This window comes from Arvicola amphibius, chromosome 10 (genome assembly GCF_903992535.2).
Source record: "Arvicola amphibius chromosome 10, mArvAmp1.2, whole genome shotgun sequence".
Classification (NCBI taxonomy): Eukaryota; Metazoa; Chordata; class Mammalia; order Rodentia; family Cricetidae; genus Arvicola; species Arvicola amphibius.
The window spans coordinates 38,692,406-38,980,763 of NC_052056.1; the positions used below are offsets into that span (position 1 = coordinate 38,692,406).

General features: G+C 37.3%; 1 protein-coding gene and 1 pseudogene across 4 annotated transcripts; one reads left to right on the forward strand and one right to left on the reverse strand.

Annotated features, from left to right (window-relative positions):
• Positions 1-5,633: 5,633 nt before the first annotated feature.
• On the reverse strand, positions 5,634-203,339 carry Stxbp5l (syntaxin binding protein 5L). Of its 4 annotated transcripts, XM_038345558.1 has the most exons (27): positions 203,154-203,339; positions 164,316-164,413; positions 145,401-145,482; positions 143,061-143,161; positions 129,360-129,494; positions 126,088-126,151; positions 118,851-118,934; positions 113,842-113,965; positions 109,937-110,015; positions 105,824-105,978; positions 100,958-101,030; positions 83,351-83,498; positions 81,505-81,572; positions 80,251-80,291; positions 77,460-77,677; positions 75,270-75,442; positions 72,327-72,452; positions 61,550-61,701; positions 59,659-59,730; positions 53,765-53,830; positions 20,066-20,236; positions 17,634-17,873; positions 13,998-14,358; positions 12,014-12,179; positions 8,151-8,262; positions 6,256-6,476; positions 5,634-5,729 (listed from the first exon to the last, which is right to left on the reverse strand). In XM_038345558.1, exons 1-27 carry the CDS (start codon positions 203,337-203,339, stop codon positions 5,688-5,690), a joined length of 3,558 nt encoding a protein of 1,185 aa, XP_038201486.1. In that variant the 3' UTR covers positions 5,634-5,687. The 4 variants fall into 4 exon arrangements, with proteins under 4 accessions (XP_038201486.1, XP_038201487.1, XP_038201488.1 ...); XM_038345559.1 differs by lacking the exon at positions 59,659-59,730; XM_038345560.1 differs by lacking the exon at positions 20,066-20,236.
• LOC119824970 lies at positions 28,823-29,289 on the forward strand (annotated as a pseudogene).
• Positions 203,340-288,358: the final 85,019 nt, after the last annotated feature.

A 288,358-nucleotide genomic window follows, 5' to 3' on the forward strand; every position in this document is an offset into this window, starting at 1 on the left:
GCCACAGCAGTGTCTTATGGGTACTATTAATAAATTTCCTTCAACTTTCATTCCAGCACAAGTACAATTCAGTCAATAGCCTTGCAAGTTATCTTTAAATTTTCACTAAAATGAAAATTTTCACCATGTCCCAATTTGATAGAAATTTTGAATGGATGTTTCTAACCCTTTCAATTAACTGTAATAGAATTTATACATTTCAGGAACTTGGATTTTGTTTCCTCTTTTGCTCAAATAAATATGTTCTCCCATCTCCTGCATGTCTTTTAAAAACATTCATTCTTGGTAAAACCATAGTTCACAGTTTGCAAATGAGGGCTTTACCTCTATACATTTAATCTTGGCCAAAGTTAACAGTACATGACATCATGACATAAGAGAGCATCTATGTACAAACATATACAATTTTATTGATATCTCTACAGACTACAAGAATTTTAGGTATAGTCACAATTGCTGAATGCAACAGAAAAATAGTAATTTGTCATTTTTTTTGAAAAGATGCAAAAATTCTGAAGATGAAAGAAAGATACATCAATGGTGTTGTCTGTCTCTTATTTCCTAGAGTACAACATCACATAATTAAGTACTAAAAATTATAGGTTATTAGAGATTTTGAACCTGTGTACAACTATCCAAAACCACCACCTAGTGTATCTTCTGGCTTTGCAGTTGAGAAGGGTAGGCCGAGACACGAGGGGGAGTGGCACAAGGGGAGAGCGGTCAGTTTCTGTGTGTCCTTGCCTTCCACCGGCTGGACCTGTCCTCTCCGGGGCTGTGAACACTTTCTCAGTGTTCAGATGGTGATTTTCCCTTCACTCACATTCCCAATAACCCAAGCAGCCCTGATTGTTGAGACAACAATCAAACAATCCTCCCTATTTGCTGAGATCAGGTCCAGTAAGATACCCACAGCCGAGCAGGGGCCGTTCACCATGTCTGCTCCAGAAGAAGGGTGCATAGTAAAATTGGAGCTGATGGAGTTTGTGATTATTTTGAGAATTTCCATTGTCCAGATATTGAAAATTAATTTTACCACTTAGCTTTATGTATTGCTGAACTTATGGTGATATTTCTGGTATCTTATGTAAAAGACAGTCAAAACTTACAATGTTGACTTAACTAAAGATCAAGTCACAGAGAATAATATTCTAGAGATACAAAGAATTAGTGGCGCTGCCTGGCTAGAAATGTGCACTCACTTTTGTTCTGTAAGAGGCACAGAATAAATGCCAATCAAGACAAGGCTGTGTCTCTTACACTCTGCCTTTCCTGAACCCTTAGAAGGGGCTAAAATATCAGCCCAGGAAGGCAAGAATCTTTTCTTAGGTGGTCATAGAGCAGCACTTAGCATCTTTGGCTGGACATAGACCCACTTTTAGGGCTCTCAAAAATACTGATGTTCTGTTCCAAGTCTAAGACATTTTTAAATTATTGGGAATTAAAAAATCTCAAGAGATTGTTATGTACAGCCAAAGCTATACTTAAAAAAATACAAACCAAAGATACAAGCCAAAAAAAAAAAAAGATACAAACATAGGCCTTTGCCTGTGCTGTGGTCAAATCAAAACCTCACTTCCCTCAGACTCTCTCATAGCCTTCCCGACACCAGCCCTCACGCTGCACCGTCTCCCCAGTGTCTACATGAGACCTTACTTATTTCTTACATCCAGGGCTACGTGGTCTGTAGATAGGTATACTAAACGATTTAGCAGCCATGCTTCCTAGAATCTCTCATATGAGAGACAATGCTCAACCTACGTTGGTGACAGCTATCTCAGGTACTCATATTAGTGTGCATACACGAGGCTGAGTGACAGGAGGTGAAGAAGCTGTGAAGCTGGTATTTTTCCTAACACACAGAGAGCAAGACTGCATCCTATATGCTGGCTTTCTTTGTCACTGCCCTCTGTGAACCAGTGTGGTCAGGGACGCTTGTAGGACAAAGAATATCCTCATAGTTCTCCTTTCCAGCTAGCTCCATCTTATCACTCTATCCAAATGCCTGAGAGCCAAGTAGGTCAAAGAACCCACCTTAGTTTTCAACTAATCTTGGGCCTAATCTTACCTTTTATTTTTTCAAACTGGCACAGATAATGGGTAAATGATACCTTTAAAATGGTACTGGTGGGTCATATAAAAGGGAACCTCATTGTTTAAGGTCTCTTTAAATTTTTTAAGGTTAGAGACCTAGATTTTATAGAGAATCAATTCCAACGATTTGAGAAATGTTTCTAGGATGGAGTTGCTGGACATCATCTCAGTTTGTCACGGAAGCTACGCTCATATGACACACAATGGCCCCCACGGTGACTGAGTGCTAAGCCTGGGACTCAGGGAAGTATGGAAGCAAAGTCAGACACACAACTTTTTCAGGGGATTGAAATAAGTGAGATCACCCTCCACCCGAACCCCAGGACAAGTGGATGGTTTCATAACAGGATCATTGCTTACGTTACTGTGAGAACCAGGGAAACACGTATGTCTTCTATTACATTATTGGTGAACAGAATGGAAGGTCCATTTTCTGCTGGAACACTAAGGGTTTTTCTGTTGAGGAAGGATCGGAAGTAAAGTCACCTTGTGCAGATAGTGCTTCGCAAGCCTTATCTTCGGATGCTGCTTTGTAGACACAATGTGATTAGATGGTAACCGAGACTTCTGCAGCACTATTAAAGTTTCTGAGGGTGGTTTTCCTTACAATCCAAGACAGAGGAGAGATGAGAAAATGCAGAAGATTAAATGTATAACACTACTCATTTCCCTAGGATAGCCAGGACGGCAAAATGGAGGTGGTGGTAGTGGTGGTGATGTGTGTGCGTGTGCGTGAAGGTTAATGCAACAGAACAGAAAAGTTGAAAGAGAAAAATCACATCCATGGTTAAATTATTGTTATTGCTATCTCTTTGAATTATAAAAATAATTTTGATACAGTAAAACCTCATTAATTTAGATTCTGCTAATCATTGATTTGAGGGATATTAAGAAAGGGTTTGGCAAACAATTTTGTAAGCAAATCTAAGCTTTAAACATTTATGAGAACATGTTCTTTTTAAGCATGGCAGAAGTACCTACTCCAAATGATCTCTATTTATAAATTTTTTGATTTATTTGTTGAAGTCAGAAATTTAAGCATGTCTATCAAACACTGTGGATGTCCCTTTTTGATATATTCTCTGGGTGCTTTAAAGTAGTCTGTAATTGTTCACTGATTCTTCAAAATTGAGCTCTATTGTATGAATCACACATATAATTTTGGGTGGGAATTCTCTTGCTAAGAAAATGTGCTCTTGTTGCATGCTATTTTCTGTAAAAAACATACATTATGTATTTCACAGTCTTTCTCCTTAAATGATGTAAAATAGTAGCTCTCAACTGGAAGCAATTTTGTCTTTTTTTTCCTTTTTACTGTTATTACTAGCAGGTTTCTAATGGCATCTAGAGGGCAGAAGTCAAGGGCACTGTTAACATCCCATAATATGCTAGACAAAAACTTGCACTAATGATGCTGCTATCGAGAACTCTTGCTATAGAACAAGTGAATTTGTATGTGTGTTGTTGAGGATTGAACCCAGAGTTTGAACATGGTGGGCAAGCACTCTACCATGAGCTGTATCGCTAAAGCAAGTTAAATATTCCTGGGAGTTTAAAGGATAGTCATTAAATTCAATGCTACATTGGGTTGAATTTCACTATTTCAAAACAAAAGAAATATTTTATTCTTTTAGATCATTTTATAATGTAGAAATGTTAAAGTATCCAGAAAAATTAGAAACTTGGGTCCTTAAAACAGATAGTATAAATTATGTGTTGCAATTTGGCTGCCAATGTTTTCCAGGTCCTGGTCTTAAATTCCATTAATATTTTTACTGCATAAATGTGTGTATTGTCTGTATTATCAAGCCAAGTTCTCTTATGCTAATACTATAGCAGAAGGTAGACTTACGGAGAGAAGAATTCAAGGACTCTAAGAAATGCTACTCTAGTGTGCATTTTCTAGCTCTTTTAACCACCTCTGCTCTCTTTTCAAGACTGCAAAGAAAAATTTAAAGAAAGCACCACTTTAAAAAAATACATAAAACCAATATAATGGTAATTTTGTCTATGAAGTTGGAAGAAATGGTTATGTTTTAAACACCAATGTAACCCAGCAAGGCCTCAAACCACCAAGAGCCAGAAAACAAATCAACCACATAATTTAAGGTTTTAAAAAGGAGCAACACATTGTCAGGTGAGTCCTATGTTCTGACTTCCAAGCATGTTCAACAGAGTGAGTAGGAGTTGCCATTATTTTCTGGGTAGTGCTCCTCTGCTAGGTTGGAACAGATATTTTATCATGCTAGAGCTGGCCTTTACTTTTGAGAGATTTTAAGAAGGTGTTTGGTATTTACTAACATATTCCTGTGACAATTTGTCAATCTGATTAGTTAAATTACCTATGGGTTTGTGTAATTCATAATGATGACTAAGGTCCACATAGCTAAAATACCACTAGGTTTCATAAAGGTTCCTTTAATAAGCACTGAACTCCAAAGAATTTTCTAATAAAAGCCCTTATCGATCAGAAATGTCATAACTCAGAATCTCTTTCCTAAAACATTAACCGAGGTTTTACTGAATCACATCGACGAGAAGGACCAGTTTGGTCTGTGATGGTCAGGCTGCATAAGCACCTTGGGATTGTAGACCCTATTGGGTTTGAACAGTAATATACTGTGTAACTGGCAGATAAGGATACAAATGGTGCTTTAAAAATATATCGCTTTGGAAACTGAAATTGGGGTATGTGAAATTCCACTCTTTGTGAAATCAGTTCTCAAAACTAACTGCATTATTCCTATAGTCTAATTTCTGCAAACTTATCGCCAACTCCTCTGGAGACTATAAACCAGGCTGAAAAATGCTCTGAGGTGAATCAACCCTGCTCTGCTGATGACTAAAAGCAGGGACTCGTCCTGAAGGTGACAGACACGGGAGTGGGAGTGCTGGGAATCCTTCGCTATCCTGGCAGCCTTGGTTAAGGAGAGCTGTAGACGGTGTGCGATGCTATGGAGGGAGGAAAACGTTAGTCGGATTCTTGCTTAGAAGAACTCAGTGTCCTAGTATACTAAGAAAGGTTTCAGATGAGAAAAAACTCTGGGTTTGTTTGGATTCCTTTTCGGATGGGTATGGCAGGTACACTTGAAATGCAGGGTTATCTTCTAATGCAGATTTTTAAATTGTCGGGTGTGGCCCAATTCATAAGAGTAGTTTACCATAAATCCATTTTCTTCTGATATAACATGCTTTTGTTTCTTTTCCTCTTAAGATGTTAATTTATCATGCAAAGATTTTTTTCATTAAGTGCATTAATACTTTTGTTTGTACAGGAAATTTCAAATCAAAAGGACTCCCCAATAGTTTCCAAACACAAGGTCTTAGCAAATTATATGCCAAGATGATAGCATCCATTCCACATGGGGAAAAGACAAATTCAGCCATTATCTTGGGATTTTAACCGGGGTTCCAGCTTTCAAGGTGTACAGCGGCTTTGCCTTTGATACGCCTCCATATGATAACTTCGGATGGACTATAATGGAACATTTTGTAGAAGAAACTGGTTTCTAGCAGTTGAATAGTGATGCTGGGAATAAATTTGGTTTCCCTGAATAATGGATTCTCAAAGCAGTCACAACTTCTTTTGACGGTTAGAACTGGTACCATTTCTTATCTTTGTATTTCAGCATTAACTGGAAAGAGAAAAACAGCAATGTAAAGATCTCATCTTTACAACGCTAGCCAGCAAATCGATACTGAGTTAATCATGGAAATTTAGTTAAGTCTCAGAATGTAATAGAACTGCATGACCCCTTACTTTGTGGACAAAGTCCATGTGAGACAGGCTCAAAATCAAATACTTAAGCTGCGCACACTCAGTGGATGGGAAACGATGTTTAATGACAGACGAGATGAAAGATATGAATTCTAGCCTCTACTGACCCTCACCCATTTTGGGGAACTCATAAAATCTCCCTGTGCACCTGCCAAGCAGGTGATAACAAAATACAGACCTAATGTATCAGAATGGATCAATATGCTAGGCCCCAAATGAAAAGTCTCAACTTAATGTAGATTTCTTTTTCTCTCTGAGTAGAGGGCTATAGTACTTCAGGGATTCAGGCCATGTGGTGCCTCTGCCTAGGCTTCCTTCTACAGGACTTGGGTGTTTCCAGTGGCTGCATTGTGAGGACGCCTGCATTTCTGTGGGCAGTTTACCTCATGTGCGTGCTTGGAAAACGCTTCTGCACTGGTCATCATGCCTGCGGTCTTCTCTTCCAGCTCACCCAGCCTCTGTCCTCTCTCATCAAGTGCAATTCGGGCTCGGGTCAGCTCTCCCATCACCCCTCCAGCCGCGCCTTTCATCCCTTCTATACTACCTGGTCCGGGAATGTGCTGTGCCAGGCTGCGGGATGCTTTCCCCGCTGTAGCTTCCCCAACTGAGAATTTAAGCCATAGAAATGTAAAACATGTCAGTAATATATATTCAAGATGGCCTCCAAGGGCAAAAAAGTACTTTCAAAAATTTCTATTACTATCATAATTTTCACTCAAAGGGTGTCTTGTCACATATATGGGTATGTGTTAAAGATATGAGCACTTAAGAAAAATGCCTAAGGGAGAAAATGGGAGATATTGTTATCATATGTCTGTGTGTATGTGGTGTGTATATGAGACTGAACTTTCAATGTATGTATGTGTTCATGAGTTTGTGTGTATATGCACATGTGTAATCCTGTATGTGGAATTCAGAGGTTAACCTCAGGTGCTGCCCACCTTCATTTTTTTCCTAAAAAATTGATTGAGTGATTATGAAACATGCATGTGTACACACATGTGAGTATGTGTGGTTACGTTATGGAAGTGGGCTTAGTTCATGCCACGAACTCAAATTATTATGTTTGGTGGCAAGTGCCTCCACTGGCTGAGCCATCTTGCTGGTCACATCTTGTTTTTTGAGACGGGTCTGTTACTCAGCCTGGCATTCACTGAGTCAGAAATTTAGTGAATGTTTTCAGGATGTTACATTGGAAAAGAACCTAGACTTTAGAAAATAAAAGCCTCATTGATATCTAGTTCACATTCCATAAAAGCAATCCTTAGTAAAACATATAATTAAGTCACTGGTTTTTAGTCTCTCATAAAGTTGTATAACTCTAACTACTACCTGATTGTAGAATATTTTCAATTTGTAAAAGAAGACCCAAACTCATGAGCAATCATTCCCCATTATCTCCTTACCCCCGCCTCAGGCACTCACTGATTAACTCTTAATACCCACGAGTTTGCCTATTCTGGACAACTTATATGAATGGAACCATAAATATGTGGCCCCTTCTCTGTCTGGCTTCTCTGATACTTGTGGAGTTCTATGTTGCCACATACACTACACTGTTCTCTTTATTGACTAAAATAGGATTCAACTATAGGGTGGCGCCTATGTCTTTCTGCGCAGTTATAAATTCAAGACAAAGGGAGTTTGAAATGAAAACCTAAACGGAGGTGGCACTGTCTGAAATTGTATTCTCGTCTGTCCTCTGAAAATGTGTCTGTGTCTCCTACTGCCCTTGATCACTCTTCATCAGAGTGCCACTGGTAGATTTCCGAACGACTTCTTTCCCTATGGCACCAATACACTTGGCAAATGAATGAAGACTAATCCATTTTTTAGCAGTGGTAACAGGAAAGCAGACTAAAATGACTTTTCAGAATTAAAAAGACAAATACTGTCAACTGCTCATGAAACTAGAGCCTGTCTACAAATGGGATGCTTTTTAGCTTGCTCATTACTTATTTGAAATATATATATTGAGATATACAGAAAGATAATTGTATATTATGTATTGTATATATAATATACAATGCACATTGAAATACATATATACATAATTTGTGATTAATTATTTCCTAATATATTAACTAATTTCATTCATGTTTACTAAACATAATAATTTTAAAATAAAAAAATATTCAAACTTTAATATAGAAACAAAAGCACCTTGGTCTAGAATTTGAGATACACACACACACACACACACACACACACACACACACACACACACACACAGGTTTTCTAGTTTGTGATGGGTTTTTATAATAAGAAATTTACTCACACAGCTCCTCTCTGTCAAATGTCTGTCCACTTCCACCAAACAGTCCCTTGAGAAAGCCTCTATTTTGAGCTTCCGGTGTCTCTATGGGAGTAAACAAATCGCCTAACATGTCCTGTACCAATTAAGAAGAGAGTATTAGAGCAACTAAGATGAAATTAGTAGATGGAAAAGTAACACTGTGATATGTTACAGCATATCATGAAGACAGCCTTTCCATGTCTTTTCTATGTGGTTGTTACTTGGTATACAGTTCTGACCTTATCTCCTCAGAGTCCTTAAATAAACAAGTAAAGGAGAAAAACGAAACTTTGGACAATCCAGTCATGAGCTGCATGGAACAGACCCTGGGAAATCACCTAATGCCACTGTCCTATGTCACTACCAAGTCTCTGGGGCAAGAAGGGAACAGACTCTGCACTCAGCCACTCTGCTGAGAACAGTAGAAGATCCAGCACAACTCTTATCTCCAAACACCAACTCCACTGATTAGGACAAGACCCAGAGAACCACAGAGCCATGTGGGCATCATGTGGTCACTGACATGAACTGAAACTCACTGGAGATACTCACGCTAAGACTATGAGCGCTGGCAGACAGGCAGCACTTCCCTAATAAGAGGAGACTAGACAGCGGGCCTGTAAATAAAACATGGGTATGGGCTGCATCAGGGTCTCTGACGTTGAAATCTACACAGGATGTGTATGAGCATCCGGAACATTAAGAAGACAGTACCTGCCCAGCTGGAAATTATTTTGAGGGGTATCCCATCTTGAAGTCCAGGGGCACCATTCATTTATATTTTGTTTGAATTCATCCAGGAACTTATTTTTTTCCTCTGTTTTAATTGAAAATTCTTAGAAATCCTTCTTTTGAACTGTTTGTCTGGGATTTCACTGAACACATCACACTCCTGTGGAATCCTCTTAAAGGAGGACTGGCCCCTGTTGTTACCTGGGCAGATGTTCAACCCAGCAGGGAACCTGCTTGAGCTCCGCTGGGACACTGCTGATTGGCAAATCTGCTTTCACAGATCTGAGCTAGACACACAGGCATCTGCTCTCCCAGCAGCAGGGTTAGACACTTAAGACAACTTAAGGAGAGGAGGAAAGCAAGATCCATTCCAGTACAGAAGAGAGAGTGACTGACACTGTAATACAGTTTCTAGTTTACATTATCTCATTGTTAAAGACTTCAGTCTTGCATATTTCTTAATGGCTTTACTTAATTTGTATATTCCTTACATTTTATAATTCTACTTTTTCACATATTCCATTTAGTTCTCTGTACTATTTTTCTCATTTAAAACTCATATACTTTCCCTCAATCCTATTTAATTTTCTCTTTCCCCAGTCCCTCTTCATGACTTATTAATGATAGTTTTCTACAGAATTAATAATATTTAAACTCCATTTATTCTACTAACCTATGAACATAGTGCTAAATAGAGGAAAAACTCAAAGCATTTTCACTAACATCGAGAAAGAGACGCCGAATTCTTTACTCTCTCTCTAGATAGTACTTGAAGTATTAGTAAAAACAACACGAGAATAGAAAACAATCAACAACCAAGTTCGATGGACTAGTAAGGGAGGAATTTAAATCATTCCCATTTTCAGTATTATGTTCCTATATACAGGAGACCTAAATCTAAATGCTCTGCCAGAAAACTTTTAGAAATAATAAACCTTTACAGTCAACTAGCAAGATACAAAATAAAGACACAAAAATTAATAGCTTTCTTAAATATCAATAATAAAAATGCTAAGAAAGAAGCACAGAAGACACCAAAGAGCCAAAGCAATTCTGAGCAAAAGGAACAATACTGGTGGTATCACTGTCCCTGATTTTAGTTATACTATAGAGCCATAGGAACACAACCAGAATTCCACTAGCATAAGAACAGACGTGTAGATCAATATAACAGAACAGAGGGCCAGAAATAAATCCATTCAGCTACACTGATGTGACTTTTTACAAAGAGTGCAAAAGCATTTTGGAGAAGAGACAATTTCTTCAACAAATGGTGCTGGGAATACTGGATTGCTTCTTATAGAAAGATGAGAATAGATCTATGTCTCTCACCCTGATTAAAATCAATTAAAATTGATTAAATCTTAATGTGAGACCTGGAACTTTGAAATTCTTATGAGAAAATATTTCAAATTATAGGCATATGTAAGGATTTTCTGAAAAGAATGGAAATAATTAAAGAAGTAAAATCAAGAATTTGCAAATGAGATTTATTAAATTAGTGTACTTCACAACAAAGAAAAAAATAAGTAGACTATAGAATGGGAAACATTTGCTGTTTATAGCAGACAAAATATTAATATGTAGAATGTATAAGTAACTAAAACCCAAACAACCAAAAATACCAGAGAACCAAAAAATTCAGTTAACAAATGGGCTAACAAAATAAACACAGTAATCAAACGATGGGACAAATGCCCAGTAATCATATGGAACAATAATCAATATGCCTAGTTATTAGGTAATGCAAATTAAAACTATATCAAGATGCCATACCACCCTAGTGAGAATGGCAGCCATCAGGAAAATAAATAACCAACTCTTGCAAGGATGAAATAAAAAGGGAACTTGTATACTGCTATATGTGAGAATACAAATTAGTCTGCCTGCTATGGAAATCAGAATGCCCATGGAGAGTCCTCAAAAAAAAAAAACCCAACAGAACACAGGATGCAGTTATTGTATGATCCAAAGGACTCTAACATACCACAGTGATACTAGCACAACTTTGTTATTTTTTGCAGCAGTATTTTTAACAGGCGAGTTAAAGAATAAGTGTAGGTGTTCATTAACAGAAGAATGGATAGAGAAAAATGTGGTATGTTCACAAGTTGACTTTTATTCAGTCATAAAGAATAAAATAATTGGGGTTGGAAATGGGTCAGCAGTTAAGAACACTGGCTGCTCTTTAAGAGGACCCTGGTTTGACTCCTAGCTCCTCAGCTGTCTATAACAGGGGGTTCATATGACATGACATGGTTTCCTGGCCTCCATAGGCACCAGGCACACACATGATGTACAGATAAAGATGCAGGCAAAATATTCACACACATGAAATAACAATAAATAAACCTTAAAAAATTAAAAAAGAATGAAATTCTGTTTTCAGGAAAATTGATGCAACTGGTGATTATGTTAAGTGAAATAAATCAGATTAAGAACAACAAATAATACATGTTCTTTTCCATTGTGGGTCCTATATCTTACATAAATATATAAAATTGCACATGTATACAATACGCACTCCATGTATGTAAAACCTAGACTCTCAGAGAAGCAGAATAATAGGAAGGGTGAGGGGGGAGGAAAATGTATGCAAGAATAAATCTAATCAAAGTACACAATGCACTTGCATAAACCTGTCGTTATGAAAACCAACTGTATGTACAAGAAACCTATATAATTGTGATTAAAGCAAAGCTCCCTAGAATAAAATAAATACATTTCAGTTCATCTACTACTGTAAATGACCATAATTATCATTCATCATAATCATGATCCTCTTATTACTTTTGTGTATATCTAGACCCATACTAGAAGTTGGTAGGATTACATTGAAAAATATATATTCAAAACACCTTCTAGGAAAAGTGTATTTATTTTCTGGCCCTATGACACTTTATAGATGTCTCTCTCATTATTTCCCTCACTTAATAATCACATCTATTTATTTATTTAATATTTTAATTTTTATTGTTTTTAATTATTTTTTATTTTCTAAAAATAAATTTATTTATTTATTTTACATCCTGGCTACAATTTCCCCACACTCTTCTCCTCCTAGTTCCTCTCCCCAAATCCCAAATCTATTTAGATTTATGAACTTTACCTACCTGAATATTATCACACATTTCTTGGCTATATGTTAACCGTTGAATTTCAGTAGGAGAGACAAGGTATAATGCTTGGCCTTCATTAGTAAAACAAAATGTCCGTGCTATCCTCATGTCTGTCAGTGGCAAATAATTTACATCCAACATTGGGCGAAGGCTAGGTAAGCTGAATAGAAAAATAGTTAGTAAATCTACATTTTATATTTTCTTTGATATACATATTTACTTTAATAAAAATAATATTTAATAAATATTTAATTTAATAATAAAGTCATCATTTTATGATTTTTCTTTATAGCATCTTTAAAGATTAGTAATAAGTAGACTTTCATATATAATCACATATACAGACACAAATATGAGCACAGTTCTACCTTAGCCCATACAAATGTTTTAAGTGTCCCTAGATGATTAATGTAGAGGCCTATGGTCTATCTAAGCACAACTCCTTAGTATTTGATCTTATGTACAAACAGACATGTGTGGGGTCAGTCCAGTGTGCCTGGACATAGAGCTCCATTCCTTAGTCCCTCTTCACAGGAAGTGAAACCTTCCTGTCTCTTAGGGCATCTGTATTGAACACGACTAGTTTTGATTGAGCAAGTAGACCATCCTTGGATAGTCACTGAGGTCTGCTGAAAGTGTGACCTCCACGCTGGATTTCAAAGACTTAGCAGTCAAAACTATCTGAAATATGAACGATATATAACGGCTTGAGTAACAAAGAAGCTGAGAGGAGAGAAAGGACATCACACACACCTACAAATACACATCCCCTGTAATTGATGACACACACACACACACACACACACACACACACACACCCATAAATACACATCCCCCATAATTGAAGCAAGTCTATGGGTTAAATTATTTACAAACAGGATGGAGTGGTCTTCATTGGAAATCTCTGAAAATAGTATGAGAAAGAATCAGAAATCTATGAGAATAAGGAAGCCATGATTGCCTTTCCCCCCAAAGTTTCTCCCTCACTAATTATAGATCTCTCCACGTTACTTTTTTCTATTATACATTTAGTTATCCAATGTTTTAAACTTTGGGGACTTTGTTTGTCAAAAGAAAATTCAACTTATATATCCTCTACTGGCAATTTTATTTTCTGTTTTCTAATTATTTGTATATTTTCATATGTTGCTAATTTTATCTCCTTTTTAATGATTTGGAACAAGGTGAGATATTGACAAGAATGACAGCCACCTCTATAGTATGTCGAATAAATTTCATTTTCTTATAGCTTATTCATCCAATGACCAACCACAGCATTGTTGAATCCATAAACTCATTAAGTAATACTTTATGCTTCACAAGTTTTATCTGATTTCATTGAGTAAAATGAACTCTCTAAGCTTATATCTTATTTTTAATGTGTTTCATGGCTTTTAGTTTAACAGTGAGTGTTGACTTCACTTTTTCCTATGCTTTATGTCTTCAAACAAATTATTTTACTTTAATTTCTAATATGTAAAATGAAAGTTGAAAAAATACTTGTCAATGTCCTTAAAAAGCTTTGAGAATCAAGTGAAATTCTCTGTGTAAATTTCTTATATAATAGTGAAAGCAACAGATAATTTTACTTCCATATAGCTTCTGAATCCAGTGCCTAACATATTCCCAATACCTGCTTGTTAAATTGATGCATGAATGGTTGAGAATCATTCTTTCCTTGGATTCTTTGATGTCAACTATATAATATATATTTATATACATTATGTTAAAAATTTATGTATATGTATATATTATTATACTATTGGTAATTATTTTTTAGGAAACAAACCAAAACCAGAACCAGCTCCCTCTACACCCAAGCCACACACCTCTTTTCACACTGTTGAACAACAGAACATTCACAAACACAACGAACATCTATCAGGTTACTTCTCTTCAACAGTATGAATATACTTCTCATCATTATTTCTTGCTAGCATTGTTATAACTATCAGCTAACAATAAACATGCCAAGTACCTCATTATCATGATATGCCCGTTTGCACAAAAGCAGGCCAAGCAGGCACTGTTACACATGACGACCACCTCTGCTTGCAGTATGAAAGAGGCCTCTGTGATGTTATGAACGTAAAGGCAGGTCTGAGACGGCAGCGAGAAGACTTTGGCTTGTTTCTCCGAGCAGATTACTGCATACTGATGGTCGCCTGTTTCCTGGGGTGCATTGGAGTAGTTCATAACCAGTTTCCGCTTCCACGTTTTCTCATTTTCGTCTGCGTTGTTCGGGTCCCTCCAAACTTCATACGGAGGCTGCATTAAGCTGCCAGTTCTGTCCATGCAGGAAAACGTTAGCACAGCTCCCTTCAGTGAGAGGAGTGTTCCTACAAGACAAAGCGGGACACTCCTATGTGAGAGCCCTTCTAACACAGCTGTCCCTTATTCACTGATGGGCAGTGAACATTTCACGCCACGACAGTTTACAGGAATAGGCTTGTAATTTGTAATATACAAAACCAGCATGTGTGTGAGTTAATCTGCTGTAACAACTTGCGCTAAAAAATGTAGGTCTAAATTTAGTTTAAACTAAACTATTTGCCAAACTTGTTTACTATATTGCTGAGAAAACAGGTCTGGAAGGATGATTACACTAGGGACAGGCCATATAGCTTGGACTGCAGCCTTGGTTACAGTTACTATTAAGCACGAATTAGATTCAGGTCTCCTGATTCAAACCCCAATATTCTTTTTTTAAATTCAAAATGTCTTTTATTATCTTTTTGTTTAATATGATTTTAATTGGAATAGAATTATATCACTTTCCCCCTCCCTTTCCTTTCTCCAGCACTTCCAGCGAACCCCTCCCCTCTTTCCCACCTCTAGACCAAGAACCACAGGCAGCTATGCTGGGAAAAGAAGAATTATCCTCTCCCATGGATGAGCCCCTTATTGGTTATTGTCACCACTGCCTGGTCTATAAGGCTGATGAGTGAGGGTATCCTACTCTCTGATCTTCAGGCAAACTTTATTAAAATAGAAATGAAATAGCACTACAATCCAAGGTTCCACTGCCATTTAGAGCAGTAAATAGATATGGACAGGTATGAAGATTAAAAAAAAAACTAAAAATGGAACTAACATATAATCAAGCAATATAGCTCTGGGGTTGTAACCCAGGACCGTGAAGATACACGTACTCCTATGCAGTGCTACTCACAATAATGGGGATGTGGAAACAACCTAAGCCTCCAGCAGACGAATGGATTACAAAAAGTCATATATAGATGTGTAGTGGTGTATTATTTGTATTTTGATAAACAAATATTGCCTGAAGACCAGAGACAAAACTAAAGCTGCTAGAGGTCAGGCAATGGTGACACACACTTTTAGACACAGGATTTGGGGACAGAGTCAGATGGATCTCTGGGAGTTTAAGGCCACCCTGGGTTACACAAGGTCAATGCAGAAACAAATCTAGGTGGTGGTGGCTCACATCTTTAATCCAAGTCCTAGGACGTCACACACTTTTAACCCCAGAACTAGAGGGAATATAAAATGGGAGGAGAGAGAGAGACTTAGTCTGCTTACCTGCAGTTGCTCAGTTTTGGTAGAGATTAAGACCTCTCTAGTGGCTTGACTGTTTTGCATTTATGGTTTTTAGGTTGATCCCAATTTATGTCTCTGAGTTTTTATTATTTGTGCTACATATATGCAATTGCAACATTGTTTAATCTTAAAAGAGAGCAGCTCTCTAATATTAAAAGACATCGATGGTATTACATTTAGTAAAATAAGCCAGCCACAAATGGTAAATTCCGTGTGATTTTACTAATATGAGGCATTCAAAACAGTTAAACTCATATGTGCTAAGAATAAACTGATGGTATCTATAAATGGTAAAAAAAAAGGTAACGAGGACTTGCTAATAAATTAATATAGCACTTAAATTATGTAAGGTAAGTTATAGAGATGTGCTGTACAGTACTGTATTATAGATAATAATACCGTGGGGGTTTAGAACTGAATGGGATGTGGAACAGCGAATGAATATGGAAATAGATGAGGAACAATCATCACAGAACAACAACAATCACAGAGTCAGTCAACAGACTGTGAGGAGGTAAAGCTCTCTCCAGTCTCAGTTTGATCTTTTTGTCACCTTTTCTCCTTAGAAAATTCCACACCCTTTTCTCCGTTTACTGCTAGAAAGCTGGCTTCCAGTTATTCCTTTTTTTATTTTAATGGTTAATTACAAAACAAACATGAACCTAGCACCATAGTTTTCTTCTTTTTAGTTAATGAATTTTAAATAGCAGTATTACGTTTACAGAAAATAGATCAGATCATATATAGCACCCACATATCTCTTCCTTCATTTCTCTTACCATTAATAGCTTGTATTAGTAGGCTGTATTTATTAAGCACTTGGGACTGAGTTGTTATCTGAATACTTTCTTTCCCAAATTGTGCTGTGCTAAAGTAAAATAATGCCTAAATGTAAATAAAATAATGCTAAAGTAAAACAATAAGGGCCAAGCTCCAGAAGTCCTGGTCCAGAACCAGTTACAATAAAACCAGGCCGTGTTTCATTATTACTGCATCCTGTTTGTTTTTCCCCTGCCTGCTGTAGAGCCTGCAGGGAAACCCCCACAGAATGCCTGGCACATATTGGCTGTCCAATATATATCATCATTCAGTTAAAGAATAGATTTGAATTGGTGATTCTTCTGACCTCGCTGATGTGACTCTAACTTCAGCATAATAAAAAAATTCATATTTCCTTACAATTAGAAATGCTTTAAGAAGTATATTTCTCTATGTCATATTGGCTCAAAATAAAGTGTTTGTTTTTAGTAGTTTAGAGACAAGGGGTTTCTAAATTTGTCACACTCACAGAGCTGATTATTCTGCCTGCCACCTACATATATCTATGTAACACAAGTTAATACAAAAGCCCAACTCTCTCTAACCTGTCATGCTATATGGACTGTTTAAAAAAATCTCTTACCCTATGTATTTATAAAAATCTTTTAGCTTAATATACCTAAAATATTTATTATATTTATGAAAGAGGGAGTAAAACTAATGATTAGAATCTGTTAAAAAATATTCAAAGGAATGTCAAGGGAAATCACACAGACTTTTAAAAAAAGAAATACAAATGATAATTCAGGGAGAGTAGAACATGTTCCGAAGCTGAATTCTTGAGGATCTATCATGAAAAGGCAAGGAAGGGTTCAAATATCCACCTTAGGTCAGATTTCTTCTACTTTAATTATTCTGATTTCAAGAATGATGTAAAAATACTTGTAGGTTCTGGCCTGACATAGAACTTTGGAAAAATGCCGTTATTAAAAATAAATTGAACTTGTGCAGTAACGTTTATCTCAGCACTTTTAAGGGGCTTATTTCTGAAAGCAGGGTTTAGATTGGCTTTTCTGGATCCCATTCATAGAAACAACTCAACTGTACTCTGACCCTGAGAACTGGTAAATGGCAGCGTGGTAAGTGGTGGAAGAGTATATGAAGTTCTGATAGTCCATATTACATATGAGGCTTATACTCCTCACCTTCATCCAGAATCAATGCATATTAGCAATTCTTGATATCTAAAGTTGAATAAGTAGCAGCAAGGGAATGAGTGAGTCAAAACTCTTACCGCTTGGCAATACCATCACTGGCTCTGTAAACCTTTGTTCGTCTGATGATGGCAGGTTCAGGGAGATGACTAATACCATTCCCAGACTAGTTCCAACAAACAGACAAGGCGAAACGGTGGTGTCGTTCTTCCGTGCAAAGGATTCCATGAAGTATAAAGCTGTAACTGCTTCTTTGGAGTCTTTGTCGATACTGGAGATGCTGGAGCTCCTGGAGCGGTTATAGGAATTCTCTCTGGCTTCTACGAAGATTTAAAAAGCAAAATTAAGCATTAGTGAATCTATAAAACAAATCAAATTTCATACCTGAAAACCATAATTATGAGAGAAAGAAAGGTTTTATTCTTTGTTTACTGGCGTGAAGGGGATCTTCCCAAGGTAACAGCTCATTTTGAAGGAGTAGAGTCTGAAATCTTATGTGCTATCATAAACTTAGGCAGAGTTAAAACCAAAATTTTAGTCTCCTGAGTTCTAGCACACCACTTTTCTTTTTTACATTTCCTGGAAGATCAGTTAAAATTCTAATCAGGGAGAAATAGTCTAAAATCTAAATAGTCAAGATTATAACATTTTCTACCATTGTAGTTGTTTTTCCTTTGTATCTTTTGATCATAGAAACCATACTAATAATCTTTGGCAAGTCACACTTACCAACAGTACCACGGTTGCTCCCATGAAAGGACCAATCTGGATCTAAATGATCTGTGACAAACATATTGTATGCAAGTGAAGCTATAAAAATTGAAGTTTTAATGTAAGTCCGAAAACATGAATGTGATTTCTGTAGACTTGTTTTGAGCTGCCTGCCTATAACCCAAATCCAGGTTTAACTAACTAATGCCAAAGGACAAAACAGACTGTGCCATCCTGTTAATGCTGGATTTCCTGAAAAGGCTTCAGCCTGCTTAGAAAAGAAACAGCAGCATGGTTTTGTGTGTTCCTGCTTCATCAACACCTGTGCATGTGCACCCTCCAACAAGCACAAATTCCCCCATCTGCGAAACAGAAATACAGTTACACTGGCTTTAATTGCTCAAGGACAGGCTCCTAGTATCTCTACTGTCTCCACTGACCTCTTTCCTCTTGACAGATCTCAGTGTGCCTTTTTAATTTTCATAGAACCAGATGAAATATAAGTTCTTCAAAATATATTTAGAAGGAAGAGAATGCAATATTCCTAATTTCCCTATATCTTTACCAAATTTATAAAAAAAAAAAGCTTGTAAAATTTAGAGATGAGACAGAAGTTAGATTATCATCTATATATTTTACAAATTTAAAGACATAATTATAACTAAACTATTTTCTAGCACAAACTAGAGGTAGAAATATCTATGACTCAAACGTCTGCAGAATTCATTCCAATGATTATTCTCTTGCTTTCATAATCCTTACACATTGCTCCTATTGTAACATTTGTAGCCAACCTGTCTCCAAAATTTTACTCATGATTTATTATTACTCAATACTGATATTCACAAACACCTGTTAGAAATATGATGTAGTCATTTCCATATCCACTGGACAAGATTTAGTATGACATATTATTAAATAAAAACAGTAGTGAATTCATTAAAAACATCTTTGTAGAACAGTAATAGATTACCATTTGAAGACTTAAAGAAAAGTATAGAGTTACTACAGCCAAATATTTCTATTATTTCCCCCCTCTCCTAAAATCTTCATTACCAAAAGAGTAAAGCAAACTTACAAGATTCTGGTTTTTTTCCTGCTCTAAAAAGTTTTGTCTCTTTTCCTCTTGTATTTTACTCCCCATCCACATACTTATTTTATAAATAAGGAAACAATACTTTCTTTAAAATTTACAGATTATAAACTTTGTTATTTTTATTTATTATTTATTTATTTGGTGGCCCTGGGGATATATATTCTGGACCTCACACAGACTGGGTATGTGCTCAGCACCGAATTAAATCCCCAGACCTCTAGTCCTTTGTTCTTTGAGACAGGGTCTCAGAGACTGGCCTTAAGCTCTCTCTGTAACACAGGCAGGTCTTGCAATCCTCCTGCCTCAGCCTCCCCAGCAGCTGGGATTACAGGCCTGTGCCACCAGACCTGGCTATGATTCTGAACTTTAGACTTTAAAAACGTGTCTTTTAAAACTTGGTTATATTCATTTGATAGCAGAGGTAATTAAGGTTGCCTTTGCAGATTGTCACCTTTTGTATAGCCTACCTATAGTGGAGTCATTTCTTTCTTTCTTTCTTTTTTTTTTTTTTTTTAGAGATAAGGAAGGAGGTGGACTAGGGAATAGAATTGGAGTTATGGTCACAGTCAAGTAGGATTTTTTTTCAATGTCATGTGGTTTTTAATCATCTTTTAAATTAACTTCCATTTCTTGTCTCCCAGCACCTGTTACCATGACAAACCAAGCTTTTAACTGTACTCACAAGAATTGACATGTTTAGCCTACCTTCAGTTGTAACTGGTAAAGAAATCTCCATGCAAGCAGCTGACTGTGCCTTTCTAAATGGTGGTCTTCCAGGACCCCAGCGATTTACTTTTGAAACATCAGCACTGGAAAGACGTTTTCCAGAACTGCAACTCTGAGAGGTTGGACTTGTGCAGTGTCCATTTACATGGTCTGTACCAAGAGGAAGAAGGCAGAATAAATACCATAGTTAAGTCTTCAGATGAGGAAATCCAAAGGCATAGGTTAAAAAAATGGAGGAACAAGAATTCCTCTTCTTCCAACCCATTTGCATATCTCTAGTTTCTTGTTGTTTTAAGATTTAGTTACAATTTCAGATTATAAAAAAATCAAAACACTTATTATGTATTGCACACACTTTCATAATTTTTATCATTGTTTGAGATGTGCTGCATATTCCTACTATGTATTTAATATATTGTTGAATGGCAATATAAACTAAGTTTTAATATTGTATTTTTATCACATTATTTGAACAGGTCCAATTTATGTAAGTTTTGGAAGTATTTCTTTTACTTGGAGTTTAAGATGCAGAAGACAGCATCATGCTATGCACTTGAGAGCAGTACTTAAGGACACAGGTTCGAAGCCAAGCTGCCTTCATGCACATTCCAGTTCTGACACTAATGAGTTCTGCCCTACTCAGGTCTTCACTCTGCGATTTCCTCTGTAAATCTAGAATGTCACTGCCCAGTTCATGCAGCTTCTGTAGTGCTTTTGGAGTCCATATTCTACACAAAGGGCTGCAATAGACACAGTATAAGCTTTAGCCTTTGTCATTCTTGTTTCAGAGTATAGAATTACTTAAGTACAAAATGTTCATCTAACGTCAGTGAGTGTTTGGATAGCACTTTGAAAACTTGGACTAGGAGTAGACCTTAATGGTACAAAACTTATTGAGCATGAAACAGATTTTCTTATTTTGCCTAAAAGTAATGAATTGCATTTGAAATACCCTTCATAGTTCTGCAATATAAAGAATGCACTGTGGACCATTCTGTTCTGGTCATCCTTGAGGCAGAGCTGTATAGAAATGCCTCCTGGCAATGTTGACTATGTGGACCTGACAATCTATTGTAGCTTTTCTGTACTGCACAGTTTTAAAGCCTAAGATTGCATATTTCCCGCATTACTTTGCAGCTACTCAAGGCAGAATTATTTACTGTTTTATTGTACTAGAATTTTTCCTACAAATATTTAAAATGAGAGTTAACATTTATGAGTATTTAAATTTCTGTGTGTATATATCTGTGTATTATTTTATTTAATTTTCAAATAACCCTGTAAGCCATAAGATAATATATTATTATTGTGACATTATACATGAGAAAAATGAAGAACAAAAAAATGAGATTTCCCATCAGGAAAGAGTCTCACTTGATTTTCACTGATTTTCTCAGCTGATATATATGCTTAAACACCGGATTACAGAGTTAGCCAAATATTTGCAAAAGAATGAAACTTTTGAAAATATATTTAGTAGTGCTTGAGAAGCCAATGAAGTCCATTGAAATTTAGTCATTTTGGAATCAAAGCATCTTTCATCTTGAACAGATATTCAGAAATCCCAGCTAAAAAGGCTGATTTTATCTTATGAAGAGTCAGACACTGCCAAGAGGAAGTCAAGAGTTCTAGTCCTCCTTCTCCAGCATTAAAAAAGAGGAAAGATGAGGGCAATATTTGGCACTGACCACCTAGTGAACGTTGGACGATGGCAACTGCTTTAGATATACAATTAGCAACAATACCCCCATCCACACACAGCAATCAGAAAACCCCTGCTCTCTCCACAGACATGAACCTTGCTTTAGGGCCTATGGCTTATCCACTATGCCAAGCAAATGTTCTTTTAAAAAAAAATCCATGATAGATGTTCTCGATAGATAAGAATTGAAATAGTTAGACATAGCTCAGATAGCCAACTTGGAAATTTATATTAATAAAATGGAGCTAAATCAAAATAAAAGCAAATCTAGCTATTGACTAAGTCATTCTCTGTCATATGTTTACTACATAGGCTAATCTGGACCCAGTTTCTCTTTGGTTTTGCTTGGCCTTACTCATCATGATTAGTCAAGGTTCTTTCCTGTTGTATCAAGCAGCCATTTTTTTTTTCATTTCTGAGAAATAGTCCATTGTCCGGGTATGCCACTATTTGCTGAATTATTTATCCTTTGCTGAATATTTTGGATTTCCTCAGTTATCAATTATTTTTTAAAGAGATTTTAAACACTTAATATTTTGAACTTATCAGAATTTACCATTTTTGGTCTGCTTCAATTTCTGGGTATGATGAGATTTCTCTTGGTATTGCTTTCCTTTTTTTCTGACATGCGAATATTTGGAGGTTGAATTCTTTCAGGTGTGTGTGTGTGTGTGTGTGTGTGTGTGTGTGCATGTATGTGCTGCTACTTTTTGAGTATCACTATATGGCTCAGGCTGTCCTCAAGTTTGTGATCTTTTTCTTCCCTTTTCCACATGTTGGGAATGTTGTAGACATGTGCCACCATGCATGTCTTTAGGTTTTATATACCCAATAAAGCATTTATTTCACCTTAACTTTGAACAAGATTTTTTTTGATTGTAGAATTTTATGTTGGTTGTTTTCCTTTCAGTAATTTAAACATACTTTTCTACTCTCTTCCAGCTTTCTTTTTCTGTGGAAAAATTTGCTTTATTCTTGTTTTTGCTACTTGACGTGTTGAAATGTCATCTCCCACCTCTCTGGCTAATTGGCACTTAAAGAAATTCAATTATGATGCACTTTATACAATTTTCTCTACATTTCTCATGCATGGGATTCATTATGCTTCTTGGAACTGTGGATATTTATTGTTTATCAAAAGAAACTGTTCAGCATCATTTATTCAAACATTATTTATCCCCCATTCTTTCTTTTTCCAGAATTCTTACAGCATATGCTTTAGATGGCATAAAGTTACTTTCTAAACAGTAAATTTTTGAGTTCATGTTGTTCTTAAGCAGCGTCAATTCTTTTTATTAAGCCCATTTAGTGAAATAATCATCTCCAAGAAAATACTTTTTATCTCTAAAAGATTGATTTAGATTTTTTAAAATATAATTTTATGCTTCTTTTTGACATTCTGGGACCTTTCTTTCACTCTACAGTATATTTAAGTAGTTTACTAATTTTAGCCTACCTGTAATTTTTATGTCAGTTTCTATTGATTAATATTTTTTCTTCTTTATAGGTTCTGCTTTAATATAGGTTCTAGACACTATTACATATTAGTCTTTAAAGATTTTTTTCAGTATTCTTTAAAGATACTTCAGACTTTTTTCCAGGACACAGTAAAAATCTTTAGAAGGATATTTTTACTTTTATTTAAAAATTATATATCCATATTAACTTGTCTAAAATGTTCAGAATAATATATGGGCAAGTGAAGTGAATGACGATATAAGGGATCGCTCTTATGACATATCAACTGTAAAGTAGTGTGGTGCTAGCTAAAAGAGAGTTTAGATCAGACTAGAAGGAGTTTCTTCCTAATAGCCTTTTCCATCTGGTCTTCTCTTTCTGAAGACCACAGTCCTGCTCACTTCTCAGCCTCATCTACATCAGGTCCTAGGAATGAGCTTCTTAGCTACAAGGGAACCTTAATGTTTAGTAAGTGATATGTGACCCCCACGTGCACAAAATGTGATGCTTTTTTATTTTAAAGAATCTAAATCAATCTTTTTTTTTGTTTGTTTGTTTTTTTTGTTTTGTTTTGTTTTTCGAGACAGGGTTTCTCTGTGGCTTTAAAGCCTGTCCTGGAACTAGCTCTTGTAGACCAGGCTGGTCTCGAACTCACAGAGATCTGCCTGCCTCTGCCTCCTGAGTGCTGGGATTAAAGGCGTGCGCCACCACTGCCCGGCCTAAATCAATCTTTTAGAGATAGAAAGTATTTTCTTAGAGATGATTATTTCACTAAATGGGCTTAATAAAAAGAATTGACTCTGCTTAAGAACAACATGAACTGTGAGCAATAACTTCTGAAGAGAAGCTGGATCTGGTTGTGAATGAAAATTCCTGAAAGAATCTGTGTCTTTAGGGACTGATCAGCTGATGAGATTTCAGTACCATGCAGAGGTATGCTGCCTGCTCAGAGACTGACCACCTAGTCTGAACCACCATCTTGTAACAAAAGATAAATGGCTTTTAGAATCTACTAACATAGCAGGCAATTAGCTTCTACCAAATCAAAAGCAAAGAATGCTATCAAATAGCATATTGAGCCTACAGAAAAGTATCCCTCATTTCAACGTACCTGCTTTCCTGGTAAATCCACAAATGTACTTCAAACTTGCCTTGATTTATGACTTTTACTGTTCTGTAAAACTATAAAAATCTCCAAGAAACTGCTTCCATTTTGAACATGGAATTTAGAGTAACCTAAATCTAGGTTCCCAGGCTATGATCAGTCAAAATGACTCTAGAATAAAGTATCTTTTTCAGAAAGAACGAGAAATAGGGGGTGGGGAGGAAGAAATAAAGGAAAGAAAGAGGGAAGGAAGGAAAACCACAAAGAAATATTTCAATATTCAAACAGGAAAACTTAAAGAGATAGAAGCAATTACAAAAATGAATAGACATTATATAGTTGAATAAACTAAAAAAACACAGGTCTATAAAAATATCAGTATCAGGGTGGATTGAACAGAAAAAAGAATGAACTTGAAGACAGGCTATTTTAAAATACATAGTTGTAAGAGTAAAGAGTAGAGGTGAGGAGGGAAGAGAACTTATGAGACGTTATAAAAAGTGGAAATATTCAGGTGGTTGGGATTTCAGAATGAGTTGAACATGCTAAAGGTTTAGAATATATATATATATATAGCTAAAGGTTTAGAATATATATATATATATATATATATATATATATAGTGACAGAATTTTTTAAATCTAGAGAAAGCTACAAATATCCAGTTACAGGAAGTTCAAGGGTATCTTTAAATCAAACAACTCTAACCTAAGACATTTTATAAGCAAGTTTTCACAGGTGAGAAAGGAAGAGAAAGCTAGCCATGTGGCTCACACCTCTAATCTTAGCATGAAGGAGGCAGAGGCAGAAGTACAACATGTTTTAAGTCCAGAAGGACACACACACACACACACACATACAACACACACACACACATACAACACACACACACACACACACACAACACACACAAAACACACACACTAATGAGAAGAATTTCAAGACTTAACACCTGGCAGTGCACCAGTTCATTTGACATCAGCCATCTCAGCAGAAATCTTATAGGCCAGGAAATGGTGGTGCAAGATTTTCTTAATACTGAAGTATTAAAAATAAAAAAGCAATTCTGTTGATTAGGCATAGCAAAGGTATCCTTTAAAAATTAACGAAAGATAAAGACATTCCCAAACAAATGAAGGCTGAGAGAACAATCTCTATTAAACCTATTCCATAAAAAATGCTTAAGGGAGTTATTCAGATTGAAAGAGAAAGTATAAATAAGAATAAAACACAGAAATGAAGAATGCCCTGATAATCTAAGTATGGGTTGCTTAGATTGTTAGTGTAGAGTGTAAGTCACCCCATTGTTAGTATGAAGACTAAAATATAAAATAAGTAAGAGCACCTACTTTAATATATTAAGTGACAGACAACATAGAAAGATATGAAGATATGAAGGTGGGTCATCAGAAATCCAGATGAGGAATGAGGTACAAATGTAGAATGTACTTAGCATATTTTATCACATTATTTTGTGTGCATATTTGTTTTTACACTTATGCTGTTACTATAATTTCAAAATTGCTTTTTATAATCAAAATCTATTTTTATAACTCTCATGGTAAGCAAAATGAAAATCAGTAACAGACATACCTAACATAAGCAAGAAGTCAAAACATACTTCTAGAGTCGATCATTTACAGTGAGGGAAATTATTACAGGGAGAAGGTAGTTACAACAGAACAAGAAAATTAATTGTGTTATGGTTGTAGTGAGACCTTACTTATCAGTAATTTGGATGTAAATTATTAAATTATTGAATATTCAACTATTATTATTTTATATAATTACTCTGTGGCTATAAAATAAAAGTATCAAGAATTTTAAAATATCCAACCATATGTTAATATTATCTGAAACTTATTTCACCTTTAAGGATACATATGGACTGGAGGTGAAAAAATGAATAAGATATTCCACACAAATGAAATTCAAATAAGTATCAGAAATACTCATATCAGAAAATATAAACTTTATGTCAAAATCTATAAAAACAGACAAAATGGCTGAGCATGACAGTGAATACTTGTAGTCCTGGCTTTTATTAAAAGGTATAAAATATCCAAAGCAATTTACAGATTTATTCAATACCTACTTTAAAATTCCAATGACATTTTCCATAGAATTAGAAAATTTAAAAAAAGTTTACATGGAACCACAAAATACTCCCTAGTTCTCAATGATTCCTTGACCTAACAGGACAAAGAGGAAGGTATTACACTATGTGACTTCAAAACACATTACAACTCTGTAGTAGTCTACACAGTATGGCATTGATAAAAAACAACAACAACAAATAAAACAACAACAACAACAGAGTCAGACTAATGAAACACAATCGAGAGCCCACAAATAAAATTATGCATCTACAGCCAAGTGAATTTTGGCAAAAGGCTAAGAACAGATATTTGTAGAAAGGACATTCTTTTCAATATACAGTGCTGGGAAGGTTGGATAGATACATAACACATCATGGAATTAGAATCCTGTCTTCCCCTCTCTCCTTTTGTTCTAGCTTTATCCAGAACTATTTCATGTCCTTTCCTTGTGTCTACTGTTGCCTCTTATTTTTATTTCCCTCTCTGTTTTTCTAATACTAATACTAATACTAATACTAATAATAATAATAATGATTAGTAATACCCTAATACTAATCATTTTAAACTGTTTATTTTCATTGTACTCATACCCTCTGTAACTTGTATCTTAGGACACACATTCTATTTTCTTTACTTACCAAAAAAATGATGCTGTGATGATGGTTGCTTTTTAATTGACTATTACTGGGCCCATTCTTCAGGTATGATTACTGAAGTAGATAGTGTACTACTCCCATAGCAATATTGGATTTTGAGCCTGGTGCCTTAAGCACATGGCTTAGGGTCTAATTACTAAGGGGGTACCTGTAGTTCAGTAGAGAACTGATACCTCAACTCAATTACAAACTAATTTCACTTGAACACTGTAAACAGTTCCACTGAAGGAATATGAGTGATTAAAGTATAAATCCAGTTACTTCCTTGCTATGGGAGAATGCTCTTGTACACTAAAGATTTGTCACTTGTATTGGTTTAATAAAACACTGAATGGTCAGTAGCCAGGCAGGAAGTACAGGTGTAGCTACCAGAATAGGAGAATTCTGGAAAGAGGAAAGACAGAGTCAGTCACCAACCAGATGCAGAGGAGGAAAGATGAGAATGCCTTACTGAGAAGGTACCAAGTCACATGGTTAAATATAGTTAAGAATTATGGGTTAAATTGTAAGAGGTAGATAATAATAAGCCTTAACTAATAGGCCAAATAGTTTATAATTAATATAAGGTTCTGTGTGTTTCTTTGGGATTGAACGGCTGCAGGACCAGATGGAGCAGAAACTTCCATCTATACGTCCTGACACCAGATGACAAATATAAACTAAAGGGATTCCTCACTAAGCAAGGAGCATGGGAGATAGTCAAATGAGTCCTCCACACTGCAGAGAGCAATAAACACATCTGTGAGAGCACAGCGCAAAATAACTCCACTGCAATAAATAAGCAAATGAGAATTAGAAAATAGAAACATTAAAGAAACAAAAGTAAATACACACTGTCAAAATTAACAGAATAATAACAGTTTCGATCTTCCTTTCAAATGATGCATACTAACTGACTAGATTAAAAACAAGACTCTCTTATTTGTTGACTGCAAGAAATAAGACTGCAAAGGAAACAAAGCTTTAGAGTAAAAAGATAGAAAGAGAAACTCCAAACTAATGGAGACAGAAATCTAGCAGATGTAGCAATTTCAGTTTCTAACAAAATGGCTCCAAATCAAAATTAGTTATAAGACATACACTGTATATTATAATTCTGAATATACATGCCCTGAATGTTGGAACACTCAATTTCATCAAAGGAAGTGTTATTGGGTGTAAGGGTGCTGACTGACCTTAGTATAATAATATTGGATATCTGTAATACCACACTTCCACCAAATGCACAGGTTGCTCAAACCAAAAGAAATTAACAAAGAAAAATAAAAGATCAATAACATTTAGTGAAAATGGGCCTAAGAGGCATCTGCAGAAGATTCCACCCACATCTTGCAGACTATGCATTCTTGTCAGCAGTCCACGGGAGTTTTTCCTTAAATAGACTATATTGTAGTGCGCAAAGCAAGTCTTAGTACATACATGAAATAATTTCTCGTTCCTTATTTGATAAATAGGCTAAAACTAGAAGTGAAAAGCAAGATAATGATATAGAAATGAAAAAAGTCAGTGAAGCAAAGAGTTGGTTCTTTGAAAGAATTCACAGCACTGACAAACCTTTAACCAACAAATTCCCAGAAAAATTCTTCACAGACCCCAAAAGAATGCTACTCAACTTCATATGGAAAAGCAAAAAACCCAGGATAGCCAAAACAATACTGTACAATAAAAGAACTTCTGGCTTTCTGATCCACCATCTGTGGTGGCAGCGCCACCAGGATGCAGATTTTCGTGAAAACCATTACGGGGAAAACCATCACACTCGAGGTTGAGCCCTCGGACACTATAGAAAATGTCAAGGCCAAGATTCAGGATAAGGAAGGAATTCCTCCTGATCAACAGAGGGTGATCTTCACTGGCAAGCAGCTGGAAGATGGCGGTACTTTTTCTGACTACAACATCCAAAAGGAGTCCACCCTTCATATCGTGTTGAGACTTCGTGGTGGTGCTAAGAAAAGGAAGAAGTCTTACACCACTCCCAAGAAGAACAAGCATAAGAGAAAGAAGGTTAAGTGGGCTGTACTGAAGTACTATAAGGTGGATGAAAATGGAAAATTAGTTGTCTTCGTTGAGAGTGTCTTTCTGATGAATGTGGTGCTGGAGTTTTCATGGCTAGCCAGTTTGACAGACATTACTGTGGCAAGTGCTGTCTGACTTACTGCTCCAACAAGCCAGAAGACAAGTAGTTATGTATGAATAAATAAAAAGACAGGAATTGATGTTTTTTAAAAAAAGAACTTCTGGAGGCATCACAATCCCTGACTTCAAACTCTATTACAGAACTACAGTACTGAAAACAGCCTGGTATCAGGAGGACCAATGGAACTGAATCGAAGACTCTGATATTAATTCACATACCTTCGAATACCTGATCTTTGACAAAGAAGTAAAAAATATCAAATGGAAAAAAGAAAGTATATTTAACAAATGGTGTTGGCATAACTGGATATCAACATGTAGAAGAATGAAAATAGACCCATATCTATCAACATGCCCAAAACTCAAGTCCAAATGTATCAAAGACCTCAACATAAAGCCAGCCACACTGAACCTTATAGAAGAGAAAGTGGGAAGTACACTTGAACGCATTGGCACAGGAGACCACTTCCTAAGTATAACCCCAGCAGCACAGACACTGAGAGAAACAATTAATAAACGGGACCTCCTGAAACTGAAAAGCTTCTGTAAAGCGAAGGTCACGGTCAACAAGACAAAATGACAGCCTACAGAAAGGGAAAAGATCTTTACTAACCCCACATCAGACAGAGGTCTGATCTCCAAAATATACAAAGAACTCAAGAAATTGGTCATCAAAAGAACAAAGAATCCAATAAAAAAATGGAGTAGTAGAGACCTAAACATAGAACTCTCAATGGAGGAATCTAAAATGGCTGAAAGATACTTAAGGAAATGTTCAATATCCTTAGTCATCAGAGAAATGCAAATCAAAACAATTCTGAGATTCCATCTTACACCTGTAAGAATGGCCTAGATCAAAAACACTGATGGCAATTTATGCTGGAGAGGTTGTGGAGAAAGGGAACACTTCTTTCTGCATTGCTGGTGGGAATGCAAGCTGGTACAGCCCCTTTGGATGTCAGTGTGGTGATTTCTCAGAAAATTAGGAAACAAACCTTCCTCAAGACCCAGCAATACCACTTTTGGGTACATATCCAAAGGATGCTCAATTGTGCCACAAGGACATGTGCTCAACTATGTTTATAGCAGCAATGTTTGTCATAGCCAGAACCTAGAAACAACCTAAATGCCCCTCGACTGAAGAATGAATAAGAAAAAGTGGTACATTTACACAATAGAGTATTACACAGCAGAAAAAAATAATGACATCTTAAATTTTGCAGGCAAATGAATGGAGCTAGAAAACATCATTTTGAGTAAGGTTAACCCAGAACCAGAAAGACAATTATCACATGTACTCAATCATAAGAGGTTTTAAACATAAAGCAAAGAAAACCAGCCCACAAATCACAATCCCAGAGAACCTAGACAACAATGAGGACCCTAAGAAAGACATATATAGATCTAATCTACATGGGTAGAAAAAGACACAATCTCCTGAGTAAATTGGGAGCATGGGGACCTTGGGAGAGTGATGAAGGCTAGAACTCAACAAAAATTAATTAAATAAAGAAATGAAGAGAAAGATGTTGGGCGGTGGTGGTGCACGCCTTTAATCCCAGCACTTCGGAGGCAGAGGCAGGTGGATCTTTGTGAGTTCGAAGCCAAGCTGGTCTACAAGATCTAGTTCCAGAACAGGCTTCAAAGCTACAGAGAAACCCTGCCTAGAAAACCCCCCTACTCTAAAAAAGAAGGAGAAATATGATTCAAATTAATAAAATGAGAGGGAAAAAAGAAGATGCTGTAACAGACTCTGAGGAAATCAGAAAAACATAAGAACATATTTAAAAAAGGTGAATCCAAAGATAAACATATAGTTATCCTCCTGGATATTGGAAGTAGACAAGATTGCCGGGCAAAAAAATGGGAACTTGGGGGTGGGGTGGGATGTGGGTAAGGGGGGATGGGGAGAGAAAAGTGTGAAGTAGAGGATGGGGAGAGCTTGGGGGAATGGGATGGTTGGGATATAGGAAGGGTGGATGTGGGAACAGGGAAATATATATCTTAATTAAGGGAGCCATTCTAGGGTTGGCAGAGACTTGACTCTAGAGGGGTTCCCAGGTGTCCAGGAAGATGCCCCCAGCTAGTTCCTTGGGCAGCTGAGGAGAGGGAGCCAGAAATGGCCAGATCCTATTGCCATACTCATGAATATCTTGCATATCATCATAGAACCTTCACCTGGCGATGGATGGAGAAAATGACAGAGCCCCACACAGGAGCACCGGACTGAGCTCCTAAGGTCCTGATGAGGAGCAAAAGGAGGGAGATCATGAGCAAGGAAGTCAGGACCGTGAGGGGTGCGTTCACCCATTGAGACGGTGGGACAGAACTAACGGGAGATCACCAAGTCCAGTTGGAATGGGACTGATGGAACATGTGACCAAACCGGACTCTCTGAATGTGGCTGACGGTGGAGAATGACTGAGAAACCAAGGACAATGGTGATGGGCTTGGACTCTACGGCATGGACGGGCTCTGTGTGAGCCTTGTCAGTATGGTTGCTCACCTTCCTGGACCTGGGGGGAGTTGGGAGGACCTTGGACTTTACATAATGAAGGGAACCCCGATGGCTCTCAGGCCTAGAGAGGGAGGGAGTGGGGGTATGGTTGGAAGGAAGGGGAGGGAAGGGGGAGGAGGAGGGGAGGAGATGGAATACATTGAAGCACTGGACTGAGCTCCCAAGGTCCCGATGAGGAGCAGAAGGAGCGAGAACATGAGGGAGAAAGTCAGGAACGAGAGGGGTGCATTCACTCATGGAGACGGTGGGACAGAACTAATGGGAGATCACCAACTCCAGTTGGAATGGGACTGATGGATCATGCGACCAAACCCGTCTCTCTGAGTGTGGCCAACAGCGGGGGCTGACTGAGAAGCAAAGGACAATGGCTCTGGGCTCCGATTGTTCTTCATGGACGGGCTCTGTGGGAGCCTTCTCAGCTTGGTCGATCACCTTCCTGGACCTGGGGGGAGTTGGGAGGACCTTGGTCTTAGCATAGAGTGGGGAACCCTGATGGCTCCTTGGCCTTGAGAGGGAGGGAGGGGAGGTATGGGTGGAGGGGAGGGGAGGGAAGGGGGAGAAGGAGGGGAGAGAAAGGGGAGAAGGAGGGGAGGGAGGGGGGAGGAGGAGGGAAGGAGATGGAAATTTTTAAATATAAAAAAAAATAAACCATGAGGGGGAAAAAAAAAAAGAATCTAGGAACAGTAATAAGCAACCAAATCAAGTGATACATTTCATTTTCTTCAATATCTACAAATACGTTCTCTAAAAATTGAGTTTGTGATAACCAACCATTTTAAGTCAGCTTGACACAGGCTAAAGTCATCAGAGAGGAGGAAGCCTCACCTAAGAAAATGCCTCCATGAGATAGAGTTATAGGCAGGACAGTAGGGCATTTGCTTAATTAGCAACTAACGAGGAAGGGCCCAGCCTACGGTGGTGTCACCCCTGGGCTGGTGGTCCTGGGTTCTATAAGAAAGCAGGCTGAAGAGCAAGCCAGTAAGCAGCACTCCCCGGACCTCTGTATCAGCTCCTGCCTCCAGGTTCCTGCCCAGCTAGAGTTCCGGCTCTCGTGGCTTTTGATGATCAACTGTTGTACCAAAGTGTAAGGGAAATAAACTGTTTCCCCCCCCCCCCCCCAAAAAAAAAAAAAAAAAAAAAAAAAAGAAAAAGAAAAAAAAAAGACCGTGAAAATGAACTTCGACGAGACACTGTGTGAGGTGCACTGATCAATAAATTATCTATTGGTTGCTCTCTCTATATGTAAACCAGTAAAAAGTGTTGGGTTTTGTGTCCTGTTTTGAGTCCTGGCCTTCAGCTGGATGTTGGGACTAATGTGTCCTGATCTTCAGCTGCTCTTTCCTGCTAGAACCTTCTAATTGAAGTTACTAGAAGCTGTGCCTTGCTTAGAGGATCAGAGGATGGGATTTTCACCTGTTGGTCATTGACTGCAGTGTATTTAAGTGTACATGGTGCTAATAAAGAAGGACTTTGGTAAAAAAAAAATTATAACCTGCCAATCAGGAAGACCTAAAAGATATGGATGAATTTCTGGATATATATGATCTATTGAAGTTAAGCCAAGATGTAGTAAATAATTTAAACAGACCCGTAATCCCTACTGGGAGAGAAGCAGAACTGAAAACCTCCCAACTAAACAAAAGCTCAAGGCCTGATAGATTTAGCATAGAATCCTACCAGACCTACTAACTGTCATGGACTTTAAATTCTACCAGTTTGCAGCCATGGTCTAAGTTTCTGCTTTTAGAAGAAAAAAATACTAGAAATAGTAAGAACAACAATCTCAAAGAGCTAAAAGAGGGCAATACAAAACAGCTTTTTACACCTGAAGACCAGCACAAAGGTGATTGTAGCTTGTCTCTTTTACTAAGACCTTAGTTGGATTTCCCTCTATAGCTTTGTGTCAGAGTAAAGGAAATTAAAATATAGGTTATTTAATGAAGTTTCAAAAAAAAAAAACTAAAAGTCTCATGTGCAAACAAGCAGATTCAAGTACTGAAAGGAGTGTGAAGGCTTGTCTATCTAAGAAGGTATATTTCAGTGTCAGACTTTGATGCCTAAGCCTATTACAACTATCAAAACGAAGCTCCTTGAATCAAAGTATCTACAGTGTTCCTAAAACAAAGCAAACTTAACTTAAAACAAATAAACAAGCAAACAAAACCAAAACAAAACTGAAAACAAAAACAAACAAAAAACAAAGCAAAACTAGAACCAGAACTCCATTTTATTTTGTGTGAGACTTTTTTGGTGTAATAGTGTTAATTCTAAGCAATACTAACATATTCAATAGGAAAAAGAATCCAGAAGAATGCTCATTCACAAGATTACAGTCATAAAGTCCATATATGTGACAAATAATAAAACATTTTAGTGATGAAAAGAAAACAAGAAACATTACATACCTTGATGTGTAATGATTTATAAAATGTAATTTTGTAAAATGATTTTTAACAAACATAATGTTGAATGCTGCCAACAGAACTCTATGGTGATTTTCACAAAAGCCTTCTTTGGAAAGCTATTAGATATGGCTATCTAGGAAGCATTATGTCATTTATGGATTGGTTGGTAAAAATGTTCAGCCAAATGAATGTAAGAAAACTTAAAGTTGTTGGCTTTTGCCTACCGTACCAAGATCAGCCTTAAGATCTGTTGGCAGACTTAACTTTCTTGATCCTTTGACTGAAAAAACAGAAAAAGGAAAAAGGCAGTAGTTAATTATATGAAATAAAAGAGGAGTGTGGGGGACAGCATGTTTTATAGTCAGTAGCATCCTGGAAGTTACACTTACTATGCATTTATGAGAACAGAAATGTGGTTCCAATGTTAGTTGGGTTGCCATTCAAGCAGAAACATGAGAAAAGCATTTGCTTCTAAAGTAAATAATTAAGTGATTATTTGCATAGTTTATTATACAAGGTATGATAAGTAATTTCTTAATAGGAAATTACTAAAAATGAATTTCAGACATATTTAACAGGTATCTATTGCAATAAATGTATAAACTTACATTATGCACAACAATAAAAGTAAAATCACTAACTTTTTAAAGATAATTTAGTTTAAAATAATCTAATTTAGTTCATTTTCAAATATGCAACTTCAACATCCTAGTTAATAGTATCAGTGTTATTTCATCTACCATGGGCAGTACATTGATTATTTCACACATAAGAGAATTTTCTTCTTTTGATTCAAAAACTACTAGTGTTGATCAATCTTTACTTTTATCATCGTTATGCATAATGGAAGTTTATCAAATCATCAGGTTTGGCAGCAAGCATCTTTACTCACTGAGTCATCTTTCTGGCCCTTAAATATATTTTTTCTTGTGTTCCTAAATACTACCTTTCTTTTTATTTTACTTCAACAATCTAAAGATGCAAGAGCTGCTCATGCTTCATAAGTTACACAAATCTCTATTTTATGATTTGACCCAGTGCTATAAACTGTTGGCTATAATAAGCCATGCTATATTACATAAAAGCAAACATAAACTCTGATAAAAGCAGCATGCTTTTGTCTCTGTGAAAATACATTTGCACATCAGTCTATAAAGACTGAAAAGAATTAAAATCAGATTTTAATAATGTGATATTACACTCAGCACAAACAGAAGATATTGTTAAACAAAACATAAACAAAACAACCCACATAATAATGGTCTGGCGATATAGTATTATTAAAATATTTTATACATTTCAATGACTGGAACTTTCACAGGACTTCACATCCAAAATTAATAATTTACCTTAACATCACTTAGCACTTAAGATTTCTACCCAACTATATACTCAGACTGTTTGACCTGCCTTTTAGCGAGCAATGTAACAACCAATCCTACTTGCTTTGGATTTCTCATGTAATCAGTGTCTATGACCTAAGCTAATAGATAGCTGTAATCCTAATTTCTGTGTTCTTCCATGCCCTGACCCAGAATATGTGGTTTTATGATAATTCAGAGTATACATGTGGTTTTATGATAATAATTTGCTTAAAACAGCTAATATAGACTGAAGGCAGTCGTATAAAATGAATATCCACCATTAGTGATGGAAGTAACATAAAGACATTGTTTGAAAAACAATGATCCTTGTAGTACTGTTTACTGTCTGGGTCAGCTGGAGCCCATGACTTAACCCCTTGTAAAATTCTGTTAAAGGTATCTCCTTCGTTTCTTACTCGTGTGATGTTTTCTGTGTGGTTGAGAGAGCAAAGCTTTTTGCTAGAGACAGACATAGATACAGGCAGACAGAGATAAACAAACACACACAGACACACATGGGAGACAGAGGCACAGATTCAGACTCCTACAACAGACAGACTAGAGGATGAAATACACAGGGAAAGTAAAGCAGAGGTTTCAAATCCAGGCTTGCTCTTGGTAAACGGCTCCAAGGGACAGCACTTTTATTTCTGTCCTTAATGTGATCCCACATATTAGTGGTTACTTTGAGTTTATTATTAATACATTCAAACTGACCACATAATGGTACTTCAGAAGAATTATTTCATAACTCAGATAGACTGAAGAGGTAAGGATTTCTTATTTAATCTTTTAAATTTTTTCTATCTTTTTAAAAAATAGAATCTTTAACACATCTATATCCGCCCTCCCTCCCTCCTTCCCTCTCTGTCTCTCTATCTCTGTATCTCTCAAAGGTTACATTGATTCTTTTAAAAAAAGGCTACAATCCCTGCCAGGTTTAAAAAGTCTAGGATAATACAGCAGGGAAATTATTACAGTATAGATTCAAATTCCCTACTATTCTTTTTTGTTGTTGCTTGCTTGCTTTTCCTATAGGCTGGGTTTCTTCATAAAGTTTAAACTGGCTTCAAACTCATTAAGCATTTGAAGATGTCTTTGAGATTATGATTCTGTTGTCCCTACCACCCAAGTGTTAGGATTATAGAATTGCATCACATACTTGGTTTATGTGGCACTGGAGATGGTACCAAGTCTCCATGCATTCTTGGCAAGCACTCTGCTAACTAAGCCACATCCCCAGCCCCTCTCCCTTCTTATGCTTCCTTTATCACTGATACTCTAGCATTTAACTTTGGCTTTCAGAACTTCTCTAGTGTTTAGAAATCTCAGCTCCTATCCAATTTACCACCTACCTTCCTGGCCCTCTGTAGACTGCTTCCCACCAGAAACCTAGGACTGTTCTCACAAATCTTGTCCTCAAATGTGCTTTTTGGGGAGGGGATGAGTGCCTGGATGAGGGATTGATGAAGAACTTCCCTAACAGTGATGCTAATAACAGGCCTCTGTTATTATGCCTTCAAAATTCTTCAGCTTTCCTGTGGATAAACTACTATTCCCCTGTCTGGGGATGTATCTCAGATTACCCTAATGAAGGCTGAGCAGATTAGGTGAACACATCTAAGTGTCAGAGAATAAGAGGCCAATAATATTAAGAAGCATATTTAGAGTGCTTATTCACACTTAGTGCTAAAGTGGCAGCGAGTCTTTCCCAAGCATTTTTAGATCTGTCATATGAGAGCAGGAGTCATTTACTCAAGAGGTGTAAACCGAGACAGCTGGTAAATGGCAAAGTAGAGTAGATTCGGTTTGAATAAAACATAATTTATGAAATATGGACTAAATTAATGCAGTTCTTTAAATTTCTTCCTTTTATTGCTGATTAATCTAAAATATACATCCCATTTTCACTTCATAACATTAGTTAAAGATAGAAAATGAAGTTGAATCTTCTTACTACCTGGTAGACTAGCGCAGAAGACTGTGTGTGTGTGTGTGTGTGTGTGTGTGTGTGTGTGTGTAGATATCAACTTCAACTTCACTAGATCTTAAAATTGATTATAATTAGATCTTTTTCAAGTTAATATTTTTGACCTTTGCAGGGGGTGTGGGAATATACAGCATATGGCAGTTGATAATTCAGGTATTGACCCACCAGACAAATAATTATCTGATAGAGAATCCTGTTTAGCAAGGCTTACAGGGCCACTGACTCTGAAAACTGGTTGCCTCTATCTGTAATTTCATGAGCCACTTCATTTCTTCCCTAAGAACCACTTTGGGTGTTTTCCCACTGCTGTGTGTTTATCTCATGAAAATATGAGGTCATTTTCAAAGATATTTTTGCTGATTCAACGCCAGGACTTGAAGCAATTTTAGACACAACCCCCTGCAAGCATGGGCCTTTCTGCACATACCTCCCAAACTCAAGGTCCAGCAAATTAATTGTTAAGTCTTGAATTCCAATGTCATTTTTCTGTCTGGGAACCCTAATTATTTGAGCTACGTGCATGGCTAAACATTACTCCCTGGCTAGTTATGCAACCTCCCTAGCCAAAGGGAAACTACTTGGCTTATGTGTTATGACATTGGGCTGGGCCCTGAAAATGTAACTTATAATTGTTCAGAGTTTGGTTGTGAGAGGAAGAGCAGCAGCCGCGGTGCAGTGAGAGGAGGAGCAGAGATGAAGGAAGGAACGGCAGCAACAAGAGAAGTGGTGGTGTAGAAGAGGGGGTAGAGATAATTAGAAGCTGCTGAGGAGAGTAATGGGAAAAGAACAAGAGAGATTTTTCAGAGAGAAAGTTTCACGAAAAAGTAAAGACAAATTTACCACCAGAAAGCATTTGTGTTTCCTTATTTTTCCCCTCAGATCGAAAAGTCTAGCCCAAAGAAAGAGGAAAAAATTTTCCTAAGAGGTCTAACCTTTGCTGCTTTTGTGGGTTTTCTTACATACCCTGCTGCTGACTGGGAGACTGTCCCCCAAGTTAGCTACAGCTCTTTCTTGATTAAAATTTTCATCTCACAATGTTTTGTTAATAATGAGGGCATTGTTTTCCTGTTGTGAGTATTTAGAAGTATATAATTTTGACCTCTTTCCTTCTTTCTTCTTTTTTTCAGGTATAATAGGCTAGTATGTTCTAAGGCACCAATGTCTTTTTAAGAGTAACATCACACACTTGGCCCATGATGACGTATTCTCTATTAAATGTACTAGGTCACATTGTTCATATTGCACAGTTCACACAGAACAAATTCGTTTTGAAGGATCTGCTCAACTGGTTTATATAAAATCACATAGAATAATATGATAGATAATTTAGCTGGGTCAGGAAATATTGTTTCAACAAACATTACAGTTTGATCTCATATCCCTCCCTTTCTCCCAGGAATTAAACCTGGCCTCATGTGTGCTAGGTAAGAGTTCAACCTGTTACTTCTGTGCTATAGCACCAGCTCTACTTGATTTCTTATGACCCTAGCCCTGTTTGGCTCTGGGCAAATTATCAGGAATTTATTGCTATTTTTATTGTACTGTGGCATACTTTTTAAAAATAAAAACAAAGGCAAGAAAACTCAAAGAATTACACACTACACAGTTAAATTTTATTCTATGTTGATCATACCTCAATAGATCTGACATAAGAGAAAAAAATGCCAAGGAAAGCAGCCCCACAGTTTACTCAGGCCGTAGTTACTAGATCCTACCTATCAACTTGGGTTCCATTTTTATTTTATTTGAGATAGTTTCTCAGATAGTCCTGATGGCCTCAATAGCTGAGGATGAGCTTACTTTCGGGATCCCTCTTGTTGTGCTTCCTGAGTGCTGTCATGACAGGTATGCACCACCACACCTAGTCTGTGCTGTGCTGGGGACTGAGCTCAGGGCTTCATGCATGCTATGCAAGCACTCTGTCAACTGAGCTATGTTCTGGCTGATTTTCCTAAATTTCTTTTATGTAGAATTATTATGCGAGAACAATAAATAAGTAAAAGGACTTGCCTATAACAAAATGAATTTATAAATTGAGGCTTAAAGGTCACATCAACAGATTATAAACTTTTGCAAAGCTATTATTATTCATGCTTTCTAAATTTAGGTTTAAGTTTAGTGACAAGGCAAAGCAATCAATTTGAGCTTATCATAATTTATGCCGGAATGAGATAATATACTCAGCCCTTAAATATGAACAGAATTTTAGACATTAAAGTATGGTTTTGTTTAGTTGTCTCTGTGTGTGTTGATAATAGCATGACCTTTAACTACCCATAATATCCTTTTTCTAATTCTTCATTCAGTTTAAAGACAGTGGATGGTGCAGTGTGGTTCATCATATGCAATGACTTCAAATAAATCTCAGCCATATCTTCCTTTCACTAGCTGAATCAACAATGTATAAACAGGTTAAACTCTAAATCAAAGTGTTAATGGCTACCATGGCTTTAAAGATAATATATACTATAAAGAGATAGATTAGAAGTTTCCTTCAGGCCTGCTGCTCAGATGTTTCTTGAACTAGATTTATTTCCAGTGAAAGATTTTGAACTTGTTATAGCTAAGCCATAATGAGCATTTGCAAGCCTAGAATGATCAAGAGCAACTAACTTACTCTCCTTAGACCATAGATACTTGCCCCCGTATTTGTAAAGAAGCCTGATATATACTGTGGCGAACCTACATTCTGACACGGATAAACATTTAAAGCTAAGATATTAACTAATGCAGTGATAGAAAGCGCATGGATAAGGTAACATTTTTCTGATTTCAAAGTCATACCCTTAAACTGAGCAACATATACAATCTTCTTGACATAGAAAACACTACCTAAAGGGTCTAGACATCTTCTAGGAAACATACAAACCTCACATTAATTTAAAATAAAAGTTGATTTGATGAAAATGTTTGTGATGTTTTTCTGTGTACTCACATATTTATTGATTAATTGACTGGTTGAGTATGACAATTGATTTTCCCTTGTCCTAATCCACAAACTGAGAGGACCAATACACCAGATATGTATATGGGAAAAGTTAAAAAGAAAAAAGCATTTTGCGTCACCATGCCATGAAAGGCCTGCTTTCTTCAACTGTATTGCCATAGCTGCCCTCCCACCCTTTAGAAAAAGCTAAGATACAGTGGGAAGGGAGTTATTGTCATTAGAATTTGCCTCAGCACAAAAATATGTCTTGCCATCGATCTTATACTTTATATTTCTATTTAGATAATGTTAGTTAATGAATGACTTAATTTCATATACTTCTTCATTGAGTATTAAGCTTCATTTCTGATTAATTTAATATATATTTCAAATTATAAATTCTCAGAAATACCTCAGTTTTTAATCTACTTTTTAAAATCTTTTACAATAGGAGGCCAAATGATTTGTTACCATTTAATCTAGGTCAGGTACTCAGAAGCCTGTGAGGCTTGTCGATCTAGACTTGCACTAAGCTGTTGCTCACAAGGCATCCTGGAGTGAGTTAAAGAACTTTTCTTCTCAGCAACCTCATAGGGTTGCTGTAAAACGCAAATCAAACAATCAGGACAAAAGGACCTTATTTGTGCTCAAGTACTATAAAAGAGAAATTACAGTTTTTGACAAACTAGTTTAATAATTACATTAATTATATGAACTACAACAATAAAGTAATTTTCAAAATAGTCTTTTCCCAGAACTTAAGTAGTGAGCTGTTTTCTTCTGATATTTCAAGAAAGGCATATTTATCAAGTTCTTTTTTTAAATGTTTTTGTTAAATAGTCTCTTCATAGCTCAGGCATATAATTTTAATAGTTATTATTTTGTAAATGCTATATTGTTTTTCTCATTTAATGAATGAATGCTGCGGGGGAGGGATAGCTTCGGTTTTCAAACCAAATATAAATAATTGAAATTTTACTTCTTTCCATTGAAATACCCTGAGCTTTAATTTGCTCACCAGAAGGTTATATAGAAGCTACTGTCTATAAAGCTTTAACAAGTGCTTTTGTCTTCCTTGGCTACTTGAGATCTATAAGATAAATAATTCTTTAAAGTTACAAATCTGGCCATATCCACTTTATAATGACTAACTTAAGAAGGGTAGACAGACTGTGTCAAGTTGGTTTGGGTCCCAGCAATCAGTTTTGGGTTTTGAGACCTCTGCAACGGATTGGGTTGATAAAACTGTGCAGAACAATGCTTCAGGAAAACGTTCCAAAGCAGCAACACTTTGATAGAGTTGTTGGGATCACCAGTGATTATGCTGGTTACAGAATCAATTCATTGGCTTAGAAAGGCTCATGGTGATTCTATAATAAAATCTCACTACTTGGGGGGACATTTAAATCCTCTGAATTTCATGTTTGTCCTGTCCTACTTTCTTACAGGTTTCATGAGGTTATTCAGCTGTATTTTTTATTTTTTTGTATAAAAAATTCTATGGAGCATTTCAAGATCAAGACAAAAGCCTTAGGAATCCCTACTTTATACTGTGACGTAAATGTCTCTGGTTTGAATAAATGCTTTTAGCAACATGTTTTTATTTGCCATGTTTTGACCTGTGTTTTCAGTACAACAAATGAAAAGCAAGTCTTAACCTGTGAAGCAAATTGGGAAGAAACAAGTCTCTTATTTATTCACAGAAAAGATTTTCACCTTCACCTGGAAAGTGGTGTACTTGATTCCTCTGTCTCCCAGCTGGCATTTCATTCCTATAAAAGCCTGGTGCTGCCTCAGGAGTTCTGGTGGCAAGTCCTAAAGGAATGGAATACAAGACTATTGGCATATGATTTCTTAGCCCTAGTGAACTAAGAATATATCTTAAAGGTCAGTTTCCTAACGACTACACAGGAGGTCTGTGTGCTCTCCTGGGCCGGACTGTATGTGTGCATGTGTGTGCCTGCTCAGAGGTAGGTGTCAAGTATCTTCCTTGATCATCCTCCGCCTTCTATATTGAGGCAGGACTTCTCATTTGAATCCAAAGCTTGCTGATATAGCAACTCTAGTTAGCCAGCTTGTTCCAGGGATCCTCTGTCTCTGCCTCTTAATTACTGGGACTAGGAGCAGACTGCCACACTACCTCACAGGTATGTGGGTGCTGGGTAGCTGACCACGATCTTGAACAAGTACTTTACTCTTGACAATCTTCCCAGCCCTATTTTGTGCTTTTGTTTAACATAAGTATTGTGTCTTTATTTAACTTATGGTAATATATACATATCCATTCATACATAGGTATATGTGTATATTTTATGTGTGTGTGCATATGTATATGCTATATGAAGAAAAAGTAAAGTTTCTCTGAAGCTGCAGTGGGATATTGGGTACACATATTTTTTACCAGAAAGAACACTAAAATTGGGTCACTGAATCTAGATCAAGTCCAAGCCTGAGAAAAGACAGAGTTGGCCTATCCATTTTTTGACTATTATATGATACCACTTTTATGATAATTTATTAAAATAAATATCTGTCACCCTAGTTTTCAGTGGACTTGGTTGCATATTGAGTTTTTTGTAGACTATGGAAAATAGAAATTATAAGGTTGATAATAATAATAGAAATAGAAGGAGTCTTGGGACCTGATGGGCATAGAAGAGGATGCTCTCCTGGGCACAGGATTTGAAAAAGGGTCCATATTCATGGGAAGATACAACCCTGAACTTAAAAAGTTGATGAGCTTTCAATTCTTTATCCCAAAAGTGGCTGTTTTCTTTAGAAAGTGATAGATCTGTCAGGCAACCGGGGGTAGGACTGAATACTAGGACCTACCCAACTCTCTTGATGAATTTATACAGGAAACATTACACAACATCACCTGCTGAGTGAAAAGCATTTCATAGCTTAAAAAAGCATTAGTCTTTAACATTATTAAAATAATACTTGTTTCTGCACATGGACTCTAGTTCCATTTGTGATGAAGTATGTTTACTTTCTGTTCTTATCTTTTCTCTAGTGGATAGCCTAATGTCTATCCATGGAAACTGAAAATACTCGTTAAATAGTTTAGTAAATAAACTACTAATATTAAAACATTATGTTATCTTGAATACTGAGAATATGAGATTCCAGTTGACTCGCAATTCTATAACTCCCAATCTTCATCTTATTCTCTTTTGCTACCTCAAGGAAATACTTCATAGTCTGAGCCTTCATCTCTGTTATTTGTAGCTTACTAAGGACTAAGAGACTTAGAGAACAAAGAAAAACTATATAAAATGATTACTGTTTTTCTTAGTTCTAGTTTATCATATTCCAATTGACTTACATTGAATATTTTCACTGATTTTAGAGGATTTAATGGGGGGGGGTGTTTAAGATTCTTCAATGATATTGTTTGTGGAGAATAACTACTAAAAACAATCTAAAAATTGATTATAGAGAAAATACTGTATCTATCCCATTTAGGAAGATGCACTCAATTGCTATTATTAGTACTAAAGTGATAAATTAATTCCATCATAATACATAGTTTTATGTACAAGAAATAAATGCGGAGGTAGTCAAAATTGTCCTGGTTTGAAGTAATCTACTTGATTGCATGCAAGCCCCTCTAGGTTACCCTAAGAATAGCAGTGCAGTGGAATTTCCAGAGGTGTCCTGTCTCTCATAAAATAATAAACACATAGGAAGAGGGATACAGGTAGGATGCTCACCAAAACCTTTCAGCAATTATCTCATAATTATAAACATTTTAAGTACTAATCCCTGAGATCAGAAACAAAGAAGCTACTAACATCACATCTATGCATCATAGCTATATGGAGGACTTTTACAACATTTTTCTTTAGAAGAAGAAATAGAAATGCTGTTAACACTGGGAATAGAATTAAATATGTAGATAATTCAAAATAATTTATAAAATTAGAATTTGTGAATTTAATAAGTTACTGGAAGCAAATGCAATTTGTTAATATTAATTATATTTTGTACTTTATACAAAAATATCTAGAAATTAAAGGACATTTATAATAATTGAAAAATCAATTACAAAAGAAATATAATTAAAGATGAACAGTACTTATACAACAAAAATTAAAAATCACTACTGAGATAAAGAACCCACACACAAAAGGGAAATTCAATCTTATTAAGCATGTGGAATTATACCTGATTGATCTATAACTAGTGAAATTGTAATAACAATGTAAACATGTTTATATTGTAATAAATTATTCCTAAAAGTTACAAAAACTAGAATATACAAAATAATCTTGAAAAAGGTCAAAAAATTCAGAAAAACTACACTGTTAACAATATTTATGAAGCTATATTAATTAAAACAGTGTGGTCTGAAAAGTGCTATAAATTATATTTAGGATGGAAGATATAGCCTACACACACACGCACACACATGCTCCACAGGTAAAGTCCACTGAATTACAGCCAAATCTCCACTTTTTTGTAGTGAAGTAAAGGGTAGTTTCCAAATAAATCTTATTTATCCATTGGATAGCTAAACAGCTCTTTCTTCATATTATATACAGAACAAATTCTAAATGGAAGTTAAATATGAAATATAAAACAATAAAATTCTAGATGATAGTGTCAAAAGTTACTTCATGATCATGGAATGGGCAAAGATTTTCTTTAAACAAAACCTCATAAAGCACTCAAATAAAATAAAGCATTGTTAAACTGAACTATATTAGAACTAGCACTGACTTTCAATCGTGCCACAAGGACATGTGCTCAACTATGTTCATAGCAGCATTGTTTGTCATAGCCAGAACCTGGAAACAACCTAAATGCCCCTCAACCAAAGAATGGATGAGGAAAATGTGGTACATTTACACAATGGAGTACTGCACAACAGAAAAAAAATAACAACATCTTGAATTTTGCAGGCAAATGGATGGAACTAGAAAACATCATTTTGAGTGAGGTAACCCAGACACAAAAAGACAATTAGCACATACTCACTCTTAAGTGTTCTTTAAACATAAAGCAAAAAAAAAAAAAAAAAAAAAACAGCCCACAAATCACAATCCCAGAGAACTTAGACAACAATGAGAACCCTAAGAGAGACATACATAGATCTAATCTACATGGGAAGTAGAAAAAGACAGATCTCCTGAGTAAATTGGGAGCATGGGAACCTTGGGGGAGGATTAGAGGGGAGGGGAGAGTCAGGGAGGGAAGCAGAGAAAAATTTAGAGCTCAACAGAAATCAATTAAAAAAAAGAAAGTAAAGAGAAAACCACAGAGAAGGAACAAGATATTCTGTACTATATACATGCAGCAAAAGACTTCTATCCAGAACCCCCTCACATACACGGAATCAATAAAGAAATTAATATGAAAAAGTTGGTAACTTAATCGCAATGAGGAAAAGAATTAAATATCCTATAAAAGAAGATTAATAGTAAGTACATTTAGAACTCGTCAAAGTCATCAGATATTAGAAATGTGCAATCCAGTTTAACCCTACAATGAGATAAGACTACATGCACTTCAAAACAGGGGTAAGGGTATACACATTATGTTTTCAATTGGGAGTTTTACATGGTATATTTGCTTGTTAAATGACTCTGGCTGATATTTTAAGATGTGTAAATACTGAAGCTTATGTACTATAACCTAAAAATGTTTAACCAGAGAGTTAGGGTTAAGTTATTCTAAAATTGAAATTAGAAAAATTTGAGTTATGGTATTGATAATATAGGTAAAACTTATGGAAAGAACATAACATGTAAATTAAAAAAATACTGACTGGTAAAAGTTATACTTTAAATGGATATGCTTTCCAAATATCAACATATAAAAATGACATAATAAGTAAAAAAAAAAAACCCTGAGCCATAAAAACACAGCAGATAGAAAGAAAAGCAACAAATATATTGCTATACAATATTTTAACTTACTGATTTTCAGTTCTTGGCAGGCCAAGTAAGTATAATATAAATAGGAACGCAAGAAATACAGTAACACTACTACTACTGAATGCTATTAGAGTAACTTGGGTCAAAAACAAAAGGAAAAGGAAAAGGAAAAATTCCCGCTCCATTCAGGGAAGCAGGTAGGTTAACCTAAGATTTTCACCTCTTTTTCTTCTCCTCCAAGTTCAATGCCCAGTCTCATCCCCAGCCTTTTAGGAGAGCTCCCCCTTTTCTTCACCCCCATCTCTGGTGAATCACCCAGCCCTTCCCTTCAACTTTTGTCCCCAGACTCATTGCTTTATCTTAGCTTCCAACCCCAGCAGATATCCACCCCCCAGCCCCGAGAACCCACAGGCCCCTCCTGTTGGCTAAAAAGGTAGGTAGCAGATCATTCACCTCTCCCTCTGTTCTTCAGAACCCAACCCTCCAAACTCATTCCCAGCTCTGTAGCAGATCGCCTGCCGTGGCGTCTCTCCAATTTCTGTGCCCATTTCTAGGGGACTAAGCAGATCCAGGTGGAAAACCCTGCTCTCTTCCCTTCTTTGGACCCCCTCAGCTCCCCTCCTAGCCCAACCCCATTCCTAAGTGTAGGCTCCCAATACCTAGAAACAGATTTTACCTGGAATCCCCAGTGACTACACCTAGCAGGATCCTGGAAGAATTTTCTACCAGGCAAGACACAAATACCACACTCTCCTAAGAACCAGAGAGGGCAACAGAAACTAAGGAACAAAACACCACCCCACAAAGACAAAACCAGATATCAGTACCCAATTACAATTTCCCCAAACTCAGATGCCTAAATGCCAGTGTAAAAATACAATCAGTAATAGCCAGGACAGCGTGTTTCTACTAAAGCACAACAAACCCACCACAGCAGACCCTGAGTACTAGAGCATAGCTGAAGACAAGACAAAGACCTTAAAACAGCCTGTGTAAGTATGATAGATGTCCTTAAAGAGGAAATGAATAAATCACTTAAACAAATCTAAGAAAACACTGATGTGGGAGGGTTATCTATCTATCTATCTATCTATCTATCTATCTATCTATCATCTATCTATCATCTATCTATCTATCTATCTATCTATCTATCTATCTATCTATCTATCATCTGTTGCTTTCATTGGTTAATTAATAAAGAAAAGTGCTTGGCCTGATAGGTCAGAACATAGGTAGGCGGGGAAGACAGAACAGAATGCTGGGAGGAAGAAGGCAGTGAGACAGTCGCCATGAAGCCAGCCACCAGGTCAGACATGCTGAATCTTTCCTGGTAAGCCACCACCTTGTGATGCTACACAGATTATTAGAAATGGGTTAAGCAAGATATGAGAGTTAGCCAGTAAGAGGCTAGAGCTAATGGGCCAAACAGTGTTTAAATGAATACAATTGGTGTGTTGTTATTTCGGGTGTAAAGCTAGCCATGCGGGAGCCGTGCGGGATGAAAAGCAGGCCTGCTCGCTTTCTCACTACAAAACACAAACAAACAGTGGGAGAAAATTAATAAAACAGTTCAAGACCTGAAAGCAGAGAGAGAATCAATAAAGGAAAACAAAAGTGAGGGAGATCTGGAAATGAAAGATTTAGGAATGTGAACAGGAACCTTAGAGACAAGCCTCACCAACAGAATACAAGAGATTGAAGAGAGAATCTCAGATACAGAAGATATGATAGAGGAGATGGATAGCCCAATCAAAGAAATCATTAAGTCTAAAACACTGGAACAAAACACCTAGCAAATCTGGGACACTGAAAAGACCAAATCGAAGAGTAATAAGAAAAGAGGAAGGAGAAGAAACCCAGGTCAAAGGCACAGGAAATATTTTTAACAAGATCATAGAAGAAAATTTCTCTAACCCAAAGAAGGAGATGCTTATCAAGGTGTAAGCTTACAGAACACCAGAAGAGAAATTCCCTACCCCATAATCAAAACACTAAACATTCAAAACAAAGAAAGAATATTAAAAGCTGCAAAGTATTAAAAGTACAAAGACAGTTGTACTCAAATAACTCCCCACTTCCCAATTGAGACTCTAAAATGTAAAAGGGTCTGGACAGATGTTCTACAAACTACTCTAAGAGACAACAGATGATAGGCCAGACTAATATACCTAGCAAAGCATTCAGTTGCAATAGATGGAGAAAACATTGGAACAGTTGGCTTAAAACATGATGTCTCTATCAAATCCCTGTGGAAGAAGAGGCATAAAGAGTGTTAAGAGTCAGAGGGGCTGGAGGACACCAGGAAAACAAGGTCATCTAAGCACAATAGGACTGTGGCAATGTGAACTCAGAGACTAAGGCAGCATGCACAGGGCTTACACAGGTTGGCAGCAGATGGGGTCCCACTGCTTTTGGACACAAACCCAGACACTATCTCCAAATGATAACCATTTGCAAATAAAAATTTAATTTTTTTCAGGGAATCTCACTGGGAAAACTACTCTTAAGGTTAGTTGCATGGTCAGGAGTAAATGGCAAACAGAAAATGAACTCAACAACATCTTTGAAGGGTCTTTGTTTTATATCTATCCATTTTTTTCTTTTTTTCTAATTAATTTTTTCAAGACAGGGTTTCTCTGTGTAGCTTTGGAGCCTGTCCTGGAACTCGCTGTGTAGACCAGGCTGGCCTCAAACTCACAAAGATCTTGCTCCCTCTCCCTCCTAAGTGCTGGGATTAAATGCATGTGCCACTGCTGCCCAGCAAACAGTGTATAGTTTTTATTTTTAAATGTTATTTATTATTTTTAGCCAACAGGTCTTTTGTTGTATATATTATGGCTTTCATTTTGGTGTTTTTATGGGATTCCTGAGTGTGTGTACAAGTGGGTCTCTGCATCTATATCTGTTTCTTGTGCCTTTTTCTTCTGTTTTGGTCTATTCCAATTGGTTTGTGCTTGCTTTTTCTTTTATAGTGTATTATATTACAATGTATTGCATTACATTCCCTTAGACGCCTGTTTGCTTTCTAACAAGAGACAGAAAGGGAGTGGGTCTAGATGGGAGGAGAGGTGGCTAGAAACTTGAGAGGCAGAGAGAAGGGAAACTATATTCAGGATATATTATATGAAAAAACTATTTTCAATAAAAGAAAAAAGAACTAGAATATTGCACAAAATGAATTTTAATGAAATAACTATTATAAAATAAGTGTGATATATTTAGTGTGGAATTCAAAGGGAAATTTAGCACTAAACTTATAGGAATGTTTAATAAATAATGAAAATAGAAGAATTAAGTATATACCTAAAAAGTTGAAAAGGAAAAATAAAGGAAAAGGAAAACAGAAGTAATTAATAAAGATAAAAGAAATTAAAAGTTAAAAATGAATAAGAGTAAAACATTATTTAAGGCCAAACAAAAATGCCCATAATGAATATAAATTTCTTTAAAGAGAAATGATAATTATGAAAAATAAAGAATACATGAAGCAATTGTTATAATAGAGAAATGTTACTTCAACTTTAAAGAATAAGTATCTCAACAACTACTTAAACCCTTGTGCAGAAGAAAGGAGAAAGGGCAGGGAGAGGGCTCAGTCTGTAAAGTGCTTGCTGCACAAGCATGAGGACCTGAGTCCCCAGAATTCTGGGTCCCCAGAATGCACATCAAAAGCTGGATGTCATGGCAGATTTTGATAATCCCAGTGCTGGGGAGCAGAGATGAGCAGGTATCTGGGGCTACTGGCTAGATAGTCTGTGCTAATTGGTGAGCCCTAGGTCCCAGTGAGAGACTCTGCCTCACAGAACAATGTAGACAGCTCCTAAGGAAAGACCTTTGAAGCTGACCCCTGGCCTCAACATGCAAGCACAAAAATATGCATAAACACTGTGGTGATATTTTGTTTGTGTTTTAACAAATAAAGCTTGCCTGAAGATCGGAGTGCAGAGCTAAGCCACTACGGGCCAGGGGGCACACAGCTTTAATCAATCATAGGATTTGGGAGACAGAGGCAGAAAGATCTGTTAGTTCAAGGCCACCGTGGGCTACACAGATTGAATCTGTATAAAAGAGCTCACACAAAGGTAATAATCACACTTGAGATCCCATGCCTTTAATCCTATTACTAGGGAGGAGGAGACAGGAGTGATATGGTTGGGTAGGGAGAGGAATATAAGGAGGAAGGAGACAGGAGCTCAGGGCAGTCTGAGGCAACAGTCTGAGGCAGCAGTCTGAAGCATTTATTCTGAGGATGCAGTCTGAGGACAGGATTGCCCCTTTGATCTGAGTATGGGTAGACGTAAGAACTCTAGTGGCTGGCTTTTCTGCTTCTCTGATCCTTCAGCTTTTACCCCGATAGCTGGCTCTGAGTTTTTATTATTAAGACCAATTAGAATTCATGCTACTCTCTCTCTCTCTCTCTCTCTCTCTCTCTCTCTCTCACACACACACACACACACACACACACACAGATAGAGATAGATAGATAGATAGATAGATAGATAGATAGATATAGATAATAGAGAGAGAATAAAAGAAGGAAGGAAGGTAGGCTATAAAATATTGATGTATTTTTATATAAAAATATTCAAGAGAAGAGATACAACAAACAAAATTAAAAGTTAAATTGAGAAACCTTGGATTTTATATCAAAAAGTCAGTATCAATACATGATAAAGTTCGACAGTATGGATACCTTATTGCACAGTTATAGAAAAATTAAGTTTTTAAATATATGTAAAAAGGTTTTGACCATAACTTATAGAACGTAAAATGTAAATTGTAATATTTACATATCCCTTTAATCTATTAATCAGTTATAGGTGAAAAACATAACCATTATTTGAATATTATAAATAACATCATAACAGTATTTGAGAACAGAAACATGGAAATATCTACAAAAATTAAACATAGATGGCTCAGCGGTTAAAGGCACTACTTGCTCTTCTAAAGGTCCTGAGTTAATTTCCAAGCAACCATATAGTGGTTCACAACCATCTGTAGTGAGATCTGGTGCCCTCTTAAATAAAACACCTGGTTAGTCGTCCTCATCAACTTAGACTGTGAAACCCAATATGAACAAGTTCAACAGAACTGCCATATATGACCTGCCCATGCATGCTTCAGCATTGCCAGGGCATAAATCTCATTCATTTTATATAATCTTTACCACCAAAACCCAATTTTACAAATTTATCTCTTAGATACATTTACACAAATTTAAGAGTCATTTGGTTAGGTTTCTCTCTGCATCAGTTTGTAGTAGCAGAAGATAGATAACAAGCTCAATGTACTTGATAATTGAAATGATTAGATAAATTAAATTTTATACAACTATATTATTAATGATTAATTTAGTAATATGGAACACAAACTATACTGAAAGTTGATGCAAGCATGATTATAACAATCTACATAAAACAGAGGACTAAATGGATGTCTTTTTGTTTATTTTCAAACATAAATTGTCTAGAAAAATAAATTAAAAATCACATTTAGCTTTTCAGGAGGATAGAAATGCACAAAGACAGAATGGAAGGAAGAGTTCAATGTTTATTATTCAAATTTAAATTAAGGAAGGGAATTTCAAGTTTGGTTGGTACAACAATCTGATATAGGGCATTGAACTATATGAATGATTGTTAGTTATGAGAAAATCTGACCAAAGTAATATTTTAAGGAAGTTAATTCTGCAACGTGATATGGAGAATGAACTGTAGGGAAGTTTAAAATGCAAAAGCATTTGCCAGAACATTTTTATGTGACTCTATGTATGAGGCAATGATTTCTTAAATTACAATCAATGTTGCCAATGAGGACAGAAAAAGAAGGGTGCCTTAGGCAATCAAAATAAAATCTATATGGGGCTGGAGAGATAACTCCATGGCTAAGAGCACTGCTCTTGCAAAGGAAGAGGTTTTGCTCCCAGCATACACACGACTGCTCAGACCACTTCTTGATATTTGCAGTATCAGATCTGATGCCCTTGTCTGACCTCTGCAAGCTTCTGTATACATGTGGTACACGTATAAAGCAATAAAATAAGAATGAAAAGATCTTATTAAAAGAAAACTTCACATAGGACACAAGAGCAAGGAAAAAGAATAAGCAACTTGAAAAGGGTACAACAAATTGAAGAAATGTGGTAAAAAATTTAAAATCCAGATACATGATTTAAAAAGCATTATTAAATTTTAACATTCCCATATACAATAAATAATGTAAATAAAAAGTAGTGATATCTTTTGCTATTCTGAGAAAAAAAGTTTTTTTATAGTGCTTGGGCCTAAACCTAGGGCTTCCATGTACCTGCTAGGTAAGCACTCTATCATTTATCCACACCTCAATCTCTTCTTTTGATTTTTTTATATTTCTTTTTAAAATTTTTTATTGATTTTTATTGAGCTCTATTTTTATCTCTGCTCTCCTCCCCCCCTTCAACCCTCCCCCAAGGTCCCCATGCTCCCAATTTACTCAGGAGATCTTGAAATTTGATAGGAATGGATCTATCCACTATCTAAGATACACACAAAACTTTATCCACTGTTATATAATCATTATAGAAAATTCATAATTGCCAGGCGGTGGTGGCACAAACATTTAATCCCAGCACCTGGGAGGAAGAGGCAGGTGGATCTCTGTGAGTTTGAGGCCAATCTGGTCTACAAAGTGAGTTCCAGGATAGGCTCCAAAGCTACAGAGAAACCCTTTCTCAAAAAACTAAGACAAATAAATAAAGACAGACAGACAGGAAGGAAGGAAGGAAGAAAGGAAGAAAGGAAGGAAGGAAGGAAAAAAGGAAGAAAGAAAAAAATTGAGAATAATTTTAAATAATTTTCAAAAATTTGTGAGATAACATATAATCAGATTTTTTAAAAAATAGACAATCACTCAGAATCCTATCATGCCAAGATATTTATTAATTTATTTATGTGATTTCAATATTTATCTCTAGGAGTCTCCTCGTGGTGTTACATGTACGCTTAGTGGACTCACTTTATCTTGAAGATGTTTTATTTCATGTCATATTAGACTTCATTTTAATTTATCAATAAATAAGCATGCCATGAATAGTGACCCAGAAGCATGCTATATTTTTTCTGCACCTACAGTTTATATTTCTCACAAATTTAACCACTCCAATAGATGATAAAGTTTTGTATCTATTACCCATTTTTATTTGACACATTTTAGGCACTTTTACCATATGCAAAAAGATCTTTCTTTAAGAAATAGTTAAAGTATTACATGTTTGATCTTATTTTTATTTTGGGGAAAGAATATTTTAAAAGATATTCATCTATACTTAATTTGGAAATAAAGCTACTTATGAATAAACTCCAGAAACTGAATAACCTACTAATTTTAAAAGAATTAGGAAAATATATCAACAACTACTATAGTAATTACCAGAAGTGGAAAAATACCACTGTTTACCTGAAGTGGGAGACTTGCAGCGCTCAAGCTCCAGGGGAACTGGACTATCATTCAGCTCTGTTAAGCCTGAAAATGTAATGGGGTGGGGAAGGAGAGAAAGAAGAGAGATAAATTTGATGACACTTCATAGGTAATTCTTTGTAATTGCTTCAAGCTTTTTTAACTTGTGAAAACTACCCCATCATACCCATCTTACATAAATTATTTTGAAAAACCTGTGATACAGGAATGTATAAATGACAGCAACTTATTGATATACAAGGAGTAATTAAACACAGATGGTATAAAAATAAAAAATCTTTTTATTATTTATACTTAACTTTAATAAATGACCAACTTCCTTAACAAATATACCAAGAATAATAGAAAATAGAAAGTGCTTTAAAAAGACTTAATACAATCTCCTACTTCAGGAGGTATTGATTTTTTAAAAGATCTTTTAAGAGATATTACAAATTTAAAAATTTTATTATAATATTTTTATTATTATGTATATATAATTATATACACACATATGTATATGACTTATTTAATGTCATCAAGTTACAACAAAGACTATAATTCTTTTATTAGTAGTATTTCTTACTTTCCATTTTATCACTTTCTGGACAAATACAAGGCAGGAGGGATTAATAAATGGTTTATGGTTCTCAGGATCTGCAATTTTGCATTCGTATTCATAAAATATCCTTCATCATAGCTTCCTATTCTTGATGAATCACCTCATGTACTTTTTCATTTTCTTATAATTGTTCGGTTGGCACTTATCTATGTCTGCATACTCAAAAATATTTGAGGGGTATTGTGAATGATGAAATTTGAGTTTGTTCCTATTCCCTTGTCACCTTTTCTTTATTCTGTTTATGTCACAAATGCCAGAAGTGCCACTGTGGTTGGAATGTAACATGCTTCCCATAGGCCTATGTGTTTAAATGTTAGCTTCAACTGTGGCCCTGTTTGGGATGGTTATAGAGCCTTTAGGAGGTGGATCTTTGACAGGAGTATGCTACTGTGGGAGGGCTTTGAGATTCTATACTCTATCTCTTTCCTGTTCTCTTTCTGCTTCTCACTTCTGTGTAGCCTCTGCTTCTGCTACCATGCCTTGCTCTGGTGGACTGCAGCCCTTCTACAACTGTAAGCGCTCTTTCAACTTACTTTTGTCAGGGTACCATAGCAACAGAAAAGAAATGAAGACAGAAATTTGTACCAAAAGATGGGCAATTGCTGTGGTAAGCAATTGCTCTTTAGGACTTTGTTTTGTGGGAGGAATATGAAAGATTTTGGAATTTTGAGCTGGAAAAGAGCTGAATGCTGTAAGCAGAGCTTAAGTTGGGGCTGTCCTAGTAGGAACTTGGAAGATAGGAATATTAAGAGGAACACAGAGTGAAGGCAAAGCTCATGAGAAATAAGAACTCATCAAAAATAGTGCAAGGGGGGGCTGGAGAGATGGCTCAGAGGTTAAGAGCATTGCCTGCTCTTCCAAAGGTCCTGAGTTCAATTCCCAGCAACCACATGTTGGCTCACAACCATCTGTAGTTGGGTCTGGTGCCCTCTTCTGGCCTGCAGGCATACACACAGACAGAATATTGTATACATAATAAATAAATATTAAAAAAAAGGATAGTGCAAGGGGCATTTGTGTGATTTTGATTAAGGAATTGCATACACTCTGCCCATGTCCTGAGAATTTCCATGAGGCTGCATTAAAAAGCAATAGACTGATTCTTTTGGTAGAGGAGATTTTAAGGCAAAGTAACACTCAGTTTGCACAATTTGTTGTGAATGATTACACTTACACATGTTTACAATGAAAAAGAACAACGAGTGGGGCAAAAAGATAAAATATGCAGTTTAGAGAGTTAAGAACACTAGGAAGTAGTTAAAGGGATTAGTCACCTGTTCTGCATGGGGAACAGCAGGAAAGGTGTTCTGACCTCACCCACTAAAGGCTCCAACTCACAACAGGAGAGAATACAAGGGATTTCCTGCTCCTGGAAGGTCAGACCCTAGAGCAGTGGTTCTCAACCTGTGGGTTGCAACCTCTTTGGGGGCTGAACAACTTTTTCACAGGGGTCACACCTCAGACACCCTGTATATCAGATATTTACATTATGGCTCATAATTATAGCAAACTAAAGTTATAAAGAAGCAGTGAAAATATTTTATGGTTAGTGGTCACCACAACATGACGAACTACATTAAAGGGTGCAGCATTAAGAAGTTTGAGAACCACTGCCCAAAGGTTTTTTGTTTTGTTTTTTAGCTCTGGCATGCAGAGGTTATTGTAACTGTGTTCCAAAGGAACTATATTCTATTTTAGCTGGAAGCAGAACTTGGGAGTGTTAGCCATGTAGTACTGGTTTGGGGGGGCATGCATGAGAGATACAGGATTGAGGGGATCGTGGATTCATCTCTCATGGTTTCAACCTTTGAGGCTAGGCAATGTGTGGCAGGATTGGCATACCTACATGAAGGCCTTCAGGGGCTTGTGTGACGATGAAGCCCAGGTTAGGATGGAGTGATGGAGACCTAAAGATGTTGAATATGCCAGAGCCAAGGGATACCTGCCAAGGAGGGCTGTATACAGAAGTACAAATTGCCCTGGACAGAGATCATACTGCAGGAAGCACACGTGTAGGGGTGGAGCCACCTAAGCCCTATGAAACTGAAGCTCTGGATACTGCACACGGAGTTACAGGGTTTTTGTTTTCTTGCTGGGTTTTGCTCTTACTTTGGGCCAATCTATCCTCACTATGTCCTCATTCCTCCATTTTTGAATGGAAATGTATGCTCTGTGCCATTGTTAAATTAGAAGAATGAAACTGATTTAATTTTACATGGAGTTGCACTTAGGAGACTACCTTGAGTCTAAGAGGAGTCTAAGATGAGACCTTTAAACACTGGTATAATTATTAAAATCTCTGGGGGTTTTTCAAGTTGTACTAAATACATTTGCATCATGAGATGACCATGAACACATGGGGGCCAAGGACAGAATTTTATGACTGAAATGTAAAATGTCTCCAATAGGCTCTTGCATTGACTACTTGGTCCCAGCTGGTCGTGCTGTCTGGGAAGGTTAGAGAATCTTTATTGGTGGAACCTTGCAAAAGGAAGTGTGTCCCTGGGGGAGAATCTTGAGGTTTTATAATTTGGCTCCTGGGTAGCCGCGTGCCCCTGCAGCCACAGCTTCCCTGCCATGGTGGACTGCATCATCTCCTGAACTGTGAGCTGAAATAAATTCTTCCTCTCCTAAATTGCTTTGTCAGAGCGTTTTATCGCAGCAGCAGAAAAGAAACTGGTATAGAAACAGAATAAAGGCCCCATCCTCCCTCCCCCCATCCCACCCCACCCCTATGTTCCCATTTTTTGTCCGGCAATCTTGTCTACTTCCAGTATCCTCACTGTGAGCCTTGTCAGCTTGGTTGCTCACCTTCCTGGACTTAGGGGGAGCTGGGAGGACCTTGGACTTAACAGTGAAGGGAACCCTGATGGCTCTTTGTCTTGGAGAGGGGTGGAGTGGGGTTATGGGTGGAAGGGAGGGGAGGGAAGGGGGAGGAGGAGGGAAGGAGATGGAAATCTTTAATAAAAAAAATGAGGAAAAAAAATAAAAAAAAGAAACAGAAAAAAGGAATCCTCATAGAATTTGCAACTGAAAATGTAATGTCATATTATGAAAATGTGGCTTAACCCCTGTGTTCACAGGTGAGATACTGTAAGATCAAAGAGTAAATACCTTTTGAGTAAACAAATTCACAGTTGTAAATTAACGATAGAGCTTAAACAGAAACCAACCTATAATTATAGTTAATTCAGCATTTATAGGCAGAGCATGTTCTGAGAAACATATCACTAGATGATCCTGGTATTGCATACACGTCACACACTGCACTTACACAAACCTGTGTGGAATAGCCTTTAAAATATTCAGTATGTATGAGCAATTCCTCCTTGTCTACACATTTTTAGTGGTATGTTACTGTACTATTGCCACTGTGACACAATTGTGAGTATTTGTGTTTCTAAACATACAAATGGCACAGCAAAAATTCAAGGTCACAGGAATCATTTCGCTTCTTCATATTCTCAGAGAGCTTTGAGCATAAGCTCCCTGGATGTTATTTGAGATTTCATTGGAAATTTTAGATAGCATTGGAAAATATCATTTTTTTAACTCAATAAGATTATCCAATGCTTAAATTTATGCTTTCAGTCATTATGTAGTTATAATATTTACTGATATAAACTTTACTATTAACCTGAAAATAAACAGTAATTAGCTTAAATGATCTTGAGCACATTTTTTTTTTGCATCAGATATAAAAAGTGAATACAGGAAGTTTATTATTAGTTATTACTCCTTAATGTATTTCACAAAATAGAAACAGAAGTGTCATTGCCAAACTCCTTTCATGAAGCTACAATTACCCTGATACCAAAACCATACAAAGACTCAACCAAGAAAGAGAATTACAGGCCAGTCTCACTCAAGAACATCGACGCAAAAATTCTCAGTAAAAAAGTGAATACAGGAAGTTTATTATTAGTTATTATTAAATAAGTAATGGATATTAATTTACAGACATACTGAGACCTTATCTTGGATAGTTCTTTAATTTTTATTTATTTAAACAGTCTTTGTTATATGACATCCAATTAGAAGTAGCAGGTTATAAAAAGGAAGAGACTACTTAAACTAGAAATATTAAGAAAAGTAACTTGGAACCACAGATAAATAATAAACAGAAAAAGGAATTATGATTTTTGAGTTATGTGTGTGGCTGGAAAAAGTTCTGCATGTTTTAGAGAGATTTAGAAAACTTTTACTGACTTTGATTAATCAAAATTATGAATGCCTAATGCCCATGTGTTCATTACATGTAATATTTTGTACTTCATATACACTGCCAAGTAATTTATGTAAGTTGTCTCTTTTATATATAACAATACCATGAACAAAGTTATATTATTACTCTTATACTGGTAAGAAAAGAGGCAGTGGCCATTACATAAATTTCCCAGGCTATATAGCTATTAGGAAATGGGAGGGTTGAGATTGGGAAATTACAATGTGTGTGTGCTTATTGCATATGTGTATTTTTATACAACTATAATACCATATTGTATATTTTGGGAAGCAACCAGATTTTCACAAAATATATTAGCATGATATAAACATTTTTCATATTAGTACCTATTTACTCACAATATGACTAGCATTCTTATATTTTTAGCAACACCCACCCTCACACTTCCTGCACCAATGTTTAGAACTGCTCATTCACTCGTCTTTACATCGTCATTGCTACCATAGGAATTGTTAATTTTCACCTTTCAGTTATGACTTTAATTCCTCTATGTCACAGGGTTTGGTACCGAAAATCACCATTTAAATGTGTTTGAGGGTATTCTATTTTAACAAAAGGCATCATAAATTAAAAATATTTAGTTATCCCCAAGAACTATAAAAGATTATTTTCGTACTAGTTAGAATAAAGTTTCAACATGGTCAAATCACAGCACTGACAAAATGAGAAAGCAATGAATTGTCATTGACACAGTAAGTCAGGCTTTTAATTTCTAAGAAAACCACAACTCTTCCTCCTTAAAGAGAAAACACAACGACTACTGGACTAGTAGGACATGGTTTGAAATGTACACTGAAACAAAGGGTGAGAGAGCAGGTACATGACAGTAATGATCTGGAATATCGAAAACAAGATTATGAAAATTAAAAATTAAAACATCAGGTTGCATTTCCATAACAAAAAATTGCATGCATGTTGAATGTGTTTTTATAAAAAAAAACACATTACTAAGCACTCATGAATGGATTTAACTCAAGCATTATGACTTAAAAAAAAAGTTATTTGCCTAACCTTTATAGAACTTACTCTGATAGGAAGTACGGATCCGTTTCGTTAAATCAGGATAAAAGTTAGACAGCCCACGCATGCAAAAGTTGTCTTTGGGACATGCCAGAGCATCAGCATCAGCAGCAGGCAGAGGAAAGAGAGAAAATAGTCTAAAGTGAAAGGAAGTGATATCATACCAGAATCTAGAACAGCCAAGGTGGAGAAATTGTAGCAAGATTAGGCAATCAAATTAGAGAGGAGATACTTTAAAAATAAATCAATTAGAAAGGTGACAGATGAATGATGGGAATGCTGTAGCCATTTTATTTAACCATATATCTTACAAAGCTGGTGGCATATTCTTCTTACATGTTTCTACCATGGTGGAATTATTTCATTTGTAATACTATATAAAATATTTTGTTCATGTTAAGATTATTATATTTAATCTTTCATCAATTAAAAAGGCAGCTTAGATACTTTAGTTTTTGTTCTGTAATATAAAATATGCGCTCACTGTAGTTACATTATAAAATAAAATAGACACCGAGTTTAGAACTTCATCAGCTTTCCCCTATATTTAAACTATCAAAACTCTAATCTATAATCATTATGGCTGAAAGTCAGCGGGTTTGAACTACATACGCTTTCCTAGTCAAAACATCCACTCTTCTATACCTAAGAGGATATCACACAAATCATTGACGTGCTGGCAGAGTATCTACAGCTTTTCTCACCAAAGGGGACTTCCATCCTTGGAGCAGCAGCTTCTCATTACCTGCCCCTTGTAACTTCCTGTCTTAAACACTATGAACTTTCAAAATCAGTCGCCTCTTCTCCAAACATGAGGCTATCTTTCAAAAGCTAGCAGTGGCAGAGGCCGAATCTGCAGAACTAAAATGTCCAGGATACTAAGATAATACTGAAAGCTGAGGTCCCAAACCAAAGCCTGGAAGCTCTGAAAGACACATGCTGTGCCTCTGCAAAGGCTCTAAATCAGCAAGCATTAAAGTCTACAAAGAAAAGTTAACGAAGAAGAATGTCAATCAAACACCATTGGTTCAAATGGGAAATTCAGTTAATGTTAAAATGGACCCTTCCGCAAATGGAAAATAATGACTACAAGATATTATAAAATACTTTTTGTGGGATTTTTAGTAAAGGTCTAATATTCAGTTAATTAGTGGTAGAGTAAGGAAATGTAAAATCACTATCTAAATGCATAGCACTATAGAAGCAAAGTTTTAAGTCAACTTAACTAACTAGATAATAAAAATACAAAAATGTATGGATGTTAAAGCCACTCATAAGGATATACTGAAATTCCTGTAAAATTCTGGATAATTCAGGCTGCCAAAGTTTGACATCATGTCTTAATTAAGCCTCACATTTCATTTCTCTTGCAATTAAGCTAGTTTGCTTGTCCTGCTAAGAAAAATTGCCATCTTTCGCTGCATTTAAACTATCAGAGAGTGGTATTTATTATGTTTATAAACATATGTCCAATTTAGTCATCATCAGTAAAAATGAAGATGATGGTCACATTATAGCTACTTAAAAATAAAAAGTGATAATGACCTTAAACTGTGTTTGAAGGAAGTGAGACATTTTAGAGAAAGTTAAACTGTTTAGTCCAAATTTTTTAACAGCTTTTCATAACAAGAGTCCCAATTTTTATATTAATAGGTTCTTATTTTCTGTTATTTCTTAGAAATCCAACCTAAGAAACTTAAGATGCTTCCTAACTTCAACAGCAAACTGAACTCTAAACACTGCTCAGTCCTGTTCAAAGTTTATTGCTGTTTTTTCCCAGTTTGTTTACATGTTGAGTCAGTGTTTCCATGCATTTGAATGGCATCATGCAAGAAGACAATCTGAAAGAAAACAAGTGAACACCTGGAGTTCAAAGCCCATCTGGTTTGTCTCCTACCTGCAATGAACTGCTTGTTTTTTCGAGGAGACCGGGGCTGTCGCTGGTACAGGTCACTTGATCGATAGAGGTCAATTGTTCCCATACTTAATAGTACAGTCTTCTGTATGAAATCCACCACAACCAACCCAGTGCAGTTTCCAAATGCAACTCTGAGAGGAGGAAAAACAAAGAACCAAAATGTATTGTAAGCATGATTATTTTAACTTTAAGATAAATATATAAGATTACAGGAAAATAACCTAAGATTGGGGACATGAGACAGTGATTAGTAATTTAAAGTCAGGAAATAAATCTACTGTACATAGAATAGATAGATTGAATATAATAACCATGACTGATTACTGCAAACAATAGAGATGGATTGCAATCATTCAGCATTACAAGTTTTACCATTTAAGCTGTGATTAAAAACATGGTCTTTATCTTGATTTTATAGTTTTATAGAATGACATAAATTCTTTTCCTATACAAAGGGGTCAAGAAATAGACACACTAAATAGACACAGATGCTTAGGTAACAGTCAGATAGATTTTGCAAGTAAGATTGTGATTATTTTGTTCCAAATTAATAATATTCTTTTCCTTTTAACCCTTTCCCCTATCCTTCCTCTGGTTTCTTCTTCCTCCTCTTCCTCTTCCTCCTCCTCCTTCCTCTCCTCTTCTTCCTTTTCTCCTCCTCCTTCATTTTTAGAACAGGGACTCCCTAGGTAGCCAGGCACTCCTTGAACTATAATCTTTCTACTTTTGTCTCCCAGGAGACAAGGTGTGCACCACTACATTTGGCATATAACTAGGGCTTGATATCAGGTAGATTTACAGAAATACAGCTTGATTTATAAAAAAAAATTCTTCTCATTTTTTTGTTCATTACTGTCTCCTATGTATTAAAAGAGAAATATGATTTGACTAATTAACTAGTTGATTAACTACTCATATTACTGATAGAAATACCAAATTCTACAAATATTTCAGGAAACAATGTCTATCCATGTACTAAAGTATTTTTCAGCAGCAAAGAGCACCAAGATATAAATAAAACAAATTAATATATGCTATTAACATACACATACATAGAACATAGAGGAATCTAGGGACACTAACAAATCAGTAATTCTGAGGTGCTAGGGTAGGAGGGGTGCTTATGGACTGCAGATGGCCAAATGGCTGTGGAAGGAAATCCCTGAAGGCATAATATCATTGCACTTTCCATGCTTTAAAGCAGATTGTCTCAGGCATTCCAACAGCGAAGCGCTGACAAACACAGCACTAATACAGATAAGTGACGTTTGATCTGACGGCATCCAACATGAGAAGGAGACACCTCTAGAAATGATTATAGGAAAACACACAGTCTGAGGAAAAGCCTACAGTGCTGTAAGAAGAGCTTAATGGGTAATTAATTCTCCTGAGAGCTAAATGTCCAGAATGGCAATGAATGGCCCCATACTCTGCACATATAAATAGCAGCAATTGAATTTAGTGGCTTATCAAAACAGCGATGATGATGATAAAACATAATAAAAGACATGAATTTGAGAGGGGGACATGTTGGGAAGAACATAGTGTTTGAGGAGGAAAATGAGGGAGTTGGTATATGATCATATTTTATTACATGCATTAAGTGAAGTTATCAAGACTAAAGGAAATTAGAAAGAGTCTAGAATACCAATACAAACCCCAAATAAAACAAAACAAAAGGGCACTAATGAGGTTTCAGACAGAAATAAAAACTCTGTGAAGAAGTAGATGAGAGGTTATTTTTGCCATGATGCGGCAAATACTTTGGATATATTATTTCCATGTCCTTTTTATTATTTCTAATAAACTTTGTGGAAAACTGATGCTAATAGTGATGGTCTTAGATGTGACAGTTTGTATTGCAGAATATCTAAAGGCAGAAAAACAAGAAGGCAGCGACAATGGTTGCTTTTAGCCAATTAAAATAAGAATTTGGAGCAAAATGTAAAAAATCAGACAGATTAAACTTACAGTTTTGATAGAAATGCAGCTTATTTAGACTTACTTGTTCAAGAGATTTCTGTCTATAAAGAAAACAAATGGGGGGCTGGAAAGATAACTTAGTGGTTAAGAGCACTTATTACTCTTTCAAAGAACCCAAGTTCAGTTCTCAGCACCAACAGGGTGACTAAAAACTGTCAGGAACTCTGGTTCTAGAGGACCCAACATCCTCTTCTGACTTCTGCATGACTGTGTACATGTAGTCCACAGACATTCATGTAGGCAAAACACCCTAACATATAATATAAAAATACATAATTTTTTAAAAAGTCAAGTGCTTGCTACCAAAATAATAAGAATGATACCTTGGGGACATCTCAGGAATTGTTAAGGCTCTATCTGGCATAGGTTCCAAGATATAGAAATATAAATTCGAGTCCAAATTAGTTTCAAAGATTTTTGTATGGCATAATCTTTTAGAACAGAAAGGTTACCACTTAACCTAAAACCATTGGAGAAACTTAGCTGGCAAGCCACCCAGAGGCTGCTGCAGGGATGGTAGAAGTAGGCCCAAATTAACTCAATGATGGCAGATCTTGTTGGCCAGCAGTGCTGGGTGTGAAGACAGAGTACAAGAGTTACAGAGTCCTGGAGGCTTCCACCAAGATATCAAGAGGAAAGCCCAGAAAGGCAAACATAAGGCCAAGTCAGAGTCCCTGTAATGATCTCCTAACAGGATGATGTAAGAATCTATGAAAGTGAAGCTGAAGCATCTATTGAGACCAAAGGAAAATAAGGATGCCAAGAAGTCTTCTGTTGCTAGCTCTAGATGACAACCAAAGCCACTATACTTGGCCATTTGGGATTGCTAAATCAAGGAGGTGGAACATCCAAAGCTCTCCTGAGTATCCTCAGTGTTGAATACAGAGCTATAGAAATTAATGTTTTCTTTATTATTATTATTACAAATTTCACCTCCTCCCCACCTCCCATTTCCCTTCCCCTCCCCCATCCCCCCTTCCCTTCGTCTCCTGTCCAAAGAGCAGTCAGGGTTCCCTGCCCTGTGGGAAGTCCAAGGTCCTCCCCGCTCCATCCAGGTCCAGGAAGGTGCGCATCCAAACAGACTAGGTTCCCACAAAGCCAGTACATGGAGTAGAATCAAAACTCAGTGCCATTGTCCTTGGCTTCTCAGTCAGCCCTCCATGTAAGCCATGTTCAGAGTGTCCGGTTTGATCACATGCTCCATCAGACCCAGTCCAGCTGGTCTTGGTGAGTTCCCATTAGATCGTCCCCACCGTCACAGTGGGTGGGCACACCCCTCGCGGAATTGACTTCCTTACTCATGTTCTCTCTCCTTCTGCTCCTCATTTGAACCTTGGGAGCTCAGTCCAGTGCTCCAGTGTGGGTCTCTGTCTCTATCTTTATTAATCGCCAGATGAAGGTTCTATGGTGGTATACAAGATATTCATCAGAGTGGCTAGGGAGCCATTTGAGGGTTGGCAAGAGACCGGACTCTAGAGGGGTTCCCAGGTGTCCAAGGAGATGTCCCCAGCTTGTTCCTTGAGCAGCTGAGGAGAGGGCGCCTGCACTGGCCCTATACTATAATGCTTTCTTTATTGGCTAAAAAGTCTTGCTTTGACTCAATCCTTCCTTTCTTATGTTCTTATTACATCTCCTTGAACTGGGAATGTTTATCCTGTTTCTTGTTTCTTGGAAGTATGTGACTTATTGTGGGAACTCAAAAATGTGAGTTTATTCCATCTTATCTGAAGGTCAGAGAGTTTGAGCTTATTTTGCTCTTTCAAAGTTGTTGACAACAGGTGTGGCTACAAAACAAGAGATCCTGACCTAGGCTGTGGTTACTTGGTGTTTGGACATTAAGATGGCCCATAGAGGTAGATCTGCTCCATCTTGACCAAAGCTCAGAGAATTCAAGCAAACTTCGGCTCCTTCTTTTGAAATAGGAGGTTTGACTTAGGGAGTGGCTGCCTGCAGGATACTTGGTCTAGGGTGAGTTCACTGCCCCAAATATCAAATGTTTTGCTCAGGAATTAGTGGCTTGATGACTCAAGTATTGGAGCAAGTAACTGTTATGGTTGTCCTTTGTATCATGTTAAAGCCGTCTTTGCCTTCTTCCACCTTTTTGCATTGGGGTATAAAAGCACATGAAAAATAAGGGCAGAGGTAGTTCAGCATTCAGTATTCACTGAGTTAGCCTCCCAGTATTATCCTGTATTTCTTTCTTACATCTGTTCCCCCACCTAACATTACCAATCCTCACGCTCATACCCTGGAATGTATGAACCCACTGTGACTGGACCATGGCAGAAGTTACCCCCAGAAGGTGACTTACAACAACTTATCTTTATTATTATTATTTGTACAAGTTTACAACTAAGTTTTTCAGAGGAGACTTTAAATTGGGACTTTTGAAAACTGCAGAAATGGTTAAGCTTTGGGGGAGTGTTTCTTGGTGATGGACTGAATGTATTTTTCATTGTAAACTAGACATAAGCCTTTCTGATCCAGGGGTAGACTATCTTGTACCAGAAAGTTCCTGAATGGTTCACATAGTAAAGGCTTGATTTTAAGCTTGCACTTCTGGGTGCTAATGGAAACTTTAAGAGGTAGGCCCTCCTGGGGGAGGAGGGAGGCGTAGGTTGTTTGTATGTTCTTGAAGGAAAGAGTAGGATCAAGTCCTTGTTCTTCCTCTTTTTCACTTCCTGGTCACTAGCAAATTAGAATATTTGCTCTATGACATGCTCTCCACAAAGATGTGGCACTTTGGCATAGTCCCAAAACAGAGTATTGACTGAAACTTCCAAACTGTGAATTTTTTTTCCTTAAGTTGATTATCTTAGATATTTCCTTATAATAATGGAAAGATAACTAATGGATAGAGCTCAAAAGATGTTGTAGATAAAAACCCTGGTTTCTGACCCAGAGAACTGTTCTTTTTCTCTTTCTGTTATTTCTTCACAAATTCCTACAATCATGGCAGATTAATTTACTAGTTTGTAAGGTGAAAATCTCTAACCTTCACAATCTGTGATTTAACAATAGCCTGTGGAAAATTCTAAAGAAAAACAGAAGATTAGAAACTACAATCACCTAGAAGTTGGCAAGGCACATCTTTAAGAGTATTGTAATTGTTTTCAGAAAAGACCAATCGGGCAATATTCACCCCTAACAAAACAGTATCACCCCATTTGTGCCAAATACAATAAATTTCAAGGATACAAAGTTAATAGAAATAAGACATTAGTTATCCTATACATGAATAATAAATTTTGTTATTCTATACACCAATAATGAAAGCAATCCAGTTCATAATAGCTATTTTAAAATTCTAAGAAGAAACAATAAAGGAGGTTAATGGCTTCTACAATGAAAACCACAGAACTTTCATTAAAGGAATTGCAAAGGGGTGGTTGGGAATATGGCTCAGTAGATGTACTGCTTGCCCTGTATAAAGTCAATTATATTGGTAAGTTGGTAATATGTTGTTTAAGTTTGTTAAAAGCAGACTCCGGGAGTATAGAGGCCCTCCCTTGTCTCAGACTCAAATATGTTTTTGTCAAGCATTCTGTAAAGTCCCTATCCTGGATAAGGCTTCCTCCCTGGCTCTGTAAAGGGGAAAGAGAAGCAAATAGTCCAAGAACAAAAACATGTGCTCTTGAGAACAACAGAGGTTACTATTATTATCTCACAGTATAACAATGCTTGAAGCAGGAACAGGAAGCCAGAGGAAGACTCAACCTGTAACTCTTGGTACTGACTGCTTCAACTTCCCCAGCTGATTTGTGCTTTATGTTACTAGGTCCTTGATTTGATGATACTACTTTTGTTTGCTCTCCCAAATCAGGCTATTCTTGTAGCCTTTGCTGTATTCTGTAAACTGATTTGATGTTTTGCTATCCATCTGTTACTTCTATCTATTTGTATTTCATGTTTTTTCTTTTATTTCTATTTGCTACATACTTAATAAACTCACTTATTCAAAGCAAAGCACAGCTATCATGGATCATTCTCTGGACCAGAGAGAAGACTCTGCAAGCATGAGAACTGCAGTTCAGACCCTCAACACCCACGTAAAAGCTGAGTGGGTGTATAACCTAGGAGCTCTGGAGGTAGTGACTAGATCCCCAGGACAAATGGGCTAATCTTATTAGCTAAACTGGCTATCTCTGGGATCTGTGAAAGACTGCCTCAGCAAATACAGTAAAGAGTGATTGAAGAAGGCATGTTAACCCTTGGTCTCCATGTGCAGGTGGGCCCTCACGCATTTGGACACGTATACATACATACATGTGTTCTCCTTCCCTCCCTCCCTTCCTCCCTCCCTCCTTCCCTTCCTCCCTCCCTCCCTCCCTCACACACACACACACACACACACACACAGAGAGAGAGAGAGAGAGAGAGAGAGAGAGAGAGAGAGAGAGAGAGAGATACACAAAAGTAGGAAAGTAGAAAGACCTGTTAGATTCTTAGAATGGAAGAACTAACATTATTAAAATACCTGTATTAGCTGCAATAATATTTCAATATAAGAGAGGGCTCAGTAGCTAAGAGCACTGACTGCTCTCTCAGAGGATACAGGGTCAATTCCTAGCAACTTCTGCAATTCCAGTTTCAGGTATCTGATACCCTTATCTAGCCTCCACAAGCACAGAATGATGTACTGAATCTTACATCCTACAGAATCATAGTGGTCAAAATAAGCCTGACATAAAGTGACATGTCATCCAACAAAAGAGGGATCTCAGAAGTCAATGTACATGTATTCAGGGTGGAAAAACAACTTAAACAGTCAACAAAGAAACTGAAAATCTATAGTGAAGAAAAGACAGCCTGTTCAACAAATAGTACTGAGGAAACTTGATATCCACCTAGAATACTGAAATAACTACTGCATTTCAGCCTGTATTAAAACTACTTCAAAATAAATGAGAAACCCAAGTGTAAAACCTGAAACTCTGAAAATACTGGAATGCAAAGGAAACACATTGGTTCAGGCAATATTTTTTCTATTTAGAGCCTAAAAGAAATAGTAAACAAAAGCAAAAGTTGACAAATGGAAATAAATAAGATAGAAATGCTCACCAATTTGATTTGACTACAATACATTTTATATAGCTAATGAAATATTACTAATTCCATATATATGTGTGATTACTGTATTTTAATTAAAATGGAAAAACAAACGTTTTAAATATAGAAATAAAAAATGTGGGTGATACATTCTAAACCATCTTGAAATACACTTTAAGATGTTAACGTTAATGATAACTTAAAAAAAAAGAATAGTTTCTCTGTTTTTCGAGCCAAGTGTGAAAACTGCATTTAAAATTATAATCACAAAGTAAGCAGATCTATCACAACAAGATATTAGAAGAATGATCTAAAGGCAGTTTTGAGATAAATGGGCCGACACAATCATCACAGTCCTAGAGTGTGAATGTTTAGAACATGGTACTCATCACAACAGGGACATTAAAAGACTAAGGAATCTTGGTGTGTGGTATGTTTTTCCTACTCATATTCTTTAACAGTGGTTTGTATAATTTCACATATGACTTCAGTAGCCTCAGGTGCATTGTGGGACATAGTAACTGTCCCTGAGGAATACTCAGTACACAAAACTTGATGACATCCAATTCATGATGGCACACGAATTCAAAACGTGGGTTTGCTCTCTTCACCAACATTTCTAAGGAAGTCACCCTAGGGGCTTTGGGTCCTAGCCAGAAAACTGACAAAGAAGAGCAAGAAAGCACCTATGAGGGTAATGGTTCCTGGAGTGTAATCTCCCTGCTAGAGAGTATACTACTATCTACCTTACCACAGGAGAGTTTCAGGTATGAGATATGTCAGCCCATTAAAGTTGCAATACCAACTATTCTCCACCAGCAACAAGGTTACTCTAAACCTCCAGGCCCAACTATGCTTCATTGTGTTCAAAAGGTGGAATATGAAGTCGAGTTGTTAACCAGAGTTCAGATTTAATGTTTCCACATCATATTTTGTTTTTAGTTGGAATATAGTATGCTCCCCCACTTAATATTTATGACTTTTGGAATGGTGGGACAAATAATTGCCATTTTATTTTGGAAGCATTTAATTTCATAGGATCATGGCTAGAGAAGAGCTTGACTCATGAATCATAACTTTAGGTAGGTAAGTGAAACATTTAGGTAGTAGAGTCGACCTCTCAGTGAACCATACTTTGAGTCTTATACCTATCTATTCAGATAACATCTAGATGAAACTTCAGTCTGAAATCTTATAGACTAATGCTTAAATGCTAAGAATTTTGGTGCTGTTGTTGAATAAAGGTTATTTTATAAGTGATAAATATATGAATTTTGGGGAATTAGGAGCAAAAAGCTATGGTCTGAATTTCTGTAGCTCCCCCAAATCATGTATCCTACGTGCTAAAATTGACTTACAATAGAAATACTTCCAATTTTGAATTAGTAAATTTATTAGGTTCATAGCAAGCAGAAGTTAAAGAACAAACAGGCATAAGACAGATTATGGAACCACCATGAATTCAGTTCACAACATCGAGAAGAAAACATCCAGGAGTACCCCGCTTGAGAGAACAAAGATAATATAAAGTTTAGGGCTTCTCTGACAGACATCAACTCAGGAAGCTGAGGCAGTCAGCTGGAGTTCCAGATTGTACTTCCTCTTTCTGGATGAGCTCCTGGCTTCTCACTCCCACTGAAGACATTTAGAGTGATAATTAGCAGAAGCCTCTGTTGAAAATGGTTTTTCTTCCTAGCTGTTCTCAAGGACACAGTGTTTCCAGAGCCCTTTGCTGGTTGCTTTTTTCCAATGTCACAAGGCTATTGAGCCAGCCTATCCCTTGTCTAGGGGCATTTTGGAGAAAAAAATGCTTAGGCTTGAAATTAGAGAGCACATCAACCATTTTTCTCAGAGCTAGCTTCTCAATAAGCTTAAATGGCACATGGCAATTAATAATTATAATGAATGTTATCAAGGATGTTCAACGTAAAACCCAAAGGTATTGAGATGTGAAGTCTTTAGGTCTTGAGGACATCCATCTCACAGATGAGATCAGGTCCCTTATGAGGAAAGAAAGCTTGTTTGCTGTATCTTCTACATGAGAATGCAGTTAGATGCCATTTCTAAAAGAGTGAGTGCTTGTCAGACACTGAATCTGCTTAGGCCCTGATCTTAGATTTCCCAGTCTCTAGAACTGAGGAATATACTTTGGTTATATATAAATTACCCAGTCTAAGGTGTTTTATTACAGCAGCCCAAGTAAACTTTTATATTTTTAAAACTCAGAGGTGAAATGTCTATCATTGTCACATAAAGTATAGTGCTTGTTGCAACATATTAGAGTAAGAAAAAAATTGTCTTCATTTCTTAGCTAGAAGCTTTTTTAAAACTCACCATGGGTATTGAACATCATCGTGTGTGTATTTGCGTGTGTGTGTGTGTTTTGTTGTTTGAGAACTCTGTACATGTATACAATGTGTTTGGATCAAGTCTATCCCTCATACTCTTTACTCTAATTCTTCTCCCATTTATCTTACCATTTCTTCCCAACTTTAAGTGGCCATGCTGTTTTAACCTCTGAGTCTACTCAGTACTTCCAGTATGTGACTGGGGCAACTCTATCTGCTGGGGCATGGGCAGCTTCTCATATGTTTTTTGTTTTTGCATCCCTGATATAATCATATGATTTTTCTACTTTATTCTGTTAATTTGATAAATTGCACTGATTCATTTAAAACGATAAAACTATCTATATTCCCACTATAATTGAACTTTGGTTATAAAAAATTTATAAGTTTTCTTGATAGATTTATTTATATTTTAGTAGAATTTTTAATTCATATTGCTTTTAAGTCATAGACATAATTTTCCATTCTTATAAAAACATTTTCAAGTCCTCAAATTTACGTTACCTCACAAAATAAGACAAGTATGACTTTATCTTTCATAAATCTCAGAAAGATTCTATATAATAAGTATATTTATTTTTTAATATTTTGTGGAATTCACTTTGATGATAATTTGAGGTGGGAATTTTTTTTTTTTTGCAACCGAAGTTCTATAAGGCAATCACCCTAGCTGTCATTCTCATATGCTCTTCAGGGAAATTCCTATACACAGAAAATGTTTTCTCTAATGATTTACTCTAATTCTCTTCAGTTCCTGAACTGAGTGGCATGTCTCCACAACCTTTTAAGTTCTTGCCTTTGAAGGTCAATCTTCTGAAAAGGGTATCTTGAAACTGCTTGAATTCACCCATCTTCAAGGTAACTGGAGCAGAAAATAATACCTGCCCTTTCCACATCAAGTAATGCGGATGGATTATACCATTCAAGTACCTTACAACTGAGATCAGAAATACCCAAGAAGAATGAAAGAGTCAGTTCTCATGAGAAGCCTAAACTTGCTCTATTTGCAAGTGTCCCTGAAGCCAAGCTCTGCAGGCTGATCTACTATCAATTAAACAAAGTAGAAGTGATCTCTACAAGACTGGTCAAAAGAAGGTGCCCAAAAGTGAAAAGTAAGGAAAAAGAGGCAGAAAATCCAAATCAATCCAAAAAGAGAAATCTGAAATAGGAATATTGCCACTAATATGAAATCAAGGAAAAGAAAACAAATAAAATAATCATAGCATAAGTTTAATTATTAATATATCATACTATGGTCAATCTAATAAAAACTGAACTAAGGAATTTCTCTCTTAAGTCTTAATATTTTAAAAGAAACATTTGTAAACTGTTTAAAATTCTGTCATACTGACCAGAAAGAAAGTTTAACCACTTACATTCCGTATGCTGAGCTTACAGCAAGGCTGGTAATCTGCTGAGGAGGCTCACCATCGACCCACACCAACTGAATAACAAGATCTGCTTGATAACCTGGCGGCATCCGCACTGGCCGTGTTTTAACACTAGAAAAAAGAGAAAACATAATTTTAGCACATAAAGCTTTAGCATGCTCATGTGCTTTAAGAATTTACATAGTATCATGCTTCCAAAATATATAACACTGGGGCAAGAATGCAGATGAGAGTTATTAAGTGCTTCTCAAGTCAACCCTATTACACGTTCATATTGTTAATGCTAACTTCATCTTCACACCAGACCTTTATTTCACTGCTTTACCTCCATCATCCCTATCTCAAATTCTTCTACATTTTATAAATGTCTAGGTAGTTAGAAGATTTGTATTCTCGTAATAGGTCTCCTTAGGAAACAATTAGGTTTACAGTGACATTTAAAATGTTCTGCTATTTTATTGGTTTTCACTTTCTTTGAATTCACTTAAATGAAGTAAAGTGGTATGAAGGAAAACTAAAGGCAGAAATGGGCTGGCAAGGTAGTTCAGCAAGTAGAGGTGCTTGCCATCAAAACTGAAAGACCTGAGCGTCATCACCATGACCCACCAAGGTAGAAGGAAAGAATAGATTCCTACAGGTTGTCCTTTGACATTCACAAGTATGAAACAGGGTGTGTGTTGGGGGAGTGAGTTTGTACATGCACACTGGTGTGAGAGCTCCTTCTGTGAATGTGTTGCTTTTACTTGTTAATGAGAAAGAACTGGCTAGGGCTATAGCCTGGGAGGAGGAAGGCAGAGTCAGAGAGAAGTGATAGAGCCACCACCAGAGTCAGGCATGCTGAAACTTTGCCAGTAATCCACTGGTCATGTGGCTATATACAGATTAATAGAAATGGGTTAAATTAATATGTTAGTCAATAAGAAGTTAAAGCTAATGGGCCAAGCAATGTTTTAATTAATGTAGTTTCTGTGTGGTTATTTTGGTTCCAGGTGGCCAGGAACCAACAAGTGGGCCTCCTCCCAACAGCACACAAATAAACAAATGCAAACAAATATATTTATAAACTTATGAGCTTTTTGCTGTGTGGCACATTTACACGTTAGAGTATAATTCAGCGGTAAAAAATAATGTCATTTTGAATTTTGCATGTAAATGGATGGAATTAGAAAACACTATACTGACTGAGGTAACTCATATCCAAAAAAACCGAATATGGTATGTACTCACTCATAAGTGGATACCAGCTATAAACAAAGGACATTGAGCCTATAGTTCATGATCCTAGAGAAGCTAAGTAATAAAGTGAACCTATTATATTGTATATTATATTATATAACTTATTATGTATTATATTATATTATATATGATCCCAGAGAAGATAAATAATAAGGTGAACCTAAGTAATAAGGTGAAAAACATATATAGACCCACATGGAAATTGGAAACAGATAAGATCGCCTGACAAAATTTGGGAGCATGGGGGCAGGTGGTAGAAGGAAAAGGAGAAAGGGAGGGTTGAGGAAAACTTGAGGGAATGGGATAGTCGAGATAGAGTAAGAACAGATATGAGAGCAAGGAAAGAGATATCTTGATTGAGGGAGCCATTATAGGGTTAGCAAGAAATCTGCTCTAGAAAAATTCCCAGGAATCCACAAGGATGACCCCAGCTAAGACCCTAAGCAAGAGAGGAGAGGGTGCCTGAACTGACCTTGCCCTGTAGTCAGACTGATGATTATCTTATATATCACCATAGAACATTTGTTCAACAACTGATGGAAACAGAGGCAGAGAACCATATGGGAGCACCTGATTGAGCTCCCAAGATCCAGTTGAAGAGTGGAACGAGGGAGAGTATGAGCAAGGAATTCAAGACCATGAAGGGTTCACCCACTGAGGCAATTTAGTCCCTCTGAATGTGGTTGACAGTTGGGGCAGACTGAGGGGCCACTTGCAGTGGCAGTGGGATTTGTCTCTACTGAATGTACTGGCTTTTTGGGATCCTATTCTCTTAGGATGTATATCTTCCTCACTTAGATGTAGTAGAGAGGGCCTTGTACTTGCCACAGGGCAGGGTGACTTATCCTCTCTTAGGATTGGAGGGGAGTGTTCAATGGGTGTGTGGAGGGAGTGGGAGGAGGGGAGGGAGTGGAAATTTGGATTGGTATTTTTATAAGTAATAAAATAATAATAATAATAATAATAATAATAAAGACCTTTTGGTAACTAAAATTTAATGATTTTTTTGCCTGTAGAATTTTCATCCAATTAATTCATGCTTATATTTCCATTTTGAAAATCTTTTAAAAAGTAGGAAAAAGTTAAAGATTACTGCTAATTGTATAGTTTTTGTTGTTGAAATCTTATCTCTAAATTTTCCATACAGATTTGCATAAGAAATAAGAAAACAAGCTTTCTAGAGTTCTTAAGTAATCGATACATATATTGTCATATGGAGTTTAGAAAAAAATCCTTGCTTAGGCTGAATTCTCCCAGCATTTAATACTAGAAACATTTATTTGACAACATAAAAATAATAATTTATAAATGAAAAGCAAAACGTAAAATAATTTTTGCTATGAACTTTACAAAATAATCTTTTTAATTTTATTTTAAAGCTTAACTTAGATGTACTGAGTAAAACATTTAACAACAATTAGTAATTAGAAAAACAGGTCAGGGTTTTGCCTTGTTAAATTTCCCATTTTATCAGAGTCATGTTTTCTTTAGAATCCTTCTGGGGAAACTATAAATAGTCAAATGAATTATAAAAACACTGCGTGCCCTTTTTGTTAGAGTTATTCAAAGAAAAAATGATGCTCTCATAACTAATTTAACAACGAGAGACACTAATAACTTTATCTGTTACAGTGTGCAAGAATTCTACGATTAACATAGGAACATGCTTCGGCACTTGGTAGTAGTTCTTACCTGAGGCACGGAATGCTGTCCTTCGTCACCCCTTCACTAGACACAGTATTGGTGCTTCCGGAAAGACTCCTTGAAGAGGGGAGTTGAGAGGAGAGATCTGGAAATGGAGGACTTGTTTCTGGCTCGGGGGTGATAATGTCTTCAACATCACACTGAAGTCGTACCTCTAGTGACTAAAAAAAGTCAGATTTTAATTTAGTCTAAGTTATAATAATAATAGTAACTACATTAATATATTTGAGAGTTTTTAAAACTATTCTTAAATGTTAGACCAGTAAATTCAATAACTTACACTTTTAGAATTATTTTAAGCCGAATTTAGTAGTAAATTATATAAACTATTCAATGACAATGACCAAAAAAACCCCCATAATTTTAATTCCTCAAATTGATAAGCAAGCCTACTAGTGAAAACAAATTCTTATATAATAAATATTCCTGTGATTTCTCAAACTTGTTTTGTCAACCTGAAATAAACTAAACTCATTTTGGAAGAAGGAACCTCTACTGAGAAAATGTCTCCCAACAGATTGGCATGTAGGCAAGAACCTGGGGTATTTTCTTAGTGATTGACCTGGGAGGGCTCAGCCCACTGTGGGTGGTGCCAACTCTGGGAAGGTGGTCCTGAGTTATATAAGAAAGCAGGATGCTTCAGTCTTGGGGAGCAAGGCAGTAAGCAGTGTGCCTTCACTATGTCTATATCAGTTCTAGCCTCCAGGTTCACACCCTGCTTGAGTGAGTTTTTGCCATGACTTCTCTGGTGACCGACAATATCTAGAAGTGTAAGTGAAATAAATTGTTTCCTCCCCAAGTTGCTTTTGATCATGGTGTTTCATCAAAGTAATTGAAACACTAACTAAAACATTTTCTTATCATAAGTTATAATATGGTAGATGATTAAAATAAAAGGAGAAATTGAGTTATCCCAATGAAAGAAATTTACAGATATGTGTATATATTTATAAAAGGTATTTAATTTATATTGTAGCATGCACATTTTGAGATCTAAAAGTAGATTAAGATAATATTCATATGGCATGAACACAGCAATATTTCCAAACTTATTATAATAGTAATCTCTAAACTACCAGGACCTTTTTGGCAGTGACAGTTTGAGTATCTATTATTGAGTACTTACTAATACACAGTGCTGATTGCTACAACACCACTATAAAAATCTGATGAAATTAGCTTGAGTATTTCCATTTCGCTTTTATGTTTCATTTGCCATTTTTACACAAGAAATTATATATGTATGAGAATATATTGTACCAAGATTCTATTACTGCCTATTAATTGCTCAGAATGATACATACACACAGATTATCAATGGTAAAATTACAGTTGTGATCCCAAACCCTAGTCTTTCAGTATACAGTAAAAGAAGCATTAATTTTAGTTGATGTAAAAACACAAAAAGTCCTATATGAAATAATCTTTATATTCTGGTTAAAAAGGTAAATTATATAGAAAAATTATAGAAATATTAACTTAGATGTAATTAATTCATAGTAACATCATCATTTTGCATAATCAGAATTTTGTGTAGTGAATTTAGAAATTAAAAATTTGGTAATAATTATTTTTAACCATATAAAATTTTAGTATATAAAAAACTAGAGTAACCTTATTATAGTTGAGAAATAATCATTTATGACAGCTAGTTACCAAGAAAACATAAAGCATTTACATTTTTAAAAGAACAAAGTCTACACTAAATTGACACATATACAGAAAGCAAAACTCTACACTATCTAATTATATGCATATATGCATATACATGTTTAAGTATATCCTATATAATACTTTAAATGTGTTATACACTATAATAAGTAATTTTTCTTTATAAGTAAGAATAATACTGATATTATAATATTGACAATTAATATTTAGGAATTGCCTCTATTCAGTCAGGTAGATACAAAATTGAAGAGAACATGATGTTCAATTTGTAGTGAGATTAATTTTAGAATAACAAGTTCATTTTGACACTGAAGTTTTATTAGAAAGCTGTTAATTTGAAATAAACTAGTTTCTAATATATTAAGTAATGGTAATTTAAAATATTATAGAATATATAGATTTTATGCTGTTTTGATTACTTAAAAACTATACCAAGCAATAGTTCAAATACATAATTGCCTTCTTTTAGTGACTATAAATAGGAAAGTTAAACTCAAAGTAACTTACCACAATTTCTGTTGTAATTTCATGTCTGCTGAATTTATAAATTATGACATACGCAGAGACTCCTGATACACAAAATATTCTGCTCTCTGGACACCAGTAAACCATCTGCACAGCAAATGGATCTTCCTCTACAATTTCACACGCTTGTTTGCCATCTCCTACCTTCTGCTTTTCAAATACTTTTGAAGTTTTTAACTTGTACAACATCTGCAGAGTCACTATAAAATATTAAAATGCAGTTATTTCCTAATTTGATTTTAATTCTTAGACATTGTTCAAGTTTTGTCAGTACATTTGTTGAACCTACAAAAGTAAAACCCAAGTAGGGCAAATCCTGTGTACATAGCAAACCCTCATGGTCAGGCCCTCTTTGTCAGTACTATCAACAGGGAAATTATAAAGAGAAAGAGAAAAAGTGTGTATGAGCATTGGAATTATAAAAGCTCACAATGGAAATCAGAACACAAACCTCTCCCAAGTAGCACGTTGCCATGTTTTTTTCACAACAACATCTGCAATTGCCTGATAAGAGGTTGATATAATAGTCTAGATTTTTTTAGACAGAATTCTTTACTTGTTTTAGGAAAGATTTCATCTGGTGTTTCTAGTTTAGAAAGGGTCAGGTATACACTGGGTTCGTGGATGGTTTTCAATAGTATTTACTCAGGGGAAGTTATTTCCACTTCAGGGCACAATAAAAACAGAATTCCCCATATAAAACAAAAGATTCTTGCTCTGGGAATGGTTGTCCAAGAGCCAGAAGCTCCTGCGAGAGGGCACAGCTTGGCTTTAACGAGAAGCAGTATTCAGTCCAGTCCAAAGCAATTCTATAAAACAATTAGCCTGCACTTTAAACATTGTCAGCGACAGGAAATATTTGGGCTCACGCTACATCTTAAAGATCTTGAAATATGACCAGATTAAAAACCATGATCCTTTCTAGTTGTTGCTGTTGTAAAGGACATCGTTGAGATAGCTGGTAAACACTGAAACAGAAATTGTAGGTTAGACAACATCTTCGTGTCATACTAGTCTGGTGTGGGAAGTCCTGTATATGTGTTGCTTTTATTGGTCCATGAATAAAGAAACTGCTTTGGCCTGTGATAAGGCAGAATAGAGCTAGGTTGGGAAAACTAAATTGATGCTGGGAGGAAGAAGGCAGAGTCAAGGAGATGCCATGGAGCCGCCAGAGGGGAAAGACCTGAGCTGCTAGCTGGAACCTTGCCAGTTAGGCCATAAGCCTCCTGGTAAAATATAAACTAATAGAAATGGGTTAATTTAAGATATAAGAGTAATCCAGAAATATTCATAAGCTGATTGGCCAAGCAGTGATTTAAATAATATAGTTATTTGGGGTCTGAGCTGCTGGGGGCGAACAAGAGGCCTCCTGCTACATTAGTCAGTTTTCTTGTATTTCCTATTTTCATGATTCTTGCCTAGTGGCTATACATTCTCAGAAACTAAAAGTATTGCTAGGTTGTTCTTCTCTTCCTATTCTAAATGTCTAAGCAAGTGGTTCTCAACCTGTGAGTCAGTGACTCAAGGGGTTGATTGATGATTTTGCACGGGTTGCATATCAGATATCTTGCATATCAGATATTTATATTACAATTCATAACAGTAGGAAATTACAGTTATGAAGTAGCAATGAAATAATTTTATGGTTGGAAGTCACCACAACTTGAGAAACTATACTAAAGAGTCGTGGCACCAGGAAGGCTGAGAACCACTGGAGGTGGGTTTTTGTTTGTTTGTTTGTTTTTTGTTTTTTGTTTTTTGGTTTTTTTTGGTTTTTCGAGACAGGGTTTCTCTGTAGCTTTTTTTAGAGCCTGTCCTGGAACTAGCTCTTGTAGACCAGGCTGGCCTCGAACTCACAGAGATCCGCCTGCCTCTGCCTCCCAAGTGCTGGGATAAAAGGCATGTGCCACCACCGCCCGGCCGAACCACTGGAGTTTTAACCACCTAACAAAGTTCAGATTAGCTGTTAATTCCTTAAAATATCTTTCTGCCTGGGCTGGTGGTGAGTAATTGTAATCCTAAAAAGTGATTGGCTGAGGCTTGAGGGTCGTAGAGGCCAGAATAGGCTACCTAAAAATATTCTGTCTGAAAAATAAATAACACATACAAATATAGTCTCCCTTGAAATTCACTAGTTCAAATAAACCTCTACAATTTCTTATTTAAGTATCAGTTGATTACGCTACATTTAGATTTTTCTTAGTTTGACATGTATTTACACATGTGCATTTCTTTTACTTTTCTTACAACCATGGTTTGTGAATGACATATATGGGTAAAATGAAGACTTAGGTAAGTTACCACATTGACCACATGTTATTCCTTAAATTACCCAAATGTCAAAAATTAAAAGATTTTATGTTATCAAATAATTTGATTCTCATGGAACATTATATAATTGAATATGGAAGCTGAGAACGGAGGACTAAAAGCACTTGTCGTATAACATGCATGTAGGACACAGAGGGAATTCCTTAACAATTAATCCAGTAAAGCTTGGCTATTTTTCTGATGTAACATTTGTTTTTTTTACATAGGATTGTTGAAAGAGTGGCCATAGTCTTGTTTATTTAATATTAATGAATACAGTTAGGTAGATATACTTTAAGCTGATCTAAAATACAGGAAATGAATTTTGTATCAAAACAATATAATTATAATTATGCTAATATATTTCTGAAATGGCAATTTTTCAAATTAAAAAAGTGGTAGATGGACATGAATAAATATTAACAAAATGTTTTCTGTTTAGTGGAGATAAACTTAAACTTACTTGCAGAGGCATCCCAAAATTTTATTGATCCATCAGCATGACTAGATAAAAATAACTTAATATTAATTAAAGTAAATTAAATAAAAGTCATTCTAAATACATACAACACTAAGTTATTATTGCTATCATTATTATTAAAATATTATTGTAATGAATATTGATATATGACAAACCATTTCTAAGCTTTAAAATGATTTTTTAAAAAGATACATTGGGAAAAGACAAGATTTCCTGAGTAAATTGGGAGTATGGGGATCATAGAAGAGGGTAGAAGGGAAGAGGAAAGGAAGGGAGGGGAGTGGAAAAAATGTATAGCTCATTAAAAGCAATTAACAAAAAATATACACTGTACTCTGAAGACAAGAGAAAGAAAAATCTTTGATTTTTTTCTGGAAGATTATACATATCATAGTGAATAGTAAAATAGCTTATGAAATGAACAATATTTTAAAATAAAATGGTTAACATTTAATAAAAAATAACTTGAATATTTATCAAAAATATAAAAGCAAATACCTAAACTGATTAAAACTGTCATGATTAATAATTTATACCAATTATATACAAACTTATTTACAAAACAAAGAGTCCACAGTACTTCCCAACATATTTGGGAACGTCAGAATTATCTGAAACCAAACCCAGAAAAAAATATTGTAGAAAAAAGATTCAACAATATCTTACTAGATTTTATCAAGAAAATATGAATGAGTGAGAGATACAGAAAGTGTAATTCCTTATAACCAAAAAAGTCTTAGGAATGTAAAACCAAGCAAACATTTTGATAAAAATCAGTTGGCAAATTCTAATTATCCAGAATGAAAACCTAATTATCCAAAATAAGAAAATCATTTGGTTATTCCAAATGATACAGAAAGACGGTAGACAAAACACAATACCCGCTCAGGAACAGACACGACTGGTGAGGGAGAGACTTCCCTGAAGTCAGTACTCTATGATTTCCAAACAAAGCATTCTCTGTGCATCTCATCATTTTCCTATGACTTCCTTCTGTTAGGATAATCTAAGCGTAATTCTTTTGTTATAATTCTTTTTCCAGCAAAGTGATTGTTCCTCTCATTAAAGTTAAGAACTATGGATTAAAGCTATTTCTCAGATTCTTCTTACTTTTACTTAAATGATTCATCTGCATAGAATTTCATAGAATTGTCAAGGCTAAACAAATATTTTTATTGTTTTAAAATTTATAACATAATTTGTTATAATTTAAAACTTAGAAAACTTCTGACTTACCCAGTAATAATGATTTCTGGGTAAGTTTGTGCTCCAAGATTCCAAGCTCCTCCACTGACTGGCCATTCCTAAGTAGATCATCAAGGAAAACATAGGAGTTCAATTTTTCCAGTTTAAATGCTTAAGGTTTTAGAATTAAATGTTATAAAATAATAAAAATATTTAATATCACATCATTACAAAACAGCCAAAGAACAAGTGCATAGTTGTCTTCAATTTGACAAAAAAAAAATGAACTTACAGAGTCTAGAAATTGGAATAAAACCCAAGACATCCACATCAAGGTATATCATGGCCAAACTTCGCAATGGTAAACACCAAGGAAAAGTGTTGAGAGACACAAAAGGGCACAGGCCTCCCGTACATGAAACTAAACTAATAATGAATGACAGTATTTCAGAAAACCTTAAAGGCAGCTAGGATTGCCAACCAGAGCCAGGCACACAGCCACCACAATGGTAAGCAACATGTCTGAATACTTGGCTGATGCCATGTGCCAGCCCTGCCAGGCCCAGTTTGTCCTTATAGAGCAAGTCATCAACAGCAATGGGGTACTCTACCATGAGCAATGCTTTGTGTGTGCACCATGCCTCTGGCTCTTGTATGAGTTTGAGGGCCAGCAGTACTGCAAGCATGACTTCCAAATGCTGTTTGCTCCATGCTGCAGATTCTGTGGTAAGTTTCTCACTGGGCACATGATCAAGGCCATGAGGTTGGTGGACTGGCATCCAGCTTGTTTCCATTGTGGACTGTTTTGTGGAGCTAGATGTCCTGAGCTTTGTGAGGATTGCTAGGATACCTCTGCCGGCCCTGCCACAATTCATCTGCCAGTGGTATTTCCTGGCCATTGGTGAGCAGCTCCTCACATACAAGAATGGCACCTATCACCTAGACCACTCCAGTTGCTTCCACTGGGGAAGGAGCTGACCTCCAAACCCAAGAGCTGAAGCACGACACCACTCTACTGCCTGCCTTGTCATGATATTAAACAAACAGATCTGTAAATGCAGAATAACAACTCCTTTAAAAGTAGATTTTAACAAATATTACCACTTATACAAACCAGTAAGAGAAGTATTTTTTTTTTTTTTTTTTTTTTTTTTTGGTTTTTCGAGACAGGGTTTCTCTATGGCTTTGGAGCCTGTCCTGGAACTAGCTCTTGTAGACCAGGCTGGTCTCGAACTCACAGAGATCCGCCTGCCTCTGCCTCCCGAGTGCTGGGATTAAAGAGAAGTATTTTTATTTGGATAAATACAATGTTGCACCTTATGCCATGTAGTATCTGTTGCCAGCAAGCCATTGTGGTACCATTTAACCCAGAAGAGTATGTAAATAGTGCTTCTTTGAATTGTACATTTTAGTTATCCTGGGCCAATAACATAAACCATATTAGAAAGTTTGTGATAATTATAAATACTTGTATTTAAAATACTTTAAAGAAAAATTTCATTATGTTAGCAACAAGTATTTTAATAATTATATCTTTCAAATGATAAATTAGGAAGAACTGATTCTCAAATTTCTTAAAATATGATCCATGTAAAAGAAACAAAGGGTGCTTATTATGACTCTGATACTTTATATATGTAGTACAAAATAAGCATGACTGATAAGCTTATCTTAGTATGCAATCACACACGTAGTGGACGGGAAATTTATAACTGCATAGGCTCAGAGCTAGGCCACAGTCGTGAAGCTGAATTTCACTCGTCACATCCCTGACAGTGTCCTCTCACAGCCTCGGGAGTCTCATTCGAGTCACCTTGTGTGCACAATCAGACAAGGCGACAACGAAAACAAACTGTCAGATAAAGTGACCATACATCCAAATACAGAAAAACTTTACCTTATTACTGTATCCTTGCTTTTTATGCTTGACTCCTATAGAATAGAGTACTAGAATCAAATCTGGAGGGCAATCGGCAAAATATGCTGTGCATGTGACTGGTGACTCATGAATGTCCATTGGGTATGGATTTTCAAAGATTGGAAAACTAATAGATAAAGACAATATATTAGAGTCACTCTGCAAAGATAAAACATGAAGTAATTTTCATAATCAAGCCCTAAAATGTTTATAAACATTATAAACTTCATTCTTTTTTTTTAACTTCATTCTTTTTAGCACCATAAAAATTATTTTATTTGAATACTTTAAAAATATAATTATCTATAAAATGAGATGTTAATAATGATAGAAATTAATTTCCTTTCCAGGCTTCCAACATGCCATAATGACACACTCTGTTAATATAAATAAAATAATTGTATTAACCTAAAATATATACAATAAGCCTAATGTCTTAAATTTATACCATCATACTATTTAAAGGTATAATATAATTAATATACTACAATTAAAATACTATTTAAAGGTTCTTTAAATAGTAAAACATTTGTAAATTTTTATTTCTTTCAAAGAAATACATAAAAATTTTAAAATATTTTTGTAGAAGCTAAAAGATACATATGGGTTATGGAGACTGAACTCAGGTTGTTAGGCTTGGTGGCAGGTGCCTTTATCCAATAAGCCATGCTATCAGTGCAAGAGTTCTTTCTGCCAATCTGAAGTGCTGCAAAGAGCACGGTGTTTCACAACAACAAATGGTGAGGAGAAACTCATTTAATTAATGACACATGGGTAAACTTAGCAACTCATTCAAAGTACAAATTGTTAATTGTATCATTATTTTTCCTTTTTTATAGAAAATAGATTTTTTTTCATATAATATATCCTGATCGGTAAAGGCTGAGTAGTTAGGGGGAAAGTAAGAATGAATCACTTTAAAGACCAGACCTACACTTGAATTTGACCACAGCAGAAAGGAACAATAACAAGCTCCTAAAATAGTAAACAACACAGTGAAGGAATTTGGGAAACATTATTTTAGACTATAGGTAAAGAGCAAGCACAAAATATGGAAGAAAAACACAACTTAGGCATTGAATTTTTTATTCTGAACCTAGAGTCTTTCGCATGTTAAGCGCTCGACCACTAAACTTCATCCCCACCACAAGTACTTAGACGAAAACGTATGAAGTGAAAATAAAAGCAGAGGCAGAATGGAAAGATCAAGTGGGGCGAGGGAAGAGGACATTGTGGGAGGATATAAGGGGAGAGAGACTGTAAAATAAGGAACCTTTTATGGGATAGTATGAAACCTAATACCGCAGAAACTTCCTGAAGTATATACATATATGAAGGTTACCTAAATGAAATCACTGAGTTATGGGGAGATAGAGTCCCAATTGGCTAACTTTTGTCACCAAATAAAACTTTCAGTACTGGGATTGGGTTATCGTAGGCCAACGGGGTCCCACAGAAATTCCCCCAAACAACCCAGACTGTTGCAAGACTATAGGTTGCTCTCCACAAACTGACAGCAAGACCCCACTGCTGAAGATAACACCTGCACAACTCATTGAATATAGATATGTCAAACTGGTACCTACATAAACCTTTACTCTACATTTCAGCATCTTTGGTACAGGAAGGTACTCTGCATTCTAACAAAAGAAAAATGTAAACATCAAGCCAGCTACAAACCCTTTATCTATGAAGGTGTACTATTTCAAGGCAATGGTGGCACAAAGCTTGTAGGAGTAACCAACCAAAACTGATTTGATTTAAGTTCTCCACAAAGGTGGAATCATGCCCAATAATACTGCTCTAAAAAATTTTTTAAATGTAATATAAAATGACTTCTAATGATAGTCCATGGTAGTAGTGCCATTCTTTTATAAGTACAACGATGTCTGGTAAGTTGGTATTGTAGCATACAAGGTCTACAGCTAACTTTAGATTGTTACTAACTTTACTCCCCCAGCTTTCTACATGACAATTTCCAGAACTATTACCATGGGAGTAAGCAAATGGTACCTGCTTGGACCTGAAACCCACTCCACAGGAGAGAGTTCATGATTAGTACTGTGTACCTGGTCAAAGGTCCAAAAGCTGGGGGAGTCATGGGCTTCGAGTATGACCTTATTTCTGTTGTTTTAGTAAATGGACATGTTGTCAAACTGTCTTTGAAATATTTGTTTCTACCATAGACTACGGTTGTCCTTGGCCTTGGTTAAAGAAGCTTCTCTTTGCACTGAATGGTGATTAATTCAGACACTCAAGGCTGGGCAAGGTGCTAAGAATAAGTTGTGTGCTCAACTTTAAACCTGCTCCAAGACTCACAGAACATAGCAGACAAGTGAGTGGAAATAAAGAAAGGGACAGACGAAAAAGGGGTGTGTAACACTGCCTTATGAGCATGACATAAGCACTCACAAACTCACAACATCTGGGTTGCCTAATTAGGAGCTGTAAGAGACTAAACCAGTACACATTCAGCCATAGAAATGAAGGTATTCATGTCTTACCCAGGTGAGCTAATGATAGTCGAAGACTGATGAAGAAGAAAAAACGCCTGCCTTCAGTGATGTAGTGACTGATGAGTTACTCAAGCTCCCATAGGCAGTCACAACCCAGTGTGTAGGATGTGTTGCTTTCATTTGGTTGAATAAAGAGACATCCTTGGCCTTTTGATAGGGCAGAAACTTAGGTAGGCGGGAAAGACAGAACTGTATTCTGGGAGGAAGAAAGCAGCAGATCGAACCAAGCCACCATGAAGCCAGCCGCAAGGTCAGACATGCTGAATCTTTCCCGGTAAGCCACAACCTCGTAGTGCCATACAGATTATTAGAAATGGGTTGAATCAAGATGTGAGAGTTAGCCAAGAAGAGGCTAGAGTTTATGGGCCAAGCAGTAATTTAATTAATACAGTTTCTGTGTAATTATTTCGGGGTTAAGCTAGCCGGGCGGCCAAGACCCGTGTGGCCAGGACCAAAAGCAGGCCCTCTCTCCTCACAACATCAGTACATGTGAGAGACCCTGGTTAAACTCAGTGGATCACAAAGCAAAACAAAAAGACATGAAAGTGGGATCTAGACCTAATGGGAGGAATGGAGGAAAGATAGGTGGGAGTAAGAATATGATAAGGCAGGGTGAAGAATGAGTATAAACAGATTATATTATGCAAAACAAAATCAAAGATTAATTAATGAAAAGAAAGAAAAAGTTACTCCTAGTGATGGAGGACAGTCTCATGACAACACGTTTACTTTTCTGCAATTTTTAAAATTGAAGTATAATTACATCACTTCCCCCATTCCCTTTCCTCTCTCCAAAATCCCCTTTGCCCTTCTCACTTCTTCTCAGATTCTTGTCCTTTTCCTCTGCTTATAACTATTGTCATTTTATATATGTATGTACAAATATATAAAACAACCTGCTGAGTCCATCTAGTGCTACTTATATGTATATAACTCCAGAGTTCACCACTTGGAATTGGGTAACCTGGGGAAGACTAATCCCTCACCCTTAAAAGTCCTTAGTTGCCTGTAGTTCTTAGATCAATACATTTATATATAGCCATTTACACACACACACACACACACACACACACACACACACATATGCATAGCTATACTTCCAAAACCTCTGAGATATATTCAAGAGACCAAAACTAAGAATTCCCCGGGCAGAAAGAGATGAGATAAAATCTAAAGGTATGAATAATCAATTCAATACAATTAAAGCAGAAAATTCTCCAAATGTAGAGAAAGAAATTGTATCCAAACACAGGAGGAATCTAGAACTTAAAGCAGACATGACCAGTGAGGAGCATAGCATCTCCAAGACATATTGGAGTTAAGAAGTCAATAATGCAAAGCACAGAAACAGTGTAAAAGACATAAAGGAAAATCTACCAACTCACCTATGAAGACAAACACATCAGAATACATCAGATAGCTCATCAGCAATCCTAAAATTCAGGAAAGCATAGAATGATATATTTCAAACCCTGATAGTAAATGACTGAAAAACAGGATTGCTATATATAGAAAAACCACCTTTTAAAAATATACACCAAAATGAGGACATTTAAAGATAAGCACAAACCATGAAAATTTATTTCTCTCCATAAAATCTCAAATATAAATGGCTTCAAGTCATCATAAAACAAGAGAGAGAGAGAGTGAGAAGAGAGAGAGTAGCTGACAAGATAAAAAAACAAGATTCAGTTATCTATTGTCTCCAAGAAACAAACCTCATTGGCAAAGGCAACCACAGATCTACAGTTAAACAATGAAAATCAATTACGTAAAAACCATCTTGGGTAACTATCCTACTAGGTGATAAAGGAGTCTCCTTGGTAGCATTCACCAAAAGGATAAAGAAGGTCACTACACATTAACAAAGTGAACAGTTCATTAAGACAAAATAAAAATTGTAGATGTGTATGAATAGGATGTTGAAACTCACAATTTCATAAACCCTAAAGGAAGCAAAAGGTCAGATAGGTCTGACCACAAGCATGGGTGACTTCAACACCTTGCTTTCATCTTTAGATAGGTTATCCTAACTAAAAATCAACAAAGAAATACTATAAGTCATAATGTATCACATTATAGGTCACAAAAAAGTTTTCAAAATACAAATTATTTGATAGATATAACCAATTCCATGTGCCTTATCAGAGTATAACAGAATAAAACTGGAAACCAAAAACAAATTGAAACAAAAACAGCCTCACAAATATTTAGAGACTAAAGAATGAATTCTTAAGTGACCAGGGAATCACTGAGGAAGTTAGGAAGAAATTACTAAATTCCTACAATCAAATGAAAATAATAGCACAACACATCTCAATCTCTGGGCCAAAGTGAAAGCAGTTCCAAGAGAAAAGTATGTTGTTATAAGTATTAAAAAATCGGAGTGATATCAAATAAATAATGTAATGATGTACTTCAAGGACTTAGAAGTACAATAAAAAGCCAAATCCAAACATAGCTGTTGGTAAGAAATAATAATAATTAGGGTAGAAATTAATGAAATGGAAACTAAAATAACAATACATATCTACTGCACCTGGAGGAAGATCAGAGCGTTTGCGCTCCAGGCTGAACAACCCTGCTCCCTAGGCCCTAAACCCTAGTTGCAAATCCTGTGCTCCTCTCCCACCTACTGCCACCCTAGTGAACAGGCAGCAGCAGCATCCCCACTCCACTCAACCATGTCTGCTGCATCAGCAACTACTAGATTCATAAGCCACACCTGCACATTGAGGAAGAATGACAACCTGAGCCATAAGCCTTTCCTGCACAGACTGGAAGAGATGGGTAGACAACAGTGTAAGAAATGACATAAAGAGTAATATGGAAGCAACAGAAACTAGATGTTCTACAAAAGAACAACCCAACGCAGATGAAGCAGAAGAAAATAACCTTAACCATAACTTTATGAAGATGATAGAGCCCGTTAAATAGGAAATGAAAAAATTAAAGAAATGGAGGAAAATACAAATAAAAAATTGGTAGAAATAAATTAATCCCTTAAAGAAAGCCAAGAAAAACCAAGACAAAACAATCAAACACATGAAAGAAACAGTTTGAGACTTAAAAATTGAAATAGAGCCAATAAAGAAAACAGAAACTGAGAGAATTCTGGAAATGGAAAATCTGGGTAAATGAACAGGAACTATAAATGCAAGCATAACCAACAGAATGCAAGAGATTAAAGAGAGACTCTCAGGCACTGAAAATATGATAGGGCAAATAGATTCATTGATCAAAGAAAATGACAAATTCAAAAAATTCATGACACAAAACATCCAGGAAAACTGAGACACTAGGAAAAGACCAAAATAAGAATAATAGGATAGAAGGAGAAGAATTCCAGTTCAAAGGCACAGAAAAAATACTCAACAAGATAATAGAAAAAAACTTTTTGAAATTAAAGAAGAATATGCCTATGAAGGTACAAGAAATTTACAAAACACCAAGTACATTGGACTAAAAGAAAGTCCCCTCAACATATAATAATCAAAATACTAAACATACAGAATAAAGAAAGAATATTAAGAGCTGCAAAAAAACCCCACAATGCCAGCCGAGACTACAATGCCCAGCAAAACTTTTAGTCACCATAGATGGAAAATAACAAGATATTCTATGACAAAACCAGATTTAAACAATACCTGTCAGTCCTATAGAAACTACTAGTAGGAAAACTCCAATCCAAGGAGTTAACTACACCCATGAAAACGCAGGCAATAGATAACCTTACACCAAAAAACCCCAAAGAAGGTAAACACACTAATGCTATCACCATCAACAACAAAACCAAAAATATCAGGAATTAACAAACACTGGTTATTAATATCTCATAATATCAATGTACTGATTTGCCTCCAAAAAGACATAGGTTAACAGAATGGGTACAAAAATGGGACCCATCCTTCTGCTGTGTACAAGAAACACACCTCAACCTCAAAGATAGACATTACCTCAGAGTAAAGGGTTGGGAAAAGATTTTCCAGTCAAATGGACCTAAGAAATAAGCTGGTATAGCTATCCTAAAATCTAATAAAATAGACTTCAAACTAAAGTTAATCAAATTAGATAGAGAAGGACATTTCATATTCGTTACAAGGAAAATACATCAAGATGAAGTCTAAATTCTGAGCATCTATATCCCAAATACGAGGGCACCCACATTTGTTTTTTGTTTTTGTTTGTTTCCATGTTTATTGAGAACTCTTAGAGTTCTCAAAAGTCACAAAGAGATTTAGTCCTTTAAAAATGCTTGCAACAACTTCCTCGCATACTTCTTTTTTTTTAATTTCTTTTTTTTGTTTTTGTTTTCGAGACAAGGTTTCCCTGTAGTTTCTAGAGCCTGTCCTGAAACTAGCTCTTGTAGACCAGGCTAGCCTTGAACTCAGAGATCCGCCTGCCTCTGCCTCCCGAGTGCTGGGATTAAAGGCGTGCGCCACCACTGCCCGGCTTGATTTCTTTTTTTTTTTTTTAAAGAAAACAAGCTATCTTTTTTTTCATTTTACATACCAATCCCAGTCCCGCTCCCTTCCCTTCTCCCATTCCTTCCACCTACCCCTATTCCACCCCCCATGCACTCCTCAGAGAGGGTAAGGCACATTACCTTGAGGAAAGCCCAAGGTCCTCCCTACTATATCTAGGCTGAGCAAGGAAACCATCCAAAGATAATAGGCTACCAAAAAGCCAGTAGAAGCAGTAGGGATAAAGCTGATCTCACTTCCAGTGGCCCTGGAGTCTGACCCAGCCAAAGAACTGTCACCAACATTCAGAAGGACTACTTTGGACCTTAGCTGGTTCCTTCCCTGTCTGGCTGAAGTTGATGAGTTCCCATTAGATCAGATAAGCTGTTTTAGTGGGTCCCCATCATAATCTTGATGTCTTTGTTCATATTCTCACTCCTCCCACTCTTCAAGTGGACTTTGGGAGCTCAGCCCAGTGCTTCAATGTGGGTCTCTGCTTCTGTTTGTATCAGTTGCTGGATGGTGATTGGTTAAGATATTCATCAGTCTGATTACAGGGCAAGGTCAGTTGGACACCCACATTTGTAAAATAAACATTGCTAAAACTTAAATCACATATAAAACTTCACAAACTAATAGTGGGAGACTTCAACATCCCATTCTCAGCACTGGACAGGTCTGCCAGACAGAAACTTAACAAAGAAGCAAGGAAACCAGCAGATGTTGTGACTCAAATGGACTTAACAGACATCTATAGAACATCTCACCCAAATACAAAAGAATATACCTTCTTCTCAGCACCTAATGGAACCTTCTCTAAAATTGATCACATACTTGGTAGCAAAGCAAACCTCAACAGATACAAAAATATTGTATCCTATTGGATCACCATGGCTTAAAGTTAGAATTCGACAAAAATACTAATTGCAGAAAGCCTACAAAATCATGGAAATTGAACATTGCTCAAATGAATGATAACTGGGTCAAAGAAGAAATAAAGAAAGAAATTAAAGACTTCCTAGAATTCAATGATTATGAAAGCATAGCATACCCAAACTTATGGGACACTATGAAAGCATTGCTAAGAGGAATGTTCATAAGAGGAATGCTCATAGCACTAAGTGCCTACATAAAGAAAGTGGAGAAATCTCACACTAGCTACTTAACAGCACATGAGAAAGCTCTAGAACAAAAAGAAGCAAACTCACCCAGGACGAGTAGATGACAGGAAATAATCAAATTTAGGGTTGAAAATAATAAAATGGAAACAAAGAGAACAATATGAAGAATCAATGAGACAAAGTTTGTTTTCAGAGAAAATCAAAAGAGACAAAATATTATCCAAACTAATCAAAAGGCAGATAAATATCCAAATTAACAAAATCAGAAATGATAAGGGGACATAACTACATACACTGAAGAAATCCAGAGAATCATTATGTCATACTTTGAAAACCTGCACTCAACAAAATTGGAAAATATAAAAGAAATGGATGATTTTTCTGGATGTGTACCACATATCAAAATTAAATAGACCTATAACCCCTAAGGAAATAGAAATAGTAATCAAAATTTCCCAACCAAAAAAAGCCCAGGGCCTGATGGTTTTAGCACAGATTCTACCAGAATTTCAAAGAAAAGCTAATACAAATAATCCTCAAATTGTTCCACACAATAGGAACAGAAGGAACATTGCCAAACTATTTCTATGAAACTACAGTTTTCCTCACACCCAAACCATACAAAGAAACAACTTATAAAGAAAATTACAGACCAATCTTCCTCATGATCATTGATGCAAAAAAATGTTCAATAAAATACTGGCAAACTGAATCCAAGTATAAATAAAAAAATCATTCACCATGATCAAATAGGTTTTATCCTAGAGATTTATTGATAGTTTAACATACAAAAATCTGTCAATGTAATCCACCATATAAATAAACTGAAAGAAAAAACTCATGATCATCTTATTAGATGCTGAAAAAGCCTTCAACAAAATCCAACACACCTTTATGATAAAGGTCTTACAGGGATCAGGGATACAAGGAATATGCCTAAACATAATAAAGGCAATATACAGCAAGCCAACAGCCATCATCAAACTAAATGAAAAGAAACTCAATGTGATTCCACTAAAATCAGAAACAAGACAAGGCTGTCCATTCTCTCCATATATATTCAATATAGTACTCAAAGTTGTAGCTATAGCAATAAGACAGCAAAAGGATACCAAGGGGTTAAGTAATGGAAAGGAAGAAGTCAAACTTTTACTATTTGTAGATGATATGACAGTATACATAGGTGACCTCAAAAATTCTACCAGGGAACTTCTACAGTTAATAAGCACCTTCAGTAACATGGCAAGAAACAAGATTAACTCAAAAAATTAGTAGCCCTTCTATATACAAATAATAAACAGGCTGAGAAAGAAATCAGAGAAACAACATCATTTATAATTGCCACTAATAACATAAAATAACTTGGGGTAATTCAAATCAAACAAGTGGAAGACCTGTATGGCAAGAACTTTAAGTCTTTAAAGAAAGAAATTGAAGAAGATATCAGAAAATGGAAAGATCTCCCATGCCCATGGATAGGTAGGATCAACATAGTAAAAGTGGCAAACTTATGATTCAATGCAATCCCCATGAAAATCCTAGCACAATTCTTCACAGACCTCAAAAGAACAATTACTCAACTTCATATGAAAAAACAAGAAACCCAGGATAGCCAAAACAATCCTGTACAATAAAGGAACTTCTGGAGGCCACTCTTGGGTATATACCAAAAGGATGCACAATTCTACCACAAGGACATTTGCTCAACTATGTTCTTAGCAGCTTTATTTGTAAAACCTGCCCCTCAGCTGAAGAATGGATAAAGAAAATGTGGTACATTTATATATGGAATATTACACAGTGGTTAAAAAAATGACATCATGAAATTTGAAGGCAAATGGATGGAACTTTTCCAAACTGAGTGAGATAACCCAGATCCAGAAAGGCAAACACAGTATGTACAAAACTCATAAGTGGGTATTAGATGTAAAGCAAAGGATAACCAGGGGCAGGTTTTAGCTATCACAAATAATATAATCCACAACCTCAGAGAAGCTGGGTAAAAAGAAGGACCCTAAGAGGGGCACACATGGTGGGCCCCATGAAGGGAAATAGTGAAGATCACCTGGGTTAACTGAGAGTGGGTGAGAAGGGAGGAGATGGGGAATGGGAACATGAGGGTTCAAGATGGCTGAATTGGGGGAAGGACAGAGAGGGAGAGCATTGAAAGAGATATCTTGATAGAGGGAGCCATTATGAGGCTAGGGAGAAAGCTGGTGCTAGGGAAATTCCCAGGAATCCATAAGAATGACCCTACCCAAGATTCCTAGCAATAGTGGAGAGGGTGCCTGAACTGGCCTTCCCATATAATTGGATTAGTGACTATCCTAATTGTTATCATAGAAACTACATCTAGTAGACAGAAACAGTGCAGTGATCCACAGCTAAGCTGGGCTGAACTCCTGGATTTCAGCTGGAGAGAGGGAGGAGAGATCATATGAGCAAGGGGGGTCAAAATCATGATGGGGAAACCACAGAGACAGGGAACCCAAGCTAGTAGGAGCTCAGGGATTCTGGACTGACAGCTCAAGAATCTTCAGGGGATCAAATTAGGCCCTCTGAATGTGGATGGCAGTTATGTGGCTTGATTTTTTCAAGGTGCCCTGGCAGTGGGACCAGAACTTATCCTGAGTGTTTTAACTGGCTTTTTGGAGTCCATTCCCTATGTTAGGATACCTTGTTCAGCCTTGAAACGGGGGGGGGGGGGGAGAGGGGAGGGGGGAGGGTCTTTGTCTTGCCTCAACTTGGTATGCTAGACTTTGTTGACTCCTCAAGGGAGGCCTTACCCCCTCTGAGGTGTGAATGGGGATGGGAAAGAGGGAAGGTGCAGGGGGGGAGGGGCAGAAGAAAGGAAGGGACTGGGGTTGGTATGTAAAATAAAAAAAATATAAAAATAACAATACATGGAATCAGTCAAACAAAATGGTTCTTTGAAAACTTAAAGAAATGATTGACAAAGTGTTAGAAAACCAACCAAACAAAGAAAAAGAAGATTCAAACTCATAGAGAGGTAGAAAAGGTTCTGTCATGACAAACCTTAATCCAGAGATAATTAGGGAATACTTTGGCAAATATTTAAAAGGAAACTCTAGAAAAATGTATAAATTCCTAGACATACATATGACATACCAAAATTAAATCAGTAAGCTATAAATAAGTTAATAAGATCCACAATGAGCAATGAGATTAAAGCAGTAACACTCTTCCCACAAAGAAGTGCAGGAACACACAGTTACTACCAAATTATTCCAAACCCTCCAAGAAGGACTGTCCTCCAAATTAAAGGAAGATTACCAATCTCATTGTAAAAAGACAGCAATACCTGGATAACAAAACTAGATAAAGACACAAAAAAAGGAAGTGCTCTAATTTGAGATGATAGAATTCAATACATGACACCCTGTAGTCTTCACTAATATCTCTTTGGATGAAGCCATTGCTACAAAAATCAGATATGGGCATAAAAATATAGAACCACCTCCCTTATGAACATAAACATAATTTTTAATGAAAGACTTGTAAACTGAATTCAATTGCACAATCAAAAAGATCATTCATGTAATCAAGTTACAATCATTTTACAGAATAAGGGATGGCTCAACATACATAGCTCAACAAATGTATAAATCAATAAGTATACTCAAGGATAAAAAAGGTGATCATTGCAATAGGTACAGAAAAGGTTTTTTGACAAAATCTAATCCTTCATAATAAAAGCCCTGAGGAGATTAGGAATAGAAGGAACAAATCTCAACATAGTAAGATTTGTATATGACAAATCTATAGCTGACATTATCCAACTGGGGTGAAAAATAGAAAGCATTTCCACTGAAATAAAGAAAAAGACAAGTGTCCCCTTTCTCCACTCTTACTCAATACACTACTTGAAGCCTATCAACAACAAGAATACAAGAGAAAGAAGTATAAAGGAAAATTGATAAAGAAGCCAAGTATCAAAAAAAAAAAAAAAAAAAAAAAAAAAAACCAAAGCCGGGCGGTGGTGGCGCACGCCTTTAATCCCAGCACTCGGGAGGCAGAGGCAGGCGGATCTCTGAGTTCGAGGCCAGCCTGGTCTACAAGAGCTAGTTCCAGGACAGGATCTAAAGCTGCAGAGAAACCCTGTCTCGAAAAACCAAAAAAAAAAAAAAAAAAAAAAAAAAGAAGCCAAGTATCCTAATATGCAGACGCTATAATTCTAGACACAAAAACCATAAATATGCCATCAGAAAACTGTTAAGTTTGATGGATACTCTGAGAAAAGTGGTAAGACAAAAATTAACAGGCATAAATACACCATGACCAATAAAACTGAGGAAGAATTGGAGGAAATGATTACATTTGCAATTACTTACAAAAAAAAAAAAAAAAACCCACCCTGGACAGTCTTTCTATGTAGGCCAAACAACTACTCTCCACCTTTCAGAGCTTCCTTGTCCCTAAGTTACCCAATTCTACCTGCCCCTCCTGGATTTGCCTTTACTTTGCTGCCAGGTTGACCTCCATCCTTTTTCCTCTCAAAGCTACCCAGTTCACCTCCCTGATGGCCAAATCCAAATGCTGTGCATGGTGAAGCACAATTAATAAAAACTCAAACACAGAAATGGGGGCTCAACCTGAAGGTCAGAAAGCAAAACAGTCACCACTGCTCTTACCTCACTCTCAGTCCAAAATGGCGATCCTGCCTCCAGGAATCTCAGAATAAGGCCAAGACTGAGAGCTGTCTCCTCCTGTCTTATAGTCCTCTCTAGTTCTGAAATTAAGGGCATACACCACTACCACTTGATTTCTATGATGAGCTAGTGTGACTATTGGGATTAAAGGTGTGTGCCACTGTTGCTTGATCTGAGGTTGGCCAGTGTGGCTGTTTTACTTTTCTGATCCTCAGACAAACATTATTTATTAAAATACAGATGAAATTCCACTACAGTAGGATCCTCTCTCCTCCCATAGGCTGCTCAATGACAAGCCTGCCTTTCCTCAGGACTCCACTGCCATTCTTGCCTCCAGGTAAACTCCTCACCTTCTTACCCTTAAACCACCCAGTTCCCCTTGGCCCATTCTCAGAACCCACTACCACTAGGCAGTCCCCTTTTCATTCCTTCTCTCTTGACCACTAAACTCACTGCTGGTCTTTTCTAGGACCCTGAGCAGACCTAGCCTCTAAGTAGATTCTTTTTCTTCTTCTTCCCTAGAGTTCCCAACTCCTCACCTGCCCTCCCTGAGTCCTCACATTAACTGTACCTTTCTTTCTTTGAACTTAAAAACAAAACTCATATAGTCATCAGTAGATTCAGAAAGTACTTTGACTAAATTCAACTTTCTTTCATGAGAGAAGTTTCATAGAAAATAAGGTTGGCATGAATGTACATTTATGTGTAAGAACTACATGTGACAGATCCAAAGTTAGTATCATCTTAATGGAGAAAACCTCAATGTAATATCATTAAAATCAGGAAGACTAAGTTGTCCACCGTCTCCACTACTGTTCAATAAAATACATAGTGTCTTGCTAGACCATTATGATGAGAAGAAATGCAAATAGGAAAATAACTCAAAGCAAACTTGGTTTTGGATAATATGATGCTACATTTAAGAAACACTAAAGAGTCAACCAGAAAACTCCTAGAACTAATTTATACTTCCTACAGAGTGTTAGGATTAAAAATAAACATCAAAAGTTTATCTATATACCAAAATGAAACCCACTGGGGAAGAAATCACAGAAATAATTCTATTTGTAATAGTCTTTAAAAAAAAACCCTCAGAATAAACCTAATCAAGGAGGTGAAGAACTTCTACAATGGAAACTTTAAAACTTGCCAGGTGGTGGTGGCACATGCCTTTAATCCCAGCACTCAGGAGGCAGAGGCAGGAAGACCTCTGTGAGTTTGAGTTCAGCCTGGTCTACAAGAGGTAGTTCCAGGACAGGCTCCAAAGCTACAGAGAAACCGTGTCTTGAAAAACCAAAATAAATAAATAACACCTTATGAATACATTAGATGATGGAAAGTTTTCCTATACTTATGGACTGTTATAGTAATGTTAAAATGATAATCCTACCAAAAAATTTACATTCATTCAGTCCTAATCAAAATCCCCATGCTATTATTCATAGAAATTTTTAAAAAATCTTAAAATTAATATAGAGACATAAAAGACACTGGAGGGCCAAGGAAATCCTGAGCAAAAAGAATAGAGATATTATTATACCAGATATCAAGTTATTTAACAGAATTATAGTACTAACGAGTATTGTAGTAACATGCACTCATGCATGCATGTGCACACGCAGAAACGTACACAAGCACACACACACACTCACACAGAGGGAGAAAAGGAGAGAGATATCAATGAAACAACCTAGGAGTCCCAACTAGAAGTCCATTCAATTACCAACATCTGATTTTTGACAAGCATGCATGCTGAAGGAAAGACAACATTGTCAACAAATAGCGTTGGGAAAACTAAATGTCTATATGCATAATAATGAAACTAGACCTTTCCTGTTAAAAATAACCACTGTATGGAATTCTGTAACTGCTAGGAGAGATGGGAGGGAGTAGACTACAACAAACAGGAATAGTTAAGAATGTTGTAATTAGACCTACAATCTCTCAGAAATAAGGCTAAAGATTGACAAATAATGCCCATGAAACTAAAAATCTTCTGTGCCACAGTCAATATGATGAAGAGGCAACCTACAGAATGGAAACAATTCTTTTGTCAGCTATATATCTCCAAAAGGATTAATGTCTAGAATACATGAAAAACTAAACAAACAAGGAAACAAAAAACCAATTAAAATGAGCTATAGGTCTGAAGAGAGAATTCTCAAAATAATAAATATCAATGGCTAATAAACACTTTTGAAGAATATTTATCTTTAGCCATCAGAGAAATGCAAATTGTAAAACTGCTCTGAGATTCTGTTCACCCCTAGTCAGAATGGCCATCATCAAGAAAACAAATGAAAACAAATGCTGGGAATGATTTGTGGAAATAGGGTTTGCTGTTGGTAGAAATCTGAACTTTTGTAGTCATTAAGAAAATTGGTATGGAGATTCTTCTAGAACAGTGTTTCTCAACTTTTCTAAATGCTGTGACCCTTTAATGCAGTTCCTTATGTTGTGATGACCCCAACTATAAAATTGATTTTGGTGCTACTTCATAATTATAGTTTGCAACTTTTATGAAGCATAATGTAAATATCCAATATGCAAGATATTTGGCCCTTGTAAAAGGGCCATTTGATCCCCAAAAGGTTACAACCCACAAGCTGAGAACCACTGCTATAAAAGTCAAAGACAGAACTACCACAAGCTCCAGCTATTCTACTCTTAGACACAAACACAAATGATATGATACTGTATCCCCTACTACAGAGATATTTGCTTGTCCATGTTTCTACTTGCTCTTTTCAAAATAGCTAAGGAATTGAAACAGTCTAGATGTCCACCAACTAATGACTAGATAACAAAAATGTGGTACAGTGGGATTTTACTCGACTGCAAAGAAAATATCAGGTAAATGGGTGCCTCTAAAAAATTAGAACCCGACTTAAGGCTAGCCAGGCACAGAAAACCAACACCACACTATATATCATCTACATCTCATACTCTCTTTCATATGAAGATCCCAGCTCTAAATCTCTAATTTTGTGTGTTCAATTTAGAATACTAGTAGAAGACAGGAACCTAGAAAGGGGCCATGGTGGGAATGGTCACAGGAACCAGAAATAGTCAAACTGGAAGTGATCTGAATCCTCTACCTGATAGGTAGTTTTTGTAGTTCTAGAAGCTCCTATATAGACTACTGGTGTACAAATACTATCAACTGTCTTACACAGCTGTGAATTCTATGACCTAAAAAACCAACCTGGAGACTAGAGGATCCCATTTGTGCAATAGTGGCCCTACCATTACATGGATAAATAGCTTCTGATTGAATTTGAGACCCATTCAACTGGAGAGAATCCATGTCTATTTCTATAAATCTAATCTGTACCCTTAACTGTGGAAATCATCGTCTCTATAGGTAACAGAATACTGTTATTTAGCAACTGACATAGATCAAGCTGCTTTCTAAATATTTGTTTATACCCACAGAGATAAACTACTCTCAGTCTTAATCTAGAAGCTTATCTTTCCACACTCTTTCCAGTGAAGTGTGGTTAAAACAGAGACTTATAGCTGCAGGGTACTGAGAACATGCGGTGAGTGTTCAGCTCTAAATAAGACATTTATACCGTCTTGTCCATGGTTCAGGGGACACTGGAAATAGAAGCAGAGTGGAAAAGAATATAAGAGCTGACACAGGGAAAGGCTATAAAACGTCAGCCAGCAAGATACAGCTATGCAACGGCCAACTTACAGCAAGCAAGGGTACCTTCCCTAAATATATGTATAAGAATGGAACTGTTAAAAATTCAGTATAGCTAGGGAAGGGTCTCAGGAAGGTCTATTCTCCATAGCTGGACAATTTGCTACTGATAGATTTGGGAATGAAGAGTGCAATTGTCTTTAACTGTATGTTCATTGATGATTCTACCAGGTTCCAATGGATAGTTCTAACTTAATGGTCACACAAATAAAGCATAGTACCTATACAAATTAGACTTTTGTTATCTTAAACAAAAACTTAATCCTAACATTTGCAGGAAAATGAATGGACCTGGAAATCATCATGTAAAGCCAAGTAAGCTAGACTAAGAAAGACAAAGACTGCCTACTTTCTCTTATATGCAGAATCGAGCACTAAATGGGTGTGTTCGTATGTGATGAAGCTAGAAAGAGTTCACAATAGTGAAGGAAGTTGTCATAAGGAGAGAGGAGCAAGGAGCAGAGGAAGGAAGAGAATACATGCGACATGAAGCATAAAAGGCGCTGCTCTTACAATGGCGTGTGTGAGTCCTTTATTGATTGTAAAAGTAGACTTGAAACTGGTGAACGTTGTCTTCCAGCCACACATGTTTATGTCTCAGGGGTGAAAATTATTTATTTTCCTCATTTTTAAAATAGGAATAAAAGGTAGACTACATTTTCTGTCCCTAAATTTCTGTCCCAGGCTTCAACAGTCTGCTGTGGTAGTCTCAAAATAATTTCACCACATGTAATTTTCTTTTATCGGTTTTCCTTCAGTCAATAGAGTAACAGACGGCCAGCGGTTACATTGTACATGTTTTGCAACAATTTCTTTTGCTTAAAACAATTGCAAAAGGATGATTCCTTTTGTTCTGGATGTCTAAATGCTGTGTCCAAACATCTGTTCTGCTTTTAAGATGAATAGATAGTTTCTTGTTACCCAAACTTTCCTACATCACTTTTCATCATTTAACCAAATCACATTTCCGTAACTTTAGCAAGACAAATTTCACACAAAAACTTAATATCTAGAGAATTCCAATGCCAGTTCTCTAAAATGCGCTCTTGCACTTTTATTGTACTGAAGAGAATTTGAAAGTAATTGGTGTTATGATGAACAACTTACTTGGTTTGTGTCAGATCAACTACGATGAGATCTTTCTCTAGAAGCACAGCAACAGCATAGGGTTCTTGAAATTCTACAACAGAAAGAAAAACATTGAAAAGTTTCCATACTGCATATTTTATTTAAACCACCAACACTACATTTCCTTTATCTTATATACATTTTATTTAAATGATGAGAAAACCAAAGTATGAGCCAAGGTGACAAAGAATATTTTAATAAAATATGTTTATTTGATAAACATAATGTTAAGATCTTTAATAGAACTAGGAAAAATGAACATGTATCTAGTACATAGTCAAATACATTCCAAAAATCACGAAGTGATGGCAATCCTGGCCTAACAATGAGAGTGTCACTTTCAAGCTTATGGTCACTATCAGACTCATCCATAACCTTAGTGGTTTATATTTGAACCATGCCCACTAGGAGTCACACTGAGACTGCACTAACTCTGCTTCTCTGGGATATGATACACAATCACCGCACTATGATAGTGAGACACATGTAGTTGGGTGAGTACTTTGAGTCAATATGGTTTAATATACTCCTATAGACTATTCCTGTGTGCATGAGTACAAGCCTACAAAAATCAAATTTCACATTTCTAAATCTAACCCTCTTCCCATTGTTCCTTTCCCCCATATCCTTGATCCATTTATATCCCACTGTTTCTTTCCCACCTATTTTTGCTCCAGTATATCCTAGAAGCTATCTCAAAATCCAAAGGCTGTGTGGGGAATAAGACTGACGATAAATCTTTCTTATGGAGTTTTTGTTGCAGGGATGTTTGCAAGCTGTGGACAGTGAAGAAGTAAGAATTCAGGAGCTACTGTGAGCTATGAGTAAATAAGGGCAATGGTATGAAATGTAACGTGTTAAGACGGGGAACAGGGATTTAGTTAAGAGGTAAAGTAAGCATTGCTTTCCATTTACAATAAAGGGCAAATGGGGAACTGTGAAAGTGAAGTTCTCAGGTTTAGGTAATTGCATAAGAAAACATTTTATATGCATGATGCTTGATTCTCAGTAGCTACAGAGTGTTATTTTTCAATACTGTTGAGAAAACATGGCCAAAGAGGCATAGGTTTATCGACCAATGGTTAAACTGAAACTGAAACCTAGGACTTTAAACTCTAACTTCCATCTTGTTTTCATTATAGCAGCAGTTTCTAATGGCTAGTTTGGAAAGCTTTTATCCTAAACTCAATAATCACTCAACGGATGTCTTCTACAGAGGGAGGACTGAAGTCTTGGGTGGGAAATTTAAATACTGAAGTAGGCAGCCTTCAGAGTAACTTCCAGGCCTGAGAAGTTACAGTACCTACACAAGTTCATGTTTACAACCAACATGTACACGAGAGGAAAATACAAGAGCAAACATGTAAATGAGAACAAGAGTTAGGACTTGCTGGTGCTTAGATAGTTATCTCTACGACAATAGTTAGTCTGCTACAGTCCAAAATTCAAACCGTTCTCATGTTCCTACTATTTATCTCTAGCATTGCTTTAAGTTTCTCAGTGTTGTTTTTATACAATTTAGCTCTAAGCTTGAAGCACAGTAGGGTTCCATATGACTAGTTATTCTCTCCTTGTCAGCTCTCCTTGGGAACATCATTGGCTAGGTTTATAGCAAGTGGTAGAAGATAAAATAGCCAAAGCATTACCATGTGTGAATTAAAGTCACAGATACATTTGTCAAAAGTTCTTCTTGTTCCTCCACAAATAGAAAGTGGCAGCAGAAGTTTCACCTCTGTAGAAGCCCTCTGTACACTGTGACAGCTACTAAAAAATTGTTTGGGAATCATTGTTGACTTCAATTCTTTGCCTAGTAACTAAAAATTTTGTCTTGGGCATATTAGCTACATTCCTTGACTTGAAGCTCCTCTTTCACTAAAATGGCACAATTATAAGTACCTTAAGCTGCTATAAAAGTTATATGAAAAACATACATAGTGATATTTATAGCTAAAAATAGCAATGGAAGTACCTATTTAGGTTGGTGTGTCTCGTCATTTAACCCTTGTTCCTACCAGTTAGGGTGAGAAAAGTTCTATCTCAATTATTATTCTAAAGAGAATGCTTCATTTGAAAGGCTTAGAGATGACTGGCCAACTAAATATAGATGGGAACTGACAAGCTCTGATTACAGTTATTACTCTAAGTGATGATCCCATTAACAATGTTAAAACATTTGAGCTGTGAGAATGAGTCACAGCATCAGATGTCATAAAAGTATCAGCAGTATTAAAATTATTCACAACTTGGTTTAGCCTGGGAATGACATTTATCATTATGTAGCTATAAAGACTGGAATTTCCTATCAACTACTATGAAATAATAATTAAAATATATTAACACAATGATATAGGACAGTGCATAGAATAGTATGTCATTTGTAGAAAGAGGAAGATAATGTATACAAGTATTGCATATTTGAAGAGAAGAATTAAACATGTGAGTACCACTGGGCAACTCGGGAAAGGTCGTGAGAAACTTCATTATGTATAATATAGGCTTTCTTTTCTGGTGCTTTGATATATTCAATGTTTGAACAGTTAAAACATACTTGAGCAGTTACTATATTTATATTCCCATAAGTATAGTTAACACCATTTCTCCTCATATCTGACAAATGAAAGGTTCAATTATCTTTATCAGTTTTCTGAAAAACAATTTATTAATCCACTCATAGAGGAGAAAAGGCAGGGTGTAGCAGATTTATACTTTATTAAAAATCGTTATAAATTATCCTTATATTGCTACTGATGTTCAGGAGACTACATATATGAGGCTATATGAGACATATGTCTGATCTTTGCAACCATGAACTCTCAACTTCTATTTCAGATACATTTCGATGCTCTTTATAGGAGGAATTTCCTAACTTTAGCTCTTAGACCTGTGGTTTTACTTTCCTTTTTGCTTCCTCCACATTTCCTTCCTAGGTGACTCTAACCTTTGTTCCTTTGTCACCTATACTCATAACTCCAAAGGACATTTATAGTGTGATAAATCATGAACAAATATTGTAAGGTTTTTTCCTTCTTTGTTCCCTAATAACTACTCATTCTTACTATTCTTTCTTTTAAAAAAACACTGTGACTGTGTATGAAACATGTGGTTTGGGGTTTGTTTTAATGTTTTGTTCATTTTGGAGAAAATGAACAGTTTACACTATGGCGGAGACTGTACTAAAACATACTGTGTAGCCTAGGCTGGTTTTGAACTCATGGCCATCCTCTTGCTTCAGTCTCCCCAGATCTGAGATTATATAAATAAAACAACATGCCCAGATACAATAAATATATATTACCTACAAATGCCTTTGCTAGTTTAGATTTTAAGAAGCTCTCTTGAAACCTATATATTCCTTAAAAAAAACTGCTAAAACGAGTATTTTCTTTCATCTTAGTGTTTCTTCAAAGTTCTACTGTTTCTCCACAAATTTCTCCAAAAACCTTAGATCTTTTCCCATAAATTGGTCTTACCAAACCCCACAACTTACAAAACCTTTACTCAATATTCTCAATAAAGTCTGCCTAAATCCTATTTTTCTATTGAGGCTTTACATTAATATTTTAGTCATTTAACTAGATATAAAGAGGTGGATTATTTATACTGTGAACCATGTAATTCAGCATTATAATCATGCATTACTTCAATAATTTATAGCTATTTCATAGACCCCATCAGAATTTATGCAATTTATGTAAAGATTACATTCATATTTCTATAAGCTTAACAAGTACTTATAGTACTGAGGCCACAGTAACGTTCAATAAGTATATGTTGATTAAAAATGCAGGTCATTTATCTCAGTAACTCTTGAAATAAAGTGCTACATAATTACTATCTACTACATATTTTAAATATAAAGCTAAATAATTTAAAGAAAATCAACATATTTAGTAATGAAACATGACATACATATTTTCATAGTTAACAAAATATTTTCATTTGCCTTTCCACTAACCATAGTTGAGTAAAATTATTCCCTTCCTACACAAGATAAGTAAAACATGTAAGTATCTTAATTAGCAGCTAATAAGTTTCAGAGGTGAATCATAAATCCAGAGGTGAATCATAAATCCAAATATTCCGTCCCAAGTCAAGTTTTTGTCCCTTTTGAAAATGTAGTAATATTTATTATATTGTTTTTATCATAAATTCATATTTCTGGTTTATGTTTTAACCATTTTCATTTTTATATTTATTTTCTCATCATTAGATTTTTTGTATGAGTTTAGAACTAGTTTCATGTTTACAAAGGTTTTGTATCTTTACTCAAGATGATAAATATATACATGCATCTCTCCTCCCAATGGTCTTATGACTCTTCTCCATATTAAAATAAATCACTAACCACACATCAGCAATCCTAGAGTAATCAGATGTGCTGCAGTTGCATCTGAAGCAAAGCCAGATGTGAAAGAGATGCAGCACCACCAGAGTTACAGATCACTGATATCAGGTAAGTGCTTTAACTTTGATTGGTATTGGGATGGGATGGGTGGAGCTGGTCTAGGAGAGACTATTAGGAGACCTCAGTTTCCCCAAGTGATTTCACCCTGGACCCCTATCGGACCCTCCCAGTTCAGCTTCCACCATCCTTATCAAAGTTTAAAGCACTTACCTGATATTAGAACCTGCAACGCCAGCACTGCTGCACTACATCTGTCTTACTTCCAGTTTGCCAAGTAGGTACAATGCAGACCCTGCGCCAGCAACTGTAGCTCACAGTGTTGTACCACAGTGGATACCTGCTGCCAAAACTGAAAATATTTAACCTTAATTTCATTAGGAACTTGTCATTTAAAATGATATTTTTTTTCTAAAATTAAATGTTTCATTTTATCTACTTACCATTTGGATAAGGTGTTTCACATAAAGTTAGAAATTCAACAATAGGATGATCCATTTCAAGTACTGTAATTGCTTTTCCATGCATGATGGTTAAACTTGGTCTTCTGCAAGCTTTGTCATATGACAGCCCACCAGAGAATATTATAAATGGTTCACTACATAGGGAGAAAAAGGGTAATGAGACTATATTCTTTAAGATAACATGAAGCCAATACATAATCCTTTATATAATAAGTTCAAAGGAGATTATCTACAATGCAAATGGCCTTCCTGACTCTAGTTTCTCAATTAACAATGACCATTTTAACATCTCCCTTTTCAGGATCTACATTCTAGCTACTAGAATAACTATGGGTAAGCGCAAAGATATTTGAGTGGCACTGGGGAAAGACAAGTTGGAGGGAAGTGGAGTCACTGACTCTCAAAGGGACTTTTAAAATATTTTATTTGGCCACCAAATCTTATATCACTATCATTAGAACATTAGTTTATGTTATAATATTAAACTAATCAGTGGGAATATGGGACCTAAGTCCCTAAAATGAAAGAGGCAAATTTTAATACAAAGAGAAATATCACAGTGGGAAACTCAGAATGGTAAATGAGAACATGAAAATTGCAGGTAATGAAGCTTCTGTAGTAAAAGGTTTATGAGAAGATAGAAAAATAATGTGTAGATGAATAATAATTTATCATAGAATATCTTCTACTCAATTTTATGTGTATCCAGCAAGCTCTAGCTGGCTCAAGTAATTTCAAATAAAATTTTAGTGTATCACATTACATTATTTCCTCCTTCCCTTTCTTACCTCCAATCCTCCTATGTGCCCTCCTTTGTTCTCTCAAATTATGGCCTTTTTCTTTCATTGCTTACATGCATACACACACACACACACACACACACACACACACACACACCCTACTCAGTCTATATATTACTTTTCAAGATACAAATAAATAATAAAATGTGTGTCATTCATTTCTCAATTTGTTTGGATTGAGGATTGAGACTTTGGATCTGGGAGAGAGGGGAGGCTGGGGGGCTGGAGGGAGGGGAAATGGAGTGGTCAGATTGTAATGTATGAGAGAAGAATACATTTTAAAAACCGATTGGGGAGAGCTTGGGGGGATGGGATGGTTGGGATGGAGGAAGGGTGGATATAGGAGCAGGGAAGTAGATATCTTAACCTCTAGAGAGGTTCCCAGGTCCAAAGAGATGTCCCCAGCTTGTTCTTTGGGCAGCAGAGGAGAGGGTGCCTGAACTGGCCTTATCCTATAGCCAGACTGATGAATATCTTGCATATCACCATAGAACCTTCATCCGGCGATGGATGGAGATAGAGACAGAAACCCACACTGGAGAACTGGACTGAGCTCCCAAGGTTCAAATGAGGAGCAGGAGGGAGTACATGAGCAAAGAAGTCAGGACCATGAGGGGTGCGTCCACCTACTGAGATGGTGGGACTAATCTAATGGGAGCTCACCAAGGCCAGCTGGACTGGGACTGATAGAGCATGTGATCAAACCGGACTCTCTGAACGAGGCTCACATGGAGGGCTGACTGAGAAGCCAAGGACAATGCCACTGGGTTTTGATTCTACTGCATGGATAGGCTTTGTGGGAGCCTAGTCTGTTTGGATGCTCACCTTCCTAGACCTGGATAGAGGGGGAAGGACCTTGGACTTCCCACAGGGCAAGGAAACCTGACTGCTCTTAGGACTGGAGAGGAAGGGGGAGGGTTGTGGGGGGAGTGGGAGGGAAATGGGAAGAGAGGAGGAGGTGGAAATTTTTAATAAATAAATAAATTAATTAATTAAAAAACAGATAGAGATGAAAGAAAGGAAAGAAGGAAGGAAGGAAAAAGAAAGGAAGGAAGGAAAGGAAGGAAGAAGGAAGGAAGGAAGGAAGGAAGGAAGGAAGGAAGGAAGGAACTCCTGTATGTGTCCATTAGTGCATGTACTGAGACAACTGCCATATGGATTAGCAAGTATAGGCAGTGAGAGAAGACCTATGCTGAATGTTGGCAGTGCTGTCCAATAGTGTGGGGTCCAGGGAGGAATAAAAGTATGAGAAATATTCCATCCCAAGTCAAGAGCCATTTTAATGTGAAGTAAGTGATATTAACTGTGGCATCACACTACTTCATTTGAGCCCTGGCTCCTAAAGGCTACTTTACTTTTGCCTTTAACACCTATCTCAGAAATTCTCTCTCTAAGGAATTTTCCTGACCTCTCTCTTTTTTTTTCTTTCCCAGAATTCCATTGTTTATTTATTAAACCTAGTTGGTTTGGTATTATACAAAGCTTCTTAATGACAGAGTTTAAAACAGTATGTATTGAAATATGGCATGTCTCCAAATATTTTTTTTTTTGCTGTTCATCTTTTTTTTTTCTCATGGTTTATTTTTTTTATATTTAAAAATTTCCATCTCCTTAGCTCTTCTCTCCATGGCCTTCAAGGTTAGGCTAGGTGTTCCTTTCCTTATTTTTTTCTTTAAAATTTTTAATTGCCAAAAAAGCTAATAGAAAGTTAGAAATGTGATATTTACAACTCTATTATGTCCTTGTCCCTTTTCTATTCCCCCCAAACAAACATCAATCAAACTACTTCTTATGCTATTTAAAAATCACTAGTGTTTTGTCTTGGTCATTGCTACTAGAGCACACCAAATTCAAAAGCTGGTGATAAGTTATATTTTTCTCACAAATCAAATTACACAGTGTGTAGTATAATAGTTAAAACCAATGAAATCAACCTGAACATTGTTGAGCATGTCACGGGAGTACACTTTCAAAACAACACCATTGTAGCCAAGAAGAAGCCCTAAAGACCATGGGTCCTGAGATTTAGTGTGCAAAAAGCATCTCAGGCTTCACATGAAACTATTTGTTCTCATTTTGCTGTTTTATTTTCAAGATTTGTAATCTATAAAAATATTGAACACTAACTGATAATTCAGTAGATATTATAGTTTTTAGGACAGTCAACACTGAAGTAAGGAAAAATTCTTTAAAAAAATTACACAAGTGAAAAGGAAAACCAAATAAAGCTATAAGCTGTTTGGAAAAACTAACATAATTTCCTGCCCCTCAAGGATCCTTAGAGTTTACACTGCATAACTTGTGATATGCACTACTGAATCTAAAGGCACAAGAAAACTTGTAATTATAAATAATATTCTAAGAAGACAATACTTATATAAGATTTTGTTTCCATCCACAATGTTTAAAATTTGGAATATTTTACTTTTTAGTTATATTATACTAAACTGGACTGCTAAAGGGATATCGGAAATTTATCATCACAATTTTATACTATTAAACTTCAGAAGAGGAAGTTTTAACAAACATTTATATCTATGATGCTAATAGCACATTACAATCTGAGCAAGTAACTAAGATAAAGTAGGAACTTTCAGTTTACAGTCTGTTTAGGGGCTGACAAAATGGCTTATCACATCAAAGTGCTTGCTGCACAAGCCTGGCTCCTGAATTAGATCCCTGAACCCACGTCTTCTACATGAATAATAATAACAATAACAATAACAATAATATAACAATAATGTTCAGGCAAGGTTTATTATGCTCATATTGGGTGGAAAATGCCATTAGTGATTATTACAAATTAAGAGGCATACTGGATATGGTGTCTATAAATGCAGTATAATTGTATTAAATGTTATTTTTATCATATACATCATAAAATTCAGGCTTTTTCCATTATGAAAATATACATAACTTTATAATTTCAACTAAAGGTTATCTTTCCAATTTCAATATGTCATATTCTAAGCTCAGAGAGATCTGGTTATATATTTAAATTTCATAGGGAATATCAATAGATGCATAGATTAAGTTTAATAAATATTGCTATACTATAAATAATTCAAGAGTCCTCAGTTATTAGAATTAATATATATGATGTTAATATAAATATAATGAAGTATGCTATTTGTTATTTTCAATATTCATAATTATCAAGAAAAATAAGTTATTGATTTAGAGAATTAAAAATTTCTAATTCTAGGGCAGTATAACATATTATCAAAGATTGTTACTTCCATTATCCCACCCCTAACATATATTCACATATTCACCAAGTACAACCACATACCTGTTCCTGCAAGTTTTGTACTCTACTTTAAGAATTGGTTTACAAGGCTCAGACTTTCTTCCTTCTCTTTGACTTTTTCCTAATGAGAGAAAGAAATAATTAAATCTGACTTAAATTGTACTGATCCATTAAGAAATAGAAACAGGGAACAATAACACAGTGAAAAAATGAAACCTACAAGCCTCTGGGTTGAGTCACACAACTTCCTGCACTGCAACAACAACCCCTGAACAGATTACACTGGCAGGTGATACAAACACGGCTGAAGCCAAAGCCTCAAGCACAGTTTTAATTGTAGATACTGTTTACAGAAGAGAATAGGACAAACACTATTATATATTTCCATCAATGATGATTAAGTTTGGAATAATTTTATTACTTTAGTTCTATTGTATTGTTAAACTGGTCATTTTCATAGTAACATCAGTTTAAGCTAAAGATATTTTTAAAGTGCCCTTATGTGGCATAAGTCTATGTATTCTAATATTTATTAAATCTATATGCTTTAGGATAATAACAATAGACTGCTATATGATCAACAAAGTTATTTATAAAGTATTCACCTTTTGGTGCTTTGTAATGTCTAAATATGAATGTATTTCCTTATAAAATTATTGCAGTTACATATGCTCATAAAATAAAGTTTAGGACTGATAATACATACATAATGAAATATATTATTATTAAAATATATTATTCACGACTGTGATCTCAACAGTCAGGAGGCTGAGGCAGGAGAATTAGTGTTCAAATCCATCAAAGGGTGCATAAGATCGTCTTTCCCTCCCCTCCACAAGAAAAAAAAACAAAAAGAAAGGAAGAGAAAAAGATAAAATCTTTTAATAAAATCTATATAATTCTCCATAATTTATCTATACTAGAAGTAAACTTTCATATTGCAGAAAGTCCTGTGATACAAAGCATATGATATACTTACAAAATCATTCTGCTTCATTTTAAAATGTTATTACAATGATTAATTTACTGTGTGGAGAGGGGGCACTCATTATAGAGGTAAGAGAACTATTAGTTCTCTCCTTTTGCAATTTGGGTCCCAAGAATTGAAATCAGGTTGTAAGGTCCCATTAATGTTCAGTCTTCAGCTCTAAGAGCCTAGTTTTAGATAACAGTTGCATGCTTAAGTGCCATGTTGTATAAAACATTGTATAAAAAATCATCAATTTGATTTGTTGCTATTCTCTATATTCCTAGTACTATATGATATATGTCAGGGCACATAGAAGTAATTAAATTCTAATATGTCTGGAATTTATTAGATTGAACAATACAAACATAAAAATTACAGTATGATGCAGCAGAAGCAAATGAGTAACAGACACAACACGCTGTAGAAGCTGTAATTAAACAGGGGTATGGATAGACCAGTTGGACTCTATCAAAGGATAAATGACAGAAAAAGGTTAAATTCTCCAGGTATAAAATAATCAATTAATGACAAAATGTGTAACTGATTCTCAATATAAACATGGACAGTGTCTGAATTTGTGAGTAATATGAATAAAGGAACATTTCAGAACATGGGTGAGATTAACAAAAATGTGTTTGAAAATTGTAAGAAAGTAATGCTGGAGACAAGAAGCAAACAAAACAGGAGGAAAGAACGTGAAAAGGTCAAAAACTGTGAAATACCATTAGTCATTACCACCATACACACAAGTGTAATACTGAAAGGCTAGGAAAGAAATGGCAAAATGATAAAGAGACAACCCTAGACTGAGATAGTTCAAGCAAAAATGTTGAAAGACAGAAAAAATCTTAAAGGCAGAAAAGTCAAGATGAAAATAGTTGTATGAAAAGGGGCCCCAAGAAAGATTAAACATCATCTTCAGAAACATTAAAGCCCCAGAGCAGAGAGCAAGATATTCCAAGTATTAGAAACAAACAAAAAAAAAGAACTGTCAACTAAGAATTTCAGGTTGGACAAAATCGTCTTTCAACAATAAATTCAAATAAAAACATTTCCCCGAAAACAAAGCTGAATTTGCATCCCAGAACTATCTTAACAACAATATAATAATAAAAGGTGTTTTTGAGGCTGAAAGAAATGGACCACAGATGGGGATTTGAACTTATATTAAAAATACTGTACAAAATTTTCATCATTTTGTATTTCCTTTGACATTATCTACTTCACCCATGTTCTTAATTTTACAATGTAGAATAGTACAGAATATGAATTTGAGGGTTTTTTGAGTTTTTAATTTCTGCCTTTCCCATATAATTTATAATTTCATGGTTTTGTTCTTCTGCATTGATTAGCTTAGTTAAAGATAGTGTCTGTTTTCTTTCATTATATCGGTGTTTTATTTCTTTGAGAAAGGGGGTAAGAAAATACATTCTACAGTATAAATGATATTATATCACATCCACATTATATAGCTTTATATACATGAAGTTTTACTCTTATTTCTAACAAACTTTTATACTGTATATCCTGAATAATTGATAAAATGAAGATAAAAAGACTTTATATCCACATTATATAAGATATAAACAAAAACATTATAAAGAGGGTGATATGTGAGCCATTGTTGTCAATATATATTAGGCAAAGCAGGTGATGTTATCAAAGAAAGGTTTTAGGAGGTGATTGCACCTAAGCTCAAAGATTAAAGAAAGGTGAATGTTCAGAAAAAATGACAGAAGGAATTCTTGGAATATTTCTAAAAGGCAAAAAGATACTGAGTGGGAAAGTATAAAAAAAATCTGAATGGAAATGCAGAACAAGAAGCAGTTAAATAGATGATGAATCAGTTGGAATTGGTTTATTTAAAATTAGTAACAAAAATATTACAAAAACAAATACAAAAGTTAAGACTCAGAGGTATCTTTTACAACACCAAAAGTTCTAACAAAGCTGACTCATATTCCAGAACGAGAAACAGACATAAAAATATATTAAAGGTAGGTGGCAAAAAAGTTCCAAAAATTTGTTAGAACTGTTAATAGAAAAAATAAACAATCAAAACAAGATGAGACATAACATTTTTAAGTTGCTGCAAATAAAAGATACAAAAATTGCCTGAAAACACCAGAAGGAAAAAACACATTCTAAATTGTAGAAGCAAAGTTCAAAACACTGAGGACTGCTCATTTAGAAAACATTGAAACTAGATGATTGACTATCATTAAAGCAGTCATTACATTACATGAATTCCCACCTAGCAGACTCTAAGCTCATGGCCTGATATTGTCCATAAATCTATATCTAACAAAATAGTCTTCAAGAATGGAGATAAAAGATAATTTTAAGAAGCTCATTGAAATCATTTCACCAGAACTACATGAAATGGAAGTAATATCCACAAATAAATTAAATTATACAGAGTATTTTGTCTCTTAATTACAATACATGTGACCATTTAAAAATCACAATATCTGTGTATGATATACAATTATAGTATAAATGAAAATGAAGATAGATAAGTAGATCTACATGGTTACAAGATGTCTAAATATTAAATGAAGTGTTAAAATTTTAGCACTAACATATTGAGTAGTTAAAAAAACATTGTGATACTTGCAATAAACAATAGGAAAAGAAGATAAAGTGCCTGTGAATTAAAACATATTCCTAATAATAATATTTAAATTACTTGGAAGTGGAAAAGCAGAGAAAAGCAAACACATATAGTATAAACAACAGAAGCAAACAATAATAACTAGACCTAAATCTAGTCTTACTAGTAATGTTTAATCTTAATGGACTAAACAGACTAACCTAAGACAGTAAAACAAAAAGCCTAAAATATGCTCTTTATAGAAGAGCTCACTGATGCGCTCTGCCAGTCTGCAGCATAAAGGAAGGCAAAACTGGGGGAATTAAAGCTGGGAAGAGGCGGTTCTGTAGTCTCCACAGTCTCTTTCCAAAGTGTGTGTCTTACCATGTGGAACTGTGGTTTGGAAAGGGCGACTTGGGCTTTTCAGGTTCCATAAAGTCAAGCTACCATCCGAATGGCTGCACATGAATTGTTTGCCCTCATGATGCCAATCAATTGAATGAATAGCCTGGTAAAATAACAACAACAACAAAAAACAAGTACAGAAGGGAAAGCAGATATATCAATATATATTCTGGAAACAGTAATTATTTCATTGTAAAAGTTGTATTAATCCCTACAGTAATGTAGTATCTTCTATAAAATAGTTTTTAAAGAAAAATCTACTGAATTAGTGTTTAATATTGAATTTCTAAATCTTTGTGTCTTTTGTGAATAAATTAATCACCATAATTTAACCATTTTGTTGAATACAATGAGACAAGTTCTAGTGGGCAAGAAAATCAAAAAGGTGTATAAAACATCTCCCAGGAAACATAGAGTGAAGGTCAATATGGGTGAATAGTAATCATACTTATTATTCAGAACATTAAACACATGTGCGCTTATGTAGTTATGAAACTGAATTCTTTACATAACCAAGTTTGAAATTTTCAGCCAATATATATTATATCAGAGTTACAGCTAACTGCTGTCTTGACAAACCATTAAACATAAAAAAATAAGATGATTCAGACCTCGATATGACTAAACTGAACATAAAATGCAACAGGATATCCTGGGCTTGTACAATTTTGTTTTTCGTTTCGTTTCTTCTCAGTTTAGCCATAATTTCTATCAGAGACTTTTCCCCTAACAGTCTCCAACAAAAGCATTTAGAAACATTCTTCATTGTCTTCTTTATTTATTTATTTTCCCTTCTGTGGGCAGTTCAAACAAAATAGCACGTCTTTTGTCAACTTTGCTGATCCTCAGTTAATTTAAAATTCTCTGAAACTATATGGTCAGCAGAAGTAGAGGATGAGAGTACAGCCCCCAGGCCTCATCCGAACTCAGTGAAATCCTACCCACTGGGGAGGAGAGAAAAAATCTAGCTACTACTAGAAATGAAGTAAAATCTGAGTGAATAGAGCAATGATGAAACATTGTCTTGTTTTAGAGATCAAGACGACAAATAGTGTATAACTAAGGAGCTGGTAACCCAGCTGACGGAGGGTATTTGATTTTTTTGTTTATTTAGTTACATCACATTTTCCCATCAAAACAGGGACTTAATGGAAACCAAATATCAACAATCAATTCAAGAAAAAAATAAAACAAAGAATTTAAAGGAAAAACATGACTCGTATTTTATCAACGCTAACTTTTTCTTGAAAACAAAAGTTTAAAGACTATATAGCAATCTGACAAAAGGAAATATGAAGTTCCCATGGAATCAAAATATTATCCTCATGCCCAATTGAAAGATTTCTTTGAGCTTATTGTTGAAATATTAATATAAAGAAACAACGAACCATAACTATTGTAAAATAAATTCTTGCCTTTTTATTACTTAGAAAATTTCCACTCTGCATTCTAGGCTGGCCTGAAACTTACTGTGTAGCTCTAGTTGGCTTTGAACTTGAAGAACTCCTTCACTGGATTGGAATAAGGTTGTGGGTCTGTACGCTTTCTCGCCCTGTACTTTTGCTGACGATGTAGCTTCAGAGAATGTTAAATTGACTGCAGTTCAGCAAAGTTGACAGAAGTGCTATTTTGTTTGAACTGCCTTTCCCTGGTAGTTGCGAGTAGAGGCATAACCTATAACACCTAGCTGAAAGCAATTTTTTGCAGCTAATTATTTCTCAATATAATACCGGATTTCCAACAAAAATCCAATTCATCTATGACTAATCATCAAGGGACAGTTAGACAGTTCAAATAGCTTTTTGGTGCCTACAGACTAATAGGATTTTAAAATACAAAAGAGACAAGTAGAGAGTTCATATTGAGAAAGCAATTACCAGTAGAAAAATCTTGAAGGTAAGAAAAAATTGTATCATTAAGAGAAAGTGGGTAGCATGTCCCAGATGTGTGAACTGCTTAACAAGATGCAGTAAATTATACTTAAAAAAAAAAGTACCAGAGCTTTAATTCTCATTTTCAGAGCCTGTTAACAGGGAGTCATTCAAATATCCTAATGTAGGGAATCTCATGATCTGTTTATATCTTTGAAAGGTAATCTATTAATGAAGAATATACAGAAAGGTAGATGTTAAGAGATTCATAACCAGTCAAGCAATTTCATGTAGAGTACTGGGTGTAGAAATGACAAAGAGGAATTGAGGGAATGGCAATAAAAATAAAGATAAAATCGAAAGCCTACAAAAACTGATTGTTTATGATATATGAAGAAGAACAAAATAGAAAGGATTACCATGGACATTCTAAACTGGTTTTAAAAGAAAAAAGAACATAGAAAGTGGTATGTGTAATCAAATATAAATTCTGTTCTGGTGATATTTATTTTGACTTGCCTATTAAATTGCTAGACATTTAAGTTTAAAATTTAAGAGAGGGGTAAAGGCCTGGGAGTTGTTAGTTGTAGTAAGCTTATTGCTTGTACAGGTAGTATTAGAAATGAGAGACTGTACAAATAAACATAAGTTAGAGGAGGCAACAAAAGACAGACATAGTTTTGAGGTGGGAGGGGCTCACTACATCATTCAGCCAGCCTCAAACTAGTGACACAACTTGTCTTCCTGCCTTACTCTCAAATGCCTAGTATGTGCCAGTGGTCCAGACTTGAGAATCTATCATTTAAATGAATCAGAGATGGAGAAAAGAGGCAAATAAACGAGATAGGCACAAACAAACAAACAAAAGAAACAATTTTAAGAATAGACTTTGAAAAATTACAGCAGAGACCACTATGTACAATGCTGGGAAGAGTATATATGATTTATAAAACCATCTTTTTAATGGCATGTTCTGGCTTTTGGGGACCCTAGTCTATATGGATGCACAGCTCCCTAGGACTGGATGTAGGGGGAGGGCCTGGGACTTCCCACAGCGCAGGGTTCTCAGCCCTCTCTCAAGCAGGGTAGGAGAGGGAGGAGGGGCTGTGGGGGAGGGGGAGAGGATTGGGAAGAGAGAAGAAAGTGTAAATAATTGAATGGAAAAATAAAAAAATGAAATAAAATAAATAAATAAAACATCTTAGGAATTTATTAAAGATAGTTTCTAGTTATGACAAAGTAGTAAGAAAGTTTGAAAAGTTTTTCAGCTTTATAAAGTTTATAACTATCTCTATTAGAATGGCAGAAACTACAAATGTGTAGTATAATACATAACAATTTATTTATGTGTGTATATGATTTACGTCAATATGTAAAATACTCTCTATGTATAAATTATATAGACAATCATATTCTATTAATTTAGAATATTTCTAATCTTTATTTAAAAGTTCAGTTTCAGAATTAATATGCTTATTTCTTTAGGTTGGAAAATTTATTTTCATACAGTTTAGGCTTAAGAAAAGCATAATTTTCAGCATTTTCCTTTTGGTTTCCTATTGGTCTGGTCTTTTCCAACTCTAATAAGTTAAACCATGTTTGTATTCCTCTCTAGCCCTTAGTCTTAAAAAAGGGAGAAATATTTATAATGTATCATTGCATTTTGTATATTTAACAATAGCAAAAAGCCAGCTCAGCTCTGTGGAGTCATTTTTCCTTATGATTCAGATGTACTGAAAGTGAATATGAAGAACATAATTAATTTGTGATATTACTTGCATGGTTGTTTTTCACCAGTTATGACCAAATTGCTCAGACACTACACAATTAACTTCTGGACTCTTTGGCAATGTAACTATCCCATATATATGATAAAATATTAGTTTGAGAGAACCATTAAGAAATGAACTATGAATTTTATGAAATAAAATTTTCTATTGAGATTTTATTTTGATTTTTAGTAATGTGTATACATACATGCGTGAGTATGTGCACACGAGTATAGTGCCTGAGGAGAGCAGAAGAGGGAATCAGATCCATAGAGCTGGAGTTACGTATAGTTGTGGATGTTGGAAACACCCATATCCTGTGCAAGAGCAGTACATTCTCTTAACCATTAAGACATTTCTCTAGCCCAATAAATATATCTTTAGGGACCAAAACTTTAAATTTTTAATTGTTATGATACAGTAGGAAAGAAAATGTTGAGTATTCTAAGGCAACTAGAAGTCCATTGGGTGATTTTTTTTTATTCTTCTAATCTAAAAATGAAGTGTTCTAAAAAGAAATAGATGCATCTGATTTCTATTTACTTCCATGCTTCCCTAAATTATGTGACATCTATCCATATAAGAGTGGGTGCTAGCCAGGCAGAGACATCTATCCATATAAGAGTGGGTGTTAGCCAGGCAGAGATTTTGGATCTGCGTTTTCCTTCTGCCTTGTGCCACTCCTACTTTACTTCTAATCTAAGGGCGCAGAAGATCATCTTTGCTACCCAGCCTCAAGAAATGAGTTCCCTTTTTATCTTCTCTCAGCTGCACTGTCTTCATATTAGCTTCCTCTAAATGGGAATAAAGGCCTGGAATCAAGAGTGCAACTGAAATGTCATCTGGGAGAAACCTAATCAAGAATCAATTATATATAACAAAATTTACCTCAAGATACTTAGTGTCATTTATTTGTTCTTATACACAGAACAATTTCATTATTCTAAGAAGATAAATAATAAAGGGGAAAGGCTTTTCAATCTGTCTTGAACTCTTAGCCACAGAAAACGAATTGTTTAGGAAGCCTTGACTAGTGCCTTTAGAAACTTGAAAGTCAAGAAGCAAGATGTGAGTATGGAGCCTACATAAAAGAAATGAGATGAGACAAATCAAGAAAGTGTCATAAGGGAAAGAATAGATACAAAGCCAAAAAATAGGTAATAATAAGGCAGAATTCTCATTCAAAAATAATCAACAGTTGGAACTTATACAAGTAACAAAAGAATATTAAACACTAAGTAAGGACAGGAAGGGTCCAAGTGATATATTAGTAAAGCACAAAACTTCAGAGCAAAAAAGTGGCACATAGTCCCCAAACTTTCCAAATATGTCAGCAGAAATCACTTACCTCATCATAATAAACTCTCAGTTCTGCTCTTTTAGATTTCAAGTCCCAGAATACTACAGTACCATTTTCATAACCTATTAAAAGCTGGAAGACAGTAAAACAACCATTTTCTTAATTCTGATATTAATTTTAATGGTGTTCAAATAAAAAGTTATAATACTACTATAAAGAAAAAGCATGCTACACAACACAGCCTGATTTGTCCTAACTTTTCTAGCACTTAAATATGCTTCCTACTACTTTAAAATTGTTTTTGAAGACAAAGATGCTGATACAGCAATTAACAAATTAAAGGGTCAATAATTTTTGTTGCAATATAAACATAACCAGAGAACTCTGCCGGTTCCAAAGAACCAAGGAAACATGTAAATAAACATGATACAATATATTTTATGTGAAAATTTAAAGATGGAAAATGAAGACAAAATAATCGATGAAATGTTATATTTAATTGGTTATTAATATACCATTTAGTGCTATACACCTGAAAAACTAGATAAAAATAGTTTTAAATTTTGTCATATCAACTCTATTTACTTTGAGCAAATATTTTATCATATTCCCACCTAATGATGCTGCTGCAGCCCCTCATTCTGGGGATCAAATGTAGGACCTTGTACATGTCAGACAGAATCTCTGCCACTGAACTACATTCAAAGCCTTGAGTACATAGCTTAAACTATGTTTAAACAAAGCTTTTAAAAAATTTTTCTATTAAATTAACATTAGCTAATTGTAGCCTACAGTATAAATTTTACAGGGTCAAAATCACCCTGGAGACAAATGTCTGTTGGGAACTTTCTAAATTAGATTAGTTGAGGTGAGTTGATCTGTTCTAAATGTAGGCGGCAACATTGCATGGTAGCGGGCTCTGAATCACCTAACCAGGAGAAAGCTTGTTGAGCATAAGCTTGCATCACTCTTTCCTTCCTGACTGTGGAGATGATGTGATCTGCAGCATCATGCTTCTGTCTGTGTGCCTTCCCCACCATGATAGACTTTCCTTCAATCACAAACAAAAACCACCTAATTCCATAACTTGCTTTGGTCAGATGTTTTGTTTCAGCAATAAGGAATATAACTACCAATACAATGGTGCTTATATTTAAATCAGGTAAAGTATTTGAAAAGTAATGGTCTTCCTTTTAAAACAGAAGAATTTTAAAAAGATGAAATTGAAACATTATCAAAGAAATATATTTTTACTTATCCTATTCATGTTTTATTTATATGATATTTTGCCTATATTGTATGTAGACCACATGCATGCCTGGTTCATGTTGAGATCAGAATTGAGCATCAGAGTCCCTGGCACTGGAGTTATAGTCAGTTGAGAGCTGCCAAGAGGGTGTTGGGACCTGAACTGAGATCATCTTCAAGAGTAACAAGTATTCTCAACCATTGACCCATTTTGCTAGCCCCTAGAGTTATTTTTAATCTAGCTATACTTTATATCCAAATGCATAGTTAAGGAGATGTACATGATAATGTTTAAATTGATTTGACAAAGGTGTTGTACTTTCTAATATGTCAACTTAAAGGAAATTATTTTTAAAAAATTTAAATGGAGGGTTTAGAGAGAAAAAAGGAAAAGGGAAATGATGAAATTATACTAATTTCAAAATTAAAAGAAAAAACTTTTAATAATGTTCAATATCCTTAGCCACCATAAATATGCAAATGAAAACTATTTTCAGATTTCATCTTAACCCAAACAGAAGGGCTAAGATAAAATAAATAAATGAATAATATCCGTAAATGACAGCAAATGTTGATATACAATGGAGAAAGGGGAAACTGACTCACTAATGGTGGGAGAGTAGACTGGTGCAGACACTATGGTGGTTCTTCAGAAAGCTAGAAATAGTCTACCCTGTGATCCAGCCATACCACCCATGGACAGAAGCAAAGGACTGTACATCTTACTACAGGGATGCTTGTTTATCCATGTTCATTATTGCTCTCACAATAACCAGCAAATGGAAACAGCCTAGGTGCCCATCAACTGAAGAAATGCATAATGAAATATGACACATTAATACTATGCTATATTATTCAGCTATAAAGAAAAACAAAATTATATAACGTTAGGACAAATGGGTAGAACTGGGGAAAAAACATGCTAGGTGAGATAACCCAGACCCAGAAAGATACTCTGTGAGATGTAATCCATAGGTGGCAGGGTTACTGGGGACAAGAGCCCTTGGCTGTACAAGTCACAGCCCTAGGGGAGAACCTGCCACTATTATTTTGCTAAATGGATATTGTGTAAAACCAACTCCTGAAGACTTACTGCTATACCCATAGATTAATGGGTCTCTCGTCCCTCCTTAGAAAAGTTTTGTGCAGTAAATGAAAACTAAAACAGTGTTGGGCTTAAAAACAGAGAAAGCAAGAAGTTGTATGGGTAGGGAGATGGGATTGAATATGGAAAGAGTTGGGGATGGGTATGAACAAAATATAATATATGAAATTCTCAAGGTATTAACAAAAATATTTTTAAATACCACATAATGAAATACACATAAATACTAATTGAAATTTATACTTTTAAAAATACATATGAAAAGTTACCAATATTGCCAACAGCTAAACAATGTTAAATGGAAGGAATCTTTGTCTCACTTCTGCCCAAAGGGAAAAACAAACTCAGCATTAAGGAGGATATATTCACAGCTTTGTATAAGTTTCACAGCTTCGGGTCCACAAAGTCCCTTTTCTCCCTTAGAGTGAGAAAAGATCATTTTCATCATTAAGGGAATTTTACTAAAACCTCTTTTGTATCAGCTTTCTTTATGTTTTTCTTTTTTTGCTAATATGCAAAGATATTAATTTTAAAAAGTTAAACTATATCCCAAGTATAAAGAAAAATTGGTTGTGATCTTTTGTGACTTCTCCTTCACATATTGTTTGTTTATTCAACTGAGGTGTGGTCTTGTTATGCAGACCTGGAATTGATGATCCAATTGATCCAGCCTCCCAAGAGCTGGGAAGACAGGCATAAGCCAATGACCTGGCTTCATTTATTGTTTTTCTGCTTTTGTTTTATTAGTTAATATCATGGATTCATGTATTGCCCTTATAGCCTAGCTGCTTTTTACAACAATTTATACCCATACTGCCAGATGGTTAGATATTGCCACCTGGCCTCTAACGACTAGATACTCAATCCTCACAGACATTATGGAGACTGGCTCTTTGCCATCATTTCCTGCTGTCAACAAAGGCCTAAAAAAGATAATAGCTACTACCTACTGTTGTAAATGTGTTACCTTCTTTTCTAGAGTATTCCTGCCTTACTAAGTAGAAACAGCACCCTTAGAGGGCTCTTAGGCAGCACATAGGAGGTGACTTAGTTAATACTCTCCATTTTTGCTTCTTCTGATCTGATCCCTTCTTTAATACTGCATCAAAAGGTATAGTTGGGATCTCTAGTTACCATATGTCTCTGTTGAGTCAAGACTTCAAAGGATTAGCCCTGCAAACTACTAGGGCACGTGTCCTCACGAAAGGATTATATCCCAAAACATACCCTATGTAATACACTGACTTCTATACAGCCTCCAAGTTCAAACCCTTAAAAATCATTGCTAAACGTATTCCTTCAGTGACTAACAACATTAGGTCCTCAGTTTCTTTTGTAAATATATACTCTACTTATTTTATGTATATTCTGTTTCCTTATAGAGAAAGACACATATATCGATGTTAGATTGTAATGATATCTGAGGTGTGATTCTGGTTTTACACCTGAGTTCATGACTCCATGTATCTGTGTGAATATAATTATCAGTCTCCTAAAGCAGAAAAATTATTTTCTCTAAGCAACAGTGAAAGTGATAATTTTGCTGGTCAAATGGGTTCATGAAAGTTGAGGCTGTTTCAAAGAGTTACAATTTTCTCAGGTTTATCTTTATGTTTCCCGGTTATAGGTGTGATAATTAAAAAGCACGATTTTAAAATAAAGTCATATATTCATTCAAAACTTCAAATGTAGCCTTACTTTTGAAATAAGGTCTTTTACATGTATAATTCATTAGAATTTTGTGATGAAATCACCCTGGACTTAGAGTGGACCCAGCCATAGACACAGTGGCTGGTAACCTTACTAGTAAGGAAAAGACACAAAGAGACAGAAAAGGTAGTCATAGGGAGATAAATGCAGAAGTCAGAGTTATGCTTCAAGTCAAGCTACACCAGGCAAGAAGAGTGACCCATAGAGATGTTACATTGGTGGTTCCCATCTACAGCCCTTTAATATTGTGGTAACTGCCAACCACAAAATTATTTTCACTGCTACTAAATTACTTTAATTTTGCTACTGTTATGAATCATAATGTAAATATCTGTGTTTTATAATGGTCTTAGGAGAGCCCTGTAAAAGGGTTGATCAACTCCTAACAGGGTCAAGACCCACAGGTTGGGAACCCATGTTTTAGAGGGAACACAGTCCAACCAATACATTGATTTAAGACTTCTGGCTTTTAGAGCTTTGAAAAACTAAATATTTGTTGTTTTTGGTCATTCAGTGTTCATTTGCCATGGTAGCTTTAAGAAACTAATTTTTAGGAACCTGGGATAATGTTCTTTCCTAATAATGACACAGGCTTATCAAAGGGATAACAATTGGTTTCTTTATACACAGTTCTTAATCCCAATTTTAGCAATGTTTTTCTGTAGGCAGAGTAAAGAACGGCCCCATATGTCAAATAGTGCAGTGCTTAAGAGTGATACAGCATGTATTTACATGCATAAAATACTGGGTCTTGATCCTCAGCACCATAAATAAAAATCTGTCACATGCCAGGAAAGACCTCTATTATGTAATTAAGGTCAGACATTGACATGAAAGAGGTACCTTATACTTTCCAGATGGGCCAAGCTAATGAAGAGAGTCCTTAAGAGAGAAGTTTCCCCAGGTGTGATCAGAAAGACAGTGCTGTCAGGGGACAAAGCTGGGGGTATAATTCATCGTCAACTCTAAAAACAAAGGGAGCTACCAGTCAACAGATGTATGAAGCTTGTGAAAAGGCAAGAAATCAGCTTCTTTTCTAGAAAGAAGTTCAGTTCAGCGAGGCTGCTGTTGGCTTTCTGCCACAGAGAACTGTAATACAATAAATGTTTGTTGTTTTAAGCTATCTCAGTATGATAGCTTATACTAGTACAAGAAAACAAGAGCCGTCAAAGGAAGCTATTTTATTCAAATCATTATAGCTGTCATTAACCCATATCATAAGTGTTACAACAAAAATAAAAAGGCTCTGTTCCCCAAGTGGCCCATAGGCCATGAGGGGCTGAGGATCCCAGGCAGAAAGCCACATGGCAGGTGAAATACAGAGACACACCATGCAGGGAAAGTGGGTATTTATTTATAGGGTTATGGAAGGAAATGGGGGTAAGGGGAGAAGAGAAGGGGGAAGAGCAGAGAAAGGCAGTTACAGAAAGAGAGAGAGAGAGAGAGAGAGAGAGAGAGAGAGAGAGAGAGAGAGAGAGAGAGAGAGAGAGAGGAAGGGGAGAAGTGCAAAGGCCTTTTCCACTATCTAGTACTATTATTTTTAATATTTGCCAGCCTGATGAGAAAGTTGTAACTTCATTTCCCTGACTGCCAGTGAGGGTGCTTCTTCTACATCCCCATAGAAACTATACCTGCACATGAAATAGAACTTTATTTACTTCAGAAAAAACTTGCCTCATTTGCCTTTTAAGTATCTTGGACAATTTATTTTAAAATTTGTTTTAGAGATTATAATATAATTACATCATTTCCTCCTTCCCTTTCCTCACTCTAAACCCTTCCATGTACCCTTTTCCTCTATTTTGAATTAATGGCCTCAGTTTTCATTAATGGTTGTTACATGCATATGGGAGTTTATGTGTGTATGCATATATCTGTATTCCTTGATACTTATGTACAGTTTTGCACATTATGATCAACCCTTTCAGTCTGTATAATGTCACTTAGGTGTTTTAAAGACTGACCACTAGGTATTGAAAAACCAGTTGGTACACCATTGCCTGGGGATGACTGTTTCTCCCACTTTCAGCTTTCCTTAGTTGCCTGTAGTTCTTTTATATGTTGAAGCTTCACAAGCTTTCGTCAACAAGAAATAAACTCTGACAAATAGCATTACATTCTATTTATAGATCAATTTAGAAGCACCTAATATTGCTTCATCAGTTGAACTTGCCTTCCATGTTGGATCTTTGTCAGACTACACAACACAATTCCTATCCTTTAAAAATAAATAATTCACAAAAATGTAAACCTACAGTAGAAAATGTCATTATAATTTTATGGTACTTATTAAGAATTGTATACTTGACAAAATATCTAGAAAGACAATGTTTTAGAACTCAAGCTACCAACTATTTATCAAAGGGAAATTATGAAATAATCAGGATTTTTTATAATCAATAATGTGTTAGCTACATATGCATAGCTGTGACCAAAATATCTAGGAGATCAACTAAAGGGAGAAAAGATTTATTTTGATTTATAGTTTCAAACAGTTAGTGCTTATTAATCTTGAGGATGAGGAAGAACTGAACTTTTCATGTCAGGGAAGCCAACAAAGCAAAGAAATTGCATCTAGGAAGAGGCCAGGGGAGAAATAGACCCAAGAACTCCCTTGTGAACTACTCCTCCAACTAGACTCTATCTCCTACCTCTCCCACCCCCAATAACACTAACCCATTATGAAGCCACCAGGGACTGTTCCATTGAACAAAGTCAGAGGCCTCATTTTCTAGCTATCCTTAGAAACTCTAGCACAGAAACACTCAAAGGAGAGTTTCACTAATCCCTTGGACTTTATCCCAATGAAACGGCAAATATTTTCTATATTAATGTATACTTAAAAGAAAATCAAAATTATCTAATTTGTCTTACTGGATATTAGTTATGACTTTGTTAATACCAAAGCCAAATAACAAATACGTGATTAATGACAAAGTTAATCATACTACTAAGGTAAATCATATGATATTTAGAAATAAAAGCTGCTCTGTAACCTTCTCAACAATGCATATTTAAGATTCAAATTTAGTTTTAGGCAAACTAAAAACTTAAAGCATTAGTAGCAAGTATATCCAGTTTACTTGCCCATTCATACTTTAAGTATTATTTTTGGATGCCACTGAATGCTACAAACCAATTAAGATGTTAAATCTTAATAACAGTTTAAAACATCTTCTTCTAAAAACAAGGAAAACCAAAGCAAGAATGCAGTGTACTTACCTTCCCTTCATCTCTTGGGCTATCACTTAAATGAACAACTGGGCCTGGATGAGTCTTGGTGGATCTGTTAAATTAATAGCAAGAATTTAAAACTAGGCACCAGAGAATGACAACGAAATTAAAATTAAGCTTGAATACACTCCAGCATTGTAGGGCTAAGCGGAATTGGCACAGTTCTACTTTACTTCTTAAGGACACATAAAATCCACAAAGAGCCTTCACAGAAAGTAAAGACTATTTAAATCCGAGAAACTATTGTAAAGTAGTCAGTCATTCTAGTATTCTCTTATAGTGATTTCTCAAAGTGAATCAAAGGACTATATAGATTAGATACTGAGAAATTTTGTGAATGGATTCATTCACCCTATTGATAGTGTATTTTCTCATCTAAACCTGGATATAGTACCACTGACCTTATCGAAATTTTTTTTCAGATTATATATATATATATATATATATATCAAATTTAATGGCAAAAGATAGATCATATTCAATAGTTTGAGATGATAGTTCTACTTAAAAATCAGAATTACTATTTATATTCAAGGATATATTCTCAAAGACATTAAACAAGGCTATAAAGAACAGCTTATAAAGTTTTTTAGTTCTATATATGTAATAAATACTTAAATATTATTGTAGTGTTCTAGAAAGGTAAATGCTCCTTATAAAGAATAGTATTCTTAATTATTCTCTAATAAATAGTAAGTCAATAAACCAAAACTGCCATCTGTCTATTGGATTTGGTTGGAACATCTGTTTATTGGATTTAGTTTTAATTAAGATGTTAAAATGTATTGCATGATAAACCAGTGAAAACAAGATGTTTCATAGAAAGAAAAAACTATAATCACAAAGTTTGGAAACTCTAAACTAAACAATGTAAAATATTTTACCTATACAAAATGCATAGTAAGTCTGCATGCAAATACAACCATATATTCAATTGTTTCCAAAACTATTGATGTGTCCATTTTTAGTCATAAAATCATGTTAGAGGAATATATTTTGGAAATACAGGTTAGACCATATGCTAGACTCTTCCACTTAAAGCCTTACTATACAATAAAAGTGGTTCAGTTAAAAAGATTATTGAACATTAAATTTGCTATTTGTAATGAAATTTTAGAGTATAAAAGTAATTGTTATAGTATATCAAGAGTTAAGGGGAAATATTTTATGCTGCCTTTTTCCTACTTAAAGATAATGACTATTAACATGTTGGCTTATTTTTTATCTGTTTCTCTAACATTAACTTCCAAAACCTCAGAAAGTACCACTAACAAAACATAACTCAGAAAAAGTTCTGAGATAGATATTTCTAATGTATCATAAAGAGTAGAGAGTGATTAAAAGACAATTCAGAAGACTGGGAGTTGATATTTAAACTTATATTAATCATAGAATTAAATTCTATGGAATGCACTTTGGAAATACTAGTATAATTAAAATCATTGAGATTAGAGAAATAACTTGTTACCAAAACAGATTTAAGATTCATTAAAATAGTGTTTTAATTAAAACTTCAGAGAATAACAGAATGTGTAGGAAAATGAGTCAGCATCAATCAACATGTCTTCCTAAGGACTCAACATGTATAAAACTAGTAACAAATAAAACCATTTTCTTACTAAAACATAGACCAAAAGAGGGTAATACAGAGATCTCCCTGGAGAGGGGAAATAGACAAGATCTTCTGAGTCAATTGGCAGCATGGGGGACAGGAGGGAGGATGGAAGGGGAGGAGGAGGGGACAAAGGGAAGGGAAAGGAGAACTTGAGGGATCTGGATGGCTGAGTTGGGGGGAAGGACAGAGGGGGAGCAAGGAAAAAGATATCTTGATAGAGGGAGCCATTGTGGAGTTAGGGAGAAACCTGGCACTTGGGAAATTCCCAAGTATTCACAGGATGACCCCAGCTAAGACCCTAAGCAATAGTGGAGAGGGTGCCTGAACTGCCCTTCCCCTGTGATCATCATAGAACTTAACTGTCATCATAGAACCTTCATCGGGTAAATGATGGAAGCGGATGCAGAGATCCACAGCGAAGCACTGGACTGAGCTCCTGGAGTCCAGTTGAAGAGAGGGAGGAGCAATAACATGAGCAAATGGGTCAAGATCATGATGAGGATACCCAAGAGACAGCTAGCCAGAGCTCACTGACTCTGAACGGATTGGGCAACCGGGGGGGGGGGGCAGTTTCTGGGGCCACTGTCAGTGGGACGATTATTTATCCCTAGTGCATGAACTGGCTTTCTGGAGCCCATTCGCTATAGAGGGATACCTTGCTCGGCCTAGATACTGAGTGGAGGGGCGGTGGGGGGAGCTTGGTCCTCCCTTAGTGTGATATAACAGACTCTGTTGACTGACAGTGGGAGACCTCACCCTTTCTGAGACGTGGATGGGGGTAGGGTCGGGTGGGGTGAAGGTGGGGGAAGCAGGAAGAGGGGAGGAAGAAAGAACTGGAATTGGCATGTAAAAATTTTTTTTAAAAAAGATTGTTTTTAAAAAAGCTAAAAAAAAAGACCAAAACTATGTTTATGTGTGCACTACACAAATAGATACTTGAAGTGTATAAGACTGTAGGTTTGAAACGTTTCCCATTTTACATGTGCAGTAGTTTAAATACTACTGCCAAAGCTAAAGCAGTAGTTCTGGAGAGATGGCTCAGAAGTTAAGAGCCCTGCCTGCTCTTCCAAAGGACCCCGCATGGCAGCTCACAACCTATCACCTGTAACTCCAGTTCCTTCCGGGAGATCTGGTGCCCTCTTCTGGCCATCACAGGCCCTGCATGAATATTGTTCACTGAACCAACATGTAGGCCAAACACCCATACACATAAAATAATGAAATAAAACAAAAAAGTTCAAGTTGTTTGTCAAAACATGAAGGAGATTGAGTAACTGCTTCTCTTTGTTCTGAAAACTATATTCTAACAAGGCAACAGATAAACTATTATCATTAATAATTATGTCTATTGATTATTATTTTTATATAAAACAATCCATTTCCACTATGATTATGCTAATGTTAGTTACAATATCATTTTATAGTGTTCTTCTATTTTATTACTATGGTTGATATATGTAAGTTTTTATTATTCATAGTATTTGTAATATATAAAATACATGGATACATCTATATCTATTTTAAAATTACCTGTGGTTTTATTTTAGTTCAATTTTATTTAAGTTAATTGCATTATAATGCAAACAGGTCACATAATATATGCAATATTTTAGTCAAATAAAATGACAACCAAGTTCAAACTTACAGTTCAATTGCTTTGTTCCACATGATGACATATCCGGAAAGAATGAAAGACTCAATATTTACAATATGTGTATTTCCTCTTTCTGTCCCAACATAGAGCCATTTACTCTGGAAAGGTAGATGACAGTAAGTAATTCTGAAAGAAAGAAAATTACAATTAAAATATCTAAATTTGTTATTTGATAAATACATTTTCCTTATACACATCACACTACATAAGTTATATTTATATATGTGATAAGAAATAATGTATCATTAAAAATAATGATGACAATCACTATTGTCTATTATAAATATAAATTTACTGTGTCTAGTTTTAAATTTTTGACCAATGCACAAGAATATAAAAGTTGTAGATAATAATGGGAACAATGTGATTTTTGATACATATGTACACTGAAAAATATTTAAATCCGGTTTATCATTTATCTAAATTATAAAGGCTTGTAAAATCTTTTCTTCCAGCATTATTAATAGTGATACATTATTTCCTTTACGGTCATCACAGTGTGTGACAGTATTTCAGAGCTTCCTTCTCATATCTGACATATAGTGCCCATTAATCAACCTTCTCAGCCTTCCCCAGCACCCTTCCTTCTTACAAAGCCTCCTCTTCTGGTACCCACCATTCTCATCACTATTTCTAAGAGATCAACTGCACTATCTGTCATTCTGAATACAACAATGCAAATAAGCATATATTTCTGTTTTACATAGAAGAAACTAAGATCTTTTTCAGTAGCAGAAAATTGAACTTTATTTGAAGATCTTTTTATTAAACCACAATGCACACAAACTCAAAATTAGAAAGGAATGTTTTGATAATTAATACTTATAAAACTATTACTAGGTATCTACCTTGAAAATGGAAGCATTCTATAAGATAATTCGAAACTGTCTATTAAGATGGAGATAACTCTAAGTACTTTAGATATTATCTACAAAATACAATGTAAACCTCTGTCCCGTAAATGTTTAATTTTGTCTGTAGAGATGCACGCATAAGACTGAAACTGCCTTATTATTGCCGAAGTCCAACAGCTAATAAGTATTAAGTGCAAAACAGTGGTTCAAAGCATTCCAGTTCAGTTACAAAATTAGTATCTTCACACTGAGCTCACAGTTTATTTATTGAAATAAAAGTCAGCTCAAAGATAAATTAGGGACATAATGAATGCAAATTTCAGAGTTCATGGTAGTAGTTATGTCTACAGAAGATGTTTTGCATTTATGTAGTAGGGGTAAGATGGTAAGGCCAGAGAAGCCTTCTATTCTTCCTTTAGTGGTGTGTGTGTGTGTGTGTGTGTGTGTGTGTGTGTGCAACAACCCCAGGTACTGGTCCATTTCTATCTTGTTTAAGGCAGAGTTGCTCTCATATCCCACAGTGCTGCATTCTTCAGGCTAGTTGCCCTGTGGGGATTTTCTCTTTCCTCTACTTCCCATCTTGTTGTAGCAGTGCTGAGTCACAGACCTGTGTCACTGCTTCCAGACTTCCTTTAGTTTCATTATTCTTTTCTCATCTTCCTAATAGACTCCCTGGCTAGCTCTGAGAACCATTGCAGGGCTAGAGCCATCAGGACTACTACATGTGAAGTTTAATGACTAATCTATTAACATTGTAATTAGTCTCTCTAATTTGCATTAATTGTGCTCCTCTAGACACTCTTAAGAAAATAAATTCACAGATAATCTCTTTCCAGAACATTTTACTGCATCAAATATTTCCTGAAGTTTACCTGGAAGATTATCTACTAAACTATCAGAAGAGCTGAACAAAATTTTGACATTAGGCAAAGAGATCAGCTTCAAAAAGAATATGAACAGTAAATTCACGTGACTCCATTCTATAATACACATAAGAGTGAAGCTTATGAGTGTAATTGTACACAAAAGTCAACACTGAATTGCCAGTGTAGCCAGTGCATATTTTAAGCCTGCCACATTGAGTTTTCAATCTCCTATCTCTCTGAACCAAATGTTATCTATCCTGTGGAAAGCTCCAGGCATATGACACTAAAAACACTAGAAGCCTGCTGTGATATAAGCAACTGCAAAGTTAATTGATTTTTTTCTAATTAATGAATAACCTACACGATACTGGAAATCTTTGACTAGAATATGAAGTCTAGAATTGCTGTCTCCAAAGGATATACACAGAAAATAACTTGATGGTCATGTTTCTAGGCAATGAATGATCAATTTAACCTTTAATAGAAAATGAACTCATTTTAAAGTAGCTATAAAATCACAGGGAAATAAATCTTCTAAATCACAGGTATATAGAGAAAACAATTTCAGAGCTTTAAGGAAACCTTGATGTGACACAGCCATCTGGGCAGTTAGCATATAAAATCTGAGAACTGCCATATTCAGTAAGGAATCCTGAAGCAGGAGGTAGAATTCCAATGTAAACAGACCTTATAGAACAGGAAGAATAAAATACATAAAAAAATCCCAACAAAAAAAAGAACTAGCCTGTGAAGTAACTCTCTAATGATAGTAAGTAAAGAGAAACTAGACAAGGTATTTTGTACCACCCATCACTCATGAGTGGTACAGTGTTAAAATAACCATTTAAGATTTACAAACTTTATCTGAACAAAACAGTTTGACTTCCTCAAGATGAATGACATGGACAAAGGGTATGAATATACTTGTTATGTGTACTTAATAATCCGAATAATTATTTGATAACTTTATACAACTTATGTTTTATTTATTAAGTCTTTACTTATAACTGATTTTGACTAATGCCACCTAATATACAAATAATTTTAATCTGTCATATGTAAGCCACAGAAGAATAATCTTGTTTCCCTGTCCATATTGAATATCACAAAGCATTTAAGATATTCGTAGCTTTCCACCCACTCATCAATTCAACCTTCATTGAGTAGGTCTTTATAAAAACTTATAACACATACTCCATCCTTTTTATCTGATACATACGTGATGAACAAAAAACAAATACACAAAAAAATAAAATCAAAGTGTGTTAATGTCTATAAAAATTTCAAAAGATTTATTTATTATGTATACAGTGTTTTGCCCGCATACCAGAAGAGGGTACTAGATCTCATTACAGATGATTGTGAGCCACCATGTGGTTGCTGGGAATTGAACTCAGGTCCTCTGGAAGAGCAGCCAGACCTCTTAACCACTGAGCCATGCCAGGCAAAAGTGGGGAGCACAGGGGTGGGGATGGGGGTGGAGTGGGGATAAGGGATAGGGTGGGGTGGGGAGAGAGAAGGGAAAAGGGGAGGATGGGGAGAGCTTGGAGGAATGGGATGGTTGAGATGGAGGAAGGGTGGATATGGGAGCAGGGAAGTAGATATCTTAATTAAGGGAGCCATTTTAGGGTTGGCAAGAGACTTGATTCTAGAGGGGTTCCCAGGTGTCCAAGGAGATGTCCCCAGCTTGTTCCTTGGGTAGCAGAGGAGAGGGTGCCTGAATTGGCCTTATCCTATAGCCACACTGATGAATATCTTGCATATCACCATAGAACCTTCATCTGGTGATGGATGGAGATAGAGACAGAGACCCACATTGGAGCACTGAACTGAGCTCCCAAGGTCCAAATGAGGAGAAGAAGGAGGGAGAACATGAGCAAGGAAGTCAGGACAGCGAGGGGTGCATCCATCCACTGAGACAGTGGGACTGATCTAATGGGAGTTCACCAAGGCCAGCTGGACTGGGACTGATGGAGCATGTGATCTAACTGGACTCTCTGAATGTGGCTGACAATGAGGGCTGACTGAGAAGCCAAGGACAATGGCACTGGGTTTTGATTCTACTGCATGGATAGGCTTTGTGGGAGCCTAGTCTGTTTGGATGGTCACCTTCCTAGACCTGGATGGAGCGGGAGGACCTTGGATTTCCCACAGGGGAAAGGGAGGGGGAGGAGAGAGAGGGAGGGAAATGGGAGGAGGTGGAAATTTTTAATAAAAAAGAATTAAATAAAAATACAATATCAATTAAATAAATAAATAAATAAATAAAATTTCAAGAGAAAAGGCTTATTGGAGAGTAAGGAAAATTATGAAGATGAAAGTTCTTTTTGGATTAGACTATTAAAGGTCAATATACAAAATAAGCATTTTTCACACTTAAATAATGTACATACTTTCAAAATTTTTCCTGTCCTTCACTTAAGACTCAATTTAGAAATCCTTTAATTTAAGTAATATTTGAATTTTTATAACATAACAATATTTATATGGGTTTGGTGCCAAGTTCTTTCAAGGTTGGTGTGTTTGTACTTTGTATTTTTTTTCACCACTTTTACCAACTGAGCTGCTTTAAACTCTTTCATAGCAGGTCATATCTTATTTTACAATGATTTGGCATGAGTTAATTTTTAATGATTTTTCTGATGGATAGATTTTTTTTTTAAATAGTGCTGAGCATCAAACACATTCTAGGTAAATGCTCTAACACTGAGCTACATCTTTGGCCCTGATGTTGTGCATCTGTTCAGATATTTACAGAAATTATTAACTACAGAGGAAGCACATGCCCTAAATATAAATGACATTATCCTATAGCAGGGGGGTCTGGATAAAATAAGAGAGAGAAGAGAGAATGCCTGTTGTCTCAGGCACGTCTAGCTTCTCTGAGATGAATCATTTTGACTTATGTCCTTATTATGTCATGATTTTCTGCCTCTCTATGGTGCAGAAACACTCAAGTAATTGTGGACTGATACATTTGAAACCATGAGCCTAAATCAATATTTATTCCTTTGTTCCCTGAGGTAATTCGGTGTTACAAAATGTTAACACATAAATAGTACACTTCTGATATGTTAGTAATCCATAATAAAATCAAAGTATTTGGTGCTAACATAATCATAAACACAAATCCAACTTTGTAAAATGAAGCTGTATAGCAGCATTTTTGGATAAAACAATCTGTTCAAATCATTTAGAATGTTAGTAGTAGTTTAACATAAAAATAAAACATTCTAAGTAGAAGTTACTATAGAAAATTCACAATCCCCAAGCATGCCTGTAGTCTTCAGCTTAAGAAATAGTGTCATAACTCATAAGCCAAAAATATTTTAAAAAGAAAATGGTACTAAATCACTTGCATTTTTCTTTAAGAGATTCATTGGAGCCAGGCATAGGGCTGCACACCTTTAATCACAGCACTTGAGAGGCAGAGGCAGGTGATCTCTGTGAGTTCAAGGCTAGCCTGGCTATGTAAAGAGATTCTGTATGAAAAATAGATAGGTAGGTAGGTAGGTAGGTAGATAGATAGATAGATAGATAGATAGATAGATAGATAGATAGACAGACAGACAGACAGAGAGAAAGACAAAAAAGAAATTCATTGGGAGAGTTTGACTTTGAAGGTCTTCTTTCCAACAAATTCCAATCTGTTTTAGCTATGACTATTTCTCATGTAGCTGCCAATAAACTCTTGGGTTTCTGGTATAATGACTCTGGGATGCAACTAAGACCGTAGCCTCTTGTAGAGTATTTATAATTGCACTGCCTTACTTAGATATGCTGAATCATGTATGTACTGAGTTGCATGTGGGAAAAAAAACAGAAATTGTGCCCAGGATTTCTGAAACAGTATCTACTAGTATTGTTTGAAAACTATTTGGGAAAGATTTTGATGCACATCCACTAAACTATACTAATATTTTAAATACTTTAAATCTTTGGGGTAAAAAACACCTAATTTTAGTGTGTGTTCTAAGATTCCAGTCACAGAAGATGTAACTTATTAGGTATGAATGGGGCATATTTTTTTTCATTTTTATAAAACATCTTCAGTCCTTGCTATTCAAGTAAAAGTCTACTGATCAGTAGTATCAGAGCATTTATTACAAACTCATACAGTGAGGTCCACTTCAGACTTCCTAAATCATAAACTGCATTTTATGAAAGGAGCACCAGGTGGGTCTGAACCATGTTCAGACTTCATATGGCAAGTTTTATCAGACAATCAATCCTACAGAAGAGTTGGAGGAAGCATTTTTCTGTGGCTGAATGATTACTGTTTACTTTCTCTTCAGCTCTCAGGAGCGGAGCCGAAATTACTGTTATGATAGCTGGGATGCGGCTATCTGGTCCCCTAAAACCTGTTAAAGATAAAATTATGAAGAGAGGAGTAGAAAGAGCACTGAGGAGGATAATGGCAGTAACTAAAAAAACAACCATCAAGAAAGAAGTGATAGTGTTCCTGTGAGTCCTGTAGTACCTTAAGACAAAATACTGATAGGCAGGAAGTTTAGTAGAAAATTTCACCCATAAAAAAAACAAAACTTTTGTTAAGTAAAACAATAACATGATTTTAAATAAACTATAATAGCGAGAATTATTATACAAAAGACCAAATTAAAATTGAATGAATATTCAGCTAAATTCCTTTCATAGTCTTAGTGGACTGTCAACCAACTAATCTGTCAATAAAAACCTCAATCACTTGCCATTGTGTGTGGAACCATCTAACATAACACAGACTAAGTTAAATTCCTGCAGCTATCAAAGTGACTTACCAATAACCTAAGTTAGAGATGGCAAACATGTTCCGTGAAGTATGAAAGCATAGTAAATATTTGGGGCTTTAAATACCACATAGCTTGTATCACAACTACTCAACCTTTACACAGTAGTACAAAAATAGCCATAGATAACACACACATTAATAAGCAGAACTATATTCTAGCCAAGTTTTATTCCTAAACAGAGGCATGGCCACATTGGCTATGTATGACACAGTTTGAAATCTAATCATTAATTTTTCTATTTTTATTTGGCTATACAGTTCCATGCAAATTTATTAGCTGAAATTATCAAGAAAACTGCTTTAAATAGTTTATATTTTCATGGAAGTCATAGCATATTCATCCTATTTTTCAATATATTACTTCTTGGAACAAGAAATAAATATGATTAAAATGTTATGCTTCCTCAATTTATATTGCCAAAAATATACTAGGAATGATGATCAGCACATATAAGATTAATTGACATAATAAATACTTCATGTTGAATATATACCCGTACCTAGATGTTAGAGACGCAGAACTTATAAGGCAAATGTGTACCTTTTTGAAAATTTAAAATTTAAGAGAATTTTATTTGGCAAAATTGATCTGCAGTTTTATTATTTTTAATTCATATACACAAATAAAATCAGACACACATTCTGTCCTAAATACCTAAACTTATTTCCTCATTGCAAATTAAATTGCAAATGTCTTACATATTGTTGTGTAATTTATCTTTCTTCTTTGGGTCTTTTGAGAGTGATTCATGGCACATCCAAGGCTGGCCTCAAACTCACAGTGATCCTTCTGCCCACACTCTGGAACTTTGGGCTATAGAGTGCGTCCTTATGACAAACTCTGTTACTTGATTTTTATCTGTTCTTAAAATAATTAATTAACTAATATCCTATAACTTTCCACTTAACCCACAGAGGTCATTTGTAAGACAACCTTTTTATGTTGTACTTACTAAGGATTACATTCTCTATTCTTCCTTACTCAATTTAAAGATTATCAATTCTATTAAGTAAAAGCAGTTATCAGAAGGGAAAAGGTTTCAGTTGGTCATTTTCTTGTCTACTGTGAGAAGTCTATCAAGGTGTTTAATTACACCATTGGATTATAATTATACATATCAGTGCCATGGAGTGAAAATTTATATAATAAAAACTGTATTAATTTAAGATATATACTTAATTTGGTTCTAAAAAGCATCAACCAGTAAGCATATAGTTATGAAAAGTTGGTTTAATAATGGTTCAAACCAAAAACCAGAAAATTTTGCTTGCCCTTAAATTCAATAAAAATCAATAATTCCATCCCATAATCAAAGGCTACAAAATTACACATAATTTAATTATCATATATTAATTTATACCATCCATGTATTACATGAAATTTCATTTTATTCATAATTTTATATCTTTTATGTTAAAAAATTATTGATCAACTAGAATTAACATCTAGGAAATGGTGCCTAGATTAGTAAAATACTTGACAATCATAGCATATAAGTATACTAGGGTTAGTGGTGATATCAAAACAAGAAGCAATTTTATTAACTAGTAGTTTAAACAATTTTACTTTGGAAGAAAGACTAGATATCTTTTATAGTTACATAAAATACAAGTGGGAATAGTATATAGGGAAGTTACAAAACAAATTCAAACTTTTGGGGTAATATTAATAAACTTTCAAAGGACTAGTTCCTTCCAAATGGACTAAATTTATGAGGTGTCTGTCATCTTCACGATTAGCTTAACTGGATTTAGAACTGCCTAGGAGAGAAGCCTCTGGAGGGAAGACCTACCCTGAAAGTGGGTGGCATCATTCTGTTGGAACGGGTCCCAGACGGAATGAAAAGGAAGAGAGAAGAAACCAAGCTAAGCTCCAGCATTTACCTCTGTTTCCTGACTGTGGACAGAAATGATCAGCTCCCTCATGTTCCTGCTGTCATGCCTCTCCCACTATGACGGACTATACCCTCAAATCCTAAGTCAAAATAAACTCTTCCATCTTTAAGTTACTTTATGTAGGATGCTTTGTCACTGCAATGAGAAAAGTAAATGATAAAAATATTTTAACCTGATCTGAAGAGAAACTGACTGGAAAAGGAAGGCATTAGGGTCAGGTAGAAACCCGGGGCAAGGGAAACTCCTAGGAATCTACAAAGTTGACCCTAGCTCAGACTTCTAATAACAGTGGATACGTAGCCTGAACTGGTCATCTCCTGTGACCTGTGGAGGGATTGGGACACCAAGCCAGCCACACAACCTTCAATCTACAGTCTGTCCTGCTACGAGATGTGCTGGGGTAAGGGTGGTGCAAAGACTGTGGGAATGGCCAACCAATCACTGATCCAGCCTGAGACTCTCGCCCCGAGAGTGAGCCCACCCTGACACTGACTGAACCACTAGGACCCAGAGGCTGGATGACCCAGAGACCTAGAATAGAACCAAACATGACTAGAGGAGAGAAAAAGTCATTGTAATGATATTTAATATTATTCTCCTATACTCAAAGAGGCTTCATTCAGCAACTGATGGAAACAGATGCAGGGACCCACAATCAAACATTAGGTAGATCTTGGGGAATCCTGCTGAAAAGAGAGAGGAAGGATTGTAAGAATCTGAGGGGTCAAGGATATCACAAGAAAACTCACAGAAACAACTAACCTGGGCTCACAGGAGCTCACATATCCTGAACAAACAACAAAAGAGAGCCTGCATGGGACTGGTGTAGGTCCTCTACACATATGTGACAGTTGTGTGGCTTGGTGTTTTTATGGGACTCCTAATAGTGGAAGCAGGGCCTGTCTCTGACTCTTTTTCTGGCTTTTGGGACCCTACTTCTCATACTGGGTTGCCTTGCTCAGCCTTAATTAATACAAGGCAAGATGCTTAGTCTTACTATAACTTTATATGCCATGTTTTGTTGATATCCATGAAAGGCCTGTCCTTTCCTGAATAGAAACAGAGGAGGAGTGCATGGGGTGGGGAGGCAGAGGGGAGATGGGGAAAGTACTGGAAGGAATGAAGGGAGGGGACACTGCAGCTGAGATATAAAATAAATAAATAATAATAATAAGTTTTTTACACATGATCTTAGACTTAAAAGAGGTGCTAGTGGATGACTTTCAGAGTCTTCCAAGTTTTCAGATACAGGAAATTTATGGTTTTCAGGAAGGAAAAGAGATGGAGAGAAGGAAGAAAGAAGCAGAGAAATAGAGATGGGGAGAGAGAGAAACAATTTATCTTAGCATCTTATGTACTAAATATGTTCCAGTGAAAGAAAGCTAAAATGTTCCCATCAAGTCTATTACTGCAAATAAACAACAAAAAAGCATCATTTCTACTTGTACAGTTCTTCAGATAATTTGGATACCTCTCTCTTAAAGACTTGAAACCTTTTACAAGTGAACAAATTGACTACTCCCTTTCAATTCTACCAAGGAATACACAGAGATTTTTTTTTTTTTTTTTTGGCAGAGGAAGTACACAAAGCTTATTTTCTTGATTCTACTATAAAAAATGGGAGCAATGGTTTGTAACTTCACTTAAATATCTTAACTATTTCAATTTATGGGTGAGAGAATCAGGTTGGTGAGGATGTGGGAAAAACAATAGTGAAGTACTCCTATGTAAGACTGGTAAAGGTGGAGGCATAGTGCAAAGTCATAAACTCCACTCCACCGTAGACTATAAAGTACTCTAGCAAAGCAAAGTATCTCTCCTTACCTCACATATCAACCAGGGAAATGTAAAACCCTACGAAACACAAATTTCCTTAGGACTTAAGAAGAATTTTATAACATAATACCTAAAGTGTCTAGGCCTACATTAAGAAGTCAGGCGAGCATCAGTTAGAGGGCACATAAACAACATTGAAACTATGAATCTAAAGTAAACAGTCAAAACCATAATATATAAAAAAACTCACCCAATTTGAAAAAATTTGTGAGCCAATCACACTAAGTGATTTCAAATGTATTAGAGAAAACATATAAATGGGATCTACATAGAGGAAAGGTTGAAATTCAAACACAAACTGTCATTCATGATTTTAAAAACTAAAGAACTAGTTATATAGAGACATTTTCTTAACTTGATAAAACATACAACTAATATTTTCCTCAGTGACAATACAGTAAATTAGTTTTTTTGCCTAAGACAGAAAAAAGCAATGCTGTTCATTCTTACCATTGACATGTAGAATTATCTAGGCAGTTTGTTAAGACAGGAAAAGGTAGTTTAATAACAATAATCTTATAATTTTAAGTTGTATATTTTTCTCTATTTTCAGATTACATGTTTTTTTAAGTGCAAGATTTCAAGAAGCCTACAAAACAAATTCCTAGAACTAAGACTGATTCATAAATTGTGCAAAATACAACTATAGGGGGTTTTATTCAAAACCAAAGAGAATGGGTAATAAAATATAAAACTTTTTCTTTAGGAGTTTCTCTCTTGACTTTTCATCTTTGTTTCTCTAAATAAAGAAAAATTTAAAATTTATGTCTCAAAATGAATTAACACTCATTTCGTGTGCCAGCATTTCCAAATCCAAAATAGTGATATACATAACCCATATTCTTAGTTGTTGAAATAATTTATATTTTATAATATGTACATGATTCTTGTCAAAGCACAAGCACTGCGAGCTAGAATGCACTTTTCTTTCACTTGCTGATGCTTACATGCCATCACTACATTAACATATGCTTCCTAATATGTGGGGAAGATTTGGAAGAAAAACAGTGGTTGCTCTATAACTTTTCTGTGTCATTATGATAAGCTAGGTGACCGTAACTATTCTTATCAGATAGAGGAAATTAACATGAATGAAAAGCAATAATACAGGGTAATTCTTAGAATGTCACTGTCATCTGTTTTCAGTTGAAGCAAAATGTAGTCTGTATAAAAACTATGGCTCTGTCTAAGGGGCCTTGTCTTAGTTAGGGGCCTTGTCTTAGTTATGGCCCATGTCTTAGTTAGGGGTCCTGTCTTAGTTAGGGGCTATGTCTTAGTTAGAGGCCCTAACTTAGTTAGGGGCCTTGTCTTAGGGGCCGTGTCTTATTTAGGGGCCTTGTCTTAGCTGCAGTTGCTATTGCTGTGACATTAACACCATGACCAATACAAACTTGAGGAGGGAAGGGTTTGTTTTATCTTATAGCTTTAAGTTCATCATCCAGGGAAGTTGGGGCAAGAACCCAAGAGATGAACCTGGTGGCAGGAACTGATTCAGAGGCTATGGAGGAGTGCTACTTACTGACTTGCTCCTCATGGCTTGCTCAGTCTACTTTCTTAAGAATCCAGGATCACCAGATGAGAAGTAGCACCACCCACAATGAGCTAGGCCTTCCTATATCAATTACTAATTTTTTAAAAAGGCACTCTGTTCCTACCTACAGCTTGATTTTATAAAGGTGTTTTCTCAACTGAGAGTTCTTCTTCCCAAATGATTCTAGCTTGTGTCAAACTAACATAAAAGCAGCCACCACAGGCCCTCCCTTCAGGGTTGTCTTCTTCCTCTATTACAGACCTGACACATCGCCTTGTGCTTATTTAAAAATAAACACTGTGATTACCTTAAAATCACAAATATCACAGCACTATATGTGAACAACACAGCAAAACACAGTGGAGCTTCTTGTAACATTCCTTTGTTTATGAATATGTTCTACTGTTACACTAGATCACTTTCAAAAATCAAATGAAAAGGTATGGTTATTTTAGAAAGTCAGGACAGCGAGAGCAGAAAGCTTAACAAAGCATAAGTGCTTCTTTTTTGTTTGTTTGTTTGTTTGTTTGTTTTTCAAGACAGTGTTTCTCCGTAGCTTTGGAGTCTATCCTGGAACTAGCTCTTTAGACCAGGCTGGCCTCAAACTCATAGAGATCCACCTGCCTTTGCCTCCCTAGTGCTGGTATTAAAGGCATGCACCACCACCACTCAGCTTAAAGCATAGATACTTCTAAGCACAGGTCTGCAAACATGAGGTTAAGGTTTTGGAAGATATACAATAAATACTGAAAATGCAAGGTAATAATAGTGTGGAGAGAAGTAGCAGAAGACTTATATGTCTCTTTTCATAGCTACTACTAAGTCCCATTAAGACCATTTATAGATAAGATGAAGAACTCAGATGGTGAGAACAGGACATTTCAACAAGCACAGGCACATGGACACACGGGAGATATTCTGTCCTACCACGTAGATCCTATGTACACGCATCTGTCTGAACCTGAAACACTTTGGTGAGTGTAGTGAAATGTAAATTACAAAATCAACATTCAAAGTTTAATTGTATCTCTATATGGTAGCAGTGAATACACACAAAATAATTTTATTTTAAGATTGGTTTATAGGGATCACTATGTACACTGTCATATCATCTGCAAATAGCTCTGGGTTAAAACTGCTCCCCTCCGGTGTCTACCTTCGTTTGGTGTCAATCTGTTTAAGTTCACTTCTCAAAGATTTCTCTTCCTCTCTTTAACATCAAATTATCCTGTGGTGTGCTTTTCCATTTACTATAAAAAGAAAAGTCTGGTTGCTTTCCACATAGTAAATAGACTACTCTAAATAGTTAATGTACATCTCAGTGTTTGCTTGATCACTGATGACTCTTAGTTAAGTGGATGTGCATAGATCTAGGTCTAATTAAATCAAATACTGGAAATATTAAAATATGATAAAATTTATTACCAATAAAATAACTTCTGTTTCCATTCAAATAAACCCCCTGGCTATGATCATTCTAAAAGGAGGGGAACTTAATTTTTATTAAAGCATCATCTTTGGCAATGCTAAAATTCAGTATTTAATTAGAATGACATTACTACTAAAAAAGTATTTAGATAAGAGGGTAAGGGCTGGAACACTGGAGATATCTTAAATAATAAAAAAATTTGTGAATTAAATTTACTTTTACTTGATTTTTAAACCTTAGGTCTATGTTTTCATTGCCATAGCCCAGGGAAAAGAAAATATGATTGCTGAGGTGATGTTCAATAGCTCAGAGAACAAAAGGTTTAGGCGTTTCACATTTTCATAAGTGGTTGAATCTATCCCAATTATTCATTTTCTATGAAAAAAATTTAGAAAGAGCTTAAATTTATAAAAGAAGTCTGTCAAACTAGCATGAAACTTGCTCAAGATACAGTTCTGTCACATCATACAGTTATTCACAAAGGTCCTTACCGTTCTCTGTTAAACTTAAGTGAATGAAGAATGGCTGGCCTCTTCTGTCTCAGATTCCACAAATGAAGTGTGTCATCTGAACTTGCACTAACCAAAGCACCCTGTGAGAAAAGAAGACAAAATATATAGCTTACCTACTAGGACAGCAGAAACAACAAATTTATAGATTTATCATTGCTTGAATAGATATGTACTTACGTAGCCTAGAAAAAAAGAAGGAAATTACAGTATGAAAGTTTAAGGTTGTTGAGTTGGAGAGGCAAGTGGCTTGCTACACGAGGATGGCCAGAATGGCTTGTTCAGAAATACCCGTTTACTGTTAGAGAGGAATAATCAATACGCCTTCCCTACTGGTCGGGTCTTATTATCAACCTGACACAAATAGAGTCACTGGAGTGGAGGGCCCTCATCTGAGGAAATGCCTCCATTAGATCCACCTGTGGAATGTCTGCAGCATATTTATTGATTACTAATATATGTGGGAGAGCCCAGAAAACTATAACTTTATCTAAAAATTGTGCAGTTTCTTAAAATTACGTATTTTATAATTTGACCTACTTACAATCTAAAAAACCTTATCAGTGATATTTAAAAATACCTACAATAAAATATTTTTTCACCTTGAATTAGGTATAACTATAAAAATAATACTAAAATTCTTTACCTTAGAACACCAATTACAAATTAATCCTATCTCAAATACAATAAAATATGTTCTACCATTGAAAGTAACAGAAAGCATATATGCAGATAACTGTCACATTTAATTTTATACACACATCTAAAGATCATCTGCAGTATGTCACAACTTTTACTGTAGTACTGCTTCCTCGCTGAAATGACACCTGAAGTACTAAATGTTCTCTAATAGCTGTCTGGCAAATGCATGGTGATGTCGAGATGCCTAAAATGCTTTATATGTTTCCCAAACAACTTTGCTAAGATAATCTTTCACAGTTTACAACCTCAGTCACACACACTCTCTTATTTATATTCTATATCTTTTTAAATATATTTTTAAACCTATTTTTAAATTTCCAACTTCACTTCTTGTCCAGAAATTAAGAGAAAGAAGACTCTAAATGTCTTTCTGAAACAGTTCCTAAACCAAAAACAAAAGAGTGCATTTGGCTTCTATTTCCACAGCACTGCTCCTTTCTCCTCAAAGGAAGCCGGGATGGGAATTCAAACAGGCCAGGATTCTAGGAGCAGGAGCTAATGCCGCTGAGGCCATGGAGGCATGCTGCTTACTGCCTAGCTCAGCCAGCTTTCTTACAGAACTCAGGAGGGCTAGACCAGGGAAAGCCCCACCCACAATAGGCTGGGCCTTCCACCATTAGTCACTAAGAAATTTCCCTACAGTTGGACCTTATGGAGGTATGTTTTCAGTTGTGGTTTCCTCCTTTCAGGTAACTCTCTCTTGTGCCAAGTTGACATGAAACTAGCCAGCACAATTAACCCCTTGTCAGCTTAACACAAACACATCACTATTAAGTCACAAACCTTCCTTTCTTAATTGTCCCAAATAACTCACATTAAAAACATAATATGTACAGATAAAAGATGCACGGATTATACACACAAAAGCCTACTGGTAAGTAAGAATATACTTTCAATTTCGATACAAGCAAAATATTTAAATTGGGGGAAGAAAGTGAGAAGAAAGAAAGCTTAATGATTTAGAAAAATATTAAATAAATTTTAAAATTATGATACACAATCACAATAAAAGGATCTTCTGATAGACAAAATGCTTTCCTCTTACTAAGTTTAGTATTAAAATTAGATTTTAAATTTAATGTCTTATATTAAATTTAGTATTTCCTATTAGATTTTAAATTTAATATAAAAATATGAAAAATATGAATACCAGTAAAGATGTATACATATCTATTTTTAAACACCTAAAATCATAATATCAAAAAGAATGATATCAACTACAGTTTGAATATTTAAATATACAAAATCTTAGATGCTCCAAAAGTTAAAAAGGTCCACAAAGGAAAAATTCCATATCTAATCTACTGTAATTAAATTCAAAATATAAGAACATTGAAAAAAATATATATATATAATTACCTTCAAACTATGTGTATAGGTATACAAAGAATATAAATGAATTTAATATTTAGATGTGGGTATCTTTTCCAAGGTGTCTCAATATATATGCAAGTATTCCAAAATTTAAAATCTAAGATCCATAGACTTTGTAAACCTAACTATTTTAGATAAGGAATACTCAATCAGTATTACTCTGTGAGTGTGAATACGTGCATATATGTGATTTAGATAATCAAAAATACTCTGTGCATGTGTTTGAAATGGAGAAAAGTATCTTACCTCATTGATCAGGAACTGGAGCTGCAAGACAGCTGCAGCACTTTCATGCTGGCAGTGGCAGTCAACACCAGGCCTCCCAAGTCTAGCACAATCAAGGTCAAGGATTCTAACGCTCGCATTAGCACAAATATTAAAAGGCGAAGGAGAATCTGACTTTTTCAGCAACTAATGTTTTGGTTCTTCGTTGTTCTTATTTTTTAAGAAATTGAAATATTTTACTTTACACAAATTTAATTATGTGGTATAAATGAGTAATAGTCTAACAATTAGAAGAATTTTAATAAAACATTGGAGTTTCCTTCCCATTAAAGTAAAACAAGAATTGAGAATTCAGACACATCTCATCTCTGATTTATTTATCTGATTAAATATTTATCTGATTAAACAGTTCTTTCCCCAGAGTAGGTTCAAACAATTGAAAGGTTAAATACAATAAATGAAATCATAAAAATTGTATTAAGTTAGCTGGGCATGGTGACACATGCCTTTAATCTCACTACTTGGGAGGCAGAGATAGGAGGGTCTTTGAGTTTCAGGCTGGCCTGGTCTACACAATAAGTTTCAGAACAGCCAGGACTACATAGAGAGACTCTGTCCTATAACAACACAATTTAATATATTTAAGTATGTTGGCAATATTGATAACAATATTAATATAAAGCCCTTCTAACCACATTTTAAAACCAATAGGTTATAAAGAAATAGATTAATACATGACATACAAAACACTTTCTGCATAGACAAATATAACTGAAAAGACAGATATTAAGAAAAATAGTAATATATTTTTCAGTTTACATAAAAAATTCTATAAGTCAGAGAGGGAACAAGAGAAAAGAAAAAAGGATGAAAGATTGTAAAAAGGGAAGAAAGCAAAACACCACAGAACAAATTTTATTATTAATGTATTCCTTAACAAATGACATATTTCGATATATAATTATCATTTGCTTCTTAAAGTCAAAAAATTGCATGAAAACTTTATTCCCAGCCATAGTGAAGAAACAGGGGGCATATTGATCCTCCTACCTAAGCAATTAAAAAGTATAAACTATTAAATTTATACTTAAATTTACTACATGCAGCAGTAGCGCATGTATTTAATCCCAGCACTCGGGAGGTAGAGGCAGGTGGATCTCCATGATTTCGAAGCCAGCCTGGTCTTCAAGAGCTAGTTCCAAGACAGCTAGGACTGTTACACAAAGAAACCCTGTCTCATAAAACAAAACAAAACAAAAAGTGTAAACAATATTGATGTGATTACACTCATGTGAACACTACAGTTTTCAGACATTGCATATCAAATGAGGAATGAGTCAGATAGGGAACAAAGGAGAAAGGTAAGGAAGGATGGAAGACTATAGGAAGACTCAAGCTTTCTCACTGCTCAGGGTACTCTATAGAGAACATCCAGGCCACACTATAGGGCTGTGAGATCTTAGTAGGCCCCCTTTGTTGAAAAGACAGGAGGAAGTGAGGAAGGCTAAAAACAAGGAGAATTCACAAGGTCCAAAAGCACAGCAAAGTGGATGCATACTAAGTATTTCAGAGATCTGCAAAAAGCACCATGGAGTTAAGCGAAATATGGAACAGGGAATAGAGTTGTGGAAACTCTTTGAAACTGGGAAAAAAAAAAAAAAAGGAAGAATGTACTTCTTGAACAAACCAGCCCAAAAGCAAACAAATGACACCATCCAAAAAAAAAAAAAAAAAAAAAAAAAAAAAAAAAAAAAAAAAAAAAAAAAAAAGCTCCCTCTTAAAGAACAAAGCCAAGAAAGAAAGAACAAAACAAGGAACTTGTGTTTAAGTGAGACTTGTGTTTAAATGAGACCAGGAATGTTTCATGTCCCCATCATTTAAAGTTTTAAAGTGGAAACCTCAAAATTCACTGAACAGTCATGCAGAACACTAAAACAAACATTGTCTCCATAGTGAGGAAAAGTCATCTCCTAGATTAAAGGTGGTTCCTGTACTACATCAAAAGGAAGGCTAAATAAATAAGCTAATAGGTTAATAATATGTCTCTACCAATGAGATACCTTTTGAGATTATAATATAATTACATCATTTCCCCCTCCCCTTTACTCCAAGGACAACAATAGGCCAGAGTGGAGGTCTGAACCCTACACAAAGAACTAAGGAATGCTGACAGCAGGTAAAATCAGCTCTTAAAACTCCCCATCAAATAGAAAAGGGAGGGAAAACAGATCTAGTAAGAGTACTAGAAAACAAACTGCAAGATACTAGATTTAATTCAGTCACATCAATTTCACATTGTAAACAAATAGAATTTATATTCCAATTAAAGTGCAGTAAATGTCACATCAGAGAAAAAAAGCAACAATCCAACTATACAATGCCTACAGTAACTCCTTTTAAAATTTAGAAATAAGCCAGATACAATGGCTCATGCCTTTAATCTCAGCACTTGAAAAGCTGAGACAGGAGAATTGTTGCACTCTGAGGCCGGCCTAGGGTATGTGGTTAGTTATAAGCTAGACTGGGACACGTGAACTGTTGTCAAATGCATAACAAAGCAAAACAGGGTGTGTGTGTGTGTGTGTGTGTGTACAAATATACTAAATAAATAGACTAAAACTTTAAAACTTCAAAACTTATATGCCATGAAACACTATCAAAATATAGAAATGAAATATATTGATATAACATAAACTAGACTACAGAACATAAATATTACCAAGGCTTAAGATAATCACTTCACATGATAATTACAAAAAATTATAATAGAGTGATAAAATATAATGCATCAGAAGTATGGGGTTAGAGTTAGGGTTAGCCATACTTGATGAAAATTTAGACTTTATGATAAACTTTGTTAGAAAATACAAAAGTATCTCAAATTAATTACCTAAGCTCTAAACATAGAAAAACATTTAGAAGAAATTTGTGCTCATATAATATATTCTGATAACTGTTCTCCTTCCCCAAATCTTCCCATAACCTCCACACCTACCTAAGTAGAAGCTAGGAAAAAAAATTTTGGCTTTTTTTTTTTTTTTTTTTTTGTTGTTGTTGTTGTTTCAAGATAGGGTTTCTCTGTAGCTTTGGAGCCTGTCCTGGAACTAGCTCTTGTAGACCAGGCTGGCCTCGAACTCACAGAGATCCGGCAGCCTCTGCCTCCCATGTGCTGGGATTAAAGGCATGCGCCATACTGCCCAGCTAGAAAAAGTAATTTTAAAGTAAATTAATCCCAAGAGCAGCATAAACAAAGCAGTAACAAGGGAAGCAGAGAAATCAATTAAGTAAAGTAACAACAAAAATCAAAAAAATTAAAAACTGACTTGAAAAAATTAACTAAAATTGATAACATCCATTCAGACTTATTGACAAGAACACAGATGTCTTATGTAAGTACCTACAAGGAGATATGTCATCAGAAATCAAAAATAAATAAGAAAATTACTATACCAATTAATCTTACAAAGTATATGAAATGGAAGAAGTCTTGGAAAAACACAAACTACACAAAAAATAGAAACAATAACATCAACTAATAAAACTAAATTCTAACTAGAAACCCTTTCCCAAAGGAAACTCCAGGACCAGATGACAACAGCTGTCACTTTTATGAAACATTTCTTTAAGTAGCAGTTTTACAAAATGCTAGAGAATGCGTAAAGAAAAGTTAGTTTCAGACACATTTTATGAAAATAGCATTCTGGTGACAAATAAAAAAATATAAAATTAGATTTTCAGACTAGCATCTCCTTTGAACACAATTTGAAAATGTTAATAAAAATTTTAGCCAACTAAATACAATGTATAAGAGTAATTGTATGCTGTAATTGAATAGAATTTGTCCTTGGAATTCAAAGTCGGTTTAACCTTGAAAAATCAATGTAGTTCATTCAATTAACTTAGAACAATTTTTTATAGATACAGAAAAGGCTTCTGATAAAATGTGAGAGCTCATTCATAATCTCCAGTAAACTAGGAAAACAAATCCCCTCACAGAAGGTCATCTAAGGAAAATCTGCACATCAGTCACATTACTGTAAAAAGTAAAAGGATAGCATCTTGAGTTTCACACACTGAAAGGGCAAAGCTCCATTATCATTGTCCCTATCTATTTAATACCATACTACATGTAGTAGTAAGAGGAATAGAGTAAAAAAATTAAATGGTATGCAGATAGGAAAGGAAGAATTAAAATTGCATCTATATGTAGAATGTATCATAACTTCGGAAGAAAACCACAAAACTGCTACATGGCTCCTAAATTAATTGAATCGTGAAGAAGATGGCTCAGCATGTCAACATACCTGTCACCAAACCTGAAAACCTGAGTTTCATTCTCAGGAGCCACATGGTAGAAAGACAGAATCATCTGGTCCCCATTCCCCCCTCACACACACACAACATAAACACACGCACACACACACAATAAATAAAATATTAAAAGCTTTAAAAGTCAATTATATTTCTGGCTATAAACATGGAACAAATTTAAATGTTAAGTCTACAGCTCTGCCACCTGCAGCACACACACTGGTCTCAGGCCTAGGCTGTCTTCACTTCACAGTTGCCATTGCTCTTGGCAAACATTCCATGGTCCTGGCATCTCCAATAACCCGGAGTCTCTACTGCTACAAAGGCTGTATTTTCAGCAAAGGCTCATCTTGGTGTCTCCATGGAACTATCCTAAACTAACTTATTTACTCAATTCAAGACCACCTGCCTAGGGATGACGCTACCTAGTGGGTTGGGCTCTCCTCTATCAACAATAATCAAGACAACCTCCCACAGACATGACAACAGACCAACGTCATATAGACGATTCCTCAAATGAAATTTTCCTCTAAGATGACTCTAGGCTGTGTCAGACTGACGATTAAAGATAACCAGGGCAGCCTTCATTTTGACAAAACTAGCAGTTAAAAGTTTTTCAGAAATCATAGCTTTCCCTAAAGATTTGTAGTCTAAATAATTGCCTTCAACTCCATAGACTTATGCCTTTTTTGTAGGTATAAATAAACCAGTATAAAGATGATGTTGACTTCAACTTTTTGATGTCTGATGCTGACAGATTTTAAGCTATGTTTTATCCTCCTCCTTTCCTTGTGAACACATCTAAACAGACTCATAAGAAAGTCTAGGCTTTTTTCTCCTTTGCCACCAGCAGGAGATTTGAACTATGCAAGCTCTTGCGCTAATAGTGCAGCTCTGATCCTAATCCCACACTGTAACTCGAATAAAAATTCAGGCCATTTTCTTTCTTTTTCTCATTTTGGATGTGCTCGAACAATTCTCTCAACTCTATAATAAATAAATATTTTCATGCCCTGTCAACATATGAAATGTCATCGGTTCCAATTGCTTAATCAGTTTTGAACGAGGGCCCATGTGACTACAGGTAACCATGTAACTAGTAAATGTCTTCACCCTACATAAACTAAATCTCTGCTTCTGGGTACAGTGGAATTTCACTGGCTACTGAAGAAAATGTGCTCTGCACAAACTGTATGGACTCAGTCCTAACCAAATAAAGTCACAATTTGTTTTGGGATGTTGGGGGTTACGGTATTTAGTTTCCCTACTTAGTACACGATCAGTTACAGAGCAGAACATAGCTACTCAAAGATCAAGGTAAAAAGTGTGGGTATGTCATTTTGATGGGACATTAGTGAGTGAATACTTATAACAGGTGTGTTTTATGGCAATGTTACCTTTTCCTTGTCTGCCTCAATAGACTCCATTTTCTATTTAGACAGATAGTGTTATTTTGTAGATATCCATTTTTAAATAATATCTAAAACAGTTTTGTACTGCTATTTTGCAGTTACTAAAGGATTCACATAAATTGATTTAAAAAATCATAAACACAAAATGCCATTAAAAGATAGTAATTTAAGATCTTAAGGCAGTAATTTATTACTCAGTTCAATTTGTGTTTTCACAATCTTCTTTATACTTCTCAGTGATGACATTTCAGTTTACCTAATTTTTAAAAATGTATAAAATGTAACAAAAATAAAAGACTATAATTTACCTTTCAAATATTAAATCCTTAGTTACATAAAACATAATAGATGTTGAAAGTCGAATGGTAGTTACAGAGAATCTGGTAATGTTTAAGACTGAGGAAATATTCTTTAGAAATTCCTAATCACAGATGATCTCACATTCCATCTTAACTGGACTCCCCATGCAATGGTTGATTTTAATGCGTTAACTTAAATAGGCCATGACACCCTTTTTTTAATTGTTTTTTTTCAAATGTTAGCATACATCTTGCTAAGGAAGCATTTTTTAGGTATGCTTTATTTCTAAATCAGTAAAGTCTTGAATATAGTAAACTGTCCTCCATTATAAGAATGTACCTCCTCTTAATCCTTGAAGCTTTTCAGGAAAAAGACTGAGATACCCTAAGAAGGAAGTCTGCTTCCAGACTGCCTTTAGACACAAGGCTGCAACTTCAACTCCTTCCCGGGTTTCTAGCCAGTCAAACTTACTCTAGATTTTGGATTTGAGACTCTTATCAATGTATGGGCCAATTCTTTAAAATGACTGATGATTAATTGACATATATACAGACATGCTAGTGGCTGTTTCCTCTAGAGAACACTTATTAAGATACCTTTTTTCCAATTTATTCTCTACCATTCATTCTGAGTCATCTTTCTACAGTACAAATTGTATAATGTTATATCTGTTTTTTAAATCCACTACCATGAGAAAAATATACAAATTTCTTATGCAGTTTTAATCACATGCCCTGTAGGGTCTTTTATGAAATGATTATTCCCTGTCATTTAGCCTGTGAGGTTCCTAAGATCTTTTGAAATGTAGTTAGAAATGCTAATTTTTATTTTTTTTAAGAGCATCATACTCAGGCAATTTTTATACAGTGCATAGTGTTGGTTCTGGAAGCTTGCCTGGAGTGTGTTTTCAGCCTTCCCAGTAAATTATTTAGTATGCCTTTAAAATAAACACATCCATACAAATTTAATCTCTTTTGAACTAGAAATACTAATTCTAGGAGGAAGCAATGCTTTTAAAGAGATACAACAATCTCAAAAAAAAGAAACAAACTAAAAAAAAGAACCTCAATAAACATTAAGCTACAACTATCACTTAGAACTTTGAATTGCTCATGCCAAATGTCCTAACTGAATGTGAACCCTAAGTTTTATATGATGCAATAGTTACTACTATAAAGATTGTGCCAGGAGAAGTTTCCTAATTCTTTCATACCTCGTAGTAGGTATAGCTTGACAAGTGTTACATAACCTTGAAAAGAAGATCTAGGTAGATCTACTAAGAGAGCAACTTAGAATAGCAGAAGGGTAAGCTGACAGTAAGAAAACCTAGAGAAAAAAACAATACAGGAGATTTTTTAACCTAACTGCATTACATACATGTATGGAAATGATAGAGAACAAACTTAACTTAACTCAATGTGGTGATTTAAATAAAAATGGTTCCCAACGACTCATAAGGAGTGGCATTATTAGATGTGTGGCCTGGCTGGAGAAGGTGTGACCTTGTTGAAGGAAATATGTCATAGGGGGCGAGCTTTGAAGTTTCAGAAGCTCAAACCAAGCACAGGATCACTCTCTTCCTGCTGCATGACAATCCAGAATTAGAACTCACAGCTATTTTTCTAGCACCATGTCTGCCTGCCTGCTGCCATGCTTCTGGCCATAAAAATAATAAACTACACCTGTGAACCTGTAAACCGGCTCCAAGTAGATATTTTCCTTTAGAAGAGTTGCTGTGGTTGCTGGGTGGTGGTGGCACACACCTTTAACCCCAGCACTCTGGGAGGCAGAGGCAGGAGGATCTCTGTGAGTTCAAGGCCACAGAGTTGTAACTCTAGAGTTAGTTTTAGGACAGGCTCCAAAGCTACAGAGAAACCCTGTCTTGTAAAACAACAACAACAAAAATAAATAAATAGAAAGAAAAAGATAGTAATAGAAAAAAAGAATAGTTTAAAAGTGATAAAGTCTTTAAAGGGAGAAATAAAATAATAATAATAAAATGAATAACCCACGTAGATATGGGAAATACACAGGGAGTCTGGACCATTTATGTTATTGTGTTGCCTTTGAATTTTTTGATTGATGATGAATGTACAATAGTTGCTGACAGACGTTAGATTATAGAAACTGCTAAATTAAATTAACTTCAAAATGGAAGTCAAAATGTGTATTGCTTTGAGAAGAGGTTATGCTTTTGTTCCCACAGAAAATAAAAGGCTATGAATTCATTCAGGGTTGAAGAAGATCAAGTTTGATTGAGGAAGACCACCTTGAAAATACTGCCTACTAACATGAAGAAATAAACCTTAGAAAACTACATGACATGTAACCTATATTTTACCTGTTCAAATATAAAACAAATAATATGTTGTGACTGTAATTCTTACTTGATAACTCTTTTACTGTATTTTACTATGTTAAAGTTAAAACCTTCCTTTTTAATTAGACAAAAGGGGGAAATGTTATAAAATAATTCTATTGTACACTTTGAATATGTGTTGCTCTCATTTGTTTAATAAAGTGGCAACTGGCCAATAGCTAGGCAGGAAGAATTTAGAATGGAGAGTCAGAGTGGGAGAACACTGGGAAGAAGGAGGGCAGAGTCACTCAGACACAGAAAGAAGCAAGATTAACATACCATACTGAAAAAGAGGTACCAAGCCATGTTGTAGACCATAGATAATATGGTTTATAATATAAGAGCTGGTTAGTAACAAGCCTAAGCTATCAACTGAGCATTTATAATTAATAATAAGTCTCTGTGTGGTTATTTGGGAGGTGGCTGGTTGGACAGAAACTTCCACCTGAACTTTATAAGCCAAGAGAGAAAAAAATAATACATTGTATCTTCTGGAAGAAAACAATTTCTAAGCAAGACATTGCAAAGCTTTTCAGAAACAGAAGAGAAAAAAAAAAACCTTTCAAAAAATACCCCAAAAACTCAAGAAGATCATCACCACTAGACAATTACAAAATAGGGTTCAGGAAGTCCTACATCCAAAACCAAAAGATAACTATTATCATGAAAATATGTAACTCACCAGAAGAGATTCACAAGAGAGAAAAAGGAAAGAATCAAACCTTATTAAAGCAATAGACCACAAAATCATAATTAGCAATAAAAAAGGAAAGAAAAAACACTAACTATTCAAAACACCAAAAAGAAAAATGACAAAAATAACAGTAGTAATGGTTTTGACTCAGTTGTAACCTTGATGGATTACATTCATCAGCTAAAATTCAAGGGTTCAAGAGGAATAATGGAACAGAAAGGGTTAAATTGGAGTGGGGATGGTATGGCCTCTATCCAATAAACCATTGAATAGAGGAAGGAAAATGGGGAGAGATAACTAATACTAAAGGCCTTTCGAAAAGTCATAAACCTACTGCTGTAGTAGCTTCTAAAAATATATTCATGTACACATACACATATAAAAAGAATTTTAATGGAGTTACCCTACAATAGGGGAACAATAACCCTACTAGATAACACATGCAAGCAAATTTAAAAAAATACCTGAAATGGGTTAACTCTTTTTGAGTTGTTATAAAATAGGATCTCATGGATCCACAAGCATTACAAGCGTTTGCTGATGTCACTGATCGCCCTTCAGAACTTGACGGCAATACCATACTGCTAAAGACATCACATACTTGAGCCATAGAAACCAAGACACGAAAGGTAGAAAAAAAAGTTGGAAAAGCAAGAACAAACCAAATTTAAAACAAATCAATGACAAGAAATAATAAAAATACAAAGAAAACAATACAAAGAATCACCAATCTAAGACATGGTTCTTTGAGAAGATAAACAAGATTGACAGACAAAGGAAAGAGTGGATGCAAATTAACAGAATCAGAAATGAACAATAGGGAAACATTATAACAAATACCAAAGAAATTTAAAATATTATAAGGGAACACTTTTTAAAAATCCTGTACTTCATTAAGTTGGGAAACCTAAAAGAAATAGGTGAATTTTTTAAGTTAAAATTTAAACCAAGAAGTCAATAACCTAAACAAACCCATAACAAATGAGGAGAAAGAAATAGTAATACAGCTTCCCAACTAAGAAAAGTTTAAGCACTGATTCACAGCAAAATAAACAAAAAAGGAAAATTCCAATATTCATGTTGAACATAAAGAAAAACTCAAAGCAACACTAAACTCAGGAATGAGATAAAGGATATTCATTATCCCCATTCTTTTTCAACAATGTGTTAGAAGCACTAGCTGGAGCAATAAGTCAAGAGAAGGAAATTAAAGGGTTAGAAATAAGAAAGCACACTATATTTAAAAATGACTTGATATTATATACATGAGGCATCTTAAAAATTTTATCAGAAAATCTCTAGAAATAATAGACAATATGGCAAGGTACAGAATCAACTTGCACAAATAATACAGAGAAACATATCATGGAGACACTCCCATTTAAATTGCCTCAAAGAAAACAAAATATTTAGAAATAAAACTAACCAAGGTGGTGAAGAACCTTCACAATGAAAACTTTAAACCTCTAAGAGACAGAGAAAGGCACAAGCAAATAGAGTAAGGACAAATTCAATAGAGGCCTGAGTTTGATTTCACCCTAAGGCAATACCTGGTTCCAAGAAAAAAACATCCAGGTACCATCCAGGTCCAACCTCCAAGAGAAAATATCTAACATTCCAAAGCCCAGCACACACCCATTCCCTTTTTACAGGGACACCCCTAGACAAATGTCAGTCAATCAGGGGTCCCGAACCTTAGAAATCCCTCACCCCAACCTCTGCTATTATAAGAACCCCACCCCAACTGAGCTCAAGGTTGATTGTGCCAAAGTGTTGGACACATGGAGAGCCCGAGTTTGAACTTGAATAAAGGCTCTTTGCTTTTACATATGGGATTCAATCTCCCATATGGTCTTTTGGTGGTCCCAGTGATCTGGGCATAATAATACTATACTCATGGGTTAGAATATTGTGAAAATGATCATTTTATCAAAAACTATTTACAGATTTGATGTAACCCCAATCAAAATCCCATCTCATTCTACACAAAAATCGAAGAAAATATCCAAAAACTCATTTAAAACTACAAAAGATTCTGGATAACCAAAACAATCCTGAGCAGAAGAACAATGCTGGAGCGATTACAATTCCAGATCTCAAGATACATTTCATAGCCAACATGATAAAAATAAAACAAACAAAAAAGCCAAGCAAGCAAAATAGCGGTACGGTACTGGTACAAAAACAGACATGTAGACCAATAAAATAAAATCAAAGATGTAAACATAAGCACATGTAACTTCAGCTACTTAATATTTGACAAAGATGTCAAAAAACATACAATGGAGAAAGGAAAGCACCTTCAGCAAATGGCTCTGGGAAAACTGGATGAAAAAGAATGAAATTAGATTCATATTCATCACCTACAAAACAACTAACTCAAAATTAATCAAAGACCTAAAAATGAAGCCTGGAGTGCCAGAAGAAAACATAGGCAATTCCCTATATGATATAAATGTAGGAAATTACTTTCTCAATAGAGCTCCATTTGCCCAAGAATTAAGACCAACAGTTGACAGAAATTCATCAAAATAAAAAGTTCCATACAGCTAAAGAAACAACCACATGAAGAGGAAGCCCACAGAATGGGAGAGCATCATTGACAGCTATACATCTGGCAGATGATTAATATCCAGAATATATAAAGAACTAAAAAAAAAAAAACAAAAAAAACAAGCGACCCATTCAAAAAATGGGCCTGGGATATAAACAGAAGAGTTCTCAAAAGAAGAAAAATATGGAGGCTGGAGAAATGGCTCAGTGGTTAAGAGCACTGACTGTTCTTTCAGAGGATCCATGTTCAAAATTTCAAGTACCCACATGGTGGCTAACGCCTGTAACTACTTTCAGGGGACCTGACACCCTTCCTTACACAGTCAAAACACCAATGCACATTGATTAAATCATTAAATAAATTTTTAAAAATGAAGAAAAAATATCTAATAAATATTTCAAATAATTTTTATCATTCCTAGCAATCAGGAATTCTGAGAAGGAAAGTACAGTACCTCATTAAAGCATGGGTTGTTTCACCTATCTCCTCAGCATGGCCTAAGGCAACCACTTTCCTGCAGTGGTGCCTTAGCTGGTGACTAAACCAGCTCAACTGGAATGCTAAGTCTCCACACAGGCCAGCAAGACTTTTCTCTTCTAACAAAAGCTTTCCCTTCAAAGTCAGGAATAACAAAAAAGCTGCCAACTGTCACCATATCTGTTCTGCAAGACATTCTGGCCAGAACAATCAAGTAAGAAAATTAAACAGACTTCTGGGTAAGACGGTTGATTAGAAGCTTCACCAAAAAATAAATTAAAACTTCGGAAGGTGAAAAAAACAGTCAAGACAGTAGAAAATAATATTGTTCCTACAAAAGAAATGTCGGCCAATGAACTGACAAGGTCAAGATCTCCACAGGGAGCCTGGGAGAGAATCTCAAATCAGTGGGACTGGCTAAACCAAGCTCCACAAAGAAACCTGGTGGGAAGTGGCTTTCCTCAAAGACACTGACTTACAGAACTAAAAAGCAGAAACAGTACTGAGCCACTGAGGTGAGGGAGGGGGAACCACCAACAACACCTTATAGCCTTTGATCTTCCACATTCTGGGACCTAAACAGAGAAATGGCTGAATCAAGGGCTCCCACTGGCCCCTCCTCCACAGAGAGAACACTAAGGAATGATCCAACTGATCAGCTTGAAAGAGGATAAAGGCTGTGAGTGACAGATATAAATTTAAACAACATGGCAATGGTATAGATACCCAGAATGACTTCGATAAGATGGCTGCAATGGGATATACAAGGAACCGTGACTAAGGAATAAAAGTCCTTTTTATGTAATTTGTTATGCAACAAATTCTGGCAAGAGCCACTTTCGTGCAATTCTGTATTCTTGGACTCAGGGGCATCTCTTACCCAGAATGAATAAAGCATGTCAGATACACCTGTGGCTTCGACTGTCTTCCTTCATTTTCCTGCCCCTCACAGCCATCTGCTCCTGGTTCCCATTACTACTCAGGGAAGATGCGCTAAAACTCAGCCTCAGGAGTAGGGAGTAAGTTCCAGACATCAAGCCAAGTAAGAGCCAGAAGAGAGCCAGAGATGCAAGCATAGCCAAACCCAAGCAGGAACCAGAGCTAGAACCAAGTTCAGAGGTAGAGCCTGATCCAGAGATATGGAGTCCTCAGAAATATGGGAAACAACTGGGACTGCCCATTGCAGAGCAATTCCAGTAGCAAGACAGGTTTTAGGAGCCAGAGAAGGAACAAATGAGATGTCAGATGGAACTTAGCAATAAGTTTGTATATCCTGTTTATACATCCCTCTCTCCCTATACCCATTTATTTATTTAATGCCCAATGTCGATTTAGCAGGTCTGCTCACCCCTGTTCTTTTCTTGCCCCATATCCTTTTTAAAAAAAATAAAGTTATCACTTTTCTCTCACTCTTCTTTTTCTGTCTCTTTCCTTCCTTCTTTCTTTCTTTTTCTCTTCTTCCTTTCTCTTTTTTTTTGGGGGGGAGGGGTGTGTGTGTTATAAGACAGGGTTTCTTTTTTAAGACAGGTGTAACAATCCTGGCTGTCCTCAACTCACTTTGTAGACCAGGCAGGCCTCAAACCCACAGAGATCCACCTGCCTCTGCCTCCTGAGTTCTTGGATCAAAGGCACATGGCACCACCGCCTGGCTTCATTTCTCTTTTATCGCTGGCAAAGAGCACTGAGTGCCCAGCCCAGGTTTGTACATCTCTAGAGCTGCTGAGAGGTCTGGTAGTTCTAAGATACCTGACAGCATATCTTCATCTCTCTTTCTGTCTACCTTTGGCCAGTCTCCACTCCTCCCCGTCATACCTATACACACCCTTCAGTGCCCCTAAAGTTCCCTTTTCTGTTTATATTCTCCCCTGTCCTGGCTAGTTTTGTGTCAGCTTGACACAAGCTAGAGTCGTCTGAAAGGAGGGAACCTCAATTGAAAAAAATGCCTCCATAAGATCCAGCTGTAAGGTATTTTCTTAATTAGTGATTGATGTAGGTAGTACCAGCCCATGGTGAGTGGTACTATCCCAGAGCTGGTGGTCCTGGGTTCTATGAGAAAGAAGGCTGAACAAACCATGAAGAACAAGCCAGCAGGCAGCACCTCTCCATGGACTCTACAGCACCAGATCCTGTCTCCAGGTTCCTGATCTGTTGGAGTTTCTGTCCCGACTTCCTTCAATGACGAACAGTGATGTAGAGTGTAAGCCAAATAAACCCTTTCCAACTTTATTTTGGTCGAGGTGTTTCATCACGGCAATAGCAACTCTAACTAACTAACCCCTCTACTTTATGTCACCCAAGTGCTACAAGTGTTAATCACTGTGTCTCACTGTTTTCATCTTCCTTCCTCCCGCACTCACATCCCCAATAGTTAATATATGATAACATATGTATGGTACTATAAGTGTCCTTTCACTCTCTAGAAGTATTGCCTTTTATGGGGTGAGTGTTTTGCACTAGGTTCTATCTTCATAGAGGGTCTGTCCCTGGATAGGGACTGTTATTGCAAACATTCTCTTGAGGAGAACATAGGGAATAGATCCCTAAACACTAGTCTAACAGGGGGAAATGATTCTTCAGTCCTGCTACAATATAGTACCTCTGAAACATTTCAAACGCTGCCATTGAAAGAAAACAGGTGAGCCAAATAAATAAGAAAGAAATTCCACCAACAATCTAACTCTAGATGAGCAAGTCCCAGTGTAAAACGAAGTAATGTGGAAAACTAAGGCAGTCTGTGTCCTCCAAAGACTACCCAATCCAGAGCACTGGCCCCTCTCCTGAGACCTTAGTCAAAATTCCAGACAATGAACTCAAATGATTATAAATATACTCAAAGAATGAAAGAGGAAACAAATACATTCCTGAATGAAGTCCAAGACAGCACATACAGTTAACTGGAATAAGAAAGTCAATGTAAGATATGAAAAGGTGATTTAATAAAGAAGTAATGAAATAATTGGTCAAGTAATTGAAAACAAGTGACTGTTGAATGATCAGCCCCAAATAGGACATCTGTTTCACTCCTTAAAAGGCCTAGGGAACATTGCAGACAAGGAGACGGAGAGAATGTAAGAGAAGGAGGATGGGGACGTATGTGCCAATGAAACACTGTCTGCTGGATATGACATGGTTTTTGCAAGCATGACATACAGCTGTTGTGGACTTACACAAGATTGGGCATTTCAACATTCCATCACGGATCGGGGAAGAACTCTTGAGGCCCGACCTCTACCTGAAGAGCTGCTGGCAATTAATGTGACAGCTGGCCTCACGCTCCTGCAATTATGCTTCCCCTTCATGATGTACTCTTTCACTCTGGAACTGTCAATTTCCAATAGTTCCTCAGCTACAGAGGTGGGAATTTGAGCCCGTCTCTACTCTCTATCTTGAGATCTTTGGCTGGCTTAAGCTTACCCAAGTCTTGTTCATGTCGTCACAACTCATCTGAACTCATATGTACAACTGACCTGCTGTGCCCAGAAATCAGTTTCCTTGTAGTTATCTTAGTACCTCTACCTCCTTTTCCAAAATGATTCCTGAGCATTAGAAAGAAGAAATGTAATAAAGATGCCCTGTTTAGGACTGGGAATTCTGTAGCTACTTCTCTTCTACTTGACAAGTAGGTCTCTATATTAATTTCCTTCTATTGCAAAAGATGTTCTGATGAGGGTTAAAAGATATGTTGATCTTTGTATAGAATGATAAGTCATTAGGAGTTGGTTTACTATTATGTCCTTTAGCAGAGTAATAGTAGTTTATTCCCTAGGGCCTTGGACCTATCTAGCCACAGGTTCTTGGGCCCGATATTTGTATCAGGTATGGGTTTCAATCAGTGGAGTGAACCTTAAATCCAAGCAGAAAGTGGTTGGTTATTCCCATACTGTTCATGCCATTATTATACCAGTGGATGCGCCACTATTGCACAAGTGGACATGTCTTACCAAGTCAACTATTATTGTAGCTGGATAATATAAATGACTGTTTTTCTACTCCAAGAGCATGCATAGATAGCATCTTCCAGCATGGTGAAAGCTAGCCTATAGGTGTGAAACTTCCATTTGAGTGCCATCTTGATTTCTCTGTGTTCTTGTGACTCAACTATGTGGTGTCTTAAGTAATATGGACTTAATGTCTGGTTATGGAAGGTAAAAAGCTTTGGCAATCATCTGTAATGTTTGGGAGGATCTATGGAACCTCAATGGCCAACAACTCCAAAAGAAGTAACCCATTCGTGACACTGTACCCTGCTAGCCTGTGGGGTCTACCAGGGACATTATTATTCCATCATAGGGTGACTTCATTTAAACTCTTATTACATATGTGTAATATGTAATACATAATACATATATATTTTAGGACGTTTCTGCGGTGGTAGGTTTTCTTATGACTTTTTCAAAGTATTTAGAATTATTTACCCCTTTCTCTTATTCTTTTCTCTACCCTGCCCTCCCAATACCCACCCCATTAAGCCCTTCCTGTTCCATTATTTTCCTTTAACCCTTTATACCACTGTGTTCTATCTCCCCTTCCCTGAAGTCCTCCCTTCCATATAGCACCTTAATAATTTATTAATCTCTATGTGCATTGCAAAGGAAACACACATATCTGGAAATACAAAACTAACATTCACAAAGGAAAAAACATAGGACATTTGTCTAGAAATAAAATGATTATTTCAAGATTCATCTACCTACCTGTGAATTTTAGTTTTTTTCTTAACAGATGAATAATATTCAATTTTTAAACATACCATATTGTTGGGAAATATTATTTTCAGGTGTAGGACTTTTCTTTACACTGCATTTGTTTAACTCTGTGAAGCTGTGTTACTGTGCCTGTTTAAAACACCTGATGATCCTAATAAAGAGATAAACAGCCAATAGCAAGGCAGGAGCAAGGATAGGCAGGGCTAACAGGCAGAGAGTATAAATAGAAGGAGAACTCTGGGAGGAGAACTAGTGAGGAGCAAGAGAACAAGGAGACGAGGACATCAGGGACCAACCACCCAGCTACACAGCAAGCCATGGAGAAAGAAGACAAGAAAGGTAAACAAAAATAGAGAAAGATAAAAGCCCAGAGGCAAAAGGTAGTTGGGATAATTTAAGAAAAGCTGGTAAGAAACAAGCCATGCTAAGGCAGGGCATTCAAAAGTAATAATAAGCCCCCATGTGATTTATTTGGGAGCTGGGTGGTAGGACCCTCAAAAAGCCAAAAGAGCTTAACATCTCACAACACCACATATTCCTTATTTAGTCATGGACATCTAGGTTGTTTCCCTTTCCTGACTCTTTGTCTTTGACTATGTCTTGTGATTAGAGACATAATGAACGTAGATGAGCAAGTTTCCCTACGATAGGATACAGAGTTCCTATTTACTTTTCTACTGCTGTAGAGACACCATGACCAAGGCAACTTATAAAAGAAAGCCTTTAATTGAGGGCTTGCTTACACTTCAGAGGGTGAATTTCTGACCATCATGACAGGAAGCATGGCAGCAGGCAGGCAAGCAGCGTGCTGAAACAGGAGTTGAGACAGTACTTCTGATCCACAAGTTGGGGGCAGAGATAGAAAGCCCCGATTTGGCATGGGCTTTTGAAACTTCAAGTGACACACCTATTCCAGCAAGGCCACATTTCTAATACTTCCCGAAACACTTGAACTAGGGATCAAATATTTAACTATATGAGCCTCTGAGGGCCAATCCCATTTAAACTACCACCACAGAGTTCTTTGGGTATATGTCCAAGAGGGGTTTAACTAATCATATAGAAGCTCTCTTTCTAGCTTTGAGAAGAATCTCCACACTGATATCCATAGTGACTGCACCTGTTTGCAGTGAATAATGTTCCTTTCCTGTGCCAATAAGTTCACGTATATTCCCTACTTCCTCCTCCATCAGATTCAGGGTACCAAATCTTATACTGAAATCTTTGATATACTGGAGTTGAGTTTTATGCAGGATGAGAGAGAAAAATCTAGTTTCATTCTTGCACATGTCGTTAACCAGTTTTGTTAGCACCAATGTGTGTTGTTGGTCTCTTTGCCAAAATAATGTGACTGTAGAAGTATAGAATATTGTTCTTAGGATTTTTTTAAATCTATGTTTATGTATGAGTGCCTGCATGAATGTATGAGCTCCATGTGTATGCCTGTTGCCCTCAGAAGCCAGAAGTGATGGAGTTATAAACCATAAGGAGCCACCCTATTGATGCTCAGGCCCTCTGCAAGAATAGCAAGTACTTTTGCTGCTGAGCCGTCTCTCCAGGTTCCTAGATGTAGTATCACACAACAGCTTTATAAAACATTACAGGTAAAAGAAACTGGATCAGAGAATACACGAGATGTCTCAGAAATATTTCTTATACTTAAATGTAAACTTAAAATAAAAGGTTTAATTTACAAAAAAGGGAGACTATGTTAAAATGCATTTGGGAATAAACCTATAGCACTATATGCACATTATTATAAAAGAAGCTGTCAAATTAATGTCTGCTTCTACCTTAAGAAACTACAAAGGGACAAACTAAACACAAAGTAAATTTCAAAAAAGATCAAAGTAGAAACTTTGATAGAACAGAGGTAAATAATAAAGAAATGTGAGTCCAAACTGACAAACTTCTAAATAGACTAATCAGAAAAAGAAAACAACACAAGTGAGCACTAACAGAAGCTAAAGAAGGAACATCAACAGTGATCTCAAAGGCAAAAACTATACTAAGAAATTTGACAGTAGTGATTTTTAGCAATAGTTATTAATTTTAAAAAATACACCTTTTGGTTATAAATGCTTTACTTACTTGAATGAATAACTAACAAAAATTAAGGATACATTCGTATAGCACCTGTTCTTGTACCAATAGCCAAGATTTTCTGGACTGGATCAAAGGCCAGTGCTGTGGGCTGATAAGGAAAACCATGCCGAACTGTCTGAAAAAGAGGAGTAAAAATAGCTGTCAGGGAAGGAAAAATTAAAATCAAAGCAAGACACTATTACATGACCACAAGGATGACTATAATTAGCTTTTAGATGAAAAAAAAATGGGCAAAATGGGCATGGAATAACCTCTAAAACATTGTTGGTGACAGTACAAAATAAATTATTTTGTAACCACTTTAGAGAATTATTATACAGTCAGGCAGTGGTGGCACACACCTTTAATCCCAAGATTTTGGAGGCAGAGGCATGTGGATATCTGTGAGCCTGGGTCGAGCGTCTCTACAGAGTGAGTTCCAAGACAGCCAGGGTTACACAGAGAAACTTTGTCTTGAAAAAGAAAAAAAGACTATCTTACAATTTGTAAACAAACTAAACATATACCATTTATACCTGTACTAGGCTCTAGCAATTCCACTGCATATGCACCTCAGAAAATTTAAGGCATATGTCCACAAAATAATTTTTTAATTGATACTAACAGCTTTAATCATAATAGTAGAAAATCAGAACTATCCCAGATGCCTATCAATAAAAGAATTTTAAAATGTGATACAACCATGAAATGAAATACCATGTAACAGTAAAAAGGTATTACTAATAGACTCGGTAATATGAATGAGTATCAAAAGTATTGTGACTAATGCATTACAATTTTGTGTCCTACTTGTTTCTCTCCCACCTAATTTTATTTTCTATCACTGTCCTGCAGTTTAACAAATCACATAATTTGTGATGATTAAAATTCATCGGTCCTATTGCTCTTTAATAACTTCCTTTCCAGATTTAATTATTTTTATTCTTTTCTGGTATTTGTTTGGTTTTTTTTACTTACTAACTTTTAAGAAAAGCATTTTCTTTTCTTCACCACCCCTTCCATTACACAGGCACATGTTCTTACTAAATGCCTGTTTCCCCAATAAAGCATAATTACTTGAACTGTGCTATTGCTACTCTCTTATTCTGCCACACAAATTGTTTACTCCCTGGGACTGAAATTGTTTTATTAACTTGCTTAGTTTTTATCTGCTTGCTATTAATTCAATGTCAAATTCTTTCCTCAATTGGCTAGTTGGTTTGTTTTTGTCACTAGAGGTTGTTTGCTTGCCATCCTGGGCTCATTAGCAGAAGAAGAATGAGCTGGAGACAAAAGGCTCTGAGAGATAAAATACTTCTCTTACTATGGTAATAATACCAGAGAAAACTCATTACATTGTACAACTTATATAATTTTATGTTATCTTAAGCATTGTAAAGGAAAATATTAATGAACATAAGTACAAAATGCTAAATAAGATATTAGTAATCTAATGCATTAATAAAGACAATAATGAAATGTATTTCAAATAGTTTATTCCAGAAATAGAAGTATGATGTCATATATAATTGCATCATCTTTAAGTATATCTGGAGTATATAGACTAGATGCATGTACTTCCTATATCTTTATACATATCTGACATCAAAATTAACTTACTTAACCATTTTCCTTCCTTAAATTTTGATTCCTACAGGTCTGAGCTTCAAACTGTAAGAACTTCTATCTATTCACAAAATAATTATATGTATGATACAGAGAAATGAACATAATTTTTAATCATATGTCTCTTTACAAATGATATTTATCAAAAGGAATCTTATGAGCATGCTGTACTTTATGTCACTACAACCTCTGTGAGCTTATTAGTTTGTGATACTGACTGACTCTTCAGATTAATTCCATGATCTCCTTATAATATTTAAATAGATACATTATTGTTGGAAAAAGTAAAAATAAAAATGAATTTTCTCTATAAAGCCAAAAGATCATTGGCACTATATTTCTTTTGTATAGAAAAGAAAAAGAAATTTTAGTGTGTCTCTGTTGGATTTAAACAAAACCTTTGAGAGCAGAAGATGGTGAACATCACCCAGCCTCAGTTGGCTAGAATCTGTGGAGGGTGAACTGGGAATAGTTGGAAAACAGTTTCAACAAGAGGCTGGAATGGCAGAAAATCTCTAGTTTCAGAAACGAAGTGGAATTAGAAACTCGTGAGGCAATACAGGAGAAAAGTCCAGAACCTGTCAGAGAGTCAGAGCAACTGCAGATGGCAGCAAAAGCCAGGGAGCCTGAGAAATCTGCAGTGTGCTCTGAACACAGACATCTTAAAGGGAGAGGAGACAAAGGCTGACTATGTCAACTGCACTTAGCAGAGGGATGAGATACCAAGAAAACCCTCTCCTCTTTGTTCAAGATGGGGAAAACATCCAAACCATTTTCTAAAGAGTCCGGTTTAGTGGGCAGCTTGTTAACTCTCCCTGAACCATGCTCCTAGTACATAGAACAAGTATTGTGAGTTTAAAATCCAAACTGAACTGCAGAGGGGAAAAGCTTTGGATAAGAACTACACCCTATTCAGTGAAGTAGAATTGTGACCTAAGTCATTTTAGTTTTATTTTTGTTTGTTTGACAGGGTCTAACTACATAACTTGCTAGGTAGGCCAAGCATGACTTGAACTCAGAGATCTGCCTGCCTCTGCTCAAATTCTGGGATTAAAGGCAGGCACCACCCTATCCAGCTACTAGTTTACCTTCGGAGTAGAACACAGACTCCACTTTTGAAGATATCCTTGATCTTGAGAAACACCCCCAAAGGCTCGACCAGCATTCTCAACCGGACATAAAAAACAGTCCTGAGGTATGACCAGCATTCACAGTATGACCAGCAAACAAAGACTACCCAGGAGGATGCCTGGCATCTGTAATCCTTAAAAAGAATGTCTAAGCTAGACTAGAACAGCACCTAGGTGAGAAATCACATTCAGACTGTACAGTCAAGCCCAGATTTTTGCTTCATTTCTGTTCTCTTATTTCATATTCAATGTTTGTCCTCCCCTTTTCCTTTTGCCTTTTGATAGGTTCTCCCTAAACAGCACAGGCTGCCCTAGAGCCCGGGAACAGGGTCTCTTCATCAGCCTTCCCAATCCTGTTGATGGTTTTAGACTGTCTGATTGCATTTGTTTACCTTTCTCTTTTCATTCCACCTATACTCCTCTCTTTGTCTCTACTGTCCCCACTTCTATTTGTTTTTTCCACCTCCATTTTTCCCTTTCTCATTCTAAAACTAATTGCTAGTCTAACTCTGCACCTTTCTATAGACATTCTAACTAGTATTTTTATACACGCAATACTATGTTCCTATATTTACTAAAATTATTAAAATTTTGAAACTGGTAAGACAGTTGAGTTTTAACTAATTATTGGTATATTATCATAATGGGCCTATCCTTTGATTGTATTATTTATTCAGCTAGAATTCTGCTCTTGGAGTAATGCTAGGGTTAGAGTCTGTGCATTGAAAATGTGACCTAGGATTTGACTACTAAGATACACCACTAGTCCAGTGGGGAAAGGATTATCACAACCTACTGTGACCTGAACATTGCAGACACTTCCACTAAAGAGTGTGAACAATGAAAACAAAATCTAACTGGCCATCTGAACTCAGGTACACAATCCTAACATAAACGAACAAAAGCAGAAACATGAGAAATCAAAACACTGCACCATCTTAAAAAGTTACTAATTCCATAGTAATTTCCTTCAATGAGAGTGAATTTGAAAATTAAAAAAAAAACAAAGCTAGAGAGATGGCTCATTGGTCAAGAGTACTGATTGCTCTTCCAGATAACCTGGGTTCAATTCCCAGCAACCACATGAAAGCTCAAAACTGTCTCTAACTCTATCCTAGAGGATCCAATGCCCTCTTCTGGCTGGCTTCCATGGCACCAGGCATGTACACGACACACACACACACACACACACACACACACATATGTAGGCAAAATGCTTATACACATAAAATATTCAACATGTATAAAATAAAATAATTAAAAATCAAAAGATAAAACTTTAAAAAGAATAATATTAAATCTGTCTTTAAAAAAGAGAGAAGGCATAAATAGGCTAGTCAAGGTGGTACATGTCTTTAATTACAGCACTTGGGACACTGAGGCAGGCAGCTTCTTCGTGAGTTCAAAGCCAGTCTGGTCTACATAGTGAGTTCCATGTTATCCAGAACTACAAGTGAGATACTGTCTCCAAAACAAAATTAAAAAAATCAGAAGAAGAGGCACATTAATAAACTCCTGAATGGATTAAAAGAGAACTCAAGCCAACAACATAATGAAAAAAGAAAGTCGATATAGAAAATTAGAATTCAATGGAGAGAGAAATATTGAAAAAAACTGGAAATGGAAAGTTCAATGAAGTCAAATGATAAACTCAGTGGAAAGTCTCACCTATACAATGAATCAAGTGGAGAAAAGACTATCATAACCAAGTAGATGAATTAGAATATTCTGACAATTTTTAAAAATATAAGTGGGGCATATGAGATTCATGGAATATCATGTTAAAAGCCAAGTTTATGAGTTATGCAATAGATGAAGAAAAATATTATGCTAAAGGAATAGTATAGCAGAAAATTTCCCTAACATAGGGAAAGAGACGGCCACCAGGCTAGAGGATACATTTAGACTGTCGGACAGAACCAGAAATTAACCTCCCATGTCATATTACAGTTAAAACACTAAACACAACAAAGAAAGTAAATAGAAAGCTGCAAGAGAAAAACACCAAGTCACATATCAGCAAACCTGTCAGAAGAAGAGCAGGTTTCTCAATACAAAGTCTAAAAGCTAGGAGGGCATGGAATGATCAAATAAATAACTGCCAAGCCAGGTTACACTACATAGCAAAGCTGTCCTTCTTAATGGAAGGAGAAAGAAAATGTTTAACTATAGACACAAACTAAAGGAATTTATGACCATTATACCAGAGCTACAGAAGATCTTCAAAGGAATCCTATATATGATAGAGAAAATATAGAACATTCATGAAACCTCAGGAAAGATTACAGTGTACAGGATAGAGAAATGTGAAAGGAACAAACAGTATGAACAATAGAATAGAGGGACTAAATGATCGCCTTTAAATTATAACTGCATATGTTAATGCTTTCAATCTCTTAATCAAAAGACATACTAGGAGAGTGGATTTTAAAGCAGAACCATCTGTTCATTGCCTATAAAAACTCACTTCGTTGTCACATACAAACAGCTTCAGGGCAAAGGCTGGAAGGATGATAGACAGAGAAGCCCTGTCTCAAAAACTCAAAGTATTTTTAATAGATAATAATGTAAGCCTTGAAATTCTGGGGACCTAGAGAAATGGCTCAGCAGTTAAGAGCACTTGCTGTCAAACAGGACCTGAGTTTCGTTCCCAGCACCTATTCTAAAGGACGCAAACATACTGTAACTCCAGCTCCAGGGGCTTCAACACCCTCTTCAGGCCTCTATGGATACCTGCATACATGTACACAAGCCCCCACACAGACATATACATTTAAATAAAAGTTAAATCAATCTTAGAATTCTAAAACTATTAGTGGGCAACACCTCAGATATAAACAGAGACAAAACCTTTCTAGAATGTACTCTGTTCCAGTCTGCCTTCTGTTAATGTGATAAACACAATGACCAAAAGCATCTTGGAGGAAACAGTTTATTCAGCTTCCTTCCACTTCCAACCCCAACCCATCACTGAAGGAAATCAGGGCAGAGCAGAAACTCAAGCAGGAGCAAAGCCTGGAACCATGGAAGAAAAGTACTTAGAGGCTAGCTCCCACTGTGCTCACTGGCTTCTGCTCAGCTAGCTTTCTTACACAGTTCAGGACTCTCTGCCTAGGGATAGTGCCTCTCACAGTGGTCTGAACCATACTACATTGATTACTAATCAAGAAAATGACTTACAGGCATGCCCACAAGTCAATAAGAGGGAGACAATGCCCTTATTGAAACTCTCTTAAATAACTCTAGGCTGTGTCAAGTTGACAGTTGAAACTAAGTAGAAGAGTCTCTAATTGCTCAGGAAATATTACCAAGAACTGAAAATGAGCTTACATGAAGTTAAAAAGTTTCTTCACGGTAAAATAAACAGTTAACTGAATACAACCTTCTAAACAGGAGAAAAATCTTGCTGTCAGAGGATTAATATCTAGGATATATAAAGAACTCATAAAAACAAAACAATAAAAATCTAATTAATAAATAGAGGATAACAAACAGATGGTTCTCAATTGTCAAAGCCCCCAAAGCCAGAAAACATATGGGAATATATTCAACATCCTTAGCCATCAGGAAATGAACATCAATTTAAATGGCTATCATTGAGTAAACAAGGAACAACAGTTGTTAGAGAGGATGCCAGGGAATGAAAGCCCTTATACACTGCTGATGGGGAGGTAAATTGGTACGAACACTGTGGAAATCCTCAAAAAAAAAAAAAAATAAAGACTAAAAAATAGATCTGCCATATGACTGAGCTGTATCACTTCTAAAGGACCCGAAGTACTCTATACCACAGAGATACCCAAATATACATGTCTATTGCAGCTCTACTCACAGTAGCCAAGTCAGAGAATTGGTCTAAGTATCTGCTAATAGGTGAATGTATACAGAAAATATGACGTATATGCACAATGGAGTTTTATTCAGCCATAAGGAATGAAATTATATCCTTTGGAGGGGTATGATTGATGCAACTGGAGATAATCATATTAAGTGAATTAACTCAAATATAAAAAGTCAAATACCATGTTTTATATGATTTTTAGTTTCTATAATTCTTTATATATACACAAAATCACTTACACACACACACACACACACACACACACGATATGAAAGCAGAAAGGAGATTAGAAAAAGGGAGGAGATTCCCAGAAGTGAGTTGGAGAAGTGAAAATAAAGGAAAGGTATAAGATGGTGATAAATATGGCTAAAGTACTTAATACAATTCAAAAGAATGCAAAACTCAGGACTATATGCAATGAACTATCTAATCTCATCTAAATTAACACAAGAATAATTCAGTGTCAGGATGTATATTGACAGTATTACATCAACAAATTCAAGAATCAAAACATGTTATTAATGGTTTCTAGAAAGCCATCTGATGAACTTTAGTAGTTAATACAACACCTTATAAAATACAATTAAAAGAAAACTACCCAAAGATGGCAAATATTAACAAAAATAGCAATGCACATAATAAATAGCAAAAGCTATAATAATTCCTATTAAAACCAGGAAAAAGATCTATCATTATAGCTTTGGTTTATAGGTTCAAACTATTTCAGCAACTCAAGAATTTGAAAAGATTCACATAAGAAAATAAGAAATAAAAGAGACTTCCAACACTTTCTAGGGAATTAGGGAGATGGCTCAGCGGGTGAGAACACTTTCTGCACAAGCACGTCGATCTGAGTTTTCATCTCTAGCACCCATATTTAAAAGCCCCATGTAGTCACACAGGCACTTATTAACTCAGCACTGTAGGAGACAATTGTAGAAAGATGGATTTGCTAGGGCTTTTTAGCTGCAAATACAGATTCAGTGAAGGACTGTCTCAAGAGAATAAGGAATGGTGTAATCCTCCTGATACATGAACACTCACATACCACACAAGCACACACCATACACACACTTACATAAATGGATCTTTTAGAAATTATTTAGTAATGAGTTTGTGGGATTACTATTGTGAAATGGCCATCCCAAAAGCAATCTACAGATACAATGCAATCCCCATCAAACTTCTGATGCAATTCTTCACAGAAATTGGAAAAACATTCTTAAAGTGTTGACAGAAGTTTCTGTCCCACCTGGCCTTGCAGTTGTTTAGTCCCAAAGAAACACACAGAGGCTTATATCAATTATAAACTGTTCAGCCTATTATCTAAAGCTTATTATTAACTAGCTCTTACAACATAAATTAATCCATAATTCTTATCTATGTTTAGCCACGTGGTTTGGTACCTTTTTCTCAGTGCAGCATTCTCATCTTGCTTCCTTAGTGTCTGGGTGGTTATTGACTCTCTGCCTTTCCTCTTTCCAAAATTCTCCTAGTCTGGTTGCCCCACCTAAATTAAAGTTCACATGGAAGCACAAAAGACCTAGGATAGCTTTTAAAAACTCCTAAATTATAAAAACACTGCCAGAGTAATCACCATACTTGTTTTACTACAGAGCCACAGTAATAAACATAGCATGATGGTACTGGCATAAAAACAGATACATCGATCAATGACATACAATTGAGGATCCAGATATGTGTATACACCTAAAGGCACCTGATTTTTGGCAAAGATGTCAAAAATGCACATTGGAGAAAGAAAGCATCTCTAACAAATGCTAGAAAATTGGATGTCCACATGTGGAAGAGTAACTAATCCTTATCTTTTACCATGCATAAAAGCAAATTCCAAACACATAGAGAACATTAGTGTCAAATCTAAGATGCTGACATTTCCAGAGAAGGAGTAAAGACATAGGCTCAGGTAAGGACTTTCTGAACAGGACCTGGGTCCCACCAAGAACAGGTTCAACAATCCGCAAGTGGAGCCTCATTAAATTCGAAAGCTGCTACACTGCAAAGGAAACTGAATCAAATGAGGAGGCAGCCTACAGAATGGGGATCTTTGCCAGCTATACATCAGACAGAGGACGAACGTCTAGAACTCAGAAACACCAAGAAAACCAGTTTTGAAAATGGGCTAGAAAACTGAACAGGGAGCTCTCAAATGAAGAAATACTGGAAAATATTTTTAAAGTATTCACCATCCTCGGCTATCAAGGAAATACAAAATAAAACTATTTTGAGGCTTTATCTTACTGAAGTAAGAACATCTAAAATCAAGAGAAAAATGACAACAAATACTGGTGAGAATGTGGGGAAAATTGTTCCCTATTCACTGCTGATGGGAGTATAAACTGGCGCAGCCGCTGTAGAACTTAGTGTGAAGGTTCCTCAAAAACTAGATATAGAACTGCCATATGACTCAGATACACTACTCCTAAACATGGATTCCAAAGACTAATATCAAACTATAGATGTTCTTGGTCATGTATGTTCATTACAGTCTTATTTATAATAAGTAGGAATCAGAGTCAATTAATATGAAAGTGTGGTATATATACACAATGGAATACTATTCAGCTACAAAGAGAAACGAAATTATAAAACTTGCAGGTAAATGGATTCACTTGGCAAAATATTATACTGAGTAAGGTAACACAAACCCAGAACAACAAATGTTACATTTTCTCTACCATATGTGGATATCATATGTCAAACCTTTAGATTTCTGCTTAACTTACAAGTTATCTGTAGAAGCCAGAAAAGACTATAAAACGGCCACTGGGGCAGGGGAAAGGCCTAAGAAGGATAGTGGCAGTCTGTGTTATAAATAAAGGAAAATAATGGGATGAGAAGTATAAGTGTGGAGGGGAATGGAAAGGTAGGACAGAGGAGGATTTGGAGTGACAGATAGCAAAGAGTAAGAATTATAAAAAAGCCATACAGAAACCTACTATTTTATAAGCTTAATAAAATGAAAAAAATTTAAAATTGGAATGGAGGTACTCTTTTCTCTCAGAAGCCATAGTTTATTAAACTATTATAGTATAATATATATATAATTTATATATATTTATATATATATATATATTATAAACTATTTTTAGTTTATAAACTAAAAATCCTAGTACCAGATGTATGATACTGCCCTATGAGCTGTTGGTCAGCTTGTTATCTTGTAAAGACAACTGAAACAATATGGATCATAAAATTCTTCCCAGCTGCCAACCAGAAAGTGATAGTAATAACCTATTGCTGACAACACACATTTTGGTCACAGGAAGTGAAGAAATCAAGCTGGAAATGAACTAAAGCCTCCTCCCTGGTGAATTGTTTTCATAGTGCAGAGGGTGGATTGCTAAAATTCCTCCCCTGAAAGACTTGTAAAGAAACATCCACCCCTCCTCCTAAGGTCCCAACAAGCCAAGGTAGAGCCCCACCTTAGTTTACCTAGGAGAACCAATGAGTTTATAAAGCTTACTAACAGAGAGCAATGGGAAAGGGGTTAGGGACAGGAGCATAGGTGACTTTAAATGCTACACTGAAAGGTGTGCACGCAGTATAAATGACAGCTCCTCCGTGGCTGCATAAATAGAACCCTTTCCCCTTATTTCTGCAAGACCCAGTGCAATTAGGGCAGAATTGTATAAGATGAGTTAGAAGGGATAGCTAGATGCTCAGGTTGTGGTCCCATGATCCTCCCACTTTTCTATGAGGCAAAGTAAATAGTAGTCAAAAGGCCCAGCTGTGGTGACCTTTTGTGAGCAATCTCAGCAGAGCTCCTGAAGATGGTGGCAGTCTGGTTCAGAGGATAATAATGTACAACAGGTTATGGAGTATGCTGGGTGTGGGGAGGAAGGGAAATGGGGTAATAGGGGTAAAAGGAATTAAAATTCATTATATACGTGTAAGAAGTTGATAAAGAGTATATTTTAAAAGCTTAGTTAATAATTGCTAGTATTAGATAGGAAGGATCGCAGAGGAATTGTGGGAAGGGAAACTAATCGTAGTATTTTGTATAAAAAACTATTTTCAGTAAATGAAAAGTAGGAAAAAAATGATACAATCACTTAGGTTGTATGTCTAGAATATCATCAGATATAAACAATCAATATAAACATTTGCAGAATGACTAACTTTTAAATAAAGAAAGTCTCCAACCCATGCAGAAAAAAAAGAGTTTAGATACAAAGTAAATAAAAATCAATAACTTGTCTATAATAGCAATAATGACTAATAAAGTTATAATATCATCATTTATATATTTAGTGTAATTCTGAAATATATTGAATTTTTTAAAGTCCCCAAAACAAAGGTTATATTCAGTGTTTTTCAGTAATGTATTTCCCATTATGTAAAGTACCTGGTAAGAGAAAATTGTATTACTACCTTGGAATTTAACTGGTTTATATAATCACCACTAATTGCAGAATAAATTAATGAACTTTAATGTTTATGTAAAACTGCAGGAGTTACAACTGTTAGAATTCTATTAGGAGACCAGAGCTGATGTCATCAGTTTCTGTTGTAGCTCTGACAACAAAATCCCATCAGAATTTAGTATTCAAGAACAAATTTGTTTACATGCCTAAGAACTTTCATGTTTGCTCTGTGACTGAAGCCGCAAAAGTATCTCTTTTCAAAGTGTATCTTCTAAAATATATTATTGGGAAAGCTATTTATACATATAAAGAAATGGGGTTCACATCGTTAGTATTGTTTTATATGTAGCCAATTCACCCACTCCTCTCTCTCAAATCCCAGGCTACAGCTTCACTGCTATAAGAAGTATGTGCCAAGATTCTAAAGCAACAGCAGTTTAGCTTTTACTCAATATGACTGAAGAATGACTGCAGTACTTTTGGGGTCTCCCCAGATCAATTCCAAGCTCCTTTATGAGCAGGCATTATGCCTTTCATTTTCTGTCCTTCACTAAGCTTTGGCTATGACTAAGTATCTAGGATTTTTTAAGTTCAATATATTCTACATATAAGCAGTATTTTCTTTAAAAATTATATTTTAAAAACATTAACAGTTATAACAATTTTTTTACTGTGAAGTAAAATCCTTAGAATAATTTTTAAATCAATATATAATTATCTCTGTATTTGGGGGTAATGTTTCAATTTTCCATACTAATGAAGGAACATAAAAATTCTCAATAACTGCCATCATCACTCTTTCTCACTGAGTGCATTTGCAGTTGTCACCATATGTACATGCTAGAGTGATAGAAAATAATGAGAACTCATATTTTTGACACAAAACTGAAAAAATATATAAATATTAGATGTTATATATCCCAATGTTTTACTAGGCCTACTATGAACTTAGATTAATCTCTATCACTTAATTACAAACTACTAAAGGTCAGAAATTCTGTTTTTGAAGTATAAAAGCCCCATGGGTATTCAAAACACAATTGAATTTTGTCATAACAGTCCAACACATGTAGTGGCTTATCTAAAATTTACAACTGCTAATTTCCAAAAACATTTAAGATTCATAAGGGAAGTGTGTTTGTAAACATGCCTTGTAGATTGAACACATTATGTAAGTATGAATTTATACTACTTAAACTTAACAGAAAAGTACTTTTTCAAAATAGGAAGGAATTAAATTCAAACTTAACTCACTCCAGCCAGTGAGATGGCTCAGCAGGTAAATATGCTTGCTGCCAAGCTTGACAACCTAATTACAATGCCCAGGACCTGAATGGTGGAACAAAATAACCAACTCCATGGTGCATGATGCCCTCCTCAGGCACAAATAAATGTGATTTTTTTAAAAGGCACTTTCTTAAAATGTATCTATATCTCATACTTTCTCTCATATCACATCATTGTATTAGAGAAGTGATTTAAATACAGTCACATTTGTAACAAACAATCCATGGATAAATCCCTAAAGGATACTCAATTATATCTGCTTTATTACTCAATAAAAGGAAACAGAAGAACTGAAAGATTAAAAAAAAATCTCTATTGCAACTGGACAGCTCTATATAAAATGTTTCTACTATTATTAAGTTGTTTATTCTTTTCCAACTTTAGATAATTTTATCATCTGTCTTATATATTTAATCTCTGCCCTGAGACCTATTAGCAGTTTAAGTGTCTCCAATATTTTTGTTTCAATGTATAATACAGGTTGGAAACATTATTCTTCCTTCACCAGCACCTTGACAAATTAGTACAAATGTCTTGTGCAACCTTATGGTCATACATTTCTAAACCCCTTCAAAACCCAGTTTATTTACTAGAGATCAAGCCCACTCTCTCTCCCCACTATCATACTTCCAATTAAACTTCCATTGTCTGAAACTTTTCTTTTATTCCTGGCGACACTAATTTCTCCCTCTTTAGATCATTTAACATCAGCATTCTATAGCTTAATTGTTGCAGGATATTTGTACACTGTATGAAGATGTATTATTGGGGCTGGAGAGATGGCTCAGAGGTTAAGAGCACTGGTTGCTCTTCCGGAGGTCCTGAGTTCAATTCCCAGCAACCACATGGTGGCTCACAACCATCTGTACTGAGATCTGGCGCCCTCCTCTGGCATGCGGGCATACATCGAGGCAGAATGTTGTATACATAAATAAATAAATCTTAAAAATAGAAGATGTATCATCGTGTTTTGTTTAATAAGAAGCTGAAAAGCCAATAGCTAGGCAGGATAGGTTAAGCAGGACTTCTGGGCAGAGAGAGGAACTGAGGGTATGAATTTAGGCACAATGAGACACTAGCAAGACACTGAGGAGTTGGACATCCAGAATGGAAGAGAGGTTAAAAAGCCATGTGACAGACCATAGATTAATAAAAACAGGTTAATTTAAGTTATAAGAGCTAGTTATTGATAAGCCTAAGCTAAAGACCAAGATTTCATAATTAATAATAATTATCTGTTTCATTATTTGGGGGCTGGCAGTCCAAAGAAAGTCCAACAAAGCTTGCTACACTTAATAGCTTACTTAATTCTGTATCATGCTTGAAAGAAGTACACCTACTGGATCTATTTTATATATATATCAAATGCCTCCAATTTTGAAGATCTTTCTCATTGTTCAACAATGAAAATAGAAAGTAACCATCATAAAATACGTTTTAGCCCTGTAGTAAAATAGAAAAACATTTTCAAATGAAAATGTTGTGAAGCAACATCACAGAGGCAGATAACATAAAAGAAAATTGTGCTAGAAATCAGAAGTACAAGCTCAGGGTCCAGATCTACCACTGACTAAGTAACTTGAACATATTTCTTAACATCTTCATTTTGTGTCCATCAACAATTCACATGGAATAACTCTTTTAATTTCCACTGAGTTTTATTGCCTGATGTCATAGGTGGTGTTATTATGAAAAGAAATTGTGCCTTAGAGATGTTGATTAATTGTCCAAGTCCCTAAACTACAGAGACACAACACAGCTTCACTGATAACTTCAAGGCTATCTAATTGTATCTTAAGATGAAAGAGTGACCTGGTTTGCCTCATATGAATTTAAGATTGAGACAGAAAGGTCTTTCAAAAGCATTATATTGGCCGGGCGGTGGTGGCGCATGCCTTTAATCCCAGCACTTGGGAGGCAGAGGCAGGCGGATCTCTGAGTTCGAGGCCAGCCTGGTCTACAAGAGCTAGTTCCAGGACAGGCTCTAGAAACTACAGGGAAACCCTGTCTCGAAAAACCAAAAAAAAAAAAAAAAAGCATTATATTATTGTAACTTCAACTTGAGATAGGGTCAAGATCACTCACTAAATTGAAGGAATAACAAAATAAAAATCAAACATTTCACTAAAGAGAGTATATGAGTTTAAGAAATCCCTGTACCTCATACTTCAATTTTAAACAAATAGGTCTGGACTAATATTTCTAGACTAGTATTTCTAATCTTTAAGAGAGAATTTACATAAAAAGTCATTCCAGACAAGCAAAACACCCCTTTTTATTTTGTTTTTAATTGTTTTTATTGAGTTATATATTTTTCTCCATTTCCCTCCCTTCCTTCCCCCTCTCTTTCTACCCTTTCCCATGGTCCCCATGCTCCCAATTTACTCAGGAGATCTTGTCGTTTTCTACTTCCCATGTAGGTAAGATCCACGCATGTCTCTTTTATGGTCCTCTTTGTTGTCTGGGTTCTCTGGGATTGTGAATTGTAGGCTGATTTCTCTTTGTTTTGTGTCTAAAAGCCACTTCTGAGTGAGTACATCTTATATTTATCTTTCTGGGTCTGAACCCCCCCCCCCACACACACTTTTTTAAAGAAAAACTCTTCTCAGGGGCATTCTGGAATAAAGTCAATCAGATTTGATTAGGGGGAAAATCTGATCCACATTACTCATTATAGCCTTTACAGCATTGATACTCAAAACACCTTGGAGTATTAAAACAACTGACTCTTCCTCTCCCAGCAGTTTTAAATTGCCAATAGCTCCTCAGCTAGGAATGGTACTTCATGGTACTTCATGTCTTCCTTCCCAACTCCATGTGTGGGGAGGGGGGCAGGGGAGAAAACATAAAGTTGAATTATATTTTAGTTATTGTTCTACTGCACTGTGTCGAAGACAACTCCTATTTTTTTTTAAAAAAAAAAAAAGGCATTTAATTAGGGGCTTCCATAACTATCATAGTGGAAAGTGGGCAGATAAGTCCCTGGAACAGTGGCTGAGAGCTTTGCACCCTAATCCACAGGCAGCAGGCAAACAGAGAGACAAACACTGGGCCAGGTGTGGGCTTTGGAAACTTCAAAGTCCATCCCCAGTGACACACCTCCTCCAATCTTTCCCAAACAGTTCCACCAACTCGGGACCAACCATTCACACATATAAATCTAGGTAGGCTACTCTCATTCAAACATCCACAGATGGGCAGGAAAATTGGAGCCACATCTGAGGGAAGGGGTAAATGTAGTCAAAACTCATTAAATGAAGTTTTCAAGGAATAAAAAATTTAAAAACCTGAAGTATTAGTTTATCAATTTCTGTGGAATGTATGAAGACAGTTCAAATTTTCAAATATGGGCAGAAAAAACTATCAACGTGTGTGTGTGTGTGTGTGTGTGTGTGTGAGAGAGAGAGAGAGAGAGAGAGAGAGAGAGAGAGAGAGAGAGAGAGAGCCTACTAAACTCTGTTAAGATTATCTCACCTTAAGCTGTTCCTGGAAATAGGTTCCTATCAACAGAAGCCTGCTCAGACCTCAGACCGTGGGATAAAAACTAAGCAGATGAATGCCATAGGAGGAAAGTCTGAGATCTTTCTTCTGACTCTGCGTGTTCCAGACACTAATATGGCAAGACAGGAAAAGACAGAATTTCTAGAGAAATGCAAAAGCATTCTCACATTACATACTGAAGTTTCTCTTATTTTAGTACACTGCTCAAATTCAATCTCCAAAGGACTACAGATTTCTTATTTTATAATAAAAATTTGTAACAAATATTTAAAAAGGGAAACATCTTGGACAGACATTGACTTATTTTCACAATTGGGCTACCTTAATGAATGGCAGTATATTCATCTATTTATAAAAAACAGGTAGGGAGACCAATATAGGAATAAATAGAAAGCTAGAAACTAAAAATTTTTCTCCTCTACTGAAGCAGAAGCTATGAGTGCAGTATTTTTCAGGGAGGAGAGCACAAATCCCAACAGTGATATTTCAAGATCCCGTGGGTAGTAGCAGCAGAGAGCTGTAGAAAAAGAAACCCCAAGAAAGAAGTGGATTTAACAGCAGCAGGATTCTATGCATGGATCTTCTTGCCTGCTCTACACACAGGTCAACTGATGTAACTAGGAAGATCTGTCTGAAAAGACCCAGATACTCTATAAGAACCAGTTATTTATATAATTGGAAATTTTCAGATAAATGAGCAGAAATTGATTCAAAACTACAAATCATAATTGAAACACATCACACTACTGGCAAGTTTGACCTGATAGAGAGCTTACATTCTCAAGTTAAATGAAATTTTATCCTTATGGTTATGTGTCTTAAGGCAAGTCTCTTTAAGCTTCTCTTTCCCTATCTGACTCATAAAAATAAAAACAGTTGTTCATAGGATTGTGATTGACAATTAAAAGAGAATTCTTCTAAAATACTTAGCACAGTAAATGACTGGAAGTCTTCAATAAATGTCATTAGCATTGCTTCCTTTTATTGTTTAAACATATGCTAACAGGCTGGAGAGATGGCTCAACAGTTAAGAGCATTGGCTGCTCTTCCAGAGGATCCAGGTTTAATTCCCAGAACCCACATGGTGATTCACAACTGTCTGTAACTGTAGTTCCAGGGCATCAAAGCCCTTTACTGGCCCCATTAGGCACTGCATGTATGTGGTATACAGACATACATGTAGGCACCCTTGAAAATAAAATAAATAAATCTAAAAAAATGTGCTAAACATGCTTATTGGCCTTTGCTTCACCTGGTCCATGAAGCATTTCTTAATTCGCCATTATCAGCTCCCAGCGGGCTAATGAGCTAGTCTAGTCAGCAAGTTGTATGTATATATGGACATTAGTGTGCATGTTTGTACCTTCGTACACATCATTTCCACAATTATTGTGATCATTCATTTCTATAACAGGTATAAATAACTGGCTTTTTATTAGATGATACACATTTTCATTAAAATAAGTTTTGTAAGAAATAAAGTTCTGTTTATTGTAGTCTTGTCATGAGAGATAAAGAACAGATATGAACTGTCAAGATAACTACGTTTCATGTAAATGGCAGAAAGGCATCAGTTAGAACTGATCAATACCGACAAAAACAGATTGTATTCTACTTTATCTGTCTCTCCAAAGACCAGATAAAGCACATGAGCCTACAGTTCATAGGGTTCTGTTTCATATAAATTCAAAAAATGGAAAAGCTAGTAAAAAATAATCCTTTATTTTTGTTATAACAATTTAGAACCAGGAACAGAGCAGATCACAAATGCTGGGATAGAACAGGACCGTAATCAAAAGACTAAACACATATTGAATTTTTCTTATTTTTCCTACCATTCTAAAAATGTGAAGCTATTTCAGAATGTAACTTATTCAACTCAATATATCCCCATTATAAAAAGTTAAATATTTGAAAAAAAAGAGAAAGCAATAGATGAAATAAAAGTAACAAATATAAGTACTAAAGAAAATGATAGATATATGTAGCTTATTTAAATACTACTCCTTACACTTTTATGCATATTAAAATATACCAAATCATTTTTCTCTTTATGTGTAAGTGGTATGTGCATGTGTGTGTATTCATGTGTGTAAACATATGTGTGTAGACATTGGATGGCTTCCTCAATCACTTCTTCACCTTACTTCCTGAAACTGAACTTGGAACTTGCTGATGAATGACTGCCTGACCAATAAGCTCCAGGGATCCTCTGGTCCCAACCCTCCCCACCCTAGCTCCCCAGTAAAGGGGTTACAGATGCCAGGCAATACATCTGGCTTTTTGCTTGGGTGCCAGGAGTGTGAACCGAAGGGTTCATGCTTGTGATGTAAGTTCTTCAATGACCAAGACATCTCCCCAGACCTATCCATACAAAATTTTATTTAAAAAAAAACAAAAACAAACAAACAAAAAACTTGATGTCTAAATAGGTATATAGGATTTTGTGTGTGTGTTTTGATTTCTTTGTCTATCACAACAGTTCTCTGGAATAGGAAATACATTACCAATGTTATTAGTACTTTCTTTTAGAGTGATCAAAAACAAAATTGAAGAGGTAAAGGAAGAGAGTACAGAGATTAAAGGGTGTGCTGTACAACATAGGACATGGATTTAGAGCCCCAGAACATACTTAAAGAGCCAAACTAGACATGGCAACACATATCTAGAACACCAGTGCTGGGAGGCAGTGACAGGGGATCCCAAGGGTTCTCTGGCCAGCCTAGTCAGTCAGTGAAATCCTAGCTCAGAGACCTTTAAAAATAAAGACAGACAGCAATAGCGGAAGACACCGGTGTCTACTACTAGCCTGTACACTCATGGGCACATGCACATGGGTACACATAGATACCTACACCACTGTCCAGATTAGGACAGAACTGTAGGTTTAACAAGAAAATAAAAACCCAAACTCACTAGATACTATACTTAGTAAACTATTCTATGCCCAGAGTGCCCCTATTATATAGCATGCCATATTTTAAATCTTCTCTCTCAGATCTCCTTATCTGTTTGCGAGCACCCACCTTGTTGTTGTGTCCAGAAATTACAAAGAACCACTCTAAATAAGCAAAGGTAAAAATTTGCATAGAGAGCTCAAAATCCTATAAATTTCCCTAAAACTTAGCTTTCCATTTCTTAGTCCCTCACCCAAAGCACTTAGATATCTAACTGGTTTGTCTATAGCTTCTTAGGTTTAGGTTATATACTAACAATTGGGCTCTTTCACCAAATTCTATACCAATATAGAATTGCCAAATCCTAGACCAGCATTATGCCATTTGTTAAGGAGGCAAAAAAAAAAAAAAAAGATAACTATTCAGGTTTTCTTTCAAAATCAAATATGAAGATCAAATAATAATTATCTTTGCAAAGTGCCATGGTTTATCCTGACTGTCAGCTTGATTGGGTGTGAAATTAACTAAGGGGCATACCTCTGGGAAGGGTTAACTAAAAGGAAAATATCCCCCCGAAAAGAGGCAGTACCTTCCAGTGGCCACTCATATATCAAGAGGTCTGAGGAAAAAGCAGTTTCACTTCCTCCAGCCTTTGCTCCTTGCTGTTGAGTGTCTCTATCCCACTGCGGTTCTGTTGCCATTCTTCACCGTCACCAGAACCCTGCTTCCTCAGCCTTCCAAGATCAGAAGCTCACCCAGAATTCACCAGGCTTTCAATACCAGATTGAGATGGAGACATCCAGTCATGTGGACCATGCAACTACTAGGTTCTTAGCTTCTCCATCACTACCAAGCTCATGTGGTGTGGGAGGTCATATTGTCTATGTGTTGTTTTTATTGGTTAATGAATAAAGAACTGGCTTGGCCTATAGCATGGGAGGAGAAGGGCGGAGTCAGAAGGATGCCATGGATCCGTCACCAGAAATAGACGTACTGAAGCTTTGCTGGTAGGCCACAACCTCGTGGTGATATGCAGATTAATAGAAATGGGTTAAATTAAGATGTAAGAGTTGGCCAATAAGAAGCCAGAGCTAATGGGCCAAGCAGTGTGTTAATTAATACAGTTTCTGTGTGGTTATTTTGGAACTAAGCAGCCAGGAATAAACAAGCAGCCTACTGGAACAGTCATGTAATATATATAAGTCAATCTAATAAATCCCCTTTTAATATACATTTTCTGTTGGTTTTGTTCCTGTAGAGAACCCTGACTAATACATTAACATAAGTTTCTAATTTACTCTAAAAGTTAAGATGGAAAGCAGAAAAAGAAAATTTTTACTGGTCTAGCTTTTCACAGCAAAGTCAAGCAATGTAACTTTTAGCTTCTTTCCCTCTTCTTAATTCCCTTCAAACACCTCAAAGGGCATTTCAAATGTCATTTTCCTAAACTACTGACCATGATCAAAAAGCATTCTAGATAATAATTTAAAACTACATTTTTACTTAACTTTTTTTCAGTTAAAATTGTTCTTTTGTAAAATCCAATAAACTCTACTCTGGACAAGAATACATGGTATCTATGGAGCAGAAATTTTAGCAAGGTATGTTAAATTTGAAAATACAAAAGTAGCATTGCTTGCTTGCCTGCTTTTGCTTATTGCTTGCTTGCCAGCTTTTGCTTATTGCTTATCTATCCCATTTAAATTTAAGAGGAGAAAAAGTCTTAATTCTATAATCTCAAAAGAATTTAGAAAAGTATGTCACAGCTTTTTAAGGACTATAAACATTATAAATATTCCAGAATAAAGTTGCTGAATATAAAGATGGCATTAAAAATATGGCTTTGTTGAACAGCTTATTAAAAGTAAAGGGATATGCAAAAGCATTTGTTGGACACAAATTAGCATTCAAGGGCTAAAGATGTGGGTGAGCGGCAAAGAACTTGCCTAGCATGCCTGAGAGCTTGAGTTCAATCTCTAGCACAAGAAAGGAAGAAAATAAATCCACGACTGACATAACAAAGGGATCTTGTTACAGGTTTGGGAAAGATTTGGTATATTGGATTAAACATCATGAGTTATTTATTAAAATGGAGGTATAGCTCCATCTTTAATTCATTGTAGTAGTCACTTTTCTCATTGCTGTGATGAAATACCGCACAGGAAGAAAAAGAAATGAATCCTGGTGCTCTACTAGCTTTTTCTTTGTTCTCCTTTAATTTAGTCTAGGGTGCCAGCCCACAGCATGGTGCCACCATACTCAGGGTGGTCTTCCCTCCTTGTTTAGACTTCTCTGGAAGCACCCTCACAGACAGCTCTGAGTTGTGCCTACTAGGTGATTCTGAGTCCAGTCAAGTTGACAACAAAAATTATTCACTCTCAAGAACATAGAATGGCAAAATAATTAATACATAACCATTTTATCGTTATGTCTTTGGGCTTGATTTCTATAGTTCTAAAGAGAAAAAACTGTGCAAAAATCCATTCAATATAAGATTCAATATAGGTATATATTGTATAATATCTATTTAAATCTGTCTACTATATTTATTTCCCCATTTAAACTTTGTGGTAAAGATTCAAAATCCTTTCTTCCAGACTTTTCAAAGGTATATTATATTTATTATCAGCTTTGTATAGGAGCTTCCTTCAAATTGAAACATGTTCTCCTTGAGGTAGAGGGAAGGTCATAGAACTTTGGAAGTAAAGAAAATGGCACCGATCTGAGAGAGCAGAAACTTGCAAGATTCTCTAAGTGCCTCCTCAGCTTTATACAAGGATAAACAACTGCAGAGAAAAGAGACTCTGACCAATCCATCCTCAGAGGAGATTTATTTGACTTGTAGAGCTGCCTGCAAGTTTTGTGCAAAGAGCTCCAGGGATGGAGCTTTCTTTGAGCATCACCTTTAGTGGGGTGGGCTTTTAAGTTAGACTTTGGTAAATCATTGCTTTGGTCTGTTACGAGTTCCATTCTCAGGTGAGTAGACCTGAGTGCATTGTGTTTCTCCAGGAAATGTCATTCACAAAACATATATACACAACCTACTATGCAACAGTGCACTAGAGAAGCTTCCCCCTACATAAAAGGTGCACACATTGATCAACCTCTTCCCACCACTCAATTTCTACTCTCCCAGCCTCTGAGAATCACCATTCTACTCTCAACTTCTATGAGGTTAACTGTCTTATGTTCTTCTTATGATTAAGATCACATAGTACTTTCCTTCCTGTGCTCAACCTCTCAGTTATGTGATGGTTTCCATCAAATTCAATTAGAGCAAAGTTAAACTATAGTGAAAAGTCAATTCAGTTGTTTTTGGAGAGGGGTAGAAATGGAAAACTGATTATAAAAAGATGAAAAATTTAAGACTATTTAAGAAACCCTTTATTTTATGTTGCCTGATGACCAAACATATATAAAGAACTGTCAAATATATTGAATTGAGTATTAAAATCTGTGAAGTGTATCCTGTATAAAGTATATCTCAAACACTTCCCTCTTGCTATTCCTTATGTTATCTTTAGGGGACAACTCTCAGATATTTAGTTCTTAGCAGCCATTCTCTTGATATTTACCTTTTGCTATAAGATTTTAAATCTATAGTTTTTTCTTGGAATAAAATAAACATGAGTGTGAAAAATGTTAAAACAAAATAAAATTATAGCAAATGTATGATCCTGCTTTTCATAATGACAGAAATTACTGCATTAATTATCAGAGATAAAAAGGCATTAAGGATAATTCCTTGATTATATAATGGTGAAGTTTAAAGCTTTCAGTCCTTACAGAAATAAGTTAGTACATAAAACAGAAATTGATTCAAAGAGCTATTTTTTCTGTTAATGATATCAATAAAAATATTAGACTCACCCAGAAAAGGGAAGTCATAGCAGAAGAAAAATTTTGAACATTTTCAGATTCTATCATTTGAGAATAAAAGGACCTTTAAGCAAGAGAATAAATATACATGAAAATTAAAGTGACCAAAGGATGAAGAGAAAGAGTTCAGATAAATTATCAGGTGTTAAAAAGAGGAGTAGCCACTGAAATCAGGAACAAGACAAGGAAATCTATTCTCTCCATATCTATTCAATATAGTTCTTGAGGTCCTAGCTAGAGCAATAAGACACCAAAAGGAGATCGAGGGGATACAAATCAGAAAAGAAAAAGTCAAACTCTCACTGTTTGTTGATGATATAATAGTTTACATAAGTGACACCAAAAACTCTACCAAGGAACATCTACAACTCATAAACACTTTCAGTAATGTAGCAGTTTGCAAGATTAACTAAAAAAAAAAAAATCAGTAGCCCTCCTAAACACAGATGATGAAAGGGCTGGGAAAGAAATCAGAGAAATAACACTCTTCACAATAGCCACACATAGCATAAAATATCTCGAAGTAACTCTAACCAAACAAGTGAAAGACAAGAACTTTGAATCTTTGAAGAAAAAAATTGAAAAAGACACCAAAAAGTGGAAAGATCTCCCATGCTTTCAGGTAGGCAGAATTAACATAGTAAAAATGGCAATCTTACCAAAAGCAACCTACAGATTCAATGCAATGCCTATCAAGATCCCAGCAAATTCTTCACAGACCTCAAAAAAATAAAAAAAAAAAAAACAGTACTCAACTTCAAATGGAAAAGCAATAAAACCCAGGATAGCCAAAACAATCTTGTACAATAAAAGAACTTCTGGAGGCATCATGATCCCTGACTTCAAACTCTACTACAGAGCTACAGTATTGAAAACAGCCTGGTACTGGCAATAAGAGCAAACAGGAGGACCAATGGAACCGAATCAAAGACCTGGATATTAATCCACACTCCTTTGAACACCTGATTTTTGACAAAGAAGCAAAAAATATCAAATATAAAAAAGAAAGAATATTTAACAAATAGCATAACTAGATATCAATATGTAGAAGAATGAAAATAGACCCATATCTATCAACATGCATAAAACTTAAGTCCAAATGGATCAAAGACCTCAACATAAAACCAGCCACACTGAACCTCATAGAAGAGAAAGTGGGAAGTATACTTGAACGCATTGGCATAGGAGACCACTTCCTAAATATAACCCCAGCAGCACAGACACTGAGAGAAACAATTAATAAATGGGACCTCCTGAAACTGAAAAGCTTCTGTAAAGCAAAGGACATGGTCAACAAGACAAAACGACAGCCTACAGAATGGGAAAAGATCTTCACTAACCCCACATCAGACAGAGGTCTGATCTCCAAAATATACAAAGAACTCAAGAAATTGGTCATCAAAAGAACAAAGAATCCAATAAAAAAAAAATGGAGTAGTAGAGACCTAAACATAGAACTCTCAATGGAGGAATCTAAAATGGCTGAAAGATACTTAAGGAAATGTTCAATATCCTTAGTCATTAGAGAAATGCAAATCAAAACAATTCTGAGATTCCATCTTACACCTGTAAGATTGGCTAAGATCAAAAACACTGATGGCAATTTATGCTGGGGAGGTTATGGAGAAAGGGAATACTTCTACATTGCTGGTGGGAATGCAAGCTGGTACAGCTCCTTTGGATGTCAGTGTGGCGATTTCTCAGAAAATTAGGAAACAACCTTCCTCAAGATCCAGTAATACCACTTTTGGGTATATACCCAAAAGATGCTCAATCATAGTACAAAAAACGTCTATTCCACTATGTTCATAGAAGCTTTGTTGGTCATAGTCAGAACCTTGAAACAACCTAGATGCCCCTCAACCAAAGAATGGGTAAGGAAAATGTGGTACATTTACACAATGGAGTACTACAAAGCAGAAAAAAATAATGGCATCTTGAATTTTGCAGGAAAATGGATGGAGCTAGAAAACATTATTTTGAGAGAGGTAACCCAGACACAGAAAGATAATAATCACATGTACTCACTTATAAGTGGTTTTTAAACATAAAGCAAAGAAAATCAACCCACAAATCACAATCCCAGAGAACTTAGACAATATTGAGGACACTAAGAGAGACATACATAGATCTAATCTACACAGGAAGTAGAAAAAGACAAGATCTCCTGAATAAATGGGGAGCATGGGGACTTTGGGGGAGGGTTGAACAGGAAGAAAGAGGCAGAGAGGGGAGCAGAGAAAAAATGTAGAGCTCAATAAAAGCCAATACAAAAAAAGGGCAGCAGTGATAATGTGATCCATTGTAAAAGAGAAAATTGTATAAAAATTATAAAAGTAAATATTTACATATGGCATAAGTTGTTAATTACAAAATTATATAAATGATTTACACAAGGGTTCTTGCCTCTCAAATCCATTCTTTCAAAAAAAGATGATAATGAAGAACAAGAAGGCCCAATTAAAGTATCTAGTAAATCTAGTAAATTAGTCAATTCCTAGTAAAAAGATCATTATCTCTTTCCTATAACCAAAAAAAAAAAAAAAAAAAAAACCTGAATGGATAAAAGAAAAAAGCAAAACTTTTAACATAAAGCCTGAAACTTTTCAATACTAGAGGAAAACATGTAGGAAACCACTTTAAGGTACTGCAATGGCAAGCAACTCACTGACTAAGACTCCATTAGCTCAGGAAATAAGAGCCTGAATCAACAAATAGGATTCTATCAACTTTGAAAAGTCTTACACAGCAAAGGAAACAAAGACAACCTCCAAATCAGAGAGAAAAATCCTTGCCAGACATTCTTTTGACAGAAGATTAATAGCCAGAATGCATAAAGAATTCAAAAAATGCCAAAGGAACAAGCACGGCTGGGGATGTTGATGCAGAGCAGAGTGCTTACCTAGCATTATGAGGTCGTGAGTTTAACACAAGTACCCAAAGAAAGGCAATCCAATCAACAAATGGGCAATTGAACTGAGCAGACTCTTGTCAAAAAAGTAAAAATGACCAACAATAATATGAAAAATACTATCTTTAGCTATTGGGAAAATGCAAATCAATACACTGAGGTTTCTGCTCACCCCAGTCAGAATAACTATTATTAAGGACCCAAGAAATCACACACACACACACACACACACACACACACACACATATGTACATACACACATAAATATGTATATATTATGAGGTCCATTAACTTGCACACTAACCTTTAAAAATCAACTAAAAAGAAATTTTAAAAGTGTTGGCAAAGATATAGGGGGAAAAGAATCTTATACAGTGTTGGTAATGTTGTCAATTAGTTTAGTTGCCATGGAAGTTCCTCAAAAAACTAAAACTGGAACTGCCATACAACACAGCCATTTCACTCCTTCATATATACCCAAAGAAATTTTTAAAAAACAGCATACAGTGTAAATGTCTGTTTATCTATTGTTTACTGACACACAACGGTCAAATTATGGAATGAGCCTAGATGCCTATCCATAAGTAAATGTTTAAAGGAAATTGTGGTATAGGCAATCAGTTAAATATTATGAATCAATAAAGCAGGATGAGATTACATTGGTTGCAGGAAGATGAATGTAACTAGAGATAACATTAAACAAAATAAGATATCGTCATGTTTTCTCTCACGGGGAGTAAAAAAGAAATGACATTAAAATAAAAGGGGACTATTAAGGAAGACAAAGGGTATTAAGGTAAGGAAGGGAAAGGGTTATAAAGTGCTATTTAAAACTTAGCTATTTAAAAGTGCTATTTAAAATTTATTGGGTTTTCTCAATCAGTGTGTCTCAACCCTTTGGCTAACCTCTATCTCCAAAAATATTTAAATTACATTTCATAACAGTAGCAAAATTACAGTTATGAAGTAGCAATGAAAATAATTTTATGGTGGGGGTCACCATCTATGAGGAACTCTAACTCTAAAAGGGTGGCAACATTAGGAAGGCTGAGAACCACTATTTTATGCAAATATGAAATAGACACAGTGAGACCTATTACTCTGTATAATCAATATGCACTAATAATAGAAAAAGAGATTGTTAGGCAATACCTAGGTTAAAAGACACACAGACAGACAGACACGCACGCACGCACACACACACACACAGAGAGAGAGAGAGAGAGAGAGAGAGAGAGAGAGAGAGAGAGAGAGAGAGAGAGAGAAACAGTTTAGGAGTGTGATGTGGGTAACAGGGAACAGCCAGAATGCCTGAAGAAATACATTGTCATATGAAAATTTATTTTTAAAGTATTTGGTATAGAGTGATATATAAATCTATGATGCTTACATAATAAATGATGTCACCCTCACACTGACTCACAAAACCACTCTGTACCAGGGATCCCACAGCCACCACAATTGGCTAGTACTCAGTGTGGGCAACATTACCCAAAGAATGGAATTCCCACCAGATAAAGATGAAACCAGATATCTACACAAAGAAACTCTTCAAAGGTCATGATTCCAGGTGCTTAGATTTCAATGCAAAGACCCAAACATGAACAACCAAGACAATATGTCTCCTCCAGAAGCCAGCAACCCCTTTGCAATAGGCCTTGAAAAGCATTTTTTCTGAAGCATAAGACAAGGGCTTCAAATTGCAATTTTGAGTATGTTCAAGAACCTTAAAGAGGAAATAAATAAATGTCTTAATTAAGACTGTGTAAATACAGTCGAATGAAGTAATAAAAACAACTCAAGACATGAAAGCATAATTTAACAAAGAAATAGAGTCATAAAAATCCCAAGTTGAAGTAAAATTGAAAATGAAAAACTCAGAATGTCATAGAAAACCCTCAGAGTCTGTGCATGTTCAGCCCTCATCAGAGAAGCTGCTTCTTTCCGCAGATGGGAATTAACACAGACACCCACAAGCAGACACTGTGGAAAGAGAACTCAGTCTTAAATGCCATGCTGCCATCTCTCCCCTCCCCTCAAGACTCAGGGATCTATGCAGTAGAGGCTGCAGAAAGGCTGTCAGGGCCAGAGGAGGTGGATGACGCCAAGGAAATAGACAGAACCAAGAGTGACACATATGTGAACTCAAGAGACTGTGATAGCCACAGCATGCACAAGGCCTGCACAGGTTTAGACAAAATCCCAGCTCTGAGAATGGGAAGAGCACAGAGTCCCACCCTAGCCGAGAAGCTATTTGCAGTTAGCACCTGCCTGGGAGGAAAATCATTTCTATCCAAAGGAGTGTCATGGGGTATCAGCTGTGCTCCATGGCAGGCCCTATGCCCAGTAGCTGGCCAACACTAAATGGATGCCGTGTTCATTGTTTGCTTATTTGGAGGGGAGGGGTTCATTTTGTTTTGGCATTTTTTTGGTCTGATTTTGGTTTGTTTTAATTTTCATTTTGTTTTTGGTTTGTTTGCATTTTTTCTTTTTTTGGAGAGAGGACATAAAGTTAGGTGGATAGAGAGGTAGGGAGAACTGAGAAGAGTAGGGGGAAGAGAAAGAATATGATAAAAATACATTATATGCAAAAAGTTTAACTAACAATTTTAAGTTGATAAATAAAAATAAATGATGTCATCAAATTACACTGGGTAGCTACCACAAAGCATAAAAGCGTTAGCTATGCCTCAAATGTTAGAGGAATTTTAGTTTGGATAGAAAAAAAACAAACATTAAAGAAAATACCATAAGAATAGGAAAGCAGAGTAAGGAACGTTTGAATAATGTATTTGATAAACATAGTGAACACATTATTCGTAAGTAGAGCTCAGTAAGTCTAAGTATATCCCTCATCTGTGTTTTGGTCATCCAGTTAATTCCACCCAGTTCAGCTCAAGTGTATCTACCCTGATAGTTGAGTCTTGGTTATAATGTAGAAGAAATCTGTTAGAATTAAAGCAGACTTTAACCAATTTGTTATCCTATGGATCTATAACTTGAAGTGTTGTATTGTCTTAAAAGTCCTTGTCAAATTTTATATTGTTTCAATTAAGAGATTTTAAACTGAATCTAATATTTCATATTTCATATGGAAAAATTAATACTATTGAATATAATCTAAAGAACCTATCCCACTCCAATTTACTTTGGCATAAAATCAACATCTTATTAGGAATATTAAATTATATTAAATATATCTTCATTATAAACAAAACTAACATTTTATAATGATAATTCTAGGAACAAACATCTAACACCTTAGAAAGTGAGAATTGTTAGAGAAAATCATCATTTTCCAAGTGATTTTGCTGTTATACCAGTGACTTTAGAACTCTGATCTATTTCCCCAAATAAAGGCAACGAAATTAGTTTGCTGTCAAGAAAATTGATTGCATTGCTTAGCATTCAATCTAATTTGTTTATGTGAATTGACTAAAACCCTGACCATAAATCTGAGAGCCAAAAGCACTTGAGAATTTTGAGCAGTACAGTCATTTGTGAAGTCATATTGAGTCTGGGGAAAGTGTTTGCAGTGGGTAACATTCGAGGAGATGGAATATGTGAAATCAGTGTTAAGAGTCACAGGAGAACGGAGCAAAATGATGTGAACAGATGAGCTCAAACTTTCATGGAGACTATCACAGTCTTTTCTTGTTTTCGAGCATGCTCAGTAAAGCCTCCCCACAGTAGCATCATAAACCACTAGAACAGTTCAGACTAAAAGGATATCACATATTCAGAAGGGAATTTCAAACATCCATCTGTAGTACACTTAATTATCAATATCAACTGACAATCTAATACATTCAAAAGAAATGAAATCATACTCTCCCCTCTTATACAAAAGTCCAGAAAAGCACTGTAGGTAATTTTTTTTAGTAAATCAACTCCCTAAAAACATTTCCACATTTGCTTGACTAGCTGAGAATAACACACATTTTAATCACTTTAAAGTTGTATTTAGAACTAAAACCTTCTTTTAAATCGTGAAATGTCAAACTATTCTGTCAGTGACCACTTATCTTTGACTTCATTCTCTCTGCAATTATCACAGTGCATTACAGTATACTTTTTAAGTTTTTAAATTTTATTGTTTACAACTACCTTCTATGAATCCTTTAAATATAATAATTTCTGTATTTAGTCTTCTAAAAGTTAAACAAACTCAGCATAGAAACTTAAGAATGATTCCAAAAAAAACTTGCTAAATACTTATTAAATACTTATTAAATTGACACATTTTAGAAAACTGGACCTTCAGGTATCAAAAATAAATTAAGAAACATTATCTCCCTTTAAAATTAAAAAATTATCACTGCAAATAAAAAAATTTATAAAAATCATTTTGATATGTAGGAATAAAATTTTCAATTCTCCTATTGAAAAAAAACCCTAAATTTAAAGACTTTAACCAGGGATACTAATTAAAACTTTTATTGGATATAATCAGTGCTATTTACAGCTGTTAAACAGCTTTTGTTTAAATTTGTAATGCTGTATTTATTGCTATTTTATGCGCATTGGTGTTTTTACCTGCATGTATGTCTGTGAGGGTATCGGATTCGTGGAACTAGAGTTACAGACAGTTGTGACCTTCCATGTGGGTGCTGTGAGTTGAATCTGGGTCCCTTGGAAGATCCAGGACTCTTAAGCACTGAGTCATCTTCCCAGCCCCGATTTACCTGTTTATTTAATTGATTGGGAGCTTCATGGTATCACTATATAGTTCAAGCTGGTCTTGAAACTGTGATCCTCTGTTAACAATCTCTAAGTGCTGTAATTATTACAAGCATATTCTTCCACACTTGATTGTGGCTATTAAATGATCATGCAAATGATGTTCCAGAATTATATTTTAATAAACCAATATAATCACTATAGTAATGAAAGTAAACTTAGATTTAATCCTATGACTCTTTTTTTGCAAGCACATCTTCAAACGAAGCCAAAAGAATGTCTGGGAAAATATGAAAAACTTTAAGAAATAGGTATTTTGGCCGGGCAATACTGGCACATGCATCTCAGCACTCAGGAGGCAGAGTCAGGCGGATCTCTGTGAGTGTGAGGCCAGCCTGGTCTACAGAGCTAGTTCCAGGACAGGCTCCAAAGCTACAGGGAAACCTTGCCTCAAAAAAAGAAAAAAAGGAAAGAAGGAAAGAAGGAAGGAAGGAAGGAAAGAAGGAAGGAAGGAAGGAAGGAAGGAAGGAAGGAAGGAAGGAAAGAAAGAAAAGAAAAGAAAGAAAAATAGGTATTTCACTTAATTACTAGAATTACTAGTAAATAATCCTACAGATAAGCATGCTTTCAGTTTATGTAATATTTTAAATTAATTCTTTTAAGATATACACAAAGAACTATTGACTGCACTGTTAGCTTTTAGGAACATCAGAAATGCCATACTAAATGAACTCATTAATTTTATTTATCAATAATATACTAGCTCCAAAGGATCTTTTGTAAGAACTGTTCTCTATGGTGACTTTGGTGACTTTTAAAATCTATTAACACACTTCCTATACGTCTATAATCCCTTACTCAAGCATGCCCCTATACTCCTATGCTCTTAAAATAAGCAAAATAGGTAGTCTGTGGTATGGGATAACTTGGTTTTCATTAGTTTTTAAAACCTGATTTATTTGGGGTTTTTAAGAATCTTAACATCTCAGTCCTGATTATATCTTGATTCTTGTGATTTTCCTCCATTACCATTATGTTTTAGCATTTCTTCTCTTTTGGGAGATTATAGTATAATTGCATCATCCCCTTTCCCTTTCCTACCTCCAAACAGCCATACACCCTTCCTTGCTCTTTTTCCAAATTCATGCCACCATTTTTCAATAATTTTGTATACATACATATACATCTCTGTATATACATACATGTATTTATTCCTAAGGCTATAAGAACAACCATCTCAGTCTGTAGAATGTTTTCAGGGCTATTCCTCTTCTACTGCTATTTTTATGACAGAAGCATAAGGCCACCGTCAGATGCTTTATCCATAGTAAGCAATCCTATGTTTTATTCCACCAGTTTGTAACTATAGAAACATAAAAAAGTCAATACTTTTCAGGGAATCTTTTAAAGTTATTTTCATATATAGAGATTGCAGAAATTTGGGACTAGGGTTATGGCCTTGTGTCAGTCTCAGTTACATAACCACACAAGTGTGGAAAATATGAAGTCAGGAGAGGAAGAGACACTGGAGATCATGAGGAAGTGACAGCAGGAAGGAATCTTTCAGAATTCTAAATACCCTAGCCCCTACAGTCCATGCTTGTATTTCTGATTTTATGTCTATTTTCTTGCTTGGAAAATCTGATATATTATCTAATATGAGGATCATGATCATGGATCAGAAATTACACTAGCTATTTATATATTAGCTCTAATGACATTATCATTTATAAAAAAGATCATGATAATAAATGTTGGTAAACAGTGAGTTAGCTAATTTAGGAGTTTATTCAGAACTTAGCGATTATGATATCTGATTATTGTCATTTTCATAATTCTTAAAAATCTTAGATCTGGAACATCTTATGTGCTTAAGATTATCAATCTAATAATTTAAACCATTTCATCGATCATTTGGAAACAAAAAATGTTCTTAATATTCTATACAATAAAACCTGAAATAAATTTAATTTATAGTCTCCCACTGATTTTTAAAAATATATGCCACATTCATAATGTAGAATCCCTCTTTCAATGATTTTATTTTCTTTCTTTCTTTTTTTTGTTTGTTGGTTTTGTTTTTGTTTTTCAAGACAGGGTTTCTCTGTAGCTTTGGAGCATGTTCTGGAACTAGCTCTTGTAGACCATGTTGGCCTTAAATTCACAAATATCTGCCTGCTTCTGCCTCTCAAGTGCTGGGATTAAAGGCATGCGCCACCACGGCATGGCTCAATTTTTTTTCTTTCTTTAATAAAATGTATTTCATAAAAATTGTTCTAAGGAACTGTTCAAAATAAGATCTATTTCTTTCTGAGTATGTGCCTAATATTTCCCTTGCTCAGATTCATTCATTCACTTATTCAGCAAATATTTGACTATGTTTTACAAGGAAAGTGATTTTGTATATATCAGTAATAGATATACATGCATATATAGATATACATATGAAAAATAAAGTCCTGTCTTCATGGAGTTTATATTATAGATGTGAAGTATACAACTCATACACACACAAAGTAAATCACATATATGTGTGTGTATAATTTACTAATATCTATATATAATTTACTAACAAGTAATTTTAATAATTACCAAGAGAGAGTCATCCTAATATGAGGACAGAGTAAAGGATTTGAGCATTGCCCAGTGAGGCCCTCTCTGATATGCTAACAGACAACACTGAATGGTGTTAAGGAAGCAGATAAGGCAAAGGGAGCCATTATTTAGAAATCTTGGAGGAGGTAGGAAGGAGAGAGTTCTAAGTAAAGAATAAATATAAAAAGCCTTGGGGTAGAAATTATGTCTGAGAAACAGCAAGAAGGACAACACAGGTAATGAAGTATAAAAGAAATAGCAGTTGAAATAGTTTTATAAAGAGGCAGATAATTTGAAGCCTTAGAAGGTATAGTAGAACTTCAAGTTTGTCTTTCTTATTTCCTGGGACAGGGTTTCTCTGAGTAGCCTTGACCGTCCTGTAACTTGCTCTGTAGACCAGGCAGGCTTCAAACTCAGAGATCTGTCTGCCTCTGCCTCTGCCTCCCAAGTTCTGTGATTAAAAGTGGGCACCACCATGCCTACCCTTGTTACTTTTAAGAGAAACTGAAAGCCATTGGAGAGTTTGAATAGGAATAATATATGATTAAGTAATAAAAGGTTTTCTTCCATCTGTTAAGAAATAAGATTGAAACAGCAGTGGTGGCACACGCCTTTAATCCCACCCAGCACTTGGAAGGTAGAGGCAGGTAGATCTCTGTGAGTTCAAGGCCAACATAATCTACAACTAGTTCCATGACTGGCACCAAAGCTACACAGAGAAACCCTGGCTCAAGAGGCAGGGGAGAGAAAGAGAAGATTATAGTGAGGCCTGAGTGAAATCAGGGAGAACACAGAAAACTGTATGGTAGCAGCCCATGCAGGGAATATTGTAGGCTTTCATCAAGGTATCAGAATAGAAAGTAAAGGGATTTGATTATATTTAACATATATTTTGAATGAAGAGTTAAGGAAATAGTCTGCCTTCTTAAAGTCTCCAGATTCCTTAAGAATTTATCCTATTGGCTTCTCATCAAAGAAAAAATCCAAAAGAACCTGGATATAAGGACTAAAAAATGGTGCTGAAATTATTAGCTATTTTGGGAAACATCAGGTTTTAAATTCTCTGACCTCTACTATCTTATCTATAGAATTTAGATAGTACTTCCTGTGGCTTCCTTCCATGGCTATTATGAAAGTACAATAAAATACTTCTCAAGCTAATTTTAACTTAATCAACCTGCTAGTAATATTAGCAAAAACTCATTTCTCTGTAAGGTATACACATGGAAACTAATGGCTCTCTAAATGCTAAAATCTAGTAAATTACTCTCCAATTAAAAACATCAAATTGGGATGTGGATCCATTAATCATAAGAATAAAAAAATGTGTAATATACAAAATATATGATTTGATACTAGGATTGCTTTATAAGCATATTATATCACTTGAATAAATAAAAGTTAATAATTGTACAGATTGGTTTGTAATGGGCTGTGGAAGACAAATACATACAGAATTTATGAAATTCTACTCAGAGAACCAATTCTCAGTAACCAAAAATATATTTGTTATTCATAAAGTAATTTGTAAAGTGGCACATGTTTATGTTTTCAAATAAGCAAATTAAAATGCTTACTATTATGTGTGTTTTCAGTAAAAATAAAATAGAGCACAGTCTATTTGGTACTTCTAGAGGACCTGAGTTTGTTTGCCAGAACCTATGTCAGATGGTTCACAACCTACTATAACGCCACATCTAATAGATCCAATGCCTCTGGCCTCTGTAGGCACACACACACACACACATACACACACACACACACACACACACACACACACACAAACCCACATGGAGATAAACACACATACAGACACACACACACGCACATTTTTTTTTACTTTAACAATATAAATAAGGTGATTTTTTTTTACTTTAGCAATATAAATATTTTATCATCCCTCCCAACTTGTGTACTGGCTTCCCCACATTTTCTCCTCAGATTCTAATAAACTTTCTTTCAGATAAAGAAAGCATAAATCACATATTACAGTTGCAGAGATCAAGATTACACACACACACACACACACACACACACACACACACACACACACACACGGAGATATTCACATAGTTTAAAATAAATCTTAGGGCTGGAAAGATGACCAGCAGTTAAGAGCACTGATTGCTCTTCTAAAGCATCCAGTTGGATTCTCAGGAACAAAATGGTGACTCTCAACCATCTGCTTCCTGGGAATCCAGTGCCTTCTTCTGGTCTCCATAGACTTGAGGCACACAAGCAGTGCATAGACATAAATGCTCGCAAAACACCCACACACATAAAATAAAAAGAATTGTTTCAATACATAATTATTGGTAGTTTTTTCCCTTAACCTACTTTCAGTTAAGCAACCAATGATGTTTATGATGTTTTGTTCTGTTAAAAAGCACATCAACACCTAGTTCTCAATATTTACTGTGCCTGAGAATCTCTTGTGGGCCTTTATTAAAATGACAAGTTGTGGCCCTTATCATTGCATATTTTGATTCCCTAACACTGGAGTGAGGCTAGAACTCATTGAGAACCACTAGTCTGTCAAACAACTAAGTGAGACATAAAAGCAAAACAATATACTTGCTTTTCAGAATGTTCATAGTATAGAGGCAACAACATTTTAAAAAGTAAAGTGAACGGGACAGTGGTCAGAACTAAAAACTATGGTAAAGGCTAACTGAGAGTTCTCCAATTATGAATGCTGAAGGTGAAGAGATGTTCTCAATGAAGTCAAGAAATGGGCATAAGCGTTAGATATATGACAATATGACGCTTTGGAGCAATACAATATTACCTAGGAAACCAAGGAAATAAATATGAGCAGGAAGGTAAACAGGACGCCTTTGCGAAGAGAATTATAAGAAAATCAAAGTTAAATTTTGTTGGAGAAAGCAGTGTTTTCGAGTTGACTTGCACAGAATTAATATTCAGGAAAGGTGGTTTGTGTATGTTGCAAGTAGCTGAGCAGAGGGCATTCGAGTGCACATATTGAACTTGAAACGGGTTGTAATAAACTGAAGCATTAGCCTGTCTCTCTGAACGTGAGCATTTTCAGTTACTATGAAGAGTTTAGCTTCAAATTTAGAGGGTAACAAATGCCTATACCTGCTTATGGACAGTATTATACAAAAAACACAAAATACAAAAAAGTATTGATTGTCTGTATAACTTGTTATAATTCTGCAAATCAATTTAAGCCAATAAAGCACCACATTTATTTGTTCTAATCGATTTTACTGGAGTAGAACAAAACTTGTTTCTGAAGAACTATTGCTTTATGGAAACTAACATAGAATTTGTCCCAGGCAAATCATAATGCATTTGGGTAATAACATTATTACAACAAAATGAGGTATAATAAGGTAAAATAAGAAGTGAGGAAATCAGAATGTATTTTTCAAGATACAAATCAAGAAAATAAGATGAAATGAACAAGTACTGGGGAAGGGAAATGGCATAAAATGCAGAACTACAAAGGAAAAAGGATTTGATTCTCCATCAGATAGTTGGGGGGGAGACTCAGTTCAATAAAACAGGATCTCGATTTCCACTTTAATTTTAGCCATTATGGGAAGGTAAAAGTACACAGAGGGTGCTGGCTTCTTACTACTCAGAATAGAATGTTCTTTGTACATTTAATCAGTAAGTCTAAATGAAGTTCTCATTTCAATAATGGCTCTAATTTTGGATTTCCTTAATCCATTTTCTATATTCATTATAGACTATGTTACCTATAAAATAGTTACATAATCACTTTTCAAAATTAACTGTAGTCCTTGTCAAAGAAGCTCTTATGTTTTCCTTATTTGGGGTGACTTCAGTACTATTAGTGCATATCTAATACAGCTGTCTAGCCTCATTATTCGAAACTTATTGCCATAAATAATATATTTTTATTTAATATATTACTTATATTATATTAAATATAATGTAATGGCTGTATTTGTTCTGCTACAAACACGGTGATTTTTTTAACTTTAACAATATAAATATGGCTGGGTGGTGATGGCACATGCCTTTAATCCCAGCACTCCGGAGGCAGAGGCAGGCAGATCTCTGTGAGTTCAAGGCCGGCCAAGTCTACAAGAGCTAGTTTCAGGACTGCCTCCCAAGAAATACAGAGAAACCCTGTCTCGAAAAACAAAAACAAAAACAAACAAACAAAAAACAATATAAATATGTTATTACCCCTTCCAACTTGTGTACTGGCACATTTTCTCCTCAGATTCTAATAAACTTTCTTTCAGATAAAGAAAGCATAAATCACATATTACAATTGCAGAAATCAAGGTTCCAGGGAGAAAAAATACCTTTCCCATGATAGTATGGTTGGCAGATGCAGGTTTGTTTTAAGTCTGATTCATCTGGTTCATAGGCCACTGCTCTTCCTACCATGCCATCTTCATTTGAAATAGCACACCCTTAACTTCTGCCACTTGCTATGGCCATTCATTTCTTAATGAACTTGTATGTGACCACGTGCTAAACTTTCTTTCCTGTATTTATACATTGGAATTGTTCTTTTTTTTTTTTTTTTTTTTAAATTTTTTAAAAAATTTTTATTTAAATGTATTTATTTACTTTTTTATTTTTTATTTATTTATTTATTTTTTTTCATTGGTAATCTGTATTTATTCTCTTTTTTTTTTCTCATGGTTTATTTTTTTTTTGGTCTTAGCATAGAGTGGGGAACCCTGATGGCTCCTTGGCCTTGAGAGGGAGGGAGGGGAGGTATGGAATTGTTCTTATTTAAAATTTTCTCTCCTGGCTTTACAGCCGCGGCTGCCCAACATCTGGTTTAGAAGTCTACCTGTTCTGTTCTAATTTTATCTCAAATAAAATTCTTCTGTATCACTATCAGATTCATTAATTGAGGGGATTAGGAAGTTTTCTCAGAATGTGGGAAAGGAAATAGAAACAAAATAGAGGAGTAAGATATAATTCCTCTGCATAACAATTCAAATTTGGCTTCCAGGACTCTTGCATACCCTTGTTTCATGACCACTATATTAAGCTCTTCCTTACTCTGATATAATATCTATTATGTCATTTGAGGGGAATATCATTATTGCATTCGAATTTCACACAACTGATTAAGTATGTTTAATTCTAAATAAGCTTGAGCTTAAACTAATGACTATATATTTAACATTTCATAATAATCCTTCTAGGAAGAGCTGAGGTAATGACTAAAACCTTATTATATATCATTTGTTTACTACAAAATTAAGAATTTGCAAAATTTTCCTTTTTTGAAGTATAAAATTGTTTGGTACTGAATTCAAACACAGTTATAAAACTAAATTCATTTGTATCATACAAATTGATCTAAAGGTTTTTTCTTGTATAAATCATGTCAAAATTATACTCAAAGGCAACCCCCAAAAAGAGCAATAAAAGATATATATATATATTATATATATATATCACTTTACAAAGTGATACTAGAATATCTTTATGTAGTAGTGTTACATCTGTCTTATTAAATTCTCATTTTCTTTCCCTGTCCAAAATTCTGCTTGTTTATTAGAAGCTCAAAGTCAAAATATAACTGCCTAAAATGTGTTCTAGTGAAACCAGAACAGTGATTACTTTGGAGTTATTATGAGTATTGCAAGTTCTCAAAAGCATTAAATCCATAGGATCTGTACATTCATGAAGGGTCTAAACTCTTTTTTCATATCTAGAATGTTTAAAAAGTTATCATTGGACGCATTAATCTATTACCTACCTAATTCTAGCAACTCGGTAAGAACCTTATTCCTTTTACTGAACAGAGAAATAGAATTAGCAATCACATTCTCCGGATGACAACACGGGAAACCAAATGACTATCATGTCTCCTTCAGTTTACTACTTGTACATGAATATGTTTTTTCTCCACTGACTGGGCCTTAACGTCTTGCAAATACTACTTTTTCTGTGTTTTCCTGCTCTTTAAACTACCATTGTTTTTAATAAATTAATGCCCAAGTTGATGTCTGATTTTAATTAACGTAGTACTGGGTTCTTTGAGGCTGGCTCCCCAACAATTTCCAGCCCTGAGTGTGTGAGAGAGTGTCTGTGTGTGTGTTACATGTGTTTCCTTGTTCCTTCACAACAGTAAAATAAAAATTTAACAGGCCTTAAAGCCAATTCAAAACCTACCTTGCAAATCTGGAAATAGTCTGAAGTCAGGCTTTCCTGAATCTCCTCTCTGAGAACCCCTGCAGTCCCTCCTGGATGCACGGAGCCACTTCCAGCCCCACCGCTGTTACTGCCACTGCTGCTGCCACTGCCAGGGGAAGAGGCAGTTAAACCATCCAAAACTTTTCGGAAATTAAACTTCTTCATTTTAAACACTGTTGAAAAATTAAAAGGAAAGAGAAGGGGTGACAAACATGGATTCGCACGGGGCAAAAGCCTTTACCTTCTCATCAGTCAAGACAGGAGTAGCTAGTCCCCATTTTATGAGCCTTGGATGTAGTCTAGGGGAGATTGGGGCTCAGGCTTCATTTTGTCGAATTTTAACTTTAAAAAGCCATGTCTTTATAAAATAAAGAGAGCACAACTCCGAGAGCAACAGTCTTCCTTCCTCACACATCAGATTTTCAAGGGCTTTCTCCCCAGCTGTAGCTATGCTTTATCAGCACTGGGGTAAAAATAAAAGGCAGTGTCATCATCGTCATTAGCATTATATCATCATTATTATACAATCAAACCAGAGCCCAACAGATCAAGACCCTCTGGATCGCTCTGAAAAGGGGCTTTCCTTCTTCAGGGTCAGCTCCGAAAATTTTATTATCAGAAAAAGCGATGTTGTGAGGGAGCCAATATTTACTCTGCCACCATGTTCGGGGCTCCCCCCCCCATCTTCAATGCTCCCTCTTTCTCAGCAGGAATTGGGGGATAGGGCAAAATGGCTTTTTTTTCATCCCGTATTCCCAAAAACCCGGACCCCAAAACATCTGCAGGTGACTCACGGCCACAGCCGACGGGAGGGGCGAGCTGGGGACCGCCTGCCTCCACCTGTCCCCGTCTCCTCTCTCGGTCCCTCTCCCGCCCCTGGTCTCCCGTGTCTGCTCCCCGCCCGGCTCCCCTTCTGCACAGCGGCGGCTGGGGGGTTTGGGGGGGGGGAGAGATGTGAGGCGGCGGTGACGCCTGCGGGCCCGAGTCCCGCCTCAGCCTGCAGGGCGCGCAGAGCTGGCTCCCTCGCTCCCTCCTGCCGAGCAGGGCGCCGGGCTACCACGGCGGGCAGCGAGCCCCGGAGCCCTCACAGACAGCGGCGCACGCCACACGCACCTCACAGACAGCAGAGCGGGCGGGCGCGCGGAGACACACACACACACTCACACACACAAACACACACACACGCGCGCACTCACAAGCACGCACACAGGTGTGAGAGCGAGCCGCGGTGGGACGGCACGGGTGTCCCTCGGGACCCCAGACTTAGCACCTTCCTCAGACGCCGCTAGCCGCCGGCCAGCCCGTGAGGCGGAGGGCGCGGAGGCTGCGGGCTCGCAGGCGGGCGACGGTCCAGCCCGGCTCCGGCCGCTTCTCGGGTCCCTCTGGTCCCGGTGCCTGGCGCTCTCCGAGGTCCTAACCGAGCGGGCGGGTCTGCCGCAGGCTCCGCCCCCGCCGTGGGGGGTAGGCCCCGCCCCAGCCGGCCCGCGCCCTCCTCCCTCTCCCAGACTCTCGCTGCGGGGGCGGGGCCCTCTAGGCGCCAGAGGGCGGGACATCCTCTCGCCAATGACAAGCTCCACTGACCTGAGTCCCCGGGACTCCAGACAGGAAAGAAGTTTGGGGATAGGTCGGTCGAAAAGCCAGTGACAGGAGGAGGGGATAATTTAGGAAAGTAGGTGAGGTATTTGATTGACAGCCTTACTAGCCAGTATACCCTGGCGCCGTGCTTTGGGGGCTGTAATTGGCGCTACCTGTTGAAGGACGCAAGTGTGAATCAATAGAATGCTCGCGAGCTGGAGAACTTGGCGCTCCAGGAGTCCGAGGCTGCAGGGCGGGTTACCTTGGGTCTCGCTCTGGACCACATTGTGATCTGGGTTTTTTTTTTTTTTTTTTTTTTTTTTTCAGCCTTTTTTCCCTGAATCTCTTCCTGCTCGCCAGGTGCATCTATTGGGCTCCCTTCGCCGTCCTGCTATCTGCGTCTAACGTGGAAAATAATCCCTACAAACTGTTAGCCTCCTAATGGCTTAACAGGTCACCTGTACCAAAAAGAATTGGTTTTCGATGGAATGCTGGCTTCTAGATCTTAAGGAATTGTCTGCCCAGCTTTGCACAGCCTATGAAATAGACCAACGGTCCCCTTCTTCACACAGACAAATTAAAATTTCAAGGAAACATTTCTCTCCGACCATGTCAAGATTCATTTTAAGCTTTTTCTCATTTGGATAATTTTGGGAAATACTCTATTCCATACAGGAAAACAAAACAGCGCACCATTGTGGGAAGACGTAGTTCTGAGCCCCGACTGGTTGTTCTTAAAAGGCAACTTAGGGTCTATAATTAACAGTATACTTCAGTCTGAGCAACACAACAGAGACCATTAGTAATCATCCCAAATATTTATTGTCTTATATCTTAGATAAAGGACGACACTGGCAGCCCCTCCGCCTTTCTCTTTCAGAGGACAGATGAGAGGAAGGAAAAGGGGACATTTGAATGTTATATGAGTTACTCAGGCACATAGCAAAAGAATCATGGTAATGGAATAGCACTCAGACTTTCAGATACTCCGCTCAATGCTCACATTCTCATTTTGAGTGTTTCACTCCTCAACGTTTGCATTATTTCTTTGTGACCCCCCTTTATACGTTCGTTGTCACAACTAGATAGTAATGTTCTTAAGGGCGGGAATAGAATTTTGTGCTTCTAGTTAATTTAGTGCCTGGCACAATATTTAACTTGCAAAAGACAGTTAGGGGTTTTTGGACAATGGACTAGTTAATGACTATCAGTTAAAGATTTATAAAATGATACCAAAAATTGGGAGATTGGGAGGGATGAAAAATAAGTGTAAAACAAATTGCATGTTATAAACTAGGTCTTGGCATGCTTCTAAATTCTATATTAGATTCCTAACAATATGTATCTTTGTCCTTAACTGTCTTCTCTCACCTTTTTTTTTTCTTCCTTCTGGCCCATTGTTCACCCCAAACATGGGTGTCAATACAAGCTAAAGGATTTTCTTTCCTTCAGCAAAAGTGGACCTACCTGCCACTCCTTATTCATTGAATGAATGAAGACAGGTCCATAGCATGTGGAGGTCTGGCCTTGTGGTGAAAGCGAAGAAAGAAGATATCCCAGTTTAGAAAAGAGAGAAAGAATGTTTACAAACAAAACCTGAATCACTCATCACAAGCATTGCACTATCACAAATGAGGTGGTGGTCTGTAGTCTATACAACAAAAGGCCGAAGGGGAAAAGCATGTGAAACAAACTGACAAAAACTTTTCTGAAGATCACAAAGGGAATTCAACAACCTGTTGAGTTTTTTTTTTAAGTAATAAAGCATACAGTTATCCAGCTGGAACAACAAATAGGTATAAAAAGTAGGAGAAAAGTCATGTCTAAATATATACAGGCTTCTGGGCTGAAGAGATGGCTCAGGAGTTGCGAGCACTGGCTGCTCTACCAAAGGGCCTGGATTCAATTCCCAGCACCTACATGACAGCTCACAACTGTCTTGTAACTCCAGTTTCAGGAAATCCATCACCCTCACACAGACATGCAGGCAGATAAAACACCAACACATATAAAATGAAAATCAGTAAATCATTTTAAATATGTATATATGTGTATATATGTGTATATATATGCATACACGGTCCCAAATTAAATATTAGAAACTTAAAACAACTGGAAATATGACTCCATGGTGAGACAGTTGTCTAGCATGTGTAAGACTCTGCTTCTATCCTCATAAACACACACACAAACCCAATTAAAAATAAAATGAATTACTATACTTAGGACTCTTTGACATTATTCTAAATATTAGCAATAATCTACAGTATTACAATAACATATACATGGTAAGTACCCAGCATATATTAAATAAAAGACGAATGTGAAAATTTTAACATAATTGTAATGGGTAAAAGAGAGAAAAATCTCCTGTGGACAAAAAATATGGTGATGACAGCCTAGACTATAAGTAAAGATAGGAACTGGCAGAGAGCAGAAGGCACCTTGGATGCTAGGAAACAGCACCGGCCACTGTCACAGAAGAACCTTGCTCCATGAATCATGGTGAAATATGCGTAGAAGCACATTCCATCCTGAATTAAAAAGCAACGGGGTGTTATTCTATAAACCATTTGGCAGCAGAAATGAGATCAGAGCGTACAATATATCTTTACAACAACAGGGGAAAATGCCAAAGCTGGATCAAGTACCCTTAAGGAATAGCATCACACTGTGGAATGTGCCTGAGTGGAGTTCTGAATAATCCCTGACTTCTTCCTACCTACATGGCAAGTATAAAGAGCTACGAGAAAGAAAAGCTGTCTGAGCTTGATACTTGCAACAAAGTAATTAAAGCATTCAATGAAACCAATAAACTGGAAGGAGTTTTAGAATATGTGTTGGAAGCACGTGACAACTCTCTTTAAGGAGTCATAATCTTGGGCTCAAGCCAACTATGAGGTTGATCGAAGCCACTTTTCCACACCAAAAGGCAATCAAATAATAGCCCCAAAAATGTACTTGTGTGACACTTCTAGAAAGGAGGATTTGTGGAGTTGGCTGGGCTTTGATAAAAGCAAGCAGGGGTGGCAAAGCAAGCCTGTAAATGATATATTGCATATATAAAGTTCTAGGGGGTGGATGTCATCTAATTTCCAAACACTGGAAGCTATGGAGCTGACAAACATCTCGTCAGGTAGCCACTCTCCCCACATTGCACAGATAAGAAACCTTAAGGCTCAGAAAGAACTCTGCCCATGATCACTTGAGATAATCTCATCCTCCAATCTAGGAATGATTTACAGGACCACATTCCTACTCACTTGCCTATCACTAATCAGAGGACTGGACAGACTAGAATAGGAGAGAGTGGTCAGATATTCTGGAAAATGTGAACATATGCGATTCATCTGCCAGAACTCTTCTAACAAAAGAGCACAGTACCTTTAACAAGAAAATGTATTTTCTCGCCATTTTGGAATTTAGATTTCTAAGATCAAGGTATCAACAGTCTGCGTTTCCTCTGAAGCCCTCATTGACTCACACCTAGCCACCTCCTCCGTGTATTGCTTAGTCTGTTGTCTGGAGGCCAGAACCCTAGGTTTCTGTGAGTCCTGATTCCCTCCTCCCATGGCATCCATCAAACTGTAGTGGAGCCCATCTCAACGGCTTTGTTTGAATGTAATCTTTAAGGCCTCCAACTTCAAAGGAACTTGCTTCCTGAGGTAAGGCTGGGGCTTCAAAGTATGAACTTGGGCGTAGGGATACAGTTTAGCCCATAGCAGTGCAATCATCAAATTTGTCGGGTTTTTTTTTTTTTTTTTGGAGAGCATCTACTATAAACTAGATCTATGTCAATTTCTTACATTTGGCTTCTTGTTGAATCCTCACAGACATGATCTGCAGTGGTTACCAATAACTCATTTTATAGGTGGTAAAACTGAAGGGGAAAAAAGTGAATTCTTAAGCCCAGGATCATACATAAGCTTGGAAACAGAGGTTTAGATCATCAGTCTTATCTGAAAGCTCCAAGACTCTCTATTTGTGCTGGTATCTTTCTTTTTGAGAAACCAGAGAGATCTCATTATGCAAGCCTTTGATATTTAAGAAAGTTAATTATGGTCAGGTTCAAGTATAGGGATAAAACATTAAAATTTTTTCATCAGGAGTTTGGGTGCAACTAAAAGACAATTAAGAGTTGGAGGGCAAAGAATATGAAAAGCAAAGCCTTCTGGGATGGCAGCTCATGGAAGGTTATCTCATAGGAAAGCTGAATATAATTTGAAATATATTAACAGAGTCACTAGGGTGTGCCCCATTAGAACAGAAGACAATCAGTTATTCAATAACTAATTAGACAGAGCAAGGCAGTATTAATTTCCTGAGTGAGGCTGTAGTCTCAGCAAATATCAGAGCAGCTGGAGAGACTACGTGTAGAAAGAGTGATAACACAGGATTTCCCATAATGCAAGGCAAGCAACTGTTCATATTAGCAAAAGCCAACTTCTCCAATCTACTTGCTGCGAGATAATGGGTCCTAGACCAAATAATCTAAGCTGTCACCCATTTCAGGTTCATCAGACAATTTACAGCGACATCCTTATTTTTTGCCAACCCAGGAGTTAGAATTTCATTATGAGAACAGAGCTGAGATGCTGCGTCCCAACTATATTCTTTCTAGCAAACTTTCAAGCAGATTAGAGAATTATCCCTCCTTCCAAATCTTTGTCAGGCTTTTTCCTGACCTTATCATGTATCTTCCATCGGAGGAACTGGTTAATAATTGTCAGCTCTCTATCACATAAAAAGAAATAACCATTGGCTTTTTTAAAAAAAAATCCTTATTCAGCCTACTGCAAGCCCACAAAAGAAAAAAAAGCACACAGGGTTAATTAATTAAATAATGTCATAGCTCCCATGGGTTTCAGATAAAAAGCCAGGGGTCATAAGGACAGGACAAAAACATACAAAGTATGGTTCAGCACGCAATCAATAACAGAACTGCAAACAGAACTTATGCCTTCTAGGACAAAACTCAAATATTTGCTGTTAAGCATGCAATTAAAATCAGTTCTTTGTGCATATTCTAAAATAGATTTTCACATACTCATCCATCACACTGTGATATGATAAGATGAAGGGGTTTGATGTTGACACGGGCTTGAGCTTAGTGACTGTAGGACTAACAGGCACCTTCAGCCTTGAGACGAGTTGTTCCCTGCATATAACAAACAACCTAGGCTATAGCATGAAACAAACGGCATGTAAAAGTGATTTATAGAATGCAAGCAACTTGCAAATATGTTATCTTCATTCTTCTTTTACTTTTGTGAGACAGTTTACAAAGGTTGGCTTGACGTTTGACTTGTTATTCCATTTTCGTGATCTGAAAGTCTCCTGTGCCTGTGGATCGATTGTCACTGAAGGACGGAGGAAGACTGAACTAGCTGACATTTAAGTTCTGTCTTTGTGTGCTTTTAGTCAAAGCCTCACTGAAAGGGTAAGTTAAACGGTGTCCATGTAGGCATTTGCCAATAGAGACCAACTGCAGCCTATAGTAAGAAAACAAACAAAACAAAAAACAAACAAACAAAAATCTTTAAAAGCATTTTTAAATCTTTAAACCCTTAAAATCTTCTACTAATCGGTGCTCTCTAGAGGTCACATTTTTATTAATATTTCTACTTGTATGTACTGGCATAATCTTATCATTAAGAAACTATAACAATTATAAACATGTATTTTTAGTCATTTTAGAGAACATTTTTTAACAAATTTAAGTGTCTAGCATATGCTTTTAATCTCCAGTTCTTGTAACTGACATTTTGTGGTGCGCATTTCCCACTACATTAACTATTCGTTAGACATGCTGGTTTTGAAAATCAAGCACACCAATATGACATAGTTTATTTAATCATTTTATATTCTTAGATATTTCAGGAACACTTTCATATTATTATAAATAAAATTAAGTAAATGCCTTTATACTAAATATCTGAAGAGTTTCCAAGGGCTTTTTAAGAGGTATTATTCTGCCAGGATACTGTACTTTCACACATAATTCTAAATTCTATGTTTTAAAGATTTTACAAATCTAAAACCTCATTAAGAGCATATATCCCTGTGGAAAACTCATGGTACAAAGAACCAGTGTAAAATGAAATTTGATATGACCTGCATTTATGCCAACTTTTTCTAGATGTTGTTGCTAAAATTTGAGGCTCGCTTTAAGATGACGAGTACATGTTCACAGTGAACCAAACACAACTTGTCAAAGTAGAACATGTGAGCGCTTGTGGTTTTGGTTTGAAAGAGGAACTACTAAAGTTCTCATAGACTTTTCATAAAGCTGAGAAAGAAGTGGTAACACATATTTGACTTCTAAGTGTATAAAGCGGTAACCAGTTTCCATTTTGTTGGTCCTTACTGATATCGCATACTGCTGCTGTGTGAATGGACATGAGGAAGTCGTAACGTGGAGAGCTGGAAAAGTCAATAAAGATGTGTAGTGAGATCTACAAAAGAGCAGCTTCTTAAGAAAACAATTGAGTAGATGTGTGGGCAATTTGGCCGAGACATCTGTTAGCCTATTGATCACCAGGGTTGATTCGCCTGATGTGGCTAACTAGGCGGGTATCTCCTTCCTCCCTCCATGTGCCTCCCTCCTGGAGCTCCATGCTCCATCAAAGAGGACAGCCTTCCTTCAAATACACAGAAGCAGTCTTCAGTAAGGGCGGAATAGCTGTTCTCCCTTGCTGGATCCTCTAATCGAGCTCTCAAGAAAACAAGTGGTAAAAGAATGTTCAAAGCAGTTTCGGTTCTACAACTATGGACAAAGTAAGGAGAGGTGTTAACTCTGAAAATGGCCATTCAAACTGAATTTGACAGCAAGATTCAATCAACAAATAATAGATTTGTTGACTCTGAGCTAAGTAATAGAAACTACAAAGACGGGCTGCTTTTCTTGGGCTTGGAGCAGTTCTATTTAGACCCAGCCTTTTGACACCTGGAGCTTTAACTCACCAAGATGCAGAAAGACTGTGTCACTTTTAGGCAGAGATATATGCATTTGTTTTGTAGTGACAATAACAAAGTTAACAGCACTACTAATTTTCATGGTGGGTAACAAGGGGTTAAATGTTAAAATGTTTACAAATATCCATACTTGTTATTAGTTCTTTTAAAATCATCAACTGGAGCTTTAGAGAATAAGCCAGAGTACCAGGAACGAAAAATCAAATCCAGTGTGAAGGTAGAAGAGATGAGTGACATCCTGTCGGCCCCGACTGTAGGCACCAATACAAGAGAATCCTTATGTGGTCCTCTCTAGCCATGAAGCATAAGCCTTCTGTTCTAATCAGCTCCTTCACTAGCTTAGACTGACAAGACATTATTGTTTTCTTAACCTTTGCCAAGCTGAGGCACTTTACAAGGTTTCTTTTTCTTTTTTTTTTTCTTTTTCAGTAGCAGCAAGAGTGATTTATGGGTTATTTGTCTCTCTAGCTCTGTTCAGCTAGGAAAAACCCATATTTCTCAGCCTCATTTGTCTCTCCCCGTTCTTCCAATTCTCTACTGTCTTTAGCCATAGTCCTTTTCTAATACAAATCTTGTATTGATTTGCATAGCTTTTCAAGAGTGTCAGTGTCTAATACGCTCTAATTATGGAAACGAAATATCATGAACTCTCTGGAACAGTTTCTACTTAAAATATTTCGTACCACTGTTCTCAGAAGCCATCAAAAACATTCAGTGCCTCAACAAATATGACTATTTGCCATTACGCTGTTTTTGAACTTGAGTGACAAGACCTTTAAGAGATCTAATGCCCATGGTACATTTTTAAAAACAGAAACTCTGCGGTCAGGTGAACTTGAGTCTGCTATCTGCTCATTGCAGACAGTGAACAAATCCATCTGTTTGCTTCAGTTTTCTGTTTATTGGAGAAATATAAAATTATGGATTAATATGAAGACTGCATGACAGGATCCATACTGTCACATAAGAAGATGCCTGGTGAAGTGGAAATCACCCACAAATGTTTGTCCGTACCATTTTTCAGCACCAGACTTCTCATATGAATTGTGCTCATTGCCAAAAATCTTACAAGGGACCCAGCAAGGCAAAACCATGAAAACAAAAACATCTGCTGCCGGCTAACATCTGCAGCTTAGATAGCTGGCTATTTAAGGGTTACTAGTGACTGTATCATTTAGAAATAAAATCTTCAAAGAAACTGTCAAGTTGGCTAGGGTTGGGTAGAGACATGCAGAATAGAAGTGGGAGAACAGACAAGAAACTCAGTTACATTTTATCTGCTTAATAAGCTCTAGAACCTCAAACCAGACATTAAGAAAACTTACTATTGGAACAAGAAATGCATTTTTTAGATGACTAAATACATAGAACAGCTTTCAGTATGGATGGAAATAGTATTTCAAACAGAACGGTAATATGTAACCTAAGTCTGTCTCTATTCAAACTCCAAGACTGAGAATTGTGATGGTTTTATTCATTTTCTTGGTCTCTTTTGTTTTTCTAATTAAAAACGTAAAGAGATTAACATAACCATTGGCAGTCACTGGCACTGAAAAATATTTCTCAGTAATCCACAGGAAGTACTCAGTGTCTTGCCAAAAGTCCTGGGGGGTGGGGGGGAGGTAGGAGATGGAAAGAATAAACAATTCTTAATCAGACTGACTTCTTTAAACAAAGCGAGAAGTTCTGTCATCATTTCTGTAGCAGATGATAGAAATGACAATGCAAATATTGTATTAAATAATGTATATCTTGGCTGAATTTTTACTTTTCTTCATAGAATTGCATCATTTTTAATGAAGAGGACTCACTAGACGCATAATTGTGATTTAAATTTACAACACAAAGATATTTGGTACAAGGTAATTTATAAATAAGAAATAAATTATAAGAATATGTAATGATTGGTAGACTTAAAAATATTTTATCATATGTGTCATGCTGACTCTTCTTTTTAAGATTTATCTTTATTTTACGTTTATGGATATTTTGCTCACATATGAACACACGGTGCCCACAAATGCTAGGAGAGAGCCTCAGATCTTCTGGAACTGGAGTTGCAGGCGATTGTTCACCACGTGTAGGTGCCGAGAATCAAACCCAGGCCATTCAGAAAAGCAGTCCGTGCTCTTAACCACTGAGCCATCTCTCCAACCCCATGTATCAACTCAAAGATTTCCAAGGTCCAAGAAAGAGAGCTGAAAGAATCATGGCTATAGCTTAAAAATCAAAACCTGCATTCCAGGAGGCACAGGAAGTAAAGGAGATACTGAAGACAGAGCCTCATTTTCATTATGAATATCAGCCTCCGTGAAAGCCTTGGGTTTTGATGGCACAGAATTAGAAAAGAAGAAAAATGCCAAGAATAAGAATATTTAATTTTGGGTCTGGAGAGATGGCTCAGTGGTTAAGAGCACTGACTGCTCTTCCAGAGGACCCATGTTCGATTCCCAGCACCCACATGGCAGCTCACAACTGTCTGTAACCCCAGTTCTAGGGGACCCAACACCTGTGACAAAACACCAATGCATATTTTTTTAAAGAACATTTATTTTTATGACCTGTAAGTTAATTTGAAAAAATGCATTTTTGATTGTTTTATTAATGTATATCCCCAGTAATGTCCAGTGCGTAGTGAGTACATTATAGATATGAATGAATGAATGAATGAATGAATGAATGAATACTAATGAATGGTATTCATTAATCAGGATAGAATTTCAGGCCTGAACTTGAAGATGTATTAAAGTTGTAAATTAAATAAACTATTTCATTCATTCCATAGCTATCTGTTCCATGTGTATTTGGAATTAGGTACAAAGCTGTAGGTGACAGATGAAAACAAAAGATAAAAGCAGGAAAAGGGAAAAGCAAAGGAGAAGTGATGTTAATTTGAAGAGCTAATAATTATGGAGTGACAGATGCAAACAACTAATTATAAATCGGTGTTATAGGAATAATGATAGAATCATACAAGGTCCCTTCTGGGTACCCACATGAAGAAGAGGTGAACGAATTGAGAAGGTGGGTTTTCGTTTTTCTTGAACCTTTAAGTACATAAATAGCTTCTTCAACATAGCTCTATGCTAGTTTCCCGTGCCTTTGGGATTTCTTTCATCTCCTTCACTAAGTTATATTACTTTCCCAACTCCAAAATATTTAAGAAGCAAATGTAATTTGAGCAAGAATTGAAAGTTATAAATTATGATTTCAAGAAGTAACAAAAAAGAAAAGATGAAAAAGAAAGGCTGGAGATGTGAATGATTTTGAGATTTTATACTATTTTATGCAAAGAGATAGAACCAGATAACAAAATGACAAAGATTAAAAAGCAAAATGAGGCTGGGCCGTGGTGGCGCACATGTTGGGAGAAGAGTCGGGAGGATCTCTGTGAGTTCAAGGACAGCTTGGTCTACAGAGTGAGTTCCAGGACAGCCAGGGATGGGTACATAGAGAAACCCTGTCTCCGGGAGCAGGGAGTAAATGAGATAATCAATAAAACAAGGTCACAGTCTGTAACAGCTATTTAATAATCTTTCTACTTTCTCAACCTGTTCATTTCTCCTCTCAAATAGTAATTTTAACTGACAGCTGAAAATAGAGGCCATTTAATGAGAAAGTCTTCATCCCTTTGCCATGGAGCCTTCTGGACAATAGAGCAGCCGCACGCGTCGCTGCCTTCCTGATCTCATCTGCCTCCTGTATCTTTGTCAACTGAAGAGGCATTTTCCTCCCATCCAACCCATGAGTTCAAGATCTATTGCCTCGTTTCTCAGAAACCTCATCCTCTTTATGTGCATTAATTCCTTCTCTCTCCTACATTTTCTGTCCTTTCCTTTCTCCTCCTTCCTTTCTGATTTTTTCTTTTGTAAGATCATCCCACCTTAAAATAACATGTCTTAACTTCTGTATCTCTTTTTCAGCTACTTTCTTTCTCTCTACCCCACTTTACAGCCAAGTCTCAAAGCTGTTCCGGCTTCCTCAGTTCTCTTTCTTTGTCTAATTCATTCTAATCCAGTTTCTTTTCCCATTGCTATGACGCAGATATATTTGTTGAGCCTACTAATGTCCAACAGGTTTCCACCCGATGAATACTTTCCAGCCCCTTCATGTCTGATGTCTCAAAAGTTATTTAACAGTTAACCTTATCTCTCTATCTCAAATAATTCTTTGACTTGGCTCTAAAGCCTTACTCTCCTGGTTGTCCCATTTTCCTAGCCATTCCATTCTAGATCCTTCTTTCCACAGAGTTACTCAGCCTTAAGACTTTATTCTAGATTGTCTTTCTTTACGTTCTAATTCCTAGGTCCTATGTTCTGTCTAATCTAAAGGCTTTAAATACTATCTATAGGCTTATGACCCTCATACTGACAACAATAATTCAAAACTCTTTCTGAGCTTCAGATCCCCATTGATATCCCCATTTGGATATCTCCCAGAAATCCAAAAAATAAAGCCTCCAAATGAACTATTTTTTGATCCCCATTTCAGATATTAGTAGTTCAGTCAAGTAAATTAAAACCAAGCAATTATTCCTGGCTCCTTACCTCACTCCTTGACCATCAGGCTATGGCCAGCTCTTAGGTCTTGTCAATTCTATGACCTATATGTTCTTCAAGAGAAAAAAGTATGCTTATATTCTGTCTCAAGAATAAACCACCACCCCAAAAAGGGGACATTTGTAGAGTTTAGCCTGAAAAGCATGACAGCTAATATATAATATTTAGAATCAAATGATAGCTTTGGAATTATTTCCTTGCCTTTCTAACAGCACCAACCTCTTTCTTTGTTCCCACCATCTTAAATCTAATCACATTTCCCCCTTCTATAAATTTGAAATGTATCTATATGTGTTAATTACCACAATTTAGAAACTGTCAAAACATCTCACCTTCTCTACATACAAAGCATGAACCCTTAGCCTGATTATTCTAAGCTATGGTTGAACTTTGAAACAAAAAAAAAAAAAACAAGAAAAAAAATAGTCTTCTGTAGTTATAAACAAGCATTGCATGTCTTTTCATCTACAATAGGAAGAGTGAAGATTTAGTGAAGGGTTTTCTTCCTTATTTATTGAATGGGAAGAAATCAAAGATTCCTACCCAGCAGTTTTATAATAAGACTTCATTTATGTAAGGTAACAAGCAATTTCCTCAGTATATTATTTTTGAAATAATTAAAAAAAATTTTAAATCCGTAAGATGAAAATCAACTGCTTTGGAATGTACACGATGCTTTGATATTTTTTTAGATAAAAATAAACAGAAGCCAAGTCTTCTTTTCACTTCAGCATTTGGATTTTTTTTAAAATACGATAAAAAGCAAGCTCGCCTCCTGGGTGTAAGGAGAGCTTCTCGCTGTAAGAGTCAATCAATCAGGAAGGGCATTTGTGGGTAGGAGTTGTGAAAAATTGCCAGCTTGACCTTGAAAAAAGAAAAATAATTGAGACTGGTAGCAACTAGTACTTATTTCCCATGTGCTGCTGTCTCTTTCACATTTTAAAATTTGATTTAAATTTCTCTCCTCTACTACCTACTCTCACATTTTCTCGTTACTATTTAACATCGTGATGTATGTTACAGCTGTGAGGGCCCTCACAGCTGGCTCGGAAGCTTCTCCTAGTAGGCTAATCTCATCTTGACTCGATGACGTTGTGCATAATGTAATCTACTGAAGCCGTGACTGAAGAGCATTCTGCAGAAAAGAGTAATCCATCTATTCAAAGCAGCAGCAAACAGGAATGCAGCGAGATTAGCAAAATCACCTTGATTCATATAAGTTAATGGAATTTGCATTCTTGTATATGTGTCTTTGAATCTATATACTCATTAAGTTGGGTAGACAAAGACAATAGAATCACAAGGTTGGGAAAGATGAATCTTCTACTCCACTTAGCTGTTTAATCTTTAAATAGTCTCATCAGCATTTACTCAATCCAGTTACTACATAGCTGAACACTGGTCCTGTTCCCCATTTTCCATCATCTTTCACCAATGAGAAAAAGGTGTAAAATAGCTTGAGGGAGAGAGATTTTTAGACTTGACTGCAAAACAGGACTTGAGTGAAGTTTAAGAAAAAGAAACAAACAAATATCGGGTTGGAGAAATGGCTCTAAGGTTAAGAACACTTGTTGCTCTTGCAGAAGACCCGGAGTTCAATTCCCAGTACCTGTATGGAGGCTCACGACTATCAGTAACTTGAGTTTCAGGGGACCCAACACCCTCTTCCTCTCTTCCACAGGTACCAGGCAATCATGTGGTGCACAGACATACATGTAGGCAAAATATTCATACATATAAAGTCAAGTCCAGAAATCAGTAATAACAGTGCAACAACAAAACATCCCACATGCTCAGGTGACGACATATGATGTGTTTCATCATATTTATGTAGTATGAATCACTGGAGATTGAATCCACAATTCAAAATCCAAAATGACGCCAAAGGCAATCAAGGTGAAGAGCTGCTGCTTTAACGGCAACGCCCCAGATGATAAAACTGGTTTTCGAAGAGCCAAACCCCTATCACCCTGCTGATTTTAGCTGCTTTTAGCTGCTGGTTCTAAAAGAAAATCTCTTGGGAATTATTAGTTGAAGCTGAATAACAAAAAAATAAGACACAACAACAACAAAAAAAAAACCTGTCCAATTTTCAGGTCAAAATTAAACAATAGACTAGTTTTTGAGAGCAAGTGTGCTTAGCAATGTGAATGACAGACATCACATATGACTCCCATTTGTTTTTCAGCCATTCAGGGAATGATCCTTTTCTTAAACTCCTACACTTGTGAGTAGAAGAGAAGTCTCTCATCTTAAGAATTTGGCTGGAAAAAGCTTCCTGTAAAGTCTGGTTCTCTGCAGTCACTACTAACCTTCATTTGATACATTTCCCTCTCCTTTATGATACCATCCAAGTAACCTCTTCATTTTAGCACACTCAAGGACAGGTCTCCTCTATACTCTAGGAGAGGTATTGCAAAGAAACACTCATGTAGAAATTCTCAGCCGATATAACATTAGACAATACAGTAAGACTAAAATATTTAAATATTCTATTCCTTTCCCTTTTATAACATATATATGTCCTAGTTTGTGTCTCTGTTGCTGATAAAAACTAACTACATAGAAAAGGGGCTTATTTGGCTTACAAGTTATAGCCCATGGTCAGGGAAGACCACCATAGGAATCCAAGACAGGATCTTAAAGCAGAAAACATGAAGCAATACCGCTTACCAGCTTTCTCTGGTTTGCTAAGCTACTTTTCTTATATAACTCAGGTCCCTCTGCCTAGGGATGGCACCTCCCACAATGGGTTAGCTTCTCTTACTTCAAATAGTAATTAAGAAAATGCCCCCACAGACATGCCCACAGCAAATCTGATGGAAGCAACTCCTCAATTGAGGGTCCCTCTTTCCAGGTGACTCAGTTTACAACACATTAACAAAATACTAAACAATACAAAATATGAAGAACTACAAGTCTTAAATCTTACACTGCCATGTTCTAGTAGCTGATTATCAAGTCTATTTCATTACTACAAAAAATATTGTGATATTTCCAATGGCTTGACTGAAATAGATAATCCAAGTGCATTAATCATCTTCAACATCTGATGAGGAACACATAGCAGATATAATTTTAATTTCTTTCTTTTCTAGTTTGAATATATCCTTGCTTCTCTAGTGCTTCCTTGTAAGCGTGGCTTTATTTGCTCAGTGTCTTAGACACTTCCTTCTTACATTCTTGTTTGAGATAGGGTCTCAGTGTGGAGCACTGAATGGCCTGGAGCTCATTATGTAGAACCAGCTGATCTCAAATTCACAGAGATCCATCTGCCTTAGTTTTCCAAGTGCTGAGATTAAAGACACCTGCCACCACACCCAACTTGACATTTTCCTGTCAATGCCTGTAAACCTTTTAAAAGTATGGCTCTTAGAAATGTGAAGATTACCGTCTTCATCATTAATTCCCATAAAGTGGAAGATCTCTTACCTGAAAAAATGTGACTAATGATAATTGAAAAAGTTACTCATGTGAATAACTATTAAGGATGTAATCAGTTAGAATACAGGGTGTGAATGAGAATGGAGCTGTCATGAATGGATCAAGGTAAGACTTTCGAGACAAAAGGAAGTTTTGGGGTGAGTCAGAACATCATTTTTGTTGTTAATATTTTGGTGGCTGGCAGCTAGCAGTTGGGCATTTAAGTCAGGCATTCAAGAAAGAGAAGTCTGTTCTATAACTGTTGCAAATATATAAATTCATGAGTCACTGGCATTTAGATGATATTTAAAGTGATGATATTGAATCAGGCCACTAAGGTAATAAATAGGAAAGAAAAGAGTTGGACTAGGGATGTAGCTTGGTGGTAAAGTGCTTACTTAACATGTACAAGGCTCTGGATTTGAGCTTTAGCACAAGAAAGAAATGGGGAAGAGGTCTTCAAAGACTGAACTCTAAGGCACGCTCATATAAAATGAGTAATGGCTGAAAAAAAGAGGCTGTCCATGAGGTAGTTGAAGAACAGTGTACTGGGAAGGAAGACAGTGTTTTACTGCACCAAACGTTGCTGAAAGTCTAGGACCAGGACTGGGAGTCATGGAGTATATTTACAGGAGTGATTACAGTAGTTGGGATGAAAGCTGGTGGAGAACATGTTCAAGAAGAGCAGGAAGAGAAGCTGAAAGCTCCAGGATAGAAAATGGGAAGGAACAATGCCTTGAGATGTTTTACAATTTTGCTATGTGATGTAAGATTACAAATCCTGGGAATTCCTCCATGAAGAGAAATGGCTGATGAGCTGCAGAAGAAGCAATGTCAAGAGAAGGGAGGTGTTCTTGATTTGTTGTTGTTTTTTTTTTTGAGGGGGAGATAATAAAAAATAGGTGGTTAGTTGTTTATTTTTTTTTTTTTTTTTGATTTTTCGAGACAGGGTTTCTCTGTGGTTTTGGAGCCTGTCTTTTTGTTTTGGTTTTGGTTTTTTTGAGCAAACAGGAAAAACGATGATACCTGAGAGTTGGGGAAAACAGCTGGAAGACAACCTTGAGTGGAAGAGGCACAAAGACCCAGAACCAAGTCGAAAGCCTGGCCATATCTGACTGTGGGGTTTCTCTGTAACCATGGGGAGAAAGACAGAATATATAGACATGGGTGTACTTGGAAAGGCACGGATGGTGGTGGTGCTTCGTGGAGCTCTTTAAATATTGTTTCTGCTTTCCTAGAGAAGAAGAAAACAAGATCACAAGTGAAGAGTGGAGATGAAGAAGGGAATGCTGAAGACCTAAGAGAAAGGGAATAATGAAATAATCCAGTTTAACAGAGTGGGAAACATGATACCTAGGCAGCGTTAAGGTTGATGATCATGAATATTCAGTGAGGCCAGACAGAATAGTTCTATGTCATCCTCTAGTTACGTGAACTAAACAAGAATAGGCTTGTAATAGGCATAAGATGGTATTTAAGCAAGACTGAAGCAAGATTATAGCAAAAGAATAGAAGGAAGCGGGGGCTGGCGGGGAGGGCATATTATAACTGATTATAGAATTCAAGCTGAGTAACTAAGGAGACAACATGAGTGACTAGAAGACATTAAGATCGATATTTTATTGGTCTTGATGAGGTCAAGGGACTGTTGGGGTTGAGGTGCTAGAATAAAGGAACTAGAAAGTTTTGAGGGGAAAATAACGAGGGTGGAAAGCTGCAAACTGAACTGACGCTCACGGATCCCAGCACTAACACGTCAACTAGTGTCAAATGTGACCCATGAAGTGGCTGAAATGAAGGTGGAAGACATAGGCATGGGAAGAGAGAAGGCTCAAAAAACTAAAAAGTATGCAGTTGGTAGGAACATCTATATGTGTGAAGAAATCTAAGAATCAGGACAGCTGTACTATTGGGGAGAGTGACAGAAATGAGGGGGAGTGACCTTCTGGAGGTCAGCACACGACTGCGAAGAGAAGGGTAAGTGGGTGGAAGAGACATCTGATGGCATAGAAACCAAATCTTGGGAAGGAGATGAAGTAGAGATTGTTTTGCTTATTTTCTTTTCATGCCGCACACCTAATTTTAGCTCTAGCTTACCTGGATATAGTTGCTTTCATATGTATTCTGTTTTTATTTGTGACTAAGATGGAGTCATGAAATAAAATTTTGAAGTGAGTCCTGAGTGATGCCACTAGAAACCGCCTTCTGGGTTGATAATGACCTAATAGCAAATTTAGTAACTTTAGTATCTTTTCTATTAATTAGAAAGTACAGAGTTGCGAGACATGCCATATTTTACTGAATTTTAGTATTCTATATCAAGAACAAAGACTTTCATGCTAAAACATATAGGCCCTGATAGTCAACAGACATATTTTCAAGGCCCCTCAAGTTCTTCTCAGAATTCCTTTCTAATGAGTAACTCTAGTGGGCACTAAAGAGACAGCTCAGCAGTTAAGAGCACTTGCTACTCTTCAAGAGGACCTGGGTACAGTTCCCAGCACCCCCATGTTGACTTACAACTATCTGTAACTCCAGCTTCAGGGGGTCTGATCACACCTTCTCTGCAGGTACCAGGCATGCATATAGTGAGCATACGCATATGCAGGCAAATATTCACCCACAAAAAATAAAAGCAAATTAAATTGTAAAGACTTACCCTGCTGTTTTCATTTCATTAATCCTTTAAAAATCAACACAAACATTCGATATAATTTAAATGACCTTTTATAATCAAGGACTGCCATCCTATGCCTGCTTGTACATCTGCATTTATCTTCACACTGGTACTAAACATGAGACTTTATTTTTTTAGTTTATGAAAAACAAAAAAAGATCTCTTCATACTTAAATGATGCATGCACACCAAAATCAGGCCAAATAACATCACTGTGTCCTCAATAAGTGATAGTTTTGCAATGTTTCAAATAAAGAAAAGACGTGGGTGACCTGAGTCATCTCATGGCATGTGCTAGAACTGGAAAACCAAACCCATGGAAATCAGAATCACATACCCATGGGTAACAGTAATTTTATTTCATCCAGCTTCTAACAATATTAATCATTAATTTACTGAGATTATTTTAAAATCATAGTGATTTTGAGATTTGTTAATCTTTATATTGGATGACCTTGATGATCTTGATTTAATGTTTCGCTTCTATTTAATTATGATTAAAATTAAAATAATATACATAGATTCAGTTTACTTTAATCTTAATAGAGACTGCACATTATTCAAATCAAAGAAATATTAATAATTTCTATTTTTCTTGTATTTTTACTTAGCAACTTTGATTTCTAAAGCTGAGGGAGTAAAATATCCTGGACACATTGTTCCTTAGGGTTCCATATTGGCAAACAGAAATTATTATTTAGTTTCTACACCCTGTAAAGTCAATTTTGTACGTCACTAAAAAGCTGAACCAGACCAATTGTGAATGTCTCCACAGCAAGATTAAAGAATAACCTCTACACATTGCCCCTAGTAGGGTGAATAAAGTGTACATTCAGTCTTTTTTTTTTTTTTTTTTTTTTTTTTTTTTTTGGTTTTTCGAGACAGGGTTTCTCTGTAGCTTTGGAGCCTGTCCTTTTGATGCTCTATTAAGTCACGTTTCAACCACATGACTTGGAAGCAACAGAATACCCCAAGTAATACCCGGCCTCCGTGGGGAAAATAATTTCTCAAAAGAAAAACAAATATGTTATGAAACAAAGAAAAAAGGAACATTGTACCACCACATTTATTTTTATTTTATTTATTTTTTTTTTTTGAAAATCTGAATTTTGGAAATCTGACTACTAGGCTGTCTCCTAGTGTCTCTTCCATTCCTGATTCCTTGGAAGTCTGTCACAAGTCTCACAATCACTGCACAGGAAACTGACAAGAGAAAGATCTGCCGGCCCACAATCCTCTTGCCTGGGGACATGCTGCATAGCTAAAATCTGTCACTATTATAGCCATTGTTTTGTGTAGTCATTATCGCCAGAAGAGGCTTCACATCAAATGATCATTGCGAAAACAATTCATGGATCAGTTTGTGACACCGGATTGTGACAGCAATTTACCAAAGCAAGACCACTTGGGAAGAAAATAAAGGGCCACGAGAAGAGCCTTAAACGTCTGCAGCCTGGGAAGCGTCCTGGGTGGTAATAACTGGGCTGGGGCTTGGCGGCAGGGCTCTAGACGGAGGTCTTGCAAGGCCTTAGATACCAGTATTGTGGTTGGGGAAAGGAGCCGCATTCAAACGTTTGTACAATAAGAGTATGAACACAGAACGCTTTCTCCCATTCTGCGCTTGGAGCGTCTGACCTTTGAAATTTGGCTACTACCGAGTACTTCATAAGTACCACCTGTTTTGGTTTTTTTTCCTACTTTGGCAAACCAGTTATAAATAAAATGAGTTATTAATATCTGGCAGTGCAGCTTCAAACACTGAATAGAAAGTTTTCCCGACTGCTCTGCGAGTCCCTGAAGACAGATGGACCAAGCATGCCTGCATCGTTTGAGAAGACAGCCGTTTGCAGGAGAAGGCCAAAATCCCGGTCTGTCCACCCCGCCCCCACACTCACTGCTTCTGCAGGCTGAGCTCTCTGATGATTGGAGAGAGAGAGTTCTCTCGGCGCACAACAAATAAACAGTAGCAGGAGTCTGAGATTCATTTAAACAATGTATTTTCGGTCTTATTTAATTTCTTTTAAAAGGCACTGAAGTGACAGAATCACTGGAAACGCTGGCAACAAAGCATTTTGTAAGTCTGATCCTCCAAGTACAATCTCTCGCACACAAATTCAACAACCTGGATGCTGCATTAACTCTCTTCAAGCCACAAGTAGCTACTGATTGGCAGAATGGTCTAAACACAGAAAGAAATATGAAGATAAGAAAATGGGCTTCCATACTTGCTTGTTATTAAAATGCCATTTCAATTCCCTAAATGAAATCCTGCTGACCTAAGAATTGACATAGATTCTGAGCTCCCATCAAACTTCTAGACAGGAGATTAGAGGTTAGTAGTAAATCTGATAAATAATTTAAATTTTAAAAGATTAAAGGTGAAATAAAGAAAACATTAGTAACTATTCTTTCCTTAGTTCAGAGCTTTAGTCAATTTTTCTAGGAAGGAATTTGGGGTGAGATAATCTATATCTTAAGGATTCACATCAAGAATGATCTTGGAAATGCATTAATGGGATGCCACTCCTGGCAACATGGTGGGTTGAGACGTGCATTTGTTACTTTGCAGGGATAGCTACAACTACACGAGGTTACTAGACACTGGAAATAAACCTGAATCTACTTATGCCATCATCCTGATTAAAATAGTGCACTGGCTTCCCGCGGATAATCAGAGCAAACTCTGAAGACTTTGCCATGTCTAGACCATCCTCTTGATCTGGAATTATCACTATCTCCACCCTAACTCATGTTACTAGGCCCTATTCATTAAATCCTCTTTTCATTTCTTCCAACAACCTAAGCTCTTTCTCACTTTGCACTCTTTTTAGTTACTAACCTCTCCAACTGGGATACTCATTCTCTACTTGTAGCCAACACTTAAGCACCCCTCAGGCCCATGTTTAGCCTACCTTAGTCTTTCCGAATTCACAAAGGAGGTTAGACACCTGCCCTAGTTTGCTTTCTATTGCTGTGATAAAGGCTATGACCATAAGCAACTTAGGAAGGAAAGAATTTACTTGGTTTATCAATCACAGCCAATCATTAAGGGAAGTCACAAAAGTAACTAAAGCAGGAACAGAAGCAGAAACTATGAAGGAAAAGTTACTGTTGGCTTGCACCTCTGGCTTATGCCACAGCTTTTCTTATACAGCAGCCCAGACCCACATCCCTAGAGATGGCACTGCCCAAAGCAGGCTGAACCTCCCACGTAATTAGCAAATAAGAAAATTCCCCACAGATATGCTCACAGACAGGGCAGTCTAATGGAAGCAATCCTCAGTTGAGATTCCCTCTTCCCAGGTGTCTCTAGGTTGTGTCAATTTAACAGCACAGTAATCATCAGAGTAGGGGGGTGGATTGCTGTGCCTTTACAGAACTGGAAAGAATTAGTAACTGATCATGTGTGCAGTCAGCTGTTTAGCATCTGTCTCCTCCCATCCGACTGAGAGTTTCATGGTGGCAGGGACCTCATCTGTTTTAATTATTTTGTGTCTTAAAATCAAATAAATACAGGGACTAAGAAGACAGATCCATCAGTGAAATACTTAAAGTACAAGTTAGGGGAATCTGAGTTGGACTCTCAGCACTGATATGAAATGTCAAGAGCAGTGGCTTAATGCTGGGGTGGCAGAGGCAGAGGCAGCAGGGTCCCTAGGGTCTTGCTAGCCAACCATGCTAGCTGAATTGGCAAGTTCCAGGTACAACAAGAGACCTTGTCTCAAAAATAAGGTGGAAAGTGGTAGAATAAAACACCAGTTTCAACCTCTGGCTTCCACAAGCATATGTGCCCATGTGTATGAACGTACATATGCACAGGTACACCCCACCACGCACACACACAATCCAGAACAGTGCTGGGTATATGGTAGTTACTCAACAGCTTCCAGTGAATGAATCTCAGTACTGAAATCTAAGGCTCTTTATTTAAATTCAGCATTAATTCTCCTGTCCCAAATCAAGAGGTAAAGAGGCTATGTGGTTAAATTGATCAAGGGAGTAATCATTTATTTTCTATGTTCATAAATAGGGTGTTTTCAATATTTCATTTGTACACAAGTTTAAATGTGGAGTATGTCCTTCAGTTACATTCTGGTTCAAACTGGTAAATCTACCAAAAATATGTTTGAGAGTAGTGCAATTCCGAATACATGGAGCAATAGCTGATAATATCATCTCTAAAGGGAAAAATATTCTTACTTCTACATTAAAAATAAAAACACAAGCAAAAAAAGTGAACTGGCCCTATTCAGCCTTTTCTTTTTTCAGAGAAGGCTGAGGGGCCTAGGGAAGAAGGGGTGGGGGCGTCGGGTTTCTATAGTGGAAATAGACACCGGAGCTAAAGCTGGTATATCCAGGCATTTTGTTGGCTGGCTCCATACTTCACTTCTCATGGGGCCTGCAGTATAATAACAAAAGCAGGAACATCGCATATGGGAAGAATGATTTGTGGGAGATGGTTGTGAGTAGTACTGAGAAAACACTCCAAAGTGCACAGCTGTTTGTAAATCAGATGTTCAGACATCATGTCTATTAACTGAGACACTACACCCAAAATAATAATTAGAGAGTCCGTGTAAATAATTGATGTAGAAGCCAGATGACTTAAACCTATTCTGCAGAGACAACATAATACTTGGAACTGAAATTCTTGTATTTATCTGACAGGCCTGACACACAGTAACTCTCCTCTGTAGACGCTGATAATGGAAGACTAACAGTGTCTTCACTGCCCTGCCCACCACCACATCCCTCTTTATCATTATCTATTAGTCTACTGAATGCTTCTGTCATTGAGGGTTTATCTCTTAATAGAATTCCCAAGGTTAGAGTTTATCCTTCATCCTTTCATCTTTAGACTGGCTTGAAATGAGATGCAGACATATTAATCTCACTAAAATGCTTTATACAGCATATTCAAAAGATATCATGCTATGAATTTGTTCTGCAAATAATCCTTTCAGCTCGGTGTGAATGACTTTGGGCCTCACTCCTAAATTCAAAAGTATACTTTAAGAAGATGGGAGCCTTTAGACTTTCATCCCTTTCCTTCTCTTTCTCATTTCCATTCTCCTTGCCCTGAGATGAGTCTAGACAGGAAAGATGCTGATGGTTGGTGCATAAGGCTTGGGTGACCTGTAGCCAGGGCTTGCGGTGGTGGTAACTAGAGATAGTTTCTATAGCAGAAGACTGAAGGCAGCAATCTGCTTGGTAAGAGAATGAGAACACTTCAGCTTGGGACTGGGAGGTGCTTGTTTAAGTTTGTGGGTGACTTCAGAGCAGGAATTGCTCCTTTGATTGATTTTTGTTGATGTTTAACAGTTTTACTATTGGTGCAGACAAAGAAAATGCTTTTATCTGAACAGCAGTCCCAGTAGGAAAAAAAAAAATGGAACCTGATATAGACTTTAATCTCAGGGAGAAAGGGGGATCATAGAAATCCAGCAACATGGAGAGTACCCATCTGAGGAAACAGTTGCTGGTTGGCTGAAGTGGAGTGTTGCCATGAAGGAATGTGGGCACTGTGTTATCAGTGTTTTCTATTTTTTGAAAGAAGTCAGAAATCTCGACTTTAATGTGAGCTCTCATTTTTTTTTTTTCCAGCGTTGATTCAAACAGCGCTTTCTGCAACTTTTAAGACAGTATGGCATTTTTTTTTCCAGGAGGCATTGACATCCGTTCTATCAGCAGTGACTCACTTGGGAACAAGAAGTCCACATGCTAATGCAAATAAAGAGGAGGAGGAGTGGAGCAGGAGACAGCCCATCGGGGATAAAGATGAGGATTGATGTATATATATTATATGTCTATGTAATATATATATATATATATATATCCCTAGACTGAGTTCTGAAGATGTCAAAAACACATATAAAATAAAGAAAAATTTATCATTTAAAAAGGAAGAAATTTTAAGGAAAGAATATGAAGGAATGCTGAAATCTACAATGGTGATATGTCTGGTAAGAGCTGATCTTTTTTTTTAAATCAATATTTGTCAGTAAAAAAATACAAAGAAATACATTATAGGACAAAAAATAAAATTCAAGATGTTGTTTACCTGGGTTTCAGTCAGAAGGAGCCCACCAGGCTTTTATATATTATTGATGTTTCTTCTCCTTTTTAAAAACAACAATGAATGATTGACTGTTCATCACAAATTGTTATAGAATTTTACATATTCATATGCTAAATATATTTTAAAAGAATAAGTATTAGGCCATTGTAAAACTGCACGTGTTGATTTTCTGACAGTTGTGTTTTCTCTGCAAAACCATGGAAAGGCTTTCAGACCTTTCTCAGGCTCTAACTGAAAGTGACAGGAGTCTCTGAACTGAGAAGCATGCCTTGGGTTGGCAGAAACATCGAAGGGTTAGCAAAACTACGCCAGCTAATAGCGCGGCTGTGACTCCAGCAATTGCACCCTAGACTCCTGTTCGACCCCTGACCCCAGCTATGGGTGTTAGATGATGACAGAGCTCAGGAGTCAGCCATGAAATGTGTGTGTGGGGGGGGAAGTAATGAAGAGGGCTCCGTGATCCCTCAGTGACATCAGGTGCCATAGCAGGCACAGGAATTGCTATCCTCTGCCATCCCTGTCCTCTAACAAGTTAGCATTCACATTAACAGTTAACAGCATGAAAACAAAATAAAACAACAAAAAACTTAGACATGTTACCTGTTCTCTGCCTCACAAAGACAGTGCAAGGACAATTTTTTTTATTTTTAATTCCACAGTCACAGAAACTGAAGAACAGAATAGCCTTCCCCAGGTCAGTGAGCTTATGGTCAGGGTACTAAGCTCAAATCCCAATTTTCTTCATATGCAAACTCAATGGTTCAGCTAGCTCAAATTATCCCTTTCATTATGTTTCCAAATTATAGTTATTTATTTGCTTACTTGTGTGTGTGTGTGCATGTGTGTGTGTGTGTGTGTGTGTGTGTGTGTGTGTGTGAACATTCACATGATATGCAGCAAGAGAGAAAGTCATAGGGTGTGGTAGTTTGAATGAGAATGACCTACATAGGCTCATATGTTTCAATGTTTGGTCCCCAGTTGATGGAATTGCTTGGGTAGGAATAGGAGGTGTGGCTTTGATGGAGTCACTGGGGCTGGACTTTGAGGTTGTTGTTGTTTTGTTTTATTTTGTGGGTTTTGTTGTTGTTGTTTCTGAGGATTTAACAAAGAGAGGCACAAACAAATAGGGATTTATTTTGCTCACATTTTAAGTAAGTTATAAATGTTTTTATCTGGGTTGGTATGAGTTCAAGTATTCAATAAGACCCTTGCTATTTCTATTCTTCTGCTCTAGCGTCCAAAAGGTACCGGGTTTTAGCAACTGAGTTTTATCTTTGCGTTTATCACCTCATGGTAGAAAATGACTGCCAAAGCTTAGTACCCAAAATTAAAAGGGTAAATGTGGAAAATCATGGCAACAACATAGGTCAGTCCTTCCTTTTTTGTTTTTTTAAATCAAGAAGACAAAAGTTCCCAAAAAATGCTATCAAATTCAGCAAATTTCATCTTGGGCTTCATTAGATAGAATGAGGCCTCATGTCTACCACAAACTGCAAAAAGAGAAGGGAAGAAAAGGAAAGGAGCTGAGAGGAGGGGAGAAGGGAAGAGGAGAGGAGCTGAGGGAAGAGAGCTGTCATGGAGAGGCTGGCTTACCAACTCTGCCACATCATCTGGTACTGGACACAAGCAAAGCAGCAAGGAAGAAAGAAGGAGGACTGAGAGCAGGCATCTAACCACGTGTTCCTGAAACAGCCACCTGAGACCAGGCTCTCTAATTCCTGCAGAGGCAGAAATCTGACAAGTTCTTAAGTAAAAGAAATGACAGAAGCATGACAAATTATAAATGCCCGTCTGCCCAATCCTCTCCTACCTGTGGCGTGGTTGGTGCTGGTGAGAATGGAAAGGGCAACCTGTAGTTGAGAGATCCATGAAACAGCGGAAGGCTCTGTCCTAGGGAAGACAATACCCTAGTTTGTGTTCCCTCCATGTAGTCAGCCCCTTTCTGCTTTCCGTATGTTAATTTTTAATAGCCACTCTTAAGTTCATTGAACCCCAATTAACGCGGAATCTAGAGATTCAGTTTAAGAACTATACATTGCCTTATATTAATGATGAAAATGAAAAATTCTTTTTGACAATATTTTTCTCATAAGTCGATGACCATTAATTATGGTTTTATAACAAGGTGCTTCAACTGTTAATGAACACTTTGAAATGCTGGGAGTTCTACAACTTTAAGAATAATCAGAGATATTTCAACTTTTCCAAGCTCATTGACATGCCAGGTGATAGATACCTTTGTCATTGTTTCTGTTCTTAATAAAACCAACTGCAGGCCAGCTAGCATGCCAAGGTGAGAGACAAACCTCACTTTTATAATACTTTTCTTGCTCAAAAATGTTGATTTTGGTTTTAAGTTGTTTTGGTTGCTTGGATGTAAGGGATTGTTAGTTTTTCATAATTTCCACTGTGCCCAGTTAAGAAGTTAAATGTGTCTGTCCAAATGAAATCCTATGCGCTTGCCCAGGTTCCAAGATAAACATGAAACAAGCCATTTTCACGTGGCTGCACACTGGGGACAGACACTAACAAGAACTAAAGAGAAAATGGTGAATAAGATAAGGGTCCCTGACCTTTCGGGGATTACAGGAAAATTGAAAGGACAGATACTTTCCAGCCAAATTTTCCCAGAGGAACTGAGAACTAAGCTGAGACCTCGTGCCACTGGAGGAGATGAACCCAGCTGTGAAACAAAGCACACCCTATTTCTGCAGCTCCACCCCCCAACGACTCACATCCTGCTCAGGTTTCAGTCAAAAGAAAACTAGCACTTCCCTCTTACGGTTTTGCCTTCCTTGAAGCTGTCTGAATTCTTTCTGCCCAACAGTCAGATGAAGAAGTTAAAACAAAGCTGGATCTGTGGCAGGGTTTTGTTTGCTGGTTGGTTTGTGTTAAACGGGTGAAAGCAAGCACACTACTTTCACTCACGTGCGAATTTGTCCCAGGGTCATAGCTAACTGCAGTGGAGGCTAAGAAATGTGGTCCAGTCTGCCTGCCAAGGATGAAAGCGGTGGAAGAGATAGATGCTCAAACCTGAAAGGTGAGTTGAACTCGGTCATAAAACTGGAAGGAGGAGAGAGTGGGAAAGAGGTAGTGAAGAAAGCCATGGACGAAGACAACAAAGAAGAAGAAACAGAGGTGGCATCATGAAGAGCAGAGACAAGAGCATGGCGACTAGGAGCTGAAGGTTGCTTTGTGGGCGCAGGGAACAAAAAATTCAAGCTGGTGAAGCAAATGACAAGGAAGGCTGGCTCTACAGCAAGAATAAAAGATGCCATTGGAGGTTGTAAATGCCAGGCAGGTGCTATACCTCTGAGACACATCCCCAATCATTACAGGTTTAATGAAGTGAAATGACCAGGCTAGGTATTTAGAAAAATAATAATCCCAACAGTGTGGAAAAGAAATCAAAAGATACAATGGAAAATAAGATCACAAATTGTTTAAGAAACTATTTCAGCTATAAAGGTAGCTAGGGAATTTAGGAGGCAGAACTGAAATAATATGATTTCTGGTTAGATGTGGGTTGTGTTTCAGATTGTCATCTGTATTTCAGCAACGTAGATTGCTTGTAGACTTGTTTGTTCACCTAGGTGAGCTAGAGCTGATGCCTCTAATCCACAGAACTCTGAGCTCTCCATCTTTGGAATGAGGTTCATGTGTTTCTAACCTACAGGAAAAGCTATCACAACAATATATGCTATTTGGAATTATAAATGCATGCTGGGACTTGGGCTTCTCATCCAAGGCCATTTGGCAGACGCCATTACATAAGTCAATAACCAAGATGAATTAGGAAATTCCCAAGTGACTCTGGGCACCTGATATTGTATTTCTCTCATTCCATAGACTTCTAAAAATTACAGAATTGCCCAAATTAAAACAACCTTTTCTACCTCATCCAAAACTCAGGTTACATTTTGGTTTGGAGGGATTGTTTAATTTTCTCTCTGGCTGAAGAAGCAGAAACATCCTTGTCAAACAAGAAGCGAGATGCGCCAACCGTCTTGCTGACCAAAGGCATTGCCATCGTATTTCTGGACTTATTTGCTTGGCAGCATCTCAGACTGGGTTCTGGGGCCTACCACCTGAAGACATACTGTTTCTGTAATATTGAATCACAGAGATGCTGCTTGCCAAGACTCACACTGCTGTCCACCTGACCAACCCTGACCACTTTAGGAACTGAGGATAACCAACCATCAGAAGATCCCCGCTGACGCTGGAAATCAGGTCATGCCCACAAGCTGATCATTAGAAGTGAATGACCTCCTGGGGACAGAAACTGGTTGGTATGTCTCCCCGCCCCTTCCCTGCTCTGTGGTCCTGAGGGAGATCTTAGTGTTTGCTTCTGTGTCTTCATCCCTCTCTCCTTAGCATATCTAGAACCCTCCTGTCCTCCCATAAATCCTATTGACTGCATTGCTTTGTATATATTCCGGTGCCGCACATGGGTTTTCAACCTCTTAATTCCACGTCTGCCTCCTCTTCAGGGTGGAAGGATGAATTTCTTCTGGGTACTTCACTCTCATCCTATGCTGAATGCTCTTCTGCCTTCTGCAGGGCCCTGTCTGGTACTGAGACTCTGACTTCATCCCTAGCCGTCATTTTTGACCCCTTCGACTGGATCATCTATTGAAGCCCATCGTCTCTGCAGCTATCACAGTGTTTGTTTTTCAGTACTATAAAATGTGACCATAGGACTAATCTCATATAGTCTCATTTGTCTTGGCATTCGGGAGGCTTTCAGCAATAGGAATTAGCAAATAACTCCCGTTTCTTACTAAAATTCTTTTGCTTTTCTTCCTTGGTTCTTACAATTAGAAATCCATGTTGAGTCTCAAAATAGATTTTGAGCAGTTTTCATCATCATTTAGTTGACAAATGCATTATTCAATCCAGACATAGTAACTCTTCAGCTTTGGGATCAGCCAAAGGGGGCATCTCCTCAACAGCCCGAAGCAGTCTACCAGGAGGATGTGGGGTAATATAGGAGTCCAACTGCCGGGGCTGACTGCAGAGTAACTGCTGGGCTGCTGGCCATAATGCTGCCACTGTTGGCAATCGCCCCTGCCTACAGCATCTTGGCAACTATGCAAGTGGTGGACAGTGATCCCAGCCGGTTGAGGCTCCTGGCTCCAAGCAGGGAAGGCACACAGCAAGCACCATAGCTCCTCCTATCAGATAACAGGGCCTGCTGCTGCTTTCAATGTGGTGAGGTGGCCTTGTGCTGACTCAGCTGATTTAGTTTTTTTTTTTTTCTGAAAAATCTTTTTTGAGGCTTTCAACTTTATTATGATGGGTAATGAATATGAAGCCTTTTGAAGAGAAAAGAATACATGGATATGATCTCCCAACCTGCTTTCAAGTTACTTATTACACATTATTGTTCAATCCAGCAAATGTCTTTCCATTATCTACTGCAGAATAGCCAGTAGCTCACAATTAACTCCGTATGCTGAATGTTCTCTCTGATGCCCTCTCTCATCCCCAAATGTCACTGACATTTTTATTTGATGTGTGTGTGTGTGTGTGTGTGTGTGTGTGTGTGTGTGTGCACTGAGTGGTTTTTGTGTTTTTTTTTAAGATATTTATCCAGTCAACAGTAAGTACTATAAAATATAAATTTTCACCAATTCTTCTTTTTAAAAATCCCATTACTGGCTTATATTCTGAATCCCAAGTAAGTCCTTCTTTAAATTGGCATATAATGGAAAATTAAAATGGTGGTGCTAAGATTCTCAAACTTACTGATACCTAGCGCACGCAACATAGCCTGTCAACGGCATTAACTGTTCTTACCACGGATCTTCACAGCAAGACCTAAATCCTTCTTAAAGATTTATTTTATTTTGTTATTTATATGTCTCTCTCACGGTGTGAGAATATGCCAGAGTGGGTGCCCACAGAGACCAGAGGAGGGCAACAGATCCCTCGGAGCTGAAGTTGCAGGAGGTTGTGTGCCACCTGCCATGGATGCTCAGAACCAAACTCAGTTCCTCTGGACGAGCAGCAGATGTGCTTAACTGCTAAAGCTGAAAACTATGTCTTATTAGCCCCATTTTTGTAAATAAGGGGATGATCGTTAAAGATCAGAAATAATGAGTGATTTATCTAGGTATATACAGCCAGGAAATACCAGACTCTGTAGTCCGATCTGCTTCAACACCCACGTGACTCCACATTATTCTTTGCATAATGCATGTTAATCCTGAGGTTTAAAGTGGAGGCAGAATTGCAAACTGGACTAGGTCTGGGATCCAAAGACTAGAAAAACATTTCAAGGCAGACCAAACCTAAGATCTACACATCAGAGCATATGCAAAACATTTTAACATTTAGTACATATTCATTTTCTATTGCTTTCATAACAAATGACCACAAAATTAGAATCTAAAACAATTAGAGTTCATGTACTAAAATTCCATAGTTCAAAAGTCCAGCATAGGTCCCTCTGGGCCCAAATTAAGATGTTGTTAGCATTGCATTGCTTTCTGGAAGCTGTGGAAGAAAGTCCATTGTCTTGCCTCTCCCGGCTACAGAGACCACCTGCATTTGTTAGCCAATTTCCCACTCCTTTATACCTTCTAAGCCTGTAGCCTAGCTTCCCTTAGACCCTGCATTAATTTAATCTTCTTTTACCTCCTTCTACCACTTCTAGAGACTCTGTAGTTACATGAGGCCCACTCAAATATCAGGTTAAAACAAAGCAAAACAAAACAAAATTTACCCAGTCTTCCCAAAGGAATGTGTCAGAGAAGAGTTAATAAACAGTTATAAGTTGAATCACACACACACACACACACACACACACACACACACACAAGTGTGTGTGTGTGTGTGTATGTGTGATATGTTCAAATAGGAATTTCCAGTATCTTCGATGTGATCTAATATCTGAAGTCATGTCTCTTTAGATTATTGAGATCATAATGAAGACGTATGAGCCCTTAATCCACTAATACTGATGTCTTTATAAAAAAAAGAATGCAGTATCGGTGGCATGGGGAGAGGGATGGAATGCCTGTGACCCCGAAGGCAATCAGAACAATGCCTCTACAGGTCAAAGAACCACCAAAGGTTGGAAGCAACCCAGAAAGTAGAAGAGAAGTGGGGAACAGATTCTCACAACCTTCAGAGGAGCCAGTCCTAGTGACACCAGATTTTTGAGCTTTCAAAATTTCCAGAATTCTAGCTGGGCGGTGGTGGCGCACGCCTTTAATCCCAGCACTCGGGAGGCAGAGGCAGGCGGATCTCTGTGAGTTCGAGACCAGCCTGGTCTACAAGAGCTAGTTCCAGGACAGGCTCCAAAGCCACAGAGAAACCCTGTCTCGAAAAACCAAAAAAAAAAAAAAAAAAATTTCCAGAATTCTGAGATCATTGGTTTCTGAATTTCCAAAAACATGAGATCTGGAGAGGCCTGCGGCAGGGAGCTCAGCCAATGGTTTGTGCAGGGAGCAGGAAGTAAACAGACAGGACGCCAGTGGTACAGAGCAACCAAGGACAAATGTGACTTGGTTCTAAGTCAGCTAATTGGGTTGGACTATTCTAAGATCCTGGGAGGACACAAAGCCTGTACATGGGAGGAAAGAACCACCCTGTGTTTGATGAACTCAGGGCTAGGTCAGATGATTATCATTTAGTGACATAGCCTTGCGACAAACACCTACTTTCAAGTGCTTGGTCAATTTGTTTATTGATTCTTTGTGGTTGCCTTGCCTACAAATGAAGGCCACTAAAAGGTTTCTGTGTATTCAATTGTTTTAAATATTTGGTTACTCAAGGAAGTTAATTGGCTGCCTCTCTGTTCACTTGGCTGAAGCAGCCACAGGAGAAAGAACATCTGTTACAAGACGACTGGAAAAGGAAACCCACCTTCCTTTTGTGTGGTACCTTCTTTTCTATAACCATAAAGGACTTCTCTGAAAAAGAAGCTACAACATGTTTCTTACATACAAAAGTGTTGGTTGCTAGGCATAATAATGCATGCCCAAGACAAAGAATGCCAAAGCAAAGCCCAGCATTTTCAAAGTAGGAGCAGGAAGATCAGGAATTCAAGGCTACTTTTAGTTAAATAGTGAGTTCTAGGACAGCCAGAGCTACATGAAGTCTTGCCTCAGAAAACAAAATAAGCTGGATATGATGAGAGGCAAGTAGATCTCTGAGTTTGAGGCCCACCTGGCCTATGTAGTGAGTTCCAGGCCAGTCAGGGCTGCATGTTGAGGCTCTATCAAAACAAACAAACACCAAAAAAGGAAAACAGCAACAAAGAAGCCTACAGAAGAAAGTCTTAATCATCCCAGTAGTACCAACATCAGAGCATCTTGTTAGACAGTGCATGCAAACCCCTTTTCTCCCACTAGCATTTGTGTTCTTAGAAGAACACGGATAAGGAAGTGGTTTACCACTCTACTGTAAGGAAAACAAAGAAAAATCGAGATAATTGGCTACTTTGCATATAAATGCCAACCCATAACAGAACAATGGGATTATGGGTCTCCACAGGATTAAACATGAACAATTTTTTAGTTCTATAAACTTATTTCACTGTCAAAGTTGAACAGGTAATTAAACAGTAATACCAGAAGAGCAAGACGTTAATGGCAAATGTGGGAGGCTATGGAAATATAAGAATGTGGGTGAAATAGTCTACTGTTCTCATTTGTGTATTCCGAACTCTCATGTACCAGCAATGATGTTTCAGTGTTTTTATGGATCAGGAAGAAGCCTCCCCTCTTCCTTTCTCCACCTTTTCCTATTACGTTTGAAAAAATAGGGGAATGTGCTTCTTGAGTCTCGTCCCTATGGGGGAGATGTTATAACTGCCATGTACCCCTAGACGTCAAGGCCTAATCAGCAGAATTAGAATACTTTCCAACTTTGAAATTAGAAATCTGTAAGTGAATAAAGGCCTTGTTCTTTCTTCTATGAGCTTGGAAACAAATGGAAGTGTATTCTAGAATTTATTTTTCTTTCATATTTGAGAATTATGTTATGTTGCCTATCAGTTGACATTGTGCAGAAGGCCTCTCTCTCTCTCTCTCCACACACACACACACACACACACACACACACATGCACACACACACACCCCTGTTGAATTTAGAAAGTGCAAAGACCAGATAGCAGTAGAGAAAATTTTTATTTGTAAGCAACTTTTAAAATCTTTTAAAATTCTTTGAGTTTTGTTTTTTGTTTGTTTGTTTGCTTGTTTTTTTTTGTTTTTGTTTTTGTTTTTTTTTTTTTGAGACAGGCTACATGTATTGCAAACTGGTCTCAAACTCACAATGGCTTTGAACTCCCGATCCTCCTGCCTTGCCTCGGTGTGCTGGGATTTGTAGTGTGCTGGGGTTAGGGATCCATGGCGCCACACTTGCATCAACATTTTCATTCTAATTCTGTGTTTAGAAAATAATGCTTTCTTTTTAAAATTGTGTGTTAATTAAATTGTTTGTGTGTATGAGTGTCCCCCTGTACACATGACTGTGCACCACATGTGTGCAGTGCCCATAGAGGCCAGAAGAGGATGTCAGATCCCCCCCCCCCCGCCCCGGGATTGGAGTTAAAGATAGTGTGGGTTGCTATGTGGGAATCAAAACCCAGGTCCTCTGGAAGAGTAGCTGCTCGTCTTAAACTCCCAGAAAACAATGCTTTCTGAACTTTTTCTCGTTTGCACTACAAATCATGTAGCAATCTTCTTTTCATGGCTATTCTCTTCCTCCCCGAGAGGAAATTAAAAACAGGAATAAATTATTGCAGTCTTCTCACATTTCATGCAGTGAAGGAGGAACTCTGGGTGAGACGAGCTGACCGTCCACACCACTGCAGTGTTCTCTCTGTCCACCTTTCTATTAACAAATCATTCGGAATCCTGCGCGAGCTACAGGGAAACTCCAACCCAAGAAGGAGGAACCTCCCTTTCCTTAGTACCTTTTCGTATGGCTTAAAGAGGATGTCACTTTCAAACAGCTTGTTCAATGGAAAGAATAAAAGGGAACCAGACAGAGTGCAAGAAAATAAAAACAATACCTCGCAAAGGCTGGGTTTGTGAATCTTGTGGTAAGTCTGCCCTCTGTCCCATTCTGTCTGTGTCTGCCATCTGAAGATGTGTGCATTGCCTCTCGGAGCTCTCTGAATCCTTACCAAGAGATTCTTAAACCCTCTGAAGCTGGACTATGGTATATCTGTAGGTTTTGCTCTCAATCTGCCATTGACCAAAAAACTAGTATGAAAACCAGTTTTTCTACCCAGATGCTATGGTTTGGACATAGTTTGAGGTATACTATGTGTTTGACATTTAGAGTGTAAAAACTGAACTTGTTGAGTCTTTGGGAAATGATTAAAATTTGGTGGTTGGTGTGGTACCCAAAAACTCAATTCTGATGTCTTTATAAAAAGAAGGAGAGAGACCAGAGGACATGCACGCTCAACACAGAGGACATGTACGCTCAACACAGAGGACATGCACGCTCACACACGGAAGACATGCACGCTCACACACAAAGGACATCTACTTTCACACACGGAGGACATGCACCCTCACACATGGAGGACATGCACGCTCACACACAGAGAACATGCATGCTCTCACACAGAGGACGTGCATGCTCACACACTCCCAGTGTACCCCATGACTCAGTTAATAAGACCATCAGCAGATATGGCCCCTCAACCTTCGACCCCCAGTACTGTGAGCCTAAGTAAAATTAATTACTTTATAAAGTACTCAATCTGTGATAGTTAGTAGCAACAAAAAATTGACTGATAAATGATGAAATTGGTTTCTTTAGTAATATCACCTTCCAGATGAAATCCTAATTCTTTACTTTTACACAACCATAATTTATGGGACATCATGAAAGTTTAGAGTTTAAAACGAATTACCTTTAACAATAGGAGACTTGGTCCTTTACAGTAACCACTGTTCTTTAACTGAGTTCATATAGAGAATGCTGAATTTGGAGTTAGGAGATTCAAGACTGAATTTCAAATTTACCATTTACTAGTTGTAGAATAAAACTTCATAAATATTCAATCCTTGTCTGGAAAACGAGGGCAATAATATCAGTCCTATCTGCCTCACTATAATATTTTAAAAGAAACATATGACGTGTTAAAAGTTCTATAACATTTTTCAGACAAATACAAGCTATTCCTATTGTTGTCCTTGTCAGCACTGAGCAGAATGGGAATACAAACATATAAAATAAATATACAAGAAAAAAAAATGGAGCTCAGTTTTACCATGGCACCACAGAAGAAACATCTGTCTAACAACTGAATAATAGCAGTGGTGATTTTAAAAACAATCTCTAAAAATTAATATAATCATTGCAGAAGTCTCCCAACAGTAGCAAGTGTGGATTTTATCCCAACACATAGCAAAGGTCCTTAAACTTTCCTTCTTCCCTCACTCTGTATGCCTTTCTTTACCTTCCCAGGTTCTACTCCAAATGACCCTCAAAACTTAAGATATTGCTCCTTAAACCAGTCTGACCTCTCGATGACCTCCATTTAGTTCAGCATTTGACCTATTATCTTATCCTCCTGCCCCTCTTTTTTCCTGTAGGACAGTCTCTCTCTCTGGGTCCTTTGCATTTCACCTCCTCACCTCTCACACAGATTCTGTACAAGAAGATCCATAAACTCCTCTGAAAACCATAATGGGACAAGAGAAAACGTTCTGGGTATTTGGGAGTTATTGCTTGTATGCCACACTAAGCATTACATTTACTGTCTACTTATTTCTCCAAATGTAGATGAAAACCCTTATTTTCCAAATGTCCTGTTTATGGAGGGACACTGGGTTCTCTGTCAACTCTTAGACACCATTCCTTTTAACTCTTGGTGTTTCCTCTGACCAGCTGTTCTTTCTGTTCTTCCAACATTTTGAGTAAGTATGCATTTGTTTGAAATGTATTTCTCTACTCTGTCTAGCAGAGAGATCCCAAATACATGATGTGTTTCTGTCACCTCTCTCGCGTGTGTTTGTGGTAGACACCACTAATGAATTACTGCATGCTTTCCCACGGAGCCTAGGTTAGAGTCCCCAGTGGTCTAGTGATCTGTTCTCAAACTTTGGTATGTATCACAATCTCTGGAGGACTTACTAAAATAGAGATTACCTTGGACTTTCTGATATATTAAGTCTACAGTAAGGACCAAGAAATTGCTTTTCTAACCATGATCCCAAGTACTGCTGATGGTTCTGGTTTGGGGAAGACAGCCTCCTAAGCACAGAGAGCAAGGTGAAACGAGACAAACGAAGAAACTAAACTGGCCAGTAAAGAATGTGTAGCACAAGCCCCAAAACACAAGGCTCATGGAACAGTTTCTTATGCTCAGTCAGGATGGAGAGGTTCAGAGCCAACCACTATGTCTCTCTATAAACTGATTCATCGGACCACAGAATCTCTTGGGGCACCCTTGCTGAATCCTGGTCTAATCTTAATGTTCTGAATACCTCAGTCACAGTCAACAATAGGCCTGTGTGCTTTGCGCATAACTATCTCATAAAAACATGATGTGCTCATAGGCTCTTAAACACTGAGCCACATCTCCATCTCTTGTGTTTAATAAGGCATCACCACCACTTTTCTTGAGTATTTTGCATTCACAGAGTGAGACATCTGTTCTCTGGGTTCTCAAAGAGCTTCTGGCTCATACAATGTCATGGTTTTTCAAATTTTATTGAGTAGTAAAATCCTTTACTAAACAGAATCTTACAGTAGAAGACTCAGTCAGCCACAGTGCTCCCAATGCTCTATATGCTCTTAACCACCATGTCTCTTACAGACATCACGATGGGGACCAGTTCTGTCCCTGCGTGTGCAATCACACTGAGAGGTTGGAAGCCTGATGACTCCATCATCTGTATATGATATGTAGCTTTGTTGAAGATGTTTGTTTTTCCCCATCCATGAGCTTTAAATTTATAGGCTAAATTTGAGAAGCCTTGTCAGTTATTAAGTGGAACCCCCAAAAGGATTCATGATTAATTTTCATGTATACATTGAATTTAAGAAAGGATTTTATAGCCAAATATATTAAAAATATGCAGTTACTGATAAGAAAAAATGAGAAAGATGAGAGGGGAATTTTAAAAAAATAAGATAGTGGTAAAAAAGGGTTAAGAAGACAACCAATAATAATAATCTTATTATTAACCAGAAAAATAATCACAGATAATCCACTGATAACAAAATGCAAAACCTAACGCAGTCACCGGCATCCAGAAGCAATGCCCTCCAAATGTGCACTGAAGCACAGCCTGGCTTCCTCCACCAAGGCTGCTGCAGGTCTGCCAGTCATCGGTGAGTGCACCTTCTGCTGCTATGCAGAGAAGTCAGGGGAGGGAAGCCAAAACCAAGACAGGGATGGGCAGGAACGGAGAGGCGTCAGCACACAGGAGCCAGACTGCCAGAGATCCTGTCACAGGAGCTGCTACATAGACCTCCTCGTTCCCTGGAAGAAGGGACTGGGAGAAGATGTTGCTTTCAGTCTCAGTAGCTGGTGGCCTTCACAAGGAGCAAAAATAAGCTGAACAGAAGAGAAAGGCACAGCTGTTCTTTGCTTTCTTAGCTCCCCAGATTTCTTATTTTATCATGTGTCGGTGCAGCTGCACAGCCAGAGGAGCACAGGTTTCATCTACGCCAGACACAGGTAGAGAGCACAGTAGAGTGAATACAGCCAGGTTACATTGAGCTCAGGGCCTCCTGAGTGCTCCTACCCTGGCCCTATGCCCATCTCCTCTAGATGGGCAAGCCTTGAGTTAATATAAAGCCTTTGTCACACACAAGATAGAATGCAAATCATTTTACATATATTACCATATTTAATTCTCAAAGCAAAAATATGAGGGGGTACCATCATTACCATATGGTTTTTGTTTTTGTCTCTCTGATGGGAAAATTAGGAGTTAGAAAGGTCAGGAAACTCAATGGAAAAATAGCCTAGTCTGGGCCTTGGGAAGTTGCCTTTAGTAGCGAAACTTAAACACTGAGCCATCTTATCTCCTTCAGTGTATACCTGGTACTCACCTTACTGCTTTGTTTCCTCCAAGTCTCTGGGATTCATTGTTTTTAGTTCTTTACTGGTCATTTAACCTTTGGTTGCCAATTGTTTTTTCTGTCGAAGATTCTAGACTTTTATCCTAATAAAGGCCTGTCAGAAGCTACCCTGTGGGACAGCCAGGGGTGGCCAGTGAGGTCAAGAATCCAGGTAGGTCTCCCCTCTAACAGCTTAGGCTGTCTCAACTTATAACCCCATCACAATCCCATTTTCATGTAGTTTAACTTTTGCGACAGGGCCCCACTGTACAGTCAGACTTGCAATCCTTCTGCCGTGGGATCATAGGTATGCAAACTCACATCAGGAGCCCATTTTCACAACTCGTAGTGAGCACAGAACCCTACCTAGAAATGTAGTTCCATCGAATGCGGAGAGCTCCCAAACACGGAGCATCCCTTTTATAAGAAGCAGCTGGACCGTTAGCCTAAATCCATGGCAGTATCCATGGTAAGTGATGCTCGAGGCAAAACTGGATACCAGTGAAAAGGGAAACAAGTTATACTCCCGAACCACATTGCCAAGTATTTTCAGAGAATTAAGGATGATTGAAGTGCTCACATATAGAAAGTTGATTGCAATTCAGAAAGCTACTAAAATCTTCCTTACTTAAAAACCCATGAGTTTAGAATGGCTTTTTGCTTGGTTGTTGAGAATGCTTAAAATAGTTGAAGAAAACAGAAAACAAAGACATTTGTTTAAAGTCTCTTTCTTTAAATTAGACAACGTTCATTCTTCGTGTGCACATTTTACTATTGTAGGGGTAGATTTTAAACTGCTTGGTTCCTGAACGCATCATGGAGCATGGTACCTCAGCTCCATGTCCTCTGCTTTCTTTCTTTTCCTAAGCAATGCTTTAACCATTTTTATGGTATATTTGGCATATGGATAGAGTCATACATATGCACTCACTCATATTTAAATGAAAACGTTATTTTAAGAGAATTCAAAGTAAACTTCACATGAATCACAGAGGCAGTTACTTCGCTGATTTTGTTTTCCTTTCTCTGCTCAGCCCCCTCTTTGTGGTGCAGACTTCGCCCTCTGCTCTGAAAACTGAAAGGATGTACAGAGCCAGATGCATCCAAAAGCTTACCGGAGATGATTTGTGGGTTCAGTGTTAAAGCTTAATTTCAACCTTGGGATTCATTTGTGTCTTTGTATTAGGGCAAAAGAGGCTGAAGGAGAAAAATCTTACAATGTGAGAGTAAGAGAAGCTGTGGGAGCTGAAATAAGGATCTTATTGTGGATCAAAATGTCTCTCGAGAATCGGCCAGATCCAAAGCCCTGAGTCAGACTCAGCCTCAGTTCCCACTCTCAACACATTCCGTTACCCCGGCTCTCAGTCTCTAGGTTTCTTTACTGGAGGAAGGGTTTTAAAAAACCTCTTATTGTTTGTCAAAACCCTATATTCTTTCTTTATAAATTACTTTTATTGTTTTATGTGCATGGGTGTTTAATCTGAATCTATGTCTGTGTTCCGTGTGCTTGTTGCCCTCAGAGGTCAGAAGGGAGCATCAGCTCTCCTGGCACTGGAGTTATGGTTGGCTGTGAGCTGTATGTGGTTACTAGGAACCACACCTAAGTCCTCTGCAGGAGCAGACAATACTCTTAATCACTGAGCCATCTCTCCAGTCCTCTGTTTTGATTTTAGAGTTTGATCAAATATCATGCATTAAAATATCTGTTCTTTGGCCCCTAAAAATGTGCCAAGACCCAGAGATTTAGGTCATAAAAAGGAAAACATGAGAGCAGCAAACAACTTAGCAGTGGACTGTATCCTACAAAGGCTCCACAAAGACAGGGCGGGTTAAACAACAGACAGAAGAGTTCATATCTAGTGCTGTTCCTCGTTGCTTGTCAGAGTTCTTCTGTGTCTTCTAGAGCAGTGGGTCTCCATCTTCCTAATGCTACACCTGCAACACAGATCCTCATGTGCTGATGCCCCCAATCATAACATGATATTCATTGCGACTTCATGACTATAGATTTACTACCGTTATGAATCTTCATGTAGATATCTATGCTTTCTGGTGGTCTTAGGCAACCCTTGTGAAAGGGTCGTTTGACTCTCAAAGGGGTTGCAACCCACAGGTTGAGAACTGCTGTTCTAACGTCTTCCTTTTGTAGGTCTACCTTAACATCCTCTTTTTATAAGGAAATGAGTACTATTGTGCCAGGCCACCATTACTTTCTTCATTTTAATGTATTTTTTTTTTCCAGAAGGAATTAGATTCTGAGGTATGAGAGCTTAGAACAGTAGTTCTCAGCCTATGGGTTGTGGCCTGTCTGGGACCATGTAGCAGATGTTTACAGTATAGTAGCAAAATTACACTTATGAAGAAGCAACAAAATGATTTTATGGTTGGGCTCAGCACAGCATGAGGAACTGTATTAAAGGGTCACAGCATTAGGAAGGTTGAGACCCACTGGCTTAGGATTTCAACGCATGAATTGTTGTGAGTTATAATTTAGCCTGGAACACTTGCTGTCTATTATTTGGAACTAGAAATAGAAAACACATTTTCCACATCTCTCCCAATCTTTTGGTGTCCCCACTTTAACAAGCAGTGATTAACTCATCAGAAAGCCACTAAACTGGTATTCCTTGTTTAAGTGACTTCTGGGACACACACCGTAGAGTTCAAAAGTTTCCTATAGTGAAACTTTTCCTTTAGCTTTGGTTTCCCAGTCTTCCCAAACTCACTTCCAGCCATTCTTCCACACTATGTACACTGTCCTCCAAGTCTTCCTTCCTTCTTTCCTTCCTTCCAAGTCTTCCTTCCTTCCTTCCTTCCTTCCTTCCTTCCTTCCTTCCTTCCTTCCTTCCTTCCTTCCAAGTCTTCCTTCCTTCTTTCCTTCCTTCCAAGTCTTCCTTCCTTCCTTCCTTCCTTCCTTCCTTCCTTCCTTCCTTCCTTCTTTCCTTCCTTTCTTCTCTTTTCTTTTGAGACAAGATCTCTACATATAGACCCACGTTGTCTCAACCACGATCCTCCTGCCTCAGACTTTTGAGCGCTGGGACTACAAGACGTGAACCATCATACCTAGTGAATTTCTGAATCGGGCATTTTATGTTCTTACTTAGTCTGCATTTAAATAAATTTTATATGACTGTGAAGAGAAGGATGACGCCACACCATTCTTCCCTACCATCCATTACCCCCACACATATTTCAATTACATCGAAAATGGAATTGCATTTTGAGTTACCTAGAAACCCAACCTAGGATTTCTGATCAGTTCTATAAATATTTGTTCAGTACCTATCACATGTCTGGCACTCTTGACATTTATTACATAAAGATGAAAAAGCAGAGTCAGGTTTTCAGAAATCCACAGTCTAGCAGGGAAAAAAAGACAGACAGAGAAACAAATAACTGTAACACAGTTTGACAAGCGCAGGAAATAGAAAGATGCATGCGGTACTCTAGGAGCACACGGCAGATTGATTTCACTTGGGGTGGCCAGGAAGAGCTTTGGGAAGGAGGGTGGGTGTTGGAGCTTCAGCCGCAGAGCTGAAGAAACAAAGGGAACACTCAGTGACAGACACCTGCCGGGACACCAGGGAACCATGAGTGCCTGGGCCTCTTCTCTCAGTGAGGATCTAAACCTAGGGGTGAGCAGCCCTTTCTTTGGAACTGTCAGTACACAAAGAATCTAACTGTGCCCCTCTTGTCCAGACAGCCACTGGTGAAGATCATACTCCGGGGGGCTCCTCTACAAGCCTGCCTGTCTGAAAGAAACCACCTTGGAATTGTGAAGTAACGTCTATCTCAAGAAGAGCACTGAAGTGATTCTGAGGTACCTTTATGCTACCTCTCTCCAGAGAACTGAAAAATAAACTTATTTTCTGGGAAGTTTCCCTGCCACATATTATCATTTCGTTTCAAAGTAGCTCTCAGTCTTGACTGTTAGATTCGACTTTCCTAGGCAGACTTCAGCGACACCAATACACCCCAGACCAATTAAACCAGAATATCAAAGAATAGGGCCTAGGGAGATTCTTTTCTTTCAAGCTCCCAAATAATTCCAATGTGAACCCTGTGCCAAAACCCACTAAAACAGCGTTTTTGTGTTTTCCCCCTTCATGGGGAATCTGGCTATGATTGTCAGATTTCTCTAGATTAGGTTCAGGACTACTTATTAGCTATTGACCCTCAGCATGAAATGCACCCCTTCCTGTTCTGGCTTATCTCAGTCCTGTAGCTGTCCTCATTTCTCTCAGTGTTCGTCTTCCTGATGAGTGTGCTCCTTCCTAAGGTCAGGAGACAAGTTTTAGTCAGGCGAGTCTAAGGGAAAGGTGCGCATCCTGCCCGTTTTTGGATCATTGTTTCTGCAACTAAGGGGTCCCCTTTGCTGAAGAATGCAGCCTTCACCCAACGGAAGCTTCTTTAGAGCTTAAGTCTTCATAGTTCTTCCTTATATCTGACCTGCTTTCCAGCTCTGACCTGTACTCTCTGTGTGCTGTTTAGGGCGAGGAAGAAGGGAGTCCAGATACGAAGAGAGAAGGCCTTCAGGTTAGGAGATAATAGAGGCACACCCCTCACCCTGCAATGTAAGACTTGGTTTCTGCTCTCTCTTTTCCCTCATTGGGGGAGACTGGGGGGAGGGGGTGGGACTGGGCAGGGGAGAAAAGACTGAGCTAACCAGCTCTGGCCAGCCACAGAGTGCAGAAGATAGGAATGTAGTGACTCAGAAATCCTAGAGGGGCTGAAGGAGAAATGAAGCTCGGACGGACTAGGTGGAAGTGCCGGTACTGCAGTTCACTGACTCAGGGAGAACTGAGTTTTCCTCAGATTAACCAGCTAAGGTCTGTGGATGAAGCAGCCCACGCAAGTGTTGGCGGTAGCCAAGCTGCTCATTTGTCAGCATTGAAGTGACATCATGTAAATTCACAGACAGATGCCAAACTTGGTGAAACCATGTATCACTCAGAGTCTGTTGGCACACACGGCTGCCTGGATGACCTCTAAAGCCCTTTGGCCTTTTTTTTTTTTCTTTTTTAAGTGGTACTTTCAGAAATTTGCACAATGTGTTTTGATCATATTTCTGTCCCTTCCCTAACTCCTCCCAGATCTATCCATTCTTCCCTACCTGCCCAGCTGTGTATCCTTTATTATTTTTATTAATACGTCAGCTACATGTGTGCTGTCCATGTACTCTTGGCTGTGTGCCCTTCTACTGGACGCTAGTTGACCTTCAAAGAAGACTCTCCCTCACCCAGCAGTTCCAACTGCCAATAACTCCCTAGTTAGGGGTGGGACTTCCTGCCCACCTCCCCCTCCACACTGTGATTTTGTCTGACTTGCACTTGTGGAGGCCTTGTGCATGCTGTCACACTGCTGTGAGTTCGCAGGTGCCACTGCCCTGCTGTGCCCAGAGAACACTCTGTTTCCTCTTAGTCATCCACAGCCTCTGGCTCTTACATCATCCTGCCCATCTCTTCTGCAGTAAGCCCTGGATCTTAAGAGGAAGAAGGGTGATGCAGATATCCCACTCTCTTATTCTCTGTGCTTTAACTTCTTGAGAAAGTGATTGGGGGTGGGGGGTCTTGTTATGAAAGGGTCTCTGTGTTCCTCACCACCTACTGCAAAAAGATTTTCTTTCTGATGAAGATGTGCTAATTACATTATACTGTGGGTATGGCGATAAATCACTGGAAATCTGTTGGATTCTATGCCCATTTAGCATGGTAATGGTAGCGGAATCTCCCCTAGGGTCCAAGAGCTGTATAGGCACCAGATTTGACCCTGCTAACAGCGCCAGCTATGGAACTGTGTGTAGTGATGAGGCGAGTGGGCAGGCCTGCCTTTCGTCCTGCCCTGCTCCCGCACGGCTAGTTTTACACCCGAAATAACAACACACAAACTGCATTCTTTTAAACACTGCCTTGCCCATTAGTTTCAGCCTCTTACTCACATCTTGACTAACCTATATCTAATAATCTGTGTATTTTCCATCTTTATATAGCTTTACTTTAACCTCTATTTCTTTTATTTTTACTTTTATTTTTTGAGACAGGTTCTCTGTATATCTTTGTCCTGCAATAACTCTTTAGACCAGGCTGTCCTTGAACTCACAGAGATCCGTCTGCCTCTGCCTCCCCAGTGCAGGGATTAAAGGTGTGTGCTACAACACCTTGAACTCACAGAGATCTGTCTGTCTCTGCCTCCCAGGCATTGGGATTAAAGGTGTGTGCTACCACACCTTGAAGTCACAGAGGTCAATCTACCACTGTGGAATAGGCCTTAACTGCAGTCAGAATGCAGCTGGCTACTCCTGCGACGTGCATGCCACTATTGCACCAGTGGGTGTGTCTTCTCAGGCTGACCATTACTGCAGCTCCCAGGCTCACAGCTGGGTGAGACTGACATCCTCGGCTCCGTAGTCGTGTGCGTGGCACTTTCCAGCACTATAAAAGGTAGCCAGCTGGGATGAAGCCTCCAGGGAAGTACCAAGCTTGATTCCTCTATGTTCTACAACCCAGGGATGTGGTGTCATCACTGATAAGGTGCTACCTTTGACTTCAGATGGGTGTTCCATTTGGAATACCCATAAAGGTCAGTAAACCCATAAGAGGATGTGGGGGATGACTTCCAAGGGAGGAAAGATACACTACAGCGACGTAAGTGAGTAAAGGAAAATAATGCAACGGTAAATAAAGGTTAAATGGAATATTGGGGGTGGGGTATGAAGACCGACTATTGTAGACACTTCCCACTATATATATATATATATATATATATATATATATATATATATATATACACACACACACACACACACACACACGAATAAAAATAGTTAAAATGGAGTTACCCCTAAACAGAGCAGCAAAGCCCTTCTAGATACCAGAGGCTAACAGATGAAAAGTCCAGGGACCACAATGGGTTACTTCCTTCAGAGCTTCTCGTCAGTGGAGTCCTGTAGATCCCTAGGTATTCCAGGCTGTTGCCAGTGATTCTGATTACTTCCCAGAACTTTGACACAAGACGTTTCCTAGCTTTTTGACTCTAACATTCTGTGATTCCAAGGGACTGCCATCAGCCTAGCAAGTCCTCAAAAGTGTGCTTGGGTGATTTCCAAACAGCTTTGTGTTCTGGTGCCACCGCATTTTATGTGAAAAATGAGGCGCTTCCCATGCCAAGGAACTGAACTTGCCAAATGGCAGTTTCCAATGTAGGAACAACTGCTTCCATGTACCCACTTTTCCTCAACCAGCCTCAAATGGTCTAAAACCCCAGGACAGCATACTTATTAAGTTCCTACCGGGGGAAAGGAGATGTTTGTCGGCGAGAATCTTACTCTTCCTTCTTCCTGTCACCTACCAACAGTGTTCCCTTGGGTTCATGCTTTGAAGCCATACCCACCTCCCTTTGCTAGGGACAATCTGTCCAGCCTTCTGTGGCTTTCTAAGCTCACTTGTTCAAAGGCACCACGGGGGTTTTGGTCTCTGTTTCTGATCCCTCCAGGTAGTGAGCATTGTGCCAGTTCCTTCTGGACGGAGCGCCGCTGACAGCAGAGAACTCAGCGGAAACAGGGGCTCTGCGAAGATGGAAGTAGACCATGTGTTCCCCTTGTGAGCATAACAGCTCTCGGGGCTCCCGCTGAGAGAGCAGATGTAACCCCACACCCCATCCTTACCAGACCCTCACCTAGTTCTTTTTAATCACTTGTTCTGGCTGTTCTTCTTCCTGCCAGCCATAGCTCATGATGATTTCGTGTACATTGTTCAACTCTTCGTGGTGCGGTATAAACAGGGAAATTACAATGAAAAGGATTAACAGAAAATCAAGGGGAAGCCTTAAATGTTCTCCTTCCAGTCATGAATTGGAAAGATTGTCGATTTGGGGTTGCTATCATTTGTTTTTGTTTTTATTTATTTTTTTTAAAGGGAAGTCCTACTTCTGGAATTCTCTACCATAACAAAATCTGTGTTACTAGGAATCCAACTACTGAAGCAGAGTTAGTTCCATTGCACTCTATATTTGGAAAGAAATGAAGGGTGAGGAAAACATTAGATATTATGGATTTAATATTTCTAAAAAACAAAAAAATTATGCTGTACAATGAATTGGTACAGTCTTAGAAATTTGTGTTGTGGAATCACCTACAACATTTATGATAGCTAGTCAGAAAGACTTACAATATTCTACAAAATCCTCAAACTCTGAAAAAAAGATTAGTGCCATTCCCTAGTAATCCAGTGTCTTGAAATTATCTAGAATTGTAAGGATTAATAATATGAGCTTAAAAGGGTAACATTTCATTCGTTTTTTTTTTTTTCCCAGATCTGGGGATAGATCATACTCCTGTGAGAAATCAGTCAGATGTGAGAGTTGTGCATGCCAATGATCACAGCCTACAGGGATTAAGGCAGAAGGATCATAAGTTCAAGGCTAGCCTAGGCAACAAAGTAAGACCTTGCCTCAAAAAAAAAAAAAAAAACCCTAAATAAGTAAATGAACAAACATTGGGAGTCCTACCGTATTGCCATTGTTCTTGGGTACCCACAAGAACTTACTGGTAAGTCCCTACTGCTGAAGACACAACATATTTTGGGCACAGAACATGGAAAAATCAAGTTGATTCTTGCCTGGAAATACGCTCCCTGATGGCTGCCTTTCCTAGTGCCAGAAGTGCTAAGTAGGCTACTAAGGGAGAAAAGTCCTTAACGGTCTAACCCAGCCCTTATCTCTGTGATCCACAACAGTGAACAGCCTGGTAAGATATACTCACTGGTGCAATAATGGCTTGAGTGATGAGGATAACCAGCTACCTTTTGTTTGAAGTGAAGGCCCAGTTCACCAAAGAAAACTCATATCTGGTGCTGTAAACCTGGCTGACAACCTGTGGTGAGGGAAAGCATCAGCCATAGAGGAGAACTTGCTACTTTTATCTCTCTAAATGGACACGGTATCAAACTGCCTTCCAAATACCCATTTTTATGGCTCTAGATTAGGGAAGCCCTTAGTCCTTGTTAGAGAAGAGGTTTATGTGGTGAATGATGCTTAATACATATACAAGTGTGGAATGGTCAGTCCTAAATTTGAGATCTACATCACTCCACCCTGCAGGCTTGAGGTGCATTGCGGAAGAGGGGGCAGAGAGGTTCTAGGAGCCAGAGGTCGGGAAGGACTGCTCTGAAGCAATGCCTTCTGGACAAGACCAGGTTGATGTACTCACGAGCTCACTTGTAGCTGTGGCTGTGAACAGGACTTACACAAGACTGGGCCTGTCTATTTCATTGTGGAAGAGGAGGGGCTGATGAAACCCCACTTTTCCCTGAGAGCCCATTGACAGGTAATGGTAGCTGAGGAAAAGATGTATTACTTTCTTCAGTGGTGAAGCCGTTAAGTTGTCCATACTCTAGTGAATAACCGCTACCCATATTCATGCAGGCAATCCCATCTGGACACAGTGGGTCTCCCACAGACATAAAACACCTGAAAATAGGAAGGGGAATTATTGGGAAGAAGGTTTCAGCAGGAGAAGAGGGATGAGATAATGATGGATAAAAAGGGCTGAAATTTTCATTACATATATATATGAAACTGTCAAAGGATAGAAAAATTTTAATTAAAACTTAGGAGCCTTAAGCTGAGTGTGGTGGGGCACACCTTTAATTCTAGTACTCGGGAGGCAGAGACAGGTGGATCTCTGAATTTGAGGCCAGCTTGGTCTACAGAGTGAGTCAGGGCAGTCAGGGCTACACAGAGAAATTCTCAAAAAACAAAACCAAAAAGAATGGGAAATTGTTCCACGAGTGATCAGGAAGCGTCACTAAGCCACTTCCCAGAAAACAGGATATAACCAGACATGGCCAGGGAGAGACTGGAACGTGAGAGGAAACATGGGAACGCTATCTGTGAATTTCCACCAGGTGGTCAGAAAAAAGCATACTTCAGATAAGAGCATTTTAAACTCAGGTAAGTTTTGTTCACTTTGTTAGAATCTATAGGTTCTAACAATGTAAATTATATTCAGAAAATAAAGCTTATACAATCTAAGCAATAATTCTAACCAATCATCTAAAGATAATACAAAAAAAAACAGAAATTTTCTTCTTTTAAAGATTAGGTAATGACAAAGGTTTCTGTAGTTTTTCTTATCTCCCCATGCTCTTAAATTATATGGGCACTTTTTCTTTTAAAAACTAATATTTTACCACCCCATGTAGCATAACTTCTTAACTACAGGATTTAAGAGAAACCACTTTCTGTGTACTTCTATGTGTACATGTGTATATGTGTATACACAGAATACACATGGAAGTCAGAGGATAACTTGTGGGAGTCAGTGCTCTCCTTCCACCATGTGGGTCCCAGGGATCATTTCCAGTCACCAGGCTTGAAACAAGTGCCTTTGCCTGCAGAGCCGCCCACTAGCCCAGCTATAGTTTGTTCTCCACCCCTCCCCCGAGCCCCTAGGCAGGTTTCTCTGTAACTCTGTAGACCAGACCAGCCTCCAACTCAAAGATTTGCCTGTCTCTTCCTCCCACGTGCTGAGATAAAAGGTGTGTGTCACCACTGTCTGGGTCATCTCTAGCTCTTGATTTGGGACTGCATCTCCCTGCCCTGCTTGGTCTGCTCTTAGGCAATTTTATTTACTAAGATAAGACAAAGATTGTTATAAAGAAAAGTGTCCTATGTAGAGTTAAAAATTTTTCCCCAACAAAAAGGACAAAGAAAATCAATTTCACAGATTCGCCATTGGTAAACATTTAGTGATCACAGAAGACAATGAACAGTTCTTAAGAGGGATTGGATGACTTGCACGGAAGTGTCCAAGTGAGAGACAGAAGCTCTGTATTAGTAGAAACTATGGAAAAACAAGTATAAAATTGTTCCTTACCAAACATGAACATCAGATCGATTTAAATGACTTATTACATACATAGGAAAAGATATAGGGACCACCAGGTATCAGTGTAGTTATCTTTAAAAGAATAATTTTCTTTGTTAAAATTAGAAGTCTGCAAAATAAACAATATAAAGACAGATTTTGATTTCAGGAAATCTCTTCTATGCCAGGAACAGGGTGATTTGGGGTAAGTTATGATGATGGTTTCATTTTGGGTTGAATTTTTTTATAATGTCAGTTTTTCCATCACACTATAAGCTAGATGGCAGAAAAAGAGCATATTTTATGTTTCCTTGTATCTCTGGTATCTAATTTAGTGCCTGGAAAATATTAGGTATCTGATGTATTTTCCCCCTGAATTCATGTGCAATTAAGCCGACTCAAAAGGAGCTGCACAATACAGCAAATATAATTCTTACACTGTATACCGCAGCTATTCTCTGTATGTATACTATCTTATTCAACATTCTCATAGGAGTATTAAAATCAATAAATGATAGAGTCTGGCGAGATGGCTTACTGGTTAAGAAACTTGCTATACTTCCAGAGGAATTGGATTCAGTTCCCAGCACCCAAATGGCAGCTGGCAGTCATCCGTAAGTCCAGTTCCAGAGGATCCAAAGTCCTCTTCTCACCTCTGTGGGCACTAGACATGCATGTTGTACACATATATACAATACAAAAGATAAACCTAAAAAAGAAAAATAAATAAATCCTCTAAAATAAATAAATTTTAGGTAAATGTCTCAGGAAAAAGAATTAAAAATAATAACCAGTGGGGGAAAAAACAGTTGTCTTGTATCTTACAATGCCGGACACACTGTTGCAGATATAACATGTGTATATAAATTTTAATCGCTATTTTACGTTGATTGGGTCAGTTAGATATAGTCATTTGTACCTGTATCTTATACAAAAATTCACTCAACATGGGTCAAAGGCAATTGGCAGGCTTATTCTGAAACTCAAGTAGCACAGCCCAAACATTTAAATACTGGATTGTGTTTTTATTTGAAGCAGTTTTGGAATGAGGGTGATTTGGTCCCCACCCATCTAACCCACCACTTGGTCGTGTGATCTCCAAAAGTCACACCTGACTCTTTTATTAGTTAATGACAATTTTTTTCCCCTAATGAGATCTCATTCTTTATCTTCCAAACTAAATCTTACGATACAACTTCCTATTTGTTTTATATTCCCCATGACGTCTGAAGCATATCCTTGAGAACCATTGCCTGTTTCTACTGATACAGAGAATGAAGTAGCCTGCCACATTGAAAGGAAAAAAAAGAATCGGAAACCAAGCATGTCCTTGAAATAAATCCATGGTCCATGAAGAGCCATGAAGATCCATCCACAGTGGGCTCCTTCAAAGGAAAAAGTATAGCTGGGAGAATAAGAACGAGAAAAGCAAGACCCGAGTAGGGGGACAGCAGGGGTCTGGTTGGTTGGAGGCACCATACAAATGGGAGGAAAGATGTTTTATAAAAATGATCATACACTCGGGAGGCAGAGGCAGGAGGATCTCTGTGAGTTCGAGGACAGCCTGGTCTACAGAGCTAGCTTCAGGACAGCTGGGGCAGAAACTCTGTCCTGAAAACAAACAAATAAACAAACAAAACAAAACAAACAAAATTGATCCTAGCTTTCCTTCAAGTGAGGCTCAGGTATGGCAGCAGTATCGAGGCTGGCACGATAGAAATGACTATTATTATTTCCATCTTCAGAATGTGCCCATCACTGAGCCCTCCAACACATGTACAGAAACAAACACATGTTTCAATATTTACTCTCTAGGGCCTGAATCCATGACGGTGCAGTTGTCGATCCTCCCACAGCCATCAGGCAAAGGCTTGACTAAACAGATGGCCTTGCCAGGATTTTTCACTTGGGTAGGAGGGTGGAGGCTTGCACAGCCAGAATTCGTAATTCAATGTCTGCCCAAGTACATCCTCTGAAGAGTCCACCTTAAAAACACCACACGGAGTCGGGAGAGCAGTTCATGGGAGAGTGGAGATAAAGAGAAGCCGCTGCCATGGTTTGTTTGATTTGGTTTGGTTTGGTTTTTAAGAAAACCAGAGAGCTTAAAGATTGAAAATGCAGTTTCATCATTTCTCATCACTAAATGCCAAGCGGCTCTGCAGACATCTTTCAACTTTCTTAGTCTTGGTTTCCTTGTCTGAGGAACGATGGTTGTTTGGCCTGCCTCTTCTACTTTTGGAAGGATCTGGCAAGTTTAATTTGTGTCCAAAACACACTGGAAGCTCTAAAATATTTTCTCATCTTGTGATCCTAGTCTAGTGTCTGGTTCAACTATTTAAACCTTAGCTTTTCCAAGAAGAAAAAGAAATATGTTTCATTTTATGGTCTGTAAAACCCATTTACTTATATGAAAATATTTTTACTACCAACCGGATAACCAATTAGGGGAGTTTCCCTGAAGAAGACTATTTTCACAGGCTTACCTCCGCAACAGGCAGAGACCAGTACAGAAAACCACAACCAATCAAAATTTGGAAATAAGTGATCTTGTGGTGCCCAGCTCCAGCTGGGTTATCTATAAGACAGCTCCTACACCAGAGGCTCAGGGAATGTCCTGGAAGAAAGGGCAGAAAGAGTGTAGGAGACAGAGAAACAGGGCGACTCCTAGCCCTGTCAGAGAAGCTCCACCCATGAAGTCGCTGCCTAAACAAGACCTCAACCAAGATAATACAGACATGGAAGAAGCAAATCTCATGGGGCCCCAATTCGAGTCATATTTAACTTTTTAAAAGTATGTGTAATTCAATTTCTTAATCATACCTAGCAGATCTTCCTGCTTTTCTAAGTGTCCTGAAAGAAAAAGCAAAGATTCGCAGGTAGCAAACAGTCCTTTTGGTTATATACGGAATCTACAGAAAATAAACGGACAGCAGAGAGAAAGCAGCGATCTTTCAAAAGACATGCCAAAAGGACTTGAACACTTAAAATCAGCTTTGCAAACCGCTGGAACCAGGAGGCACGATTAATCTTCAGTGTGTTAATCCAATAATTAATCATTTGACGGTCTCAAGAGAGATTTTAGCAAAATCTAGGTCAGGGGACTGGCCATGCTTGATTGCTGATTAGCCTGGAAACCCAGCTGGGCTTTGTGGAATTACAGCATGCTGTGTGACTTCAGGAGGCCAGCGTTTTCTCTCAAATACAATTAGAATTTTTTTGAATGTAAATATTTTTGTAAGTTTTCTTTCAGCCTATTTAAGTTCAGAATTCTCATTGCACAGTTTATTGAGTTGATGTCAGCTTATTTCTCTCCAATGAAGATAAGATCCCATTCAAACACCATCTACCAAGTATTTATTGAGCATCTGTAATGCAGATAATGTAAACAAATGTTTAAATCTATATGCTGTTGACCTCACATTGAACTAACCAAACATAGTTCCTGTGTCATTTTTAGAATTCATAGCCTCATGAAGCAGAGAAAAATTAAATAAGAGATAAGTGGTATGTAGCCATATCTTATTATTATACTAGGAAGAAAACAAAGATAATGAGAATGCAAAGAATAAGGAATCGCAGTGAATATGACCAAAATACATCATACGCATGCAGAAAATTGTCAAACTTTTTAAAAGTTGGAATTCCTTAGAGAGTTTGGGTCTCCAGAAGGTGATATTTAAGTTGTGACATAAATGATGAGAAGGAGCAGCCATATTAAACTTGTCAGGGAGTAATAGCTTATGTAGCAGTTTTTCTTTGGGCCAACAACCAGATCCCAAATAAAGACATAGAGACTTATGCTTGCCCCACTATCTCTTATAATTTACTTTAACCTGTTTCACTTTATCTACATTTTACTTTGTTTTTTTTTTTTTTTTTTTTAACCTTTATTTCATTCTGTATGTCCTACTCCATGTCTGGCCACGGGTATTTCCCTCTCTTTCTCCCTTGTTCTCCATCCTGTCTCAAGCCTAGATTCCTCCTCCTATATATTCTCTCCATCCACCAGCCCTGCCTATCCCTCTACTATCTTGCTATTGGCTGCTCAGCTTTTTATTAGACCAATCAGGTGCCCTAGACAGGCAAAGCAACACATCTTTACATCGTTAGACAAATGCACCATAAACAAATGTATCACACCTTTACTTAGTTAAAGTGATATTCCCCAATAAGCATATGCAAAGAGCCAGTGTAGCTGCAAAAAGTGGGCCATATCTTTGAAAATACTTTGAAAATACAATTAGATAAAAAATTCTTGTATCAAAGATATACATCATATTGTTTTGATCTAGGCATGTAAAGTTATTTCCTCATTTAATTGTCATTGTTTATGAGGAAAACACTCTTAAAGTTGATTTTCTCAAAGACAGCATAGTGGAGAAAGAGTGTGCAGGTCTGAAGGCAGTGTTCATGTATAAAGATAGACACCTGCGGGAGGGTTGACTAGGCCTAAAAACCAAAATTTAAATTGGTAAAAGACTCTGCTACCAGACAAACAGGAGAGACAGGCACAGAAAGGCCCCCAAAGACAAATGGTGGCATCTCATTAGAAAGCAGCCCAAGTTACACCTCAAAACTACAAGTACATAGAAAAAAGGGATCTGGATCCCCAGAGCTCTTGTGGAATATCCCTTTGATGCCAAGGAGCCAGTTCATAAAAGCCAACTATGCATCGGTTTGGCAGAAGCTCTGTGGACCTCTGACTCCTCCCCATCCGATCAGGCTCACATCCTACCCCACCTCAGTCTGTGCTTTACCATGAGCAATTGTGATGCAGGCTTAGATCCTGAGCTACCTACCTATGGACTTTAGTGTGAGAAAGGGCTTCTGTGGGGTACCCCAAGTTTATGATATTTTGTGAGGAATTCTCAGCTGCTTCTGAGGATTTTGACGTGGACTCTGGTTCTCTGAGAAGCAGCTGGGGCAGAGCTGGGGACAGTTTATGATAAACACTCTGGACTTGGCCCTCAAGCAAGGATGACTCTATAGCCTGGGTTATAACTGGGGTGGGGGGGGTCACTTGTCCTTGTGTCTCTAAGCACTCCTTTAGATATGGAAGGTTCTTGATTGATAGCTCTTGGGTATATGAGTGAACAAGAAGATCTCTCGGCTCAGAGGTTCAGCCTTCCTACAAAGTGAGAGTCATGCTTTAATTTGATCCAAAGGCTGCCAGGAAAACAAATAAATAAACAGAAAATCATTTCTGAAGTACAGAGCAGTCAGCCTAAGGGGATGGAACACTCAGAAATTATCTTTGGTTCTTGTTGGTCACTTCCAGAGACAGCTGTTCTAATTGCACTAAAACTTAACATGTCAAAAACTGTTCCCATCAAAACATTGGAGCTTCCTAAACTCTCCATTGTCATTAGTGACATGTGTATCCTCATTTTGTCCTTGAGCACAAGCACAAATTTAATTTTTGCCTTTTGAATTTTATCATGGTACAAAGCCCTGTGGCTTATTTCAGTGAGTCTTTCCTATCTCCCTCTCCTGTTGAATACTAAGCCATCATTCCTGTCTCTGTCCTATATACCTCCCCATAATATCCTCAGGATCTCAACAAAGCTGAATGCCCTTCTAAGACCTTTAGTTCTTTCTGCATTGTTTTCCAAACAACCTCCCTACTTGTCATTCTCTTGCCTAAGAACTTCTGGTTCAAGGCTGGAGAGATGACTCAGAGGTTAAGAGCACTGATGGCTCTTCCAGAGGAATTTCAAGCACCGGCATGGCAGCTTACAAATGTCTGTGACTCCAGTTCCAGCGGATCTAACTGTTAGGACTCAGGCATTATGCTGATCAGGCAAGATGTACCCAGGCATTACCCTGGCCAGCCCAGGGTCCTAGTTTGTACACGGGTGCAATGGTCCCTTTAAGAGTCGAGCTCTGCCCACTCCCGGTCTTTAGTTGCTGCTGTTCCTCTGAAAGGGCAGGAAGGACTTTCCCTACTTCTTCTCTTTTCTCCCCCACCTCTCTCTCTCTCTCTCTCTCTCCTCTCTCTCTCTCCTCTCTCCTCTCTCTCTCTCTCTCGCTCTCTCTCATCGCTCTCTCTCTCCTCTATCTCTCTCTCTCCTCTCTCTCTCTCTCTCCTTCCTTTCCCAATCTATTCCCTTCCCCCAATAAAACTCTTCACTTAAGCTCTGCCTGTTGTTCTCTCACCCACCTTGTGGTCCTTACCCGCCACGGGACCTGCCAAGGTACATCTGGAGCCATTTTACAACATTTTACTCTCTGGGTACATCCTGCCAGATGACAGAACAGGACAGCATAATGCCTGAATCCTAACACTGATACCCTCACATCAGGCATACATGAAGGCAAAACACCAATTCATATAAAATAAAAATAAATTAATTTTTTAAAAAAACTGCTAGCCCAAGCCATGAACAGTGGCTCATGCCTGTAGTCCCAGCCACTTAGGAGGCTGATATACAAGGATTATTTGAGCCCAAAAGTTGGAGACTGGCCTAGGAAACACAATGAATAAAAGAACTATCAGGGGCTAGATTGTAGCTTAGTGCTGCAGCATGCAACCCTGAGTTCCATGCCCAGTAGCACAAAATAAAACATACTAATTCCTTCAAACTGCCTACTGGCACAAATATTGCTAACTAGATATGAACATTTGCATTACTATTCCATTTTATTCGTGGTGTAAAACAAATTGTACCTAATCAATTTTCTCTCAATATTTTAATGTGTGCATACATAGTATATGTGGGTACACATTCATGTGCATGTATGCATGTGCATGTGTCTGTGGTGTTTGTGTATGTGTGTGTGTGGGGGGGGGGAGGCAAGAGAGAGAGGTCACAGAAAGGAGGAAAACATGGGGTGGGGGTGAGGGAGGGAGGCAAGGCAAGCTTGGGGACAGAGCTGTGCCGCATCCACTAAGCCATCTCTTCAACCTTCTCCCAACTCTTGATCATTCTTTTGTTCAATTGCCTACGATTTTAATTTTTGCCCGAGTGACTCTCCTAGCAATTCGTTACTGCCATTCAATTAAGATCAGATGCAAACTGCGTGTGTGGCACACATCGTGATCCTAGCACTCAGGAGTTTGGGACGGGTGAATGGCAAGTTCAAAGCCAGGCTTGAGTCTTCTACAAAGCCAAACTCCATCTCTATAAACAAAACAAAAATCAGAATTAAGGTTCACTAGCAACATTACTTGATTAAATCCAGGCCACACTGATGACATCTTGATTTTCATTCCCTTGTCCTATCAGTTAGAGGTATAGACAGATATATAAAAGGGTCTATACAAATGCAAATATATAAAATTATTAAGTATTAATATTGTTTATTCCATTTCTCAAACTAGTTTATATAAAATGAAGGAAAATAAGTACTTTAATGGTTCATTACTATAGAGAGTAAGATTAGGCACAAACTAGATTACTATTAATACCTGTTTAAAATATGAAGGAACTGGCTGCATGGAAGCATGCATCTGATTCCAGCACTAGGAAGGCAGACACAGTTTGAGGCCACATAGATAGACTGTGTCTCATAGAAAAGAATGAGTTTTGCTTTGGAATATTGGCATTGGCAACTCATTTTTATTCATGAATAGATTACTTGTGCCATCCATCCATACGATCATCCATTCAGTCACTTATTGAGCATCTACTGAGTTCTGCGCCCTGCCAGAAGGGACACTGAGATCCCAGTCTGAATCAGACACTGCCACCACCCTCAGTCACAGTTCAGTGAAGGAGCCAGGAAAAACTAGACAATTACAATTACAGCAGACACTTGGAATTATCATCTGCCTTTCCAGAAATTGCTATTTTCCAATCAAATGGTCATAAAAAGCAATATTACCTATCCTTTCCCACCCAAGATGACTGGTTTACCAATAAAAAATTCACTCATGAGCATTCTACATTTTTGTTAAAGCAATGATTCTTCTGACCAACAAAGCAAGACAATATTTCTTACACTTAAAATGTTGTCTGTGTCTCAGTAAGACAGCTAGAGTTACATTGAACAAACCATTGAGGGTCTATAGAGAAAATTAAGACTTTGGGACCTGAACAAGAGTTACTATTATCATTTTTTAAAAAAAGAAAAAAAAAGATTACGTACTCCGAGTTAAACAGAGAACTTACAAATAACTTGTTGTTTGAGAGCATCCAGGTTATGGAATTTGGACATACAATATAATTTGGTCTTCCCAGTGAACATTATCTTTTTCACTCCCTTGTGCTGCAAATCTAGCAGCTCCTATCTGATGGTCAGCCATTGATTTCTTCACTGCCTGGCACTCTTTGTCCTTTTGTTTCTGTGTTCTTTGGGGCAATCTCATTTTCCCTAGCTGCTTGTTAAGGGTGTGCTTCAGTAGGGCCATAGTTTACAGCTTTCTAATACCACGTGCTTAAGAGCACATTTATGTGGTGAGATGAAAAAAATCAAAGAAAAAACACATTTCCAGTGACCTTGGTAAATGAGAGGATAGGGCAAGAGGAGGAAAACTCAGTAAGGGATTTTCAAGGCAGTTGCTCTGCAGACAGCAGCACAGAGAGCAGCACGGCACGACAGCACGGAACTCCGCAGTTCCTACAGCAACGGGAAGAAGGGGTAAATTACATTCCAGCAGCTTGCATACTTGAAAAATTTTTTAAAGACTAATGTTCGTCAATTACCCTCCATGAACAAAAATGAAGGAGGTGGGGAAGATAATAAAAGGAAGAAAGAAGAAAAATTGCCTTAGAATAAAGAACTCTGGCTTCAATCATGCCCAAGCAAGACTTCCTTTCCTATTACAGAGATAAAATACTGAAATGGGCTCCCAGGGGACATGGTGGAATCTGTAGTCAATAAGATTTATTGCTGTCCTCGGGGAATCGGCATCAAGAGAACTGAAAACTCCCTGAGCTAGAGGATTTAGCATTTTTTTGTTTTCTTGAAGAAAGGTAGCTGAGCAATCTTTAGCATCTGCCCTGGCTCTTAATACTTTGTAAATTAAGATTCAGGAAACTTGGGAATCTATAATGCAATTTGTTTCAAGTGTGGTGTTGAATGTGGCCCATGCTATATCCTGAATGTATACAAAATCAAATCTACGTGTATGTTATGTAGGCCTTTCTCTTTTATACGTTAAATCTGACCCTTCAAAGTTCGTTGATCTCCCTAATTGGCGGTGGCTTGACAAAATAGTTCCTGTTTTGTACCAGTATCTCCCTGACTTATCATGTACATATTTTTAAGTTCAGAAGAAAAACTACAGACAAACCGATCTATCTTCAATGGCAAAACAACATAATCAAAATGGTTACCTTACAGTTACCAAAATGTGGCTCTGTGTATCTCTGTTCTGTCCCAGAACCTTAAAGTTCCTTTTCTTCACTCATTTTCAAACATCACACTTAGGATGGCCCTAGGGTCGCCTCAGTTCTAGAAATGCAGATCCCATGCTTCCTTTGCTTGACCCAAGGCCACAGAGGAAAGGATTTTGAGGAAGATGAAAGACAGCCAGGAAGACTACAAGTAGCTTACCCAGCAAAGCAAAGTCAATGCATAAACTAATGACTATACTCCTGCTTCAAATTTTGGATGTGTGCTGCCCAAGAGAAACACCATTCGAGCTGCATGTAGACTTTTAAATTTTGTGGTAGCTAAACATTAAAAAGGTCAGCTGACCAAGAGGAATTTTATTTATTTTTTTTATTAAAAATTTCCGCCTCCTCCCCGCCTCCCATTTACCCCCCTCCACCCTCCACTCCCCCTTCCTCTCCTGTCCAGAGAGCAGTAAGGGTTCCCTGCCCTGTGGGAAGTCCAAGCTCCTCCCCCCTCCATCCAGGTCCAGGAAGGTGAGCATCCAAACAGGCTAGCCCCCCAACCCCCAAAGCCAGTATGAGTAGTAGGATCCAAATCCAGTGTCATTGTCCTTGGCTTCTCAGCAGCCCTCATTGTCTGCCATGTTCAGGGAGTCCGGTTTTATCTCATGCTTTTTCAGTCCCAGTCCAGCTGGCCTTGGTGAGCTCCGAATAGATCAGCCCCACCATCTCAGTGCACCCCTCACAGTCCAGACTTCCTTGCTTTTACCCCAATACACAAGATTATCATTTCAATATAAAATCAATATAAAAATGTTAGTGAGTACCTTGGCATTGTGCACACACTTTTTTTGAAAGCTGATTTGTCTTTTTCACATTTAAGAAATGTTGGGCTGGAGAGATGGTTCAGTGGTTAAGAGCATTGCCTGCTCTTCCAAAGGTCCTGAGTTCAATTCCCGGCTACCACATGGTGGCTCACAACCATCTGTAATGAGGTCTGGTGCCCTCTTCTGGCCTGCAGACATACACACAGACAGAATATTGTATACTAAATAAATAAATAAATAAATAAATAAATAAATAAATAAATAAATATTTAAAAAAAAAAAAGAAATGTCTCACTGTGGACAAACCTCGTTTCAATACCTTGATATCTACATAGGGCCTCTACAGGGAGAAGTTCTAGGTCACGTATCTGGTTCCAACTAAAGGGAAAGGAAAGAGCAAAGCCAGAAAGGGATGGGCCATTTCTGTGGTCTTTAGTCTTCTCCAATAGTCTTCCCTGTTACCACAGAGAAAATGCAACGTGAAGGCTCATCAACATTCCCAAGACGACTATTCTATGTAGGTCGCAACTACTCTCCGTCTTGTGTTCCTGGATTTTCACACCGTACTTTTTGTTGCATAGTATCTAACCTTCTAATATACCATTTTGTTAATTTAGTGTTGTATTAGTTCTTCGTTGTCTGGATAAAAGGAAAAGGCACAAAATAATTCAGTTAACAGATGTGAAACAGATCATTGACAGTACAGCAAGTTTGTATTGGGTTGTAAATTCTTTGGGGGCAGACACTGCCTTGTTCATCTTCAAATCTCCCTTACCCAGTTATACAGAACGTTTTCCACATAGTAGGTGCTGAAATAGTAAAAGAAAGAGTGCCGGGCGGTGGTGGCGCACGCCTTTAATCCCAGCACTCGGGAGGCAGAGGCAGGCGGATCTCTGTGAGTTCGAGACCAGCCTGGTCTACAAGAGCTAGTTCCAGGACAGGCTCCAAAGCCACAGAGAAACCCTGTCTCGAAAAACCAAAAAAAAAAAAAAAAAAAAAAAGAAAGAGTGGCCAGGGGTACTGTTTGTAAGATAAGCGTGTTTTTCTTCCATTGATGATGATGTATGTTTACCATGTGATACTTTTCCAATATGGAATGGAGATTTGGAATGAAGTTGGCACACCTTCTGCTGCTGCTAGAGAATTTCTAGAGATAAAGCACTGAGATCGTAGGGAAAAGAGTAGAAGACCCTGGAGCCAGGTTTCCACAACTGTGAGCTCCAGCTTCTCGTTTAGGATGTATCAGCACCATGAGCATAGCTTGAATAAAATGAGATGGTTTTCGTTCTGAGAATCTGGGTTTTTTGTTTTTGCCTTTTTGTTTGTTTCTCCTGATAGAAATCAATGTGGTGGTAACAATAAGGCTGACTAAATGCGTGACAAGAAGGGCTGTCATATGCACTAGTAATAAAACCTGGGGATCTTGGGACCCTCTATGTGTGGTTTTATGCAAATAATATCTCTTTTTAAATTTTAAAATAATGCTCGCCAGCAACATTGATCCATTAATAGCCCTGAAAGGATAGAAATAAACAATTGTTCCTTTCCTTTATTCTGGGAGAAAATGAAGTTGGAGAGAGACATTTGCTTTTTACTTAGAAAATTACCAGTTGTTTTGTTTCGCTTTGTTTCATTTGTTTTTTTAACCAGAAAATCCATAGCTATACACTTTAAGAATTCTTAAAAGACTGGCTAAGAGTGTGATGATCTTTGATCTCTTTTTGAACTAAAGGTCATGTCCCCATTTGAAAAGCAAGACCCAGAGAAGTCTTATTTGCATAGGGAGCCCATAGTCAAGAGTTTACAAAAACATGCTATTGGCATCCTAGTCACTTGCTCAGCTTGAACATATGCTACCAGCTCCTTTTTTAGAATCATAAAAAAAAAATGTCACACTGGAACTTTGGGTTGAAGCTTAAGTACAAACCTAGGACAGCTAGAGCAATCCCCCCATGACTGAACTTGAAGCTTAGTGGAGAATTTCAGTAGCTTTGAAATAATTCATCTTGTTTGATTTTTTAGGTTTCTTTTCCAGGACTAAAGACTGAAAAAAATATTAAAAGTGAGCCATATTTTGCAGATGAATTTGGCTGGAAGTATTAACGTCTTAATTTGCTGTGGCTGAGCTCCAATCTAAAGGAGACAGTCTTCAAAGGCTAATGCCGGCCTGGACTGGTAGATTATCACCAGGCAGGTGCAACACAAGTGCAATTTGAGTTTCCATCTGGGAAATTCATCTACAGTCATATGACTCCGAAGCAAGCCAAAGTAGCTAAAGAAAAATAACACATTCTTAGAGATCAGAAGAATAGTTTAAACCCTGCTCAATTGCTTAACATCTATGACCTCAAATCACCAATCATCAATGTATCCTTTCTGAGCCTTGGGCTTTTCTTTCTATTTTTGTTAGAGAGGGGTTGGGGTCTTACTCTATAGTCCAGGGTGGCCTCCAGTTCATCATCCCACCTGTTCAGCATCACTGGCGCCAGGTCTACAGGCATATGACAATACATTCAGACTTAAGCTTTGGATTTTTCATGTGAAAAGAATTGGGAGGAGAAAGAGTCTAGATGAAGGGACCATTAAAAAGGGACTTGGAGGTTAAAATGACGGAAGACCTGAGCTTCACTAGGACAAAGACTATACATTAAAATACCAAAAGATTATAAAGGTGGCATGGATAGACTTAGAAAAGTGGAGTGAAAATAAGGTTGTAAGCCGGGCGGTGGTGGCGCACATCTTTAATCCCAGCACTCGGGAGGCAGAGGCAGGCAGATCTCTGAGTTCGAGGCTAGCCTGGTCTACAAGAGCTAGTTCCAGGACAGGCTCTAGAAACTACAGGGAAACCTTGTCTCGAAAAAAAACAAAAAAAAAAGAAAGAAAATAAGGTTGTAGACTCAACTCAGTGGGCCACTAGTCCCCAGAATGACACAGGGGAGACATATATGACAGACTGTCAAGGGTCGTGCCTCTAAGAGCAAAGTTCCTGGAATCAGGAAAATCACTCTGCCCCCAGGAAGCCCATTGCAGTCATTAGACATCAAGAAGTACTATGAGAAAATAGACAGAAAGAACACACACACACATACACACACAAGTGTAAGGGATGGCAAAGATAGTGATGTAATACACAGTAGAGGGGGGTGGAGAGTTTCAGAGATGCTGGGTTAGAGGGTGGTGATGATCATCTATGGGGAAAGAGCAACTGAGCTATTGGTGATACGGACTAGTGATGTGTAGATATCCTCATTTAATGATTAAGTATGGCGGCAGTAGTTGAAGCCGTGGAACAAAGAAGTGCACAGAAAAGAGGACTATTAGTTGAAATTTAAGATGGAACGTTGGAGAGTCAGATGTGATAATGGACTTATAGTACTTAACACAGGGGCATACACATAGTACTTTAAATTGGAGCTTGGAAGTCAGTCATGGGATACCTACCTACAACCCCAGAGACTGAGGCAGAGAATCACGAGTTCAAAGTCTGCCTGCACAATATATCCAGGCACATAGAAATACCTCATCTCTGGAGCGGTGTTAGTGTGCACCTTTAATTCAGCACTCAGGAGGCGGAGGCAGGCAGATCTCTGTGAGTTCAAGGAAAACCTTGTCTACAGAGAGAGTTCCAGGTCAGGGTTACACAGAGAAACCTTGTCTCTAAAAATCAAAAAGAAGAGGAGAAAGAAAGAAAGGGAGGGAGGAACGGACGGATGGAGAAAAGAGAAGAGAAAAGAGGAGAGGAAAGGAGAGGAGAGGAGAGGAGAGGAGAGGAGAGGAGAGGAGAGAAGAGAAGAGAAGAGAAGAGAAGAGAAGAGAAGAGAAGAGAAGAGAAGAGAAGAGAAGAGAAGAGAAAAAGAAAAGAAAAGAAAAAAGGCCTTGTGGGGATATAACTCCGTGACAGAGAGCTCGCACAGCCTGCCGGCCTCAGGCTCAGCCGCTGCACTGGGAGAAAAGAATAACCAAGAGCTTCCTTTCCAGATCAAAGGGCGTGGTCCCAACTAGGGGAAGCCAGACCTCTGTGTGAGGGTACCCCAGGGCTCTCTAAGACTATCTTCTTCTCAACTTCTTACTACCTATACACTAAATCTGAATGCAAAAACCTTTGTTGGTGGTAGGAATTCCCAAGAGCTGTATTAACTGGTCATTCAGACTTTAGCTGAGAGCAATGTGAAATATGATCTGTATATCTGTTTGTTTTTGTTTTGTTTTTAGAAACTGTGTGTGAGGCCATGTTTACACTGGCTACTTCAGATCAGGGCAGGCCGGAGTCTGTTTGCCTGTGGTGAAACTCACGGGAACTAGCATTGAGCAGAACAAGGACCTCTGCCTTCTGGTTTTCCCTTCAGCTTCACAGCCACTTGACCTGTATACCTGAACAGCTCTCTAATTAAACATCCCTCACGCAAGGTCTCCTAAATGTCATTGTACCCATGGAAGCCCATGTAGGCAGATCCTACTATAAAACCGATCATTCACTTCACACATGTTGGGTTTCTATTTTGATCTGGGACGCCAGCACCCACACACAAAAGAAAGGTACAAAAAAAACAGTGAGCCAATGAATAGAGAAGGGCGTGGAGAGAAAATAATTAGCAAAGGCTAAAGAGATGCAGGCTGTTTGAAATGCCACAAAGCATTTAAGGCTTCATCTGTCTTTATAAGCTCGTGCCTGGGTACAGCAGAGCAGACAATTAGATGTGCAGGCTACTCAATCCTAATTTCTGAACTCGGGGAGGAATTAATGCTTCCAGAGAAAGGAGAGTTTTCCTGCATCTTCCCTACATCAATCCAGCGTGAACACAAATGCATGTCTGTGAAGGCTGGGAGGAGGAGGGGGAGGGGAAAATGACTACTGCCAGCACGGACTCCACAGACAGCGACGGGAAAGAATTTTCCTGGCAGAAATTAGAAATTGTTCTTTCTCACTCCACCAACACATAAGTAATAATGCAGAGCTACCTTCTGCTGCCTCATAAGCTGTGGTACAAAAATGATGCCTCAAGGGATAGGCATAGAACCCAAGTGCAATAGAACTGTATCACCCCGCCCTGAACACCTGGAACTACCATGAGAAAAAAATGCTTTTATTCATGATATCTGTGATTTTGTTTCAATCACATGTTAGTTGATAAACAATACTAAAACATTTGGGCCCTTGCATAATCTCCAGAATTGAAAAGAATATGTACCACTCTACGAATTAATCAAAATCCACACACACACATACACACACTACAATGTTTCACACATGAGACATGATATTTCAGAGGACACTCGATATGTGATGATGTGGGATTCCCCTCTGTATGCTGTGAATATATTTTATTACCATTGGTTAATAAAGAAGCTTATCTGGCCAATCAATAGCCAGGCAGAATATAGTTAGGCATGAAATTCAAGCAGAGATACAGGGAGAAGAAGGGTGGAAGCAGAGAGACAGGAAACAACAAACAGCCACCAGGGAAGCAAGATGTGAGGTAACAAACCACGAACCTCACGGTAAGATATAGAATAATAGAAATGGATTAATTTAAGCTGTAAGAGCTAGTTAATAACAAGCATGAGCTAAAAGGCCAAACAATTTGTAATTAATATTAAGCCTCAAAGTAGATATACAGAAACTGGCCAGGAAGAGAGAAACCTCCAGTTACAAATGGTGCCCACTGTCTGGCATAGATCCATTTAAGACATAAATAAATTTAAAAAGAAAAAAATGGGAGTCAAGAACAGCTTCTTGCTAGCTGCATTGTTTTTTTCAGATAAGCTCTGTTTACTGGCAGCAAAGAGATACGCAGCTCCTTTAAGAGATGATTTCCTGGTTCAGGCATGCCCTAGAGTTGGAGCGGTGAGCATAGCTCCCAGAGCTAATGGTGAAGCCAAACATGGCAGAGCCAACAGCCAAAGCCTGGACTTTGGTCCTAGCTATATCTGCCTAGCATTTAAAAAATTCTCCTGGTCAGAAAATGATTATAGATACATAATAAGGACATATTCACACAAAAAGACCTCTAAACAGGTCACAATATGTTTGGTAACTATGCATACATAGACTTGAGAAAGAACAGATAAAGGATAGACAGATGTAGGCAGAGGCCACTTGTTCATTTCCCAGCCTCCCAGCCTCCCAAAATAATCACACAGAAACTATATTATTTGCAATATTGTTTAGCCAATGGCTTAAGTATATTGCTAGCTAGCTCTTATATCTAGAATTAACCCAGTTCCATTATTTTATATTTTACCACAATGCTTATGGCCTATTGGCAATGTTCTGAGTGGCAGCTTATGTCTTTCCCCTCTGGCATCTCCATGGCAGCTTCTTGACTCTGCCTACTCTCTATATATCTCTTCCAGTCTGGCTGTATTCTGTTAACCCATTGGCTGAAAACAGCTTCTTTACTCATTAACTAATAAAAGCAACACATATACAGAAGGACTTCTCACACCAGACAGAGTCATAGATTAAAAGAATAATTTAAAGATAATAAACTGATGTTCTTAAAAAATAATAAAAATTTATAATAAAATCTTATATTATAAAAATTATAAAATTATAATAAGCCACGTAAAAATGGAAAATACACTGAGTCTGGGTTATGTATATTATTTGCTTTCTTTGAATTTTTGACTGTTAATGAGCTAACTTCAGAGAGACATTTGATTGTGGGGGCTCTTAAGTTAAACCAATAAAAAGGTATCTTGACTTCAATATTTAGGTCTAGGGATATGTTGCTTTGGAAAAGAGATTCTACTTTGTTTCCACATAAGATGGGAAGCTATGGATTCCTTCCAGGTTAATATGATTTGATCGAGCAAGATCTCCTGAGAGGTCTCCAATAGGAACAATAAACCCAGGTGATCCAACATCCAAAACAGCTTCAAGACAACTGGCTGAGACAATGAAGCCTCAAAGACTACTACAGCCAAGATTTAGCCTTAATTCTAAATTTTCTCAGGATCTCCATCATATTACCAGCACCCCCAGTCAGTAGGAAGTGGTCTAGAGGACTATGCCCAAATTCCCAAAATATTGTTTATGGATGTTTGTTTTTATTTAAGAGGAGTCAGTTATAAATGATTAATGGTCATAGATGATAGAAGAAAGGAGGATATGTTATAGAAATGATGGGGGAAGGGTAGATTATTATAAATAATGGGAGGTAGATTATTGAATCTATTTTAGTCCAAAAAAACAACTGTTAATCTCAAAATGCTTTACTTTAGTATGAATCTTACATACAAATGTAAGGTCAATTTTGTTATACTATCTGTATATTTCTACTCTTGTTTAAGTATTATGTTTATACAGCTCATTTTAAAATGTAATGTATAGCTAAGAAATATAAATTCATAGTCATCTGTGATAGTTAAACTTATAGACAAGTTAGTTAGGCTTTCCAGATATGCAAAGATACATTTAAGATGGATAAGTAATCTTCAAACACTTCAAAGACCTACAGGATATGGCATTTAAAATGTTTTGAGAACTTAGAAGTTGCTTGACAATGAGACATGTCTGCCCCTTGCAACACCAATTATTTCAAGAAGATAATGGGCATTAAAGAAGTGCCTTATGGAGTTTGCTTTTAATGTGGCAAGGCTAGCCATTTAGACAAGAAACTGTTCTTGCCTGGACTGCTTGACAATATACTATATAAACTAGACATGCAAGGCCCACAGAAAAATGACTGCTAGATTTGCCAAAACAAGGTGGGACAGTTCTTCAGGGTTCCTGTTTCATGAAAGAGTCTGCCAGACATTCTGTAGGACAGAGAAGAAAGCAACTAAAGAATTTTGCCAAAATAGGTGACACACTCTTTCAAATCTCTTGCTTCACTGATAAATCTATCAGATATTCTAGGCCTGTAGACTAAAGATAGATGTCCCAATGTTATAGAATAACTGTCGGTGACTGTCCAGGCAACCAGATATCTCTGTCTTTTCTAGAGTTTTGGAAGTTACTTATAATACACTTATATACTTGATGGAGTTGAAGAATAGATAGTTATAACTATAGTTTCCCTTAGTTATGAAAAACAATAAACTAGATATGAAACTTTAGACTCACACAGATAAAATAGATGACAGAGTATTTTCTTTAATTTTGTCAAATGCAAATAGATTAAATATTATAACTGTAATTCTTGCTTGATAACTGTTTTACTATATGTAATTTTACGATAAAAATGTTTATTTTTAATTAGAGAGAAAAGGGGAGATGATGTGGGATGCCCTTCTGTATGCCATGAATATGTTTTATTACCATTGATTAATAAAAAAAGCTAATTTGGCCAATAGCCAGGGAAAATGAAGCAAGGCAGGAAATCCAAACAGAGATACAGGAGAAAAAAAGGGAGGAGTCAGGGAGATGCCAGCAGCCTCCAGAGAAGCAAGATGTAAAATAATGCCATGGCCATGTAGCAATACAGAGATCAATAGAAATCAGTTAATTTAAGATGTAAAAGCTAGTTAGTAATCAGCCTGAGCCATCAGCCAAACATTTTGTATTTAATATTAAGCCTCAGAGCAGATATTTGGGAACTGGCAGGTGGGAGAGAAACCTTCAGTTACAATATAACATGGAACTAAAATGAGACTCTGTTTCAGTTTGGCAAAAACTGAATGTAATGAATGTCAACTACTCCCACATTCTGAAGGTGCTGCTACATCCTCAAAGCAGAGTTTGTAGTTTTGTGAACATTAGTTTATCATCTATCCTTCTACCTCTAAAAATAAGGTGAATGATACTGAGGGAAATGCATCAGTTTTGTCCCACTGGGTCCTACAGTCATTCAGTCCCAAAGAAACACACAGAGGCTTATAATAATTACAAACTGTTTGACTTATTAGCACAAACTTATTATTAACTAGTCCTTACAACTTAAATTAACCCATAATTTTTGTCTATGTTTAGCCAAAGAGGCATTCTCCTCTTGCTGCCTCTGCATTTGGCTGGTGACTGCAGACTGAGCCTTTCCTCTTCCCAGAATTCTCCTAGTCTAGTCACCCCACCTATACTTCCTGTGTGGCTACTGGCCAATCAGCATTTTATTAAACCAATACAAATGACAAATCTTTACATGGTACAAGAGCATTATTCCACAGCAGGGAGGTTTTGCCTTGATTTGTTTTGTAGTGCCAGGGATTAAACACCCTCTCAATCATGACCATGCCCTGCCCCAAATCTCATGCATGCTAGCTAGTGATCTACCTCGTGCATGCTAGCTCATGATCTACCACTGAGCTGCCAGGTTTTAGAGATTTAAAAAATCTAAAGTGAGTTGTGCAACTGAAATAGTATTTTCCTTCCCCAAAGTGGTCACTTTCCTCCAATATGACACCTCCAATGCAGCAAGATGCGTATCAAAGAAACACAGTGAGTTCTGAGTGTCTCCAATACATACATGAGAACATCTTTAGGTTGCCTATAGTAGTTTGAGGCAGCCTAGTAGAGAGCACTGGAGCTGAACTATGTGCTTATCAACAACAAAAAATGAGATGCTGGTTTGGGCATTGCAGGAGAAGGTTGTTGGGCTGAAACTGGATCTTTCATGAGCAGACAGCCTTCAGAAGAAGGCTAGGAAGTCTCAGAGGGTTTAGAGGTCATTACCTGGTAAAGAAGCTACCAGTGAGCACCTCTTCAATGAATATTGGAGGAGCCTCAAAAGCACCCATCACAGGGTTTCTTTGCTTCTTGGCCACGACCAGCGAAACAAGCATCCACTACATTAATTCTCATTAGAGGTTTCTGTCCCACCTCTTCTGGCTCATTCACATCAATACTGAAGGAGCCAGAGAGCCCAGTGAGAGGACAAGGAAAGAAGCCACATACTCCCACCCACATCCGCTTGCACAGCAAGCTTCCACTTGAAGTCAGTCCAAGTTGAGGGAAAAGAAGATGTGTCTTTGAATGAAGTTCAGAAATTTTACTTACAGTGGCCTAGCTATATTAATTAGTGAATGAAGACTGTTTTAGGGAGTCAAGTAATCAGAGGAAACAGATTTTTATTAGCTAACTGTGAGGATACAAGCTGTGAGGCCTGCTCAAGATTTTATCTGAGAGCTGAGGAAGATGAAAAGTCACCAAAGATGGTCAGAGAAAGAAAGCCCAGATTTGTTTCTGAGTGGACTCTACTCTTCCACATCTGTCCTCTTCCATATTTGTCCAGAGCCCTTACTGAAAGAAATCATGTTTGTTCCTGTCAGTTATACCTCTTTCCTAATTCCTGGCCTCAGTCATTAGGCCAATGACATGACGTCTGACTAAAGCAAGGCAAATGACAGACCAACCAACAACCTGTGAACATCCTTGTGCAAAAAGACAAAATATACATGAGATCCTGTATCAAAAAACCCAATAGCAGCAACTGTAACAGGGAAAGGTACAGACACTCGGGGTCCTTGGCATAGGAACCTGAGAAAAATATTATCATGAGAAATAGTATACTTACCCATGGGAACTGAAACTAAGATACTCCCCAACAAATACTTATTAAGATCATTATTCTATTGCCATAAGATTAAGAAGCAAGATTTCTGTTTCTACAGAACTAAAGTTCTAATGGAGGAGAGGAAAAACAACCAAATAAATAAATGAAATAATCGCAGGTGATTATTATTTTCCTGAAGGAAGTAAATAAAATATATAGGTAAGAAACAAGCAAGCAAGAGAAAAAAAGATACTCATTAGTCTCTACATAAAATGGAAGGGATGTCTGGGGCATGGTCTTTAAACCAAGAGCTGACGAATAATCGGTCCATATCTATAAAGAGCTAATGGAAAACTACCCTCAAATAGAGGCAAATACAAAAACACTGAGGTAGAAAATTTCTCAGCACACTCCCAGAACTGACAGCTGGCCAGGAAAACTAGAGCAGAGGTAGCAAGAGGGAGGACGAGATTAGAGGAAGAAATGAGCCAGACCATGTGGAGATTGGGAACTGGTGGTGGGTGCAACACAGTCTAGTGAGGCAGGATGGAAGCCAGTGCAAACTAGATGAGCTCTACCTGGGTTCAAAAAGACAGTGACTGAAGCTAGCTATAGCTAATGATGACAGTCATCTGCATGACATAATTTTCATCAACAATGGCTTGCAGAAGAAAGAGTTTACTATAGGAGTTGACATTTCATGCCACATACGTCTTCTATTTCTTTCCCTTTCTCTGCCTTCATCCTACCCTACACTTCCTCAGGTTTTTAGAGGAAAGAGTTTTCCATGTACCCCAGATCAGCCTAGAATTTCCAGTCTTCTTGCCTCAGCATTCTGGGTAATTTGTAAATATATATGGCATGCCACCATACACATCTCTACTGTGTTTCTTGATTGTATGAAACTGTTTTGATTGACCTGCACTATGTTTTTGTAGATACACTCTGTAATATCACACAATGATGAGATTGTTTAATGTTACATTTCTCAGGCTGCATCTACATTATTAGGTGACTGTAGGTGCTTTTGTGTTTGTCACATGAGCACAAAGAGAGCAAGGAAGCAGGGAAGACTGCGTCCCATACTGGACCCAGAAGCCAGCTGCACAGTCGCAGGTGACCAAGGAGAAAATATGAAGGACCATAGCTAACGGCTACTCAGGGTCGCTATGTGGGAATTCTATACCCAAATGAACGGCGTGGAGTCTGATGGTGGCTGGCTAGGGCCACTGGAGACCTGAGCCCCACGTTGGCACCAACTGTAGAAGAAAGCTCAATTCGGGAAATAACCAGGCTAGCTAAAAAATAATTATATTTTTATTTTTTATAAGGAAAAAGCTCATGAAACAGAAATGAGAAATCCAAGCTCAGCTGTGCTGCATGTGAACCACAAAGAGAGAGAGAGAGAGCGCCTGGGCCATGTGCCCATTTTTCTCTGGGTCCCAGAAAGCTACACTCTAACTTGGTCCCACTTCTTGAAGATAATTGGTCAACAAAGCTTCCCTATCAGTGACTAGGTAGCCAATACAAAGGAAACTCCAATTCCTCAAACTCCAAAAGACATTCCAGATATCCAAAAATGAGCTCAAGTTGGACTTTAGGATTTTCCGTAGAGAGTAAAAAACCAGCATTCCCCAGGAACTTGTGAAACAGAATCCCATATGCCAAAAGGGGTCATTTCCTTTACCTCTGGTAGAAGGGACATATGGTTACCTGTGGTGACTATCAGCATATCAAAGCCAATGTTGGCCTCCAGGATCCCTCAGTATCACAGGTACCTGCTGTACATCTCAAAGCTCTTACCTTGGTTCTTCTCACCACTCCATCTGCCCAGGCTTCTCTCCTCCTAGATAACTTCCCTGTCCTGCTTTCCCCCCCCCCCCCACCTCCTTCTTGCCCTCTTGCTTTTTGTTATTCTCTCCTCTCTCACAGATAGCCCTGGCCACATCCAGTCTGTTGGTATTTTCTCTTGGCTCTGGACATTTCCAGATGCCTCTGGATATTCTCTCTCTCTTTTACCTGCAATAAAAACCTCCTCCTTAACCATACCATGGCGTGGTCAGGTCATGTTGACTGTTTCTTTACTGAGCCCTCCCACAGTCGCTAGGTAGTCAATATCTGAGGCTTTTTAGGCCATACAATGTTGATAGCAACTGTTGGGCTTTTCTGTTGTAGCATGGAAATAATGACAGCTAGATAAATGAATCAGCTTAATATTATTTAGGAACATCGAAACTTGAATTTCATATGATTTTCATGAGAGAAGAAATAGACTTTCAGAGTTAGAGAGATGGCTAAGTGGTTAGGAGCATGGGCTGTTCTTCCACAGAATAAGGGTTCAATTCCCAGCACCAATATGGCCACTCACAATGATCTATAACTCCAATTTCAGGGTATCCAATACCCCATTCTAGCCTTAATTGGCACTGCATATATGTACATAGACATATATTCAAGCAAAATGCATTAAATAAACTTTAAAATAAAGATTTGTAAAACATTTATAAATAAAAAAGAAATGGCCTTAGCTTGTGGCCACAAAAAATTAATTATAAAGACTAGTCCCCCAGTCATAGTTTCCTAACTATATCCTAGATTATTGACTGGCTAATGATTAATTTATATCTTCAAAGCCAAGAAATGTGCAATTCATATATTCATTTCACATAAAAAATAACCTGAGGCAAATATCTCAGCACAACAAAGATATAAACTCAGGCAAACATGTCTTCAGATCACATGTTAATTTCATAATCCAGCCTCACACTAAATAATCAGACTTAACAAATATCAGAGACATCTGAAATGAAGGAATAAGGACCTTCAAAATCTGTCCCTCCAAGAAAGGCAAAAACTGTGGCGGGGACTGGGCTCTCAAACCAAGATGTCAGACTCTATAAATTAACCAAAGGGTTGCAATTCTCAAAAGGAATCTGTTTACTAAAAATGGACAAATCTTCACATAAACAAATTTGCAGTATTATTTAAGGAATTATTTGTGTTAATTTTATTCATATTATTGTTTTGCCTGCCTGCATGTGTGTGTATGTATGTATGTATGTATGTATGTATGTATGTATGTATGTATACTTCGTGTGCATGAACTAGAAGACGGCATTGGAGTCCCCTGGATCTATAGTTATGGACAGTAATGAGCCATTATGTAGATGCTGGGAACTGGTTCGAGGTCCTCAGTAAGAACAGCAAGTGCTCTTAACAGTTGAGTCATCTCTCCACCCCTAGTTTGTGGTATTTTAAACTCTTCCCAACTACTCAGAAATGCTGGAAATTAACAGCTTTGAAAGCATAATAGCTGTAAAAGGCAGGAGCTTTATGGCCCCTGTGAGGGGGAAGCATTGGCTTGAAGCTCCTCCATTTCAGACAACCATTCTTGTTTTGCTTACACATCAAAAACTTGGAAACTGTAGTCACAGAGCTTTATTTAATATGACTTGGTGCTCACTTGGTATGAGCAGCCCCCTTTTCTGGCTATCTTAGGTATTGCACACACATGGCACACAGAATACATACAGGCAAGACATCCAGATACATAAAATACAAATTAATAAGTGTCTTAAAAAGTAAAGCCAACATGCTTTGATGAAAATATCAATCTTGTGTTTAAAGTGTACAGATTAAATCATTAAATCATTCGATGACTAGTTAGCAACAAAAAATTAAGGTATACACAAAAGAAATAAAAAGATAGCAGAAGTGGTTACCAAGGAAACCTAGATACTGGACATTCCAAGCAATGACTTAATACCAGCTTCACAAATATGTTCAAAGAAAGAAAGCCACACGTAAAGAACCAGCAGACTGCATGGCAATGTCTTACTAAATGGAATTTCATTAAACTATGAATCCTGTTTTCTAAAAATACGAATAAAAGAGGAACAAGCTGGGTATGGTGGCACACACCTGAAATCCCAGCACTTAGAAAGTGATGGAGGAGAATAAGTTCAAGATCATAGCAAGCTCATGACCAGCCTCTACTACATATATCAAAAAGAGTCAAAAAAATTTAAAGATCCAAATATAGATTCCAGAGCTAAAGAATTTTATTGGAGTGGGGACTTCACTGCTGTGCCTCAGATGCTAATCAGAGATGGAAGAAGGAAATAAACAAACTAGAAGAGAGATCAGTTCCTATTATGAAGTTTTAGGTGTCAGGGAAAAAAAAAAACAGCAAGCAGAATCAAGTAACCAAAAAATGTCAGAGCCTTCTAGTAAACCAGACAGCTTATCAATACATGTAGAAGGAAAATTATAGGAGGAGAAGGGGTAGAAAAAGAGCCAAAGAAATAACAGAGTAATGACTTCAATTTCCAAAATTTGATTAAAACACATCCAAGAAACTCAACAACTCCAAATAGTAAGAACAAATGACATGAGAATTTAGCACACTATAAAATATCTATTTAACAGCAACAAAGTAAGGCCAGGTGTGGTGGGAGACACCTTTAATCCCAGCACTTGGGACAGACACAGACAAATCTGTGAATTAGAGGCTAGCCTCGTCTACATAATGAGATCCAGCCCATCCAGAGTTATATAGTGAGACCCTGTCTCAGAGAGAGAGAGAGAGAGAGAGAGAGAGAGAGAGAGAGAGAGAGAGAGAGAGAGAGAACCAAGAACAGCTTTGTCTCATCTAGTTCTGTGTCAACATGACACGAGCTAGACTCCTTTGGGAAGAGGGAAGCTCAGTTGAGAAAATCTCCCTTACTGGATGGACCTGTGGCCAAGGCTGTATCTTCTTGGTTCATGATTGATGCTGGGAGGGTCCATACCACAGAGACTGGTGTCACCCCTGGACTGGAGGTCCTGGGTGGTATAAAAAGGCAGACTGAACAAACCATGAGGAACAAGCCAGTAAGCAGCACTCCTCCATGGCCTCTGCATCAGCTCCTGCCTCCAGGCCCCTTCCCTGTTCGAGGTCCTGTCTTGACTTCCTTCAATGATGAACAGTGCTGTGGAAGTATCAGTCAAATAAACCCTTTCCTCCCCAAGTTGCTGTGGTCATGATGTTTCAGTACAGTAATAGAAAGCCTAAGACAAACCCCAACACAGTTAAGAAGATTAATAACACACAGTATATGCTCCAAACACAATAGTATAACATTAAAAGTCAATAGCAGAAGAAAATTTGGAATTTGGAACTCAACAAATAAGTAGAAAATTTTAAGCAACATACGGATAACTAGTGAGCCAAGAAAGAAATCATGACGAATGAACTCTGGCACTTTGAATGTGACCTAAATTAAAGCAATTTCAGAAACTTGCCTGAGTCTCTTTACCTCTAATTTTTCTCACAGAATAACTGACTTTGGGAACATGCTATCAAATATTTTCTGCTATTATTATTATTTATTACTAAGTTTGCCATGGATCATTTAATGTTGTTTACTCTAACTCCAAAAATGTCACCAATGACACACTTGGCTTACTGTGAAAAGTGCTATAAAAAATGCCATTGGGAGTTAACAGAGGCATTCGCAGGTGATGGTGACACCCAGTTCCTCAGGTCAAAAAGTTCAAAGCCACCTTTGGTTTCGTCATAGTCAATATCTAATTCACAAGCAAATTCTCCAAAAATGCCACCGCAGCCTCTCTTCTAAGGCCGCTGTCACCATTAGCTCTGAGTTATTACACTGTCCCACCCCTTCCCTCACCCCCCCACACACCCCAAAGCTGGTTCCTCTGCTTAATGCTCCGATGATTTAGTTGTCAAGCAGCAGGCAGAACAGTGCCGATAAATTGCAAATTAGACCAGGGCTGTTCTGACTGTGCCCCGAGGGACCAACTTAATTTGAGCCCTGGCTGCTTCTCAGGCCCAGCTCTCAGGGTTCTCACTGCCACCACCGACTGCTGCGTAGAGCCCAACCCTACAAACACACACTTGCCTTTAGCCCTCTGTCCTTGCTGTTTCTCAGCCAGGGACACCCTTAGCTCCCCGGCTCCCTCTCTTCATTCATTCAGGTCTTGTGGACTTTGACTTCTCCAGGGAGATTTTCTCTAACTATCCATCAGCAGTAATACCCTGCGACACCCTATCTGCTGCAAATGCTTTGTCACAGCCAGCAGCTATTGTTACCTGACATTACAGGGTTTTTTATGCTTATTGCCTGACTCGTTCTAGTAAAAGCTGAACTCCATGTTTTTGTCCCTTGTTCACTGTTTAGTTTTTTTAAATTCCTACCTATGACACCCAGTTCCTACCTGGCACATAGTAAAATGAAAACTAACTATTGGTTGGAAAATATTAATGAGGAGGCAGAAACTTTATCTTGAAAAAACAGGAGGGCTGTGGGGATGGAGAAGAATCAAGTCCAAGCAAAGGTAAAGCCGAGGCAGACACACTGTGGCCCCAGGGCAAAGCGGCATCCTGGGCCTTTTCCTGTCACGTCACTCTCTTTTTTATAACATATTTAATTGATTTATTTTTTAAGATGTATTTTTTTTATATGCATTAGTGCCTCACCTGCATGTGTTGTCTGTGCGAGGGTGCTGGGATCCCCTAGAACTGGAGTTACAGACAGTGGTGAGCAGCCATGTGGGTGCTGAGAACCGAACCCGGGACCTCTGGAAGAGCAGCCAGTGCTCTCAACCGCTGAGCTGTCTCTCCAGCCCCACTTCACTATTTTTAGAAATACATTTTTTTTTTTTTTTACCAAAACACAACAGAACTCATTCGTTTCCATATCCTCTACGACTTACTTCATGCTGTATCCTTGGGGTTAAATAGTTGAAAGAGAGATTATGTGGTACACAAAGATGGAAAACATTCGCTGTCCCGAACGTTTTTACAAAACATTTTAAAAATTTAAAACTTTACAAAAGTTCCACCGAACTCTGATTACAGCAGCTGGGTGAGCAGCTCTCTTGAGACGCCTACACCAATTGTGGAGCCTGAACCACCGTCCATCTCTTCCATGCCGCCCTCAAACTCCACACTCCAGCTGTGCTTCAAAGCTGAAATAGCTAAGCAAGGTGGTCAAACATCTGACTCTCATAGTTGGTAGATTTTGATTTTTACGTATGGAAATAATGCCGGGTTATAAATATGATCTGAGCCGTAACCGCAAGACGGCAATAGCTGTGCGTGGCTGGGACAGGGATAATATTGCTGTACTTAAATAGCAAGCCCTAGCAGAGTTCTTGTTTCTTGTACTTTGTGCCTCTGGACTTTGCACTTTTCAGCTACCACAGACAGACTTTGGTGTGGCTAACTGCAGCGTTCACGTTAACCCAGACAGATAAATGATAAGAGCACCGAGCAAGTCAGCACGTGTATTGTGGTAGCCTTCCTTTTCGTGGAAAGACTAAATTTTCTTAAACTAATCAGTTAATCTCTTCAAATAAGATATCAATGTATGAAACAAACACAAACCTTTTCCAGTTTTCAGATCAAATGTCCTCTCTCCCACAGTGGCAGGGAAAGGGGTGTCCTTTGCTCTACTAAATGAAATTAAACTCAGCCTGTGTCACCTACAGCATGTCGCTCATTCCTCTGACGAACATGTCACATTATGCTTTGATATGAAGTTGTTTGTGACCAGAGCTACACCCTTCTATAGAATACGATCTCTTCACTCACCTGACTTCACTTTGGTGGCTTCTGAATGCCTGGTGTCTGGAATAACACATGACCCCAATAACTGTGAGTTAACTCTCAGACTCCACCGTATCTTTTCTTCTGCTTTGCCGTAATAGAGCTCTGTCAGACCGGCTTCCTGGAATGTTTTGAATGCAGCCCCCAAAAGCTCATGCCCACATTGGAAACAGCAATCCTCGAACTCATGTTAATGGCGTTTAGAGAGAAGACATAAAATGAGGTCCTTCGTGTAAGGTTCCCAGGATGACATCAGCGGCTCTTAAGAAGAAAGACCTCAGCCAGCATGCCGAGGGTCCAGGAATGTGATGGCTTCTGCGATGTTATGACGCAGCTCACCGGGCCTCATCACCTGCTAACAGGGCACTAAAACATTATTTTGGACTTCCCAGCTTCCATTTCATAAGCCAAAAAGCTTCTATTCTTTATAAAGATATAAACTTGGGTTCTTTGTCACAGCAACAGAAAATGGACTCAGATAGGTCCCTTTCCTAACTGATTCGTCACTTACGGATCAACATAGAGTCTATAATTCTGAAAAAAAAATGTGTCTTTGACATTGACAATTTTTAAAGACAGGTTTTCTTTCCCCTCTAAAATGATAAATGGCCACTGTGCGATAGTTTCCCACCGGATGCTGTTTTTCTGCGTGCCCTCTTCCATCCTCAAATCACAGTCCTCTTTGTGCACTATACCACGCAGTGGAGCAGAAAAGAGAGAAAAAGAACTTATGTTTCCCTGCGTTCCCACCTCCCTGCTCCTGTGTCTCATCGATCCAAAATCCTTGCAACCTTCTCTGGCAGGGACCGGCTGGCGAGAAGTGCCGCAGCTTCCCTGCCCTGAATGCTAAGTGACAGATCCGAGAGGCTCCCGGTCGTCCCCACCCTCATCAGAACATGGCTTTAGCTACTTTTATAGATGACATATGGTTATTTTTTTTTAAAATCATGAGGTCAGGAACTTGTAAGAATAGAGATTCCCACTATGACTGTAATAGGCCCTGGGCCGGCTCTGCTACTGTCACCAAAGATCCAGTGGCCAAAGAAAGTAAAGGGGTGCACTTCCTTTCTGGGTCAACCCTAGCTGGGCTCTTGGCCCTGCGGCCTTCCAGGCTGCTGCTGGGGCTGACCTCAGTCAGCTGTCTTCCTCAGCACCTACCAGATGCTGCCGCCAGACTGAAAGGGAAGAGGAATTGATTTCAGTTTCCAGCTTGAGACTGTCCTCCCCGTTGTGACCTTGACCGAGGCTCTTTCACTCTCTTCCCAGGTCTCAGCCTGTTTGTGCTCCACACGGTGTTGGAGCACGTCTCCGGAATATTTTTTTTTCTTTATTTCTTCTCTGTGGCCTCTCATCTTGCCTGGCCTTGTGCCCCGACCCTCTCAAAACCCAGCAGGACCTCCTTCTGCCATCCAGGATAACGATGGGCACCAAGAAAGAGACGCACACTGGCTTTTGGCAGGTTGACAGAAACGAGGAAGGACCTGCAGCTGGGAGGGAACTTGGGCTGCCTGGCCCGTTTTTTTCCAGGCCTAAGAATTGATCTGACCCTTGTTAATGAAGAGCACATGGTACTAATCTTGAGGTGGGGTGACCTTTGTCAGGAGTTATGCCTATTTTTGTCTCCTGACTTTATTTACAAGATGAAAATACCTGGAAGGCACAAATATTCCGAGAAAGATAATGGCAGGACAGTGGTCAGCGATCCTTGGAAGGAAGCAGTAATTGCTTTAGGCTAAGAATGAGAGAAAGTCATCCAGGGGAACTCAAATTTGATCAGACTATCCAACAATAAGATCCAAACTAGATTAGGAAACTCCATCTCCGAGCAATTATGCTTCCCTTTCCAACGACGGTAGCTGATTGCCAGGACCTGGGGCCTGCCTAGGAAATCTGTGTTTGCTGCACACCACTACAGAAATACCCGTGTATCCCATGACCTGTTCTTTTCCCCTGGGGCACATCCCCGCAAACTGAGTCCAGATTCACCTTTATTGCTCTGATGCACAGTGGAGATCCTGGTTCTGCAGGCTAGGAGTCCGGGATAGATGTAAGATCTGCGGCCAGGGTGCTGCAGCCTGCCCTCCCAGGATTTACCAGCTGGGAGCTTGGTCTCCAGGGGGGTTAGTTATTGAAACGGAGGAGACTTTGGGAGGTGAGGACTAGTGTGTGGGGAGAGGGTAGGAAGGGATGGGGAGGGGACATAATTAGGTCATGGTGCCCCAGGGCTCAGAAAGGGTGATGGGGGTCAAGTAGAGCTGGTGCGTTCCTGCAGATGTGAGATCTTTAACAAGTGAGTCTGGACCCTCCCTTGTCTCTTCAGGCCTCCTCTCTCACCGCAAAATTACTCCATCTTGTACATGCTCCCACCATTATGACATTAACTATATTGAGCTGTAGCTGGAGATCCAAGCTCAATCAGGCCCACTCACAGAAAAAGTCCCCTAGAATTTGTGCTGTATTTTGTTGATAACAAGGTCTCATTATTCACGACAGGCTGACCTCGGGCTCACAATCCTCCTGCCTCAGCCTCCAAAATACTGGGATCACAGCTGTGTGCGCCACACCTGGCTTCTCAGTATGTTTGAGGAGTGTGCTAGATTCTGAAAAGAACATGTTTCTCGTCTCTCCTCCTGAAGGTAGTGGCTCAGATGAGGGAAGGCAGCTGGAAAGAGAGGGGTTTTCTTGGTGGGGGAGGGGAGGAAGAGGCTAACTTGTACAGAATGCCATCAGTGCCATTTACTGGGAATGGAAACAAGAACCTGGCCCAGAGACTTTAGGATACCGAAGTTTATCAAAGAAATCTAAGTTTGAGGCTTAAGGAGACTGGACTAGAGGCTGTAGTGAAGCCCCATTACAGAGAAGAGCCTGAACTGGGCTGAAGTTCCACCGTTCTTCCCCTTCCTTAACATCCTACTCCTTGACTTGCCCATCAACCCAGCAACCGGACCTTACTCATCTCGCTCTTCTGGAGTTGCTGGTGGCAGAAAGAGCAGCAGGGCTCTGCTCAAAGAGGAGCTGTCACAGAAAAATACTGGAATGTATTGAGTGTACGAGCTGCCCAAGGAGAGAAACTCAGCTCTGCTGCAGAATTTGGGGCTTTATTTGCATTTGAAAAACAATCTCATTAAGGGAGCCTATTAGATTACAAGACATTCTCCAAGAAAGTATTTTAGAAGAACAATAGCATGCACATGAAAATGTGTGCGCGCGCACACAGAGGGAGATGCAAACTCTTAATGTTGCAATAAAAAGTGCACGCATACTTTTTCAATTGAAGACCAATAAATAGATCGCTGGAGGTTCTGAAATTAAAAGAAGCAAAGGTTTGTGGGGAGTTAAAAAGAAAAGAACCAGGAGCCGGGGGGACAGATATTAGATGGTGTCTGAAAGGCTAGGAGAACGATAGAACTGATGCTATTCATTAAAACCTTCCTAATGGGAACCAGTGCATTCCATTGACTTGGGTGATTATAGGAGCTGCTCCCATTTTAGGCTTTTTAATTGGATGGATATAAACAGATGCACACAAGGCATCGTTGCTGGTTGCTGAAATTTTAATCCACATGTTAATTGCAACAATGGGGCTCAATTCATTCACTGGAAAAATCCTACAATTTATAGGACTCCATATGGGGGACTTTGAAATGGGTCAGTGGTTAAGAATTCTTGCTCTTGCAGAAGACCCAGGTTTGATTCCCAGCACTGACATGTCAGCTTATAAACATCCATCATTCCAGTTCCAGGAGATCCAAAGCCTTTCTGACCACTGTGGGTACCAGGCATGTATGTGACACATAGACATGTATGCAAGCAAAATACTCATACATACACATAATGTAAAATAAATAAATCTAAAAACTTCTGTTACAGAGGATTTTGTGTGCTGCCATGTAGAAGTCACCCCCAAATGACGCCTTTGCTTTCCTGGTCCTCTACCAGGGGTTTTCATTCTCGTGAAACCCCTTCATATTAGTCCACCTGTCCACTTCCACCCTCCTTCACTCTTCCTTCTCAAATCATTCCAGTCTTCTCTGATGTCGACAGTTACAGGCATGAAACTGTTGAGAAATATTTGATCACACTGTGAATTCCAAGATTGCATTAATTAAATAAAATCAAACTTGGGTCAAGGTGGAGCCAGCAATTAGTTGACAGGAAGTAACCATAGAGAGTTAGAGAGAGTCTGATAAAAAAAAAAAAAGAAACGCACAGGAAGTGGTAGGGAGGAACTTTGAGTTTGTCAGTCCTTTTCAGATTGGATAGCAGAAGGGAAGGCGCTTTGAGATGCCTGCTAAGGGGGAAAGTCAGCTGACTGCCCCTCTACCGCTCTGAGCTAGCAGGTTTTCACCCCAGCATCGGACTCCCAAGTCTTTATTGATAAAAATTGTAAGATTGAAATCTAGTTTTAAAAACAGCATGAACCTACTACGTATATTGCGAAAGATTTTGATTACCATCTGCCTTAGGGCTTCTATTGCTGTGATAAAACACCACGGCCGCTAAGAGCAACTTCCGGAGGAAAGGGTTGATTTGACATACACTCCCAGGTACCAGTTATCACTAAAGGGAAGTGAGACCATGGAGGGGTGATGCTGTCTGGCTTGCTTGGCCTGCCTTCTTATACAACCCAGGACCACCAGCTCAAGGGTAGCTCAGCCCACCCAGGGGTGGGCACTCACACATCAATCACTAATTTTTAAAACGCCCTATAGGCTAGTATACAGCCGGATCTCATAAAGGCATTTTCTCAACTGAGGTCTCTTCCTCTCAGATGGTTCTAACTTGTGTAGAGCTGACCAAACAAAACAAAAGAAAGTAGCCAGCATATGATCTTTTTCCTTTATCTATCTTAATAAGAAAACGAAATTGGTTGCCTTCCCCAGGACCACACAGCCTGGGGAGGCAGAGGTGCACAGGCCTAGAACCCCTATACGTCTGCAGATCTGCCATGCTGCTTGCTCTTCAGTGGTCCTCGGAGAACAGCTTTCTCGTCTTCTAATTTTCCCTCCTGAGAGCTTCTGCCAGCTCATTACAGTTCCCCTATGACATGGAGATCAATAGTACACACAGAATGTGTTTATAAAAGTGCAACTCTCGCATGCTCTCGTTTGTTTCCTAACACGTTTTGTGGCCTTTTGGCCTCGTTTGTGCACTGGGCATATGTCTTACTGTAAGTAAGCTGTTAGGCCAAATGCCTTCCCTCTACAGAGAAGGATTAACATGGGAGAAAGGAACTCAGTAGGAATCATCTACTTTTTCATAAAGGTTTAAAGTAATGCAAGCACACAACAAAAACTTAGAAGGTGTGATCCAAGGATAGAGGTGTAGATACCATGTTTGTCCACCACATGCAAGGCCCAGAATTCCATCTCCAATACCATACATGCTAACAATTTATAATCCCACCTCTCTACACACTGCTGTAATTGTGATGCACTTAATTATGGCTTCCTTCATAGGCGTCATTTTTTAAAATCATTGTTATCTCTCCAGCATGGGAAAGTGTCTATAAGTAGTCTTGACCTTCCTAGGAATTAATTAAAAAGTCACCCTAAGAACATGGACACATCTAGATAATTCAGAGCTGGAAAAAATCTTTTAAAATCCTATGCTTATAAAGTTACGACATAGACGGCTACTTACCTATCTAGTGTCCTTAATTCTCATTTATCTTGCTAAGGGAACTTGAATCTAAGGCAATTCCAGGGCTAGTGAGATGGTTCACCTGGTACAGGACCTTGTCACCAAAGCTGAGTTCACATGGCTTGTCCTCTGGCCATCACATGCATGTCACGCATGTACACATAAACACAGGTACACAAATATATTCACATCTACAATCTAAGCTAAGTGCCAAGCCTGAACATTATATTTAAGTAGTCTGTCTTTTAGTTAGGATTTGTCATATCAAGCCGAAGTACTGGGGAAAAAAAGTGCAAGTATTGTGCTCATCCTTGCTTTCTTCCTCCTACCTCTGTGGTGGGTGTGGTGGTTAAAGGCCAGTGGAAACCACAAGCTAAACATGTTGGAACTAAAAAAATAAGTTTGGGGACCTGCAGAAAGGCTCCATGAGTAAAGGGCTGGCTGTGCAAACATGAGAACCTGAATTTGGATCTCCAGAAAACCAACAAACAAAAAGTAAAGAACTGAAAAGGATTACAGCGCACATCTGTACTCCTAGCTTTGGGGATGGGGAGGAGATACGCAGCTGCAGGCCCTCTAGCCAGCCAGTCTATCCAAAGCAGTGAGTTCCAGGTGGAGTGTGAGTTCTTGAGTCAAAAATTACGGTGGGGAGTGATGAGGGAGACGCTGGACATCAACTCTGTGCACATATGGAAAAGCACACGTGCACACACTGTGAATTCACACAAAAACACATAAATGCACACACATGGGGGACTTGAATACTAATTACAACATATGGCTACTGTACTGAGTCTAGACTATCAGCTCCCCAACTTCATGTTATTTAAGGGAAGTATATTCTATCTTCTTTAAATCTCTCTCTAAAATAAAAACTTTATTTGCTCTTTGAAAATTTTGTTCAATGTGTTTTGATTATATTTACCACCCCCCAATTTCTCTCAGGTCCACCTCCCCTTTCCTGCCCACCCTACTTTGAGTTCTTAACCGGGTAAAAGTAATTTGAAGAGGGAAATGTATGGAGAGGGGGAGCAACACAGAAGTGGAGGAAAGAAGGTAAAAATAACAGTAAGGATGCCTAAAAAGGTCATAAGGAATCATATTGTTATTTACCTGAAATTACATATAATACTTTTAAGTTTATGTGCATATATAGACATGCATCTTTTCAATAAAAATTTCCCATCTGAGCTG

Bases quoted from the DNA above. Each gene is read 5' to 3' on its own strand.
- Stxbp5l (XM_038345558.1), bottom strand. From the start codon at position 203,339: ATGAAGAAGTTTAATTTCCGAAAAGTTTTGGATGGTTTAACTGCCTCT. The intron at 75,443-77,459 runs GTAAGTTACTTT...GACTTTTTTTAG, and splicing joins AAATTACAACAGAAATTGTG to TCACTAGAGGTACGACTTCA. The intron at 12,180-13,997 runs GTACTTGGCATG...TTTTCTATTCAG, and splicing joins GGGCATATCATGATAATGAG to CTTACCTAGCCTTCGCCCAA.